General features: G+C 44.5%; 1 protein-coding gene across 2 annotated transcripts; it reads left to right on the forward strand.

The window, feature by feature from the left end:
• The first annotated feature begins 38,226 nt into the window (after positions 1 to 38,226).
• Positions 38,227 to 179,212, forward strand: KCMF1 (potassium channel modulatory factor 1). Of its 2 annotated transcripts, XM_069742679.1 has the most exons (8): positions 38,290 to 38,373; positions 134,093 to 134,123; positions 134,988 to 135,155; positions 140,212 to 140,351; positions 143,803 to 143,904; positions 146,302 to 146,476; positions 170,230 to 170,512; positions 176,916 to 179,212. In XM_069742679.1, exons 3-8 carry the CDS (start codon positions 135,125 to 135,127, stop codon positions 177,175 to 177,177), a joined length of 993 nt encoding a protein of 330 aa, XP_069598780.1. In that variant the 5' UTR covers positions 38,290 to 38,373; positions 134,093 to 134,123; positions 134,988 to 135,124; the 3' UTR covers positions 177,178 to 179,212. The 2 variants fall into 2 exon arrangements, with proteins under 2 accessions (XP_069598770.1, XP_069598780.1); XM_069742669.1 differs by lacking the exon at positions 134,093 to 134,123 and having other exon boundaries at positions 38,227 to 38,373.
• Positions 179,213 to 288,358: the final 109,146 nt, after the last annotated feature.

Raw genomic sequence — 288,358 nt, forward strand, 5'->3', positions numbered from 1 at the left:
TATAGTGTTTTCCTGAGTGTGTTTGCGGCGTGGTGCGCTTTTGGTTTTCACTGTCTGTGCTTTCTGTAGGGGTTGGTGTGAGGAATTATCACTGGGTGGTGGGTGGAGGTTTCAGATTAGTACTGAAACAGGAGTCAGGGGCAGGCCTGGCGGCCCAGACAAGCACACCATCAGTGTAATCTCTGGGAGAGGGACAGACAGGGTTCCCCTAGTCTGAGGGATATCGCAGGGGCCCGGGTTATTAGCTTTAGCCTACCTAGGCTCCCCATGACATTATAATCGGCCCATATTTTTGTATTCCATGGATCCCATGACTTCCATAACCCGCCAGTTGCAGGCGCTGTCCCTACAGGTCACTGAGTTGAAGGGGGCAGTGCAACAACAGGGTCTAGTAGTAGCTAATGTGCAAGCTGAATCTGCAGGTAGAGTTGCTGAGCCTAAGTTTCCTTTACCTGAAAGGTTTGCTGGGGAATGCAGTAAATTTGTTACTTTTCGTGAAGCTTGCAAACTTTATTTTCATATGCGCCCGATCTCCTCAGGTAATGAGGCTCAGCGTGTGGGCCTGGTGTTGTCATTACTCAACGGAGACCCCCAAGCATGGGCATTTTCGTTACCATCTGATTCAGCTGCATTTAACTCAGTAGAGAGTTTTTTTCTGCTTTTGGACTCATTTATGATGATCCTGACAGAATGGCTCTAGCAGAATCTAAAATTTGCGCTATCCGCCAGGGGGAGCGTATGGCGGAGGATTACTGTTCTGAATTTCACCGCTGGGCGGTTGACACACAATGGAATGATCCCGCGCTGCGGAGTCAGTTTATTCATGGGGTTTCAGGAAGGGTTAAAAAAGCCCTTCTGATGTACGAGACTCCTGCTTCTTTAGAGTCCGCTATAAGTCTTGTTGTCCGCATTGATCGCCGTTTGCGTCAGGGGGAGCAAGAGACGCCGCCGATGGGAGAGGGCGTAGGTACACGTGAGGTTGCTGCAGGTGAGCCCACGGAGCCTATGCAAATCGCAGGGGTGTCACATGTTAAACATCGAGCCCCTCTGCTCAGGAAGCAGGGAGCCTGTTTTTGCTGTGGTAAAACTGGTCATTTTGTAAATACTTGTCCTCTGCTATCTAAGAAAAGCGCAACGGCGGAAAACTACTAAGCTCAGAGGGTGTGGAGGAGGCCAATCTGAGCTTATGCATATCCTCTATGGTGTTTTCTCAATGCATGCTCCCTGCCAAAGTTATGATCGCTGGTAGAGAGCTGCCAATCACTGTTTTTGTGGATAGTGGTTCTGCCACTAATCTTATTGATGAGGAGATTGCGCGCACGGCTAGTTTCAGGATCGAAAAACTGCCTCATCCTATCCGGGTGGTTACCATCAATGCTGCTCCTCTCCCACAGGGGGAGATTACTGAGTTTGTGGCTGAGGTGAAACTCCACGTTGGGGTTCTACATTTCGAGCAGGTTACATGTGAGGTACTCAGGAATCTTCCTGCACAAATGGTTTTGGGTTTTCCATGGTTATCTATGCACAACCCGGTGATTGACTGGAAAACTCAGGACATAATTCAGTGGAGCAAATTCTGTCAGGAGAATTGCCTGGTCACATGTGTGTCCGCTGTGACTCTTAGCATTCCTGAGTCACTGCTGGATTTCGCGGATGTGTTTTCAGAGAAGGGTTGCTCTGAATTGCCACCACATCACCCCTATGACTGTACTATCAGGTTTAAACCAGGGGCCAAATTGCCGAAAGCAAGAATGTTTAACATCTCTGGTCCTGAGAGGCAAGCGTAAAGGTACCTTCACACATAACGATTTCGTTAACGATATCGTTGCAACGTCACGCTTTTTTGTGACGTAGCAACGATCCCGCTAACGATATCTTTATGTGTGACAGCGACCAACGATCAGGCCCCTGCTGGGAGATCGTTGGTCGTGGGGAATGATCAGGACCTTTTTTTGGTCGCTGATCACCCCGCTGTCATCGCTAGATCGGCGTGTGTGATGCCGATCTAGCGATGTGTTCACCTGTAACCAGTGTAAACATCGGGTTACTAAGTGCAGGGCCGCGCTTAGTAACCTGATATTTACCCTGGTTACCATTGTAAAAGTAAGAAAAAAAAACACTACATACTTACATTCTGATGTCTGTCATGTCCCCGGCGTCAGCTTCCCTGCACTGTGTCAGCGCCGGCCGGCCGTAAAGCAGAGCACAGCGATGACGTCACCGCTCTGCTTTACGGCCGGCGCTTACACAGTGCAGGGAAACTGATGCCGGGGGACGTGACAGACATCCAAATGTAAGTATGTAGTGTTTTTTTTTTTTTACTTTTACAATGGTAACCAGGGTAAATATCGGGTTATTAAGCCCTGCGCTTAGTAACCCGATGTTTACCCTGGTTACCCGGGGACTTCGGCATCGTTGAAGACAGTTTCAACGATGCCGAAGTCTTTTTCCCGGATCGTTGGTCGCTGGAGAGAGCTGTCTGTGTGACAGCTCCCCAGCGACCACACAACGACTTACCAACGATCACGGCCAGGTCGTATCGCTGGTCATGATTGTTGGTAAATCGTTTAGTGTAACGGTACCTTTAAAGGACTATATTGCTGAAAGTTTGAGCAAAGAGCACATCAGGCCTTCGTCCTCGCCGGTGGCAGTGGGGTTCTTCTTCGTTAAGAAGAAAGATGGTGGACTACGCCCGTGTCTGGATTTCAGGGAGTTAAACCAGATTACGGTTCGTGATCCATACCCTATGCCACTGATACCCGATTTGTTCAACCAGTTGGCAGGTGCTAAGTGGTTTACCAAGCTTGACCTCAGGGGGCGTACAACCTCATAAGAGTCCATCAAGGTGATGAGTGGAAGACGGCTTTTAATACTTCAGAGGGTCATTTTGAAAATTTGGTGATGCCATTTGGGTTGACAAACGCGCCTGCAGTATTTCAACATTTCATAAATGATGTGTTCTCGCATGTTTTGAGGAAATTCGTTATTGTGTACCTTGATGACATTTTCATATATTCTTGCGACCGTGATACTCGTTTAGAGCATGTCAGGCAGGTGTTACAGCTTCTCAGAGAGAATAAGCTTTATGCAAAACTTGAGAAATGTGTATTTTCGGTTCAGGAGTTGCCTTTCTTGGGTTATATTGTGTCCGCTTCTGGGTTTATAATGGGTGCCGCTAAGGTGCAAGCGGTGCTGCGTTGGGAACGGCCTGATAACCTAAAAGCGCTTCAGCGGTTCCTTGGGTTTTCTAACTACTATAGGAAGTTTATCAAAGATTTTTCTACCATTGCTAAACCGCTTACTGACATGACGAAAAAGGGTACCAATTTCTCCGTCTGGCCTGAGGCTGCTGTGCGCGCATTTGAATTTCTTAAGAACAGTTTTGCTTCGGCCCCCATTCTGGTGCAGCCGGACGTATTGAAACCATTTACCGTGGAAGTCGATGCGTCTGAGGTTGGTGTTGGGGCGGTGCGGTCACAAGGCTCATCCTTGACCGAGTTGTGTCCTTGCGCCTATTTCTCCAAGAAACTGTCGCCCGCCAAACGTAACTACGATATCGGCAACAGGGAGTTTTTGGCTGTCAAATTGGCCTTTGAGGAATGGCGACACTTTTTGGAGGGGTCGGTTCACCAGGTTACTGTTATTACCGACGATAAGAATTTGCTTTATTTGGAGTCTGCCAAGCGTCTGTCCTCCAGGCAGGCTCGCTGGGCATTGTTTTTCTCGCGGTTCAACTTTTTTGTTACTTACCGACCTGGGTCTAAGAACACTAAAGCGGATGCTTTGTCCAGGTGTTTTCCGGGGGGGGAGAACCTCGGGAAGAACCCGTACCCATCCTCCAAAAGGGTGTAGTGGTCTCGGCTCTCACAACCGAGGTTGAGTGTTATGAACAGGTAATTCAGAACCACAATGGACCTTGAAGTTCAGAGCACACAAAGTGACCTGACATTTACCAAAAACATATGATGAGCTCTGAGACGTGGAAACTCTGCTGACCGCAATCCCTAATCCTATCACACCACACTAGAGGTAGCCGTGGATTGCGCCTAACGCTCCCTATGCAACTCGGCACAGCCTGAGAAACTAACTAGCCCTGAAGATAGAAAAAATAAGCCTACCTTGCCTCAGAGAAATTCCCCAAAGGAAAAGGCAGCCCCCCACATATAATGACTGTGAGTAAAGATGAAATACAAACACAGAGATGAAATAGATTTAGCAAAGTGAGGCCCGACTTACTGAATAGACCGAGGATAGGAAAGATAGCTTTGCGGTCAACACAAAACCCTACAAACAACCACGCAGAGGGGCAAAAAAGACCCTCCGCACCGACTAACGGTACGGAGGTGCTCCCTCTGCGTCTCAGATCTTCCAGCAAGCAAGAAAAACCAATATAGCAAGCTGGACAGAAAATATAGCAAACAAAAATAACATAAGCAGAACTTAGCTTATGCAGAATAGACAGGCCACAGGAACGATCCAGGAGGAAGCAAGACCAATACTAGAACATTGACTGGAGGCCAGGATCAAAGCACCAGGTGGAGTTAAATAGAGCAGCACCTAACGACTTAACCTCATCACCTGAGGAAGGAAACTCAGAAGCCGCAGTACCACTCTCATCCACCAAAGGAAGCTTACAGACAGAACCAGCCGCAGTACCACTCACGACCACAGGAGGGAGCTTGGCCACAGAATTCACAACAGGCTGAGGCTGAGATTACCGAGGCTCAGGAGGAGGTACCACCTGAGCTTCCCAATAACAAATCGTTTGTACCGCTCCATCTTCGCCTAAAGGTATTGGCGGAGCATCATGATGCTGTCCTGGCTGGCCACCCAGGGGTTGGGTGTACTTTGGAGTTGTTGTCAGTGCGCAGGCGCCGGGAAAGGTCAGAGAAGCCCGGTGCCTGCGCACTGCAGTACTTTGCTCTGCCCTCAACAGGGCAGACAAAGTACGCCTGCGCTGGAGCCGCAGCGTGAAGACCAGAAGAGGACGTCATCTGATGAAGATGGGAGGCACCGGACCCGGACCAACAGCGGGAACGCCCCTGGGTGAGTATAATCTAATGTCTTTTTCTCATCTTTTAGGATACATCGGGGGCTTATCTACAGCATTCCAGAATGCTGTAGATAAGCCCCTGATGCCGGTGGGCTTATCTCACCCGCGATTTTGAGGGTGACAGGTTCCCTTTAATTTAAGTAGGAGATAAATTTAATGTCTTCCTTTTTAGACCACTTTGTGACAACATTTAATGAGGGTGAGGATTGCTCTCAGGCTTCAGGCTTGCAATCTATTGGAATAGATGTTTAGCACATGAAGAACTTTCACTCCAATACATTGATTAGATCCAAAACTTGAAGCATCCAGGCTTATTTTCATCATACTCAGCAAAGAAGCTTTAGAACTCATTAAACAAATAAATATAAGGTCTTCTATCCTCGAACTAAAATTACCCCATACCCATTGTGAGACAGTGACCGGCATTATTGTGAATAACGGTATGTGTCGCAGAGGCGGAGGTCCTCTGCTCTGCAAGCCTGGAATATTTATCTAGGACCTGTAGTTCCACGAGCCTTGCAAGTTAGTCAGAGAGTTGGGCGGGTCTGGTTAAACAATGGGTGTCTCATGAGATATCATGAGACTGTTGTTTGGCCACATGGTCTCTGTGTTCGAAGGCCCTTGAAGAGGACAGGTTTTTCATGGAATCACATGAAGGAGGTCATGTGACTGCAGAGTCCATGGTGGCTGTCTGAGTTGGGGGAAGACACTGTCCTTCTGAGGATCTGGAACTGATAGGTTTGAGCTTGTCAAGCAAGTCATACTACGAGTCAGTGTTCCCAGTAAGTCAGCTTCCCTGGAAGTCAGGACTGACTATGACTCAGCATGTGGAGCGGGGCTCCTGGAAGGTAACCTCGTACAAGGGGGTTTTAGGAAAGGCAGACAGGTGTATCTGCTATTGGAACAGACTGGGGGTCATAGCATATTTTGTGGATGTAACGAAATGGACTGTACTTCATGCAGTTTATGCTGTGTAAATAAACTGGATGGACTGTTTAAGTGTGCCTTAATCCTGTTGCCAAAAGACTATACCCCAGTATCCAGGAAGCACGTGTAGGGTTTGTGGTGGATTTACTCTTTATGAAGAGTAAAGTGGTTGCAGTGGATCGGCGGGTCCATGAAGTTCTGTAGAGAGCCAGCAGCTGCAGCAGTAGCTGAGGCTGGTGGGATGTCGCAAGAGGACATTGGTGGACCAGATCGTACAAACTCTTAAAGGGCCAATGCAAGCCCAGAGAGGTATCAGTGTACTGTGCGAACTTGGGCCTGAGAGGGCCATAGGGAGTCCATGGGGTGCATCCCAAAGTGGGGTGGTCTCGCTAAAAAGGGGTGGAGTCCACAAAGGGACAGAGTGTCCCAACGCAAAAGGGGCAGCAGTTGTCCCACTTGACTGTAGCTTGAAACAGCAAGGTTCATGCTATGCGGGTCTACTTTACAGTGTGAATTGCTCGGCCAATGAGGCGTCATGACTGTGTCCCGTCTGGCTGGATGGAGAACGTGTGATGGGACTGATAGACCCAGGGAGTAGGGTGTCCCTTCTAAGGGCCCCTCCTGAATGCACTAGGTCGCCTGCGACGAAAATGAAAATAAGTGGCGTATGTGAGGACATTAAAGAACTTCTGATAGACTGCCTCTGCATTGTCACAGGTGAGGTTTCCACGTACCACAAAGTCCCGGACTCGCAGTATCCTGTGGTAATAGGTCGGGACTTGGAAGTACTGTGGGACTGGTGGCTAAAGAATTAATGTGTATAATGTATGATGTAATAATGAGGAGAATGCGCCCCCTAGAGTTGATAGTCCTGAGTTAGGCGTGACCAAGGAAAATGGTGGACGGGCCCAACTTAGCAACTTGAAGGTGAAGGCAAGACAAGAAAGTATGGCCGTTAGAAGTGAGGTAGCTTTAGAGAAGGGTCTGACACTAGGTTGAGTGACAGTGACTCCAATATGGGCTGTCACTCTCCGAGAGTGGAGAGACAGTGTAGCGATGATGGAGATCGGAGTAAGGAGGGCAAGGGCTCTCGTTGCCGGAAACAATGGGGCCGCAAAGAGGTTGAACAAATTGCACTCTGTGAAAATATGAATAAGGAAGAGGTAGTGTTTTGTGCTTTTGTTCAAGGTATGGAATCTCGTCCAGAAGGTGGTTAAATTCATGTTGCCCATAGCAACCACTAGGTTGGAGTCTGATGATCGGTCAGTAGAGGGCGCTATAGGAGGAGTCCTGGAGAGCTCTGGTGGAGCGAGAATCCACAAAGGTCACAGAGACCAGACCTGTAATAGACCCACATCTGCGATGACAGAAAAGGGTGAGGTGGCTAAATATGGTGAAGGCTCCAGTAAACCTGATGCTGAGGAGCTGGAGTGTGTGGAATACTCTGAAGTTCCAGAGAATCGAGAGGTAGCTAAGGGTGACATAGCAGGTCCTCAAAAGAGGATCAAAGTTGTCAAGAGGAGACCAAGGGCACCGAGGTGGTGGAAGCCTCTGAAGAGGTAACCTTGGTACTAGATGACTCTTCAGAGGCAAGTTCAACTGATTCTAAGGATTGTGGAGCAGAGAGAACTCAGAAGGGACAGGAAGAAGGGGATCAAGACAACCCAAGTGAGGCAACGGCTGGGGTCTGGAGATGGGAAGTAATAAACCAGCTGACTATCAACCTGTCTGATCTGTCGATTAGGTCAGTCGATCCTCATATACCCTATCTAAGTATGTCAAGATGGGAGGCTGCGGGTATTAAATCATTGTGAAATAATGTAATATAAATCCGGCACTCAAAAAATCATGAAAATCTATTCATTTTTTTATATAATCCCAAAATAATTCATATAACGTTTCGGTCTTTATGACCTTCATCAGACAATAGATGCAGTGATAGAAAAAAACGGACCTATAATGTATATGTAACTCCTTCAGGAGTTCGCATGTGTGTCCGGAGGTCCAAAATGCTGCTAACCGCAAAAGGCGGCGTGTGGTATGTCTGCGTCTGCAAACTGCCTAATCGCGAATATAGCATACTCACCCTCCTGGCACGTCCCTGCTTCTCCGTCGGAGATGGCAGTATGCGTTCAGTGCTTGCGCATACCGCGATCTCCTCTGGGCTGCTTCACTCTGTGGGATCCAGACTGCGCAGGCCTTTGGGCTTGCGCAGTCTATAAAGTGGTGGGACAGAGTGATGCTCCCAGCGTTATATTATAGATGAGAGTTTGGACTCAAGTTGTTGTAGGTCAAACTGTTTAGCTCACATTTCTGCGGTTTTAATTTGATATGTGTTGTTGATCTGCAACTCTATGCATTTATTGTACTCTATGTTTTGCTCTCAATAAAAGATTTTGGATAAAAAAATAAGAAAAAAGACAACCCCAGTGAAAATATAAATAACCCTCTGTCACATACAACTGATCTGACAGGCGCTTCTCTTTTACTTTCATTTCTCCTTCCTCACCAGATTGTGAGGAAACCCCCTCCCTCCAGGTAGTCTCCTGTCTCTTGAAGGTCTGTGAAACCTGATATCACAGTTGGATTTCAGAGCTTCAGGGGAGAGGATATAGCTGCACAGATCTCTCAGGCTCATTGTATGTGAATACGTCACATTCAGTAAGGTTGGTATTTTATGTTTTTATTCATCACAATAGTTTATTTAGCTTGTTTTATGAATGTATAGCACAAAATGTGAGGATATTTCATAGAAATAAGGGAGATTTTATAAAAGAAAGTGTGCTGCTCAGGCATATACAGTAGTTCCCTCACATATTCCTTCTCTTGCTTCAGATTATCTGCTGAAATGGAGAGGAAAATGTACAATTTATCCAAACAACTTGATGTTGAGGAAGTAACAAACATGCTGTTAGATGATAGAGACCTCACACTGAATGAGGATTTAGGAGAGGAAAGTGAGATTGATTCTCATGATGAGGTGGAAGAATGTGTCCTGGATTCTGAAACAGAGCAAGATGGTGACAGTGGTGAGGTTGAAGAAGTTGGATCATATTATATTGGAAAATAACTAGTACTTGGAGAGCTACGCAGGAGAAGCGTGAAAACAATCAGTATCCCCTCTCGCCTTCAAGTTCAGCTCAAAAGGTTCCGCCCAGAAGATGATGGTGAAAAGTCACCATCTGCACCACCTCACAAAAGAAGGAGATGCACCACCTGCCAAACGGAAAGCGGAACCAGAAGGCTTTCAAATTATGAATGTCTCAAATGTCATAAAGCAATTTGCCTGACACATGCAAAAATGGTGTGTAATTCTTGCTATTTGCTCTGCAAGTGTGACTTTTCTGGGGAAACCTCAGCATCTACTTCTGATTGAATATGTTTTTAATAGTACTTAAGGTACCTTAAAATTAAGTTTGTGTTCAAAAATTTTCTTTGTACATTTTTTTGAGAGAGTCGAACTGGGGACTATTTGGCGGGAGTTTTGAAAAGTTTGTATTTCATAGTTATTAGTTTTATGTTAAGTAAATGTTTTTTTTTGCAACTGATTATGTGTAGTCTCTTTTATTACATCCCTATGAAGGTCACTGATCACTTTTAGAGCACTGAAATTGCAAACATTAGATATTATAGGTATTTTTCCAGCAGGCGCCTGACAGGCACATTGTATGTGAACTCGTTAGTCCGAATATTGTATGTGACGGAGGGATAAGGTGATGAATTTGGTGAAGGAGACCATGATAGATTATTATTATTATTATACATTTTTATAGCGCCATTTATTCCATGGCGCTTTACATGTGAATACGGGGCAAATATAGACAAATACATTAAACATAAGCAGATAACAAGGCACACGAGTACATAAGGAGGGAGGACCCTGCCCGCGAGGGCTCACAGTCTGCAGGGGGTGGGTGAGGATACGCTAGGAGAGGGAAGAGCTGGCTGTGCGGCTGTTCAGTAGGTTGAGGATCACTGCAGGCTGTAGGCTTGTCGGAAGAGATGAGTCTTCAGGTTCTTTTTGAAGGTTTCTATGGTAGGCGCAAGTCTGATGTGTTGGGGTAGAGAGTTCCAGAGTATGGGGGAAGCACGGGAGAAGTCTTGGATGCGGTTATGGGAAGAAGAGATGAGAGGGGAGTAGAGAAGGAGGTCTTGGGAGGATCGGAGGTCGCGTGTAGGTAGGTACCGGGAGACCATGTCACAGATGTATGGAGGAGACAGGTTGTGGATGGCTTTGTATGTCAGTGTGAGGGTTTTGAACTGGAGTCTCTGGGCGATAGGAAGCCAGTGAAGGGCTTGACACAGGGGAGAGGCTGGGGAATAGCGGGGGGACAGGTGGATTAGTCGGGCAGCAGCGTGTAGGATGGATTGGAGTGGTGCCAGAGTGCTAGAGGGGAGTCCAGAGAGTAGGAGGTTGCAGTAGTCGAGGCGGGAGATGATAAGGGCATGCACTAGCGTTTTTGCAGTGTTGCGGTCAAGGAAAGCACGGATCCGGGAAATGTTTTTGAGTTTGAGACGACAGGAGGAGGCAAGGGCTTGGATATGTGGCTTGAAAGAGAGGGCAGAGTCGAGGATCACCCCGAGGCACCGGGCGTGTGGGACTGGGGATAGTGAGCAGCCATTGACATTGATGGATAGGTCTGGTGGAGGGGTAGAGTGAGATGGGGGAAAGATGATGAATTCTGTTTTGTCCATGTTCAGTTGTAGAAAGCGAGCAGAAAAGAAGGCTGAAATGGCAGACAGACAGTGCGGGATTTTGGTAAGCAAGGAGGAGAGGTCAGGTCCGGAGAGGTAGATCTGCGTGTCGTCAGCGTAGAGATGGTACTGCATACCGTGGGATTCTATGAGCTGTCCCAGGCCGAAAGTGTAGATGGAGAAGAGTAGGGGTCCTAGAACAGAGCCTTGAGGAACACCGACTGACAAGGGGCGAAGTGAGGAGGTGGTGTGGGGGAGGGAGACACTGAATATTCGGTCTGTCAGATATGACGAAATCCAGGAAAGGGCCAAGTCTGTGATGCCAAGGGATGAGAGGATTTGTAGCAAAAGGGAGTGGTCTACAGTGTCAAAGGCAGAAGACAAGTCCAGGAGAAGGAGGACAGAGTAGTGTCGCTTGCTCCTGGCAGTTAGTAGGTCATTGGTGACTTTAGTTAGGGCAGTTTCAGTTGAGTGATGGGAACGGAAGCCTGATTGTAACCGATCAAAGAGGGAGCAGGAGGAGAAGTGGGAGGACAGTTCAAGATGGACGTGTTGCTCCAGCAATTTGGAGGCATAAGGGAGAAGAGATATTGGGCGATAGCTAGACACAGAGGATGGGTCGAGGGAGGGCTTTTTGAGGATGGGTGTGATCTTGGCATGCTTGAAGGATGAGGGAAAGACACCTGTTGTGAGTCAGAGGTCTACATAAATCTACAGAAGCAAGAATAACTCCAGAGACAAGCGGCTAAAAGCAGAATAGGTGAGCTGGAGAAAGAGGTGTCTAAGCTCAGAGGTCGTCTGGCAGCCTTGGAGAAGATGGAGCGACAGGTGTCTATCCTGGCCAAACATGTGGAAGTAGGTGACATTCGGAGAAAGATGGCTCTGAGAGCTGAACAAGATGGTTGCCTAATGACAGCAGGCAAGAAAGAGACTTCTCTGTTTAAAGGGACTCTGTCACCTGAATTTGGAGGGAACAATCTTCAGCCATAGGGGTGGGGTTTTCGGGTGTTTGATTCACCCTTTCCTTACCCGCTGGCTGCATGCTGGCTGCAATATTGGATTGAAGTTCATTCTCTGTCCTCCGTAGTACATGCCTGGTACCATGGAGAGTCTTAGAGATGTACGGGCTCTGCTAGAGCATCGTATGGTGTATCTAAGAGAGGTGGAGCAGTTAAGGCTTGAAGGACTGTGCCTTACAGGGCTGCTGTGCCAAATCGGTGGAAGATGATGGCCGTCTTCAGCCCAAGGTGCAGGGAAAAGAAGGGGCCCTCCAAATAATGGAATTGCCACAGTGGTGGCTAGAGAAAAAAAAAGAGATAAGTGGCGTGACTGTTCTCTAAGTAGGAAAGGCAATAGAGAAGGTCACCGAGGACAACCAAAGACAAGGATGTCAAGAATCTAAAAATGGCAAAGCTACTATCAGTACAAGGCTGAGGGACCCAGGCAGTAGACCCTGTAACGTACTAGATAGGTCATACTCAGATCAGACAGTAGGCTTGACAGTAAGTGAGTCTCACTGCCTCACAAACCATTGGAGGCGGTCATGGAGAGAGAGGTCTGGAAAAGAGATGTACTTGGGAGGTGTGGTGACTAAAAAGATTCTGGTGACACCGACAGATTGTGACTCAAGGGCTGAAGCCCAAGGCCAGAAGATAGCTATGGGTGCAAGGGAATTGAGCCTACATATTGAACGCTGGGGGGTGGAGGAGGCCTAACTAAGTTATGACTCTAAAACGTGAGGCGTCAAAATCCGATTGTTCACAGAGAGAAATGTAGTGACAGTGATGGACTATGTTTCAGGAGCTGATGCTCAAAAATGACTGAGAAGGCCCTCTCGACTGGTAGGGCAAATTAACATAGGTGCCCTGTCTCGGGGTCCCTGGTTGATGACAGGTGTTCAACCCCACAAGATTGAACAGAGGGGGGAATATGTGAGACAGTGACCAGAGTTATTGTGAATGGCTGGTATGTGTCACAGAGGCAGAGGTCCTCTGCGTTGTAAGCCTGGAATGTTTCTCTGGGCCATGTAGTTCCATGAGCTTTGCAAGTTAGCCGGTGAGTTGGGTGGGTCTGGCTAAACAATGGGTGTGTTTCATGAGATATCATGAGACTGTTGCTTGGTCACATGTTCTCTGTGTTGGAAAGTCCTTGAAGAGGACAGGTTTTTCGTGGAAGCACATGGAGGAGGTCATTGTGCCTGCAGAATTAGGTGTAAACGTAGGCACTACTATAAGGGGTGGTGCACAAGTAGGGGCCCAAGCCGTATTGAATATAGTGATAAACTCGGCACACACCAATTTGCTTGCAGTGAACAAAGGGGGGTGTTTATTAAATGAGGTCAAGTACATACAGTAGACGTTTCGGTCTAATCAATAGACCTTCATCAATGTACTGAAACAAAATATGACATAATATAAGTAAATAAAGTATATACAAAAATTGACGGGTCACATCATGATCAAAAGTATAAAGTTTTTACAATGTGTAAGACTCATGTCGGTGTGGTAGTTGGGGGCAGGTATATCTCGCCCAGGTATTTGTCCTATGTGAATTAGGCCACTCAGTATCTTCAGGATGCTAATGGGTTAACGAGTGCAGGAATAAAGGATGACCAGCTGGGAGTTTCCAGCGTCAGCCTGGGGCACACAGATTGCCTGTCTGTGTGAGACAAACGTGAGTGAGAGCTGTGCTCAAGAATTGTGTGATGTTAGCTGGGTGGGAGAAGCCCCCCCAGTTGTTGAGATAGCAACGTCTTGGTTTAGTTAGCGCCGGACAGGCTAGGATTTATTTTTATGTTTTGTTTTATCTATGTTGCTTTCACGTTAATAAATCTGACCTGAGGTCAGCCTGCTCAGAAACCTGCTGTACGCCTCAGATTCAATGCACAAACCACGTGGCCTTTGACCCCAGCAAAGGCGATCCCGGAGTGTTGTGTCACATTGTGGTGGAGAACGCGGGCATACCGTGGCACAGGCGACAGCATGGAAGACGTGGTGAAAGCCTTAGTACAGTCCACTGCCGTACAGCAGCAGGCCACTGCCGCACAGCACGAAGCTAATCGCTTGATGGCCGCACAGCTGAAGGAGTTAGTGGACATGACGGTTGCAGACCGCCAACTTCTCCAACAGGTGGCGCAGCGCCTAGTGAGCATGCCTGACGCTGACCCGGAAGCAGAGTCCAGAAGGATCCATGTGAGTCAATACTGGCAAAAGCTGACTGCAGAAGATGACGTCGAGGCATACCTGACAACGTTTGAGCGGACGGCATTGAGAGAGAAGTGGCCGAAGGCACGATGGGCCGATTTGATTGCCCCGTTTCTCTCCGGCGAGGCCCAAAAAGCTTACCATGATTTGGACCCGGAGGTCGCTCAGGACTTTGAGAAGCTGAAAGCTGAGATCCTGGCCCGGCTGGGTGTGACGACGGCTGTCCGGGCACAGAGGGTACATCAGTGGACATACCAGCAAGATAAACCGGCGCGGTCTCAGATGTTCGACCTGATCTACTTGACAAAGAAATGGCTGCAACCCGAGGTACTGACAATACCCGAAATAATCTAGCGGGTTGTCCTGGACAAGTACCTGAGAGTACTACCACCAGTGCTGAAAAGGTGGGTAAGCCAAGGAAATCCCACGACAGCGGATCAACTTGTGGAGTTGGTCGAGCGTTATTCCGTGGCAGAAGGACTTCCCGACGACACCGCCAGCCCCCGGTCTGTGCCTCCTCCTCGTGGAACCGGTAAGACTGTTCCAGGGACCACGGGTGAAGGAAAATCGCTTAAAACTGTGGGGGAGGAACCTGGGACTGCTCGCACTCCGAGACCGAGAGTATTGGACGGTGGTCTCAGTAGGGGACCTGTTAGGTGTTTCCGCTGCCATGAGAAGGGCCATGTTTCTGCGAAATGTCCTGTTACCGCTGAACCCATGCAGTGCGACGTTATAGACTCTAAAAAACGCATGTCTTTGGTTACACGGCTAGTGAGTGTGAATGCGGGTCAAAATGATACAGCGAAAAACCTGTGTGAATTATCTGTTGATGGGAAAAATGTTGTGGCATTACTAGCCTCAGGAAGTGTGGTGACTCTGGTGAAAGCTAGTCTGGTGGCACTTCCATCTGGTCCGTCTGACAAGTTTTCTGTAACGTGTGTGTATGGTGACACCTGCTCGTACTTAACAGCGGTCATATGGATTTCCACTCCCTATGGGTCAGTGCAGCACAAAGTGGGACTCGTTCCCGCATTGTTACAGGATGTAATCCTGGGCAGCGATTTTCCCTATTTCTGGCAGTTGTGGGAGAATCAGTTGCTCCTTCACGGTAGCTGTACCCGTGAATCTTCTCCCATGCCATCTGGAGGTCCCGAGTCCCTAGAGGAGACCCCACAGGAAGATATTGCTGGGGAGGTTAGTGAATCTAACCTTCAGTACCCCTTCTCCGTCATGGCGGGGGAAACGGAGGAAACTGAGGAACCTCAGCGAGAGGCGGAGGCAGACAGCCATCCGGCACCCTGCCTGCCAGATTTGGGAGTCCAGTTGGATGACTTCCACAGCGAGCAAATGAAAGATCCTACCCTGACTCCGGCTAGGAAAAATGTAAAAATGATAGATGGGGTACCCGTAGAACCTGACACTAAGCTAGCGTACCCATATATGGTTCTTGAAAATGATTTGCTCTACCAGGTAGAAAAAAAAGGGGAAGACACAGTGCAACAGTTAGTGGTACCCAAACCTTATCGGCGGAAGGTACTGGACTTGGCCCACGGACATATAATGGGGGGACATCTGGGGGTACAGAAAACCACAGAAAGGATATCGCTTTGTTTTGTGTGGCCTGGAATACATAATGATGTGCGTAACTATTGTGAGTCCTGTCCAGAGTGCCAAATCTCGGCACCTAAACCTCGGTTCCGTAGCCCTTTGGTACCCCTTCCTATAATTGGAGTCCCTTTTGAGAGAATTGGAATGGATTTGGTTTGGCCCCTTCCCCGATCCGCACGTGGGCACCAACATATCCTCGTCATCGTGGACTATGCCACTCATTACCCGGAAGCCATCCCTTTGCGTAACACAGCTACCAAGACGATCACCAAGGAATTGGTACAAGTGTTTAGTCGGGTGGGAATTCCAAAACAGATACTCACCGACCAGGGGACTCCCTTTATGTCGAGGGTAATGAAGGAGCTCTGCAGACTCTTACAAATAGACCCGTTGCGTACGTCTGTCTATCACCCTCAAACAGATGGCCTGGTTGAGCGGTTCAACAAAACCTTAAAACAGATGCTCCGGAAGGCGATAGACAAAGATGGGAAGAACTGGGATTACTTGTTACCCTATTTGCTATTTGCCATTAGGGAAGTTCCCCAGTCTTCCACAGGGTTTTCGCCTTTCGAACTGTTGTACGCCCGTCGTCCCCGGGGACTGTTGGACGTCGCAAAAGAAACCTGGGAAGGTCAAGTCACTCCCTTTAAAACGGTGATCGACCATGTAACACAAATGCAGGATCGTATTGCCGCTGTCATGCCCATTGTTAGGGACCATATGTTACAGGCCCAGGGAGCCCAGAGGCAAAGTTATGATAGAGGCGCTAAGGTCCGTACATTTGCATCCGGGGATATGGTGTTGGTCCTAATCCCTACGGTGGATAGTAAATTTCTGGCGAAATGGCAGGGCCCATTTGAGGTCCTGGAAAGAGTTGGTGAAGTGAATTATAAAGTGTACCAGCCTGGTAAGAGAAAACCAGAATCGATTTATCATGTGAATCTGATAAAACCCTGGAAAGACCGCTCTGCCCTAACGACGGATCTGCCCCGTCCGGTTTGTTCACCTACCGTACCGGAGGTGCAGGTTGCCGAGACTCTCTCGGAACGACAAAAATCTGAGGTTAAGCAGTTTTTGTTACAGAACCGACAGTTTTTCTCGGAAAAACCTGGCCAGACTAAGCTAGTGAAACATGAGATTGTCACAGAGCCTGGCGTCACAGTTCATGTGAAGCCCTACCGGATTCCGGAAGCACACCGTGAAGCCGTCTCCCGGGAAGTGAGGGCAATGTTGGACTTAGGAGTCGTTGAGGAGTCGCACAGCGCCTGGTCCAGTCCAATCGTGTTGATACCTAAACCGGATGGCTCCATACGGTTTTGTAATGACTTTAGGAAACTGAATGTGGTTTCTAAATTTGATGCGTACCCTATGCCCCGGGTCGATGAGTTGATCGACCGGCTTGGTAAAGCCCGGTACATTACGACCCTGGATTTAACAAAGGGGTACTGGCAGATCCCTCTGGCCGAGGCGGCCAGAGAGAAGACGGCATTTGCTGCACCGGAAGGTCTGTTCCAGTATGTCTACATGCCGTTTGGACTTCATGGAGCTCCCGCAACGTTCCAGAGATTGATGGATCGAGTCTTGAGGCCCCACAGACAGTACGCTTCTGCCTACCTGGATGACATCGTAATTTACAGCATGGACTGGGAAACTCACCTCCGGAAGGTACAAGCGGTGATTGATGACCTGCGAGATGCAGGCTTAACGGCAAACCCCAAGAAATGTCACATGAAGAAGCCCGATACTTGGGCTACGTGATTGGCAGAGGAGTGGTTAAACCCCAGATCGACAAAATACAGGCAATCCAGGGCTGGCCACAACCAGTGAACAAAAAACAAGTACAAGCTTTCCTGGGGATTGCCGGCTATTATCGCCGGTTCATACCCAATTTTGCAGCCATGGCTACCCCCTTGACGGATCTTGCCAAAGGGAGGGGTTCCGTCATGGTAAAATGGACCTCAGCTGCTGAAGAGGCCTTCCATAGCCTGAAACGGGCTTTGTGCTCTCAGCCCGTACTAGTGACTCCTGATTTCAGCAGCGAGTTTGTGGTACAAACTGATGCCTCTGATACTGGTGTCGGAGCTGTACTTTCCCAGGTGAGGGACGGAGTCGAACACCCGGTCCTCTTGTGTGATGTTAGCTGGGTGGGAGAAGCCCCCCCCCAGTTGTTGAGATAGCAACGTCTTGGTATAGTTAGCGCCGGAGAGGCTAGGATTTATTTTTATGTTTTGTTTTATCTATGTTGCTTTCACGTTAATAAATCTGACCTGAGGTCAGCCTGCTCAGAAACCTGCTGTACGCCTCAGATTCAATGCATAAACCACGTGGCCTTTGACCCCAGCAAAGGCGATCCCGGAGTGTTGTGTCACAAATGTTTTACAATTGGAATTGCCTATGTCTAGGCAAGGTAGAAAACATCAAAAATATTGCAGCAACAAGGAATAAGGCCATGAGGATTTGCAACAGATTGGCCCAGATAAATATAACAGTGATCGATGTATACATTATGTTTATTAAAAAGAAATTGAACCGCACCTCCCCTCACTTAGTTAAATACTAGGGTGCCCCAATGTATGTGGTGGACAAACAGTCCTAGAAGAGAGGAGGAGGGAAAAATGTGGTCTGTGTTCCCTGTATAGTATAAGCATACCACCGTGGGGAAGTAGAAGACAATGTACCCTGTTACAGAGGAATGGCTCCTATAAGTAGAGGAGGAGCAGACCGCTGTAAAAACAAAGAGCGGTAAAGTGAATGTCAGTATGGTATCCGGGGGTGTCGACTAGGTAACGGGCGTGAGCAGAGATACACTTACCACAGTGGGAGGAGGCCAGTGCGCGCACACCGTGGACGCAGTATCCACCGCTTGTCCAGTGTGCCCTGGCGTCCCAATGGTGTGCCTCTTATAGCGTTCTCTGTGCCCTGAATGTGCGCAGCCGGAAGTACCAAACCGGAAATGACGCGGAAAGGCCGGTGACGTTTGTGCGTTCCACTGGACTAAGGAGTGGGTGGGGATAAGCCCGTGTGTGCGTTCCACCTGACGGGCATGCGCACTGAGAGGAGGTGTCAGATGATTTGTGTCTCCTCAGGCGCTGGTGATGATATAGGGAATTCAGGCAGTGTTGACGTGATCCTGTGAACAGTTCCTAAGGGAAGGTGCCTTAGTAGAGACGGTTCTGTGAAGGAAGGCACAAATACGTTAGAATACGAGTCAGATCAGTGAGGGGCTTGGCTACGCTGCTGTAATTGGGAACGAATTTCCTGTAATACCTTGCTGTCCCTAGAAACGCCATGACCTGGGTTTTAGTGCGTGGGGTGGGCCATTTGGCTATGGCCTCAATCTTGGCTGGTTCTGGTCTCTGTTTACCACTTCCCACCCAATGCCCTAAATACTCACTTGTTTGGGTTCAGGGTGATTCCGGCCTTGTGGATCCTGTCCAATACTTTCTCTAGGTGATTTAGATGCTCTTCCAATGTCGTGCTGTAGATGGTTATGTCATCCAGGTAGGCACATGCATAGTCCTGGAGACCATCCAGAAGCCGGCCAGCCAGCCTCTGGAAGGTCGCCGGGGCAGTCTTCATCCCGAATGGCATAACTCGAAACTGGAATAAGCCAAACGGGGTGACAAATGCCGACTTGGGAATAGCATCAGGACTAAGGGGAATCTGCCAGTCGCCTTTGCATAGATCGATGGTGGTCAAATACTTTGCCCCTGCCAGCCGGTCTAACAAGTCATCCACACGTGGCATGGGATACGCATCCGTCACTGTTTTCTCATTGAGCTTACGATAGTCTACACAAAACCGTGTAGTCCCATCCTTCTTGGGCACTAACACTAAGGGGGATGCCCATGGACTATCTGACTCTTCAATGACCCCTAAACGTAACATCTCTTGTATCTCTTGTCGCATCCCTTCTCGTACAGACTCAGGGATGCGGAAGGGGGGTTGTCGCAGGGGGTCTGATCCTGGGTCTCAACCTTGTGTTGTGCCAGGTGAGTGTACCCGGGTTTCCCCGAAAACATCCTCTGTCGCTGCCTCAACAACTCCTCCACCTGCTGTCTCTCCCGGGGACCTAAGTCTTCACCCCAGTGTACCTGGTCCCATGTTTTAGACTGAGTCCTCTCCCCTAAGACATCAGGCAAGGGAAGTCCAGCTAAATCCTCTGCTTCAGGTGCACAGATGGCCACTACCTCCTCAGGGCGCTCCCGATAGGGCTTCAGCATATTAACGTGGAACATGCGGATAACCCTGGGGTCGTCACAATCGGCGACATTATAGGTGGTGTCGGCTATTTTCCCCACTACCTGGTAGGGCCCCTGCCATGCAGCTTGGAACTTGTTCTGCCTAGTGGGCTCTAACACCAGGCTCTCTGGCCCTCCGATCGTACCATACGCAGCGCCGCTGGGTCACCTGCATGTTCCCAGGTACAGCCTGGGTCAGCTCCTGTAGGCGGTCCGGGAATTCCAGCACATAGGTTACAATAGGTACCCCTTCTATGGTGCCCTCCCCTTCCCAGTGTTCTAGCACTAAGTCTAGGGGTCCCCTTACCCGTCTCCCGTATACCAGTTCAAATGGGGAGAACCCCGTGGATTCTTGGGGCACCTCTCGATAGGCAAACAGGAGGTGAGGCAAGAATTTCTCCCAGTCCCTGTAGGTCCTGGTAAAAGTCCCAATGAGTTGTTTTAACGTCCCGTTAAAGCGTTCACACAACCCATTGGTTTGCGGGTGGTACGGGGCACTTCTAATGGACTTTACGCCGCACAGCTTCCACAGTTGGTTGGTCACCTCTGCTGTAAACTGGGTACCCTGGTCTGAGATAATCTCCCGGGGAAATCCAACCCGTGAGAAAACCTGGAGCAAGGCAGCCGCCACCGTCTCTGCCAGTATGTTAGGTAACGCAACCGCCTCTGGATACCGTGTGGCATAGTCTACCACTGTCAATATATATCTTTTCCCTGACGGACTGGGTTTGGCTAACGGCCCTATCAGATCGACCGCTATTCGGCTAAATGGTTCCTCCACAATGGGGAGGGGGCGTAATTTGGCCTTGCATCGATCTCCCCTCTTGCCAATGCGCTGGCAACTGTCACAGGTCTGGCAGTATTGACGAACATCATAGGTTACCCCCGGCCAAAAGAAGTTTTGTGTCAGATGATGCCTGGTGCGACTGACGCCGAAGTGCCCGGCCAAGGGTATGTCATGAGAGATTTGCAGTAACTCCTGCCTATACTTCTTGGGAACTACCAGCTGTCGTTTTATAGTGGGGCTCGTCCCTGTGTGGTGCTGCTCTGTGATCCGGTAGAGGAGTCCCTGCTTCCATATAAACTGTTCCCCTTCCAGTACCCCTCTCCCCTCCTGTGCCTTCCCACGATATCCCTCCAATGAAGGATCCTCAAGTAACTCCCTCTTAAATTCATCTGGGGTGGCCCAAGATATGTGTCTGGCTATAGGAATACGTGTAGGGCTGGGATGTCTTACCTGGGCCTCCTCTGAGTGTGATTCCACCTCCGCAGCTTGAGCTTGTCTCCGGGTGGTCACAGAATATGTCTCAGCCAGAGAGGCAACCGAGAAGGCAGACAACATGGGCCCCAAGTCATTTCCCAGCAAAACGTCTGCAGGCAAATCCTCCATCAAGCCGACCTCAACAAGGCCATCCCCAACTCCCCAGTTCAGGTGAATCCTGGCAGTGGGCAGTCAATGTATGGCTCCCCTTGCTACACGGACTGCCACTGTCCGGTCCGTCTTGTCTTGGTCACGGACGAGATGAGGCTTCACAAGGGTTAAAGTTGCTCCGGAATCTCTTAGTCCCTGCATGCGTTTCCCATTAACCCACACAACCTGTCGATGCTGTTGTCGATTATCTGCCCGGGCTGCCTGCACGGGGTCTACTTCATGCAGCACTTCCTCCATGTCTTCCACCCCTTGGTTAGTTGTAGCCCCCAATGCCGGGTCAGCTTCGCCTTGGTAGCAGTGTACAGCGGCCCGGCGGAAGGTAGCTGTTCCCGCCTTTGGCCACTGGGTATGCTGAGTCCGGTTGGGACATTGTCTTTGCAGGTGGCCCAGCTGACGGCAGGTGTGGCATCGCGCCCCAGGGGAACTGTGGTAGGCCGGGTTTCTAGCTGGTCCCCCTACAATCTTCGGTGGTTTGGGGCCCTCCAGGTCCATGGGCGGATCCCTAGTGACCATCTTTGATCCTGACAACTGAGGCCTCCTGGCGTCATGATGTTCATCGGCCAGATGAGCGGCTTCCTCAAGAGTCATTGGCCGCCTGTCCCGAAGCCATTCCTGTGTCTCGGGGTTTAGTCCATTAAAGAATGGTTCTAACAAGAAGAGCTGGAGGACGTCCTCCTTAGTGGTTGCTTGGCTCCCACTGTAGCAGGGACCGCCGTAATTTACAGGCCCATTCAGCGTGGGTATCGGTTACTCGTTTTATAAGTCCGCGGAACTTTTGGCGGTATGCCTCTGGTGTCAGCGCATCCCGGGCCAAGATCACTTCTTTGATCCGCTCATAGTCCATACAGTCCTCATCAGGTACTGTGCGATAGGCGTCCGCTGCCCGGCCTGTCAGCTTGCTGGCCAGAATCGGAACCGGTTCCTCCGGCTTCACTTGATGAAGGGCACACTGCCGCTCAAAGTCCTGCAGAAAGCCATCAATGTCTTCCTCTGCCTCCCCCAACTGTCGGAAGGCATTATACTGGATCTTTTTGTGGCTTACTGTTGAAGGTACCTGGGCGGAGGCCAGAGCTCCCCTTGCTCGCTGACTCTCCTCTCTCCGCTCTGCCATCTCCATCTTGGCCAGTTCCACTTTGGTCCGTTCTGCCATCTCCATCTTGGCCAGCTCTATCCTGGTCCGCTCGGCCATCTTTTCCTTCAGATCAGTACGCACATCAGCCATCACCTCTCGTATGATCTCTACTGCAGGGTTTGGGCCATAGAACGCCAGTCTGTTCTTTACCTCCCTCTGGAATTCAGTCTCCTCCACGTTCACATTGGGGGGCGCTGCACTGTCGTGTTCCATGATGGCTGCTATCAAATCCGCTTTTGTTTTGTTGCTGGCGATTAACCCTCGGGCTTCCACCAGATCTTTTAATGTAGTCGTCTTTAACTTCTGGTAGTTGTCTTCCATTCATTCCTTTCCTCCTGTAGAAGGGGTATCAGATCCTGCTGTCTGCCACCAGTGTAACGGGGTCTAACAAGCTGGGGTACCTCTTTCAGTACCACCCCGTGTTTCAGGAGGTCCATGCTGCTTTTGCTGGATTCTGAATGAAGGATGCTGGCTGGAATTCCTTGGTTACGTGAGAGCATATAAAAACTGACTGCTACCCCACGTATTTCCAGTCTAAAAGAACACACTTTATTTTCAGCACACAGAATATATAACACAGATACACAGGACAGGCCAATAGGAAAACAGCTGGCCAGACATACATTACAATAGTCGCAGGGGGCCAGAGCCTGCCGCTATTTACTGTGGGAATTACAAAGGTGGGGTGATGTCAGAAAGAGAATATCTTGTCCAAGGGCGCAGCCTGTGTACTGATGCATTTCACATGGAAACTATTATACATACATATACTGCATAACATTCTTGGTGCTGTGGGGTTCTGTAACAGGAGCCATTCCTCTGTAACAGGGTACGTTGTCTTCTACTTCCCCACGGTGGTATGCTTATACTATACAGGGAACACAGACCACATTTTTCCCTCCTCCTCTCTTCTAGGAATGTTTGTCCACCACATACATTGGGGCACCCTAGTATTTAACTAAGTGAGGGTTGGTGCGGTTCAATTTCTTTTTAATAAACATAATGTATACATCGATCACTGTTATATTTATCTGGGCCAATCTGTTGCAAATCCTCATGGCCTTATTCCTTGTTGCTGCAATATTTTTGATGTTTTCTACCTTACCTAGACATAGGCAATTCCAATTGTAAAACATTGTAAAAACTTTATACTTTTGATCATGATGTGACCCGTCAATTTTTGTATATACTTTATTTACTTATATTATGTCATATTTTGTTTCAGTACATTGATGAAGGTCTATTGATTAGACCGAAACGTCTACTGTATGTACTTGACCTCATTTAATAAACACCCCCCTTTGTTCACTGCAAGCAAATTGGTGTGTGCCGAGTTTATCACTATATTGTGCCTGCAGAGTCCGTGGCAGCTATCTGAGTTGGGGGAAGAAACCGTCCTTCTGAGGGTCTGGAACTTACAGGTTTGAGCTTGTTGAGCAAGTCATAGTACGAGTCAGTGGTCCCAGTAAAACAGTTTCCGTGGAAGTCGGGACTGACTAAGTGTCAGCATGTGGAGCGGAGCCCCTGGAAGGTAAGCTCGGACAAGGGGGTTTCAGGAAAGGCAGACAGGTGTATCTGCTGTTGGAACAGACTGGTGGTCATAACATATTTCATGGATGTAACAAAATGGACTGTACTTTATGCGGTTTATGCTGTGTCTAAACAAACCGGATGGACTGTTTAAGTGGAAATCTGTTCCTGTGTGCCTCAATCCCACTGCAAAGCGAGTATACCCCAACCCGCTCAGTGACTTGTGCGTCACACCATACCTCACAATAAAACATTTATGGTCGGATTCATCAAAACCACTCCAGAATTCTAGCCTACATTTTGCAACTTCTAGTGTCTTCACACCAGTTTCTCCCACCTCTGCGAAAAAGTGTTTTTAGGGTGAGATAATAATAAACTTTATTTTTATATAGTGCTAACATTTTCCGCAGCACTATACAGTTTGCACACATTATCATCACTGTCCCGTTGAGGCTCACAATCTAAATTCCCTATCAGTATGTCTTTGGAATGTGGGAGGAAACCAGAGTACCCAGAGGAAACCCACACAAACACGGAGAGAACATACAAACTCTTTGCAGATGTTGTCCTTGGTGGGGTTTGAACCCAGGACTCCAGCGCTGCAAGGCTGCTGTGCTAACCACTGCGCCACCATGACCTTGAAATGACATACAGTTACATAAAAGAATAGACATACAGATCATATCATGCATCAACACATGATAACTAGTATATGTACAAATACAAAGCTCATACAGTAATTACTAACCAGTATTCAGTATTCATTGTAGTGTAGGCCTTGATGCACCCTACTTACATTATACATCAAGTTTGTTAAGGTGTTCTATGGTACATCGTTGTTTCCAAAATGCCTGATAACCTCTAACAAACTTGTTAAATTCTCCCTTTTACACTTTAAAATGCAGATTTGATAAGCAAATTATACAGTCCAGTCATGAGATACAAAGAATCAAACATTGTATGAAGGAAATAATTAGCCTGTGGCTTTTTATAGTATGTAGTGTTTGCTGTATAAAATCCATTTGGGTCAAAGTCACACTTTTCTAAGCAAACATTTCAGAAAACTACAATCACTTTGAAGTGAATATTTCAATGAGCTGTACTAATACTAATGATTTCACAGTATATACCGTACATATAAAATGTTTACACACCCTTGCTAAAATGCCATGAAGTATAATTTCAGAACTTTTTTTTACCTTTATTGTGATAGATATCTGTATAATTCAATTAGGAAACCAACTGACATCTTTTCAGGTGGAAAAACAAAAAACTAAAATAATGTGATGGGATAAATATGCCCACCCTTAAACTAATACTTTGTTGAAGAGTCCTTTCAATTTATGACAGCATTCAGACTTTTTGGGTAGGAGTCTATCAGTATGCACATCTAAAATTGGCAATCTTGGCCCACTCTTCCTTGCAGTAGTTCCAAATTTGACATCTACTGTGTATAGCACTCTTGAAGTCAACCAATTTTTAATTGGATGCAGATCTATCTGACTGGCCCATTCCAAACCTTTGATCTTCTAGTAAAGTAATTCTTTTGTTGATTTGGAGGTATATTTATGGTTGTCTCATGCTGAAAGGTGAGGTTCCTCTTCATTTTCAGCATTTTAGCAGGAGTCTGAAGGTTCTGATGCAAAATTGACTGATATTTGGAATTACTGTATTTTCCGGCGTATAAGATGACTGGGCGTATAAGACGACCCCCCACCTTTTCTAGTTAAAATATAAAATCTTCTTAAAAGTCAGGGGTTTTCTTATACGCCGTGTGTCGGCTTATAGGGCGGGTGACCAATGTGCATATGGAGGGGTGGAGTGGTCCCGATGACGAAGAGAGAGGGCGTCTCACAGGGAAGGTGTAAGTGGAGTATCCCCCTATTACCTCATTGTGGCAGCGATGCTCCCTGCGGGTCTCTGTGCTGGGGGGCGGCAGCGGCTCCTGTTTGTGCAGCGTGGAGGCTATGTGCTGGGGGGCGGCGGTGGCATATCTTTGTGCAGCATCGGGGCTCCGCCGGCATTTCCTCAAAGCCCGGTGGCCCCGGCAGCTCCATTGCTGCGATGCGTTGGCCTACGGGAAAATGGCCGCTGGGGTTGGCGCATGCTCAAATTCAGATCCTGTCTCCCGAGATCTCGGGCCGAGATCTGAATCTGAGCATGCACCGCCCCCAGCGGCCATTTTCCCGGAGGCCACCGCATCGCAGCAATGGAGCTGCCGGTGCCTCCGGGCTTTGAGGAAATGCCGGCGGAGCCCCGATGCTGCACAAAGATATGCCACCACCGCCCCCAGCACAGAGCCCCCACGTTGCACAAAAAGGAGCCACCGACGCAGCCCCCCAGCACAGAGAGCATCGCTATCACAATGAGGTAATAGGGGGATACTCCACTTACTCATTCCCTGTGAGACGCCCCCTCTCTTCGTCATTGGGACCACTCCCCTACCCACCATATGCACATTGGTCCACACCCGGCGTATTAGACGACCCCTGACTTTTAAGATTTTCAGGGGTTAAAAGGTCGTCTTATACGCCGGAAAATACGGTATTCATAATTCCTTCCACCTTTATTTAAGCCCCAGTTCCAGGTGCCGAAAAAGATTCACAAGGCATAATGCTGCCTTCACGATACTTCACTGTGGGTTTGGTATTCTTTTGGTGATGCCTACTGTTGGCTTTATGCCAAACATATGCTTTAGGAGACTTGATTCAGGCTTTAGCAAAACATAGTAGGGCTTGAATTTTATTTTTTGCAAGTAAAGACCTCTATATTGCCACCCTACCCCACAGGCTAAATATATTAAGAATACAGGAGATTGTTGTCTCATGCAGTACACAACCAATATTTGCAAGAAATTCTGTTTGTTTTATTCTACATTTATGAGGGACGTCCTGTTCTAAGTAAAGTGACTATTGTGCCAAATTTAAGCCACTTCTTGATGACCATTTTCACCGTGTATCATGGTATGTCTAATGCCTTTGGAAATTTTCTTGTTTCCTTCTGATAACTTTCAACAATGAAATTCATTTAGTGTTTTGTAAGCTGTTTATGGGCCATTGTGTATTGAGTACTATTTAACATGAATTTTATATGTAACTAGCTGAAGAGCCCGGCGTTGCCTGGGCATAGTAAATATCTGTGGTTAGTTATAGCACGTCACTTCTCTTATTTTCCCATTACGCCTCTCATTTTCCCAATCACATCTTTAATTTTCCCCCTCACATCTCTCATTTTCTCCCTCACACCTCTCATTTTCTCCCTCACTCCTCTCATTCCCGCCTAACACTTGTCATTTCGACCTCACATCTGTCATTTTCCGATCACTACACTATTTTCCCTCACTCCTCTCATTTTGCACTCACACCTTTTCATTTTCACCTCACACCTCTCATTTTCACCTCAGTATATACATGTTTGTCATCTCCCTTATATATAGTATACACCTGTATGTCATCTCCTGTATATAGTATATACCTGTATGTCATCTTCCCTGTATATAGTATATACCTGCTGTGTCATCTCCCCTGTATATAGTATATACCTGTATGTCATCTCCTCCTATATATAGTATATACCTGTATGTCATCTCCTCCTATATATAGTATATACCTGTATGTCATCTCCTCCTATATATAGTATATACCTGTATGTCATCTCCTTCTATATATAGTATATACCTGTATGTCATCTCCTCCTGTATATAGTATATACCTGTGTGTCATCTCCTCTGTATATAGTATATATCTGTGTGTGTCATCTCCTCCTGTATATAGTATATACCTGTATGTCATCTTCTATATATAGCATATACCTGTATGTCATCTCCTCCTGTATATAGTATATACATGTAGGTAATCTGCTCCTGTATATAGTATATACCTGTGTGTCATCTCCTCCTGTATATAGTATATACCTGTATGTCATCTCCTCCTGTATATAGTATGTACCTGTATGTAATCTCCTCCTTTATATAGTATATACCTGTGTGTCATCTCTCCTGTATATAGTATATATCTGTGTGTCATCTCCCCTGTATATAGTATATACCTGTGTGATCTCCTGTATTAGACCTCGTTAACACGTTATTTGCTCAGTATTTTTACCTCAGTATTTGTAAGATAAATTGGCAGCCTGATAAATCCCTAGCCAACAGGAAGCCCTCCCCCTGGCAGTATATATTAGCTCACACATACACATAATAGACAGGTCATGTGACTGACAGCTGCCGTATTTCCTATATGGTACATTTGTTGCTCTTGTAGTTTGTCTGCTTATTAATCAGAATTTTATTTTTGAAGGCTAATACCAGACTTGTGTGTGTTTTAGGGCGAGTTTCGTTTGTCAAGTTGTGTGTGTTGAGTTGTGTGTGGCGACATGCATGTAGCGACTTTTGTGAGATGAGTTTTGTGTGGCAACATGCGTGTAGCAACTTTTTGTGTGTCGAGTTGCATGTGACAGGTTAGTGTAGCAAGTTGTGTGCAGCAAGTTTTGCGCATGGCGAGTTTTGCGCGTGGTGAGTTTTATGTCTGGTGCCTTTTGAGTATGTGCAAGTTTTGTGTGAGGCAACTTTTGCATGTGTTGCAAATTTTGTGCATATGGCAAGTTTTGCGTGTGGCGAGTTTTCCATGAGGTGAGTTTTGCACTTGTGGCGAGTTTTGCGTGAGCCTATTTTTTGCATGTGGCGAGTTTTGCGCGTGGTGAGTTTTGAGCGGCGACTTTTGTGTTTCGACTTTTATGTGGCGAGGTTGGCGTATGTGTGGTGAAATGTGTGCTGAGGGTGGTATATGTGTTCAAGCACGTGGTAGTGTGTGGCGCATTTTGTGTGTGTGTTCATATCCCCGTGTGGTGAGTATCCCATGTCGGGGCCCCACCTTAGCAACTGTACGGTATATACTCTTTGGCGCCATCGCTCTCACTCTTTAAGTCCCACTTGTTCACATCTGGCAGCTGTTAATTTGCCTCCAACACTTTTCCTTTCACTTTTTTCCCCATTATGTAGATAGGAGCAAAATTGTTTGGTGAATTGGAAAGCGCGGGGTTAAAATTTCACCTCACAACGTAGCCTATGACGCTCTCAGGGTCCAGACGTGTGACTGTGCAAAATTTTGTTGCTGTAGCTGAGACGCTTCCAACACTTTTCCTTTCACTTTTTTCCCCATTATGTAGATAGGGGCAAAATTGTTTGGTGAATTGGAACGCGCGGGGTTAAAATTTCACCTCACAACGTAGCCTATGACGCTCTCGGGGTCCAGACGTGTGACTGTGCAAAATTTTGTGGCTGTAGCTGCGACGGTGCAGATGCCAATCCCGGACATACACACACACATACACACACACACACACACACACACATTCAGCTTTATATAGTAGATGGCTAATTCTGAGCAAAGCTAAATCACCAATTATAAGTGGGTGTTCACACTTATGCAACTAAATTATTTAAGTTTTGCTATTTATATTTCCCCTTAAAACGATTTCAATTTGTTTCTCAATGGATTTGCATACTTTATGAGTGACATTATAAGTGGAAAAAGTTATGACATTTTTCTTGATATTTTACATAATGAAAACCTGGCCTTTCATTTTAACAGAGGTTTGTGGACATTTAATATCCACTGTACATGTGTGTGTATATATATATATTTATACAGTTAGGTCCATATATATTTGGACAGAGACAACATTTTTCTAATTTTGGTTATAGACATTACCACAATGAATTTTAAACAAAACAGTTCAGATGCAGTTGAAGCTCAGACTTTCAGCTTTCATTTGAGGGTATCCACATTAAAATTGGATGAAGGGTTTAGGAGTTTCAGCTCCTTAACATGTGCCACCCTGTTTTTAAAGGGGCCAAAATGGAGGAAAATTGATGAATCAAAGAAACGGTTAATATGAATGGTACCAAAAGAGCCCTGAAAAACTTCTAAACAGAATAAAGGTGAACTTCAAGCTCAAGGAACATCAATGTCAGATCGCACCATCCATCATTGTATGAGCCAAAGTGGACACCATTGTTGAAAAAGAAAATCATAAAATAGCCAGACTGGAATTTGCCAAACTACATGCTGACAAGCCACAAAGCTTCTGGGAGATTGTCCTGTGGGCAGATGAGACAAAAATTTAACTTTTTGGCAAGGCACATCAGCTCTATGTTCGCAGACGAAAAATGAAGCATATCAAGAAAAGAACAGTACCTACTGTGAAACATGGAGGAGGCTCTGTTATGTTCTGGGGCTGCTTTGCTGCATCTGGCACAGGGTGTGTAGAATCTGTGCAGGGTACAATGAAATCTCAAGACTATCAAGGGATTCTGGAGAGCAATGTGCTGCCCAGTGTCAAAAAGCTTGGTCAGTCGCAGGCCTTGCAACAGGATAATGACCCAAAACACAGCTAAAAACACCAAATAATGGTTAATAAGAGGAAAACATTGGACTATTCTGAAGTCACCTTCTATGAGCCCTGACCTAAATCCTATTGAGCATCTTTAAAAAGAGCTGAAACATGCCGTCTGGAAAAGGCAACCTTCAAACACGAGACAACTGGAGCAGTTTGCTTTTGAGGAGTGGGCCAAAATACCTGTCGAGAGGTGCAGAAGTCTCATTGAAAGTTACAGGAATCGTTTGATTGCAGTGATTGCCTCAAAAGGTTGTGCAACGAAATATTAAATTAAGGGTACCATAATTTCTGTCCAGGCCTATTTCATGAGTTTTTTTTTAATAAATTCTGTGGAAGCATGGTTGAAAAGCAATGTCTGACTTTCATTTGTTCATTTTCATAGATTTTTTTTTTATTAATTATTACTTTTGTTAGATTCAAGTTATTTCTCTGACCATTGTGGGTTTTTCTGTCATTAAACTAGGGGTACCAACAATTTTGACCACTAGTGTCTAGTTTTGAATTAGATTGACTGTATATGCATGGGATCATTGTCCTGCTGCAGAATAAATTCAGGGACAATCAAGCGTCTCCGTGATGGATTTGCGCTGCTTAAATCCAAAGAAGATTTATGGTTAGTTCTCCAAGACATTTTGAACAACCTCCCTGTCGAGTTTCTTTAAAAAATGTGTGAAGTTTTACCTAAAAGAAATGATGCTTTGACGCTATTTTGAAGTAAAAGAAATAGAGAGAACTTGGCACCTCTTGTGAAAGTAGTCAATTCAAATTTTAGCTTCTGGATCTGCCATACTGTCAGTGCTTTCTACTTTATTCCATTAACACAATATTTGCGGTCCAAGGTCAGCACAAGGTAACAAATATACCGTATATACTCGAGTATAAGCTGACCCGAGTATAAGCCGACCCCCCTAATTTTGCAACAAAAAACTGGGAAAACTTATTGACTCGAGTATAAGCCTAGGGTGGAAAATGCAGCAGCTACCGGTAAATGCAAAAATAAAAATAGATACCAATAAAAGTAAAATTAATTGAGACATCAGTAGGTTAAGTGTTTTTGAATATCCATATTGAATCAGGAGCCCCATATAATGCTCCATACAGTTCTTTATGGCCCCATAAGATGCTCCATATACAAATTTCCCCCATATAATGCTCCATGCAGTTCTTTATGGCCCCATAGATGCCCCATATAATGCTCCATGCAGTTCATTATGGCCCATAGATGCCCCATATAATGCTCTATGCAGTTCTTTATGGCCCCATAGATGCCCCATATAATGCTCTATGCAGTTCTTTATGGCCCCATAGATGCCCCATATAATGCTCCATGCAGTTCTTTATGGCCCCATAGATGCCCCATATAATGCTCCATGCAGTTCTTTATGGCCTCATAGATGCCCCATATAATGCTCCATGCAGTTCTTTATGGCCCCATATAATGCTCCATGCAGTTCATTATGGCCCCATAGATGCCCCATATAATGCTCCATGCAGTTCTTTATGGCCCCATAGATGCCCCATATAATGCTCCATGCAGTTCTTTATGGCCCCATATAATGCTCCATGCAGTTCTTTATGGCCCCATGTAATGCTCCATGCAGTTCATTATGGCCCATATAATGCCCCATATAATGCTCCATGCAGTTCATTATGGCCCCATAGATGCCCCATATAATGCTCCATGCAGTTCTTTATGGCCTCATATAATGCTCCATGCAGTTCATTATGGCCCCATAGATGCCTCATATAATGCTCCATGCAGTTCTTTATGGCCCCATAGATGCCCCTTATAATGCTCCATGCAGTTCTTTATGGCCCCATAGATGCCCCATATAATGCTCCATGTAGTTCATTATGGCCCCATAGATGCCCAACATAATGCTCCATGCAGTTCTTTATGGCCCCATAGATGCCCCATACAATGCTCCATTCAGTTCTTTATGGCCCCATAGATGCCCCATATAATGCTCCATGTAGTTCATTATGGCCCCATAGATGCCCCACATAATGCTCCATGCAGTTCTTTATGGCCCCATAGATGCCCCATATAATGTTCCATGCAGTTCTTTATGGCCCCATATAATGCTCCATGCAGTTCTTTATGGCCCCATAGATGCCCCATATAATGCTCCATGCAGTTCTTTATGGCCCCATAGATGCCTCATATAATGCTCCATGCAGTTCTTTACGCAGTAAATAACACAACCCACGTAGTATATAACACAGCCCAAACAGTATATAGCAGCCACGCAGTATATAACACAGCCCATGTAGTGTGTAACACTGGCCCCATAATATATAACACAGCCCACGTAATATATAGCACAGCCCACATAGTATCTAACAGTGGCCACGTAGTATATAGCACGCAATATAGAACACAGCCACGTAGTATATAACACTGCCCACGTAGTATATAGCAGCCATGTAGTATATAACGCAGCCCACGCAGTATATAACACTGGCCAAGTAATATATAGTACAGCCCACGCAGTATAGAACACGGCCCACATAGTATCTAACACTGGCCAGGTAGCATATAGCAGCCACGCGGTATCTAACGCAGCCACGCGGCATCTAACACAGCCCACTTAGTATTTAGCAGTGTGGCCACCATATCCCTGCTAAAAAAAATAATTAAAATAAAAAATAGTTATATACTTAACCGCCGGCGGGATCCAGCGTAGATCTAGCAAACCTCTGGCGATGCACGCGGTTGCCGCGAGTTCTCGCGAGACCGCTAAGTCTTCGGGGTAATTTCGCAATGCATCTCTGGGACCGGAAGCTGGCGGGAGCGCACCGTCGGACTACGGAAGGTGAGAATAGCAGGTTTTTTTTTTTTTTTTTATTATTTGTAACATTAGATATTTTTACTATTGATGCTGCATATGCCGGATGTGTTCATTGCACACATCCGGAATCATCGCACCCCACACATAGGGCCCTGTGTTATACCTTGCGGCGTCGGACATGCTGCGATCTAAAAAGACGCGCCACATGTCCGGAATCGCAGGGCCGCCGGATGCATGTTACCATGCATAGTGGAGTCGGGATTTCATTAAATCCCCTCCACTATGCTGTAACATCTGGACGCTGTGTGTTTGACGCTGCGTCTCTATGCAGCGTCAAACACGCAGCGTTTCCTGAATGTGGAAACATAGCCTTACTGTAACGCTTCTTCCCTGGCACCTGTTCGTGTGGTACAGATGCGGCACACGCATGCCTCACGTATTATACACACGAACACTGACATCTCCTGTAACAGAAATACCAGGACGTGTGAATGAGACCTTATAGCGGGTTTTTATGTTTGGCTGCTGTCATACACTAAAAGATGCTTTTTATTGCAAACAATAGTTTTTGCATTGCCACATTTTGAGAGCTATAATTTTTCCATATTTTGGTCCACAGAGTTATTTAAGATCTTGATTTTTGCGGGACGAGTTGACGTTTTTCTTGGTACCATTTTTGGGCACGACATTTTTTGATCGCTTTCTATTCCAATTTTTAGAAGACAGAATGAACAAAAACCAGCAATTCATTAAAGGGAACCTGTCACCCCGAAAATCGCGGGTGAGGTAATCTCACCGGCATCAGGGGCTTATCTGCAGCATTCTGTAATGCTGTAGATAAGCCCCCGATGTTACCTGAAAAAGGAGAAAAAGACGTTAGTTTATACTCACCCAGGGGCGGTCCCGCTGCTGGTCAGGTCGGATGGGCGTCTCCGGTCCGCTGCGGCGCCTATCTTCTTCCCATGACGTCCTCTTCTGATCTTCAGCCACGGCTCCGGCGCAGGCGTACTTTGCTCTGCCCTCTTGAGGGCAGAGGATAGTACTGCAGTGCGCAGGCGCCGGAAAGGTCAGAGGCCCGGCGCCTGCGCACTGCAGTACTATGTCTGCCCTCAACAGGGCAGAGCAAAGTACGCCTGCGCCGGAGCCGTGGCTGAAGATCAGAAGAGGACGTCATGGAAAGAAGATAGGAGGCGTCGCAGCGGACCGGAGACGCCCATCCGACCTGACCAGCAGCGGGACCGCCCCTGGGTGAGTATAAACTAACGTCTTTTTCTCCTTTTTCAGGTAACATCGGGGGCTTATCTACAGCATTACAGAATGCTGCAGATAAGCCCCTGATGCCGGTGGGATTACCTCACCCGCGATTTTCGGGGTGACAGGTTCCCTTTAACCCCTTTCTGACATTAGACGTACTATCGCGTAGAGGTGGGGTGGGCCCGTATGACCACCGACGGGATAGTACGTCATATGCGATTGGCCGCGCTCACGGGGGAGCACAGCCGATCGTGGCCGGGTGTCAACTGACATCCGGCACTATGTGCCAGGAGCGGTCACGGACCGCCCCTGGCACATTAACCCCCGGCACACTGCGATCAAACATGATCGCAGTGTTCCGGCGGTATAGGGAAGCATCGCGCAGGGAGGGGGCTCCCTGCGGACTGCCCTGAGACCCCCGAAGCAACGTGATGGGAAAATGGAAATACATTTTTTTAATTTTTCCCTAACTAAGGGGGTGATGAAGGGAGGTTTGATTTACTTTTATAGCGGTTTTTTTAGCAGATTTTTATGATTGGCAGCAGTCACACACTGAAAGACGCTTTTTATTGCAAAAAATATTTTTTGTGTTACCACATTTTGAGAGCTATAATTTTTCCATATTTGGGTCCACAGAGTCATGTGAGGTCTTGTTTTTTGCGGGACGAGTTGACGTTGTTATCGGTAACATTTTCGGGCATGTGACATTTTTTGATCGCTTTTTATTCCGATTTTTGTGAGGCAGAATGACCAAAAACCAGCTAGTCATGAATTTCTTTTGGCGGGGGGGGGGGGGGGGGGGGGGGGGGGGCGCTTATACCGTTCCATGTTTGGTAAAATTGATAAAGCAGTTTTATTCTTTGGGTCAGTACAATTACAGCGATACCTCATTTATATTTTTTTTATGTTTTGGCGCTTTTATACGATAAAAACTATTTTATGGAAAAAAAGAATTATTTTTGCATCGCTTTATTCTCAGGACTATAACTTTATTTTTTCGCTGATGATGCTGTATGGCGGCTCGTTTTTTGTGGGACAAGATGATATTTTCAGGGGTACCATGGTTATTTATATCTGTCTTTTTGATCGCGTGTTATTCCACTTTTTGTTTGGCAGTATGAGAATAAAGCGTTTTTTTGCCTCGGGTTTTTTATTTTATTTTACGGTGTACACTGAAGGGGTTAACTAGTGATATAGTTTTATAGGTGGGGTCGTTATGGACGCGGCGATACTAAATATGTGTACTTTTTTATTGTTTTTTTAATTTAGATAAAGAAATGTATTTATAGGAAGAATTTTTTTGGGGGGGAGGAATTTTTTTTACACATGTGAATATTTTTTTTTTTACACTATAACATTGCCCCGGGGGAGCATCATGTTATAGTGTAAGATCGCTGATCTGACACTTTGCTGTGCACTGTGTCAGATCAGCGATCTGATGTGCACTTCTCCTGGCTTCCCGGCGCCTGCTCTGAGCAGGCGCAGTGAAGCCACCTCCCTGCAGGACCCGGATGCCGCGGCCACCTTGGATCCGGGCCTGCAAGGAGGAGGTAAGAGACCCTCGCAGAAACGCGATCACATCCCATTGCTCCGGGGGTCACAGGGAAGCCTACAGGGAGCCCCCTCCCTGCGCAATGCTTCCCTATACCGCCGGCACACCGCGATCATGTTTGATTGCGGTGTGCCGGGGGCGGTCCGTGACCACTCCTGGCACATAGTGGCGGATGTCAGCTGCGATAGTCAGCTGACACCCAGCCGCTATCCCCCCGTGAGCGCAGCCGATCGCTATGACGTACTATCCCGTCGGTGGTCATACGGGCCCACCCCACCTCGACGGGATAGTACGTCATATGTCAGAAAGGGGTTAAATCGACTCTAATAGCATCACAACTTCATTCACCAATGTTATGCAACATTTATTTGTATTTTAAGTTATTTGTTTGAGTATCACATTACTTTCTGTGGGCGACAAAACTTTTGTCTTGCCAAAATCTGACCATTCTGTGTCCATTAAGTGATCAATATTTCTGCATTGATGCCAATTTATTTTCTTAACCTAAACCACATTTCAGAGCGTTTCAGCTTTCAAAAGAATAATTTACACAACCAATAGATGAATTTAACGTCAGGTTCTAAGCTTTTATTTACATAACATGGATAAGCGACATAACTTCTGTCATGTACACCCCTCAAAGTGACTTTGTATGTGAGGTGGTCTCTAAAAAAAAAGATTTTGTAAATTTTGCTGGAAAAATGAAAAATCGCCGGTCAACTTTTAACCCTTATATCTTCCTAAACTAAAAAACTTTGGTTCCAAAATTGTGCTGATGTAAAATAGACATGTGGGAAATGTTATGTCACACAAAATAGTTAATAAATATCTGTTATTTAAGGGAATGAAAATTGAAATTTGGAAAATTGCAAAATATTCCAATTTTTCACCAAATGTCCGTTTTTTCACAAATCAACACAAGTCATACTGAAGAAATGTTACCACTATCATGAGGTACAATATGTCATGAGAAAACAATGTGAGAATCACCAGGATCCGGTGAAGCGTTCCCGGGTTATTACCTAATAAAGTGACAGTGGTCAGAATTATGAAATTCGCCGTCCGTCGTTTGCTAGAATGGACGCCTATGGTGCCGGATCCGTCAAATGACAGAATCAGGAGGATTGTTTTTTTTTTTAACTGAGCATGCTCTGATTCAGTTAGCCAGATCCGCTAGTCAGATCCGTCGCTTCAGTTTTTCACAATCTGCGACAGATCCGTTGACCCAACGGATTGTGACTGACGGCAAAAAACTGATGTGTGAAAGGGGCCTATTCCCACCTCTGCTGATAACGAGAAAAACCTGCTGAAAACTCATCCTGAAAGGACAGGAATTAGGTCTATAAAAGTCTGCTGGCCAGTGTGATCAGTGTTAGGCTACTTTCACACTTCTGTCGGTACGGGGCCGTCGCCATGCGTCGGCCCGACATTTGTTGTGAAATAAATGAACAACGGGGGCAGCGGATGCAGTTTTTCAACGCATCCGCTGCCCCATTGTAATGTCCGGGGAGGAGGGGGCGGAGTTTCAGCTGCGCATGCGCGTTTTTTTTGTGTGCCGAGGGTCCGCCAAAACACCACGCATCCGTCGCACGACGGATGCGACGTGTGGCCATACATCACAATGCATCGCCAATGCAAGTCTATGGAGAAAAAACGCATCCTGCGGGCAACTTTGCAGGATGCGTTTTTTCTCCAAAACGACGCATTGCGACGTCCGTCACTCGACGCTAGTATGAAAGTAGCCTTAGCTTACTTGTTTTTTTAACTATTTCCCCCCCTTCCTTACCAGTCACATTTTTTCATATATGTGTTTTTAGTAGTTACAGTTTTTCTAATTTGGATAATTTTTGTCTTTTTTTTCAGGACACACGTCGATTCGTATGTCATTTTTATATTCTTTTGCTGAAATTAAGGAAAATGAGAAGAAAAGTAGGGAATATGTCTATTTTTTATTTTCTGGCATAAAACAATGCTCACAGAAAAAAAGGGACACACATGGATGAGGTGGAAATGGCTTGGAATCGAATTGTTAAACTTTGGCAAAAAAAAAAAAAGTTGTAAACAAGTAGAAGACTCAGCCCAAACGCCCCATTTCGGACGCCCGTGAGGGCCTGTAGCCAGGGTGCCCACTGCAGCACCTCACCACCAGCCTGGGGGTGGGCTCCACAAGTCCCGGCTCACACTGACTCCCCCAGTACAGCGCACGAGGCTTGTGGAGGAGCAGTGACGAGACGCCCAGGCGCAGCCTTCCATTGCGGCCTACTCGGTTGCCAGTGGCAACCCCTCAGCAGTTCCGCCGCTCTCCTCCATAGCGCGCCATCGTGTGTGCATTATGGTCTGTGCCCGCACGTCCCCGCTCCACGTCATATGAGTCCGGTGTGAGGAGGAGCGCCCCGTACAGGCAGGCAGCGGAGGCAGTCGGTGCAGTGTGTCAGGAGGAAGAGGCGGAGAGTGAGGAGGAAGCACACACACTCTCTGCTCTCTCACTAGGAGGAGGAGTCGGAGCAGCAGCTGCAGCGGCGGCGGCCTGAGCGATAGGATGTCCCGACATGAAGGTGAGAGCCGGGGGGAGGACACTGGCGAGGACCCGGGCTCCCCGGGTGTAGGCACAGGCTGGCACAGGACGCCCGCGGCCATTACAGAGGCACACGGCTCCGCTCTCCAGGCCTGGGCCTCCTCCTCCGGCGTAGCCGGCTCCTGTCTCCATGTCCGGGTGGCCTTGTGGTCGCGACATGTCGCCACGTCCCTGCCCATAGCTGCCGCCCTGTCCTGTGGCCACCTCGCCCAGAACTTGCTCCTGCGGTGCCCGGGGCCTTCCTTGCCTTGAGGCCGAGGCTTGAGGCCCGGCACCGGAGAGCGGCCGCCCGTGTCACTGTACACACGTGTGGTGCCTGCCTCCCCCACGTACATACTCGTGTGGAGCTCCGTGTGCCCGGCAGGCGGCTGCCCGGCAGGCTGGGTGACTGGCGGCGGCGGGCAGGAGGGAGAGGCCCGGGAGGAGGGATTGCACTGTCATCCGAGGGAGGAGGGGAGCACACCGGCACACGTCCATGGCCGCTGAGGGCCCGGTGCCCGTCACCTGTGCCATGTGTGGTAATGTACTGCCCTTGTGCCTCACATTCATGTGGCTCCACTGACCAGTTAGACTCTAGCTATCATTCTTCTTGTGCAGGTTCAGAAATGAAACCAGCGACCTGATTGGTTATGATTGGACTTGTTGACAGGGCTCCAGGTTAATAGGTAGAGCAGGGACATGGTATCTTACAATGCCCTTCCTCACTATGGTAGTAGATAGAAAGGAGTGCCATGGGCTATAGCCCCCACCCTGGATCTGCCCCCATCCACCTTCCCCACAGCTCCTACCCAACATCCCCACAGTCCCTATCCCTATTGCCTTTATACACTTGCTTTGGCAAAACTGATGTGTATTTGGTCCTGCCAATAAAGCTGCTTGGAATCTTGAGCACAAAAAGTACAGGATCGGAAAACAGACCCCAGTGTGAATTGTTAATTGGCAGCATACGCCACTTTCATAGACTTTTGTGGAAAACCTAGTGTGTTAGTAGAGACCTTGACTACTTAATTGTGGGATCTGGCCAGCTGCGTTGTGTAGATACAGGTATGATAACCATCTCCTGAGATTCTCTAGTTTATGATAAACCCCCTTCAATCCGATGCCAGTCCATGGTGGTGTGTAGAGATGAGTATGATGGTAAGGTGAGATGGCTCGCTTCTATCCATAGGTTGTCTGCCACCCTGGGCCTACTGCACAGACAAGGGGTGGTAGATACATATCCCGCTTGGTATTGTGCAGCGTTTCTTGGATCGTTCTGTCTAGTATACCGTGTATTTTGGTTTTTTTTCAGACGGGCAGTCACGCTGTGGATTTTTTGTCCCGTGTCTGCAGCATGTTACAGTAGCTTTTGCTGATTAGCCACGTGGAGTGGATCATCGATTTTAAGTTTTCACTGCAGATATGTGATTGCGTAAGGCTTTTACTACAGACAGGTGGTGCAATCCCCCTGCAAGTTGATAAAGTCCACCACAAATCTGAGCCCACGCCGTTAAACCCACAGCACGTGGGTAATAGTGATGTATCTGGTAACACTCATGGTGACCAATGCAGCCCCTTCATCAGACCCCTACAGATGGCACTAGTGCTGTATATTCTAGTGATATACCAAAGTAAGGATCTCCATACGGCCTCATTCACACTTCAGTGTTTCCGAAGTATTTCTTTTACCATCTGTCTTTTAAAGGAGTGGATCCTGACCTTAAATCGAACATTTCTACTACTTCTCTTTTTTCGCATTCTCCCCTCGAATACTGAAGCTTCGATTGGAATGTAGTTGGCAAATGTTTTGAAAGTGAAAGTGTTTTTAAAGGTTTGCCTTTAAGAACCTTGCCCCAAGAACACCATAGAAAAAACAGCAGCTCTCCTCTCAGCACTGCGCCCTTTAGGGTCATGGTATCTAAGGGGTAAAGTTTTTTCTGTGGAGAGCGCCAAGAAGACTTATAGCAAATGCAATGCTCCAGTGGAATTTGGCTACTCATGTACTCACTTTAGATGGAAGGGGGGTTGAAAATATAGCGCAACATATTAAAGGGTCCCTAAAATTCACTATTGGCCCTTTAAGGGTATGTGCACTTGTTGCGGATTCCATTTCGGATTTTTCCGCAGAATCCGCATGTAAAACAACCTGCATTTTACCTGCAGATTCCCTGCAGGTTTTCAGCAAATTTTGTGTAGATTTCACTTGCGTTATTACACCTGCGGATTCCTATTATGGAATAGGTGTAAAACGCTGTGGAATCCGCACAAAGAATTGACATGCTGCGGTAAATAAACCGCTGCGTTTCTGCGCGAAATTTTCTGCAGCATGTGCACTGCGAATTTGGTTTTCCATTAGGCTAGGGTCACACTGCGTTATGGCGGTACGTTTAACGGACTACGTTACACCGTGGCATAACGCGGTGTAACGTAGTCCGTTAACGCCGCCATTGATTGTAATGGCGAACGCATTGCTAGCGCACGCCCACATTGGGCGTGCGCTAGCGATGTGCCGTCATTTAAGTGAGCAAGCAGCGTTCGCGGTCTGTTCCTCGCTAGCGCAGATCGGGATCGGCTAACGCGATCCCTTTTGGGACATTGCATTAGCGCAGTCCATAGCTCTATGCGCTAAACTGACTGCCCTAACGCAATGTTACCCTAGCCTAAGTTTACATGATACTGTACACCGCATGGAAAACTGCTGCTGATCTGCAGGCCCAAATCCGCTGCTGATCCGCAGCCAAATCCTCAACGTGTGCACATACCTTAACCCCTTCATGACCCAGCCTATTTTTTGCAATTCTGACCAGTGTCCCTTTATGAGGTAATAACTCAGGAACGCTTCAACGGATCCCAGCGGTTCTGAGATTGTTTTTTCGTGACATATTGGGCTTCATGTTAGTGGTAAATTTAGGTCAATAAATTCTGCGTTTATTTGTGATAAAAACGGAAATTTGGCGAAAATTTTGAAAATTTCGCAATTTTCACATTTTGAATTTTTATTCTGTTAAACCAGAGAGATATGTGACACAAAATAGTTAATAAATAACATTTCCCACATGTATACTTTACATCAGCACAATTATGGAAACAAAATTTTTTTTTGCTAGGAAGTTATAAGGGTTAAAATTTGACCAGCGATTTCTCATTTTTACAACGAAATTTACAAAACCATTTTTTTTAGGGACCACCTCACATTTGAAGTCAGTTTGAGGGGTCTATATGGCTGAAAATACCCAAAAGTGACACCATTCTAAAAACTGCACCCCTCAAGGTACTCAAAACCACATTCAAGAAGTTTATTAACCCTTCAGGTGCTTCACAGCAGCAGAAGCAACATGGAAGGAAAAAATGAACATTTAACTTTTTAGTCACAAAAATTATTTTTTAGCAACAATTTTTTTATTTTCCCAATGGTAAAAGGAGAAACTGAACCACGAAAGTTGTTGTCCAATTTGTCCTGACTACGCTGATACCTCATATGTTTGGGCGCACGGCAGGGCTTGGAAGGGAAGGAGCGCCATTTGACTTTTTGAATGAAAAATTATCTCCATCGTTAGCGGACACCATGTCGCGTTTGGACAGACCCTGTGTGCCTAAACATTGGCACTCCCCCACAAGTGACCCCATTTTGGAAACTAGACCCCCCAAGGAACTTATTTAGATGCCTAGTGAGCACTTTAAACCCTCAGGTGCTTCACAAATTGATCTGTAAAAATGAAAAAGTACTTTTTTTTCACACAAAAAATTCTTTTCGCCTCAATTTTTTCATTTTCACATGGGCAATAGGATAAAATGGATCATAAAATTTGTTGGGCAATTTCTCCCGAGTACGCCGATACCTCATATGTGGTGGTAAACCACTGTTTTGGCACACGGCAGGGCTCAGAAGGGAAGGCGTGCCATTTGACTTTTTGAATGGAAAATTAGCTCCAATTGTTAGCGGACACCATGTCGCGTTTGGAGAGCCCCTGTGTGCCTAAACATTGGAGATCCCCCACAAGTGACCCCATTTTGGAAACTAGACCCCCAAAGGAACTTATCTAGATGCATATTGAGCACTTTAAACCCCCAGGTGCTTCACAGAAGTTTATAACGCAGAGCCATGAAAAAAAAAAAAAAAAATTATTTTCTCAAAAATGATCTTTTAGCCTGCAATTTTTTATTTTCCCAAGGGTAACAGGAGAAATTTGGCCCCAAAAGTTGTTGTCCAGTTTCTCCTGAGTATGCTGATACCCCATATGTGGGGGTAAACCACTGTTTGGGCACATGCCGGGGCTCGGAATTGAAGTAGTGACGTTTTGAAATGCAGACTTTGATGGAAAGCTCTGCGGGCGTCACGTTGCGTTTGCAGAGCCCCTGATGTGGCTAAACAGTAGAAACCCCCCACAAGTGACCCCATTTTGGAAACTAGACCCCGAAAGGAACTTATCTAGATGTGTGGTGAGCACTTTGAACCCCCAAGTGCTTCACAGAAGTTTATAATGCAGAGCCGTGAAAATAATAAATACGTTTTCTTTCCTCAAAAATAATTATTTAGCCCAGAATTTTTTATTTTCCCAAGGGTTACAGGAGAAATTGGACCCCAAAAGTTGTTGTCCAGTTTCTCCTGAGTACGCTGATACCCCATGTGTGGAGGTAAACCACTGTTTGGGCACACGTCGGGGCTCAGAAGGGAAGTAGTGACTTTTGAAATGCAGAATTTGATGGAATGGTCTGCAGGCGTCACGTTGCGTTTGCAGAGCCCCTGGTGTTCCTAAAAGTAGAAACCCCCCACAAGTGACCCCATTTTAGAAACTAGACCCCCCAAGGAACTTATCGAGATATGTTTTAGCAAGCATTTTTTTTATTTTCACAAGGGTAACAGGATAAATTGGACCCCAGTAATTGTTGCGCAGTTTATCCTGAGTATGCTGGTACCCCATATGTGGGGGTAAACCACTGTTTGGGCACACGTCGGGGCTCGGAATTGAGGGAGCACCATTTGACTTTTTCAATACGAGATTGGCTGGAATCAATGGTGGCGCCATGTTGCGTTTGGAGACCCCTGATGTACCTAAACAGTGGAAACCCCTCAATTCTACCTCCAACACTAACCCCAACACACCCCTAACCCTAATCCCAACTGTAGCCATAACCCTAATCACACCCCTAATTCCAACCCTAACCCTAAGGCTATGTGCCCACGTTGCAGATTCGTGTGAGATTTTTCAGCATCATTTTTGAAAAATCCGCGGGTAAAAGGCACTGCGTTTTACCTGCGGATTTCCAGTGTTTTTTGTGCGGATTTCACCTGCGGATTCCTATTGAGGAACAGGTGTAAAACGCTGCGGAATCCGCACAAAGCATTGACATGCTGCGGAAAATACAACGCAGCATTTCCGCGCGGTATTTTCCGCACCATGGGTACAGCGGATTTGGTGTTCCATAGGTTTACATGGTACTGTAAACCTGATGGAACACTGCTGCGAATCCGCAGCGGCCAATCCGCAGTGTGGGCACATAGCCTAATTCTAAAGGTATGTGCACACGCTGCGGAAAACACTGCGGATCCGCAGCAGTTTCCCATGAGTTTACAGTTCAATGCAAACCCATGGGAAGCAAAAATCGCTGTACACATGCTGCGGAAAAACTGCACGGAAACGCAGCGGTTTACATTCCGCAGCATGTCACTTCTTTCTGCGGATTCCGCAGATGTTTTACAACTGCTCCAATAGAAAATCGCAGTTGTAAAATGCGCAGAAAAAACGCGGTAAATCCGCGATAAATCCACAGCGGTTTAGCACTGCGGATTTATCAAATCCGCAGCGGAAAAATCCGCAGAGGACCAGAATACGTGTGCACATACCGAAACCCTACCCCTAACCCTAGCCCTACCCCTACCCGTAACCCTAGCCCTAACCTTAGCCCTAATCGGAATCGGAGCGCGGGAGGAGTGGAACGGAGCACGGGTGGGGGGGGGGGGGGGGGTTTTGGAACGGAGCACAGGGGGGGTGGAACGGAGCACGGGGGGGGGGGGGTTGGATCGGAGTGCAGGGGGGGTGATTGGAGCACGGGAGGGTGATGGGAGCACGGGGGTGAGCGGACAAGAGCACGGGGGGGAGCGGAGCACAGGACGGAGGGGAGCGGGGCAGTGTACCGGGCAGATCGGAGGGCTGGGGGGGCGATCGGTGGGGTAGGGGCACATTAGTATTTCCAGCCATGGCCGATGATATTTCAGCATCGGCCATGGCTGGATTGTAATATTTCACCCGTTATAATAGGTGAAATATTACAAATCGCTCTGATTGGCAGTTTCACTTTCAACAGCCAATCAGAGCGATCGTAGCCACGAGGGGGTGAAGCCACCCCCCCTGGGCTAAACTACCACTCCCCCTGTCCCTGCAGATCGGGTGAAATGGGAGTTAACCCTTTCACCCGAACTGCAGGGACGCGATCTTTGACACCACATAGGCGTCATGGGTCGGATTGGCACCGACTTTCATGACGCCTACGTGGCGTCATGGGTCGGGAAGGGGTTAACCCCTTCATGACCGGGGGATTTTTCGTTTTTCCGTGTTCGTTTTTCGCTCCCCTCCTTCCCAGAGCCATAACTTTTTTATTTTTCCGTCAATTTGGCCATGTGAGGGCTTATTTTTTGCGGGACGAGCTGTACTTTTGAACAACATCATTGGTTTTAGCATGTCGTGTACTAGAAAACGGGAAAAAAATTCCAAGTGCGGTGAAATTGCAAAAAAAAGTGCAATCCCACACTTGTTTTTTGTTTGGCTTTTTTGCTAGGTTCACTAAATGCTAAAAATGACCTGCCATTATGATTCTCCAGGTCAGTACGAGTTCAAAGACACCTAACATGACTAGGTTATTTTTTATCTAAGTGGTGAAAAAAAATTCCAAACTTTGCTAAAAAAAAAAAAAAAAATTGCGCCATTTTCCGATACTCGTAGCGTCTCCATTTTTCATGATCTGGGGTCGGTTGAGGGCTTATTTTTTGCGTGCCGAGATGACGTTTTTAATGATAGTATTTTGGTGCAGATACGTTCTTTTGATCGCCCGTTATTGCATTTTAATGCAATGTCGCGGCGACCAAAAAAACGTAATTCTGGCGTTTCGAATTTTTTTCCCGCTACGCTGTTTAGCGATCAGGTTAATACTTTTTTTTAATTGATAGATCGGGCGATTCTGAGCGCGGCGATACCAAATATGCGTAGATTTGATATTTTTTTTATTGATTTATTTTGATTGGGGCGAAAGGGGGGTGATTTAAACTTTTATGTTTTTTTTATTTTTTTCACATTTTTTTAAACTTTTTTTTCTTAACTTTTGCCATGCTTCAATAGCCTCCAGGGGAGGCTAGAAGCAGGCACAGCACGATCGGCTCTGCTACATAGCAGCGATCTGCTGATCACTGCTATGTAGCAGAAATGGAGGTGTGCTGTGAGTGCCGACCACAAGGTGGCGCTCACAGCCACCGCTCATCAGTAACCATAGAGGTCTCTGGGACCTCTATGGCTACAATATACAAGCATCGCCGACCCCCGATCATGTGACGGGTGTCGGCGATGACGTCATTTCCGGCCGCCCGGCCGGAAGCGGTAGTTAAATGCCGCTGTCTGCGTTTGACAGCGGCATTTAACTAGTTAATAGGTGCGGGCAGATCGCGATTCTGCCCGCACCTATTGCGGGCACATGTCAGCTGTTCAAAACAGCTGACATGTCCCGGCTTTGATGCGGGCTCACCGCGGAGCCCTGCATCAAAGCAGGGGAGCCGGCATCGGACGGTATAGTACGTCCGATGCCGGTAAGGGGTTAAAGGGCCTTGCCTCATGACTTGGGATATGAAGCCAAACCATAAACTCCTATTTGCTGACTTGGAGACCCCTCAGCTGACGTTCCGACTCACTTCTATGAGATGGTGTACACATTACAGGCTAATCTTCTGCCAATGGGCCTGCATTAAACCCATGTCAGTATTGTGTAGGTGTCCATTTTCCCATTAGGGGTAGGGTTAAGGCTAGGGTTAGGGTTTCAGTTAGAATTGGGGGGTTTCCACTGTTTAGGCACATCAAGGGCTCTCCAAACGCGACATGGCGTCCAATCTCAATTCCAGCCAATTCTGCATTGAAAAAGTAAAACAGTGGTCCTTGCCTTCCGAGCTCTCCGTGCCCAAACAGGGGTTTACCCCAACATATGGGGTATCAGCGTACTCCGGACAAATAGGACAGCAACTTTTGGGGTCCAATTTCTCTTGTTACCCTTGGGAAAATAAAAATTTGGGGGGGCTAAAAAAACATTTTTGTGGGAAAAAATGATATTTTATTTTCACGGCTCTGCGTTATAAACTGTAGTGAAACACTTGGGGGTTCAAAGATCTCACAACACATGTAGATAAGTTCTTTGGGGGGTCTAGTTTCTAATATGGCATCACTTGTGGGGGGTTTCTACTGTTTAGGTACATTAGGGTGTTCTTCAAACGCAATGTGTCACACCTGCAGACCAATCCATCTAATTCTGCATTCCAAATGGCGCTGCTTCCTTTCCGAGCTCTGCAATGCGCCCAAACGGTGGTTCCCCCCCACATATGGGGTATCAGCGTACTCAGGACAAATTTGACAACTTTTGGGGTCCAATTTCTCCTGTTACCCTTGGGAAAATACAAAACTGGGGGCTAAAAAAATACCTTTTGTGGGAAAATTTTTTTTTATTTTCACAGCTCTGCGTTATTAACTGTAGTGAAACACTTGGGGGTTCAAAGTTCTCACCACACATCTAGATAAGTTCCTTAGGGGGTCTACTTTCCAAAATGTCACTTGTGAGGGGGGTTTCAATGTTTAGGCACATCAGGGGCTCTCCAAACGCAACATGGTGTCCCATCTCAATTCCAGTCAATTTTGCATTGAAAAGTCAAACGGCGCTCCTTCGCTTCCGAGCTCTGTCATGCGCCCAAACAGTGGTTTACCCCCACATGTCGGGTATCGGCGTACTCAGGACAAATTGTATAACAACTTTTGGGGTCCATTTTCTCCTGCTACCCTTGGTAAAATAAAACAAATTGGAGCTGAAGTAAATTTTGTGTGAAAAAAAGTTAAATATTCTTTTTTTATTTAAACATTCCAAAACTTCCTGTGAATCACATGGAGGGTTAATAAACTTCTTGAATGTGGTTTTGAGCACCTTGAGGGGTGCAGTTTATAGAAAATAACCAAGTGTGACACCATTCTATCGTATAGACCCCTCAAAATTACTTTAAAATGTGATGTGGTCCCTAAAAAAAAAAAAAAAATAATGGTGTTGTAAAAATGAGAAATTGCTGTTCAACTTTTAACCCTTATAACTCCCTAACAAAATAAAATTTTTGGTTCCAAAATTGTGCTGATGTAAAGTAGACATGTGGGAAATGTTACTTAAGTATTTTGTGTGACATATCTCTGTGATTTTAAGGGCATAAAAATTAAAAGTTGGAAAAATGCAAAATTTTCAAAATTTTCTCCAAATTTCCGTTTTTTTTCACAAATAAACGCAAGTCTTATTGAAGAAATTTTACCAGTATCATGAAGTACAATATGTCACGAGAAAACAGTGTCAGAATCATCAGGATCCATTGAAGCGTTCCAGAGTTATCTCATAAAGTGACAGTGGTCAGAATTGTAAAAAATTGGTTCGGTCATTACCGTGCAAACCACCCTTGGGGCTTAAGGAGTTAGTGTTGCACGCTGTATACTGATGTCTTATATCTGCAAAACCTCTCCGGTGCTTCAGAACTTTCATAGGAAAAGGGCCAGCAGTCATCTCTTGTGTTTTTTTTTTTTTTTCCCCCTCCACTTTCTTATTAAAGGGACTCTGTCACCTGAATTTGGCGGGACTGGTTTTGGGTCATATGGGCGGAGTTTTCAGGTGTTTGATTCACCCTTTCCTTACCCGCTGGCTGCATGCTGGCTGCAATATTGGATTGAAGTTCATTCTCTGTCCTCCATAGTACACGCCTGCGCAAAGCAATCTTGCCTTGTGCAGGCATGTACTATGGAGGACGGAGAATTAACTTCAATCCAATATTGCAGCCAGCGGGTAAGGAAAGGGTGAATCAAACACCCGAAAACTCCGCCCATATGACCCAAAACCAGTCCCGCCAAATTCAGGTGACAGGTTCCCTTTAAAGAAGAACTATTGATTGACAATTTGGACAGAGTTGTTGGGTAACTTGGCTGACTTATGAGGATAACGTCTATCACTATGCCCTAGTAGGACTGGACATCATACAGACCAAGGACCCCCTGATCTGAGCCAAATGCCATATAGGCTAAGATCAGGAGACCAAACGATCAGGCTGTGTTTTATGGGTATGTGAAACCCCACTGTGGTTTCTTTCTCAGCTGAAGCTGACCTTTCCATTTCTGTGCTTTAAACAAAGTTCAGACGTTGAGTATTTGAGTTTATTTCAATATCTGTAAGCCAAAACCAGGAGAGGAACGTTCAGAGGAAAAGTACAATGGAAATGCGTCACCACTTCTGTATTTATCACCCACTCCTGGTTTTGGCTTACAGATGCTGAGGTAAACTACTGACCAAATACTGAACATGTGAATGTGGTCTTACACTGCAGCTCTGCTTGTAGCACAAGGTCACATTAAGGCTAGGTTCACACAAATGTATTTTCTCTCATCGGGCCCATTATGTAAATGCAAGTTTGATCTGAGTGATTCGATTTTCTCAGATAAGGATATGGGGGAAAAAAAATATCTACTTCATTTTGTCAGTCCATAAAAATGTGACAGCACTCCAATGTCATCTCGGCACAGTTCGATGTTTTCTAAGGGTTCCTTGACTTGCATGACCTATTGTGATCTGAGTATAGGATGAAACCCGAGCATGATGCTCAGTCTGAGGAAAAAAATTCGACGTGCATGATCCCATACAATAACATCAGTCTCAATGCGATCCAATGGTTTGTTTGGTCGCACTCAGACCAAAAATATGGTCGTGTGCATGAAGTGAACCTAGTGAGATTAGTTTGAAGCTGATTTCCCTTACAGTGGTTATACTCATTATCAGCTACAAGTCAGTAAAAAGTGAGACTATAGGGAGACTGAGCATCTTGCCACATGCGGTTGTTTCTGCTCCGTGGAAGCACAGCTGGCCCGTGACTTGCTTCCTCAGCAGACAGTACAATATGGTGACGTGATGACTGTCAGAGTGATTGAGGCTGTAGTAGAAGAGAACATTAGGATCTGCGTGGTAACTGCTGGACTGGCATACCAAATGATAGGCATTTGTATGAAAGAAAGGTCTGTATATACCATTGATGGATCTGTTTGTATACACAGTGGCCGTCAGACACTGAGGGGCAGGAGCACCAGGCTCATGAATAAAGCAAATTGTAATGAAGTGCTGTACCTTACAATGGTGTCATTTTTTTTTTTCAGATTGATACATTACATATATAAAGTGACTACCTCTAGGTTTCCATGACACTTTAATTTTAATATTGACAGCAAAGTACCAGTTTAGGTTACTATTTCACTGTTTCGGGAGACGCAATAATCAGAAAGCATATCCCGGTAATATCTATGCGTAAAGGTGATCTCTCCTTGCATACCAACCCAAAGCCAGAACTTGCAGCATCCACTCACCTGTACCAGTCGTAGCACTGTAATATGAAAGCACAGCGCACTTGTCATCCTCGCACACTTGGACAAGTGCACACCCTCACGTCCTTTACTGACCGGTGCTCCAGCTTGGAAGTCCTCATAGTTTACCACATGGAACCTCACAGCCCGTCAGCTCCTCTGAAATGGTCACATGACTGCTCAGACAGGACTCCCGGCACTAAGCGGAACCATGTGACACTAACTAGGAGGTGATTATTATTTTTTAAAGCACTCTCGTTTTACACTTATGTAATTGCACCCCTGGTTTAATCCCCTTTTTATTATGTCTGCCACATACACAATATTGCCGATGCAGGCAACTGAAGGGAATTTCCACCTCCTGGGGCCTTTTTCTTTATACTTAAATGCATGTTTTTGCAGGTTTTGTTTAAAATTGTTACTTTATTTTGCTTTCAAAGGCTCTTAATGTCCATTCCGCAGTCATCTTTGTTGTCTGTGATGATAAATCAGCTGAGAAAAGACTGGTAAAATGTACAAGCTCCATATCTGACCCTTAGAACCAGCATACTGAGGGATTTTTAGTTCACTCATTCTACTGGCAGCAATAGACTGTGCAACACAGATGCTATAGAAGGCAAGCGGTGCAACATTTTTAATGAAGACCGATTCAAGTAAGAATAATGTATCGACAGGTGGGACAACCTCTGACTAGTCAAGATAAAAAAAATAAGTACTTGGAATATGGTGGGGGGCAAATACAGGAGCCAGGAAGTAGCTGTACCTAGAAATCTGTGTCACTTGTTTCCTATTGATGTGTCTGGTGGTCCTTGGCCACTAAAAGTTTTGGATTTCCTACAACAGCTTCTGACGTGTATTAAGTTGTAGGGTTCCTCCCATAGCAGCCCTTGATGGCAGAGATGGTGTTTTGTCTATTTCTGCCATTTGGCTGTGTGCACACGTTGCTGATTTTTCGCGTTTTTTCCGCTATAAAACCGCAAAAAAACAGCATACATTATGCATCCCATCATTTAGAATGAATTCCGCAATTTTTGTGCACATGATGCAAAAAAATGCATCACGGTAGAAAACGCAGCATGTTCATTAATTTTGCGGATTTTTTTGCAGATTTCCCACTATATAATGCATTGGGAAATGTCCGGAAAAATCTGCAAGAAAAAAAAAAACGCGGTAAAAACGTGCAAAAAAACGCATGCAGATTTCTTGCAGAAATTTCAGGTTTTTCTCAGGAAATTTCTGCAAGAAATCCTGAACTTGTGCACATAGTCTAAATATCACTTGACTTCAATGGAAGCTGCAGAAATGGTAACATGCTTTCATTCTTTTGTTTCCCCAAGATCTGACACTTTATAGCCTGAGCCTGTGACATATTAATATCATTTTTGATATGGTAAAAAGCCCCACATACAAGGGGAAATATTTGTCAAACAGACTGATGCCTCAGCAGAATCCAAGGGCCCCAATGGTGCCTGTCTAGTGCAGTTGATGTTTTTCTGTGCAATGGAAGTCACGGCGCACTCTGAGCTATTAGAAGATGAAGCCGCAACGTTAATTTTAATTGAGCCTTAAAGAAGGTCTATGTACAGTCATGGCCAAAAGTATTGACACCCCTGCAATTCTGTCAGATAACACTCATTTTCTTCCTGAAAATGATTACAAACATAAATTATTTGGTATTATTATCTTCATTTAATTTGTCTTAAATGAAAAAACACAAAAAGAATTATCCTAAAGCCAAATTGGATATAATTCCACAGCAAACATAAAAAAGAGGGTGGACAAAAGTATTGGCACTGTTCGAAAAATCATGTGATGCTTCTCTAATTTGTGTAATTAACAGCACCTGTAACTTACCTGTGGCACCTAACAGGTGTTGGCAATAACTAAATCACACTTGCAGCCAGTTGACATGGATTAAAGTTGACTCAACCTCTGTCCTGTGTCCTTGTTGAGCATGGAGAAAAGAAAGAAGACCAAAGAACTGTCTGAGGACTTGAAACCAAATTGTGAGGAAGCATGAACAATCTCAAGGCTACAAGTTCATCTCCAAAGATCTGAATGTTCCTGTGTCTACCGTGCGCAGTGTCATCAAGAAGTTTAAAGCCCATGGCACTGTGGTTAACCTCCCTAGATGTGGACGAAAAGAAAAATTGACAAGAGATTTCAACGCAAGATTGTGCGGATGTTGGATAAAGAACCTCGACTAACATCCAAACAAGTTCAAGCTGCCCTGCAGTCCGAGGGTTCAACAGTGTCAACCCGTACTATCCGTCGGCGTCTGAATGAAAAGGGACTGTATGGTAGAAGACACAGGAAGACCCCACTTCTTACCCCGAGACATAAAAAAGCCAGGCTGGAGTTTTCCAAAACTTTCATGAAAAAGCCTAAAACGTTTTGGAAGAATGTTCTCTGGTCAGATGAGACAAAAGTAGAGCTTTTTGGGCAAAGGCATCAACATAGAGTTTACACGAGAAAAAAAGAGGCATTCAAAGAAAAGAACACTGTCCCTACAGTCAAACATGGTGGAGGTTCCCTGATGTTTGGGGGTTGCTTTGCTGCCTCTGGCACTGGACTGCTTGACCATGTGCATGGCATTATGAAGTCTGAAGACTACCAACAAATTTTGCAGCATAATGTAGGGCCCAGTGTGAGAAAGCTGGGTCTCCCTCAGAGGGCATGGGTCTTCCAGCAGGACAATGACCCAAAACACACTTCAAAAAGCACTAGAAAATGGTTTGAGAGAAAGCACTGGAGACTTCTAAGGTGGCCAGCAATGAGTCCAGACCTGAATCCCATAGAACACCTGTGAAGAGATCTAAAAATGGCAGTTTGGAGAAGGCACCCTTCAAATATCAGGGACCTGGAGCAGTTTGCCAAAGAAGAATGGTCTAAAATTCCAGCAGAGCATTGTAAGAAACTCATTGATGGTTACCGGAAGCGGTTGGTCGCAGTTACTTTGGCTAAAGGTTGTGCAACCAAGTATTAGGCTGAGGGTGCCAATACTTTTGTCTGGCCCATTTCTGGAGTTTTGTGTGAAATGATGAATGTTTCTCTGATCGCCCATGACGGCACCACGGAGAGAGGGGATCCGCCCACCAAGGACAGGAAACCTACGGATAAAAAGGCGGTACCACTCTCCTGCATCAGTTGGTTTCCTGTCCTTGATGGGAGACCTACGGACTTACCAGTCGTCGTTGGAATTCCGGGGCCAACCAGTCAGATTCAGGCAGCTGGGGTCCCTCTGCCTCGGCTAGGGTGGTGACCTGAAGCGCCACCGCTGGGAGCCAGTGGGCCGACAGGGTGTGCGGGGGAGGTGACAAGGAGTTCGCGGTCACCTCCCCAGGTAAGATGCAGCAGCGGCAACATCCAGGGGGGTCCCTCTGTGGTTGCGGGAGGTGCGGCGTGGCCCTCCCCTAGCACGCGTCAGCCTGCACACTGCACGCCATCGGGTATGCAGAGCCACGCAGTAGGGTCTGCATAGGACCGGGGGTGCCGGTCAGCAGCGCCATATCTGCACTCCGGGCGGCCATCTTGTGAGTACGGCGCATGCCAGGAGTTGCGCTGGTCTCGCGAGACGCTGGGCTGGATCTGCGCAGGCGTCGGCGTTCGGCGCTCCTCGCCGTCGGCTGAGCGCTACTGCGCAGGCGTCGCCAAAAGATAGGTCGCTTGGGCGTTCCAAAGGCGCCGCAGAAGCGTCTGCGCAGGCGTCGCCAAAGGATAGGTCGCTTGGGCGTTCCAAAGGCGCCGCAGAAGCGTCTGCGCAGGCGCTCCTCGCCGTCGGTTAAGCGCTACTGCGCAGGCGCCGGGGAAAGCGGCGGGAGCTTTAAAAATGGGGGATTTACTTCCTCTCAGCGGCTCTGCAGTTTATCAGCAAGAGCCTTAGGAGCTACTAATCGTCGCAGCATCAGGCGCAGCCAGCGTTATTAGCAGCAGACCAGCAGCAGTATGAGCGACCCGGCGTCTCCCCTGCCTGGATCACCTCCACCTACAGCATCGCCTCAGCAGCAGCAAAAAAGGCGACAGCAGAAAAGTTACCAGGACACCGGCAAAGAACGCCAAAGGTCTCAACACAGCAAGGAGTCCAGCACGGCGTCGGGGAAAAAGCCAGAGGCTGAGAATCCCCAACCGGTATTTATGGGTCCTGGAGGTGGTAAGTTGATCTTCGTGAAAGTTAGAGACAGTAAGATTATTTGTCTCTTTTAGGGGAGGAAAAGCGTAGGTAAAACAAAGCACAAAGCCTGTGCCATCTGTAAAGAGGATCTTCCACCCGCATGGGAGAAGCAGCTATGCAATTCCTGCATACAGCAAACAGTATCTGAAAGCCTGCCTGGGTTTGCAACAGATCTTAAAAACCTGATTAAAGAACAGGTGGAAGACACCTTTAGATCCCTTAAAAGGGGAAAAAAACGGAGAAGGACCAGACACAGGTCCCCGTCCCCAGTCTCTAAATCTGACAGCGATAGTGCGAGTTCAGCATCCTCCGACTCCTCCTCCTTATCCTCATCATCCACTTCTTCCTCAGGAGGTCACAATTGTTTCCCGCTAGAGGACACTGATGGCCTCATAAAGGCAGTGAGGAGTACTATGGGACTAGTAGACTCCCACCCCAAAAAGTCAGCACAAGACATCATGTTTGGGGGATTAGAACAAAAAAAGAGGAGAGCTTTTCCGCTTAACGAAGCAATTGCAGCGTTAATTAAAAAGGAATGGAAAAAACCCATGAAAAAGACTCTCCTAACCCCGAAAAGGAAATACCCCTTCGAGGATGAATCCTGTTCCTTCTGGGAAAAAGCCCCCAAATTAGATGTAGCAATAGCCAAAGCATCAAAGAAATTCGCTCTCCCGTTTGAGGACATGGGGGTCCTAAAAGACCCTATGGACAAGAAGGCGGACGCCTTCCTCAAGGGCTCTTGGGAGTCAGCGGGAGGAGGCCTGAAACCAGCAGTGGCAGCAGCTTGCACATCCCGCTCCCTAATGATCTGGTTAAATCAACTAGAGGGTCAATTAAAAGGGAAAACCTCCCGAGACTCGATGCTGAAAACATTACCTGTAATAAGGGGAGCGGCGGCTTTTCTGGCTGACGCCTCAGCAGACTCTATCAGGTTAGCCGCCAGGTCAGCAGTGTTCGCCAATGCGGCCAGGCGTGCCCTCTGGCTTAAAAATTGGCCTGGCGATCTGCAAACAAAAACAAAACTATGTACTATCCCCTGCGAAGGGGAGTTTTTGTTCGGTTCCACATTAGATGACATCCTGGAAAAAGCCGGGGACAAGAAAAAGTCTTTTCCCTCCCTTGGTCTCCCCTCTTACCGGAAGCCCTTTCGGAACAAGAGGTTTTTCCGCAAGAACCCTGGGAGAGGCCAGGGAAAGTGGGAGGATAAGAGGAACAAAAACAAGGGGTTCATCTTTAACAAAAACCCCACTGATAACAAGAAACCTTCTCAATGAAGGTTCGCCCCAGGTGGGAGGGAGGTTATCTCTCTTTCTTCCAGCCTGGAAAAAGATTACCTCCAGTCAATGGATTCTGAACATTATAGAATCAGGCCTGAGGCTGACATTCAAAAGATGCCCCCGTCCCTCTTTTATGATGACATCCATAAGATCTTCGGCAGAAGAACAGCTGGCTCTGGAAAACGAGGTCATCGAGTTAGTAAAAAAGGGTGTACTCCTGGAGGTTCCCCCACAAGAAAGAGGGCAAGGGTACTATTCCCCTCTATTCCTGAGGAAGAAACCAGACGGTTCCTTCAGGACTATTATAAATCTAAAGAAATTAAACGATTTCCTGGAGATTCAAGCATTCAAGATGGAAACGATAAAGTCATCTATCAAGATGTTGTTTCCCCAATGCTTCATGGTGGTCCTGGACTTAAAGGACGCATATTATCACGTCCCAATACACAAAGATCACCAGAGATTCCTCAGGATGGCAGTTCACATCAGGGGAGTCCTAAAACACTTCCAGTTTTCAGCTCTACCATTTGGTCTTGCCATAGCTCCGAGGATTTTCACAAAGCTGATAGCGGAGGTAATGGCTCACCTCAGAGAAGAAAATACCCTAATCGTTCCATATCTGGACGATTTCTTGGTGATAGGCTCCTCCCCGCAACATTGCGAGGATCAACTGGCAATAGTGATGCATTCTTTGAAGGAATTGGGCTGGCTAATAAACATGGGAAAGTCCAGACTAATGCCTTCTCAGGTCCAGGAGTACCTGGGTCTCACTCTAGACTCCAAAAAGATGGAATGTCGTCTCCCGGAGTACAAGATACAAAAACTAAAAAGTTTAGTATCGAGAACCCAATCTCTCCCCTCCATAACACTCCGTCAGGCCATGTCCCTCTTAGGCTCTATGACCTCTTGCATCCCTGCAGTCCAGTGGGCCCAATTACATTCAAGAGAACTTCAATGGCAGATATTATCGGAGCAAATCCATCTAGGAGGGCATTTAGATGGGCAGTTGACTTTATCTCCTCGCACCAATCACTCTCTAACATGGTGGAAATCGCAGGAAAATCTTTCCCAGGGAGTCCCGTGGGTAATTCAGATCTCGAAAGTCCTGACTACGGATGCAAGCCCTTCAGGGTGGGGGGCTCATCTGGGCGACCTAGTAACCCAGGGCACTTGGTCTCCATCCACAGTCAACAAATCCTCCAACATGAAGGAGCTCCTTGCAGTAAAATTTGCCCTTCAGGAATTCTTGGGGGTCCTTCACTCTCACCATGTAAGAGTAATGTCGGACAATCGGGTGGTAGTATCTTACCTAAATCACCAGGGGGGCACCCGTTCCAAAAATCTAATGGAGGTGACCAATTCAATCCTGCAAATAGCCGAGAGCAACCTCTTATCCCTAACAAGTTTACACATAAGGGGAGTGGACAACTACAAAGCAGACTTCCTCAGCCGGTCCAGTCTAAAACAGGGGGAATGGGAACTAAATCAGGCGATATTCACCCAGATCACAGAAAGATGGGGCGTTCCCAAAATAGATCTCTTTGCGAGTCATCTAAACAAAAAAGTAACCTCCTTTTGCTCCCTATCTCCCCTGGGGAACCCAGTAGCTGTGGACGCCTTCCTGATATCTTGGGGTCACCATCTGGTCTATGCCTTCCCTCCTCTTATTCTGATTCCAGCAGTGCTGAGGAAGATTCGGGAGGACGGGGCGCTGGTCATCTTAATTGCCCCGTTCTGGCCGAAGAGGCCTTGGTTCTCATGGATGAGGAAGTTATCAATATCAGACCCTTGGGTATTACCAGACCTCCAAGATCTGTTGTCACAGGGCCCAGTCTGTCATCCGCAGGTCAAGAACTTGCACTTGACAGCTTGGCTCTTGAAAGGAAATTACTAGAAAGCAGGGGGTTCTCTCCGGGCTTGATCTCAACTCTGTTACAAAGTAGGAAGCCTGTTACAACAAGACAGTATGGCAAGATATGGAAAAAGTTTCTGTCATCATCAGGTGCAAAAATAGGGAAAGAAATTCCCCTTAATTCCATATTAGAGTTCCTACAAAACGGGTTGGAGATGGGTTTAGCCACTAACACCCTAAAAGTTCACGTGGCAGCTTTGGGAGCCCTATTCAATTTTGATTTAGCCTCAAATAGGTGGGTCGCTAGATTCATCAGGGCGGCAGGAAGATCAAGGCCTCTTCCAGTAAAAGTTGTTCCTCAATGGGACTTAAACTTGGTCCTTAAAGCCCTGACTAATTCTCCATTTGAGCCATTACACGAATCTACAATAAAAAATCTATCCCTCAAAACAGCTCTATTAGTCGCCCTCACTTCGGCCCGCAGGGTTAGCGATTTACAGGCTCTCTCAGCTAACCCTCCCTACACACAATTCCTAGAGGATAGGGTCATTTTAAAAACAGACCCAGCATATCTCCCAAAAGTGGCTTCAAAATTTCACAGGTCTCAAGAGATATCTCTCCCCTCCTTCTGTCCCAATCCTAAAAATAAGGAGGAACAAACATTACATACACTAGATGTAAGAAGATGTCTCTTACACTACCTAGAAGTCACTAGAGAGAGTAGGGAGGATTCCTCTCTGTTTGTGTGTTTCCAGGGTCCCCGGAAGGGGAAAAAAGCATCTAAAGCCACCATAGCAAGATGGATCACGGACGCCATCAGTCTATCATACTCAGCAAGTGGGATGTCTGTTCCCGGGGAGATTAAGGCTCACTCAACAAGAGCAGTAGCGACTTCCTGGGCGGAGAAGGCCGGAGCTTCCATAGACCAGATATGTAGAGCTGCTACCTGGTCCTCACCATCCACATTCTATAGGCACTATAGATTGGACCTAATCTCCTCTTCAGACCTTACTTTCGGTAAAAGGGTTCTGGAGGCGGTTGTCCCTCCCTGAATGTACTATCTATGCAATTCTCTCCGTGGTGCCGTCATGGGCGATCAGAGAAAAATATAGTTCTTACCGATAACGGTATTTCTCTGAGCCCATGACGGCACCCGTACATTCCCTCCCTTCACTTATGGGTGCACACATCAAATTAGTGCCATAGTCTATTTATAGTCTTTAAACACGCGGTATCTCGTTATGATAAACAGTTAAAATTTAACAAATGTTTAGTAGTCTCCCATCGTTCTCTATGTAAAACAACTGATGCAGGAGAGTGGTACCGCCTTTTTATCCGTAGGTTTCCTGTCCTTGGTGGGCGGATCCCCTCTCTCCGTGGTGCCGTCATGGGCTCAGAGAAATACCGTTATCGGTAAGAACTATATTTTTTGCTTTTTGCTTCATTCTCTTTTGTGTTTTTTCATTTAAGACAATTAAATGAAGTTAATAATACCAAATAATTTGTGTTTGCAATCATTTTCAGGAAGAAAATGAGTATTATCTGACAGAATTGCAGGGGTGTCAATACTTTTGGCCATGACTGAGTCAGAAGTCTATTACAATGTAGATCTATGGACCCTCGGTTTTGATGCTCCATTGACATACATTGAATAAGCCACTTCCGGTAGTGTGAGCCGGTAAGGTTTAGGGAATAAAAAAAATTAATTGGATTGCGTCTTTAAGGCTATGTTTACACGTTGTGTTTCTGCAGCTTTTTTTTTAATGTGTTTTTAATGCAATTTTTTAGCTGAATTTCACAGCACCGGCAAAGTCTGAGATTTCAGAAATCTCATGCACATAGCTTGGTTTTCTTTTTCCTGACAGTTTTGTTGGAATAGCTGCATTTTTGGAAAACGCAGCATGCCACTTCTTTCTGCGTCTTTCACCCATTGAAAGCAATTGGTAATGCAACAAAAAAGCATCAAAAACCGCAGGTATCCGATTTTGTTGTGTTTTTGGTGTCAAAACCTGATGAAGTAGAATCAGATTATTTTTATGCACTAACCTTTATCAGCATGCACAAGAGATAATTGTACCCTGACAAAAATGCAGCACATGGCAAAACCTGCTTTTTTGACATTGCTTTTTAACTGCTAAGAGAGCAGGTTTTGTCTGCGGAAAAAAATGCAATGTTTGAACATAGCTTTAAGTGGCCATTGACCTTAGGAGTCGGCTAGGTCAGGGGTGTCAAACTGCATTCCTGGAGGGCTGCAAACAGGTCATGTTTTCAGGATTTCCTTGTACTGCACAGGTGATAATTTAATCACCAACTGATTATTTGTGTAGGTGATTAAATTATCACTTGTGCAGTACAAGGAAATCCTGAAAACATGACCTGTTTGCAGCCCTCGAGGAATGCAGTTTGACACCCCTGAGCTAGCTGATAAACCGCTGCTTATCCCGACTAGATGAGCAAATTTCATAGTCTCTGCTTATTCGGCAAGCTATAGCGCTTACTGAATAAGCTGCAGAGGGAACCCGGATACCTGGAGCGCGCCGGCTGTCACGACACATAAAGCTGCAGAGCCGAACAGCTGATAATTGGGAGCACTCCAGGTTCCCGCTGCAACTTATTCGGTAAGCGCTATAGCTTGCCAAATAAGCAGGGACCCCATCAAATTCGCTCATCTCTATTCCCAACCTTCCCATATAATGCACACTCAGCTCAGGTGTGCAATATGTTTGTGATGGGTATCACAGCGAGCAAGCTACCATAAGAAGAGAATAGGCGATTGATTTAAATTTTTTATTTATTTTCCTCTTGACAACTGGTGTGGGGGTGTAATCCATGTCACAGACAAAACCTCTTGAAATCATGTGATCTGTAGAATTATTTGGCTTTCTGAATTCAGTCAGTAGACTAGCACTACATTCTTTAACATAAAAATGTCACCTGAATGTTACTGGATTTTTTTTTTTCAAGACGTTTTTTTCTTTTTAAATTATTTAAAAAAAAAAGCTCCATTCCACAGTCCCACATTTACTACAGTAATAATTGTTAATGCATCCATGATCTTAGTGGTTTGCTGTTATCTTTCCTGTGGTATAGGCGCCATATTGTAGATCTATGGATTTCTGAGGGTTCTCATGTCGGAAAGTAGGGTATGTTCACACGTTCCTGATTTCCATCCTTTTTTTTTTCAGGACTGTTTTTTAAAAAACTGCAGCTCTTGGCAGAAAACGCAGGTCCTTTTTTTGGTCCTTTTTTTTGTCCCTTTTTGATCCTTTTTTTGATCCTTTTTTTTTTATCATTTTTTTGGTCCTTTTTTTGATCCTTTTTTTGATCCTTTTTTTATGCAGTTTTCTATGCAGAGTCTGTGTTTTCTAGGAAGTTTTTTAGGGTTAAAATGGCTGAAAACACCCTACCCCTAACCCTACCCCTAACCCTACCCCTAACCCTACCCCTAACCCTACCCCTAACCCTACCCCTACCCCTAACCCTACCCCTAACCCTACCCCTACCCCTACCCCTAACCCTACCCCTAACCCTACCCCTAACCCTACCCCTAACCCTACCCCTAACCCTACCCCTACCCCTAACCCTACCCCTAACCCTACCCCTAACCCTACCCCTAACCCTACCCCTAACCCTACCCCTAACCCTACCCCTAACCCTACCCCTAACCCTAACCCTACCCCTACCCCTAACCCTACCCCTACCCCTAACCCTAACCCTATTCTAACCTTAGTGGAAAAAAAAAAAAAAAATTCTTAATTTTTTTATTGTCCCTACCTATGGGGGTGACAAAGGGGGGGGGTGTCATTTACTATTTTTTTATTTTGATCACTGAGATAGGTTATATCTCAGTGATCAAAATGCACTTTGGAACGAATCTGCCGGCCGGCAGATTCGGCGGGTGCACTGCACATGCGCCCGCCATTTTGCAAGATGGCGGCGCCCAGGGAGAAGGCGGCCGGACGGACACCGGGAGGCCGGGTAAGTATAAGGGGGGGGGGCATCGGAGCACGGGGGGGGCGGCATCGGAGCACGGGGGCGGGGGCATCGGAGCACGGGGGGGGCATCGGAGCACGGGGGGGGCATCGGAGCACTGGGGGTGGGCATCGGAGCACGGGGCGGTGGGATTGGAGCACGGGGGGGCGGGATCGGAGCACGGGGGGGCAGCCACACTCCGCCCACGCACTTCCGCCCGCTTCCCCGCACTTCCTGCTGCAGCGGTTCTGCACCACAAACCGCAGTAAAACCCGCAGATATTTTTTTCATCTGCGGGTTTTACTGCGGGTTTGACCTCACAATGGAGGTCAATGGGTGCAGAACCGCTGCGGCTCCGAAAAAAGAAGTGACATGGTGGTACTTTTTTCCCGCAGCTATTCAGCGCGGCTTTTTTTTTTTGTATTTTCCGCATTGTGGGCACAGCAGTTCCTGTTTTCCATAGGGTACAATGTAATGTACCCTGCATGGAAACCAGCAGCGGGAAAATCGCGGCAATTCCGCATGAAAAAAAGGATCGTGTGGACATGGCCTAAGGCTGTGTGCACACGATGCAGATTTGGTGCAGAATTTTCTGCACAAAATCTGCATCTTCTGGCAGAAAACGCATCTGACAATTCATGTGTTTTTTGTGCGTTTTTAATGCGTTTTTAGTGTGTTTTTTTTTCAGTGCGTTTTGGTGTTTTTTTAGTGCGTTTTTTGTGCATTTTTTTTCATGCAGATTTGTAAGCGTTTTTTAAAGCTAAATAATAAAGTGAAAAAAAAAGTCTGTGATGTCATTTCCTAGTCCAACCTCTTCTCAATCTCCATTTTGGAAAGCCATAACGACTTTGTGACAGGCCTCACCATGAGTGCTGGTAATAAACGGATCCGGTGGAAAAAACAAATCCAGCAGAAAAAAACGAATCTGGCAGGAAAAAACGTATTTTAATATTCTAAATTTTACCATACTTACAAATCCCTTGATGATCTGTTGTCTTTTCCAACGCAGTCCATTAATATCGATTGTCCCACGACGATCTGCCATGGAGAACAGCCACACCAGGAGATGTGACTGCTCTCCACGGCTTCCCAAACACACTGACAGGAGCAAAAGCTCCTGCAGTGTGTCTGCGCATGCGAGAGAGTTTACCGGAGCTCAATGAACTCCGGGACTCTCGCTTTACGACACTGCTGCGTGAGAAAATTTCAAGGCAGTTCAATTGCCATAAAGTGAGCTCCCGGAGTTCATTTAACTCCAGAAAACGAACGGGCAGCAGCGATACACTGCAGGAGCGATTAACTCCTGCAGTGTATCACCGGAGGACGTCGTGGGACAACCTATGTTATGGATTACGACAGAAAAGATTTTTTTATTTTGGGACAAGGATGATTGTGGATGGTGGCCTTCGGGGATGTATGTGGTGAGTATATACTACATGTTATATGTTGTATGTATTGCATGTTTTATGTGTGTTTGTGTTTTTAACCTATTGTAGTCAGTCGCCTGACATTTCGATGGGAGAAGTAGTCCCATCCGATGAATGACTACAATGAGTCACTACTGGCAGACACACACACAGACAGACACACAGACCGACACACAGACACTACATACCATTTCCACCATACGCTTCACATCGACCATACACTAACTTCACTACACTCCGCCCACACACTTCCTCCACATCACTGACGTCACTTCCTTCTGCTGCGGTTTTGACACCCAAATCCGCATAAAATTTGCAGATGGTTTTTATATCTGCAGTTTTTATGCGGATTTTACCCACAAAATGGGAGTCAATGGGTGCAGAAACGCTGCAGAACTGCACAAAAGAAGTGACATGCACTTCTTTGAAATCTGCAGCGTTTCTGCACGGATTTTTCTGCACCATGTGCACAGCTTTTTTTTTTTTCCTATAGATTTTCATTGTATTGTAACTGACAGTGCAGTTCTGCAGTGTTTCTGCTGCAGAACTGCACCAAATCTGCATCGTGTGCACATACCCTAAAAGTAGTACTGTAGTGTGCACTTCTATATATAATGGCTCGACTCCGTGCTAGGCCTAGCTGAAAGTTTCCAATATTCCTCAGTGTGTGTGTGGTGCAGCATGAATCACAGCTTCTAGTCCTGCCCTGTCTCACATGTTTCTAAACATTTCCTGCTTTCTCCTTCCTCCTTGATGAAGTGTTTTTTAACTTAGTCATTTCATGAAGCTCCTTATTGTGTGCATATTTCTGACATATTCTTCATATATACTTCATATTCTAGGGCCGTTCATAATATTGCTCTTAAAGGGAACCTGTCAGCAGGATTGTGCATAGTAACCTACACACATTCAGGTTGGCGCCGTTATACTGATTAAAATGATACCTTGGTTAATGAAATCCGTCTTGTGGTTGTTGTGTAATCTTTATTTTCAGTTGTGAATAAAGGTACCGTCACACTCAGCGACGCTGCAGCGATATAGACAACGAGCCGATCGCTGCAGCGTCGCTGTTTAGGTCGCTGTAGAGACGTCAAACACGGCAACATCAGAACGATGCAGGAGCGATCCAGTGACTCACTTATCGTTCTCACTGGTTGTTCGCTCCATGGAAAAACATTGCTGGCATCGTTGCTTTTGCTGTCAAACATGACGATACACGCCGACCTGACGACCAAATAAAGTTCTGGACTTCTAGCTCCGACCAGCGATGTCACAGCGGGATCCTGATCGCTGGTGCGTGTCAAACACAACGAGATCGCTATCCAGGACGCTGCAACGTCACGGATCGTTGTCGTTCTCGTTGTAAAGTTGCTCAGTGTGAAGGTACCTTTAATGATATGCCCGTGCTCTGGGGCGTCCTTGTGAGGTCTGCATGTGATGCTCTGATTAGGTATTCATAATGCAGACTGCTGACAGGTCACTGATCCCTCACTGACCTGCCCCCTAGTTTACATAATGAATCTGTCTATCTGTCTAATCCCCTTCTGCAGGCAGGCGCCAGCCATGGCACCTGCGCTGCAGCATGATTGTATATGTAAAGAGCATATAATTCATTTGTTTGAGGTTATCCTGAAATTCAAAAAAAAAAAAAAAAAAGCTACTTGGAGGAGGAAATTCTTTTTTCTCTACAAAGCTGATTGCGCCTGTGCAGTAGCAGCTATCAGATTTTTTTTTTTTTTGGAACTTCAGGATTACATCAAACAAATATGTAATGAATTGTATACACATGCGATCATACTGCGCCTGCCTGCCGAAGGGATTTTTTTGCCAAGATATATATGTAATATTCATTATGTAAAATAGGGGGCAGGTTAGTTAGGGAACAGTGATCTGTTAGAAGCCATACAGGTGAATACCTAATCAGAGCACCACATGCAGACCCCACAGACCGCCCCGGAGCACGAGCATGTCATCAACTCAAAACTGAAAATAAAAATCAAAGGGAACATGTCAGCACTTTTGGGCGATATTAGGCTACTTTCACACTAGCGTATTTGGCTGTACATCGCAATGCGTCGTTTAGGAGAAAAAACGCATCCTGCATAGTTGTCTGCAGGATGCGTTTTTTCCCCATAGACTAACATGTAACGTTTTTTGCGCGTCATGTCCGCCATTTTCGGCCGTGCATGCGTGGCCGAAACTCCGCCCCCTCCTCCCCGGACCTTACAATGGGGTAGCGGAAGCATCGTAAGACTGCTTCCGCTGCCCACGTCGGGCATTATTTTCACAACGCACGTCGGGCTGGCGCATTGCGACGGCCCCGTGCCGACGCTAGTGTGAAAGCAGCCTTAGCTGCGGCCACTGCCTACAGCATTCTATAATGCTGTAGATAAGCCCCAGTCCGACCTGCAAGATAAGAAAAATAAGTTTTATTATACTCACCCGTGCGGGAGTGTCGCTGGTCCGGATCCGGCGCTTCCCATCTTCTTGTGATGCTGCCCTCCTGCTGCTTCATCTCTCCCTACCATCGGCGCTCCCGTACAGGTGTACTTATCTGCCCTGTTGAGGGCAGAGTAAAGTTCTGCAGTGCGCAGGCGCCGGAACGCTCTGACATTTCCCAGCCCAGTACTTTACTCAGCCCTCAACAGGGCAGATAAGTACGCCTGCGCAGGAGCGCAATGCCGGGGACAATGAAGCAACAGGAGGGCGGCGATCAAAAGAAGATGGGAGGCGCCGGACCCGGACCTGCGACACCCGTCTGACCGCACCGCCCCACTGGTGAGTATAATATGACTTATTTTTCTTACCTTGCAGGTAAGATCGGGGGCTTATCTACAGCATTATAGAATGCTGTACATAAGCTCTGAAAGGCAGTGACTGCATCTTATATCGGCCAAAACTGCTGACAGGTTCGCTTTAAACAACAACCACAAAACGTATTTCATCATCTAAAGTATCATTTTAATCAGTATAACTGCACCAACCTGACAGTGTTTGTAGGTTATTGTGCACAATACTGCTGACAGGTTCCCTTTAAAGTGAACCTGTCAGCTGATACATGCTGCCCAATCCTAGGGGAGGGGGCAGGGAGAAGCATTCAGGGACTCCCTTATCCAACTAGTCTACAGCAATGCTCGTTCCCGGCAGCTATGAGGCTATGTGCACACGTTGCTGATTTGACTGGTATTTTCTGTGCAGATTCTGCATTTCTTGGCAGAAAACGCTGGTCAGAATCTGAGTGGTTTTTTGGTATGTGCACATGTTGCAGGTTTTTGTGCAGATTTCATACTTTTTTTTTTTTTTTTTACCCCTGTGGATTTCTATTATGGAATGGGTGCAGAAACGCAGCAGATCTGCAAAAATAATTGACATGGTTCTTTTTTGAATCTGCTGCGTTTTCTGTACGGAATTTTCTGCACCATAAGCACAGCATTTTTTTTTTTGCCATTGATCTACATTGTACTGTAAATCACTTGCAGATCTGCAGCGTTTCTGCATGGGAAAAAAAACCGCTGCAGATGCGCAGGAAATCTGTGCACATAGCATTAGGGTATGTTTCCACATTCAGTATTTGCTTCAGATTGGATGCTGCGTACAGGTGCAGCGGCCAGATGTTACAGCATTGTGGATGGGATTTTATGAAATCCCATCTAAACTTTCGATAAGACGCAGGTGGCAGACCTGCGAATACGCACATGCTGCGCGTCTTTATACACCATGTTCCAAATTATTATGCAAATTATATTTTTCTCAGATGTTCCTAAATGGTCGGTGCAAATGACAGTCAGTTTAATAAGTCATCACCCGTTAGAGTATACATCGAATTTTAATGAAGAAATCTCCCAATGATAACAGTATAATCTCCAAAATGAATAAAAACTCAAAATGCACTGTTCCAAATTATTAGGCACAGTAGAATTTCTAAACATTTGATATGTTTTAAAGAACTAAGAATGTTCATTTGTGGAATTTGCAGCTTTAGGAGGTCACATTCACTGAACAAAAAAGCTACTTAACTCCAAAACATCCTAACAGGCCAAGTTACATGTTAACATAGGACCCTTCTTTGATTTCACCTTCACAGTTCTTGCATCCATTGAACTTGTGAGTTTTGGAGAGTTTCTGCTTGTATTTCTTTGCATGAAGTCAGAATAGCCTCCCAGAGCTGCTGTTTTGATGTGAACTGCCTCCCACCCTCATAGATTTTTTGCTTGATGATACTCCAAAGGTTATCTATAGGGTTGAGGTCAGGGGAAGATGGTGGCCGCACCATGAGTTTATCTCCTTTTATGCCCATGGCAGCCAATGCCTCAGAGGTATTCTTTGCAGCATGAGATGGTGCATTGTCATGCATGAAGATGATTTTGCTCCTGAAGGCACGTTTCTTCTTTTTATACCATGGAAGAAAGTTGTTAGTCAGAAGCTATATACTTTGCAGAAGTCATTTTCACACCTTCAGGAACTTTAAGGGTATGTTCACACGTTCAGGATTTCCATCCTTTTTTTTTCAGGACAGTTTTTTTTAAAAAACTGCAGCTCTTGGCAGAAAACGCAGGTCCTTTTTTTGTCCATTTTTGATGCGTTTTTTGATGCGTTTTTTGATGCGTTTTTTTATCCTTTTTTTACTGTGTGTTTCCTAGGAAGCTTTTTAGGGCTAAAATGGCTGAAAATACCTAACCCTACCCCTAACCCTACCCCTAACCCTACCCCTAACCCTACCCCTAACCCTACCCCTAACCCTACCCCTAACCCTACCCCTAACCCTACCCCTAACCCTACCCCTAACCCTACCCCTAACCCTACCCCTAACCCTACCCCTAACCCTACCCCTAACCCTACCCCTAACCCTACCCCTAACCCTACCCCTAACCCTACCCCTAACCCTACCCCTAACCCTACCCCTAACCCTACCCCTAACCCTACCCCTAACCCTACCCCTAACCCTACCCCTAACCCTACCCCTAACCCTACCCCTAACCCTACCCCTAACCCTACCCCTAACCCTACCCCTAACCCTACCCCTAACCCTACCCCTAACCCTACCCCTAACCCTACCCCTAACCCTACCCCTAACCCTACCCCTAACCCTACCCCTAACCCTACCCCTAACCCTACCCCTAACCCTACCCCTAACCCTACCCCTAACCCTACCCCTAACCCTACCCCTAACCCTACCCCTAACCCTACCCCTAACCCTACCCCTAACCCTACCCCTAACCCTACCCCTAACCCTACCCCTAACCCTACCCCTAACCCTACCCCTAACCCTACCCCTACCCCTAACCCTACCCCTACCCCTAACCCTATTCTAACCTTAGTGAAAAAAAAAAAAAAATTCTTAATTTTTTTTATTGTCCCTTTATTGTCGGAGCACGGGGGGGGGGCATCGGAGCACGGGGGGGCGGGATCGGAGCACGGGGGGGCAGCCACACTCCGCCCACGCACTTCCGCCCGCTCCCCCGCACTTCCTGCTGCAGCGGTTCTGCACATCAAATCGCAGTAAAACCCGCAGATATATTTTTGATCTGCGGGTTTTACTGCGATTTTGACCTCACAATGGAGGTCTATGGGTGCAGAACCGCTGCGGTTCAGGAAGAAGAATTGACATGCTCCTTCTTTTTTCCGGGAGCTATTCAGCGCGTCTTTTTTTTTACAATTTCCGGACCATGTGCACAGTGTGTCCTGTTTTCCATAGGGTACAGTGTACTGTACCCTGCATGGAAAACAGCTGCGGAACCGCAGCGGCAAAACCGCCGCGGTTCCGCGGTAAAAAACGCACTGTGTGAACATGGCCTAAATGTCCCAGCTGTTTCCCCATGATTCCGGCCCAAAACATGACTCCTCCACCTCCTTGCTGACGTTGCAGCCTTGTTGGGACATGGTGGCCATCCACCAACCATCAGTAAATAAGACTGTTTCAAAATTAGTCTTCATGTATGTCTGGGTCGACTGCAACTGTTTCTGCTTGTGAACACTGGTTAGGGGTGGGCGAATATTAGGTTTATGCACCACAGCAAACCTTTGAGAGATCCTACACCTTGAGGTTCGAGGGACTCCAGAGGCACCTGCAGCTTCAAATAACTGTTTGCTGCTTTGTAATGGTATTTTGGCAGCTGCTCTCTTAATCCAATGAATTTGTCTGGCAGAAACCTTCCTCATTATGCCTTTATCTGCATGAACCCTGTCTGTGCCTTCACAGTATGATGATCACTCTTTAAGTTTTCGTTAAATATCTAATGTTTTCATACATTGTCCAAGGCATTGCACTATTTAATGCTTTTCAGCAGCAGAGATATGCTTTTTATGTCCAATATTGCTTGAAACCTGTGGCCTGCTTAATAATATGGAACATCATTTTTAAGTAGTTTTCCTTTAATTAGAATCACCTGGAAAACTAATTATCACACGTGTTTTAGGGTACCGTCACACAGTGGCATTTTGATCGCTACGACGGCACGATTTGTGACGTTCCAGCGATATATCCGTCACGTTCCAGCGATCTCGCTGTGTCTGACACGCTCCTGCGATCAGGGACCCCGCTGAGAATCGTACGTCGTAGCAGATCGTTTGAAACTTTCTTTCGTCGTCTAGTGTCCCGCTGTGGCGGCATGATCGCATGGTGTAACAAAGGTGTGCACGATATTGTATACGATGTGCGCATAGTAACCAACGGCTTCTACATCGCACATACGTCATGAAATTATCGCTCCAGCGTCGTACATTGCAAAGTGTGACAGCAGTCTACGACGCTGGAGCGATATTGTTACGATGCTGCAGCGTCACGGATCGTGCCGTCGTAGCGATCAAAATGCCACTGTGTGACGGTACCCTAAAGGTACCTTCACACATAACGATATTGTTAACGATATCGTTGCATTTTGTGACGTAGCAACGATATCGTTAATTAAATCGTTATGTGTGACAGCGACCAACGATCAGGCCCCTGCTGGGAGATCGTTGGTCGCTGAACAAAGTCCAGAACTTTATTTCGTCGCTGGATCTCCCGTGGACATCGCTGGATCGGCGTGTGTGACACCGATCCAGCGATGTCTTCACTGGTAACCAGGGTAAACATCGGGTAACTAAGCGCAGGGCCGCGCTTAGTAACCCGATGTTTACCCTGGTTACCATCCTAAAAGTAAAAAAACAAACAGTACATACTTACCTACCGCTGTCTGTCCCCGGCGCTGTGCTCTGCACTCCTCCTGTACTGGCTGTGAGCGTCGGTCAGCCGGAAAGCAGAGCGGTGACGTCACCGCTCTGCTTTCCGGCCGCTGTGCTCACACAGACAGTACAGGAGGAGTGCAGAGCACAGCGTCGGGGACAGACAGCGGTAGGTAAGTATGTACTGTTTGTTTTTTTACTTTTAGGATGGTAACCAGGGTAAACATCGGGTTACTAAGCGCGGCCCTGCGCTTAGTTACCCGATGTTTACCCTGGTTACCGGCATCGTTGGTCGCTGGAGAGCGGTCTGTGTGACAGCTCTCCAGCGACCAAACAGCGACGCTGCAGCGATCCGGATCGTTGTCGGTATCGCTGCAGCGTCGCTTAATGTGAAGGGGCCTTTAGATTGATTTCAGTGATCCATTGAGCCCTGAGACACAATGCCATCCACTTTTGAAAAACAAAACAAATAAATCTTTGACACTTTGCATAATAAATTGGAACAAGCTGTAGACCACAGCAGGTCTATTTATCTTGCGGAGACGCTCAGTCTCCGCAAGATAAATAGCACCGTCCTTTGTATAGGATGCGGTGATTGTGCGTACAAAAGCCGTCAGCTCTTTAAATGGAGTGGGTATCTGCTGCGTCCAAAGCGCTGCCTTTACGGAACGTGGAAAAATACCCTTAGTTGCAAAAGACAGAACATACGCACTGCAAGCCATTTTGACATTGCAGTGTCTGTATTTTTGCCGTTTCTCCTTTTCAGGCAGGTTCCCAGTGGCATCTGCTTGAAAAGGTGTGCAGCTACACTAAAAGCTGCATAAATGTATATACACCCATTTGCTATTGTATGTTCACACTAGCAGCTGCATAACGTGACTAATATCTTGGACCAATTTAACGACCAAGCCAATTTTTACAATTCTGGCCACTGTATGAGGTTGTAGCTCTAGAACGCTTAAATGTATCCCACTGATTCTGAGATTTTTTTTCGTGACATATTGTACTTCATGTTAGTGTAAAATTTATTTGTGTAAAATTTATTTGATATAACTTGCATTTATTTATGAAGAAAACTGAAATTTGGCAAAAATTTTGTACATTTTGCAATTTTCAAGCCTTTTATTTTTGCACGCTTAAATCAGAGAGTGGTGTCACAAAAAAATAGTTAATAAATAACATTTCCCACATGTCTACATTACATCAGCACAATTTGGGAATTTTTTTTTTTTTTGTTAGGACGTTATAAGGGTTAAAAGTTGACTAGCGATTTCTCATTTTTTTTCAACAAAATTTACAAAACCATTTTTTTAGGGACCACCTCACATTTGAAGTGAGTTTAGGGGATCAATATAACAGAAAATACCCAAAAGTGACACTGTTCTAAAAAGTTCACCCCTTACGCTGCCGTCACACTAGCAGTATTTGGTCAGTATTTTACCTCAGTATTTGTAAGCCAAAACCAGGAGTGGGTGATAAATGCAGGAGTGGTGCATATGTTTCTATTATACTTTTTCTCTATTTGTTCCACTCCTGGTTTTGGCTTACAAATACTGATGTAAAATACTGACCAAATACTGCTCGTGTGACGGCAGCCTTAAGGTGAGCAAAACCACATTTATAAAGTTTATTAACCTTTCAGATTCTTTTCGAGAATGTGGAAGGAAAAAAATTAACTTTTTTTTTTCACAAGAAAATTTACTTTGGAACCAATTTTATTTTAAAATGAACCATACAGTTTCTTGTGCAATTTCTCCTGAGTACGTTGATACCCCGTATGTGGGGGAAAGGCTCTGTTTGGGCGAATGGCAGGGCTCAGAAGGGAGGGAGCACTGTTTGTTTGACTTTGAGCGCAAAATTGTCTGGAATCAATGGTGGGCGCCATGTCGCGTTTGGAGACCCCCTGATGTACCTTAAGGCAGGGGTCCCCAACTCCAGTCCTCAAGGCCCACCAACATGCCATGTTTTCAGGATTTCCTTAGTCTTGCCCAGGTAATAATTGCATCACCTGTGCAATGCAAAGGAAATCCTGAAAACATGACCTGTTGGTGGGCCTTGAGGACTGGAGTTGGGGACCTCTGCCTTAAGGTACCGTCACATTAAGCGACGCTGCAGCGATCTAGACAACGATCCCGATCGCTGCAGCGTCGCTGGAGAGCTGTCACACAGACAGCTCTCCAGCGACCAACGATGCCGGTCCCCTGGTAACCAGGGTAAACATTGGGTTACTAAGCGCAGGGCCGCGCTTAGTAACCCGATGTTTACCCTGGTTACCAGCATAAACGTAAAAAAAAAAAAAAAAACACTACATACTTATCTTCCGCTGTCTGTCCTCCGGCGCTGTGCTTCTCTGCACTGTCAGCGCCGGCCAGCCGTAAAGCTGAGCGGTGACGTCACCGCTGTGCTTTACGGCTGGCCGGCGCTCACAGCCAGTGCAGGAAAGCACAGCGCCTGTAGTGTTTTTTTTTTTTTTTTTTTTACACGTTTACGCTGGTAACCAGGGTAAACATCAGGTTACTAAGCGTGGCCCTGCGCTTAGTAACCCGATGTTTACCCTGGTTACCAGTGAAGACATCACTGAATCGGCGTCACACACGCCGATTCAGCGATGTCTGCGGGAGGTCCAGCGACGAAATAAAGTGCTGGACTTTCTGCTCCGACCAACGATGGCACAGCAGGATCCAGATCGCTGCTGCCTGTCAAACTGAATGATATCGCTAGCAAGGACTCTGCAACGTCACGGATCGCTAGCGATATCGTTCAGTGTGAAGGTACCTTAAACAGTGGAAACCCCCCAATTCTAATTCCAACCCTAATCTCAACCATAACCCTAGCCACAATCCTAACCCCAACACGCCCCTAACCCTAATCATAAACCTAGCCCCAGCCCTAACCCTAGCCCCTACCCTAACCCTAGTGGAAATATGGAAATACTTTTTTTTATTTTTTTAACCTAATTAAGGGGGTGATAAAGGGGGGTTTGGTTTACTATATTATTTATTTTGCTCACTGTGACAGTGTCTATCACAGTGATTGAAATGAACCAATAGGAATAATTTCCTATTGTTGCCGGGTGTGGCTGGCAGATGTCGGCGGGCACACTGCGCATGCGCCCTCTATTTTCTTCCAGGAAGAAGAGGCCGGGGGCATCATGGAGGGGAGGGAGGGGGGGGGGGAGGGGGCGGGGGAGCAGGAGGGTCCAGGGTCACCCGAGGTATTGGGGTGGATTAGAGGAGAGAGAAATTAAATGGGAAATCAGATTATTTTTTTTTTTTTTTACCGAGGTCGCCGTTATTCGGTGAGTAACAGTGATTGCAACACCGGGGTTGGTAAAAACCGACCCGAATCATGTTCTCCAGGGTCGCAGCTACCCCTGGTAGCCGAGACCCTGGATAATTTCTGATGCTGGGGTGCACTATACACTTATTTCTCAGCGCCGGTAATAGGTGGCGCTGAGGCTTAAGTACTCTTAACTCCCGCCGTTAAAAGGAAGGCGTATCGTCAATCGTTAAGGGGTTAAATGTGCAACTTTATTGAAATAACTAAACTCTCCAGAAAGGGGTGTAAGTGTTAATGAAAAGGTTCCTAAAGCATATTAATGAAATGCCTTTTTGATTTCACATGATTGGATGTCATGTTTTGCTTGGACGACTCCTTCTCATTTCCTACACTTGGCCCCGATGAAATAAAAAAGCTTATACTCTCCTCCCGGAACTCCCGTGCGGTTGTTGTGACATGTCAGCCTGGCGTCCAATCAGCGGTGGCGTCACTGTCCCCACCTTCAGACAAATTGTAGTAAGGCGGGGACAGTGACGCCACCACTGATTGGGCGCCAGGCATCCCGTGTCATGCAACCGCACAAGAGTCCTGGAACTGTGGGAATGATGGGAGGTGAGTAAAACCTCTTTTATTTTTTAGGCCATGCGTGTCCTAGTAATGGACAACCCCTTTAACCCCTTCCCGACCTGTGACACAGCGTATGCGTCATGAAAGTCGGTGCCAATCCGACCTGTGACGCATATGCTGTGTCACAGAAAGATCGCGTCCCTGCAGATCGGGTGAAAGGGTTAACTCCCATTTCACCCGGCCTGCAGGGACAGGGGGAGTGGTAGTTTAGCCCAGGGGGGGGGGGTGGCTTCACCCCCCCGTGGCTACGATCACTCTGATTGGCAGTTTCACTTTCAACAGCCAATCAGAGCGATTTGTAATATTTTAATATTTCACCTAAAAAACTGGTGAAATATTACAATCCAGCCATGGCCGATGCTGCAGTATCATCGGCCATGGCTGGAAACCCTTATGTGCACCCACCCCACCGATCGCCCCCCCCGATCTGTGGTCCGCTCCCCTCCGTCCTGTGCTCCGCTCCCCCGTCCTCCTGTCCGCTCCCCCGTGCTCCAATCACCCCCCCGTGCTCCAATCAAACCCCCCGCACTCCGATCCCCCCGCACAGCGATTCCCCCCCGTGCTCCGATCCACCCCCCCGCACAGCGATCCCCCACCCCGTGTTCCGATCCACCCCCCCGTGCTCCAATCCACCCCCCCCCCCCCGTGTTCCGATCCACCCCCCCGTGCTCCGACGCCCCCCCCCCCCGTGCCCTGATCTCCCCCCTTATACTTACCTAGCCTCCCTGGGTCCGTCCGTCTTCTTTCCTGGGCGCCGCCATCTTCCAAAATGGCGGGCGCATGTGCAGTGCGCACGACGAATCTGCCGGCCGGCAGATTAGTTCCAAAGTGAGTTTTGATCACTGAGATAGGTTATATCTCAGTGATCAAAATAAAAAAAATAGTAAATGAAAATAATTTTTTTTTTGTTTTTTTTGTTCCACTAATGTTGGGGTAAGAACTAGGGTTAGGGGTAGGGTTAGGGTTAGGAATGTGCACACGTATTCTGGTCCTCTGTGGATTTTTCCGCAGCGGATTTGATAAATCCGCAGTGCTAAACCGCTGTGGATTTACCGCGGTTTTTTGCGCATTTCACTGCGGTTTTACAACTGCGATTTTCTATTGGAGCAGTTGTAAAACCGCTGCGGAATCCGCAGAAAGAAGTGACATGCTGCGGAATGTAAACCGCTGCGTTTCCGTGCAGTTTTTCCGCAGCATGTGTACAGCGATTTTTGTTTCCCATAGGTTTACATTGAACTGTAAACTCATGGGAAACTGCTGCGGATCCGCAGCGTTTTCCGCAGCGTGTGCACATACCTTTAGAATTAGGCTATGTGGAAACGCTGCGTTGTATTTTCCGCAGCATGTCAATTCTTTGTTCGGATTCCGCAGCGTTTTAAACCTGTTCCTCAATAGGAATCCGCAGGTGAAATCCGCACAAAAAACACTGGCAATCCGCGGTAAATCCGCAGGTAAAACGCAGTGCCTTTTACCCGCGGATTTTTCAAAAATGGTGCTGAAAAATCTCATACGAATCCGCAACGTTGGCACATAGCCTTAGGGTTAGGGTTGGAATTAGGGTTGTGGTTAGGGTTAGGGGTGTGTTGGGGTCAGGGTTGTGGTTAGGGTTACGGCTACAGTTGGGATAAGGGTTAGGGGTGTGTTGGAGTTAGAATTGAGGGGTTTCCACTGTTTAGGCACATCAGGGGGTCTCCAAACGCAACATGGCGCCACCATTGATTCCAGCCAATCTTGTATTCAAAAGGTCAAATGGTGCTCCCTCACTTCCGAGCCCCGACGTGTGCCCAAACAGTGATTTACCCCCACATATGGGGTACCAGCATACTCAGGACAAACTGCGCAACAATTATTGGGGTCCAATTTCTCCTGTTACCCTTGAGAAAATAAAAAATTGCTTGCTAAAACATCATTTTTGAGGAAAGAAAAATGATTTTTTATTTTCACGGCTCTGCGTTGTAAACGTCTGTGAAGCACTTGGGGGTTCAAAGTGCTCACCACATATCTAGATAAGTTCCTTGGGGGGGTCTAGTTTCCAAAATGGGGTCACTTGTGGGGGGTTTCTACTGTTTAGGCACACCAGGGGCTCTGCAAACGCAACGTGACGTCCGCAGACCATTCCATCAAAGTCTGCATTTCAAAAGTCACTACTTCCCTTCTGAGCCCCGACATGTGCCCAAACAGTGGTTTACCCCCACACATGGGGTATCCGCGTACTCAGGAGAAACTGGACAACAATTTTTGGGGTCCAATTTCTCCTGTAACCCTTGGGAAAATAGGAAATTCCAGGCTAAAAAATCATTTTTGAGAAAAGAAAAATTATTTTTTATTTTCATGGCTCTGCGTTATAAACTTCTGTGAAGCACCTGGGGGTTTAAAGTGCTCAATATGCATCTAGATAAGTTCCTTGGGGGGTCTAGTTTCCAAAATGGGGTCACTTGTGGGGGAGCTCCAATGTTTAGGCACACAGGGGCTCTCCAAACGCGACATGGTGTCCGCCAACAATTGCCGTGTGCCCAAACAGTGGTTTACCCCCACATATGAGGTATCGGCGTACTCGGGAGAAATTGCTCAACAAATTTTAGGATCCATTTTATCCTATTGCCCATGTGAAAATGAAAAAATTGAGGCGAAAAGAAATTTTTGGTGAAAAAAAAGTACTTTTTCATTTTTACGGATCAATTTGTGAAGCACCTGGGGGTTTAAAGTGCTCAATATGCATCTAGATAAGTTCCTTGGGGGGTCCAGTTTCCAAAATGGGGTCACTTGTGGGGGAGCTCCAATGTTTAGGCACACGGGGGCTCTCCAAACGTGACATGGTGTCCGCTAAAGAGTGCAGCCAATTTTTCATTCAAAAAGTCAAATGGCGCTCCTTCCCTTCCAAGCCCTGCCGTGCGCCCAAACAGTGGTTTACCCCCACATATGAGGTATCGGCGTACTCAGGACAAATTGGACAACAACTTTCGTTGTTCAGTTTCTCCTTTTACCATTGGGAAAATAAAAAAATTGTTGCTAAAAGATAATTTTTGTGACTAAAAAGTGAAATGTTCATTTTTTTCCTTCCATGTTGCTTCTGCTGCTGTGAAGCACCTGAAGGGTTAATAAACTTCTTAAATGTGGTTTTGTGCACCTTGAGGGGTGCAGTTTTTAGAATGGTGTCACTTTTGGGTATTTTCAGCCATATAGACCCCTCAAACTGACTTCAAATGTGAGGTGGTCCCTCAAAAAAATGGTTTTGTAAATTTCGTTGTAAAAATGAGAAATCGCTGGTCAAATTTTAACCCTTATAACTTCCTAGCGAAAAAAAATTTTGTTTCCAAAATTGTGCTGATGTAAAGTAGACGTGTGGGAAATGTTATTTATTAACTATTTTGTGTCACATAACTCTCTGGTTTAACAGAATAAAAATTCAAAATGTGAAAATTGCGAAATTTTTTAAATTTTCGCCAAATTTCCGTTTTTATCACAAATAAACACAGAATTTATTGACCTAAATTTACCACTAACACGAAGCCCAATATGTCATGAAAAAACAATCTCAGAACCGCTAGGATCCATTGAAGCATTCCTGAGTTATTACCTCATAAAAGGACACTGGTCAGAATTGCAAAAAACGGCAAGGTCTTTAAGGTCAAAATAGGCTGGGTCATGAAGGGGTTAAACATAAATCTGTTTTTCATCAGTGTTTTCAATCAGAATTTTCAGTGTTTAGTCAGTGTCAGTTTTTACGATCAGTGTTTCATCAGTGATTTTCTCGTATCTACTATATAATTATCTAAAAGTCACTTCTGTCTGTCCTGTCTGTCGCGGATATTCATTGGTCGCGGCCTCTGTCTGTCATGGAATCCAAGTCGCAGATTGGTCGCTGCAAAACAGCCACAACCAATCAGCGACTTGCACAGTCCGGAAGAAAATTGCCGCTCCTTCCTCCCCGCAGTCACTGCCCGGCGCCCGCATACTCCCCTCCAGTCACCGCTCACATAGGGTTAATGCCAACGGTAACGGACCGCGTTATGCCGCAGGTAACTCACTCCGTTACCACCTCTATTAACCCTGTGTGACCAAGTTTTTACTATTGATGCTGCCTATGCAGCGTCAATAGTAAAAAGATCTAATGTTAAAAATAATAAAAAAAATTAAAAATCATCATATACTCACCCTCCAGCACCTTTCCCGCTCTTTGCGACTTTCCGGTGCCAAGGATGGTATGCAACAAGGACCTTCCATGACTACATGGAGCATTATATGGGGTATCTATGGGGCCATAACTGCATGGAGCATTATATGGGGTATCTATGGGGCCATAACTGCATGGAGCATTATATGGGGCATCTATGGGGCCATAACTGCATGGAGCATTATATGGGGCATCTATGGGGCCATAACTGCATGGAGCATTATATAGGACATCTATGGGGCCTTAGCTGCATGGAGCATTATACTACGTGACTGGGCAATATACTACCTGGACATGCATATTCTAGAATACCTGATGCGTTAGAATCGGGCCACCATCTAGTGACAATATAAATAGACAAAGCTTCTCCTATACATTAGTGTTAATCATGGACAGTGCGTGGATTACAAACTGCTGCCATTTATTTGCTGTCCCACTTTCATGGTTCCATAGACTTCTATGGGTAATTATGACTGTGACTTTGAACCATGATTTTGTTTTGTGGATGCACCAGGAATATTACCTTTCTAGCACGTGTTTCAGTTGGCAGGTGCACACAGTTAAAATGAACGTTGGTTGATAGCCTTGATTATCTTATGATTGTCACACCTGTCCTCCAACTTTTCTTGTAAAGGAAAATTTGAATAAGTTGTTTTTTTGTTTTTTTTAATCTGAACTTTGATGACCATACACTTTATAAATTGTCATCTGAACGCTTCCTCTTGACTACCCTGATACACGTGCATTCTTGACTTAGGAAAATGTACTTGTATTCTCATACAGAGAAGGGAATAAGTTTCCACTATATTTCTCTGGCAGTGCCGATCTCCTTTGAGAGCAAGAGGATCAATTATGTTGAAATCCAGTAATTCTTTTTCTGCCTGTACCTATATTATCTATAATTTCTAAACTACCGTAAATCCAACTTCTGTAGAGTCCTCACCAATCAGAATATGCTTGGCTTTCATCATCTTTTGCTGCGTTCAGACCTTGGTGATTTTTCTGGCATGCATGCCAAAAGAAGTTTGATTTCCATCAGTTTTTGCCATCTGTGTTACCTCAGTAATGTTTCTTGTATTAGAAAGTAGATAAATTGCAGAGCTTGTACCCATTACAATGCTAATCGTGGGCTGCACATGGATTGTACACAGATGGCACGGTGCTGCTAGTCACTTTTCAGACCCATAGACTTGCATGGGAATTTTGACCCATAACTCAAATAAAAAACGAACACGTCTCTGCTTTCATCTCCATTTGGAAGTAAAGGCCCCATACCCATTGGACTAAATTTGACTTGGACCCCCTGATCATGGCTCCTGACTCCTCTAACAGATGATATCAGAATACAGAAGGTTCAGACGGTTTTAATTAAGATGCCCGATCCTTTGTTATAAGGGAGAATAGTTGTCCCCAAAGGTGTCTCTGCTGCTTATTTCTCTTCCCATTGAGAGAACATGAATGCTCTTCAGAATTGTACATACATGTGTATGGACAGATAAATATCTCATTTCTAAAAAGTTGGCTCAAGCCCCTAAATGGATCATTTGGAAAGTGCTTGTGAAAACATGGAATTAAAAATTCTTTTCATTCTTATAATGGAGGGAATTTTAATTTATTCGTTTAAGATTGTTGACAAGGCTACTGGGCCACCTGCCTTCCTAGCCTGGCCGAGTACCTAGGCAAAGAATGTGTGGTGCGAGCAGGCTTCTTGCTTTATAGACTGCTTGTGCTGCTCTAATGTTGGCCGGCTCACTGGATCTAGCCAGCCGCAGTCCCCCGTGCGTTTCATGCTGTGGAGGCTTTGCAACCTGACCATGCTGAGTGTCAGTCTTCAGAAGACCACCTCTGCAAAGCAGGAAGCTGGAAGGCAATTGAGCATTGTGCTCCTTAAGCAATCCCTTTAAGATGGGGCTTTGTAAAGAGATATGAAAAAACGGACCCTGTGCCTACGTAGAAATGCTGTGGTTACCATAACAATAGGATAACATGGGAAATAAGGAGAAGCAGTCGACTGAAAATACCTCCATTTACTCTAACACCTAATACATAACACTGGTGGTGTCTTTCAATAACATCAACCCTCCAACCAGCTCCAGGTCAGAGGTCCTCAAAAGGGAGCTTTGCTTTAAATATACGGTAGCTTATTCATTAATATAGGAGGCTGTGGGGGGGAAATCTAATGAGAAGGCACGATACTGACTGAAGCAACAAGTCTTTTGTAGCTATCACTTTGATTCTGAATCAGCAGAGTCATTGTGTTACCTGTACTTCATTTGCTTCTAGTCTTGTTAAGATACTTTTACACCGCACGATTATCATTCCTATGAACACTCATCTCCTGATAATCGCCCAGTGTAAAGGTAATCCTACTATGGAGCCAAATTCTTGTTCACTGGGTGAAATGATTTTTCAGCTTGCTGAAAAAAAAACAAAAAACCCTCATTTATGGCACTGCATCATCCTGTGTAAACAGGACGTGCTGCAGAGAACAAAGACAGCCTATGCTCACAGAATGATCCAGTACACATTGTTTTGTGCATACTGAGAATGTGGTGGACCTGTCTAAATGATCGCAGAACTACAGGCATCTAATGTCACAGATTGTGTAAATGAGCCCTTGGATTCGATTCGGGCCACTCTCTACAGGAGGTCGGACTATGGAATACACCAAGGAAATTCTATATGCCAATAATTGGGGAGTGTTTTATTTACAACTATCGGTCTGTCTAAAGAGGCCGGCCAACATCTGACAGGCAAAATGCTCATTGGGTGCGATTTATTAGCTTGCTTAAAGGCGTTGTCTGGTGAAAAACCAGTTACCACCTGTCCCTAGGTTAGGACCTATGCTGGAAACTCTTACCCCAGTTAAAATGGAGTGGCAGTACTCCTGCTCAACCACTGCGCTTTATTCCTGTAGGGCTGCACTCTACTCTTTTCCATCAGGCCATTAGCAGCCGAATACCCGTCCTGCTGCTCCATTTCGGGAATAAACTATTGTGGACCAAAATAACCATTGGTAAAAAGGAGAGGACTCCAGATAAGCTGAAAAAAAAAAACCTATAGAAAAATGAAGGTCACTCATGACCGCTCAAATTATGAATTAAAAATGTATTTTTATTAACCACTTAAAAAGATCCAAGCAATTACTACCGTGAATAATACTAAGACAAAATATGAAAAAAATCAAAGCATAAGGCTATATTCACATGATGAGCTTTTGGTGCATTTTTGTTGCCGAATATCTGCACCTACTATGTAAATTAGGTTACTTGCGGTTTTTTTTCCATGCGTTTTATTGCACTTTTGAAACGCCATTTTTAGTCATTGGGGTGTCAAGTAGTGATGAGCGAACATGCTCTAAGGTGTTATCTGAGCATGCTCGAATACAATGTTTGAGTCGCGACAGCTGCATGTCTCGCGGCTGTTCAACAACCACAACACATGTAGGGATTGTTACCTGTTTCTGAACAGCCACAAGACATGCAGCCGCGGCGACTCGAACATACAGTAGTATTCGAGCACGCCAAAGATACAGTATTAGCACTCAAGCGTGATCTGCTAACACCTTATCTGAGCATGTTCGTTCAGCACTAGTGTCATGCTTTAAATAAAGCTCCTTTATTTTTGATACTTTAGGTTTTTTCTGTCAAAACTTTGATTTGCGTAAATGTGGATGACATGTGTTTTTGACGCATTTCCAAATCTAATGCAAGTTTGAGGAAAATCTGCATACAGAACTCTGTATACTGCCAAGAAAATTTGACATGTCCTGGATTTAAAAAAACGCACCAAGGCTAGTTTACGCATTGTTAAAAAGAAGCACAATGTTCATGATATTTCTTCAAATCCCATCCACCTTGCTTTAACTGAGACGCTGCGTTTTTGACGTAACTAAAACTCACAGCTTCAAAAACGCACCAAAAGCTCATTGTGGAAATGTAGCCTGAGAGTAACCATTGAAAATGCAATAAGGTACGAAGGCTCAGCACTGAAGAAGTCCATGCAAAACGCGTTCTGCACATAGAGGTGTACACTCCTGGCATGGGTGGCATGTTGCTACTTTTTGCTTCTAGTGCTTGTGGTCATTACATTTTCCAGTCCCTATTTTTTGCCATGCTGGTGGAATATACACCCATGTTCTTTTATTTGGCATGATTATTCATTGGTCATTTATTATTCCGTGGAAGACTCAGTTGCTTCCCATTTCTGTGTCCCCATCTTTTTTGCACTCTAAGGGTATGTGCACACGTATTCCTGAGGTCTGCGGATTTTTCCGCAGCGGATTTGTGAAAACCGCAGGTAAAAGCCACTGCTTTTTACCTGCGGAATTACCGCAGATTTACCGCGGTTTTTGTGCGGATTCCACTGCAGTTTTACACCTGTGGTTTTCTATTATGGAGCAGGTGTAAAACCGCTGCGGATTCCGCACAAAGAATTGACATGCTGCGGAATGTAAACCGCTGCGTTTCCGCGAGTTTTATTCCACAGCATGTGCACTGCGGATTGCGTTTCCCATAGGTTTACATTGTACTGTAAACACATGGGAAACCACTGCGGATTGTTACTGTTTTGCTTTTATCTTTTTGCATATTGTATTGATATTATCTGCGTTATTAATTGCTTGGATCTATTTAAGTGGTTGTTAATAAAAATAAAGTTTTTATTTATTACTTGGTTGCGACGTCAACTGTTCTATAGGTTAATCCTGCCCATTTTGTAGCTGGGATAAAAGTTCCCCCGTGCTGAGGATAGGCAATAATGATTTTTAAAGGGGTTGTCCAGTGAAAATAAGTAATTGCTAGCACATCACCCTTTTTAGACAGGAGATATCCTGCCATTAAGTTCCGATATTTTATGCACACATCAAGCAGATTAACAAGTATTCTGTACTCATAAAACTGCTGTCACCTCGCCCTGTCACACCTTGTAGAAGTATTTTGTGATTGCTCACTTACTATCCCCCCAAAAAACAAACAAAAAAACCTTAAACCAAACTGAAATTGTCAGCAACATTCTTGTAATCTTAGTTAGAAATATCCTATTATGATTAGTTTCCACAGCTCCTATGCAGGCTATGCGTCTCCTTGGTAACAAGCATCACGCACATGTGGAGTAGTGTAACCCTGCGGGCTTGCAGTGCAGGGCCGGCTCCAGGTTTTTGAGTGCCCCGGGCGAAAGAGTCTCAGTGGGCCCCCCCCCTTTAACACATACCACGATTTATGATCGCATATAAACACAGCCATGTAGTGTATATAACAGCCCACGTAGTACATAACAAGGCCATGTAGTATATAACAGCCCACGTAGCATATAACACAGCCACGTAGTATATAGCACAGCCCACGTATCATATAACAGCCCATATAGTATATAGCACAGCCACATAGTATATAACACGGCCCACGTAGTTTATAGAACAGCCATGTAGTATACAGCACAGCCCACATAGTAGTATACAGCACTGCCCACACAGTAGTATACAGCCCAGCCCACATAGTAGTATACAGCCCAGCCCACGTAGTATATAGCAGCCCAGCCCACGTAGTATATAGCAGCCCAGCCCACGTAGTATATAGCAGCCCAGCCCACGTAGTATATAGCAGCCCAGCCCACGTAGTATATAGCAGCCCAGCCCACGTAGTATATAGCAGCCCAGCCCACGTAGTATATAGCAGCCCAGCCCACGTAGTATATAGCAGCCCAGCCCACGTAGTATATAGCAGCCCAGCCCACGTAGTATATAGCAGCCCAGCCCACGTAGTATATAGCAGCCCAGCCCACGTAGTATATAGCAGCCCAGCCCACGTAGTATATAGCAGCCCAGCCCACGTAGTATATAGCAGCCCAGCCCACGTAGTATATAGCAGCCCAGCCCACGTAGTATATAGCAGCCCAGCCCACGTAGTATATAACAGCCCAGCTGCCCATGTAGTATATAGCAGCGCCACTCACTCAGGCACTGGTAGGAGCTCCTCTGGAATCTGCCTCATAAGTTCAGCAGCACTGCAGCCAGCCAGGGCCGGAGATCAGAGCAGGAGAAAGTGCTCTCTCCGCCCACAAACAATGTCACACTGGCTGCCTTCTCTTAACCCCTATGTTTGCCTGCCTGGCTGCACTGACTGAGTGAGAAGATGCTTGTGTCAGAGCTGGCACATAGGGGTTAAGAGAACGCAGCCAGCAGTGACTTTGTGGGCGGAGAGAGCATGTTCTCCTGCTCTGCTCTCCCAGCTGTATCTATGACAGAGTGAGTGGGCCCCCCTCTCTTCCCAGGGCCCCGACATTTGCCCGGGTGCTGACGCCGGCCCTGTTGCAGTGTCATACTTTTTTCTGTTTGTCTTCTACTTTGTTCTTCCAGCCATTGGGTACATTAGTCATACGTGTAGAACAGATACAAGGGAGTATAACTTTGAGGGTCAGAATAAATGGTTTGTTATCAGTAACTATAACTTTGGGGCAGTGGCACCATCACTAGGGCATTGGTAAGTTTGTACTCTTTATTGTTACTATTTCCACTCTTCAATAAGTCGTCATTGATCTATGTTTCTAGATTTTTGTAATGTGGGCACGCTAATACGATCGGATAGACTTGTAACTGATTGTATATATCAATAGTGCCTTTTTGCCTTTCTTTAGAATTGTTGTAGCGATAGGGGAACACTGTGTAGTATGAGTACTACTATATTATTATACTCCTAATACTACCAGCTCCGTGGTGGTGCCACTTTACATCTATTTGGCTCAACTGCTAGCATTTTTTGGTTACATTTTTTATTTTTGTATGTTTTTAAATATCAATAAAGATTGTTATAGGTATTGTTCAATATACGCTGTTTTCTATATGATTATCAGTAGCTATAGTAGAAACAAAACCCAATAAAGCATTTTGAATTAATACAAATTGAAATTAAAGTTTTTTAAGTGGACATAGTGGTTAATTTGAAATCCACTGCTGTACGCTTCCATTCTCCTCTTGGCTTGTCGAGTCTTTTCTAGTGAATTAATACTCCCATCACTTCTGCTCAGGTATGCCTCTTTTCTTGCTACTTGGGATAAACACATTTACATATTTGGAGAAACATAATTATGATTTTTCTTTTCACAAGTCGTTATCCACTTACTGATCTTTCAGAGATCATGCGGTGACATAGTACAGTATAACGATTAGGACGTGAACTACTATGATTGTGGGACTATTTAAAAAAGTTTTCATTCCACCAAAACACATTTCCCAGTCTTTGTGAAAACCTGACAAATTGTATTTCTTCAGCTCTAAAGGCCCCTTCACATTAAGCGACGCTGCAGCGATACCGACAACGATCCGGATCGCTGCAGCGTCGCTGTTTGGTCGCTGGAGAGCTGTCACACAGACCGCTCTCCAGCGACCAACGTTGCCGGTAACCAGGGTAAACATCGGGTAACTAAGCGCAGGGCCGCGCTTAGTAACCCGATGTTTACCCTGGTTACCATCCTAAAAGTAAAAAAAAAACAAACACTACATACTTACCTACAGCCGTCTGTCCTCCAGCGCTGTGCTCTGCACTCCTCCTGTACTGGCTATGCATGACACCAATGCCTGACAGTTATACCAAAAGGCTGTGTCAGGCGTGCATATCTCAGACCTTAGAAGAGGAAGCTCCCCTTCGGTCATCAGACCTTAGAGCGGTCATCAGGGAAGAAATTAGCTATTCCCTTAGAGGCAGCCGCCAGGAAAGGTCGGGCAGGGACATATCGCCAGGATCTAGCCTGTCCCTGCAAGAAGGGGAATGTTCCCGCTCCTCATCTCCATCCTCCTCAGATGAAGAGGGAAGGCCTTGTTTCTCGGTGGACAACATGGACATGTTAGTTAAAGGAGTCCGAGCTACCATGGGTGTTGCAGAGAGCAAGGAACCAAGGTCCGCACAGGACATAATGTTTGCGGGCTTGTGCCAGAGGAGTCGTAAGGCGTTCCCGGTGGTGGATACGGTTAAGACTCTTATAAAAAGAGAATGGGATAAGCAGGATAAGGGTTTCCTTCCATCATCAGCTAAAAGAAGGTATCCCTTTGAAGATAATGAGCTGGCAGAGTGGATGAAAGTCCCGAAAGTGGATGCAGCGGTGGCTTCTACATCTAAAGCCGGTACCTTGCCGCTGGAGGACGTGGGCCTTCTGAAAGACCCATCAGATAGGAAGGCGGACATGTTTTTGAGGAAAGTATGGGAATCAACTGCAGGGGCGTTCAAACCTGCTATCTCTAGCACGTGTACGGCTAGATCCGTCATGGTGTGGATATCCCAACTGGAAGAACAGCTGAAGTCCAAGGTGCCCAGAGACAAGATGTTGAACTCACTTTCGCAAATACGTGAAGGGTTGGCGTATTTAGCGGACGCGTCAGTGGATTCTTTAAAATTGGCGGCAAGATCAGCAGGTCTCTCAAATGCTGCTCGCCGAGCCCTATGGCTTAAGACCTGGAAAGGGGATGCCCAGGCGAATGCTAAACTGTGTACAATACCGTGTAGGGGTGAGTACCTGTTTGGCCCGGTATTGGATGACATCCTAGCTAAGGCTGAGGATAGGAAGAAAGGTTTTCCTAAAGCTTTCAATCCTACCTTTAGGAATACCTTCAGGAGACGCTTCCAATACCGAAGACCTTACCACAACCGAGACTGGGAACCATCGGACCCAAAAAAGAAAGGTTCGGACTTTAACGCTTCGTCATCTTCCTCAAGAAGAAGAAGAAACTATCGTTAATAGAGATCTTCCAGTAGGGGGCAGGTTAAAATACTTCCATGCTCAATGGGCCAAAATAACTTTGAGCAATTGGGTTCTAGGTATAATCAATTCAGGGTTAAAATTAGAGTTCCGGGAAAGACCTTCTGAATTTTATATCTTAACTGCCCCTGATTCCTTAGACCAACAAAAGGCCCTCGAAAAAGAGGTCCAAATGCTAAGACGGAAGAAAGTCATAGTGGAGGTTCCAAAACATCAACAGGGGAAAGGGTTCTATTCCCCTTTATTTTTAATCTCCAAGCCAGATGGATCCTTTAGAACCATCATAAACTTACGGAGATTAAACAAACATCTAGCGTATCATGCCTTTAAGATGGAATCTATTAAAACGGCAACTAATCTTCTCTTTCCCAGATGTTATATGACAGTCCTGGATTTAAAAGATGCGTATTACCATCTGCCCATTCACCAGGATCATCAACAATTCCTCAGAATGGCGGTGCGCTTAAACGACCAGGTCAGACACTTTCAGTTTGCTGCAATGCCCTTTGGTCTATCTATGGCACCGAGGGTGTTTACTAAAGTCATGGCAGAAGTAATGGCCTATGTCAGAGAACAGGATACGTTAATTATACCCTACTTGGATGACTTCCTGGTAGTAGGAAATTCCTTTGGCCAGTGTAGTACTCGCCTAAATCATGTCATATCTTCCTTACAGGACTTGGGTTGGATAGTCAATATGGAGAAGTCAAGACTCGACCCATCAACAACTCAGACTTTCCTAGGTATTCTGCTGGATTCGGAAGTGCAACAATGTTTCCTTCTGGAAGAGAAAAAGCAGAGGGTTGTGCACAAAGTCAGTACGGTAACAAAGAAGCCAGATCTGACTTTAAGAGACGCTATGTCCCTTCTGGGATCTCTAACGTCCTGCATACCAGCCGTCCAGTGGGCTCAATTCCACACTCGAGTGTTACAGGCCCAAGTCTTGGATACAGAGAGAAGTCTTCAAGGGCAATTAGGCGTAAGACTCAGGCTCTCCACCACCACTCTACACAGTCTGAGATGGTGGTTAAACAGAAGACATTTAGGGAAAGGAGTACGCTGGAGTGTAGTACCAGACAACACGGTCACAACCGATGCCAGTCCAATAGGTTGGGGAGCTCACATAGGAGATGTTTGGACTCAAGGGCAATGGTCTCTCTTAGAGGCTCAAGAGTCCTCAAATTGGAAAGAGCTCACAGCAGTAAAGAAGGCCTTACTCAGGTTGCTTCCATCTCTGCAGGATTCACATGTAAGAGTCCAGACAGACAACACAACAGTAGTGGCGTATCTCAACCATCAAGGGGGTACAAGGTCAAGATCCCTAATGAACACCGCCACAGACATACTCGAAATAGCCGAAGCCCACTTTCGCTCTCTATCAGCTGTGCACATTCGGGGAGAGCTCAACACAGAGGCAGATTACCTCAGCCGTCATTCTCTACGTCAGGGAGAATGAGTTCTAGATCGACGGGTGTTCAGACAGATAGTGGACCTGTGGGGATTGCCCGTTATCGATCTATTCGCAACGAGAGAGAACAGGCAGACCAGGAAGTTCGCTTCTCTTCGGGTGGCAGACAGGCCCTGTATAATAGACTCCCTTCAAATACACTGGAATTTTCCTCTAGCGTACGCGTTCCCTCCAATGTGTCTGATCCCGTTAGTCCTCAGGAAGATCAGGGAGGACAGGGCGAGAGTGATCCTGATTGCCCCCTTTTGGCCCAGGAGGGCATGGTTCTCGTTACTCAGGGCAATGTCTGTGTCCGACCCCTGGGTACTGCCGACCAGCCCGGAGCTTCTTTCTCAGGGTCCATTCCGTTACCCCAATGTGGAATCCCTGCATCTGACGGCGTGGAATTTGAGAGGGAGTTATTGAGGAGAAGAGGGTTTTCAGAAGCTCTCATATCTACCCTTTTAAATAGCCGGAAAGAAGTTACCACTAAAATATATGCTAAAACTTGGAAAAAGTTCCTTGCCTTCTACCAAAATCCCTTTTCTGGCAAGGTCCCAATTCCGGCTATTCTGGAGTTTTTACAGAGGGGCCGAGAATTGGGCTTGGCGGTAAATACCCTTAGAGTCCAAGTATCCGCTTTGGGAGCGTTATATAACAGTGATGTGGCGGGAAATAGATGGGTTTCCCGATTTATCAGGGCCACTGAACGTAGTAACCCAGTATATATTCCTAGATTACCACCATGGGATCTAAATTTGGTCTTAGACGCCTTAACAGAACCCCCCTTTGAGCCATTAGATTCTGTCTCCATAAAAAATTTAACCTTAAAAACAGCCTTCCTAGTAGCCCTGACCTCTGCTAGGAGAGTGAGTGACTTACAAGCTTTGTCGATAGACCCTCCTTATTTAATGGTCTTTCAGGACAGGGTAGTGTTAAAACCTGATCCAGCATACCTACCAAAAGTAGCTTCCAAATTTCATAGAAGTCAAGAAATAATTTTACCATCTTTCTGTAACAATCCGAATTCAGCTGACGAGCAGAAATATCACATGTTAGATGTCAGAAGAACTCTATTAGAGTACCTACACAAACAGAACCATGGAGGCAGAGTAGGGCTCTGTTTATTTCCTTTCAGAATCCAAGGAAAGGGGCGAGTGTAACTAAAGCGTCTATCGCCAGATGGATAAGAGATGCCATATATCTTGCTTATACTGCTAAAGGCCAGACACCACCAGATGGCATCAGGGCCCACTCCACTCGAGCCATGGCCTCATCCTGGGCGGAAAGAGCGGACGTCTCCATAGACGTAATATGTAAGGCGGCAACTTGGTCATCTCCTTCCACCTTTAATAGACATTATCGTCTTGATTTATCTTCAGAGGCCAATTTAGTTTTTGGCCGTACAGTACTTAGTGCTGTAGTCCCTCCCAGGTGATTGATCTTTGAAAATCTCTCGTAGGGGTGCTGTCGTGGCGATAGGAAAACCGGTTTTTACGTACCGGTAATAGGATTTTACGGAGCCACGACAGCACGCGCACATTCCCCCCCCCGTAGTTATTCACTGGTTTCTGCACCCTTTGGGGAAAGTGTGCTTGTTAAAAATCACTCTTTAGAAGGTGATGGTATTTAGTAATGTTTAAGTATATATGTTTATGTACTAACTCAATGGCGGTGTCCCTTATACTCTGAAACACAAACTGGAGTGGTGAGGGGGACCGCCCCTTTAAATCCTGTAGGTTCCTGTCCGGAAGGTGGGCGGATCCCCTCTCTCGTAGGGGTGCTGTCGTGGCTCCGTAAAATCCTATTACCGGTACGTAAAAACCGGTTTCTAGCTCTGTCCCTGTCAAAAATAAAAGAAAGTATGTAAAGCACATACAAATAATTTCTACGGAAAGGGAAACTCAAGTGAAAGTGTGTTTAGTGGTCTTTTGTGGTTGGAAAATATAAAAAAATTTAAAAAGTTACATACCGTAATCATGTATTTCCTATTTTATTTTGTTTTCCCCTTGATCCCGTAAAAAAAGAAATGGAAAAAAAAAAAATAACAAACTCTAGGCCTCCACTTTTGCAAAAAAAAGGTACAGTAATTATTTGCATATTTGAACGGGAGAAAAACGTAGGGCTATTTAAAGTGCATGCACAAAATGACAACGTTGTGCCAGTCTACAGCTGGTTAAACAGGTTTTACTTTTCAGTTGATTAAATGCCAATTAAGTCACTCTCTTCCTTAGTAAACCAATCCGAATCTGTCACGGAGCAGGCAAACCTTGTGACTGAGAAAAATAAATATATGGTGATTTGTAAAAGACTCCTCTTTGCACAGAATGGTGGACTGTGGGCATTCACTTAGTGGTCCACATGTCAGCAGACATTAACCCCTTTATGCTGCAGCCCTTTTTCGTTTTTTGCATTTGTTTTTCGCTCCCTTTCTTCCCAAAGCCATAACTTTTTTTTTTATTTTTCGGTCAACAGGGCTTGTTTTTTCTGGGACGAGTTGTACTTTTGAACAACACCATTTGTTTTACCATATCGTGTAAATCGTGAAAAAAATTCCAAGTCTGGTGAAATTGCAAAAAAGGTGCAATTCCACAACTGTGTTTTGGGATTTTTTTTTTTGTTTTACCACGTTCACCAAATACTAAAACTGACCTGCCATTATGATTCATTGCGAGTTCTTGGGTACCAAATATATCTAGGTTCTTTTTTTATTTAAATGGTGAAGAAAAAAATCCAAAGTATGTTTAAAAAAATAAATAAATAAATAAACTGCGTCATCTTCCGAGACCCACAGTGTCTCCATTTTTCATGATCTGGGGCTGGGTGAGGGATTATTTTTTTGGCGCGCCGAGCTGACGTTTAATTATACAGTTCGGTGTGGATACAAACTTTTGATCACCCATTATTGCACTTTATTGCAATGATGTGGTGACCAAAAAAAAGTAATTCTGGTGTTTTTGACTTTTTTTTTTTTCTCGCTGCGCTGTTTGCTGATCGGATTAGTTCTTTTTATATCTTGATAGATTGGCAATTCTGAATGCGGCGATACCAAACATGGGTATTTTTTATTTTAATAGTTTTATTTTAAATGGGGCGAATGGAAGGTGATTTGAGCTTTTATTTTTTTTTTTTAATTTTATTAATATTTTCAATAACTTTTTTTTTTACTTTTTGCATGCTTTAATAGTCTCCATGGGAGACTAGAAGCTGTGATAATTCAATCGCCTTTGTGTAGCAGAAATGCTTACTTGCTATGAGCACCGACCGCTGGGCATGGTGTTCGGAGAAATCTGGCAATGACAACCACAGTCCCCGGGTTGTCATGCCAACCCATCGGCGATTCGAGTTCATGTGACATGGGTGCCGATGGGTGAGATTAATGACGCACTTCCCGTGCATCACATTAAATGCCGCATTTAACGGCTGTTAAAGGCATATGTCAGCTGTTCAAAATGGCTAACATGTTCCAGGAAAGTTGTGGGTTCACCACCGGAGCCCACATCAAAGGGAGGGACACGACATGCAACATATATGTACGGCGCATGTCGTGAAGGGGGTTAAAGGGAAGCTGCCACCTGATTTATGCTGCCCTGACAGCGGGCATCATGAATCACAGCCTCGCTGCCCGATTGCAGCCAGGCATCATTTTCTTGGGAATGCTCCCACATTCGAGATAAAATAGAGCTAGAGGAGAGACTACTGTGTTGCCAACCCCAGCTGGATCTTTTATATTGTACTATATTTTCTTTGAGAAAAATATACCTTCCTGCATATCTGCAGCCAGACTGTGATTAATGCTGCCCAAATCACTGTCCCCATGAGTCAGGTGACAGATTCGTGGTAAAGGTATGTTCACATGTTGTGTATTTGCTGCAGATTTTACTGCAGAAAGTTCTTAATGTCCCAATACTATGAAAGAACACCATTCAGATAAACGAATTTCCAGTTGAAGAAATGTCTGCAACAAAATCTGCCATATGGGAATTTATGATGCTGATATACTGCATATAAAGAGGGAGATGGGTCATTTCCTTTCCCCTTCAAACTCTCATTATGGTAGGCGTTGCAGGCTACATAGCAGATCATGAGCACAGGCGATGGTAGGGCGTGAGACAAGCTGACTGGCGTACAAGACGAAAAGTGCAGAACTGACGTTCCTTAATGGGCAGCTTATGCTGTGAAATGCTCAGAAGAGCTATTTACAGCATGACCTTGTAAACCTGGGCAACAGGCATGGCTCTTATTAGTTTCTTGTGAGTGAATTGTTGTGAAATACATATATACCAACTTCGGTAAGTTGTACCAGTGTACATCTCCATAGATTAACCCCTTTGCCAATTTTTTTTTTTTTACATCCCCTCCTGCTAAGAGCTAATCCATTTTTCTGTCGACATACATCAGCTATAAGGGGCTTGTTTTTGTGGGACAAGTCATTCATCAGACTGACATGGAAAAAACACCTCAAAAGTGGGATGAAATGGCAAAAGATGCAATCTGCCTTTTTTTTTTGGGGGGGGGGGGGGGGGTTATTGTTTTTAGGCCCTCAGTGTATGTTGAAAATGACCTGGAGGCACGATTCTCCATGTCGGTACCATTCTGGCTATAGCACACATAGAGGCTGAGACCTGTCAATCCAGAGCAGCGGGTGGGGAGGACCCAGTTGTCTAGCTCAGGGGTCCCCAACTCCAGTCCTCAAGGCCCACCAACATGTCATGTTTTCAGGATTTCCTTAGTCTTGCCCAGGTAATAATTGCATCACCTGTTGGTGGGCCTTGAGGACTGGAGTTGGGGACCCCTGGTCTAGCTAGTCTCCTGTGCTTCTCGGTCCCAAGCGGCTTTTAGTAAGTTTTTCTCTGGAACACCACAGCGTTTGGGTCAAACATACCCATCTGAGATCATACAACCAGTGCTCACAGGTTCACATTAAGAAGTGCAGCATGAACCATATTCCTCTGACAGGCCTGTTGGGGACTACAGTGCATCGTTGTAAATGCTAAAGAGAAAAGCAGAGGAGAAACCTACTGATTTTGGATGTGTCAGAAGTGGCATTGCATGGCGAATAAGCCTCCTTACCTTAACAAGCCAGAGATGGTATGTCACTCTCCATAAGGAGAAACGATACCCCTTAGACCCCAGTCCAGAGCCTCTCACCTAGCCAAATCAGTTCTCATGCTTCGCACTGATGAGGGCCAAGAGCCCGAAACACCGTGTCTGCGAATTGAGATATCCTAAGTCATATTGCACGACTCATTAATGGGTTGATTGTGACTTGTAGGATCACTACTTCCAACAGGTGGTGCTATAGAGTTTAAGTCCTCCTTTTCTCAGAAGAGGCAATTTGCATATCAGAAGTATCATATCACCCAAAGTTTGCTGAAAAAAAAAACCAAACAAAAACCTTTTAAATGTTAAGGCCCCTTCACATTAACCCCTTCAAGACCCAGCCTATTTTGACCTTAAAGACCTTGCCGTTTTTTGCAATTCTGACCAGTGTCCCTTTATGAGGTAATAACTCAGGAACGCTTCAACGGATCCTAGCGGTTCTGAGATTGTTTTTTCGTGACATATTGGGCTTCATGTTAGTGGTAAATTTAGGTCAATAAATTCTGCATTTATTTGTGATAAACACGGAAATTTGGCGAAAATTTTGAAAATTTCGCAATTTTCACATTTTGAATTTTTATTCTGTTAAACCAGAGAGATATGTGACACAAAATAGTTAATAAATAACATTTCCCACATGTTTACTTTACATCAGCACAATTTTGGAAACAAAATTTTTTTTTGTTAGGAAGTTATAAGGGTTAAAATTCGACCAGCGATTTGTCATTTTTACAACGAAATTTACAAAACCATTTTTTTAGGGACCACCTCACATTTGAAGTCAGTTTGAGGGGTCTATATGGCTGAAAATACCCAAAAGTGACACCATTCTAAAAACTGCACCCCTCAAGGTACTCAAAACCACATTCCAGAAGTTTATTAACCCTTCAGGTGCTTCACAGAAGCAGAAGCAACATGGAAGGAAAAAATGAACATTTAACTTTTTAGTCACAAAAATTATCTTTTAGCAACAATTTTTTTATTTTCCCAATGGTAAAAGGAGAAACTGAACCACGAAAGTTGTTGTCCAATTTGTCCTGAGTACGCTGATACCTCATATGTGGGGGTAAACCACTGTTTTGGCGCACGGCAGGGCTTGGAAGGGAAGGAGCGCCATTTGACTTTTTGAATCAAAAATTGGCTCCACTCTTTAGCGGACACCATGTCACGTTTGGAGAGCCCCCGTGTGCCTAAAAATTGGAGCTCCCCCACAAGTGACCCCATTTTGGAAACTAGACGCCCCAAGGAACTTATCTAGATGCATAGTGAGCACTTTGAACCCCCAGGTGCTTCACAAATTGATCCGTAAAAATGAAAAAGTACTTTTTTTTCACAAAAAAATTCTTTTAGCCTCAATTTTTTCATTTTCACATGGGCAACAGGATAAAATGGATCCTAAAATGTGTTGGGCAATTTCTCCTGAGTACACCAATACCTCACATGTGGAGGTAAACCACTGTTTGGGCACATGGTAAGGCTCGGAAGGGAAGGAGCGCCATTTGACTTTTTGAATGAAAAATTATTTCCATCGTTAGCGGACACCATGTCGCGTTTGGATAGCTCCTGTGTGCCTAAACATTGGCGCTCCCCCACAAGTGACCCCATTTTGGAAACTAGACCCCCCAAGGAACTAATTTGGATGCCTAGTGAGCACTTTAAACCCTCAGGTGCTTCACAAATTGATCTGTAAAAATGAAAAAGTAATTTTTTTTCACAAAAAAATTCTTTTCGCCTCAATTTTTTCATTTTCACATGGGCAGTAGGATAAAATGGATCATAAAATTTGTTGGGCAATTTCTCCCGAGTACGCCGATAACCTCATATGTGGGGGTAAACCACTGTTTGGGCACTCGGCAGGGCTCGGAAGAGAAGGCGCGCCATTTGACTTTTTGAATGGAAAATTAGCTCCAATTGTTAGCGGACACCATGTCGCGTTTGGAGAGCCCCTGTGTGCCTAAACATTGGAGCTCCCCCACAAGTGACCCCATTTTGGAAACTAGACCCCCCAAGGAACTTATCTAGATGCATATTGAGCACTTTAAACCCCCAGGTGCTTCACAGAAGTTTATAACGCAGAGCCATGAAAATAAAAAATAATTTTTCTTTCCTCAAAAATGATTTTTTAGCCTGGAATTTCCTATTTTGCCAAGGATAATAGGAGAAATTGGACCCCAAATATTGTTGTCCAGTTTGTCCTGAGTACGCTGATACCCCATATGTGGGGGTAAACCACTGTTTGGGCGCACGGCAGGGCTCGGAAGGGATGGCACGCCATTTGGCTTTTTAAATGGAAAATTAGCTCCAATCATTAGCGGACACCATGTCACGTTTGGAGAGCCCCTGTGTGCCTAAACATTGGAGATCCCCCAGAAATGACACCATTTTAGAAACTAGACCCCCAAAGGAACTAATCTAGATGTGTGGTGAGGACTTTGAACCCCCAAGTGCTTCACAGAAGTTTATAACGCAGAGCCATGAAAATAAAAAAAAAAATTATTTTCTCAAAAATGATCTTTTAGCCTGCAATTTTTTATTTTCCCAAGGGTAACAGGAGAAATTTGACCCCAAAAGTTGTTGTCCAGTTTCTCCTGAGTACGCTGATACCCCATATGTGGGGGTAAATCACTGTTTGGGCACATGCCGGGGCTCGGAAGTGAAGTAGTGACGTTTTGAAATGCAGACTTTGATGGAATGCTCTGTGGGCGTCACGTTGCATTTGCAGAGCCCCTGATGTGGCTTAACAGTAGAAACCCCCCACAAGTGACCCCATTTTGGAAACTAGACCCCCAAAGGAACTTATCTAGATGTGTGGTGAGCACTTTGAACCCCCAAGTGCGTCATAGAAGTTTATAATGCAGAGCCGTGAAAATAATAAATACGTTTTCTTTCCTCAAAAATAATTATTTAGCCCAGAATTTTTTATTTTCCCAAGGGTTACAGGAGAAATTGGACCCCAAAAGTTGTTGTCCAGTTTCTCCTGAGTACGCTGATACCCCATATGTGGGGGTAAACCACTGTTTGGGCACACGTCGGGGCTCAGAAGGGAAGTAGTGACTTTTGAAATGCAGACTTTGATGGAATGCTCTGCGGGCGTCACTTTGCGTTTGCAGAGCCCCTGATGTGCCTAAACAGTAGAAACCCCCCACAAGTGACCCCATTTTGGAAACTAGACCCTGAAAGGAACTTATCTAGATGTGTGGTGAGCACTTTGAACCCCCAAGTGCTTCATAGAAGTTTATAATGCAGAGCCGTGAAAATAATAAATACGTTTTCTTTCCTCAAAAATAATTATTTAGCCCAGAATTTTTTATTTTCCCAAGGGTTACAGGAGAAATTGGACCCCAAAAGTTGTTGTCCAGTTTCTCCTGAGTACGCTGATACCCCATATGTGGGGGTAAACCACTGTTTGGGCACACGTCGGGGCTCAGAAGGGAAGTAGTGACTTTTGAAATGCAGACTTTGATGGAATGGTCTGCGGGTGTCACGTTGCGTTTGCAGAGCCCCTGGTGTGCCTAAACAGTAGAAACCCCCCACAAGTGACCCCATTTTAGAAACTAGACCCCCCAAGGAACTTATCTAGATATGTGGTGAGCACTTTGAACCCCCAAGTGCTTCACAGACGTTTACAACGCAGAGCCGTGAAAATAAAAAATCATTTTTCTTTCCTCAAAAATTATGTTTTAGCAAGCATTTTTTTAGATTCACAAGGGTAACAGGAGAAATTGGACCCCAGTAATTGTTGCGCAGTTTGTCCTGAGTATGCTGGTACCCCATATGTGGGGGTAAACCACTGTTTGGGTACACGTCAGGGCTCGGAAGTGAGGGAGCACCATTTGACTTTTTGAATACGAGATTGGCTGGAATCAATGGTGGCGCCATGTTGCGTTTGGAGACCCCTGATGTGCCTAAACAGTGGAAACCCCTCAATTCTAACTCCAACACTAACCCCCCCACACCCCTAACCCTAATCCCAACTGTAGCCATAACCCTAAACACAACCCTAACCGCAAAACACCCCTAACCACAACCCTAACCCCAACACACCCCTAACCCTAACCTCAACCCTAATTCCAACCCTAACCCTAAGGCTATGTGCCCACGTTGCGGATTCGTGTGAGATATTTCCGCACCATTTTTGAAAAATCTGCGGGTAAAAGGCACTGTGTTTTACCTGCGGATTTTCCGCGGATTTCCAGTGTTTTTTGTGCGGATTTCACCTGCGGATTCCTATTGAGGAACAGGTGTAAAACGCTGCGGAATCCGCACAAAGAATTGACATGCTGCGGAAAATACAATGCAGCGTTTCCGCGCGGTATTTTCCGCACCATGGGCACAGCGGATTTGGTTTTTCATATGTTTACATGGTACTGTAAACCTGATGGAACACTGCTGCGAATCCGCAGCCAAATCCGCACCGTGTGCACATAGCCTAATTCTAAAGGTATGTGCACACGCTGCGGAAAACGCTGCGGATCCGCAGCAGTTTCCCATGAGTGTACATTTCAATGTAAACCTATGGGAAACAAAAATCGCTGTGCACATGCTGCGGAAAAACTGCACGGAAACGCAGCGGTTTACATTCCGCAGCATGTCACTTCTTTGTGCGGATTCCGCAGCGGTTTTACAACTGCTCCAATAGAAAATCGCAATTGTAAAACCGCAGTGAAATGCGCAGAAAAAAACGCGGTAAATCCGCCATAAATCCGCAGCGGTTTAGCACTGCGGATTTATCAAATCCGCAGCGGAAAAATCCGCAGAGGACCAGAATACGTGTGCACATTCCTAACCCTAACCCTAGCCCTAACCCTACCCCTACCCCTAACCCTACCCCTAACCCTAGCCCTAACCCTACCCCTACCCCTAACCCTAACCCTAGCCCTACCCCTAACCCTACCCCTACCCCTAACCCTAACCCTATTCTAACATTAGTGGAAAAAAAAAAATTTCTTTATTTTTTTTATTGTCCCTACCTATGGGGGTGACAAAGGGGGGGGGGTCATTTATTATTTTTTTTATTTTGATCACTGAGATAGATTATATCTCAGTGATCAAAATGCACTTTGGAACGAATCTGCCGGCCGGCAGATTCGGCGGGCGCACTGCGCATGCGCCCGCCATTTTGGAAGATGGCGGCGCCCGGGAGAAGACGGACGGGACCACGGCTGGATCGGTAAGTATGATAGGGTGGGGGGGGACCACGGGGGGGGGGGATCGGAGCACGGGGGGGGGGAATCGGAGCGCGGGAGGGGTGGAACGGAGCGCGGGGGGCGTGGAACGGAGCACGGGGGGGCTGGAATGGAGCACGGGGGGGTGGAACGGAGCACGGGGGGGGTGGATCGGAGTGCAGGGGGGGTGATTGGAGCACGGGGGGGTGATTAGAGCACGGGGGGAGCGGACACGAGCACGGGGGGGAGCGGAGCACAGGACGGAGGGGAGCCGGAGCAGTGTACCGGCCAGATCGGGGGAGTGGGGGGGCGATCGGAGGGGTGGGGTGGGGGCACACTAGTATTTCCAGCCATGGCCGATGATATTTCAGCATCGGCCATGGCTGGATTGTAATATTTCACCCGTTATAATGGGTGAAATATTACAAATCGCTCTGATTGGCAGTTTCACTTTCAACAGCCAATCAGAGCGATCGTAGCCACGAGGGGGTGAAGCCACCCCCCCTGGGCTAAACTACCACTCCCCCTGTCCCTGCAGATCGGGTGAAATGGGAGTTAACCCTTTCACCCGATCTGCAGGGACGCGATCTTTCCATGACGCCGCATAGGCGTCATGGGTCGGAATGGCACCGACTTTCATGACGCCTACGTGGCGTCATGGGTCGGGAAGGGGTTAAGCAACGCTGCAGCGATACCGACAACGATCCGGATCGCTGCAGCGTCGCTGTTTGGTCGCTGGAGAGCTGTCACACAGACCGCTCTCCAGCGACCAACGATGCCGGTAACCAGGGTAAACATCGGGTAACTAAGCGCAGGGCCGCGCTTAGTAACCCGATGTTTACCCTGGTTACCATCCTAAAAGTAAAAAAAACAAACAGTACATACTTACCTTCCGCTGTCTGTCCCCGGCGCTGTGCTCTGCACTCCTCCTGTACTGTCTGTGTGAGCACAGCGGCCGGAAAGCAGAGCGGTGACGTCACCGCTCTGCTTTCCGGCTGACCAACGCTCACAGCCAGTACAGGAGGAGTGCAGAGCACAGCGCCGGGGGACAGACAGCGGTAGGTAAGTATGTACTGTTTGTTTTTTTACTTTTAGGATGGTAACCAGGGTAAACATCGGGTTACTAAGCGCGGCCCTGCGCTTAGTAACCCGATGTTTACCCTGGTTACCAGTGAAGACATCGCTGGATCGGTGTCACACACGCCGATCCAGCGATGTCCACGGGAGATCCAGCGACGAAATAAAGTTCTGGACTGTCACACATAACAATTTAATTAACGATATCGTTGCTACGTCACAAAATGCAACGATATGATGTAGCTGTATTATGGCTTATTTTGCGGGATAAGACGTTTATTGATACTATTTTGGGATAGCTATGATGTTTTGATCACTTGTTAAAGCATTTTTTGTGGTATTGCAGCCATAAAAAAACCCTTAATTTTGGCATTCTTTAATTTTTTTTATTGACAGTGGTTATTGATTGGGTTAATTCTTTTCATGTTTTGATGGATCTGACTTCTCTGAACGCGGTGATAACATGTTTTTATTTTTTAATGGGGTAAACGGGTGGTGATTGGAACTGTTTTGATTTTTTTTTTCTCGACTTTTAACTGTACTTGGTAGTTCCCCCTAGGCACTTGTACATGTGATCATCTGTTCGCTTGTGTGATATACTGCAATACCACAATAATTATTTGAGCAAAAACCGACATAATTTGTAACACCCACTAACACCCACCCAGGGTGCGGATGCCAAATACAACAGTGGACAGCAGGACAACTCCCATAATAATTAAGACCTATAGAGAACTGGAGTATTAGTAACATAGTAACATAGTTAGTAAGGCCGAAAAAAGACATTTGTCCATCCAGTTCAGCCTATATTCCATCATAATAAATCCCCAGATTTACGTCCTTCTACAGAACCTAATTGTATGATACAATATTGTTCTGCTCCAGGAAGACATCCAGACCTCTCTTGAACCCGTCGACTGAGTTTGCCATCACCACCTCCTCAGGCAAGCAATTCCAGATTCTCACTGCCCTAACAGTAAAGAATCCTCTTCTATGTTGGTGGAAAAACCTTCTCTCCTCCAGACGCAAAGAATGCCCCCTTGTGCCCGTCACCTTCCTTGGTATAAACAAATCCTCAGCGAGATATTTGTATTGTTCATGCTAAAGACATACAATTCTGCCCTTCACCTCTCCAAACAAACCTACTTCAACACCCTCATCACCTCCCTGTCCAATAACCCTAAACGTCTCTTTGACACGTTCCAGTCCCTACTCAACCCAAGAGAGCAGGCCCCAACCACGGATCTCCGTGCTGACGATCTGGCCAATTACTTCAAAGAAAAAATTGACCACATTCGACAGGAAATCATCTCCCAATCTCTTCATACCATGCACTGTTCTCCCTCCCCCACTGCATCTAGTTCACTCTCTGACTTTGAAGCAGTTACAGAAGAAGAAGTAAGCAGGCTCCTTGCATCTTCTCGCCCGACCACTTGCACCAGTGACCCCATTCCGTCACATCTCCTCCAGTCCCTTTCCCCGGCTGTCACCTCTCACCTAACAAAAATATTCAACCTTTCCCTCACTTCCGGTATTTTTCCCTCCTCATTTAAGCATGCCATCATACATCCATTACTTAAAAAACCATCCCTCGATCAAAACTGTGCCGCTAATTATAGACCTGTCTCTAATCTTCCCTTCATCTCTAAACTCCTCGAACGCCTGGTCCACTCCCGTCTTACCCGCTATCTCTCAGATAACTCTCTTCTCGACCCTCTTCAATCTGGCTTCCGCTCTTTACACTCTACTGAAACTGCCCTCATTAAAGTCTCTAATGACCTACTAACAGCTAAATCTAATGGTCACTACTCCATGCTAATTCTCTTGGATCTCTCTGCAGCATTCGACACTGTGGATCATCAGCTCCTCCTCACTATGCTCCGCTCCATCGGCCTCAAGGACACCGTTCTCTCCTGGTTCTCCTCCTATCTCTCTGACCGATCCTTCACTGTATGTTTTGCTGGTTCCTCCTCCTCTCACCTTCCCCTTACTGTTGGGGTTCCTCAAGGATCAGTCCTAGGCCCCCTACTCTTCTCGTTGTATACTGCCCCTATTGGACAAACAATCAGTAGATTTGGTTTCCAGTACCATCTCTATGCTGACGACACCCAATTATACACTTCTGCTCCCGATATCACACCGACCTTTTTAGAAAACACCAGTGATTGTCTTACCGCTGTCTCTAACATCATGTCCTCCCTCTATCTGAAACTAAACCTGTCAAAAACTGAACTCCTCGTGTTCTCTCCCTCTACTAACCTACCTTTGCCTGACATTGCCATCTCCGTGTGCGGTTCCACCATTACTCCAAAGCAACATGCCCGCTGCCTTGGGGTCATCCTTGATTCTGACCTTTCATTCACCCCCTACATCCGATCACTGGCTCGCTCTTCTTACCTGCATCTCAAAAACATTTCTAGAATTCGCCCTTTTCTTACTTTCGACTCTGCAAAAACTGACTGTTTCACTTATTCATTCTCGTCTGGACTATTGTAACTCTCTACTAATCGGTCTCCCTCTTGCAAAACTCTCCCCGCTCCAATCTGTCCTGAATGCTGCAGCCAGGATCATATTCCTCACCAACCGTTACACCGATGCCTCTACCCTGTGCCAGTCATTACACTGGCTACCCATCCACTCCAGAATCCAGTACAAAACTACTACCCTCATCCACAAAGCACTCCATGGCTCAGCACCACCCTACATCTCCTCCCTGGTATCAGTCTACCACCCTACCCGTGCCCTCCGCTCCGCTAATGACCTCAGGTTAGCATCCTCAATAATCAGAACCTCCCACTCCCGTCTCCAAGACTTTACACGTGCTGCGCCGATTCTTTGGAATGCACTACCTAGGTTAATACGATTAATCCCCAATCCCCACAGTTTTAAGCGTGCCCTAAAAACTCATTTGTTCAGACTGGCCTACCGCCTCAATGCATTAACCTAACGATCCCTGTGTGGCCTATTTATAATAAAAAAAAAAAAAAAAGGTTCCTCGCATCATGTTCTCATACACTTTATGCAGTATTAGCCCTCTGTGTCTGTACTGCTACATACTTAGGCAGGTAACTGGTTCATGCAGCTTTACATGAACACCTGAGCCTTACACTATAGCTGGTCCTAATAACTAAAGCAATTGTTACCATCCACCTCTCGTGTCTCCCCTTTTCCCCATAGTTTGTGAGCTTGCGAGCAGGACCCTCACTCCTCCTGGTATCTGTTTTGAACTGTATTTCTGTTATGCTGTAATGTCTATTGTCTGTACAAGTCCCCTCTATAATTTGTAAAGCGCTGCGGAATATGTTGGCGCTATATAAATAAAAATGATTATTATATTATTATTGTCTACTTATACATGGTTATTAGATCGCCCCTCAGTCGTCTTTTTTCTAGACTAAATAATCCTAATTTCGCTATTGTGCCCCTAAGTAATGAATAGCAATACCCCTCCAAAGTAAGAGGTATGGCAACGCCTAATTATAGCCCAATGTCATAGTTAGATCAATGTAAAAAAGAGAGGGCATAATAAAGTGCAAAAAAGTGCTTGGCAAAATCACTACTCCAAGTGCTTACCCATGTGGGTGCGGTGTCCGCTGAATCCGTGAGCCCCGACGCACGTTTCGCTTTATCTAGCTTCCTCGGGAGGCCTGTGATTTTGCCATGCACTTTTTAGCACTTTATTATGCCCTCTCTTTTTACATTGGTCTAATTATGACATTGGGCTATAATTAGGCGTTGCCATACCTCTTACTTTGGAGGGGTATTGGCTGTACAAACATATTTTATAGGTGTTTGTACCGTACGGGGTGTCATATACATTCAGCACCCCCTATGCGCTATGTAGTGCTGCTATTTTGTATATATGGTGTCACTGTTTCTGATTTTTTGTGTCATCACCATTTCCGGTCATTTCTACTAGATATATTGTTTATATGTATGTTTTTATGTGTAATAAAGTTTATAATCATTGAATTAGTTATGGTATTCCTATTCATTACTTGGGGGCACAATACTCCAGTTCTCTATAGGTCTTAATACCACAATAATGCTGCATATAGTAAAAATAACGGTCTTTGAAGCCCACACAATCGCATCAGGTGCGCCGATGGGCCCATGGAATTACTTGTCCCCCTATCGACACGCTGTTAATGCCTGTCAGTTTCACAGTGGCATTTAACAGGTTAAAGGGAACCTGGCAGATAAGGGCTATGTGTTAGAGCCAGGACCTGCTTTTAACAATCATGAGTGGCACAAAGCTCCCCCTGCGACTGCTAAATGAAGCCTAACTGGTCCCCGATATCCTCCAACCCAGTAGCATTCACTTATGTATGAGTAAGCTCCTTCCCTAACCAGCCCTGTATAATGTAATTCAGGTAAATAAATGCTTTAAAAAATCCTTTATAATGTCTGCGCTTCCTATGCTGAGGGCTTTGATTAGTCAATGGGGCATTAGTTGCCCCAGACAAGTCGGCCCTCTTTCCGTGTTATCACACCCCTGTGGGCGTGATGATATAATTTGCACGAGCCGGACTCATCGCCAATTCATGCAAATCTAGCACATGTACATTACTCATTTCGGCAACTTCAATGAGTCACTGAAGTCGGGTGTACACCTCCCAGCATCAGAGACGCACTGTGCATGACCGGAAGCCATCTTCTGAACAACTGGTAATGCGCAGTGCGCTTCTGACACTGGGAGGTGTACACCCGACATCAGAGATGGATTGACGCTGCAAAAATGAGTGGTGCGCATGCACTAGATTTCCATGAGCTGGCGAGGAGGCCGGCTTGTGCAAATTGTCATCACACTCACCGGGGCGTGATAATGTGGAAAGAGGGCCGACTAGTCTGGGGCAACTAACGCCCCATCATCTAGTTAAAGCCCTCTTGAGCATAGGACCTGACAGGTTCCCTTTAAAAATTGCAGGCGCCGTTTCGCTCCGCCCACAATTGTTAGAGGCAGGTCCTCCTGAGTATGGGGCACGCTCACCCCTGCATGTACAGATTGTTTGGTTGATTTGTTATGGGTTCCATACATTTTTGACCAAATTGCAGATTTGAAAACCCTGAGCCATAATAAAATATGGGCAAAACTGTCCACTTTGACCTGGTGACATGTCCTCTATAAAGCTAAAAAATCTGCCAATTTTGTTCCTTAGTTAAGCTTCGGCTGATCAGAGGTTTTGTTACATTGATGTCATTGGATTTTTATCATGTCCAGTTTATGGCATGTCTTTGGTATTGACCATGGGTTCTTATAGATTAGTGGTCTGATATGGCAGCATTGTTCCACATGTACATGTAATTGTCTTTGGGTATGTGCACGCATTGAGTAAAATGTCTGCACCATTTCTGCATTTCTTGGCAGGAAAAATGCAGCTGCAAAAACATGAGTTTTTGGCCGGCCTCACACTCAGCGTATAAAAATACGGTCCGTATTTTACGGCCGTAACACGCCACAAAATTTAAAAAATGGTGATCCGTAAGTACTCCGTAGGCAGGGTGTGTCAGCGTATTTTGCGCATGGCATCCTCCGTATGTAATCCGTATGGCATCCGTACTGCGCAATTTTCTCGCCGGCTTTCAAAACCGACATACGGACATACAATGGATCCATGTGCTCAAAAAATCGTAAAAACATATATACTGTCTATAGATCTATCTATCTATCTATCTATCTATCTATCTATCTATCTATCTTGTATCTATAATATAACGCTGGGAGCGTCACTCTGTCCGAAGCCTCTATAGACTGCGCAAGCGCCTGCGCAGTCTGGGCCTCACAGAGCGACGCTCCCGGGAGATCGCGGTGTGCGTTCACATTGAACACACACCGCGATCTCCACCGCAGAAGCAGGGACCGCCAGGAGGGTGAGTATCGGCCTATATTCACCTGTCCCGTTCCATCGCTGAGCGGCGCCATCTTCCCGGTCTTCGGTCTGTGGCCTCTGACTGAACAGTCACAGCCAGGAGACCGGGAAGATGGCGGCGCGCAGCGATGGAACGCCGGACAGGTGAGTATAGTAAGTGCTGGGGGGGCCTGAGCTGGCGGCGATACCGGCACCTGACCCCCACAGCGCGTCGGTGTCCCCGCCTGCTCAGGCCCCCCAGCACTCGGCGCCGAGCGGGTCAGAGGCAGTATGGGGACGCAGGATGGAGCAGCACATAAGGATGGGGACGCAGGATGCAGCAGCACATAAGGATGGGGACGCATGATGAAGCAGCACATAAGGATGGGGACGCAGGATGGAGCAGCACATAAGGATGGGGACGCAGGATGGAGCAGCACATAAAAATGGGGACACAGGATGGAGCAGCACATAAGGATGGGGACGCAGGATGGAGCAGCACATAAAAATGGGGACACAGGATGGAGCAGCACATAAAAATGGGGACACAGGATGGAGCAGCACATAAGGATGGGGACGCAGGATGGAGCAGCACATAAGGATGGGGACGCAGGATGGAGCAGCACATAAAGATGGGGACGCAGGATGCAGCAGCACATAAGGATGGGGACGCAGGATGCAGCAGCGCATGACAGGATGGGGACGCAGGATGCAGCAGCACATAAGGATGGGGACGCAGGATGCAGCAGCGCATGACAGGATGGGGACGCAGGATGGAGCAGTGCATGACAGGATGGGGACGCAGGATGGAGCAGCGCATCACAGGATGGGGACGCAGGATGGGAGCAGCGCATCACAGGATGGGGACGCAGGATGGGAGCAGCGCATGACAGGATGGGGACGCAGGATGGAGCAGCGCATGACAGGATGGGGACGCAGGATGGAGCAGCACATACCATGATGGAGACAATATACCAATATAAATGCTCGCCACCCGGGCGTAGAACGGGTTCAATAGCTAGTATATCTATATATATATCATACAGCGCTAGATAGCTTAAAAGCCGGTAATTCAATTGCCGACTTTTCCTTCTCCTTCTCAAACCCGACATATGAGACATGGTTTACATACAGTAAACCATCTCATATCCCTTTTTTTTTTGCCTATTCCACACTACTAATGTTAGTAGTGTGTATGTGCAAAATTTGGGCGCTCTAGCTATTAAATTAAAGGGTTAAATCGCGGAAAAAATTGTCGTGGGCTCCCGCACAATTTTCTCCACCAGAATGGTAAAGCCAGTGACTGAGGGCAGATATTAATAGCCTGGAGAGGGTCCATGGTTATTGGCCCCCCCTGGCTAAAAACATCTGCCCCCAGCCACCCCAGAAAAGGCACATCTGGAAGATGCGCCTATTCCGGCACTTGGGCACTCTTCCCATTCCCGTGTAGCGGTGGGATATGGGGTAATGAACGGTTAATGTCACCTTGCTATTGTAAGGTGACATTAAGCCAGATTAACAATGGAGAGGCGTCAATTATGACACCTATCCATTATTAATCCAATAGTATGAAATGGTTAAACACACACACACACATATATTATTACAAAGTGTTTTAATGAAATAAATACATAGGTTTTTGTAATATTTTATTATACTGGTAATCCACCTGAAGACCCTCGTTCTGTAAAAAAAAAAAAGGTAAAATAAATCAACCATATCCCATACCTTCCGTCGTTCTGTTATGTCCCACGATGTAAATCCATCTGAAGGGGTTAACTAATTTTACAAGCAGAAGCTCTGCTAATGCAGCTGTGCTCCTGCCTGTAAAACCCGGGGAATGAATGGAATGTGGGTCAATGACCTGTAGTTACCTTCAGTTGCAGTGATGCGCCCTCTGCTGGATGTCCTCATATGAACTCGAGCCTGGGAAAATATTCTGAAAAGTTCCCAGGCTCGAGAAAATTGCAGCAGGCAATGCAACCACTTACATTATTCTTCAATGTTACTGTGGAATACTTCTACCTTTTTGCAATGCAGAGCAGTAGTCTGATTTTCTCTCTTGTACAGACACTATTTTTTTTTCTTTTATTGTTATGTCATTTCCACTAATATTCATTCACCGAAGTGGTGGAAAATGAAAATATCATTTGCCAAACGTTTCAGCCATTTATTGGCAATTTTGATCCATATTTTGGAGGTGATAGATCGGTACAACACTTGTAAATCTAGCAGACACATTTGCAACTGCCTGTTAGCTAGTCGACTGCTAGCGGCAACTGTTCCTGGTGGAAAAATTGGGCTTTTAGCTGCGTATGCCTTTTTCAATAGATACAGTTGTGGCCAAAAGTATTGACACCCCTGCAATTCTGTCAGATAATACTCAGTTTCTTCCAGAAAATGATTGCAATCACAAATTCTTTGATATTATCTTCATTTAATTTGTCTTAGGCTACTTTCACACTAGCGTTTTCTGCAATCCGTCACAATGCGTCGTTTTGCAGAAAAAACGCATCCTGCAAAAGTGCTTGCAGGATGCGTTTTTTCCCCATAGACTTGCATTGACGACGCATTTGCGACGGATTGTCACACGTCACATCCGTCGTGCTTTAGCGGACCGTCGGGAGCAAAAAACGCTACATGTAAAGTTGTTTGCTCCTGACGGACCACTTTTTCCGACCGCGCATGCGCGGCCGGAACTCCGCCCCCACCTCCCCGCACCTTACAATGGGGCAGCGGATGCGCCGGAGAAATGCATCCACTGCCTCCATTGTGCAATGCGTTAAACGCTAGCGTCGGAATCTCTCCCCGACGCATTGCGACGGGGAGATTCCGACACTAGTGTGAAAGTAGCCTAAACTGAAAAAAACACAAAAGAGAATGAAGCAAAAAGCAAAACCTTGATCATTTCACACAAAACTCTAAAAATGGGCCAGACAAAAGTATTGGCACCCTCAGCCTAATACTTGGTTGCACAACCTTCAGCCAAAATAACTGCGACCAACCACTTCCGGTAACCATCAATGAGTTTCTTACAATGCTCTGCTGGAATTTTAGACCATTCTTCTTTGGCAAACTGCTCCAGGTCCCTGATATTTGAAGGGTGCCTTCTCCAAACTGCCATTTTTAGATCTCTTCACAGGTGTTCTATGGGATTCAGGTCTGGACTCATTGCTGGCCACCTTAGAAGTCTCCAGTGCTTTCTCTCAAACCATTTTCTAGTGCTTTTTGAAGTGTGTTTTGGGTCATTGTCCTGCTGGAAGACCCATGACCTCTGAGGGAGACCCAGCTTTCTCACACTGGGCCCTACATTATTTCTGAAAAATTTGTTGGTAGTCTTCAGACTTCATAATGCCATGCACACGGTCAAGCAGTCCCCAAAGCAACCCCAAAACATCAGGGAACCTCTGCCATGTTTGACTATAAGGACCATGTTCTTTTCTTCGAATGCCTTTTTTTTTTCGCCTGTAAACTTTGTTGATGCCTTTACCCAAAAAGCTTTACTTTTTTCTCATCTGACCAGAGAACATTCTTCTAAAACGTTTTAGGCTTTTTCAGCTAAGTTTTGGCAAACTCCAGCCTGGCTTGTTTATGTCTCGGGGTTAAGGTACCGTTACACTAAGCGATTTACCAACGATCACGACCAGCGATATGACCTGGCCGTGATCGTTGGTAAGTCGTTGTGTGGTCGCTGGGGAGCTGTCACACAGACAGCTCTCTCCAGAGACCAACAATCCGGGAAACAACTTTGGCATCGTTGAAACTGTCTTCAACGATGCCGAAGTCCCCGGGTAACCAGGGTAATCATCGGGTTACTAAGTGCAGGGCCGCGCTTAGTAACCCGATATTTACCCTGGTTACCATTGTAAAAGTAAAAAAAAAAAAAAAAAAAACTACATACTTACATTCCGATGTCTGTGACGTCCCCCGGCGTCAGCTTCCCTGCACTGTGTAAGCGCCGGCCGTAAAACGTCACCGCTGTGCTCTGCTTTACGGCCGGCGCTGACACAGTGCAGGGAAGCTGACGGCGGGGGACGTGTCAGACATCGGAATGTGAGTATGTAGTTTTTTTTTTTTTACTTTTACAATGGTAACCAGGGTAAATATCGGGTTACTAAGTGCAGCCCTGCACTTAGTAACCCGATGTTTACCCTGGTTACAGGTGAACACATCGCTAGATCGGCGCTAGCGATGACACTATGACAGCGGGGTGATCAGCGACCAAAAAAAGGTCCTGAAAATTCCCCACAACCAACGATCTCCCAGCAGGGGCCTGATCGTTGGTCGCTGTCACACATAAGGAGATCGTTAGCGGGATCGTTGCTACGTCACAAAAAAGCGTGACGTTGCAACGATATCCTTAACGAAATCGTTGTGTGAAGGTACCTTAAGAAGTGGGGTCTTCCTGGGTCTCCTACCATACAGTTCCTTTTCATTCAGACGCCGACGGATAGTACGGGTTGACATTGTTGTACCCTCGGACTGCAGGGCAGCTTGAACTTGTTTGGATGTTAGTCGAGGTTCTTTATCCAAAGGTACCTTCACACATAACGATATCGTTTACGATATCGTTGCTTTTTGTGACGTAGCTACGATATCGTTAAGGAAATCGTTCTGTGTGACAGCGACCAACGATCAGACCCCTGCTGGGAGATCGTTGGTCGCTGAGGAAAGTCCAGAACTTTATTTCGTCGCTGGACTCCCTGCAGACATCGCTGGATCGGCGTGTGACACCGATCCAGCGATGTCTTCACTGGTAACCAGGGTAAACATCGGGTTACTAAGCGCAGGGCCGCGCTTAGTAACCCGATGTTTACCCTGGTTACCAGCGTAAAAGTAAAAAAACAAACACTACATACTTACCTACCGCTGTCTGTCCCCAGCGCTCAGCTTCTCTGCACTCCTCCTTCACTGGCTGTGAGCGTCGGTTAGCCGGAAAGCAGAAAGGTGACGTCACCGCTCTGCTTTCCGGCCGCTGTGCTCAGTCAGTGCAGGAGGAGTGCAGAGAAGCTGAGCGCCGGGGACAGACAGCGGTAGGTAAGTATGTAGTGTTTGTTTTTTATACTTTTACGCTAGTAACCAGGGTAAACATCGGGTTACTAAGCGCGGCCCTGCGCTTAGTAACCCGATGTTTACCCTGGTTACCCGGGGACCTCGGGATCGTTGGTCGCTGGAGAGCTGTCTGTGTGACAGCTCTCCAGCGACCAAACAGCGACGCTGCAGCGATCGACATCGTTGTCGGTATCGCTGCAGCGTCACTGAGTGTGAAGGTACCTCAACATCCGCACAATCTTGCGTTGAAATCTCGTCAATTTTTCTTTTCCGTCCACATCTAGGGAGGTTAGCCACAGTGCCATGGGCTTTAAACTTCTTGATGACACTGCACACAGTAGACACAAGAACATTCAGGTCTTCGGAGATGGACTTGAAGCCTTGAGATTGCTCATGCTTCCTCACAATTTGGTTTCTCAAGTCCTCAGACAGTTCTTTGGTCTTCTTTCTTTTCTTCATGCTCAATGTGGTACACACAAGGACACAGGACAGAGGTGGAGTCAACTTTAATCCATGTCAACTGGCTGCAAGTGTGATTTAGTTATTGCCAACACCTGTTAGGTGCCACAGGTAAGTTACAGGTGCTGTTAATTACACAAATTAGAGAAGCATCACATGATTTTTTGAACAGTGCCAATACTTTTGTCCACCCCCTTTTTTATGTTTGGTGTGGCATTGTATCAAATTTGGCCTTTGGACAATTCTTTTTGTGTTTTTTCATTTAAGACAAATTAAATGAAGATAATACCAAAGAATTTGTGTTTGCAATCATTTTCAGGAAGAAACTGAGTATTATCTGACAGAATTGCAGGGGTGTCAATACTTTTGGCCACAACTGTATACATTTTGATCAGTCTGTATAGGGTAGAAAACCTCTTCATGACTCCTACTAAAGGAGCATGATTGTGTTCCCATCTCTTTAGATCTAGGACAGCCTAAGTAGCTTGCGGGGCTTTTGCAGAATGAAAATACATACACAGTTACAATACCCTCTTTGGGAATGTTTTGTGCCATTCAGGGTTCGGTGGACCCCGTCAGCCTTTTGGTAATATAGCAATAGCTGTCTCTAATACCATAGGTACGACATGGTTGTAGGTGTTTCTCAGGAGTGGAATATTTTTGCATAGTGTATCTGTAAATGATCAGAAGTGATATTATAACCGCTTTCCCTTCATGTACTCTATTCTTTATTACACATATTATGCAATAATAATTTTTATGGTCTGGCTCCTATATGGCGTTTATACTTTGTTCAGTATCTATAACTGAAAACCAGCAGTGGGGTTTGAACTGAGGAAATGTAGAATGTAAAGAAATGTAGCTGTCCTGTTACATTGCCTGATGTAAAATGCTGACACATGAATTTGTCTTTAAAGGGCCACTGTCACCCCCCTCCAGCCGTTATAAACTAAAAGAGCCACCTTGTGCAGCAGTAATGCTGCATTCTAACAAGGTGGCTCTTTTAGTTTTTGTTTCTGTTATTCCCACAATAAATGTATTTATAATTCTGCTGAAATACCTATCTTTGTCCATGGAGGCGGGACTGAAGCCTCCTCTTAGAAGCGCCCAACTGCCGTCCGTCATCTCTTGTGTAGATTTTCGCCGCCCCCTCAGCGCTGTTATTGTGTGAATTCCGGCGCCTGCGCTCTGTTCTTCTGCCTTGCGCAGGCGCAAAGAGCATTTGCCGTCCTAGCGCTGGTGCCGGGTTTCGTTCTGCGGGCAGTGTGGCCACCCTGTTACTGAATCCCCGCCCCGCACTGTGTTATGCATTATGCACAGTGCAGGGCTGGGATTCCTGGGCATGCGCACTGCGCTTCTCAGACGCTCCCCAGGTCCCCCGCTTTTCAGCGTTGCCGGAATATACAGGTATCCTTGCCGGCATTTGGAACAGCCGCACAGAACAACGCTGGAAGGCGGTGGCCTGTGGAGCGTCTGACAAGCGCAGTGCGCATGCCCAGGAATCCCAGCCCCGCACTGTGCATACTGCATAACACAGTGCTGGGTGGGGATTCAGTAACAGGCTGGCCGCATAGGCGCAGAAAGGAACCCGGCACCAGCGCTCGGACGGATAATGCTCTATGCGCCTGCAGAAGAGCAGAGCGCAGGCGCCGGATTTCACACAATAATAGCGCTAAAAAAAGGATTAACCTGATCGCTAAACGGCGTAGCGAGAAAAAAATTAAAAATGCCAGAATTACATTTTTTTGTCGCCACAACATTGCATTAAAATGCAATTATGGGCGATCAAAAGAACGTATCTGCACCAAAATGGTATCACTAAAAACGTCAGCTCGGCACGCAAAAAATAACCCCTCGCCTGACCCCAGATCCCGAAAAATGTAGACGCTACGGGTATCGGAAAATGGCACAATTTTTATTTTTTTTTTATTTAAGCAAAGTTTGAATTTTTTGTTTCACCACTTAAAAAATAACCTAGACATGTTTGGTGTCTTTGAACTCGTAATGACCTGGAGAATCACAGTGGCAGGTCAGTTTTAGCATTTAGGGTACCTAGCAAAAAAGCCAAACAAAAAACAAGTGTGGGATTGCACTTTTTTTTGCAGTTTCACCACACTTGGAGTTTTTTCCCCGTTTTCTAGTACAAGACATGGTAAAACCAATGGTGTCTTTGAAAAGTAAAACTCATCTCGCAGAAATTAAGCCCTCACATGGCCAAATTGATGGAAAAATAAGAAAAAGTTATGGCTCTGGGAAGGAAGGGAGCGAAAAATGAAAACGCAAAAACGAAAAGGGCTGCGTCTTAAAGGGGTTAAACAATACCAATTGGTTTCCATAAATCTGATCCGTGATCATTTGATAGCCATGTTTATGTGTAAATGGGCATGTAGGTTAGTTGTGATTCAGCGACTCTGTGGCCCAGCGATATCCACTATTTTGAGTCTTATGTGAATGGAGCTACAGTTATAGAAGCACACTTAGGGTATGTTTCCACGTTCAGGAAACGCTGCGTGTTTGATGCTGCGTAGAGCCGCAGCGTCAAACACACAGCGTCCAGATGTTACAGCATAATGGAGGGGATTTCATGAAATCCCGTCTCCACTATGCATTAAAAGAGGCATGCGGCAGACCCGTGGAAACGGACATATGGCGTGTCTTTTCAGAACGCAGCATGTCCTTACAATGCTGAAACAACGCAAGAACAACGCAGGTGACTTGCCAGTGACCTCAGGTGCAGATTTGGTCAGGATTTTACCTGCGTAAAATCCTGACCAAATCCTGATGCAATCCTGAACGTGGACACATACCCTTATGGTTGCTTCAAAATATCTGGTGCTACCAATGATCAAAGAGTGACCGATGCTTCAGTCAAAGGAGGTCCCATCTGTTGGAGCCCCACTGATCTAACAATTATCAAGATTATAGGCCAGATGATTTTTCTGCTGCCAGCTCCATACTCTAATTTAACTACTATGGATTGCTCTGTTGCTTTTTTACAGCCTTTTGTTAACTGCTTTTGGTGTAGTTTTTTTTTTTTTAAAGCATAATTTTTATTGAATTTTTTTTTTACATAACATTGGATAGGATAACGTAGCATAGGATAGGATATAGCTTCATCAATGACACTGTAAATTACCAAAAGTACATATACAAATCTTACTTGTCAGACAACAGGTCTGCGTAACTTTTAAAATAGTATATAGATAGATCTCAGTCAATGCCTTGTAACAAAAATTTTGGGGAACGGTAGGAGAAAGAAAGGACAGATTGACTACATAGAAGGGTAATAGGGGAAGGAAGAGAATCTTTTACTGTATTTTGCATTGTCAAGAGTGTCGTTCTATGGCAATATATGTTGTATCTTTAATAGTCATTATACATCTGGAATAGTTCCCATGACCCCTAACGTCCTGCTCAGATCCTCCAGACAGTACCATTCCTTGTGGCGGAAGGGACTAATCATTCTTGATATTTCATGAAGGCTATAGTGGAAACCAATGGACGTTTTCCACAGCAGAAATACTTTCCCTGCAAATTTTCCTTTACTCCTTTCCGCCTCTATTAATTCCCAGTAAGTTTTATCTGGGCTGTTATCATCACCATTTATGGGGTGTTTGGTTTACGCCATTCGACAAATAAACCACGTAAGGCTACAACTAAGAATGTGTGGATGTTTTTTAAATACTTAGAATTGAGAGTCCTCAGTGGTTGATACCTTTTTAATGGCTAACTGAAAAGATGGTGACAAATTGCAAGCTTTCGAGACTATACAGGTCTCTTCATCAGACTATACAAATTCTGAAAAAACACATCTTTATGCACAATACAGCCCAGAAAAAATGCCATAGACAAGACAGGTGACATCAAGCAGAACCACCATTATGTGAGAGTGCTAAAATGTTTGTCCATAAATATTGGAACCATTCATAGATAAGGAGTGTGAATGTTTTATTGTCCTCTGATTGGGATCTGGTTCTATGTTGTGATGACCCCACAAGGTCTGAGGAGCAAATTCCTTAACATCTTTATCCCATATGACGTACTATCCCGTCGAGGTGACCTGGGACTTAATTCCCAGTGACGGGATAGTACGTCATATGCGATGGGCCGCGTGTCAGCTGGCTTTCGCAGCTGACATCCGGCACTATGTGCCAGGAGCGGTCACGGACCGCTCCTGGCACATTAACCCCCAGAACACTGCGATCAAACATGATCGCAGTGTTCCGGCGGCATAGGGAAGCATCGCACAGGGAGGGGACTCCCTGCGTGCTTCCCTGAGACACTCGGAGCAACGCGATGTGATCGCGTTGCTCCGAGGGTGTCCTACCTCATCCCTGCAGGCCCCGGATCCAAAATGGCCGTGGGGCTGCTTCTGGGTCCTGCATGGAGGTGGCTTCCAAGTGCCTGCTCAGAGCAAGCGCTGGTAAGCCTGCGATCAAAAAATGTCACATGCCTGAAAATGGTACCAATAAAAACGTCAACTTGTCCCGCAAAAAACAAGACCTCACATGACTCTGTGGACCAAAATATGGAAAAGCTATAGCTCTCAAAATATGGAGAAGAAAAAAACTATTTTTTTCAATAAAAAGCGTCTTTTAGTGTGACAGCTGCCAATCATAAAAATCCGCTGAAAAACCCGCTATAAAAGTAAATCAAACCCCCCTTCATGACACCCTTAGTTAGGGAAAAATGATAAAATAAAAAAAAATGTATTTATTTCCATTTTCCCATTAGGGTTGGGGCTAGGTTTAGGGTTTGGATTACATTTACGGTTGGGATTAGGGTTAGGGGTGTGTCAGGGCTAGGGGTGTAGTTAGGGTTATGGTTGGGATTAGTGTTAGGGGTGTGTTGGGGTTAGGGGTGTGGTTGGGATTAGAGGCATGTTCGGGTTAGGGGTGTGGTTAGGGTTATGATTACAGTTGGGATTAGGGTTAGGGATGTGTTTGGGTTGGGGTGTATTTGGGTTAGGGTTTCAGTTAGAATTGGGGTTTAGGCACATCAAGGGCTCTCCAAACACGACATGGCATCCGATCTCAATTTCAGCCAATTCTGCGTTGAAAAAGTAAAACAGTGCTCCTCCCCTTCTGAGCTCTCCTGTGCGCCCAAACAGGGGTTTACCCCAACATATAGGGTATTAGCATACTCAGGACAAATTGGACAACAACTTTTGGGGTCCAATTTCTCCTGTTACCCTTGGAAAAATGCAAAACTGAGGGCTAAAAAATAATTTTTGTGGAAAAAAATGCATTATAAAATTTAGTGAAACACTTGGGGGTTCAAAGTTCTCACAACACATCTACGAGTCCTTGGGGGGAGGGGGGTCTAGTTTCCAATATGGGGTCACTTGTGGGAGGTTTCTACTGTTTAGGTGCATCAGGGGCTCTGCAACTGCAATGTGACGCCTGCAGACCAATCCATCAAAGTCTGCATTCCAAACGGCGCTCCTTCCCTTCTGAGCTCTGCCATGCGCCCTAACGGTGGTTTCTCCCCACATATGGGGTATCGGTGTACTCAGGACAAATTGGACAACAACTTTTGGGGTCCAATTTCTTCTATTGCCCTTGGGAAAATACAAAACTGGGGGCTAAAAAATAACTTTTGTGAAAAAAAATAAAGAATTTATTTTCACCGCTCTGCATTATAAACTTCTGTGAAGCACTTGGTGGGTCAAAGTGCTCACCACACATCTAGATAAGTTCCTTAGGGGGTCTACTTGCCAAAATGGTGTCACTTGTGGGGCGTTTAAATGTTTAGGCACATCAGGGGCTCTCCAAAGGCAACATGGCGTCCCATCTCAATTCCAGCTAATTTTGCATTGAAAAGTCATATGGCGCTCCTTCCCTTCCGAGCTCTGCCATGCGCCCAAACAGTGGTTTACCCCCACATATGGACACAACTCACAGAAAAACCCCAAAAAGCAATTTTGAAAATAACCTTAAAAAGTAACCTTTATTTAATATATTAAAAACGTGTGCACTTGACAAAAAACCATCACCAATCAATTTCAAGCGTACTATAGGAAATGCCGGAGCAGTGCCAAGCCCTACGCTCTCTAGGTGCCCCCTACCTGCCTGCGGAGGTTGGCACCCTATTAACCTACGCCGTGGCGCCCCCGCTCCTCGCCGGCTGTCCCTGCTATCCCTATAACGCCCTAATAGGACAGGGAAAGAAATGTATCACATATACAATGTGTAAATGTAGATACGGTAACTTGAAAGGACATGGGCATGTCAGTATAAATATCTAGCTAAATCTAGGGTTCTCAACTGACTTGGTGATCTGTGTCCCTTCATATATCGTTTCTAGCCAGAATAAACAACACAACGGCAGATAGGAACTAAAACATAGGACTAAACACATATGTGATTCTGGTCTGTTTCCACATTTAGTAGGGTTGTCATACAAATAGGGAAGTGTATCTGTTGTAATGTCACACATATCCCATGCCACCTTCTGATATTTCAGTACCACGCTGCAGCATTAGACTTACAATAAATGCCTAAACAGCCATAATTTACCCCATTCGTTAGTGACATCATTATTTTTGCAACTCCAGTACAGACCAAAAACTCAAAACCTCATCATGTCTTTATGCAGAAATTATATCCCTTTAAACTCAACGCGTTTCTCTCCTTCTAATTTAAAGAGGTTCATCAGGAGTATATTCAAATAATAAAGGGTTACTTAGCTCATGTACAAATTCAGCATGTCAACAATGTAGATAGCTGCACCACCGGGCCGATCCCCTATCCTTGTAGCGCTTACAGATATGGAGTATCGGCGTACTCAGGACAAATTGTTCAACAACTTTTGGGGTCCATTTTCTCCTGTTACCCTTGGCAAAATAAAGCAAATTGGAGCTAAAGTAAATTTTTTGTGAAAAAAGTTAAATGTTTGTTTCTTTTTTAAACATTCCAAAAATTCCGGTGAAACACCTGAAGGGTTAATAGACTTTTTGAATGTGGTTTTGAGCACCTCGAGGGGTGCAGTTTTTAGAATGGTGTCACACTTGGGTATTTTCTATCATATAGACCCCTCAAAATGACTTCAAATGTGATGTAGTCCCTAAAAAAAAAAGTGGTGTAAAAATGAGAAATTGCTGGAGAACTTTTAACCCTTATAACTCCCTAACAAAAAAAATTTGGTTCCAAAATTGTGCTGATGTAAAGTAGACATGTGGGAAATGTTACTTATTAAGTATTTTGTGTGACATATCTCTGTGAGTCAAAGGCATAAAAATACAAAGTTGGAAAATTGCAAAGTTTTCAAAATTTCCGCCAAATTTCAGTTTTTTTTCACAAATAAACGCAGGTAATATCAAAGAAATTTTACAAACATGATGTACAATATGTCACGAGAAAACAATGTCAGGATCCATTGAAGCATTCCTGAGTTATAACCTCATAAAGGGGCAGTGGTCAGAATTGTAAAAATTGTCCCGATCATTAACGTGCAAACCACCCTTGGGGCTTAAGGGGTTAATTGATGTAAAAAAACATAAATTCATGCGACGCATTCATTCCTGCACTGGTGTTTTCCTGAGGGGGAGGTTCTATGTGCAGCTAGTTGGATTGTGCCTTTAGTCACAGTGGGTTTTGCTATGGGAGAGCAGGCCCTCCAAGCCTCGCTGTGCACGTGGGCAGCCTGCCACGACCCTCCAGGTCTCAAGAGTGCTCCAGAATTGTAGTGACTGACCTTTTTATAGGTGATGTGGTGTGGGGGCCAGTGGGAATCTGTCTCTCTTGTGTAGGAGCTGTAGATGTCAGCAGATTTGTTAGTAGGATCTCTGTCTGGTGTGGGAGCTGTTCCTTCAGCGTGCTACATCCTTGGCGCCGGAACTAGAATTTTTTTTTTTTTTTTTTTTTTTTTGACACTGATTCTGTACTTAAAACGCAATTGCGTTTTTTTCCACAGGCTCCCCAAAGATAGTGGGAATACACACCCAAAAAACCCTGCACAGTTCAATAGTGTCTTAAGCAGGAGTGTTCATGAGATCCCTTCCACATTGTTTGAACTGTTAAACGCTGCAGATATTCAGCAGGAAGGAAACACCCTTAATCTGCATGGAAGCATGGCCGTCTATAATCGTGTGTTAGGCTTCTTTCACACTAGCGTCGGGCTCGGCCCGTCGCAGTGCGTCGGGCCGAGGTTACCGACGCTAGCGTTGTAAGTGCCGCACAACGGGTGCAGCGGATGCAGATTTTCATCGCATCCGCTGCCCCATTGTGAAGTGCGGGGAGGTGGGGGAGGAGTTCGGGCCGCGCATGCGCGATCAGAAAAAGCGGTCTGTCGGCAGCAAAAAACGTTACATGTAGCGTTTTTTGTGCCGACGGTCCGCCAAAGCACGACGCATGAGACGTGTGGCAATCCGTCGCAATGCGTAGTCAATACAAGTCTATGGGGAAAAAAAACGCATCCTGCAAGCACTTTTGCAGGATGCGTTTTTTCTGCAAAACGACGCATTGTGACGGATTGCAGTTAACGCTAGTGTGAAAGTAGCCTTACTGTCCAGTCATGGTGGTCTATTTGATCTTTTGTTTCATAGTTTCTAAATTGAAAGAAGACACAAGTCCATTCCAATCAACAGTTTAATCCATAACTTAACCTGTTGATCCAGAAGAGGGTACAACAAACCCCAAGAGGAAGATTCCAATTGCCCTATATTAAGGGAAACATTCCTTCCTGATTCCACCCACACATGGCAATCGAACTAGTTGCCTGGATCAATGTCCTATCACTAAATCTAATGCCCATAACCTGTAATATTATATCTTACAAAGAAGGCATCCAGGCCTCCTTGAGACTTTTTAGTGAATCAATCATTACAGCATCATGTAAAGAATCGCAGTCGATGAAACCTTTTCCTCTAGACGTAGAGGATGCCAGCCCCTTCACGCCGCAGCTCTTTTTTTTGTTTTTGCATTTGTTTTTCATTCACCTTCTTTCCTGAGCCGTAACTTTATTTTTCTGTTAATATGGCCATGTGAGGACTTGTTTTTTGACGAGTTGTACTTTTAAATGACACCATTGGTTTTACCATATCGTGTACTTAAAAACGGGAAACCAATTCCAAATGCGGTGAAACTGTGAAAAAAGTGCAATTCCACAACTATGCATAGAGCAATTTTTCTGCTCAGGTGTGAGATTTTACCCGGCTATGTGGGTGACCCAGAAGGTGTGAGCCGTCCTCTTGCTGTAGTTGACATGGATGAAGACTTCTGGGTCATCCAGATAGTGCGCAGGAGCGAGACGGCGATTTCTCTGCCCAGCTGGCTATGTGGTGCCCTATTGCACTTATGATTTTGAATATGCAGAGCATTGTGCGCGGGCTCAAGATTTTCTTTGGCAATGTGGATGACACAGAAGGCATCATTCACGTCAAGTACAGCTATCAGCAGTCGGGAGAAGGGATGGAGACTGCAGAAACCACAACCATTGATCTGCCCAACAAAATTAACATTCGGTGCAGAAGAACTTCAGAGTTTTTGGGGATCTACAGGGAGAGTCAGGGTATGTGCACACGTTGCAGATTTTCCTGCGGATCCGCAGCGGATTGGCCACTGCGAATTCGCAGCAGTTTTCCATCTGGTTTACAGTAAATGTAAACTGATGGAAAGCAAAATTCGCAGTGCACATGCTGTGGACAATTCCGTGCGGAAACACAGGGGTTTATTTTCCGCTGGATGTCAATTCTTTGTGTGCATTCCACAGCGTTTTACACCTGCTCCTCAATAGGAATCCACAGGTGTTAAAACGCAGGTGAAATCCGCGGTAAATCCACAGAAATCTGCAACGTGGGCACATAGCCTCAGTGGGTTATATAACTATTGACGGACTGCAGCACAGGCGCTGATTAAGGTCATAGTTTTAGTTGACATAGGAAAAACTGGTGACAGGTTTGCTTTAATAAGTAAAATTTCCCTCTTGTCTACTTTATATCAGCACAATTTTTGAAACATAATTTTTTTTTTTCGTTACAAAGTTAGAAGGGTTAAAAGTTGACCAGTGATTTTTATTTTTTTCCAACAAAATTTACAAAACCTTTGTTTTTTTTCCACGGATCACATTTGAAGTGACTTTAAGGTGGGGTCTACAGGTGCTTCTCACAAAATTACAATGTCATCAAAAAGTTAATCTATTTTAGTTCTTCAATACAAAAAGTGAAAATTATATAGTCATTACGAACAGTGATCTATTTCAAGTGTTTTTCTGTTTGTTGATGATTATGGCTTACAGCCAATTAAAACCGAAAGTCATTATCTCAGTAAATTAGAATAATCAACAAGAAACACCTGCAAAGGCTTCCTAAGTGTTTAAAAACGTCCCTTCAGTAGGCTCCACAATCATGGGGAAGACTGATGTCAGTCATTGATACACACCACAAGGAGGGTAAGCCACAAAAGGTTATTGCTAAAGAAGCTGGCTGATCAGTGCTGTAACCAAGCATATTAATGGAAAGTTGAGTGAAAGGAAAGTGTGGTGAAAAAAGGTGCACAAGTAACCGGGATAACCGCAGCCTTGAAAGGATTAAGAAAAGGACATTAAAATCATTTGGGGAAGATTCAAGGCGTGGACTCCTTCTGGAGTCATTGCTTCAAGAGCCATCAAACACAGACCTATCCAGGACATGGGCTACAAGTGTCGCGTTCCTTTGTGTTAAGCCACTCATGACAAATGGACAATTGCAGAAGTGTCTTACCTGGGCCAAGGAGAGAAAGAACTAGACCAGTGGTCCCCAACTCCAGGCCTCGAGGGCCGCCAACAGTGCAGGTTTTCAGGATTTCCTTAGTATTGCACAGGGGTTGGAATCATCACCTGTGCAGATGATCACATTACCACCGATGCAATACTAAAGAAATCCTGAAAACCTGCACTGTTGGCGGCCCTCGAGGCCTAGAGTTGGGGACCCCTGAACTAGACTGTTGCTTATTAGTCCAAGATGTTTTCAGATATACCGTAAGTAAATTTTGCATTTCAATTGGAAATCAAGGTCCCAGAGTCTGGAGGAAGAGAGGAGATAAACATAGTCCAAGCTGCTTGAGGTCTAGTGTGAAGTTTCCACAATCAGTGATGGTTTGGGGAGCCATGTCGTCTGCAGGTGTAGGTCCACTGTGTTTTATCAAGACCAAAGTCAGTGCAGCCATCTACCAGGAAATTTTAGAGCACTTCATGCTTCCCTCTGCTGACAAGCTTTTTGGAGATGAAAATTTCATTCTCCAGCAGGACTTGGCACCTGTCCACACTGCCAAAAGTACCAATACCTGGTTTCGAAACAACAGTATCACTATTCTTGATTGGCCGGCATATTCTCCTGACCTTAACCCCATAGAGAAGATGGAAATGAGACTCCAGACCCAACAATGCAGACGAGCTGAAGGCTGCCAACCTGGGCTTCCATAACACCTCAGCAGTACATATATGACAAACCTAGTGACAGGTTCTCTTAAACCCCTTTCTGACCTCGGACGGGATAGTATGTCCAAGATCAGATCCCCTGCTTTGCTGTGGGCTCCGGTGGTGAGCCCACGTCAAAGCTGGGACATGTCAGCTGTTTTGAATGGCTGACATGTGCCCGCAATAGGGGTGGGTGGAATCGCGATTCACCCGCCGCTATTGGCTAGTTAAATGCCCCTGTCAAACGCTGACAGCGGCATTTAACTAGCGCTTCCGGCCAATGGGGCGGGATATGATTGCATCGCTGACCCCCGTCACATAATCGGGGGTCAGCGATGCGTCGGAATGACAACCAGAGGTCTGTTGAAGACCTCTATGGTTGTTGTTGTTGGCTTGTTGTGAGCGCCACTCTGTGGTCGGTGCTCATAGCAATGCAGTAAATCTGCTACATAGGAGTGATCTGAGCTTCTCTCCTATGTAGCAGAGCCGATCAGGCTGTGCCAGCTTCTAGCCTCCCATGGAGGCTATTGAAGCATGGCAAAGGTAAAAAAAAAAAAAAAAAAAAGATTTTAAAAATATGAAAAAAAAATTATGTATAAAAGTTTAAATCGCCCCATTCAAAATAAAAAAAACAAAACAAATCTACATATATTTGGTATCGCCACGTTCAGAATCACCCGGTCTATAAAAAAAAAAGGGATTAACCTGATTGCTAAACGGCATAGCGAGAAAAAAATTTGAAAAGCCAGAATTACGTTTTTTGGTCGCCGCAACATTGCTTTAAAATGCAATAACGGCCGATCAAAAGAATGCATCTGCACCAAAATGTTATCATTAAAAACGCCAGCTCGGTACGCTCGTTTTTTTTTTTAAGTAAAGTTTAGATTTTTTTTTAACACTTAGATAAAAAATAACCTAGACATGTTTGGTGTTTATGAACTCGTAATGACCTGGATAATCATAATGTCAGGTCAGTTTTACCATTTAGTGAACCTAGCAAAAAGCCAAACAAAAAACAAGTGTGGGATTGCACTTTTTTTGCAATTTCACCGCACTTGGATTTTTTCCCCCCGTTTTGTAGTACACGACATGGTAAAACCAATGATGTCGTTCAAAAGTACAACTTTTCCCGCAAAAAATAAGCCCTCACATGGCCATAATAACGGAAAAATAAAAAAGTTATGGCTCTGGGAAGTAGGCAAACGAAAATACCCCGGGTCATGAAGGGGTTAAAGCTTTATTTCAAGGGATGCTAAAAAAAAAAATATTGAATTAGTGATTTTCCTTTTTCAGAAAACTCATGTCAGCTGGTGCAAATTGTTCTAATTAAATTGTGCTTTACACACTTTCCACGAGTTCAACACTGAGTCTATGTGCACACGTTGCAGATTTGACACTGGAATTATTTTCTGTGCAGATTCTGCATTTCCTGGCAGAAAACGCAGGGCAGAATCTGCGCCTTTTTTTGGTATGTGCACATGTTGGAGATTTTTGTACGGATTTCTTCCTTTTTTACCCCTGCAGATTTCTATTATGGAATGGGTGCAGAAAAGCAGCAGATCTGCACAAAAGAAGTGACATGTTCCTGTTTTGAATATGCTGCGTTTTCCGTGCAGATTTTTCTGCACCATAAGAGCAGCATTTTTTTTTTTGCCTTTGATATACATTGCACTGTAAATCACTTGCAGATCTGCAGCGTTTCTGCGCAGAAAAAAAGCTGCAGATCTGCAGGAAATCTGCAACGTGTGCACATAGCCTTAAGGTACCTTCACACTGAGCAACTTTACAACGAGAACGACAACGATCCGTGACGTTGCAGCGTCCTGGATAGCGATCTCGTTGTGTTTGACACGCAGCAGCGATCTGGATCCCGCTGTGACATCGCTGGTCGTAGCTGAAAGTCCAGAACTTTATTTGGTTGTCAAGTCGGCGTGATTCGTCATGTTTGACAGCAAAAGCAACGATGCCTGCACTGTTTTTTCACAGAGCTAACAACCAGCGAGAACGATAAGTACGTCACTGGATCGCTCCTGCATCGTTCTGGAGTTGCTGTGTTTGACATCTCTACAGCGACCTAAACAGCGACGCTCCAGCGATCTAGTTTAGGTCGGATCGTTGTCTATATTGCTGGAGCGTCGCTAAATGTGACGGTACCTTTAGGGTATGTGCACACGATGCAGATTTAGTGCAGAACTGCAGCAGATTTTTCTGCTGCAGAACTGCACTGTGATTACAGTACAATGTAAATCAATGTGAAAAAAAAAAAAGCTGTGCAGAAAAATCTGCGCAGAAGCGCTGCAGATTTCCAAGAAGTGCATGTCACTTCTTTTGTGCAGTTCTGCAGCGTTTCTGCACCCCTCCATAATAGAAATCCGCAGGTGCATTTTTGATGCGTTTTTATGCGTTTTTATGCGTTTTTTGTGCAGATTTGTGCATCAAAAACGCATCAATAACGCACCTGCGGATTCTGCCAGGAGATGCAGATTTAGTGCAGAACTGCAGCAGATTTTTCTGCACCAAACCTGCATCGTGTGCACACAGCCTTAGACTTTGTCAGTGCTCCCGTATTTGTTGTTGTTTGCAACGCTGACGTTATGTCGATAACGGACAGAGCTGCTGATCTCCATTATTGGCTGAAGTGCTGTCAGTGTTGCAGACAGTAACAGATACCGAGATTAGTGTCCAAGACTAAAGGTACTTTCACACTGAACGATATCGCTAGCGATCCGTGACGTTGCAGCGTCCTGGCTAGCGATATCGTTCAGTTTGACATGCAGCAGCGATCAGGATCCTGCTGTGATGTCGTTGGTCGCTGCAGAAAGTCCAGAACTTTATTTCGTCGCTGGACTCCCTGCAGACATCGCTGAATCGGCGTGTGTGACGCCGATTCAGCGATGTCTACACTGGTAACCAGGGTAAACATCGGGTTACTAAGCGCAGGGCCGCGCTTAGTAACCCGATGTTTACCTTGGTTACCAGCGTAAAAGTTAAAAAACAAACACTACATACTTACCTTTCCGCTGTCTGTCCTCCGGCGCTGTGCTTCTCTGCAGTCTGCACTGTGAGCGCCGGCCAGCCGGAAAGCAGAGCACAGCGGTGACGTCACCGCTGTGCTTTCCGGCCGCTGTGCTTACACAGCGCAGAGAAGCAGAGCGCCGGAGGACAGACAGCGGAATATAAGTATGTAGTGTTTGTTTTTTTAACTTTTTTACGCTGGTAACCAGGGTAAACATTGGGTTACTAAGAGCAGCCCTGCGCTTAGTAACCCGATGTTTACCCTGGTTACCGGCATCGTTGGTCGCTGGAGAGCTGTCTGTGTGACAGCTCTCCAGCGACCAAACAGCGACACTGCAGCGATCGACATCGTTGTCGGTATCGCTGCAGCGTCGCTCAGTGTGAAGGTACCTTAAAGGTACCTTCACACTGAACGATATCGCTAGCGATCCGTGACGTTGCAGCGTCCTGGCTAGCGATATCGTTCAGTTTGACACGCAACAGCGATCAGGATCCTGCTGTGATGTCATTGGTCACTGCAGAAAGTCCAGAACTTTATTTAGTAGCTGGACTTCCTGCAGACATCGCCGATTCAGCGATGTCTTCACTGGTAACCAGGGTAAACATCGGTTACTAAGCGCAGGGCCGCGCTTAGTAACCCGATGTTTACCCTGGTTACCAGCGTAAACGTAAAAAAAACAAACACTACATACTTACCTTCTGCTGTCTGTCCCCGGCGCTGTGCTTCTCTGCTCTGGCTGTGAGCGCCGGCCAGCCGGAAAGCACAGCGGTGACGTCACCGCTCTGCTTTCCGGCCACTGTGCTCACAGCCAGAGCAGGAAAGCACAGCGCCGGGGACAGACAGCGGAAGGTAAGTATGTAGTGTTTGTTTTTTTTACGTTTACGCTGGTAATCAGGGTAAACATCGGGTTACTAAGCGCGGCCCTGCGCTTAGTAACCCGATGTTTACCCTGGTTACCAGGGGACTTCGGGATCGTTGGTCACTGGAGAGCTGTCTGTGTGACAGCTCAACAGCGACGCTGCAGCGATCGACATCGTTGTCGGTATCGATGCAGCGTCGCTGAGTGTGAAGTTACCTTAAGTACTGGTGGGTGAGTAATGTACAAGAAAAATAACTAGATGATGGCTTTCGCTTTTCTTAAAATGTTGGGCAAGATCCATCATTGTCTTGCCCAGATCCAGTCATATATGCGTAAACTGGTAGGATAGTACTTCATAGTGTATGTGGCTCTATAAAACTGAATTCTCATTATAGAGCTGGTTGCTCTTTTTTTTTCCTTAAATGTTATCAAGCAAAGTCTAGCTTGGTCCTTCTCGAGTGTTACCAATTGTTTGCATCTATAATACTTCCATCACGACATCTCTTGGCTGTAGACTTTGGCAATGATTCATCCACTTGCAGAGTGGCCTTGACTTGGGCTTGTTGTGAAGGTGGTGTTTTTTTTTTTATTTTTATTTTTTTATAATAAACTAGAGAATTCTGCAATCATTTAGTTGTCCTCCATATTTCCCAGGCTTATTGGTGTTAGAGTTTGCAAATTAATTGCTGGTTTAAGAAGTTGTCACTTGCACGGTCATCTCTTTGCATATATACTTTTGATAGCAATGATTAATTACCAATTGCGAATTAAATACTGGAAATCTACTACATCCTAATAAGGGGGTTTTCCACTACTATGACAACCTTTTCTCATTCCCACGCTTGGCCCCGAATAAAATTAAAAAGCCTATACTCTCCTCCCGTAACACTGCTGTTCCTGCAGTAAGATTGAAAGTACCAGTCCCAAATTATAGCAGTACCCACCAATATACTATCGCACAATTCGATAAGGAGGAGAACACGAGTCACTATAAATCACAAGATACAATTTTATTTGAACAAAAATAAATCTGAGTACATATAATCATTTTTAAAAGGTTTTTACCTATAGAGATATACCGTATATGGATTTACAAAAGAATGGTGATCCACATAGGTGACAATGTGGCTGAGGACTAAAAACAGGACTTAAATAACGAAATGCCACATTTAATCACTACTGACCCAAATAGTGAGTAGCCACATGGTAGAAAATATGGACCAAGGAAACCAGCTCCCCGCCAGGAAATACCGGACGGATCGATCCAAACACCATGCACATAAATAGCCCGGGTTAACACAAAATAAAATAATTCAAGCATATGTTATATATAAACGCCCCCTGAAGAAGCGATCTCAACGCTCGCGAAACGCGCGTCGGGGTACGTGGACGCATGGGTATTTTACCCTTTGATTTGATCATTGCATTTATATATAACGTATGCTTGAATTATTTTATTTTGTGTTAACCTTTTTGTAGCCAATTCTTGTTTGATTTAATTGATCATGTGATTCTGAGATTTCACATAGAATTGCTTTAGTTGCAAAGGAAGAAAATGCTTAGAAAACGTAGTTTGCTGCACGTTTTTATTGTATTTATTGCAAAGTAGCAGTCACCATAATGGAAACAAGTGGGATGTTTCTAATTCGATATGCATCCAATGAGTAACAGATCCATCGTCATCTTGATTCCTAAAATAGAACAGACATGTAGTTGAAAAAACGTAGGTGTAAACGGAGCCTAATAATACTTTTTATGCAGGTTAATATTAATAATTGCAATTTAGCACTAAAGGAATTCTGCCAGTTATGAGGGCATTTTCTCATTGTGTGTATGTTGATGGAAAACGTTTTGAACAATCATTACATTGACTAAGATACTCAAGTACTTGGAATGTTTATGAATAAGGATCTTTGCACCTCTGCAGGCCACAATGGCAGAAGTGACTAGTTTGTTGCTGGGTGGCTTGTCTCCGAGGCGGCATTATTGTTGCAAGCTCCATTGTGGTGTTGTGGGCTTCTTGTTTCCATGGCTAAGACATACTCTACCTACTCAACCTGCTGGTCTGCTTGTACAGTTATTATCCAGTGTCACAAAGTCCAGGAGCACATTCACATGCAGAATATGTAGCAAGAGAAGGAAAGAAAAAACCCCAAAACTAGTGAGATATGAAACATTTCTTCCTGCTGCTCCAGTGTCTCTGGTTCAATATCCTGGAACAGTGACACGTTGTACAACCACATGACCACTGAAGTTAATGACTGGTGATTGGCCACTGCATTTATGTGTATACAAGCCACTTTAATTATGGTAGTATGAATTAATTTACAGGACACTAGTCCAGCAACCACGTTAGTAGTCTGTGCCTGCAAGACTCTCCCTGCATATGCCTGCCTGTCAGCATATCAGGCTCCTCTTGTAGTCCTGGCGTAATGTCGTCATTGTTACACATGCATGACGTTGGACCATTACTACAAATCAAAAGCGAAGCCAAATACCATCACTGTTTTAAAAAGCTCTATAATATTTTATAATGATCTTAATCGTATAAATAGAGTAATGGGACATTTTCTTATAGCACCTACAGCTACTGGGAGACAGAATACGGAGCCTAACCTACGAAAATAAGTGTCCGTAAAGGGTTTTTTCCGCCTTCACAAGTCTGCACACTCTTATTTGACCACAAACTTGTGAATCCTCATATTGTGCTTGCTGTGAGGATTCTCCGGTGCCAGGGCTGGGAGCGGGCGGGCACATGACCGCAAGTGTGTGTTTTTCGTACTTCAGACCAATTACAACTACACTTGCATTGAGCCAGGCCATGCGCGACTATTTGGATCCTGACCATGTGTATGCAAATCACATACTTGTGGTCATGCTCCCAGCATTGGAGAAACCTCAAAGCGCACAGTGCACGCGATGTGAGGAATCGCAAGTCTGCAGCCACATTGTGAGATTGCAGACTTGTAGCCTAACGTCAGACAACCTCCTATGAACTAGACCTCAATCAATTTTTCTAAATTTTAAATAGAGTACCTACTCCAATTGCCACTGTACCACTCATTCTGGGATAGTTTTTTTTTTTTTCCTATGCCTTAACGTCCCAAAGATGTACACCCCACAGTAATAATGGACTATATTTTCCCTTCAACCAACTGTGCGTATACCACACAACTTCTCTGTGGGCGTTTTCTTTTTATTCTCTGATGCCGGGCAATCAAAACAGAAGTTCTATGATAAGGGAAGATTTGCATGTTTATTGCTCAGGGACATAACTTTGGAACAGACGGGCACAGGAAAAAAAAAGAAACTGCTCCTGAAATATTGGGTTAGCAGCAATTAAAGGAGGTACTTAAAATAAATTTAAAAAAATTCCAGTGAGAGGAGGTCCTCTTTAACCCCATAATGAATTCCGATACGCCCTTTAACGGCGGCAGTTAAGGGTACTTATTACGCAGCACCGCTTTTTAACAGTTCTGAGAAATATGGTTATAGCGCCCCCCAGCGTCTGAAAATTTCCGGGGTCTCGGCTACACAGGGAGAACATGATTTGGGTCGGTTTTTACCGTCCCCCGTCTCGTAACGGTGATCGCAAAAAAAAAGGGCACATTTCCCATTCAGTTACCTCTTTTCTGACATGATCTAGCATACCAGAGGAAAGAGAAATGGGGTCCCCTGAGGAACCCCCCCCCCCCCACCCCAGTACCTCCAGTATCCCTGGACTCCTCCAGCTCTGTCCCCTGGGCCTCAGCGTCTTCTTCCTGCCTGCCGAGATCTGCTGGCCGGCAACCCTATCACAGTGATCAAAATAAAAAATAGTAAATCAAATCCCCCTTTATCGCCCCCCTTGTGTAAATAACAATAAAATAAAAAAATGTATTTTTTTCCGCTGGGGCGTTGGTTGGTGCTAGGGTTTGGGATGGGGCTAGGCTTGAGGCTGGGGTTTGGGATGGGGCTAGGCTTGAGGCTAGGGGTTGTGTTTAGGTTTGGGGCTAGGGTTTGGGTTGGGGCTAGGGGTTTGGGTTTGGTTAGGGGTTTGGGTTTGGTTAGGGTTGGGGCTAGGGCTTGGATTGGCTTGGGTTGGAGCTAGGATTAGGGTTTGGGTTGGAGCTAGGATTAGGGTTTTGGTTGGGGCTAGGATTAGGATTTGGGTTGGGGCTAGGGTTGGGGTTGTGGTTTGGGCTGGGGCTAGGGTTTGGGTTGGGGCTAGGGTTAAAGTTGGGATTAGTTTTAGGGTTAGGGCTGGGGCTAGGATTAGTTCTAGGATTTGGGTTGGGTTAGGAATTGGGTTGGGGCTAGGGTTAGAGTTGGGGCTAGGGTTTGGTTTAGGATAGGGTTTGAGTTGGCTAGGATTGGGGTTGTGGTTTGGGTTGGAGATAGAGTTAAAGCTGGGGTTAGTTTTGGGGTTAGGGCTAGGATTAGTTGCAGGATTTGGGTTCGGGTTAGGGTTGGTTAGGGTTAGGGATTGGGTTGGGGTTGGGGCTAGAGTTGGAGTTGGGGCTAGAGTTGGGGATGGAGTTGATAGGATTGGGGTTGGGGCTAGGGTTGAGGTTAGGGTTATGGTTGTCATAACCCCCCCGCCTCCCCCCCCCCCCCCCCCCCAACTCACTTCAAATGTGAGGTGGTCCCTTAAAAAAAAATGGTTTTGTAAATTTTGTTGCAAAAAATTGTTTGATAAATTGTGCTGATGTAAAGTACACAAGTAAACATGTGGGAAATGTTATTTACTAACTATTTTGGGCAATAGGACTCTCTGATTTAAGGGCACAAAAATTAAAACTTAAAAAATTTCAAAATTGTCGACATTTTTGCCAAATTTCCGTTGTTTTTTTTTTTTTTTTTTCATAAACGCAAGTCATATAGAATAAATTTTACCACTAACATGAAGTACAATATGTCACGAAAAAACAACCTCAGACTCTGTGGGATCCGTTGAAGCGTTCCAGAGCTATAACCTCATAAAGTGACAGTGGTCAAAATGGTAAAAATTGGCTTGGTCATTATGGACAAAATTGTCTGTCACTAAGGAGTTAAGGCCACGGTTATTTTCATATCTGCATCAGAGGCTCAGTTTTATTCCATTCTGTCTCTATATAGCAGTAAGTTCTATAGGAAAAATTCCCAGCAACAGATGTATCCTTACATTATTTACGTCTGCTCCCTGACATATCTAAAAGCATGGTTGCATTTATATGATCAATAGTACGGTAATTAAAGTGCCACTTTTCAAATCATTTTATAGATTAGGGCCATTTTCTATTAGCCAAAGCAGAAAACTACTGCAAAAGACAATTTAACCCTTTAGGGTATGTGAACACGTTGAATATTTGCTTGCAGAAATTTCTGCAAGGTTTCTTCATCTCTTGGCAGCAAAAACGATGTGGCAAAAAAGTTTGGTTTTCTTGCATTTTTGCATGTGGTTTTTATGCCTTTTCGTACAGCAATGAATACATCTGCCGCTGACAACAAGCCCTAGGTTTAGTAATGAAGAGGTGCCAGCCAGACACCCTCTATTACTAAACCCCTAAGTAAAGAGTTCAATAAACACACACCGAGAATATAGAATCGTAGCATGCTTCGATTGTCCTCGTATATCGGACGAGACTCACCAATGCAAGTCAATGGGTGTGTGAAAAAAAAATAAATTGCACATCACTTTGACCATGCGAGTGGCGTCCCGACAAAATAGAATAGATATATACACATAGAATAGATGTCAGTCACATATATATATATATTTTAACCCTCTCAGCTTATACTCGAGTCATTGTCAGCGGGGTGGGGGGGTTGGTCGGCGGGGGAGCGACGCGGTGACATACTCACCTGCTCCCGGCGCTGTCCCTGCATGTCCCATGGTCTCCGGGCAGCTCTTCCTGTGTTCAGCGGTCACGTGGTACTGCTCATTAATGTAATGAATATGGACGCATATTCATTACTGTAATGAGCGGTACGTGACCGCTGAACACCGGAAGATGCAGCCGGCTCCCGGAGACCATCTGGCAGTGGGACGCTGCCAGCGACTGCGCCGGGAACAGGTGAGTATATCGGGGAGGTGAGCATTGTTCGATAGTCTCCTTCCTCGTTGTGCCACTCTGTCTTCCATCCTCTGCACTGTTCAGGTCAGAGGGCGCGATAACGTGATTAGTATGCGCGCCGCCCTCTGCCTGAATAGTCAGTGCAGAGGATGGAAGACGGAGCGGCGCGTGGAACGAGGAAGGTGACTATCGCAAGTGCCGGGGGCCTGAGCGAAGAGAGGTGAGTATGTGATTTTTTTTATTTTAATCGCAGCAACACCAAATTGGGCAAATGTGTGGAGCATCTTATGGGGCCACAATGTATGGAGCATCGTATAGGGCCACAATGTATGGAGCATCTCATGGGGCCATAATGTATGGAGCATCATAAGGGGCCACAATATGTGGAGCATCTCATGGGGCCATAATGTGTGGAGCATCTCATGGGGCCATAATGTGTGGAGTATCTTATGGGGCCATAATGTGTGGAGCATCTTATGGAGCTATAATGTGTGGAGCATCTTATGGAGCCATAATGTGTGGAGCATCTTATGGAGCCATAATATGTGGAGCATCTCATGGGGCCATAATGTGTGGAGCATCTTATGGAGCCATAATGTGTGGAGCATCTTATGGAGCCATAATGTGTGGAGCATCTCATGGGGCCATAATGTGTGGAGCATCTCATGGGGCCATAATGTATGGAGCATCTCATGGGGCCATAATGTATGGAGCATATTATGGGGCATAATGTGTGGGGCATCTTATGGGGCACAATGTGCGGAGCATCTTATGGGGCCATTATTAACCTTTGTGCAGTATTATATGGGGAATATTTTAATATGGAGCATTATATGGGGCGTATTTTGTATGGAGCATCTTATGGGGCCCATCATGAACAGTATGGAGCTTTATATGGGGCTCCTGATTCAATATAGTTATTCAAAAACACTTAACCTACTGATGTCTCAATTAATTTTACTTTTATTGGTATCTATTTTTATTTTTGACATTTACCGGTAGCTGCTGCATTTTCCACCGTAGGCTTATACTCAAGTCAATAAGTTATCCCAGTTTTTTGTGGCAAAATTAGGGGGGTTGGCTTATAGTCGAGTATATACGGTAGTACAGTGCATTTGCTGCTTGAAATGGGGGATCCCCCCCAAAAAAAAATGACATGGGGCCCCTTATATTTAATAACCAGCAAAAACTAGGCAGACAGCTGTGGGCTGATATTAATTGCCCGGAAAGGGGCCATGGCCCCATCCCAGACCAAAAACATTAGCTCTTAGCAGCCCCAGAAAAGCTGCATCCAAATCTTATAGTTCGCTTCGCTCTTCCCATTTGCCCTGGTGCCGTGGCAAGTGGGGTGATAGTTGGGGGGTTGTCACCTTTGCATTGTCAGCTGACATCAAGCCCAGAGGTTAGTAATGAAGAAGTGACTATAAGAGGCCTTCATTACTAATCCCAAAGTGATATTATAAAAACCACACCCAGAATAAAGTCCTTTAATTGAAATAATGACAAAATCCTTTATTGAATCTAAATTAAACCATGCTCACATCAACACCCATTCTGTAGAAGCCATGTTCTCCTGTAAATTAATTAAAATAATAAACAATACTCCTCACCTGTCCGAAGTGAAGAGATAATCCATAATGTCCCATGATGATCCTGATGACTTTGAGAGCAGTCACTGATGTGACTGCTCTCAAGGACAGCCGGCTACACACTGACACAGGAGGTAATCACTCCTACAGTTTCTAGCATTGAGCTGCGGTGGGAAAGTTCACCGTAGTTAATCAGCTGATGAGTCCCGGTGATCTCACTTACGGCACCTCTGCTGCTTGATAACTTTCTCATACAGCGATGCCACTTGTACATTCTACAAGTGATTTCAAATCGCCATGGGACAGTATGGATTATGGAGGATAGATGAGGTATATGGTGGTTTATTATTTTTTTCTATTTTCCAGGTGTCATTGGCATTAGGGAGTATGCGTTAAGGTGAGTATATGCTGTTTTTTTTTTTGTCAATATTTATTTCTTTTAACTTTTTTATTATTACTATTATTATTACACTTTGAGCACAGGCGCTGGCTGATGACTATGCCCATCAGCTGCTGCCTGCTCCCGCTGTAATGGGTGACAGTAGGCGTCCACTGATGGGAGTAGTAGTCTCTCCTCAGCCGGTGACATGCGGTATTCTTTTTACCACGGTTCAGTCACATCTGCGGGGTCACGCTGACATTTGACATCATGACTCTGCAGCGCTCTGACAGATGGTAACTATCTACATTCGGTAATGTTGCCACCGATTAGAGCCGCACACAGATGACAGCGTGAGAAACACCAATGGAAGCCTGTAAAAACACAAGCAAAAACTCAGCAAATCTGCAAACATTTTTATACCTCAGTTTTTTGCTGCGTATTTGACTGACTCAGTTGAAGTCAATGGATGAAAAACGCGGCAAAAACGCCCAAAGAATTCAAATGCTGTGGATTTAAAAGCGGTACAAATACGCAAAGCAAAATTACTGATCATATGCACAGCAATGCAGGATTCTCATTGACTTTGCTGGCATAAGGATTTTCTAGCCTTTTTGGGCCAATTCTATGAGAGAATTAATCACTCCAAAAATTCACCGTGTGCATGCAGCCTTAAAAGAAACATGATGGCTAGTCAATTGACATTTGGTAGTGTTATGATAACTTTGTAGGAGTTAGTAATGAATGCTTGTGTGCTTCCCTGGGGAATTGCAACTGATCATGATTGTCCCATCCCAGCAGCACCCCCTCTGTGATAAAAGCTCTTTATATTTTGTGTCATTGTTACTGTCCATTTCTAACCTAGTTATTTGTATTATATAGGTGTCAGCTGCGATGCATGTTTAAAAGGAAACTTCAGAGGCAGACGATACAAGTGCTTAATTTGCTATGACTACGACCTTTGTGCATCTTGCTATGAAAGTGGTGCAACAACAACAAGGCACACAACTGACCATCCAATGCAGTGCATATTAACAAGGGTAGACTTTGGTAAGAGTGCTTTTATTCCTATTTTTCACCATTGTTGGAAAACCTTGTGAATGCATTCTCTGGCCTGCTGATCCTTAATATTAGATGTGCTCAGTAAATTAGAATTTTTTTTTTATAATTGTCCCATAATAAATACTCCCTCTCCCTAAAAAAAAAAAAAAAAAAAAAAAAGAAAAAAAGAAAATAAGTTAATAAATAAACACTTTTCATTGTATTTTATTGAAAATGCATGCTAGTCTTTCCAACGTTATAGCCAAAATCGTGCTTAAAGGGGCTCTGAACTTTTGACTGCACTAGGCTGAACCTCCCATATCAATGACTATGGTGTTAAAGGGTTTTCCAGGCTAAACATAAATTTCTCCAGTCATTGTGCAGATTGTCGAATCCTGACTATGTGCATTATGCACACTGTCAAGATTCCAATCTATTGCCATCTTAAGCTATTTGGGGTAACTTACAAGCCAACTACCTTTTCATTCAATGTTCTTTGTAGAGAAGGGGATGAGAATCTACAAGTGCTTCTGACTAAATTAGAATATCATCAAAAAGTTAATTTATTTCCATTCTTCAATAAAAAAAAAAGTGAAACTCATGAGCCATTACAAACAGAGTGATCTATTTCAAGTGTTTATTTCTGTTAACTTTGATGATTATGCCTTACAGCCGATGAAAACCCAAGTCATTATCTCAGTAAGTTAGGAAGCCTTTGCAGGAGTTTCTTGTTAATTATTCTAAGTGTTTAAAAAGTTCCCTTAGTCTGTTTCAGTAGGCTCCACAATCATGAGGAAGACTGCTGACTTGACAGATGTCCGGAAGGCAGTCACTGAGACACTTCACAAAGAGGGTAAAGCCACAAAAGGTCATTGCTAAGATGAGACACCAGACCCAACAATGCAGACGAGCTGAAGGCTTCTATCAAAGCAACCTAGGCTTCCATAACACCTCATCAGTTCCATAGTCTGATAGTCACCATGCCACGTCGCATTGATGCAGTAATTGATGCAAAAGGAGCCCCGACCAAGTATTGACTGCATTTACTGTACATACATTTCAGTAGGCCAACATTTCAGATTCTAAAATCATTTTTCCAGCTGGTGTTATAAAGTATTCTAATTTACTGAGATAATGACTTTTGGGTTTTCATTGGCTGTAAGCCATAATCATCAACATTAACAGAAATAAACACTTGAAATAGATCACTCTGTAATGACTCTATATAACATGAGTTTCACTTTTTGCATTGAAGAACTGAATTAAAGTAACTTTTTGATATTCTAAATTAGTGAGAAGCACTTGTAGTTGCCATACTGCAAGCCATACTTGTGGTCAATCACTCAACAGATCAGTGTTTTGACAGTACATATAATACACGCCGTTGACATTTTGCCATCTGTATTCACTATGACTGCAGAAACTTGTGTTCAACCAGGAAAACACCGTTTAATAAGGGTATGTTCACACGTGGTGGTTTTGCTTCGGTTTTTTTCTTCTTTTTAATACAAATTTTTAGCTAAGTTTTAAAGTACCAGTATAATTTGAGATTTCAGAAATCTTATGCACACAGCTTGTTTTTTTTGTCCTCAGTATTTTGTGCTTTGCTTGATTTTTGCAGAATAGAGCATGTCACTTCATTCAGCGTTTTACGGATGTTGAAATAACGCAGGTATCAGATTTCGCTGTATTTTTTGTGACAAAACCTTGTGAAGTAGAATGATTTTTTTTGGTCACTATACTTTGAGTATGCACAAAAGACAAATTTGCAGCAAAAAGCAAGCAAAACCTGCAAAAATGCCACATGTGAATATACCCTGTTATGGAGTACAGTTTTTAGGGTATATGCACACGTTTCAGATTTGCCTCTGGAATTTTTTGTGCGGATTCTGCATCTCTTGTCAGAAAACACAGATGCAGATTTGATGCGTTTTTCCTGCAGTTTTCCTGCAGATTTTCTGCGGATTTCATGTGTTTTTTCCCCTGCGGATTTCTATCATGGAATGGGTCCAGAAACACTGCAGATCTGCACAAAAGTGACATGCTCCTTTCCGTGCGGATTTTTCCGCACCATTAGCACAGCATTTTTTTTTTTTTGCCATTGATTTACATTGTACTGTAAATCACTTGCAGATCTGCAGCGTTTCTGCGCGGAAAAAAACGCTGCAGTTCTGCAGGAAATCTGCAACGTGTGCACATAGCCTTAATGTGTCACTATTTTACAGAGATATCACAGATTGATGCTGCGAACAGATTCTGATGTGTGCAGTCCTGGCCAAAAGTTTTGAGTGGATCAGATTTTGGATTTGATTTCACAAAAATTGCAGCTTCAGTGTTTTTCAATCTTTTGTATTTTAAGTTTCTAAACTTTTAACGACTAATTAAGTTTATGCACAAACTCAATACTTAGTGTTGACTCTTAGGCTATGTGCCCCCTTGCGAATTGGTGTGCGGATTTTTCGCACTGTTTTTGCAAAATCCGCAGGTAAACCGCGGATTTCACCTGTGGTTTTACACCTGCGGATTCCTATTGAGGAGCAGGTGTAAACAGCTGTGGAATCTGCACAAAGAATTGACATGCTGCGGAAAATACAACGCAGCGTTTCTGCACATTTTTTTTCTGCAGCATGTGCACTGCGGATTTTTTTCCACATACGTTTACATGGTACTGTGCAACGCATGGAAAACAGCTGCAGATCCGCAGTGTCAAATCCGCTGCGGATCTGCAGCCAAATCCGCAACGTGTGCACATAGCTTTAGGCCATGTTCACACAGTGCGTTTTTTACCGCGGAACCGCGGCGGTTTTGCCGCTGCGGTTCCGCAGCTGTTTTCCATGCAGGGTACAGTACACTGTACCCTATGGAAAACAGGACACACTGTGCACATGGTCCGGAAATTGTAAAAAAAAAGACGCGCTGAATAGCTCCCGGAAAAAAGAAGGAGCATGTCAATTCTTTTTCCGGAGCCGCAGCGGTTCTGCACCCATAGACCTCCATTGTGAGGTCAAAATCGCAGTAAAACCCGCAGATCAAAAATATATCTGCGGGTTTTACTGCGGTTTGATGTGCAGAACCGCTGCAGCAGGAAGTGCGGGGAGCGGGCGGAAGTGCGTGGGCGGAGTGTGGCTGCCCCCCCCGTGTTCCGATCCCGCCCCCCCGTGCTCCGATGCCCCCCCCAGTGCTCCGATGCCCCCCCCCAGTGCTCCGATGCCCCCCCCGTGCCCTAATCTCCCCCCCTTATACTCACCCGGCGTCCCGGTGTCCGTCCGGCCGTCTTCTCCCTGGGCGCCGCCATCTTGCAAAATGGCGGGCGCATGCGCAGTGCGCCCGCCGAATCTGCCGGCCGGCAGATTCGTTCCAAAGTGCATTTTGATCACTGAGATATAACCTATCTCAGTGATCAAAATAAAAAAATAGTAAATGACACCCCCCCCACTTTGTCACCCCCATAGGTAGGGACAATAAAAAAAAATAAAGAATTTTTTTTTTTTTTTTTTTTCACTAAGGTTAGAATAGGGTTAGGGGTAGGGTTAGGGGTAGGGTTAGGGTTAGGGGTAGGGGTAGGGTTAGGGGTAGGGTTAGGGGTAGGGTTAGGGGTAGGGTTAGGGTTAGGGGTAGGGTTAGGGGTAGGGGTAGGGTTAGGGTATTTTCAGCCATTTTAACCCTAAAAAAATTCCTAGAAAACACACAGACTCTGGCTAGAAAACTGCATCAAAAAACGCATCAAAAAACGCATCAAAAACGGACCAAAAAAGGACCAAAAAAAGGACCTGCGTTTTCTGCCAAGAGCTGCAGTTTTTTAAAAAACAGTCAGGAAAAAAAAAGGATGGAAATCCTGAACGTGTGAACATACCCTTATTCTTTAAGACTTTTGCAATTTGCCCTGGCATGCTGGATATCAGATGACAACCTATTCTTGTCAGTGTTTGGCGTCTATTACAATTTCTGTGTTTTTGCAGCAATGGGCCCAACATTTATTTATTTTTTTTCTTCCCACCGAGCACTTTTACCTTTGGCATGGGTCTTAATCATGCTAGAATTAGCATTGTTCATTACCAAATTGCTCCTGGATTGATGGGAGAAGTTTCTCTTGGAGGATGTTTAGATGGCATTCTTTATTCATGGCTCCATTCTTAAGCAAAATTGTGAGTGAGCTCAACCCCACACATGAATGGTCTCAGGAGGTTTTACCGTTGACATGACACAGGACTCACGGTAGTGCTCTCCTTTTCTTTTCTGAACAAACACTCTGAAGGAGCTTCATCAGAGCAAATATGTTTTACACCAGTCCTGTGCAGTTTAATCCCTATACTTCATGCAGAATATAATTTTGTCCTTGATGTTTTTTCTTGGAGAGAAGGGCCTTCTTTACTGTCCTCTTGAAACCAGACCAGCCTCCAATAGCCTTTGTCTCCCTGTGCATGCAGATACTCTGACACCTGCCTGCTGCCATTCTGGGGCAAGCACTGCACTGGTGTTGAATCTATCCGTATCTGAAGGAAACTGTCATGGCACCTGCTAGACTTTCTTGGAAGCCCCGAAGTAGTCCTTACATGTGTTCAACCTCTCTCCTTGAATGGCGTTTTTGTGATTTAAGTTAATTTTCATGGCAAGGACCGTGCAATTTTTTTGCAGTTCATCTGATCACTTGTAACAACAATCTAGAGCTAATACAAATAAATTACCACTGTAAAAACGGAAGCAGAAAACTGTGAAAAGCAAAATTTGTGTTCGCATTGTAACTTTTGGCCTTGACTGTGTGTGTCTTTGACTAGACTCTTCAGCAAAGAGAATTGTGACATCTTCACTCCAATTTCACGAGTTTCTCTTGAATCTATTTTTTTTTTTTTTTCGTGGGGTATAGTAATGTTTCTCGGATACAATTTCTTTGTTGCAGGACAATTTATGTGAGAAACGACCCACTGCTTGACAGCCTTATGGGCAATATCTGTAGTTAGGTGGGAACATCTCAAATATGAAACCAATATATTCTGTGGCAATCTAAATTATGACTGCTTCCTGTTCAAAGTTCATTTTCAGCAGCAGATATCTATTTTCTTCACAGATTTATACTATGGTGGGGAAGCTTTCTCAGTAGAGCAGCCACAATCTTTTACTTGTCCTTATTGTGGTAAAATGGGTTATACTGAGACCTCTCTACAAGAGCATGTGACTTCAGAGCACGCAGAAACCTCAACAGAAGTGGTAAGTAGATGCAGTATTATCCTAAATCAAAGCATATCCTAGCACTGATTCCATTATTTTATTAGATTTTTTTTTTATTAACTGAATTTTTATTATATTTTTAAAAAAAAATTACAGAATAACACCTTAGAGTTCAAAATATTAGCACACAAGTTGCATATTTTGACTTAATAATCAGTAACAATGAGTAAACTGAACAATGAAAAGTTCACATTTTACAATTAAATGTGGATTATACCCGGACCGGACAAGACAGTGATACAGAAGGAAGAAAGAGAAGAATTGAAGAGCAGTTCTGGTTAGACACCTACTACATACTTTAAGTAACCATGTACTTTAAAATTCCCTTTGTACCCAATATGTGTCCAAAGGGGCTCAGATCGCATCAAAGCTCACTGTTGTGCTATTTATTACGGCTGTGAGATATTCCGTACTTGGCACATCCTGTATAGACGTTAGTAACTTTGTATTTGATGGAGGTAGAGTCAATCTCCACTTATACACAATCGGACACCTAGCAGCACTGGTCATGTGAAGTTAAAGTTGTTGGTCTTTAAAACAGCGGGATATTAAGTAGATAAAATTTAGGATCAAGGGTACTCGGAGACAAATGACTTTTTTGAACAGCTGACATGTGCCTGCAATAGCCGCGGGTGAAATTGCGTTCCATCTGCGCCTATTAATTAGTTAGATGTCGCTGTCAAACTGACAGCGGCTTTTAACGCGTGCTTCCAGCCATCGGACGGGGAATACTCACACTGCTGACTCCCGTCACATGATCGGGGGTCATCGGTGCGTCGGCATGACAAGCAGAGACCTCTATGATTGTTGATACCGGATTGCTATCAGCGCCACCCTGTGCGCTCATAGCAATGCACTAATTCTACTGCATAGAGGCGCCTGGCGGTGGAACGAGGATAGGTGAATATCGCGCAATGCTGCTCACCCTCCCCATTACTCACCTGTTCCCGGTGCGGTCCCTGGCAGCTTCCCTGATGGTCTTCTCCAGGCGCTGACAGCTTCTTCCAGCGTTGTGCGGTCACCGGTACGTCTCATTACAGTAATGAATATGCAGCTCCACCCCTATGGGAGTGGAGTCGAGTCCATATTCATTACCGTAATGAGCGGTACCACGTGACTGCTCAATGCTGCAAGAAGCTGTCAGCGCCCGGAGACCATCAGAGATGCAGGGACCATGCCAGGAGCAGGTGAGTATGATGTGACAGCTGCCCCTCCCCCTCCGACCCTGGGACAATGACTCGAGTATAAGCCAAGAGGGGCACTTTCAGCCTAAAAAAAATGGGCTGAAAATCTCGACTTATTCTCAAGTATATACGGTAACTACAGGATTAGTAATGGGTAAGCATCTTATAGGTGCCTCTCTATTATGAAGCCTTGGGCTTGATGTCACTAGACAATACAAAGGTGACGTCAACCCCACAAACATTGACCCCACTTGCCACCACCACAGGGCAAGTGGGAAGAGCCAGGTAAAGCGCCAGAATTTGTGCATCTAAGGCTACTTTCACACTAGCGTCGGTACGGGCCCGTCGCAGTGCGTCGGGCTGACGTACCGACGCATGCTGTGAAGTAAAAGCACAACGGGGGCAGCGGATGCAATTTTACAACGCATCCGCTGCCCCATTGTAAGGTCCGGGGAGGAGGGGGCGGAGTTCCAGCCGCACATGTGCGGTCGGAAAAAGCAGACCCGACGGACTGCAAAAACACTTCGCATCCGTCGCACGATGGATGCCAGGTGTGGCAATCTGTCGCAATGCGTCACTAAGGAAAGTCTATGGAGAAAAAAATGCATCCTGCAGGTAACTTTGCAGGATGTGTTTTTTCTTCAAAACGACGCATTGTGACGTGCATCGAACGACGCTAGTGTGAAAGTAACCTAATAGATGGGCCTTTTCTGGGGAGCTGCGGGCTGCTATTTTTTAAGCTGGGGGTGACCAATATCCATGGCTCCATACCAGCCCGAGAATACCAGCTCCCAGCTGTCTGCTTTAGCTGGGTTGTTTGTCAAAAATGGGAGGGGGGCCATGCCTTTATTTATTTTTTTTAAATTATTTAAATAATTAAAAAAAACCTTGTGGGGACCCCACTAGTCTTGATAATCAGCCTTGCTAACACTGGCAGCTGAGGGTTGTATCCCGCAGCTGTCTGTTTTGCCTGGTGTAGTTATCAACAGCATAGTGGAACCCACGCCATTTTCTTCTTAAAATTATTTATTTAGAGCTCAGGCGTTTGCTCACGCTGTTATTAGCGGCAGCAGGTGTAAGCTGATGGGAGTAGTAGTCCCATCAGCTGACGCCAGTGACCAGAAGTAACTTTTTTATCTCTGGTCACAGCTTCAGGCTCACACTGCCATTTGACAGCGTGGGAACCACGCCTGTCTGACCAGAAGTAATGATTTTACTGCCAATCAAAGGCAGTGTTTGCAATGCTGTCATGCACATGACGGCGTGAGAAACACCCGATGTTCGGGGTGCCAAACCCGAATAGTGACACTGACTTCCTGAAGTCAGTGTTCGGGGTCCGTGCCTGAACAATAGATGTTTACTTTATTGTTCAGGTTCGCCCATCTCTTTCCATGTAGAAAATGCTCCAAGAGTGAACCAGACAGGAATATGGTGTAAGTGAGTTGGTCAATAGTATAAACATCTAGCCCACCCCTGATTTTACTAGTTAGAATTTGATTCTTGATTTTATGCCTTTTAGAGGCTCAGATGAATTGGAGAATAGATGGCCATAGGCGTCTTAGTTCCCTAGGGAACTTGAAGGAGTAAATCTTCAAATAATATAGAAGCTTAGGAACTACTCTATGGTAATTTTACCTGAAGAGATTCTCCCAACCATAGAGTTTGTTGATTTACTGAAGGTACGGTAGTTACCGTAAGTTGATAGAATGATTTATACCTGGAAGTTAGTTGAATCTCCCAGATATTTTGTTCTATTTTCATTAACGAGTGTAATGATGTGTTAGAGACATTGGGAGGGCCTGATTCCATTATTTTATCTGAGCAGTCACATTGTAAACTCTTCAGTTACATTGGTTTCTACTCTACTACTAGATATTAAAATCTTATAAGTAAATTATTATAAGTGTAGCAAACTCTGGCTTTGTTCACATCACAGTGACTTTGTCTGCATCAATACAGTAAATGACTCTTTCAGCACATACGCCCAAATCCCATCTTCCAGGGCTGCAGAAGTAATTCCTGACAGTCAGGTAAAATATGATGTGAACGTGGCTTAACTCTGTACAATTACTGTAGGTGTTGTAAGAAAGATGGAGTATGATTGCTGATTGTTTTTTGTCTGAGTAAACATGGGTAACTGGCAACAAAGGACCTGTTTATATTCACTTGCACAATAATTTGTTTTACTATAGATCTGTCATCTGAAAAGTGACCTTTTTTTTTTAAGTCAATGTTTATCTTTGCAGATTTGCCCAATTTGTGCAGCATTACCAGGAGGAGATCCAAATCACGTCACAGATGATTTTGCTGCCCACCTTACACTTGAACACAGAGCTCCCAGGGATCTAATATCCTTTTCTTAATATATGCATAGTGCTCTAAAATTTTATAGGTCGATATGTTTTGTTTGTTTAAAAAATTATCAGAAATTTGGGAGAATTTTTTTTTTTTAAATTCGCTTCTTTCAAACTTTTGGAGCGCCCCCAGACGCAGGGCCGTGGGGTACTCGGTACCGGTCCTCTCTGTCTCGGTCCTGGGGTTGTAACGGTGGCTGAACCCGGTCCGTGACCCTGCTAAGGGGCGTCCAATGAAAGATGATGAAAGTTTGTCAAGTGTTCGTGACTCCACCTGTTGTATTCGGTCAGGGTGACCGACGCTGCCTGGGGGTCCACTGGGGTGATGTTATGGCAGCTAGATGGCATACCTTCCCACAGGTGAAGTGCTTCCTTGTAGTGTAAGTCAGGGGTGTCAAACTGCATTCCTCGAGGGCTGCAAACAGGTCATGTTTTCAGGATTTCCTTGTACTCCACAGGTGATAATTTAATCACCAACTCATTATTTGTGTAGGTGATTAAATTATCACCTGTGCAGTACAAGGAAATCCTGAAAACATGACCTGTTTGCAGCCCTCGAGGAATGCAGTTTGACACCCCTGGTGTAGATGGTGATGATGTGAGGCACAGTTAATAACGAGGACACAGGGTTGCAGTCTCTTTACCTTTTTACTGAAAACTTCGGGATCCACAATCCAGAGCACTGCTAACAAAGCTGGCTGAGACCGGTCGGTCCGAAGGCACATCCAGATTTCCCTTTGCAGGTGGAATCAGTGCCTACCTACTAGCGCCTGTGTGTTGTAGTCCTTGTCTGCTGAGCACCACGGGATAGTCCTCACAACTGTCGTATTGGTTCTCTCTCTCTCCGTCCCCCAGTTTATCTGGCTAGGACGCACCCGTATGACAGGTAGGCCTGGAGTTATTCTGGGACCCTAGAGACGCCCCTCTCCCGCGATTGCCTCCTATGTCTGCTTAGGTGATTTAGGTGAGACGGGCCAACCTATAATTAACTGTCCTGCCGCTTTTTGAAGTAATGCTTGAAGTCGGTTACTTCCTCGGCGTTCCGGCCACCGGCTACGCGCCTCAGTAGGATGTTGCCGATCTCGAGGCACGACTTTTATTGATTCTATCGACTTTGTGCTGTGATCTCGTTTCTCACTTCTCCACAATATACTTCGCTTCGTGGCCTTCCTAAGGATGCCGCCGCAAGGTAGTGCAGGCACGGCTCCGTAACGATCTGTCCTTTCTGCTAGGTCCCTGCCAGGAACGCACCCCTGACAGGTCCTCCCTGGAGCTCTCCCAGGCTGCTTTCTGACTAACTTCCTATCCAACCCCGTGTTTTACCCAAGTGTGAGGAGTGGCCTAATACATAGAGCCCTTTGCTCCCCCTGGTGGCCGGAGTGTAAAGTGTAATGTGTGACTGTGATACCTGGTCAGGTGAACTCCTTTAGTGCAATCAGACATAACATCACTCCCCTTAGTGGCAGAGCGACATTACTGCAACGACCAGGACTCTGGGGGGCTGCACTTTGAATGATTATCCCTTTCCAGATAGTTATACCACAGCAAAACATTAATAAATAACATTTTGAACATATCTGCTTAACATCCGCACCGTTTGTAAAATGCTATTTTATTTTGTTAGCCTTTTTAGGAGGTTTAAAAATGTAATAGTAATTTTTTTTCAAGGAAATTTGCAAAAAAAATTTTTTTTTGAGGGACCTCTTCAGGTTTGAAATGACTTTGGGGGTCTTATATATTGGGAAAATCCCCGAAAGTGATGCCATTTTAAAAATGGCACCCAGCAAAGCGACTTGACAGGAATGAAAATGTGTTTTTTTTTTTTACCACCGAAATGTCTCATTTCTGAACAGGTTACTATAGTCGGCTGACTATAATGTCGCTATTTGGCCGTTAATTGCCATGGCAAACATCAGGACCACACAATCATGATCTCAGGGTGCTGATGGGGTTTAAGAGGAAGCCCCCCCCCACATGCTTTGTAAACCCTTTACGTGATGTAGTCACTATTGAAAGCAGTTTTTAAGAGGTTAAACAGATATGGACGGTGACAACACTGATCGTGGCTAATGCGGCAAGTTGTCAGCTATAGTGTACAGCCGACTGCTGCTGGATTGTCACCTATGTGGGGGGGATGCAAGTCTCTTATCTCAGGTCAGTAAAAAAGTAAGAAGACTTATTGGTGGTCATTAACAGGTTAAAACAAACTGAACTGGGATGGGAGATTTCTGCAACTTGTAAATCCACTTTAATGCTACGATATGATATGTGTGAACAATGATCTTTCATCTTGTGTATTAAGATTGCAAATGCAGAAAATGAACCAAGTTTGTTAATGTACTTTTTTGGGATGCTGTTTCATATTTATTGCTTCCCTTAACTGTTTCTTATGATGAATCCAGTGGAGTTCGACACGTACGAAGGATGTTTCACCCCGGCCGAGGGTTGGGTGGTCCACGAGCTCGCAGATCAAACATGCACTTTACTAGCAGTTCCACTGGAGGGCTTTCATCCTCACAGAGCTCTTACTCACCAAGCAATAGGGAAGCCATGGATCCTATAGCTGGTATGTTACATATGTTGGAAATCCTATACATTGTCAACAAAAACAAATCTAGCGATTAATGTGTTGTGATGCAGGACATTGCTTTATTGAGAACACGTAGAAGATGGACACAATTGTAGCACATTTTGCTGTTCCATATCTAAATATATATATTACAGAGAGAGAGTTAACCCCTTCCCGACCTTTGACGCCACGCAGGCGTCATGAAAGTCTGTGCCAATCCGACCCATGACGCCTATGTGGCGTCATGGAAAGATCGCGACCCTGCAGATCGGGTGAAAGGGTTAACTCCAATTCCACCTGATCTGCAGGGACAGGGGGAGTGGTAGTACAGCCCGGGGGTGTGTGTGTGTAAGGGGGTGGCTTCACCCACAACTTACACCCCCCCCGTGGCTACGATCGCTCTGATTGGCAGTTTCACTTTCAACAGCCAATCAGAGCGATTTGTAATATTTCACCTATTAAAACTGGTGAAATATTACGATCCAGCCATGGCTGATGCTGCAATATCACTGAAACACTGATGTGCCCCCACCCCACCGATCGCCCCCCCAAGCCACCGATCTGTTCTGTACACAGTGCTCCGCTCCTCTCCGTCCTCCTGTCCGCTTCCCCCCGTGCTCCAACCCCCCTGCACTTCGATCCCCCCCCCCCCCCCCCGTGCTCCAATCCCCCCTGCGCTCCGATCCACCCTCCCCATGCTCCGACCCCCCCCCCACCCCATCATACTTACCGAGCCTCCCGGGATCTGTCCGTCTTCTCCATGGGAGCCGCCATCTTCCGGCCGGCAGATTCGTTCCAATGTGCATTTTGATCACTGTGATAGGTTTTATCACAGTGATCAAAATAAAAAAATAGTAATTGACCGTCACCCCCATAGGTAGGGACAATAATAAAATAAAGAATTTTTTTATTTTTTTTCCACTGTTAGAATTAGGGTTAGGGTTTCGATATGTGCACACGTATCCTGGTCCTCTGCGGATTTTTCCGCTGCGCATTTCACTGCGGTTTTACAACTGCGATTTTCTATTGGAGCAGTTGTAAAACCGCTGCGGAATCCGCAGAAAGAAGTGACATACTGCGGAATGTAAACCGCTGCGTTTCCGTGCAGTTTTTCTGCAGGTTGTGTACAACGATTTTTGTTTCCCATAGGTTTACATTGAACTGTAAACTCATGGGAAACTGCTGCGGATCCGCAGCGTTTTCCGCAGCGTGTGCACATACCTTTAGAATTAGGCTATGTGCACACGGTGCAGATTTGGCTGCGGATCTGCAGCGGATTGGCAGCTGCGGATTCGCAGCAGTGTTCCATCAGGTTTACAGTTCCATGTAAACCTATGGAAAACCAAATCCGCTGTGCCCATGGTGCGGAAAACACCGCGCGGAAACGCTGCGTTGTATTTTCCGCAGCATGTCAATTCTTTGTGCGGATTCCGCAGCGTTTTACACCTGTTCCTCAATAGGAATCCGTAGGTGAAATCCGCACAAACACTGGAAATCCGCGGTTAATCCGCAGGTAAAACGCAGTGCCTTTTACGCGCGGATTTTTCAAAAATGGTGCTGAAAAATCTCACACGAATCCGCAACGTGGGCACATAGCCTTAGGGTTGGAATTAGGGTTGTGGCTAGGGTTGTGATTAGGGTTATGGCTACAGTTGGGATTAGGGTTAGGGGCGTGGGGGGGTTAGTGTTGGAGGTAGAATTGAGGGGTTTCCACTGTTTAGGCACATCAGGGGTCTCCAAAAGCAACATGGCGCCACCATTGATTCCAGCCAATCTTGTATTCAAAAAGTCAAATGGTTTACCTCCACACATGTATCAGCGTACTCAGGAGAAACTGGACAACAAATTTTGGGGTCCAATTTCTCCTGTAACCCTTGGGAAAATAAAAAATTCTGGGCTGAAAAATTATTTTTGAGGAAAGAAAACGTATTTATTATTTTCACGGCTCTGCGTTATAAACTTCTGTGAAGCACTTGGGGGTTCAAAGTGCTCACCACATATCTAGATAAGTTCCTTTCGGGGTCTAGTTTCCAAAATGGGGTCACTTGTGGGGGGTTTCTACTGTTTAGCCACATCAGGGGCTCTGCAAACGCAACGTGACGCCCGCAGAGCATTCCATCAAAGTCTGCATTTCAAAACATCACTACTTCACTTCCGAGCCCCGGCATGTGCCCAAACAGTAGTTTACCCCCACATATGGGGTATCAGCGTACTCAGGAGAAACTGGACAACAACTTTTGGGGTCAAATTTCTCCTGTTACCCTTGGGAAAGTAAAAAATTGCAGGCTAAAAAATCATTTTTGAGGAAAGAAAAATTATTTTTTATTTTCATGGCTCTGCGTTATAAACTTCTGTGAAGCACCTGGGGGTTTAAAGTGCTCAATATGCATCTAGATAAGTTCCTTGAGGGGGTCTAGTTTCCAAAATGGGTCACTTGTGGGGGAGCTCCAATGTTTAGGCACACAGGGGCTCTCCAAACGCGACACGGTGTCCGCTAACAATTGGAGCTAATTTTCCATTCAAAAAGTCAAATGGCGCGCCTTCTCTTCCGAGCCCTGCCTTGTGCCCAAACAATGGTTTACCCCCACATATGAGGTATCGGCGTACTCGGGAGAAATTGTCCAACAAATTTTAGGATCCATTTTATCCTGTTGCCCATGTGAAAATGAAAAAATTGAGGCTAAAATAATTTTTTGGTGAAAAAAAAAGCACTTTTTCATTTTTACGGATCAATTTTTGAAGCACCTGGGGGTTTAAAGTGCTCACTATGCATCTAGATAAGTTCCTTGCGGCGTCTAGTTTCCAAAATGGGGTCACTTGTGGGGGAGCTCCAATCTTTAGGCACACGGGGGCTCCAAACATGACATGGTGTCTGCTAAAGAGTGGACCAAATTTTTCATTCAAAAAGTCAAATGGCGCTCCTTCCCTTCCAAGCCCTGCTGTGCGCCCAAACAGTGGTTTACCCCCACATATGGGGTATCCGCGTACTCAGGACAAATTGGACAACAACTTTCGTGGTTCAGTTTCTCCTTTTACCATTGGGAAAATAAAAAAATTGTTGCTAAAAGATCATTTTTGTGACTAAAAAGTGAAATGTTAATTTTTTCCTTCCATGTTGCTTCTGCTGCTGTGAAGCACCTAAAGGGTTAATAAACTTCTTGAATGTGGTTTTGTGCACCTTGAGGGGTGCAGTTTTTAGAATGGTGTCACTTTTGGGTATTTTCAGCCATATAGACCCCTCAAACTGACTTCAAATGTGAGGTGGTCCCTAAAAAAAAAAATGGTTTTGTAAATTTCGTTGTAAAAATGAGAAATCGCTGGTCAAATTTTAACCCTTATAACTTCCTAGCAAAAAAAACATTTTGTTTCCAAAATTGTGCTGATGTAAAGTATACATGTGGGAAATATTATTTATTAACTATTTTGTGTCACATAACTCTCTGTTTTAACAGAATAAAAATTCAAAATGTGAAAATTGCGAAATTTTCGCCAAATTTCCGTTTTTATCACAAATAAACGCAGAATTTATTGACCTAAATTTACCACTAACATGAAGCCCAATATGTCATGAAAAAACAATCTCAGAACCGCTAGGATCTGTTGAAGCGTTCCTGAGTTATTACCTCACAAAGGGACACTGGCCAGAATTGCCGAAAACGGCCAGGTCATTAAGGTCAAAATAGGCTGGGTCATGAAGGGGTTAAACAGTTTTCCTATATTTTCTGTATGGAAATATAGGAGCACTGTAGCCTCAGCTTTCAAAATATCTTCATCCTCACAGATGTCAAGATCTCTGCTTGCAGTGATTCAATAGGAATGTTTATTGTATACTTCCAGGAGATGAGAAGAATCTATCTTGATTTGATGAACACAGAGGTGCATGGCTCCTTACAAGACACAACTCAGAATAAGAATACACTGTACTTTAGTGCATTGTGCACCTTTTGTGTTCATCACATGACTAGGACAGATTTTTATGCACTGAAAGTAATTCTTCTACAACAGTGTTCCCCAAGTCCGGTCCTCAAGAGCCACCAACAGGTCATGTTTTCAGGATATCCTTAGTATTGCATAGGTGATAATTGCATCACCTGCACAGGCAAGCATTCACTGACCTGTGTAATACTAAGGAAATCCTCAAAACATGACCTGTTGGTGGCTCTTGAGGACCGGTGTTGGGGAACACTGTTCTACAAGGACAACAAGTAGAGCTCTTGCAGACTGTGATGTAGTGATAGAGAAAATAAAGCGGTCCATGGATAATTAACAGTTCCATCAGTATTCATTTATAGCTAATTGCATCTAATCTGATTACAGTCAGATTATCTTTTGTTACTCCACTTAGGTAATAAAGTAATCGTAAATAATTTTTTCCCCCCAGACAATGTCTTATAAAAAAAAAAAATAGTATAAGATCCACAAACATAATAACCGATACCAATGATAACCCATACTATAAAATAAGGGCTCTGGCGTCGGTAAGTCAAATCTCCGACTCTGACTTCCTCATACATGGCTCATGGTTTAAGTGATACATTTACTGTAGTAAAATGGTAACATCAGTCCTTGTATCACCATTGATACAATAATCAAGCTATTTAGATAGAACATAAAATATATTTATTGGAATATAACTTTAGAACACAAAAAACTTTTCAGAAATTGTAAATATGCAATACACTATGCAGCTAGTGGGGAAAAAAGTTTTCAACAAAAACTGCATAAGGCTAGGGTCACATTGCGTTTAACGTACTACGTTACACTGCGGCATAACGCGGTGTAACGTAGTTCGTTAACCCGCCATTGCCTGTAATGGTGAACGCATCGCTAGCGCACGCCCACATCGGGCGTGCGCTAGCGATGTGTTGTCATTTGAGTGACGGACCACGAACGCTGCTTGCAGCGTTCACGGTCCGTTCCTCGCTAGCGCAGATCGTGGATCTGCGCTAGCGGGATCGGCTAACGCGATCCCTTTTGTGACATTACGTTAGCGTAGTCCGTAGCGCTATGGGCTACGTTAGCGCAGTCCGTAGCGCTATGGGCTAGACGGACTGCCCTAACACAATGTGACCCTAGCCCAACACTTATGCAGTCTATAAATTTATTCTGAAACATAGTATGGCCTCCATCGGATCCTCGTTCATAGGTGACCTCAAATTTGATCTTATTATTTTAAGGCTAGAGAACAACCTCTCTACACTAACTTGGGTTGGAGGCAAAGCGGTAACCACATGGGCAACATCTCTAACAATTCCAGGCTATAAAGGAATTGCCTCATGCTGAGTCCGTTTTGATGAAAGGTTGAAGTCTTAAACTTCTCTGAGAGCAAGTGAAAAATTTTGGCTGAAAAATGGTCAATGTGTTTGCTATGGGAGTGAATCTTTCTCCCTTCGGCAACGCTTTGCTTTCTCCATGTCATCAAAATACCTTTCAAAATGAAACTCATCTGTTGAGGCTGAAGATATGGGAGCAGTAGCACTGGCAGGATCCAAGTCATCTTTCTCTTGGCAGTTCTGTAGCCCACTCATCCTAACTGCTACTTCAGTCAGAGGTTCTTTTCCTTTAGTAAGCTGTTGAATCATCCAGCAATATACGATGACTCGAGTCCACATAAACAGCTACCAGAAGATTTGTATTTTCTAATAGCAGTGTCTCTCTCCGTTTCATTAAAGCAGCAATGCCATCAGCGATTAAACCTCCTCTTTGGGACAAGCAAAACAGCAAGTTCTTCCACTCCTTTATGAAAATGCCAGTGGTTAAATCCTCAGCTTCTAGTTTTTTTAGTCACTGTGAATAGGTGATGAAGTAATTCCTTCAATTCAACTACCTGTGTCCATTGACCTTCATTTAGTGTTACTTGAGGGTTAGCTAGGTCTACAAGAAAGGGTTTTCTATTCAAGTAAGCACTCACAATTGCCCATTTTCCAGCATGTTTCTTCAAGATGGAATACATTTTGGGGATTCTGGCAGCAATAACTAATTTCCTCACTTCTAATACTTTCTCTTTCCAGAGAAACACCAAGTTTGCAGGCCATTTCTCCATTAACACCTTTACCTCCTCTCCCCACCCCCAAGGTAGTTTGCAAGTTAATGACCAGGCCAATTTACAATTCTGACCAGTGTCTCTTTGAGGTGATAACTCTGGAACGCTTCAATGGATCACACTGATTTTGAGATTTTCTTTGGGATGTGTTGTACTTCATGATAGTGGTAAAATTTCTTTGATATAACTTGAGTTTAATGGTAAAAATAATGAAAACTTGGCGAGAATTTTTCAGTTTTCAAAATTTGAATTCTTATGCCCTTAAATCAGAGTGATGTGTCGCACATAAAGTTACCGTATATACTCGAGTATAAAGGTACCGTCACACTAAGCGACGCTGCAGCGATACCGACAACGATCCGGATCGCTGCAGCGTCGCTGTTTGGTCGCTGGAGAGCTGTCACACAGACAGCTCTCCAGCGACCAACGATGCCGGTAACCAGGGTAAACATCGGGTTACTAAGCGCAGGGCCGCGCTTAGTAACCCGATGTTTACCCTGGTTACCATCCTAAAAGTAAAAAAAAACAAACACCACATACTTACCTACCGCTGTCTGTCCTCGGCGCTCTGCTTCTCTGGTCTGGCTGTGAGCACAGCGGCCGGAAAGCAGAGCGGTGACGTCACCGCTCTGCTTTCCGGCTGCCCGGCGCTCACAGCCAGAGCAGAGAAGCAGAGCGCCGAGGACAGACAGCGGAAGGTAAGTATGTAGTGTTTGTTTTTTTACTTTAACGATGGTAACCAGGGTAAACATCGGGTTACTAAGCGCGGCCCTGCGCTTAGTTACCCAATGTTTACCCTGGTTACCAGCGAAGACATCGCTGAATCGGTGTCACACACGCCGATTCAGCGATGTCTGCGGGGAGTCCAGCGACGAAATAAAGTTCTGGACTTTCTTCCCCGACCAGCGACAGCACAGCAGGGGCCTGATCGCTGCTGCCTGTCACACTGGACGATATCGCTAGCGAGGACGCTGCAACGTCACGGATCGCTAGCGATATCGTCTAGTGTGACGGTACCTTAAGTCTACCCAAGTATAAGCCGAGGCACCTAATTTTGCCATGGAAACCTGGGTAAGCTTTATTGACTCAAGTATAAGCCGGTCTCCTAATTGTATGCATGGTTCAGCGTCCTTCCCCTTGTGTGCATGGCTCGGCGTCCTTCCCCTTGTGTGCATGGCTCGGCGTCCTCCCCCTTGTGTGCATGGCTCGGCGTCCTCCCCCTTGTGTGCATGGCTCGGCGTCCTCCCCCTTGTGTGCATGGCTCGGCGTCCTCCCCCTTGTGTGCATGGCTCGGCGTCCTCCCACTTGTGTGCATGGCTCGGCGTCCTCCCCCTTGTGTGCATGGCTCGGCGTCCTCCCCCTTGTGTGCATGGCTCGGCGTCCTCCCCCTTGTGTGCATGGCTCGGCGTCCTCCCCCTTGTGTGCATGGCTCGGCGTCCTCCCCCTTGTGTGCATGGCTCGGCGTCCTCCCCCTTGTGTGCATGGCTCGGCGTCCTCCCCGTCATACTTGCCCTCCTCGCGCAATCGCTGCAAGTCTCTGCATCTCCGTTGTCCTTGCGTGGCAGCTCTTCCTGTGCTGAGCGTTCACTTGATACCACTCATTAAAGTAATGAATTTGCGCTGCACGCCTATGGGAGTGGAGACATGCATATTCATTACCTTAATGAGCAGTACCATGTGACCACTGACTACAGGAAAAGCTGCCGCATCAGCACAGCAGAGATGCAGGGACGTGCAGCGACCACGCGAGGAGGGTGAGTATGTCACAGCCACTGGCTCCTGCCGCCGCTCCGCCTCCCCCACTGGCTTTCTAGACAATGACTCGTGTATAAGCCGAGGTGACGTTTTCAGCACAAAAAAATGTGCTGAAAATCTCGGCTTATACACGAGTATATACGATAATAAATAACATTTCCCATATGTCTACTTTATATCAGCACAATTTTTGAAACTTTTTTTTATGAAGTTCGAAGGGTTAAACGTTGACCAGCGATTTCTCCATTTTCCAGAAAAATTTACAAAACCATTTTGTTAGGGAGCACTATTTGACTTTTTGAATGCAAAGTTTCCTGGGACAAATGGCGGATGCCATGTTGTGTTTGGAGAGCCTCTGATGTGCCTAAACAATGAAAATCCCCCACAAGTGACACCATTTTGGAAACTAGACCCCTCAGGAAACTGATCTAGATTGAACCCTCAATTACTTCACAGAAATTTATAACCTTGAGCTGTGAAAATAAAAACAAATCGCATTTTCCCCACAAACATGTTATTTTAGCACCGAAGGTTGCATTTCCTAAGCCTAACAGGAGAAATTGGACCATACAATTTGTTCTGCAATTTCTCCTGGGGGTTTTATGCCATTCCGCGTGTGGTACAATTGATAAGGCAGTTTTATTATTCCAGTCAGTATGATTACAGCGATACCACAGTTATTTGTTGTGCTTTTGTTATGTTTTGGTGTTTTTACAAAATAAAAACTTTAATAGAATAAAAATATTTTTGCATCGCTTTATACTGAGAGCTATAGCATTTTTATTTTTCCACTGATGGAGCTGTATGGGGGCTTTTTTTTTTGCTGGACAAGATGACTGTTTCAGCGGTACCATGTTTATTTATATTCGTCTTTTTGTTCGGCTATATTATGTTAAGGCATTGTTTTTTTTGTTTGTTTTTTTTTTTGTTTACAAAGTTTTTGTCCACTAAAGAGGTTAACTAGTGGGGCAGTTTCACTGGTCGGGTCGTTACAGACGCAACCATACCAAATATGTGTACTTTTATTGGTTATACACTGCTCAAAAAAATAAAGGGAACACTTAAACAGAATATACGGTAACTCCAAGTAAATCAAACAGCAACGCTGTTTGACAATCAATTTCACATGCTGTTGTGCAAATGGAATAGACAACAGATGGAAATTATTGGCAATTATCAAGACACTCAATAAAGGAGTGGTTCTGCAGGTGGGGACCACAGACCACATCTCGGTACCAATGCGTTCTCGCTGTTGTTTTGGTCACTTTAGAATGTTGGTTGTGCTTTCACACTCGCGGTAGCATGAGACGGACTCTGCAACCCACACAAGTGGCTCAGGTAGTGCAGCTCATCCAGGATGGCACATCAATTCGAGCTGTGGCAAGAAGGTTTGCTGTGCCTGTCAGTGTAGTGTCCAGAGGCTTGAGGCACTACCAGGAGACAGGCCAGTACACCAGGAAACGTGGAGGACCGCTACCTCAGCCTTTGTGCAGGAGGATCACTGCCAGAGTCCTGCAAAATGACCTCCAGCAGGCCACAAATGTGCATGTGTCCGCACAAACCGTTAGAAACGGACTCCATGATGATGGTCTGAGTGCCCGACGTTTACAGATGGGGGTTGTTGTGCTCACAGCCCAACACCGTGCTGGATGCTTGGGATTTCTTTGGAGGGCCGCACAGCTCTCCATGTGCTCACACCCCTTGTGAGACCATATGCTGGTGTGGTTGGCCCTGGGTTCCTCCTAATGAAGGACAATGCCAGACCTCATGTGGCTGGAGTGCATCAGCAGTTCCTGCAAGATGAAGGCATTGAAGCTATGGACTGGCCCGCCCATTCCCCAGACCTGAATCCGATTGAACACATCTGTTCACACTTCCGTCTTCTGGGCTCCGTCGCAATCCATCGTTATGGGCAAAAAACGCATCCTTCAAATGTGCTTGCAGGATGCGTTTTTTGCCCATAGACTTGTATTAGTGACGGATCGCGACAGATGGGCACACGTCGCGTCCGTCGTGCGATGGATCCGTCGTGTTTTGGCGGACGCGATGCACAAAAAAGTTCAATGTAATTTTTTTTTTTTGTGTGACGTGTCCGCCATTTCCGACCGCGCATGCGCGGCTGGAACTCAGCCCCCTTCCTCCCCGCTCATCACAATGGGCAGCGGATGCATTGTAAAACTGTATGCGCTGCCCACGTTGAGCTAAATTTAGCACAACATACGTTGGGCCGACTGTTTGCGACGGCCCTGTACCGACTGAAGTGTGAAAGTAGCCTAAACTGCCATTTCGAACTGAGTAAAGGGAAAATTCTTAGCTCTATTCTTCGGGCCTTCTCGTGCCATGAAAATGGTGGAGGCTCACAGAGTGCTAGGTAGCTGCTTAGAAGAACACATGGCTGCTGTTTTTTTGGCACAAGGTTAGAGGAGGTTGGGTTTTTATACAGCTGGGAAATTTGCATCACCTGGCCTTAACCCCTTTACGACATGCGCCGTTCTCCCGTCGTGGCTCCCCCTTTGATGTGGGCTCTGTCGCGTGATCGGGGGTCATTGGAGCATTGGCATAGCAACCAGAGGCCTTCTGAAGACTTCTATGGTTGTTGGTGCCAGATTGCTGTGAGCGCCACCCTGTGGTCGGCGCTCATAGCAATGCTGTAATTCAGCTACATAGGAGCGATTTATGCATCGCTCCTGGGTATCAGTCGATCGAGTTGTGCCAGCTTATAGCCTCCCATAGAGGCTATTGAAGCATGGCAAAAGTAAAAAAAAAAGTTTAACCCCTTTACCCCCGAGGGTTGTTTGCACGTTAATGACTGGGCCAATTTTTACATTTCTGACCACTGTCCGTTTATGAGGTTTTTAACTCCGGAACGCTTCAACGGATCCTGATGATTGTCATTTTTTTCTTGTGACATATTGTATTTCACGTTAGTGGTAAAATTTCTTCAATATTACTTGCATTTATTTGTGTAAAAAAACGGAAATTTGGCGAAAATTTGGAAAATTTTGCAATTTTCAAACTTTGAATTTTTATGCCAATAAAAGAAAGAAATAAGAAATATGTCACACAAAATAGTTAATAAATAACATTTCCCACATGTCTACATTACATCAGCACAATTTTGGAACCAAATTTTTTTTTCGTTAGGAAGTTATAAGGGTTAAAAGTTAACCAGTGATTTCTCATTTTTACAACAAATTTACAAAACCATTTTTTTTTTTTAGAGACCACTTCACATTTGAAGTCACTTTGAGGGGTCTATATGGCTCAAAATACCCAAAAGTGACACCATTCTAAAAACTGCACCCCTCAAGGTACTCAAAACCACATTCAAGAAGTTTATTAACCCTTCAGGTCTTTCATAGGAGCAGAAGCAACATGAAAGGAAAAAATGAACATTTATCTTTTTAGTCACAAAAATGATATTACAACAATTTTTTTTATTTTGCCAAACGTAAAAGGAGAAAATGGACTGCAAAAGTTGTAGTCCAATTTGTCCTGAGTACGCCGATACCCCATATGTGGGGGGAAACCACTGTTTAGGCGCATGGCAAGGCTCAGAAGGGAAGGAGCTCCGTTTTACTTTTTCAAGCTAAAATTAGCTGGAATTGAGATCGGACGCCATGTCGCGTTTAGCGAGCCCCTGATGTGCCTAAACAGTGGAAACCCCCCCACAAGTGATCCCATTTTGGAAACTAGACCCACTAAGGAACTTATCTAGATGTGTCGTGAGCACTTTTATCCCCCAAGTGCTTCACAGAAGTTTATAAGGCCTGCGCGTGAAAATAAAAAATCCTATTTTTTTTCCTGCAAAAATTCTTTTAGTCCCCAATTTTTAATTTTCCTAAGGGTAACTGGAGACATTGGACCCCAAAAGTTGTTGTCCAATTTGTCCTGAGTATGCTGATACCCCACATGTGGGGAAAAAAAACTGTTGGGGCACACGTCGGGGAGGAAGGGAAGTGGTGACGTTTTGGAAAGCAGACTTTGATGGAATGGTCTGCAGGCGTCATGTTCCATTTGCAGAGCCCCTGATGTGCCTAAACAGTAAAAAAAAAAAAAAAAGAAAAAAACCACAAGTGACATTTTGTGAACTAGACCCCCAATGAACTTGCATAGATGTGCCTCCTTTTTGGAACTAATCTATGGTTTCCTGTAAAGTAAATTAGTAGTGCATGGAGGTGTGATACAATTTGCAGCAATCCTTCATACACAGGACAGGTTTTTCGGGGCAGGTGTCACATTGATAAATGGGGTCCTTGCGTATTCCCCTTTTGTAACACACTCGGCACCTTTTTTGCGACTTACCTCTTTTTCCAGTTTGCGGGACCTCACCCGGGAAATGCTGACCTGGTACGATACGAGCACCCTCAGTTCCAGAAGTACTGGGGCCCACTCCTTCCCTTGTGCCAAATATCAGGGCCTTAACCACTACCTCCTGGAACTGAGGGTACGACGTATCAGTGTGGTGTGCATATCGTGTCAGCAGGAAAGCGTTGAGCATTGCCATTTGTACGATGTACACAGACAGCTTTTTGTACCACACATTGACCCTTCTCAAAGCACTGTACGGTTGGAGGAGTTGATCAGAGAGATCAACACCCCCCATGTTTTTGTTGTACCCCAGTACACAGTCCGGTTTTCTGACCTGTGTAGATGTACCCCGTACAGTGCTGAGGGCAGTGCAATCACCGTGTATGGTGGTCAAGAGAAGGACATCCCTCTTGTCCTTGACCACCAGCAGGTGGTCGCTACTTTGGGCTCTGCTGTCACCCCTTCTGAGCATCTGCCCAAGTAGCGTTTTCGGGAGGCTTCTCTGATTTTTGAGGACAGTACCGCAGACTGCGGTACCTCGCGCAGAGAGGGATTTGTAGAGTGGGATGCTGGAATAAAAGTTATCGGTGTAGAGGTGATAACCTTTATCCAGCAGTGGGTGCACCAAATCACACACAATTTTCCCACCCACTCCCAGGATAGAAGGACACTCAGGCGGTTCAATCCTGGTGTCCTTCCCTTTTTAGACTCTAAAGCTGTATGTGTACCCTGAGGTACTCTCACACAGCTTGTAGAGTTTGATTCCATACCTGGCCCTCTTGCTGGGCAGTTATTGACGGAATCTGAGCCGCCCCTTAAAATGAACCAAGGACTCATCCACGCAGACAGGCCGAACTTTGAACAGACGGTCAAAGTTGGGGTCATCTCGTGCGGGACACTGTGCATTATCGGAATAATGCAGGAACTTATGGATGGCCTCAAAATTTGTCCGGACCATGACCATTTGGAACACTGGAGTGTTGTATAAAATGTTAACACTCCAATATTGTCGAATTTCTGGCTTTTTCAGGAGCCCCATATGAAGGACCAGGCCCCAAAACTGCATCATTTCAACTGCGTCTACAGGAGACCAGTTAGAATATGATGAATCGGTGTTTTGCTCCAAAAATTGACGAGCATACAAATTAGTTTGCTCCACCACGAGGTTGACAAAATCCTCAGAGGAAGTCTATTTCTGTGAGGCCGGTGGTGTCCAACCTGATTCTTGATTCTGCCACAAAATCAGGAATCAGTGGACAGTAATTTTTGGGGGCGAGGTCCATACAGGTTCCGAAGAGGGGCGTGCTGGTTCATCTTCAGGAGTGGGCCCTGCCTCATCTTCATGAATGATGGGCACTGCTTCTGTCCTGCGACGTCTGCGTGGCGGTTCCGCAGGGCCGAAGGAGGAAGATGAGGAGTGGGAAGAGGATGAGGAAGAATCGGAAAAATAAAGAAAAGTGGCATCCTCTCCCTCGCTATCAGTGTTGGAGGCAAGGAAAGAATATGCCGCTGAATAGCGCGGTTGGGACCAGCGGGACATTTTTTTGAGTATGGTGCTTGGGTGTACTTTATTGGTCACTATGTGTATGTGTGTGGGGGGGATAGTGTTTGGTGCAAACTGTTCTGTCCCCACATGAGGCGAATGGAGGTGTGGTTGATTAATAAGCGTTGTGAGAGAGAGAATCGTACCTTCAGTATTTTCCTCGCTATAGGGCAGACAGGACCGATGATGCACACCAGGGATTGTGCAATCCATACTTGTTTGTTTGGAAATCTGGACATACAACGTATAACTGGTAATACAGTGCTTTCTCCAGAAATGCAGGTGTAGACACGGTATAGTAAGATGTAGCACCAAGTATGACTGCAAGTGTGAGCAGCAAAAGAGCGGTCGAAAGACTGATGCCTTCCTAAGCCCGGTTAAAGTGTGTCCTCTCACAACAGAAAGTAAACTGAAAATGAAATGGCTGCCAGAGGATGAAAAGACTTGACCCCTGAACCGGACGTAAAGACATGCCCACAAGAATAAATGAATAGCAAGCTGCCATATGGAAAAAGGCCATTGGGTGGCAGCAGAGCAAAATACAGAGTAAAATATAACAACATACATGGAACAGCACACAAACTATTCTGAAAAGAAAAAGCTAAAGGGGAAAAAAAAAAGCAAATAGGGAGAAAAAAATACATGTGAAAGGAAAAGTCTAAAACAGCAGGCCCTAGCTCTGATAAGTGAACCGCATCACTTATCAAAGTTCGGCGGCTGCTGGGTGTGCGAACGGGTATGTGAAAAAAAACGGCAGGCACGAGAGTTCCGATAAGTGAACCGCGTCATTTATCAGAGTTCAGCAGCTGCTGGGTGAGCGCACGGGGATGGGAAAAAAAGAAAAGGGAAGTCAATGGTTAGACGCGGTGGCTGGGTGAGCGCATGGGGATGGGAAAAAAAAAGGGAAGGCACGGGTTAGATGCGGCGGCTGGGTGAGCGCACTGGGATGGGAAAAAGAAAAGTGAGCACGAGTGTTGATCGGTGAACTGCGTCACCAGTCAGCGCTCGGCAGCACTAAGGGGGTGAAAAAAAAAAACGAGCACGAGTGTTGATCGGTGAACTGCGGCACCAATCCACGCTCGGCGGCTGCTAAATTTGGGCACAGATGCGGCGCAAAGTGGGGGTTGAGGGGGAAAGGGATGGGGGGATGAAAATAGATCGAGCTGGGATTGGGGTATCAACGCTTACGGTTGTAGTCTGTCTTCTTTCTTCTTTCTTTTTTAGCAAGAATTGTGGTGTCACAGGCTACTGTGGCACCACAAGTCTCAGGAGGGGATCTCTCGGCGTGACCGCTCTGCAGGAATCCTCACCAAGTGTGAGGATTCCTGCAGAGCAGTCAGACAGGTCAGGGGCAGGCGAGACAGGTCACAGAGCGGTCATACCGCTGCTGTGACCTGTGATTGGTGAGATCGATGATCACATCCATCCTACCAATCAGAGGAAGCCCTGGTGACGCCGGTGTTGCTAGGCACCGGCCTATGATCGGAGCTCACAGCTCCGATCCTAGGCAGGTTACCGGCAGGGCATAGCGCGGTCACACCGCTGCTGTGCCCTGTGATTGGCGCGATCAATGATCACATCAATCGCGCCAATCTGCTCTGGCCTCTGGCGTAAGATCGGTGCTGCAATAGCACCGATCCAGGAAGTTACTGCGATCGATTGGATTGGCGCGATCGATGTGATCGTCGATCGTGCCAATCCGGGGGGTTTTGGCCGATGCCTGGTGTTGCCAGGCACCGGCCTACGATAGAGTACATTGGTACTCGATCCTAGCCTGGGACCTCACTGTTTCAGCCAATCTGATTGGCTGAAACAATGAGAAAGGCCGCGATTGGCTGTTCAGAATTGAACAGCCAATCACCGCGATCGGGGGGCGGAGACAGGCCCTAGGATGCCGACACCATCTTCCTCCAGGTAAGATGGCGTCGGAATTTTAATGCGATCACCGCGACTTAAGTCGCAGTGTCTCTTTAAAGGGCATGACGTACTATTCCGTCCATGGGAAGTAGGGCTCACCCCACATGGACGGAATAGTACGTCTAATGGCAGAAAGGGGTTAAATCACCTGCCCTTCTCCCCATTAAAAAAAAAGTAAATAAAAAAATCAGACCTACACATACTTATCACCGTGTTCAGAATCACCCAATCTATCAATAAAAAAAAATTAACCTGATCGCTTAACGGCGTAACAAGAAAAAAATGTCAAAACGCCAGAATTACGTTTTTTTGTCGCCGCGACATTGCATTAAAATGCAATAACAAGCGATCAAAAGAATGTATCTGCACCAAAATGGTATCATTAAAACCTTCAGCTTAGCACGCAAAAAATAAGCCCTCACCCAACCCCAGATCACGAAAAATGGAAACGCTACGGGTAACTTAAAATTGCGGGTTTTTTTTTTTTTTTAAATCTTTTAGCAAAGCTTGGAATTTTTTTTTCACCACCTAGATGAAAAAGAACCTAGACATGTTTTGTGACTATGAACTCGTAATGACCTGGAGAATCATAATAGCAGGTCAGTTTTAGCATTTAGTGAACCTAGCAAAAAAGCCAAACAAAAACAAGTGTGGGATTGCACTTTTTTTTTGCAATTTCACCGCACTTGGAATTTTTTTCCCGTTTTCTAGGACACAACATGGTAAAAACAATGGTGTTGCTCAAAAGTACAACTCGTCTCTCAAAAAACAAGCCCTCAAATGGCCATATTGACCGAAAAATAAAAAAGTTATGGCTCTGGGAAGAAGGGGAGCGAAAAACTAAAACACAAAACTGAAAAAGGCTGGGGTCATGAAGGGGTTAACTAACTGATAGTGAACAAGCAATAACCTGAACAGGCTAATTAAGGTCTGAAACCTTGGTCAGAATTTTCTGAGCACACAAAACTCCGAGGGTGCCCAAACTTTTGCTTCGGCCCATTTTCCTTTTTGTAATGTAAAAAATAACAATAAGATTTTTTTTTCCTAAAATACAAAGGAAACCTAGTTCTTTCAGATATCATTTCACCTTTAACTTGCTTAACTGTTCACAATTACAGTAATTTTGACCAGTAGATACATAGAGAGAAAGCTCTATATAGATACAGATTATGAACGTAAATAGATATCTACCGTATATACTTGAGTTTAAGCCGACCCAAGTGTAAGTCAAGGCCCCTGATTTTGCCACAAAAAATGGGAAAACGTATTGACTCAAGTATAAGCCTTGGGTGGGAAATGCAGCAGCTACTGGTAAACTTAAAAAATAAAAATAAATACAAATAAAAGTAAGATTGAGACATCAGTAGGTTAAATGTTTTTGAATATCCATTTTGAATCTGGAGCCCCATAAGATACTCCATACAAAATATGCTGCACAAAGGTTAATGATGTCCCCATAAGATGTGCCATATTAATATATGCCCCATATAATGCTGCACAAAGGTTAATGATGACCCCATAAGATGCTCCATAAAATATGCCCCTTATAGTGCTCCATAAAAGTTAATGGCCCCATAAGATGCTCCATAGCAGCATATGGGCATATTATGCTGCGATTTAAAAAAGAAAAAAAAAGTTAAATAAATGACATTCTCCCCTCTCATCGCTGGGCGCCGAATGCCGGGGTCCTGAGCAAGTGGGGACACCGGAGCGCTATGGGGGTCAGGTGCCGATGTCGCCATTGGCTCATGATACCGGCACTTGCGATATTCACCTGTCCCCATTCCACCGCCACGCGCCGCTGTCTTCTGGGTCTCTGCAGTGACTGTTCAGGCAGAGGGCACACACTAAACATGTCATCGCGCCCTCTGACCTGAATGTCACAGACATAGCGTGGCGGTGGAACAGTGACAGGTGAATATCGCATGGCTCACCTTCCCCCGTTCTACTCACCCCATCCTGGCACGGTCTCTCTGCAAGTCCCTGCTTCTCTGCGCCGGCAGCATGCTCCTGTGTTAAGCGGTCACATGGTACCGCTCATTAAAGTAATGAATAATTACGTCATGTCCATGTTCATTACTTTAATGAGCAGTACCACGTGACCGCTGAACACAGGAAGAGCTGCAGGCACCAGAGACCATTTGAGAAGCAGGGAGATGCAGAGACCGTGCCTGGAAAGTGAGTATGATGTGACAGCCGCTACTTCTGCCGCTCCCCTCCGACCCCTGGGACAATTACTTGAGTATAAGCCGAGAGGGGCACTTTCAGCCTAATAAAAAAGGGGCTGAAAATCTCGGCTTATACTCAAGTATATACGGTATGTATATTAGTGTGTTAGCACGAATAGAACATGCTTGTAAGATCTAATAAATAATTATGGGATCAGAGGTCATGCACAGGATTAGATAGGATCATATAGAAACATGATGCAGAAACAGACCATACCAAAGGAATAAAAATATAAAATACTAAATTTTATTAGGAGTAATATATAAAAACATAAGAGAAAAACAAAGCGGAACCAGGTGATTGCGCGCGTTAGAGACTTTATATGAGTAAAATAATAAATTAAAGGCTAATAATAGTATAATCTCCAAATAGTTTATACAAAAAGAGGTTAAATGAACCCAAAAAAAGATGCAAATTGCCTCTTCTGAACTCTATAGCGCCACCTGTTGGAAGTAGCGATCCTACAAGTCACAATCAACCCTTTAACGAGTCGTGCAATATGACTCAGGATAAAAGCCAAATCAATATCTCAATTCGCAGACACGGTGTTTCGGGCTGTTACCCAACAGCACGAAACACCGTGTCTGCGAATTGAGATATTGATTTGGCTTTTATCCCAAGTCATATTGCACGACTCGTTAAAGGGTTGATTGCGACTTGTAGGATCGCTACTTCCAACAGGTGGCGGTATAGAGTTTAAGTCCTCTTTTCCTCAGAAGAGGCAATTTACATATTATTTCCCAGAGGAGCACTGTACGGCGAATAAGCCTCCTTGCCTTGACAAGCCAGAGATGATATGTCACTCTCCATAAGGAGAAACGATACCCCTTAGACCCCAGCCCAAAAAAAGAAACAAAAGAGAGAAAATAGCATATGGACGGCACTGTCCCAACTAAATCCATAATCTTCAGGAAAGCCGGTACCAAAAAGCTATATCATGTCAGCAACAGCCATGGCAAAAAAGATATCGGGTGCAAAACCATGAAATAACATGTGTCCCAGGTAGCAAAAGAAAAAAGCAGGATGCACTCACCAATCTTCAAAGTAGCAAATTTTATTGAGTCTTCACAATTAAAATTTCATGGCCGGGGGAGAAGAAAAGGAGCTCGTGCGAGCAGGGGAGACGACGGCCGTTTCGCGCAGTCCTTGCGCTTCAACGGGTCTGCATGACCCGTTGAAGCGCAAGGACTGCGCGAAACGGCCGTCGTCTCCCCTGCTCGCACGAGCTCCTTTTCTTCTCCCCCGGCCATGAAGTTTTAATTGTGAAGACTCAATAAAATTTGCTACTTTGAAGATTGGTGAGTGCATCCTGCTTTTTTCTTTTGCTACCTGCAAAAAAAGAAACGGCCTGCATAATCATAAGGAAAACACGAAAATTGAGCTTGTTTTGATTTGGTATACATGCAGCACATAAACGCATGTTCATTTTGCCCATAAAGCATAAAAAACCTACAAGAAACAAAATGCGCAAAAACTCTGCTGTAACTAAATAAGTAAAAACCAAAAGTGCATCTAAATAAGAGTTCTTAGTAATACTGTTTGTGTTTGTGATCAAAAATAGCATAAAAGCCATCACACCATTGACAATGTGACTCTGATTGGGATAGTTCTGTGCTGTCTACTATTAAAAACCTTACCATGTGTCAGTGTTGACCTCAGTGTGTGAATAAGGGCAGACAAAAGGACCAAGTTCCAACCAGTGGACACCAGTCTGGGGAAGCCTTTAAATGTGATTTCCAGGTCAGGAAAGGGAGGCCAGATCCCGGCTCACACAGAATGCAAAAATACAAAGAAAAATCACAAAGGTTGAGCTTGGTTTGAGTTGGTGTACATGCAGCACATATACGCATGTTCACATTGGCCATAAAACATACAAAACCTACAAGAATCAAAATGAGCAAAAAGCTCTGCTGTAACTAAAACCTGTACATATCATAGATACTGGAAAAAACAGGATTATTCTAAGTTAGGTGCATGTGCAATAAGAGTAAGAGGCTATAGGGACTTCATTGTTACCTAAAGTGTTAAGCGCGCAGCCATGAAGAAGGCAAGCGCCGAAACACGTGCAGTGGACCTGGCTGCACGCTTACACTTTAGGTAACAATGAAATCCCTATCTCCTCTTACTCTTGTTGCACATGCACTTTACTTTAGGTGCTGTTAAAAGTAGGATTATTCTATCTAGATGTTTGGCTGTTTATTAACATTCAATGACTTGTGTACATCTGCACCTTATTACCTATTCATGTTTTCATTACCACCATTTTGTGCTGTTAGACTATTACTATTATACTTACCTGGTGTTCATGTATGTACTTATTTTGCAGTTTTATACTCTCCTACTACAACTAAGGTGCTATTTTGCATGTACTTCCTTATGATTATGCAGGCTTTCTTTTTGTTTCATCTAACCATTTTTTTTATAAACGATCAGGAGATTATACTATTATTTGCCTTTAATTTATTATTTTACTCATATACCTTTCTCTGTAATGTGCACAATTACCTGGTTCAGCTGTGTTCTTCTTTTTTTTTTTTTTTATATTACTCTTAATAAAATGTAGTATTTTATATCTGTATCCCTTTGGTATGGTCTTTCTGCATCATATTTCTATATGATCCTGTATTAGTGTGTGTATACAGTACAGACCAAAAGTTCTGACACACCTTGTCATTTAGGCTATGTGCACACGTTCAAGTTTTTTCGCTGTTTTTCGCTTTTTTAAAAACTCATTAAAAACACATGCATTATGCATCCTATCATTTAGAATGCATTCTGCATGTTTTGTGCACATGATTTTCACGGAAAAAAACACATCACAGTATTTCTGCAAGAAATCCTGACGTGTGCACATACCCTTAAAGATTTTTCTGTATTTTCATGACTATAAAAATTGTACATTCACACTGAAGGCATCAAAACTATGAATTAACACATGTGGAATTATATACTTAACAAAAAAGTGTGAAACAACTGAAATTATGTCTTATACTCTAGGTTCTTCAAAGTAGCAACCTTTTGCTTTGATGACTGCTTTGCACACTCTTGGCATTCTCTTGATGAGCTTCAAGAGGTAGTCACCGGGAATGGTTTTCACTCAACGGGTGTGCCCTGTCAGGTTTGAGAAGTGGGATTTCTTGCCTTTATAAAAGGCAAGTACAGTGGCAAAAACCATCAAGCGCTGCAAAGAAGCTGGCTCACATGAGGACCACCCCAGGAAAGGAAGACCAAGAGTCACCTCTGCTTCTGAGGATAAGTTTATCTGAGTCACCAACCTCAGAAATCGCAGGTTAACAGCAGCTCAGATTAGAGACCAGGTCAATGCCACACAGAGCTCTAGCAGCAGACACAACAACTGTTAAGAGGAGACTTTGTGCAGCAGGCCTTCATGGTAAAATAGCTGCTAGGAAACCACTGCTAAGGACAGGCAACAAGCAGAAGAGACTTACAGTGGGGCAAAAAAGTATTTAGTCAGTCAGCAATAGTGCAAGTTCCACCACTTAAAAAGATGAGGCGTCTGTAATTTACATTATAAGTAGACCTCAACTATGGGAGACAAACTGAGAAAAAAAAATCCAGAAAATCACATTGTCTGTTTTTTTAACATTTTATTTGCATATTATGGTGGAAAATAAGTATTTGGTCAGAAACAAAATTTCATCTCAATACTTTGTAATATATCCTTTGTTGGGAATGACAGAGGTCAAACGTTTTCTGTAAGTCTTCACAAGGTTGCCACACACTGTTGTTGGTATGTTGGCCCATTCCTCCATGCAGATCTCCTCTAGAGCAGTGATGTTTTTGGCTTTTCGCTTGGCAACACGGACTTTCAACTCCCTCCAAAGGTTTTCTATAGGGTTGAGATCTGGAGACTGGCTAGGCCACTCCAGGACCTTGAAATGCTTCTTACGAAGCCACTCCTTCGTTGCCCTGGCGGTGTGCTTTGGATCATTGTCATGTTGAAAGACCCAGCCACGTTTCATCTTCAATGCCCTTGCTGATGGAAGGAGGTTTGCACTCAAAATCTCATGATACATGGCCCCATTCAGTCTTTCATGTACCCCGGATCAGTCGTCCTGGCCCCTTTGCAGAGAAACAGCCCCAAAGCATGATGTTTCCACCACCATGCTTTACAGTAGGTATGGTGTTTGATGGATGCAACTCAGTATTCTTTTTCCTCCAAACACGACAAGTTGTGTTTCTACCAAACAGTTCCAGTTTGGTTTCATCAGACCATAGGACATTCTCCCAAAACTCCTCTGGATCATCCAAATGCTCTCCAGCAAACTTCAGACGGGCCCGGACATGTACTGGCTTAAGCAATGGGACACGTCTGGCACTGCAGGATCTGAGTCCATGGTGGCGTAGTGTGTTACTTATGGTAGGCCTTGTTACATTGGTCCCAGCTCTCTGCAGTTCATTCACTAGGTCCCCCCGCGTGGTTCTGGGATTTTTGCTCACCGTTCTTGTGATCATTCTGACCCCACGGGGTGGGATTTTGCGTGGAGCCCCAGATCGAGGGAGATTATCAGTGGTCTTGTATGTCTTCCATTTTCTAATTATTGCTCCCACTGTTGATTTCTTCACTCCAAGCTGGTTGGCTATTGCAGATTCAGTCTTCCCAGCCTGGTACAGGGCTACAATTTTGTTTCTGGTGTCCTTTGACAGCTCTTTGGTCTTCACCATAGTGGAGTTTGGAGTCAGACTGTTTGAGGGTGTGCACAGGTGTCTTTTTATACTGATAACAAGTTTAAACAGGTGCCATTACTACAGGTAATGAGTGGAGGAAAGAGGAGACTCTTAAAGAAGAAGTTACAGGTCTGTGAGAGCCAGAAATCTTGATTGTTTGTTTCTGACCAAATACTTATTTTCCACCATAATATGCAAATAAAATGATAAAAAAACAGACAATGTGATTTTCTGGATTTTTTTTTTCTCAGTTTGTCTCCCATAGTTGAGGTCTACCTATGATGTAAATTACAGACGCCTCTCATCTTTTTAAGTGGTGGAACTTGCACTATTGCTGACTGACTAAATACTTTTTTTCCCCCCTGTATTTGGGCTAAATAACACAAGGAATGGACATTAGACCAGTGGAAATCTGTGCTTTGGTCTGATGAGTCCAAATTTGAGATCTTTGGTTCCAACCACTGTGTCTGTGTGACGCAGAAAAGGTGAATGGATGGACTCTACATGCCTGATTCCCACCGTGAAGCATGGAGGAGGAGGTGTGATGGTGTGGGGGTGCTTTGCTGATGACACTGTTGGGGATTTATTCAAAATTGAAGGCATACTAAACCAGCATGGCTACCACAGCATCTTGCAGCGGCATGCTATTCCATCCGGTTTGCGTTTAGTTGGACCATCATTTATTTTTCAACAGACCTCCTGGCTGTGTAAGGGCTATTTGACCAAGGAGGAGAGTGATGGGGTGCTACGCCAGATGACCTGACCTCCACAGTCACCAGACCTGAACCCAATCGAGATGGTTTGGGGTGAGCTAAACCGCAGAGTGAAGGCAAAAGGGCCAACAAGTGCTAAGCATCTCTGGGAACTCCTTCAAGATTGTTGGAAGACCATTCCCGGTGACTACCTCTTGAAGCTCATCAAGAGAATGCCAAGAGTTTGCAAAGCAGTCCTCAAATCAAAAGGTGGCTACTTTGAAGACCCTAGAATATAAGACATAATTTCAGTTGTTTCACACTGTTTTGTTAAGTATATAATTCCACATGTGTTAATTCATAGTTTTGATGCCTTCAGTGTGAATGTACAATTTTCATAGTCATGAAAATACAGAAAAATCTTTAAATGAGGTGTGTCCAAACTTTTGGTCTGTACTGTATGTACCATATGTGTATAGATACATGGATAGATTAGTATTGTAACTTGAAGACCACTGTACTCATATACATTTAATATTATATGTTCATACTATGTTTTCTGTTTCTACAGAGCTATTATCCCAGTTATCAGGGGTTAGGCGCTCAACAGGTGGGCAACTTAACTCCTCGGGTCCTTCTGCCTCTCAGTTGCAACAACTTCAGATGCAGTTACAGCTAGAGAGGCAGCAGGCACAAGCAGCACGACAACAATTAGAAACTGCGCGCAACGCCACCAGACGCAACAATGCAAGTAGTGTCACCACAACCATCACCCAATCAACAGCAGCAACCAACACATCCAATACGGAAAACAATCAGCAAACAATACAGAATTCACAGTTTCTCCTCACAAGGTATGCTTGATTGATGGATAATAAAAGTATTGTATTAAAGCTTCCTGTATTTAGGAAACTGATGGGGTTTTCTGTCTTACTACTTGTTGGTGCTGGGTGGCGCTCATAGTAATCCGGCACTGACAACCATAGAGGTCTCAAGAAGATGCCCCCTCTCGATCACGTGAGGTGGGTCACCAGTGCGTGTATTTCCGGCCCGATGGCTGAAAGCGCAATTTAGATGCTGCTGTCAGAGCTTGACAGCGGAATTTAGCTAGTTAATAGCCACGGGTGGATCGCGATTCCACCCGCGGGTATTGCATGCACATGTTGGCTGTGCAAAACAGCTGACATGTCCTGGAAAAGATGTGGGCTCACCACCGGAGCCCACTTCAAAGCGGTGGATACTGACATCAGCGTACTAATAAGTCTGATGTCAGTAAGGGGTTAAATGTCTGTCAGAGACTGACAGAATCATCTACATTTTTAGTATCTGTAGCTGCAGTTCAGCTTTGGCAGCGGCTGTTGGCCTGGATCTGTCTCTTTGTAATACAGGTCCTTCTCAAAAAAATTAGCATATAGTGTTAAATTTCATTATTTACCATAATGTAATGATTACAATTAAACTTTCATATATTATAGATTCATTATCCACCAACTGAAATTTGTCAGGTCTTTTATTGTTTTAATACTGATGATTTTGGCATACAACTCCTGATAACCCAAAAAACCTGTCTCAATAAATTAGCATATCAAGAAAAGGTTCTCTAAACGACCTATTACCCTAATCTTCTGAATCAACTAATTAACTCTAAACACATGCAAAAGATACCTGAGGCTTTTATAAACTCCCTGCCTGGTTCATTACTCAAAACCCCCATCATGGGTAAGACTAGCGACCTGACAGATGTCAAGAAGGCCATCATTGACACCCTCAAGCAAGAGGGTAAGACCCAGAAAGAAATTTCTCAACAAATAGGCTGTTCCCAGAGTGCTGTATCAAGGCACCTCAATGGTAAGTCTGTTGGAAGGAAACAATGTGGCAGAAAACGCTGTACAACGAGAAGAGGAGACCGGACCCTGAGGAAGATTGTGGAGAAGGACCGATTCCAGATCTTGGGGAACCTGAGGAAGCAGTGGACTGAGTCTGGTGTGGAAACATCCAGAGCCACCGTGCACAGGCGTGTGCAGGAAATGGGCTACAGGTGCCGCATTCCCCAGGTAAAGCCACTTTTGAACCATAAACAGCGGCAGAGGCGCCTGACCTGGGCTACAGAGAAGCAGCACTGGACTGTTGCTAAGTGGTCCCAAGTACTTTTTTCTGATGAAAGCAAATTTTGCATGTCATTCGGAAATCAAGGTGCCAGAGTCTGGAGGAAGACTGGGGAGAAGGAAATGCCAAAATGCCTGAAGTCCAGTGTCAAGTACCGACAGTCAGTGATGGTGTGGGGTGCCATGTCAGCTGCTGGTGTTGGTCCACTGTGTTTCATCAAGGGCAGGGTCAATGCAGCTAGCTATCAGGAGATTTTGGAGCACTTCATGCTTCCATCGGCTGAAATGCTTTATGGAGATGAAGATTTCATTTTTCAGCACGACCTGGCACCTGCTCACAGTGCCAAAACCACTGGTAAATGGTTTACTGACCATGGTATTACTGTGCTCAATTGGCCTGCCAACTCTCCTGACCTGAACCCCATAGAGAATCTGTGGGATATTGTGAAGAGAAAGTTGAGAGACGCAAGACCCAACACTCTGGATGAGCTTAAGGCCGCTATTGAAGCATCCTGGGCCTCCATAACATCTCAGCAGTGTCACAGGCTGATTGCCTCCATGCCACGCCGCATTGAAGCAGTCATTTCTGCCAAAGGATTCCCGACCAAGTATTGAGTGCATAACTGAACATTATTATTTGTTGGTTTTTTTGTTTGTTATTAAAAAACACTTTTATTTGATTGGATGGGTGAAATATGCTAATTTATTGAGACAGGTTTTTTGGGTTATCAGGAGTTGTATGCCAAAATCATCAGTATTAAAACAATAAAAGACCTGACAAATTTCAGTTGGTGGATAATGAATCTATAATATATGAAAGTTTAATTGTAATCATTACATTATGGTAAATAATGAAATTTAACACTATATGCTAATTTTTTGAGAAGGACCTGTATATCTGTTATCAGCCATGTGTACAGAGCTCAACTCCTGAGCCCACTTCAAACATGTGAACGCTTTCACAAGATGTAATTTAGAAAGGGATTAAAAAGGTTCTTTGCTTTAAAGGGAATCTATCTCCATGGTTTTGATACTCCATCCCAGCTTGATGTAGGGGCAGAAGCTCTGATTCCAATGATGTATCATTTGGGGTCTGCATGCCACTATTTTTTATTCTTTAAAATGAAACAACTAAGATGAAATTGACGTGTAGACTTTCAGGTTTAATTAAAGGGGTTGAACAGAAGTATCCTTTGTAATGATTAGGAATTGCAACCATTTTTCTACAAAGCCTTCTCATTTCACGGGCTCAAAAGTAATTGTACAAATTAAATTTACCATAAAAAAGGTTAATTTTTAATACTTTGCATAGAATCCTTTTCAGACGAGGACTTCCTGAAGTCTGGAAGTCATGGACGTCACCAAACACTGGATTTCCTTTGTGATTCATTGCCAGGCCTTTACTACAGTGACTTCAGTTGTTGCTTGTTTGTGGGTCTTTCTGCTTTAATATTTCACTTCTTTGCCTTAAAACGTCTGGGTTGCTTTCACAGTATGTTTTGAGTCGTTGTCCATATATACTGTGACGTGCCGTCCAATCAACCTTACTGCATTTGGTTAAATCTGAGCAGAAAGTATCGCCCTGTACACTTAAGAATTAATCCGGCTGCTTCTATCTTCAGTCACATCAATAAACACTAGTGACCCAGTGCCATTAGAAGCCATGCGTGCCCATGCCATCACACTGCCTCTACCATTTTTTACAGAGGATGTGGTGTGCTTTGGATCATGAGCCGTTCCAAGCCTTCTCCATACTTTCTTCCTCCCTTTTTGTACAGGTTGACCTTGTTTTCATCAAGAACTTTTTTTCTTGAACTGGCCTGACTTCTTTGATGTTTTTTTGACACAGTCTAATCTGACTGTCTATTTTTAAACCTGATTTATGGTTTGCATCTTGTGGTGAATGGTCTATATTTGCTGTTATCAAGACTTCTCTTTGTGGTAGACTTGGATACTAAAATTCCTACTTCTGGGAGAGTGTTCTTCCCTTGGGTGGATGTTATGAAGTGGTTTTTCCTCACCATGGACTAGATTCTGTGATCATCCACCACTGCTGTCTTCCATGGATGTCCACGCCTTTTTGAATTCCGAAGCTCACAAGTGTGCTCTTTTTGCAGAATGTACCAAACTGAGGATTAGGCCACTCCTATCATTTGTTATTTTTCTGATGGATTTTTTTTTTAGCCTAATGGTGGTTTGTTTCTCTTCCACTGAGAGCTCCTCAACACCAGCTTCCAAATGCAAATACCACACCTGGAATCAGCTCTTGACCTTTTACCTGCTTAATTAATGAAGGCATAGCCCATAAAGCCCATTAAAAAGCTTTTGAGATAATTGTCCAATTACCTTTGGTCCCTTTAAAAAGAAACAGGGGCATATTAAAAGAGCTGTAATTCCAAAACCTTTCTCCAATTAAGATGTAAATACCCTCAAATTAATGAGTCTGCACTTTAAGCCCATATTGATTATATAAATGTTTCTTGAATGCTTTGATAAACAGCTAAAATGCCAGAAGTTTTCACTGTCTAAATATTTCTGGACCTAAAGGTATATTACTGGGTGCTGCAGTTTTTAAAAACTGTTTTCTCTAAGGCAGATCTAACAGTTCTCTGAGTGCTGAGCTCTGTATAACCCTGTCAACACCACTGATTAGCTTTTTGCTTAGGCAGCTTTCTGTCTACTCATATATCAGTGGTGGAAGGCGTGGTTGACTACCTAACAGGTTTACTAGTCCTCTACTGATAAACTCATGCTGATAAAACTTTACAAAAACTACAACTAAACATCCCAGTAAGTGACACACATGGAACTAAAGGTACCTTCACACTAAACAACTTCACAACGATATCGCTAGCGATCCGTGACGTTGCAGCGTCCTGGCTAGCGATATCGTTGTGTTTGACACGCAGCAGCGATCAGGATCCTGCTGTGATGTCGTTGGTCGCTGCAGAAAGTCCAGAACTTTATTTCGTCGCTGGACTCCCTGCAGACATCGCTGAATCGGCGTGTGTGACGCCGATTCAGCGATGTCTTCACTGGTAACCAGGGTAAACATCGGGTTACTAAGCGCAGGGCCGCGCTTAGTAACCCGATGTTTACCCTGGTTTCCATCGTAAAAGTAAAAAAAACAAACACTACATACTTACCTTCTGCTGTCTGTCCCCGGCGCTGTGCTTCTCTGCACTCCTCCTGCATCCTGTGTCAGCGTCGGCCAGCCGGAAAGCAGAGCGGTGACGTCACCGCTCTGCTTTCTGGCCACTGTGCTCACAGCCAGTGCAGGAAAGCAGAGCGCCGGGGACAGACAGCTGAAGGTAAGTATGTAGTGTTTGTTTTTTTTACTTTACGATGGTAACCATGGTAAACATCGGGTTACTAAGCGCGGCCCTGCGCTTAGTAACCCGATGTTTACCCTGGTTACCGGCATCGTTGGTCGCTGGAGAGCGGTCTGTGTGACAGCTCTCCAGCGACCAAACAGCGACGCTGCAGCGATCGACATCGTTGTCGGTATCGCTGCAGCGTCGCTTAGGGTGAAGGTACCTTAAGGTCTCGGCCCTTTTATTATGCTGTCTTCAGATGGGATGTGAAACACCAGGTTACAGGTTCCCTTTAAACACTTTTTGCTTTTTAAAAATGTGCTATTGACTATATGCAGTCAAAGTACTCCACACTCTGACCAGCTGTAGTCTGTAGGCAGCAAGGAGTAAGAGTATGGTTCAATGTCTTATTATACAGTTTTTAAAGCCAAAGCCAATGCTGGATTAAAAAAAAGTATGTGTTTTTTCCAATTTTTTAAAAAGATGTCTTGAGTTTGAACCATTCTTACATCAAATGACCGAAGCGTGAAGCTTAATCCATAGATTTAAGTTGTGAATTTCCCTGCACTGCCACAATAGGGAAAATGAAGCATTGCACAGTGTCCATTCACTGGGGATACAGACTGAAGAGGGCAGTGTTCAAGAACAGAAAATGACCCTTTTGCATCCAATAGCTGATTGTAATGCACAATTTCTCCTGCTTTGGAGGTGAAAATGGGCTCTCCCCATCTCTTGGGCCTCTGCATTTCTGCACAGGTGCACCAATGATATGTCTGCCCCTGTGCCCATCCATATCAATTGTTTTTTTGTGTCATGCTGGACAGGACAGATCATCCAGAGAGATACCGTATTTTGCGGATTGTAAGATATACTGGATTATAAGATGCACCACAAATTTTGAGGAGAAAAATAGGAAACTCACCCTTTTTTTTCTTAATAAAACGGCCTTGCTTCTTATAATCCATGCGTCTTACTGCTTACCGGGGGTGGTGGCTGCGGTGAAGCGGGGTCCCAGGGTCGCCCCTGGAGGAGGCAAGAGTGGAGCGTTGCTGCAGGCTGGGATGAGGGGGTGTTCGGTGCTGCGGGGCTCTGCCGACATCTTGTGAAAGCCCAGAGCCCCCGCATTACATGGTTTCCTATGTGGTGGACTGGACTCTGGGAAAATGGCTGCTTGCCAGGGGCGGCACATGCACAGATGGAGATCTTGGCACCAAGATCTCGGGAGATGAGATGTCAGTGCCGAGATCTTGGTGCCAAAATCTCCATCTGCGCATGCGCCGCCCCCGACCGGCAGCCAATTTCCCCGAGTCCAGCCCACCGCATAGGAAACCATGTAACTGCGGGGGCTATGGGCTTTCTCAAGAAGTCAGCAGAGGCCCCGCGGCGCACCACACATCTGAACACCCCCTCATGCCAGCCTGAGGCCGGTAAGGTATATCTGCATTATAAGATGCACCCTCATTTTCCCACCAAATTTTGGGGAAAAAAGTGCATCTTATAATCTGAAAAATACGGTATATTCTTTGTAACTAGTCTCACCAATGGCCAATGGATGAGGATCCTAACCTAAGGACACCTCTCTGTTAAATCAGAATTCACTATAGGTCATATTTTTTTTCTTTCTACTCTGTAAACCACTTTGAGAATATTAAACCTGTCATCTAGTTTAATAATAACTTGTGCCATGTTTTGGGTATATTAGATTTGTATATGATGCCCATTGTTGACATTAACATTTCATCTAGCCTGTATTGTTCACCTTGTCAATATGAAATCTAAAATTTACTTGTTTTCCACCTCTGATTTCACTGAATCCTTCTAATTTAACCCAATTGCAGGTTGAACGACCCGAAGATGACAGAAGCTGAACGACAGTCGTTAGAAAGTGAAAGGGCCGATCGTAGCCTATTTGTCCAAGAGTTGCTGCTTTCCACATTAATGCAGGAAGAAAGCTCTTCCTCTGATGAGGACGAGCGGGGAGAAATAGCCGATTTTGGGGCAATGGGTTGTGTAGATATAATGCCTTTAGATGTTGCTTTAGAAAACTTAAATCTAAAAGAGAGCAATAAAGGAAACGAGCCTCCGCCACCTCCTCTTTGATGATATCCCCCTTTGCAGACAATGTCCTCTGTGCTGTAACTGCCAATGAAAGTGGACAAACAACTATCTTTGGGTTTGTTTTGGTGATTGTAATTTCCGGTCTGTCACTCTTGTTACATTGTGTACATTCAAAAAAAGGAAAAAAAAAATGTTAAAAAACAAACAAACAAACAAAACAAAAAAATTTGAAAAGACAGAGGCAAATATATATGACAAAATCACTTAACTAATTTTTACTTCTAGCCGATATAAATAGGTAGCAGTACCAGAGGCAGCTGTCTGCTTCCTGTACCTTGACGTAAACGAAAAAAACATAAAAAAAAAACTCTCCTAATCTCCCACATTCAAACTGAACACGGAAAACAAAGTATATGGAAAAATCTCTAATGAAGCTGCTGTGTGTATTTATGAATATTAATTAATAAAACTGCTTGGATGGTTTACCATAACTACTGCATGAGGTTTTTTGCAGCGTGCATGAGGTTTTAGTGACATTGTCATTAAGGAAACAAGAAAAGTAAAACTGGCTTAAATTTTAAGACCCTAATTAAGCCATAAATCCCAAAGCTTTCCTAAACATTATTCAAAAGTTTACAGCACCCGATGACATGAAGCATTACCCCAGACTGGTGGGTTGTGGCTTTGCATCTTTTGAATAATGTGTACTGATTTGTTATGCAAGTTCTACAGTGGCATTAACTGAATATTTTATGCCCTATAAGACAAAAAAAAATTGCAGCCTTTCTAATTATTTTAAAAACCAAAAATGAAATATATCATCCACTTATCGCATAGCGTTTCTTTCAGATCTAAAAAAAAAAAGTCATTGGCTAGTGTAAACCAAAAATTTGGACTTATCCAAAAGAACTGATTGAAAACAATTGTATAAAAAAAGGAACGTATGCACTCCAAATCCATAAGAATTGTTCGAGTCTTTCACACTTCCTTTAAAATGGCGTAGCAGTTAACCCACTGTTTGAAATTGCACAATCCCACAAACCAATCCTTTTGTGTTTTGAAGTTTTTTTTGTTTTCTTTTTTGCTTCTTTTCTTTTTTTTTCATGTGGTTGTTTATTAAAAAAATATACAAAAAAAAGCAAAAATTGTTAATCTTGTTTTATCCAGGTATAGGCTGATTCCTTTTAAATGCTGTTTAAAAAAGTTAGCCCAGATGCTGTCTTAGTTTTTAAAGAAGCCTTTTTTTTCCACATTCTTAATCGTTTTTCTGAATTCTATTATTTATGTATTTGCTTAATAGTTTGCAGAGACTTGTCAGCAAAAGGAGAGCTTGAGGATTTCCCCGACCCTACCCTCCTGAATTTTTGTCGATATACTATTCGTAATTCCTTATGCTAATGTTGGCACTTTTTTTTATTTATTGTTACTTTGATTATTCTTTCGGCAGCCTTTGATTAAAAATCATGCCACCTACATGCCTATACTATTAATCCTATTTGTAAAAATATGTACAGTGTTCTTTTGGGCCTGACACATTGGGTAGCAGTTTTCATTTTTTTTCTTCTTGTTTTGCAATGTAAAATTAGAATATAATGACAATAAAAAGACACACAGCTTTCTGAATTTACAAGTATAAGACCATGTATGCGTTTGCTCCTCTTCCTTTTCCCTCACCTATTTTTGAATTGTCTGTTTTTGCAGCATCACATTGTGTACAATCAGGGGTAGGGAAAAGCAAAATGAACAGTGATGTGTGTAAACCACAGTAACACTTAATGTTAATGCTTGTTTCCCCTCACTTTCGCCCCCAAATACCGTATTTTTGCTCATTCTAGCACTTGAATGTTTTATCCCATCCATGAGAGGGTTATGGTGCTAAAAGGGTTAAGAGGAGATGCCGCTCAGTTATTGTAGTCATTTAACAGAGGGGTTTATTTTTCTTTTCTTTTTTTTAGTTTATTTTGTTGAGGATTTCTGAAAATGAATCCACCACTTTTCTTCAAGCTGTAGTCTTTTCAAACACATTCTGCACATTACAGCTATTCCTTCAGTTCAATAAAGTATTTTCAAGACTGTTGCCCACGTGCATTTCTTTTCGATCCTTTCATTGCAGTAGTTATCATTTTTAGCTTTGTGGACAAGTGAAGTGTATAATATAGGAATGGTCCCACTGACAAATTGCTCTCCAGTAGTTGAATTTTCAGTACACAGGTCAATGATTTACTTGCGTTTAAAAAAATATACATACACACATATATATATATATATATATATATATATATATATATATATATATATATATATATATATATATATATACACATATATATATATATTTCAATAATATATTTTCATATTACACATTATAGGAAGAATGAGACGTGTAAGGCTATGTGCACACGTAGAATGGTAATCTGCGGATTTTTCCACAGCCGATTTGATAAATCCGCAGTGCAAAAACGCTGCTGACTTATCGTGGATTTACAGTGGTTTTTTTGCGGATTCTACTGCGGTTTTACACCTGCGGTATTCTATTATGGAGCAGGTGTAAAACCGCTGTGGATTCCGCACAAAGAATTGACATGCTGCGGAATGTAAACCGCTGCTTTCCGCGCGTTTTTTTTCCGCAGCATGTGCACTGCGGATTGCGTTTCCCATTGGTTTACATTGTACTGTGCATCCGCAGCGTGTGCACATACCCTAAACTCTTCTATCCTATAAAGGCACTGTTGACCCTAAGTGACAGCTGCAGCTTTATTTACTTTGTCAACAGCTTTGCTTTTAGGCGGCAAAAGGGGACAAGTAATACTGCTTGATTAAAACTGTTCTGGGCATATTTCTTTGTTTCCGTCAATCTGCACACTTGGGGAAATTAGGGTGGCAGAGGGAATCTGTTTAGTTTATCTGGGGTTTTCATTATGATAATAGATGTGTTGGAGGGATTTAAAAATTATATTCATGCCTACTTTTAATTATCTAGCATCACCTAAAGAAGCCAATTTTCATATCTTTTATTCAGAAATTATAATGAGATAGAGCTAGATCTACAGTGGGTAAAGAAAGTATTCAGAATTTTTCACTTTGTTTCTCTGCAGCCATTTGGTAAATTCAAAAAAAGTTTATTTTCTCATTAATGTACACTCTGCAACCCATCTTGACTGAAAAAAAACAAATGTAGACATTTTTGCAAATTTATTAAAGGAAAACTGAAATATCACATGGTCATATGTATTCAGACCCTTTGCTCAGTATTGAGTAGAAGCACCCTTTTGAGCTAGAACAGCCATGAGTTTTCTTGGGAATGGTGCAACAAGTTTTTCACACCTGGATTTAGGGATCCTCTCCAGTTGGTGGACAGCCATTTTCAGGTCTCTCCAGAGATGCTGAATTGGGTTTAGGTCAGGGCTCTGGCTGGGCCAGTCAAGAATGGTCACAGAGTTGTTCTGAAGCCACTCCTTTGTTATTTTAGCTGTGTGCTTAGGGACATTGTATTTTTGGAAGGTGAGCCTTCGGCCAAGTCTGAGGTCCAGAGCACTCTGGAAGAGGTTTTCATCCAGGATATCTCTGTACTTGGCCGTATTCATGTTTCCTTCAATGGCAACCAGTCGTCCTGTCCCTGCAGCTGACAATCACCCCCATAGCATGATGCTGCTGCAACCACGTTTCACTGTTGGGATTGTATTGGGCAGGTGGTGAGCAGTGCCTGGTTTTCTCCACACATACAGCTTACAATTATCACCAAAAAGGTCTATCTTCGTCTCATCAAACCAGAGAATCTTATTTCTCATAGTCTGGGAGTCCTTGATGTGTTTGTTTTTATTTTTTAGCAAACTCTATGCTGGCTTTCTTATGTCTTGGAGAGGAGAGGCTTCTGTCGGGTCACTCTGCCATAAAGGTCCGACTGGTGGAGGGCTGCAGTGATAGTTGACTCTGTGGAACTTTCTCCCATCTCCCTAATGCATCTTTGGAGCCCAGCCACAGTGATCTTGGAGTACTTCTTTACTTCTCTCACCAAGGCTCTTCTCCCATGATTGCTCAGTTTGGCTGGACGTCCACGTCTAGGAAGACTTCTGGTGGTCCCAAACTTCTTCCATTTAAGGATTATGGAGGCCACTCTGCTCTTTGGAACCTTGAGTACTGCATAAATTCTGTTGTAACCCTGGCCAGATCTGTGCCTTGCCACAATTCTGTCTGAGCTCCTTGGCCAGTTACTTTGACCTCATAGTTCTCATTTGTTCGGACATGCACTGTGAGCTTTGAGGTCTTGTATATACCATGTTCCAAATTATTATGCAAATGACATTTTTCTCGGATTTTCCTAAATGGTCAGTGCAAGTGACAGTCTAATAAAAGTCATCACCGTTAGAGTATACATCAAATTTTAGTGAAGAAACCTCCCAATGATAACAGTATAATCTTCAAAATGAATAAAAACTCAAAATGCACTGTTCCAAATTATTAGGCACAGTAGAATTTCTAAACTTTTGATATGTTTTAAAGAACTGAAAATGCTCATTTGTGGAATTTGTAGCATTAGGAGGTAACATTCACTGAACAAAAAAAGCTATTTAACTCCAAAACATTCTAACAGGCCAAGTTACATGTTAACATAGGACCCCTTCTTTGATTTCACCTTCACAATTCTTGCATCCATTGAACTTGTGAGTTTTTGGAGAGTTTCTGCTTGTATTTCTTTGCATGAAGTCAGAATAGCCTCCCAGAGCTGCTGTTTTGATGTGAACTGCCTCCCACCCTCATAGATCTTTTGCTTGATGATACTCCAAAGGTTCTCTGTACGATTCAGGTCAGGGGAAGATGGTGGCCACACCATGAAGATTATCTCTTTTTATGCCCACAGCAGCCAATGTCTCAGAGGTATTCTTTGCAGAATGCATTGTCACGCATGAAGATGATTTTTCTCCTGAAGGCACGTTTCTGCTGTGTATACCATGGAAGAAATTTGTCAGACAGAAGCTCTAGATACTTTGCAGAGGTCATTTTCACACCTTCAGGAACTTTAAAGGCCCTAGCAGCTGTTTCCCCATGATTCCAGCCCAAAACATGACTCCTCCACCTCCTTGCTGATTTTGCAGCCTTGTTGGGACATGGTCCACCAACCATCCACTATTCCATCCATCTGGACCATCCAGGGTTGCTCAACACTCATCAGTAAACAAGTCTGTTTGAAAATTAGTCTTCATGTAAGTCTGGGCCCACTGCAACCATTTCTGCTTGTGAACACTGTTTAGGAGTGTCCGGATAGTAAGTTTATGCTCCACAGCAAGCCTTTGAAGGATCCTACACCTTGAGGTTTGAGAGACTCCAGAGGCACCAGCAGCTTCAAATAACTGTTTGCTGCTTTGTAACGGTATTTTGGCAGCTGCTCTCTTCATCTAATGAATTTGTCTGGCAGAAACCTTCCTCATTATGCCTTTATCTGCATGAACTCTGTCTGTGCTCTGTTTCAGTCACAAATCTCATCACAGTATGATGATCACTCTTAAGTTTTCGTGAAATATCTAATGTTTTCATACCTTGTCCAAGGCATTGCACTATTTAACGCTTTTCAGCAGCAGAGAGATCCTTTTTATTTCCCATATTGCTTGAAACCTGTGGCCTGCATAATAATGTGGAACATTTTTAAGTAGTTTCCCTTTAATTAGAATCACCTGGATAACTTATCACGTGTTTAAGATTGATTTCAGTGAGACCTGAGACACTACCATCCACGAGTTTATTTGAAAAACAAAACAATTAAATCTTTATAGCACTTAAATCCAATTTGCATAATAATTTGGAACACAGTGTAGACAGGTGTGTGCCTTTCCAAATCAAGTCCTATCAGTTTAATTAAACACAGCTGGACTCCAATGAAGGAGTAGAACCATCTCGAGGAGGATCACAAGGAAATGGACAGCATGTGACTAAAAAATGAGTGTCTGAGCAGAGGATCTGAATACTTATGACCATATGATATTTCAGTTTTTTATTTTAATAAATTTGCAACAAATTCTACATTTGTTTTTTTTTTCAGTCAAGATGGGGTGCAAAGTATACATTAATGAGGAAAAAAATGAACTTTTTTGAATTTACCAAATGGCTGCAATGAAACAGTGAAAAATTTTAAGGGGTCTGAATACTTTCTGTACCCACTGTATATATTTTTCTCGATAGATTGAGAGATGTATATCTAGCTATATCTATCTCTAGAGAATATAATACTTAGAGCTTGATATAAATCATCTCGAATATATCTATGAAAATTGGCTTTACGTGATAGATAATTGAATAGGTAAAAAAATAAATATATATACTCGTGTATAAGCTGAGGCACCTAATTTTGCCTCGAAAAACTGGGAAAACGTATTGACTCGAGTATAAGCCAGGTATGCATTGTTCCTAATCACTATTCTGGTATGCATGGTTCCTCATCTCCATACTTGTGTACATGGCTCCTTATTTCCATCCTTGTATGCATGGCTCCTTTTTCCCATCCTTGTATGCATGGCTCCTTATTCCCATCCTTGTATGCATGGCTCCCTATTCCCATCCTTGTATGCACGGCTCCTTATTCCCATCCTTGTATGCACGGCTCCTTATTCCCATCCCCATCTTTGTCTGCATGGCTCCTTATTCCCATTCTTGTATGCATGGCTCCTTATTCCCATTCTTGTATGCATGGCTCCTTATTCCCATCCTTGTATGCATGGCTCCTTATTCCCATCCTTGTATGCATGGCTCCTTTTTCCCATTCTTGTCTGCATGGCTCCTTATTCCCATCCTTGTCTGCATGGCTCCTTATTCCCATCCTTGTATGCATGGCTCCTTATTCCCATCCTTGTCTGCATGGCTCCTTATTCCCATTCTTGTCTGCATGGCTCCTTTTTCCCATTCTTGTCTGCATGGCTCCTTATTCCCATCCTTGTCTGCATGGCTCCTTATTCCCATCCTTGTATGCATGGCTCCTTATTCCCATCCTTGTATGCATGGCTCCTTATTCCCATTCTTGTCTGCATGGCTCCTTATTCCCATCCCCATCTTTGTCTGCATGGCTCCTTATTCCCATCCTTGTATGCATGGCTCCTTATTCCCATTCTTGTATGCATGGCTCCTTTTTCCCATTCTTGTCTGCATGGCTCCTTATTCCCATCCTTGTCTGCATGGCTCCTTATTCCCATCCTTGTATGCATGGCTCCTTATTCCCATCCTTGTATGCATGGCTCCTTATTCCCATTCTTGTCTGCATGGCTCCTTATTCCCATCCCCATCCTTGTATGCATGGCTCCTTATTCCCATTCTTGTATGCATGGCTCCTTATTCCCATCCTTGTATGCATGGCTCCTTTTTTCCCATTCTTGTCTGCATGGCTCCTTATTCCCATCCTTGTCTGCATGGCTCCTTATTCCCATCCTTGTATGCATGGCTCCTTATTCCCATCCTTGTATGCATGGCTCCTTATTCCCATTCTTGTCTGCATGGCTCCTTATTCCCATCCCCATCTTTGTCTGCATGGCTCCTTATTCCCATCCTTGTATGCATGGCTCCTTATTCCCATCCTTGTATGCATGGCTCCTTTTTCCCATTCTTGTCTGCATGGCTCCTTATTCCCATCCTTGTCTGCATGGCTCCTTATTCCCATCCTTGTATGCATGGCTCCTTATTCCCATCCTTGTATGCATGGTTCCTTATTCCCATTCTTGTCTGCATGGCTCCTTATTCCCATCCCCATCCTTGTATGCATGGCTCCTTATTCCCATTCTTGTATGCATGACTCCTTATTCCCATCCTTGTATGCATGGCTCCTTTTTCCCATTCTTGTCTGCATGGCTCCTTATTCCCATCCTTGTCTGCATGGCTCCTTATTCCCATCCTTGTATGCGTGGCTCCTTATTCCCATCCTTGTATGCGTGGCTCCTTATTCCCATCCTTGTCTGAGTGGCTCCTTATTCCCATCCTTGTCTGAGTGGCTCCTTATTCCCATCCTTGTCTGCATGGCTCCTTATCCCCATCCTTGTATGCATGGCACCTTATTCCCATCCTTGTCTGAGTGGCTCCTTATTCCCATCCTTGTCTGCATGGCTCCTTATCCCCATCCTTGTATGCATGGCACCTTATTCCCATCCTTGTCTGGGGTCTTCATCCCCATCCTTATATGTATGGCCCTCATGAGAAATGCATAAAAAAATCCTACTTACCTTCCCTGCTCGCCCTTGCAGCATCTCATTCCAGTGCCAGCATCTCCTGCGATCGAGCGATCACGTGTCCCTGCTCATTAAGGTAATGACTATTCACGTCTCTCCACGCCTATGGGAGTGGAGAGAGTTGAATATTCATTACCTTAATAAGTCGGCACCCGTGATAGTCCAGCAGCTGCTGGAAGCCGGCGGCTGCGACTGTAACTGCATGCTATAAGAGAAATGAGTATTCATTGCCAGTCAAAGAAGAGATTAGAAATCCAGCTCAACGAGGTAGTGAAAAAAACTTCTTTCTTTATTCACTTGGAAATATATTCAGTGGAGGATAAAAACATCAGCAATACAAAGGATAAAAAGCGATATCAACGCGTTTCTGGTGACAAAGCACCCTTAATCATGTCACCAGCTTTGTCACCAGAAACGCGTTGATATCGCTTTTTATCCTTTGTATTGCTGATGTTTTTATCCTCCACTGAATATATTTCCAAGTGAATAAAGAAGAAGTTTTTTTTCACTACCTCGTTGAGCTGGATTTCTCATCTCTTCTTTGATTGTCTACGCCCTGACACAGCGGCTCCGTGCTCTGAGTCTCCAAGGATGTCGATCATGGTGAGCTGGACTTTGTTCGATGTTATTCATTGCCAGTGCAGTGAATATTCATTTCTCTTTAGTAGCGGGCACAAGCTTTATCCGCAGCCGACGGCTCTTGCCTCCTGTGACCTGCTGCTCTGCCGTTCCCCCTCTCCTGCTGTAAACTGGGACAATGATTTGTGTATAAGCCGAGGGATGTGTTTTCAGTGCAAAAAAAAGTGCTGAAAAACTGCTAATACAGGAGTTTATAGGGTATTTTTTTTCTCTCCAGGAAATTGTGTATTAATCATTTTTATGGTTTTGTTAGTATTTGAAGCTATACATTGTGCAGCCTTAGCGTAATAAGAATTTAAAGATGTTTGCTATCTTTGAGGTTGTCCCCATCTCCATAAACCCCTTTTATGTACCCATTTGACATATTTAGCGGGGCTCATCTCTAGTACCCTACTCAAGGAGCTGTATAGTAGAGACTTTAAAAAGTGTAGCTCTTACCTTGATGAATTTTGTTTATCATTGGGCAGCTCCTGCAAGAAGACTGAGTGACCATTGACAGACACCTGACTAAGGCCGGTTTCACACTGGCCTTTCAGTCTGCAGTGTACGCCTGCCTACAGAAACACATGTCTTGCGTACATATTTTTAACATTGTGTACGCAGGGACATGCGTTGTATGTGGTTACGTCCCCGAGTGTTATTTTGACGTTACCACCGAACGCAACAACGCATGTCCCTGCGTACACAATGTTAAACATAGGTATGAAAGACACATGCGGATCTCAAGGAAAAAATTACGCAGGCCAGGCGTACGCTGCGGACTGAAACGCTAGTGTGAAACTGGCCTAACAGGTGTATTCAGGCAGGGAACAGTTTGTCAGATGGGACAAGTTGACTGATATTGTATTTGCTGCTTCCTTGAATTTGGAAGTTTCCACATTAGTTATAAAAGAATGCATTGTGCTAAAGGGATTGTCTCCCACTAGGACAACCCCTTCTTAAACTAATTGTTTGGCACCGATTAAATAAAGCCTATACTCTCCTCTTGTGCTGGCGCCATTCCCGTGGTGTCAGCACTCATGGTCCCCGGGCAGTGATGCACGGTTCCCAATCAGCGCTGGTGTCACTGTCTGCTTTCGGACATACTGAACATGAAGAGGAAGTCCATGCTGCAGCTGATCCCCGGCTTCCTCTTCATGTTTGCTGTGTCCGAAGGTGGAGACACTGATTCCAGCGCTGATAGGGCGCCGGCGTCAAGTGTCACAACACCGCATCACTGCCCCAGGGAGAGCGAGTGCTGAGTCTGCATGAACCGCGCCGGCACAGGAGGTAAGTATAGGTTTTACTATTTTAACGGTGCAGAACATTTAGTTTAAGAAGGGGTTGTCCTAGTAGTGGACAACTCCTGGTAGCATTATTTGAATTTTACACATGCATCAATGCTCTAGATTTTTTTTATTTTATTTTTTTTGGGGGGGCGGGGGTCTTGCTATTAAATATAAAGGTGGCATGTGTTCATATGGAATAAAAGAGCAGGGCTGCTGTGAATTTATAACTTTATCACAGGCAGACCTTTTGGCTCCAGCTAAGGTTTTTTCTGTCTTTAGAGTATTTAGCTAAAGATAAGCAATTCTGCTAATGTTACTAAATTAATTGAACATTTGTTAAATAGTATAGTTGCTTATTATATTCCATTCACTTTGTGAAATTTCATTTACTCTTTATGTAAAGATTTGTTCCTTGATTCATGCTGCAAAAACAGTGCTATACAGATGAATGCAACAGATTTTCAGTCTTCAATCTGACAACATACCTGAAGACTATTCTTTCCAATATACAGAAATGTTCTGGTACAGGCCTCAAGTACTAGTCTTGTACTGTAGTGACCCCTCTAAAAATCGTAAGTTCTAGTTAACATTTATGTAGTGGATGACTTCTAATGGCACCCTTAAAGGGTATGTTTACACGCACCATTTATGTCCTTGACTAAGTGAAAACTGATACAAAAGGTTTATATAGATGTATACACTAGTCCCTAGTGTGTTGCAGTTAAAATTTATATGCTGTGAAAATATATATTACTGCATTGCTTTCCATCTTTCACCATTGAGTTTCATTTTTTTCTAAATGGCACAGAATAAAACCAAACCATTGAGAAGGTACAAAGATGCATACAAAATACATTTTATGATGGCGCGATAGCTAGTGTTACTCTATATTCTGTCTTTTTACAACTCTGTATAGAGCACTACTACAGCTCCCAAAGACCTCCAGATGGGTTATACTGTCCCTCAATAGTCCTTTATTTTCAAATTACCTCTAGTTGAGATCAGATTGCAGAGATATTTTACATATTCTGGAACTGTAAGGAGAAACCATGTGGTGGCGCCGTGTGCATGAAGCTTAAAAATGGCGCTTTGATTTAAATGTGTACATTATAAAGTTATGCTTGTGTTTCCAGGCATCAAACTGATCATATATAGGCTCCCCAGGGTCTGTTTACACCATGTCTTTTTCTGGCAGTCCAAAGCATAGTTGTTGTTTTTTTTTTTTTTTAATAAGATCGTTCAGGAATTGCTCGTTCTGTTTCTGCAGTAGTGCCTACAAATGGCTGACCAGGTATTATTTTAGTCTTCCCGTTGACTTTTATTCTAAATTATTGATAGTCTTCCAAGCAGAAAACTGCAGAAGAATGTACAAGTTGCTACTTTATGCTTTCAAAAATACCAAGCTGTTAAAAAGTGTTTAAAAGAGAGGATACATTTTCAAGAACCTGACCATATGAGCAGCAATTTTTTTTTTCTTTACCATCACAATTAATACGAGCAATTTTTTTTTATAATTCTTTTTGCACTTTTTCATCATTTTTTTTTTTTTTTCTTGCAAGCCTACTCAAAAAGTCAGAAAAAGGCAGTGTGTGAACATGACCTTAGCTTCTAGCTCAGAACCGTGAAGATGTATTAAAGGGAACCTGTCACCTGAATTTGGCGGGACTGGTTTTGGGTCATATGGGCGGAGTTTTCGGGTGTTTGATTCACCCTTTCCTTACCCGCTGGCTGCATGCTGGCTGCAACATTGGATTGAAGTTCATTCTCTGTCCTCCATAGTACACACCTGCACAAGGCAAGATTGCTTTGCGCAGGCTTGTACTACGGAGGACAGAGAATGAACTTCAATCCAATATTGCAGCCAGCATGCAGCCAGTGGGTAAGGAAAGGGTGAATCAAACACCCGAAAACTCCGCCCATATGACCCAAAACCAGTCCCGCCAAATTCAGGTGACAGAGTCCCTTTAAGCTGGTTATACCCAGCTGTAGAACCAGTATTAGTAACTGCTTGGAGATTTAGTTTTTGTTGACTTGGCTGCAGGATTTACGGCTGCTAGCCATACTGAGTACATGTGGGGGTTGCCTGGTTGGTAGGGAATCCCCACATGTATTCAAGCTGTCTATCAGCCGTAAATCATGCAGCTGAGGCAGCGAAAATGAAATCTCCGAGCAGTCACAAATACTTGGAGACCACCCGAGTGTGCTCGGGAAAACCCGAGCAATGAGTACACTCGCTCATAACTACTAATTATCCTACGCTGCTAACCCTTTATTTTGGCAAAATGTGATTTCTAGGAGAACGTTCCGTTTTCATGAACATTGTATAAGGGAATCCACATAAAAATTTGTCTGAATTGCCAAGAACAGGATATCGGGCTAGGAGCATGGCAGGCGCATATGGTCAAATGGAGTTATGCAAATTATTTTTTCCATTTTGCTGACCTAATCCTCGAAAACATGTCACTTCCAAAATCCCGTTCTCTTACCTTCTTTGTATAGTCACAGGATTCACACTTCTCACATGCTCTGTATGTAACCCATTTACCTCGATCACTTGAATGGCTTTTCTGTATATAATTCTGACTAACATGTCTTTGTTATTCATAAACTTATGTAGACTGTAAGCTCCCTGGGGCAGGAGCCTCTGCCTTATGTGTCTTCAGTTCTCTGTGAATATACTTGTACTTACTTTCTTATTTGTACATTACTCCCTTTACTGTATTCCTGTAAATTTTGCTATATAAATAAACTTGTACAGACACACATATACAACATAAAATATATTTATTAAAAGTAAATGGCTTTTCCCTGTGGCTTTGTCCTCAGGCAGAGTGTTGTCAGTTAGTATTCATGGTTGTTTTTTTTCTTCTTTCATTTATGGAGGGACAATAAATTAGTACATCTTGTCTACATGTGCAGTTGAATACAATGTATTATTCCCTGTAAACTGCGATTTCAGGCTGTGGAGAGACTGACTAAAACTCTTTAATTAAAGGTTTGGTGCACTACTGGGCAATCCCTTAATAGGTCTAAGTTGCAATGAAATGCAGTAGTGTTCAAAAACCTGAGAATCTCAATCGTTATACTAGTTTTTATTTCCATGTATTGAGAACATTGCACACTGTTTTGTCTATTTCAAAACAAGAAGAGAAATGTATATAATTTTTAACTACTTTACAGAAAATAACACAAAACGAGCATTGGGCTGTTCTAAAAACTAGCAGTGTCTGTATTTGTCTTTAAAAACTCACAATATGTACTTTTTGTGTGGATTTAGCATTCCTGTGAATTACTCACCTTATATTTAGTTGTATGCCCCCAATTTTTTTTTTTAGAACTGCTTCACATCCATGTTGCATACAGTCAACCAGCTTCTGGCATCTGTCAACTGTTATTCCAGCCAAGGATGCTTGGACTACAATCCACAATTTTTTGGCATTTGTTGGCTTTGTCTCAGAAGCATCACTTTTAATGTCACCCCACAAGGTCCAGGGATTGGGCTGACCACTTCATAACCTCAATTTTGGTGGACTGGAACCAAGATTTTGCTAGTTTACTGATGTGTTTAGAGTCTTTGTCTTTTTGAAACACTCATTTCAAGGGCATATCCTCTTCAGCATGAGGCAACACGACCTCTTCAAGTATTTTAACCCCTTTCAGACATCGGGCGTCATAGTACGCCGATGTTGGACCCCTTTGATGTAGGCTCTGGCGGTGAGCCCACATCTTTCCCTGTACATGTCAGCTGTTTTCAAAACACTTCAGTCGATGATGGGTGAGGTGATGGCTAAGGAGGAACATGGGCTATTCACACCATTATTAGACCAATTGTCCACACATGGCTCGGAGGGTGGGTTCCTGTACCAACAGCGGCTAGGTACACAACTGTACAGCCAGGAGACAATTTTGAAGGATGAGGAGGATCAGTGTTCACAGCACTGAAAGATCACGAGCATCACTGGAGTGTGGCTCCGGGCATACAGAGGATCCAGATGATACACCTCCCACTGAGGATAGCTTGTTGCCTTTGGGCAGTTTGGCACATGTAAGCCAATACATAATGCTGTGTCTGCGCAAGGATTGCCAAGATGGCCGTATTGTTACCACTGCTGATTACTGGATCACTAGTGATGGTGTTCCCACATGGGACTTGGTGGAAGAGCAAGGCAGAGGAGGAGGAGGAAGTCAGCAATGCAGCTGGGGCACCAACACCACCTCAGAAAGGAGGGTTAGTCTGGCTGAAATGTGGAAAATCTTCCTCAGCATGCCAGAACACCCAGTACCACTTGTCATCATTACACCAATAGATTTCCTCACTCATATATTTGGGATCCCTTCACATAATGTGAGCAATAAACAACAAGAGAACAAAGAAGGAGCACTGATCCAATATATATTAAAAAAATAATATTTCAACAACACATTTTATTGATAAATATACATATATAACAAATACGAAAGATATGGATACTTGACAGGTAGGACAAAGTACATAGACCAATAGGTGCACGGAACACAGCTGTCACCATGTAAGAGGAGGATAATGGTATATAAGAATGACTCCCTATGGAGCATGGGTAATGTGACTATCAGGATAAAATATCAATAAATATCAACACATCGCTCCAATAAATAAACCTAACCTACCATCCACCAAAAATAATGATACCTAAGGTACAGTGGGCTGCATATATGGCTGTCACCATGTAACACAAGTATGACACTATAAACCGAGAATCGGCCAACCTCAATGCAAAATATAACCACAATAGATGCCACTGTAATTAAACCATACCTGTAGACATGGTGGCAGAGGTGTGCCTGCACAAAGCACCTTGATGCGTGTTTCGCTGTCTGCTACAGCTTTGTCGGGAGGTCGATCACTAGTACCTATTCCTCAGGGCCACTTTTTAATGGCCAGAAATGTCAGAAAATCTCTGGGGTCTAGGCTATTGGGTGTAGCCGAGAACCCGGAGAACATGATTCGGGTTGGCTTTTACCGTCCCCATTGTTGCAATCGCCGTTATTCACTGAATAACGGTGACAGCAAAAAAAAGAAAGTGATTTCCCAGTTATTTCTCCCCCCTTCCTTCGGTGTCCCTAGACCCCTCTGGTGCACCCACCAAGATCTGACAGCCGGCACCTGGCAGCAATAGGAGATTTTTCCTATTGGTTCATTTTGATCACTGATAGACCCTATCACAGTGATCAAAATGAAAAAAAAAGTAAATCAACCCCCCCCCCCCCTTTATCACCATCTTAGGTAAAAAAATTAAAAAAAATTCCATTAGGGTTGTGGTTAGAGCTAAGGATAGGATAGGGTTGGGGCTAGGGTTGTGTTGGGGTTACGGTTGTGGTGTGGGAGTTATGGTGTTGGGGTTACAGTTTTGTTGGAGTTAGGGTTGGGATTAGGGTCAGTGGTAGGGCTGTGTTAGGGTTGGGGTTAGAATTGTGGGGTGTTAACACTGTTCAGGTACATCAAATTTTGGGTTCAAAAAGTTGAACGATGTTCCCTGCCATGCACTCAAAACAGTACCTTTCCCATATACAGGGTATCGGTGTACTCAAGAGAAACTGCACAACAAATTGTGTGGTCCATTTTCTCTTGTTACCTTTGTGAAAATCTAAAGTAAATTTTTTATGGAAAAACTAAAATGTTGATTTTTTTCCTTCCACATTGCTTTAGTTCTCGTGAAGCACCTGAAGGGTTAATAAACTTTTTGAATGTGGTTGGTTTTGAGCACCTTGAGGGGTGCAGTTTTTAGAATGCTGTCACTTTTGGGTATTTTCTGTCTTATTGACCCCCCAAACTCACTTCAAATGTGAAGTGGTCCCTAAAAATATGGTTTTGTAAATTTTGTTGGAAAAATGAGAAATCGCTGGTCAACTTTTAACCCTCATAACGTCCTAACAAAAAAAAGTTTCCAAAATTGTGCTGATGTCAAGTAGACATGTGGAAAATGTTATTTATTAACTATTTTGTGCAATATGACTGATTTAATGGCACAAAAATTACAAATTTGAAAATTGCTAAATTTGTGCTAAATTTGCATTTTTTCCCCCTAAACAAACGCAAGTCATATCAAAGCAATTTTACCACTAACATGAAGTACAATATGTCACAAAAACCAGTCTCAGAAACAATAGGATTCTGAGACTGTTGAAGCGTTCCAGAGCTATAACCTCATAAAGTGGCAGTGGTTAGAATTGTAAAAATTGCCTTGGTTATTAAGTACAAAATTAGCTGTCACTAAGGGGTTAAAGAAAAAAAACATTTTAAGTCATCCTAAAAAAAAAATTACAAAAACAGCGTTGACTGTCTCCTCCGCCTCTTCCACCTACAGTGGCATGTGAAAGTATTCACCTCCCTTGGCAATTTTTGTGTTTTGCTACCTCATAACCTGGAATTTCACATTTTTTTTAAGTGAACATTCGATTTTCTTTTATTGTAAAGCAAACAACAAATAGGACAAAATAACTGAAAACTTCAGCGTGCTGAACTGTTCAACCCCCTTGAGCTGTAGTTCCTCATTTTGCGGCAATTACAGCTGCAAGTTGCCTTGGATAAGTCTCTATGATCTTTCCATATCTTGCCACTGAGATTTTTGCCTATTCCTCAAGGCAAAACTGCTCTGGCTCTTTCAAGTAAAGGTACCTTCACACTTAACGATTTCGTTAACGATATCGTTGCTTTTTGTGACGTAGCAACGATATCGTTAACGAAATCGTTATGCGTGACAGCGACCAACGATCAGGTCCCTGCTGGGAGATCGTTGGTCGCTGGGAATGATCAGGACTTTTTTTTGGTCGCTGATCATCCGCTGTCATCGCTGAATCAGCGTGCGTGACGCCGATCTAGCGATGTGTTCACTGGTAACCAGGGTAAACATCGGGTTACTGAGCACAGGGCCGTGTTTAGTAACCCGATGTTTACCCTGGTTACCATTGTAAAAGTTAAAAAAAACGTACATACTCACATTCCGATGTCTGTCACGTCCCCCGGCGTTCCCTGCACTGATTGTGTAAGCGCCGGCTGGCTGTAAAGCAGAGCACAGCGGTGACATCACCGCTGTGCTCTGCTTTACGGCCGGCCGGCGCTGACACAGTGCAGGGGACGTGACAGACATCGGAATGTGAGTATGTACTGTTTTTTTTTTTTTACTTCTACAATGGTAACCAGGGTAAATATCGGGTTACTAAGTGCGGCACTGCACTTAGTAACTCGATATTTACACTGGTTACCCGGGGACTTCGGCATCGTTGAAGACAGTTTCAATGTTGCCGAAGTCTTTCCCCTGATAGTTGGTCGCTGGAGAGAGCTTTCTGTGTGACAGCTCCCCAGCGACCACACAACGACTTACCAACGATCACGACCAGGTCGTATCGCTGGTTGTCATCGTTGGTAAGTCGTTCAGTGTAACGGTACCTTTAGATGGTTTCCTCTGGTGAACAATGGCTATCTTCAAGTCTGACCACAGATTATCAATTAGACCTGGATTGGACTAGGCCATTTACACGTTTCCCCTTAACTCTAGTGTTGCTTTAGCACTATGCTTTGGGTCCTTTTCTTGTTGGAAGGTGAACCTCCATCCCAGTCTCAAATCACTGACAAATTGAAGCAGATTTTGCTTACGCCACATTTCTGAATCTAAATCCTTTCTGCTAATTGTGTGCTCCAGACACTAGGCCACATTTATTAATCTAAATCCTTTCTGATAATAGTGGGGTCCAGCCAGGAGTCTACATTTCAGGATCTAAAGAGTTTGTGCTAATTGTGTGGTCCAGCCAGCAGTCGACATTTCAGAAACAAAATCATTTGTGCAAATAGTGTGGTCTAGCCAGCAGTATACATTTCAGCATCTAAATCCTTTGTGCGAATTGTTTTATCAATCCAGGAGTCCACATTTCAGCATGTAAATCCTTTGTGCTAATTGCATGGTCCAGCCACACTATCTCAGCAAATAAATGCAGATTGTTAATTTACTGACAGATGTGGGCCTAGGATTGTGAAACATCTGGTTAAAAGGGGAAGGGTACATCCAACATGAGTGGGGAAAAAGCGAGGTCGTGGTGTAAGGGACAATAGTCTTGCTGTTTGAGATGTATGTGAGGTGGGTGGTAGAGTTGCTGAAAGCTGTACTAAACAAACACCTATCCAAAGACAACTGACAACTTCTGTTACTGAATGGGCTACTTGACTCCTGCACAGCAGTACGCCTTGTAGATGAGGGCCAGAAAGAGCACGTGCTTCAGTGGATGGTAATTGCATCACGGTGCCTCTTCTCTTCCTCCATCTTAACATCACACACAGTACAGTCCTCAGGTGGCACCCCAATTACCCTTGTTCTTCAACCGCCCCTCCCCCCCGCATCATAACTCTCCAACTGACCCATAGTACAAATAGTATAATTGTGCAGAATGGATGCATGGGCAGATCCTGGGACAGGGCTTGGACCAGCATTTCTAGCTTCAACCTTGATCAGTACAGGTGGATGAGTGACAGGTGTAGGCTTTGTGCTCTGAGAGCCCTCCTAAATTCAGGCAACACACACATGATGGAGACTCAACTTGGAGTCCAAACATTTCCAAAAATAAGAGGCAGAAACCACGAAAAGTGGCATTAATTGACCCACTGTAGAAATTTTATAATGGTATGGCAGCAGTCAGGCATGGGCCATTTATGAGCCAGGATCTGGGCCACCATTTATAATTTTTAGTTTAAGTTCACATTAGAGGTTAGTGAGGACTCTGTGTAAATCTGCTGTGCTGGGAGCCCTGATACCTCATGCAACAGCTCAAACTGCTTTTCTGCACAGCCACGCTCAGGTGGCACAAATATCAGCTTCACAGACTATATTGTTTAAAGTGAACCTGTCACCCCCCCCCCCCAGGGCCTATTAAGGCAAAAGAACCACCTTTTATAAATTGCGCGCCATACCTGTATTGGGTTCGGGGGTACGTTTTTTCCCCCTGGCTCAGCCAACTCGCAGCCGTCCATCTTCCCACTGGGCGCCGCCTCCTTTCTGTCTTGTAACGGCACCTGCGCTCTGCAAGTATTTCTCGGGCATGCGCTGTGCGTGCTGCCCTGGAAATTACATCAAGTGATGTAAGTAGATCGCGTCTGTGCACAGTGCCAGATTCCCAGCCCTGCAGTGTGAATAAATCACAACACACTGCGGGGCAGGTTCTCGGGCCTCCGCTACACGCAAGCGCGATATCAGTACATCAGCTGATGTGAGTTCCAGGGCAGCGCGCAGGGCGCATGTCCGTCAAAATGAGAACGCAGGTGCCGGTGTCATGAGGAAACACAGAGGAGGCGGCGCCCGGTGCACTGAGGTGATGATGGACAGCTGCAACGTGGCTGAGCCAGGGGGAGAAAACATACCCCCCAGACTCCATATAGGTAAGGCACGCAATTTATAAAAGTGAATATTTCAGTGTTATTAGGGATCAAAAACATAAGAGCCAGAAGGTGGCTCTTTTACCTTAATAGGCCCTGGAGGGTGACAGGTTCCCTTTAAAAAATGTAAGAATAGTAACAGGTCGACTGAAAATATCCCATCGTTCTAGGAGCCCTGCTACAGGCAACACACATGAAGGAGACCCAACTTGGAGTCCAAACATTTAGGGCAGACACCACTAAAGTGGCATCAATTTCCCCAGAGTAGAAATAGTATAATGGGACTCTGACAAACCATCCACTACAGGCAACTCACCAGGTGGAGACACAACTTGGAGTCTCCACATTTCTAACAGCAGCAGTAGTAGCAACAGCAGACACAGAGCCCACGACAAAGATGTCATAGACTGCAATAAGCCTCCAAGGCATGACAGGCAATCTAAGGCCACCCTTCCATTTTTGAAGACCAAAATCCAAAAGGATCCAACCCCCCCTCCCGATGGCATTGATTGAGCTTGAGATACTACTGAACCATTGTGAGAGCAGGATTTATATTTTATCTATCCTGACTTCATTTAAAGGTACCTTCACACATAACGATATTGTTAACGATATCGTTGCTATTTGTGACGTAGCAACGATATCGTTAATTAAATCGTTATGTGTGACAGCGACCAACGATCAGGCCCCTGCTGGGAGATCGTTGGTCGCTGAATAAAGTCCAGAACTTTATTTCGTCGCTGGACTCCCTGGAGACATCGCTGGATCGGCGTGTGTGACACCGATCCAGCGATGTCTTCACTGGTAACCAGGGTAAACATCGGGTAACTAAGCGCAGGGCCGCGCTTAGTAACCCGATGTTTACCCTGGTTACCATGCTAAAAGTAAAAAAAAACAAACACTACATACTTACCTACCGCCGTCTGTCCTCCAGTGCTGCGCTCTGCTTCTCTGCTCTCCTCCTGTACTGGCTGTGAGCTGGAAAGCAGAGCGGTGACGTCACCGCTCTGCTTTCCGGCTCACAGCCAGTACAGGAGGAGAGCAGAGCACAGCGCTGGAGGACAGACGGCTGTAGGTAAGTATCTAGTGTTTGTTTTTTTTTACTTTTAGCATGGTAACCAGGGTAAACATCGGGTTACTAAGCGTGGCCCTGCGCTTAGTTACCCGATGTTTACCCTGGTTACCGGCATCGTTGGTCGCTGGAGAGCGGTCTGTGTGACAGCTCTCCAGCGACCAAACAGCGACGCTGCAGCGATTCGGATCGTTGTCGGTATCGCTGCAGCGTCGCTTAATGTGAAGGGGCCTTTAGTTTATTTCTACATGTATTTCTTTCCTTCCAAGATGGAGTACATGATCAGATAAGGGGGCTCAGGAATGCTTTTGTGTAAAGACATAAAGGACAGAGAAATGAAACTTAGAAGGTAGTGCGACCCCTAGCCATAAGCTGGGTGTTAACAGTACAGTACAGACCAAAAGTTTGGACACACCTCATTTAAAGATTTTTCTGTATATTCATGACTATGAAAATTGTACATTCACACTGAAACTATGAATTAACACATATGGAATTATATACTTAAAATCCGTGGTTTCACACTTTTTTTATTATGTCTTTAATTCTAGGTTCTTTGAAATAGCCACCTTTTGCTTTAATGACTGCTTTGCACACCCTTGGCATTCTCTTGATGAGCTTCAAGAGGTAGTCACCAGGAATGGTTTTCACTTCACAGGTGTGCCCTGTCAGGTTTTTTTTTTTTCTTTTTTAAATTCTTTATTTAAAATTTTCAAACTACAAAGAGAGTAAACAACCAAGGACCTTCATCTGCAAAAAATCACAATAAAGGAGCAACAGGATTAAGCAAACCCGCCGGTGAATTGAAATAACAGCAGATAAAAGTCAATAAATGTGTATAACTCAAAAACACAACTTTCAGGTATATGGCAATGTACAGTTGTGGCCAAAAGTATTGACACCCCTGCAATTCTGTCAGATAATGCTCAGTTTCTTCCTGAAAATGATTGCAAACACAAATTCTTTGTTATTATTATCTTCATTTTATTTGTCTTAAATGAAAAAGCACAAAAAGAATTGTCCTAAAGCAAAATTGGATATAATTCCACACCAAAGATAAAAAAGGGGGTGGACAAAAGTATTGGCACTGTTCGAAAAATCATGTGATGCTTCTCTAGTTTGTGTAATTAACAGCACCTGTAACTTACCTGTGGCACCTAACAGGTGTTAGCAATAGCTAAATTACACTTGCAGCCAGTTGACATGGATTAAACTTGACTCAACCTGTGTCCTTGTGTGTACCACATTGAGCATGGAGAAAAGAAAGAAGACCAAAGAACTGTCTGAGGACTTGAGAAACCAAATTGTGAGGAAGCATGAGCAATCTCAAGGCTACAAGTCCATTTCCTGAATGTTCCTGTGTCTACCATGCGCAGTGTCATCAAGAAGTTTAAAGCCCATGGCACTGTGGCTAACCTCCCTAGATGTGGACGGAAAAGAAAAATTGACAAGAGATTTCAACTCAAGATTGTGCGGATGTTGGATAAAGAACCTCGACTAACATCCAAACAAGTTCAAGCTGCCCTGCAGTCCGAGGGTACAACAGTGTCAACCCGCACTATCCGTCGGCGTCTGAATGAAAAGAGACTATATGGTAGGAGACCCAGGAAGACCCCACTTCTTACCCCGAGACATAAGAAAAGCCAGGCTGGAGTTTGCCAAAACTTACCTGAAAAAGCTGAAAATGTTTTGGAAGAATGTTCTCTGGTCACATGAGACAAAAGTAGAGCTTTTTTGGCAAAGGCATCAACATAGAGTTTACAGGAGAAAAAAAGAGGCATTCAAAGAAAAGAACACGGTCCCTACAGTCAAACATGGCAGAAGTTCCCTGATGTTTCGGGGTTGCTTTGCTGCCTCTGGCACTGGACTGCTTGACCGTGTGCATGGCATTATGAAGTCTGAAGACTACCAACCAATTTTGCAGCATAATGTCGGGCCCAGTGTGAGAAAGCTGGGTCTCCCTCAGAGGTCATGGGTCTTCAATCAGGACAATGACCCAAAACACACTTCAAAAAGCACTAGAAAATGGTTTGAGAGAAAGCACTGGAGACTTCTAAGGTGGCCAGCAATGAGTCCAGACCTGAATCCCATAGAACACCTGTGAAGAGATCTAAAAATGGCAGTTTGGAGAAGGCACCCTTCAAATATCAGGGACCCATTGCAGTTTGCCAAAGAAGAATGGTCTAAAATTCCAGCACAGCATTGTAAGAAACTCATTGATGGTTACCGGAAGTGGTTGGTCGCAGTTATTTTGGCTAAAGGTTGTGCAACCAAGTATTAGGCTGAGGGTGCCAATACTTTTGTCTGGCCCATTTTTGGAGTTTTGTGTGAAATGATCAATGTTTTGCTTTTTGCTTCATTCTCTTTTGTGTTTTTTCATTTAAGACAAATTAAATGAAGATAATAATATCAAAGAATTTGTGATTGCAATTATTTTCAGGAAGAAACTGAGTATTATCTGACAGAATTTCAGGGGTGTCAATACTTTTGGCCACAACTGTATAAATAGTGTTAGAACAGTAGCTTCGGGGAACGGGAACACGAAAACCAGAGCTATATACAGGGCTGAGACATATTAGAACATTTAAGGCACTGAAAACAGGTTAGATACATGATGAGTAATAGAGAGTAAAATATAGGCAAAACTGAGGAAACAAAATTAAACTAAGAGTTCGGGTCCAGTCACTGCGACTTATGTGCAACATACAAAGGCGTGAAAAATTGGATTACTGGGAGAGGTGCTCAAGAATCATGTGGGCGAAGATGAAAAGCGTAGCCAGGGAAGCCAAATATTAAGGAATTTGTCATGTGTACGTGAATCCCAACTGGACAATTCTTCCATCCTACGTATATCATGGACTTTAGTTATCCATTCAATCAATGAAGGTGGGGAATTTTGTCTTTGTCATGCCTGCAGGATAACGAGTATTTAGATTGTAGATCCAAAAAGCCTCTCTAGTGAGTAGGCGTCTCCTTGAATCTCCTCCGCGATGTGACATATACACTTTCTCAATACCCTGCACCCTTAGAGCGGTGATATCCCCATTATGTTGTAAATTAAAATGTCTCGATACCATAGAGATGTTTTTATTTGTATTTCTTATATTGGGGTTAATAGCGTCTCTAATGTGTTCAGTTATTCGAGTTTTTAATTTACGTGACGTACACCCTATATAAGAGATCTGGCATAATATGCAATCTACCTTATATACCACATTTTTCGTATGGCAATTTATAAAACTATTTATTTTATACTCTTTGGTATTATCCGAATTCTGGAAAATGTTACCTAATTGTATATGTGCACAGGTGCTACATGCAGAAGTCCCACATCTAAAAAAAACCCTTACTTTCCAGCCATGTACTGGATCTGGTTTTATTGGAAACAGAGGAAGAATTTGGGGCAATTGAATCACCAATAGTACGTGCCCTTCTCGCTACCACATTTATTCCATCCTTCAAAATATCCGACAATATTTCATCCTCATATAGGATAGATAATCTCCTGTTGATAATACCTTTGATTTGATTGAATTGGGAGGAAAATTGCAAACACACATAAGGTTTTTTGTCATACTTCTTTCTTAATAGATTATCACTATTTGGAACTAATAAATCCTCCCTCTGTTTTCTATTGACTACGTTTGCGGCTCTTCTTAAAGTCCAACTAGGGTATTTACGGTTTTTAAATTTGTTGTTTAATTTATTAAATTCCTTCTGGCTATCCTCCCCACTGCAATTGCGTTTGGACCTAATAAATTCTCCCACAGGTATGGATCTAATTGTGTGGGCTGGATGGCTACTCTCCGCGTGCAGCAATGTGTTCCCACTAATGGGTTTTGTATGCGTCTTACTTATAATTTTCTCCCCAACACATCCGCACAGATCCAGATCCAAAAATGAAATATTAAACTGATCACAAACAAAAGTGAACTTGATACCGCAGTCATTAGAATTAATGTATTCTACAAATCCCGGTATGGCAGACACATCGCCCCCCCCCCCAAATAATGAGGGTGTCATCGATGTATCTGCCATACCAGGAGATGCATTCAACAAAAGGATTATCGGCAGAGAACATAAATTTTTGCTCCCAAAATGCCATGGTTAAATTGGTCAAAGACGGTGAGTATTTAGCTCCCATAGGGACTCCCGACTTCTGGACATATATTTCATTGTCAAACGAAAAAATATTATTCTGCATGAGGAAGGATAAAACCTGCAAAGAAAAATTAATCAAATCCTCAGAGTATTCGCCATAGTCGTTTAGATGGAACTCGACAGCTTGCATAGCTATATCATGCAGTATACTCGTGTAAAGAGACACGACATCGCAACTTAACCAACTAAACTCTTTTTTCCAAGTCCAGTCCGAAAGCGTTTTTAGAACTGCCCTCGAATCTTTGATATATCCCGGCATTCTCATGACAAGGGGTTGTAATAGTGCAACCCCTATTAATGTGTTCAGTTATTCGAGTTTTTAATTTACGTGACGTACACCCTATATAAGAGATCTGGCATAATATGCAATCTACCTTATATACCACATTTTTCGTATGGCAATTTATAAAACTATTTATTTTATACTCTTTGGTATTATCCGAATTCTGGAAAATGTTACCTAATTGTATATGTGCACAGGTGCTACATGCAGAAGTCCCACATCTAAAAAAAACCCTTACTTTCCAGCCATGTACTGGATCTGGTTTTATTGGAAACAGAGGAAGAATTTGGGGCAATTGAATCACCAATAGTACGTGCCCTTCTCGCTACCACATTTATTCCATCCTTCAAAATATCCGACAATATTTCATCCTCATATAGGATAGATAATCTCCTGTTGATAATACCTTTGATTTGATTGAATTGGGAGGAAAATTGCAAACACACATAAGGTTTTTTGTCATACTTCTTTCTTAATAGATTATCACTATTTGGAACTAATAAATCCTCCCTCTGTTTTCTATTGACTACGTTTGCGGCTCTTCTTAAAGTCCAACTAGGGTATTTACGGTTTTTAAATTTGTTGTTTAATTTATTAAATTCCTTCTGGCTATCCTCCCCACTGCAATTGCGTTTGGACCTAATAAATTCTCCCACAGGTATGGATCTAATTGTGTGGGCTGGATGGCTACTCTCCGCGTGCAGCAATGTGTTCCCACTAATGGGTTTTGTATGCGTCTTACTTATAATTTTCTCCCCAACACATCCGCACAGATCCAGATCCAAAAATGAAATATTAAACTGATCACAAACAAAAGTGAACTTGATACCGCAGTCATTAGAATTAATGTATTCTACAAATCCCGGTATGGCAGACACATCGCCCCCCCCCCCAAATAATGAGGGTGTCATCGATGTATCTGCCATACCAGGAGATGCATTCAACAAAAGGATTATCGGCAGAGAACATAAATTTTTGCTCCCAAAATGCCATGGTTAAATTGGTCAAAGACGGTGAGTATTTAGCTCCCATAGGGACTCCCGACTTCTGGACATATATTTCATTGTCAAACGAAAAAATATTATTCTGCATCGCCGGAAAACCATCCCCTTTATGTATTTTGGAGAGTCCATACATAATTGGTAATCTGGGGGACTCCACATATAAGTAGTCTGCTTATTTTTTATTTATGACCGCCAAACTAACCCCTTCCTCAATCAAAAATGGCGATTCTGGCATTGATGTCTTTGGTTGGATTTCTTCCAAGTTTTTTATAAGTGGATGTATCAGACAGTAGTTCATATATTTTCTCCTTATAATCCTTCTCATTCATAACCACTATTAAGCTGCCTTTATCACTTTTCTTGATGACAATATTATTTAAAGATTTCAGTTCATGCAATGCCTTCCGCTGATTTTGAGACAAGTTATTATGTTCTTTTTTATTATGAACATCATACAACATCTTCAAATCCCTATCAATTACTTCTTGGAATTTGTCCATGCATTCGACTCTTGTCTGTAGAGGATAGAAAAAGGGTTTTTTTGTTTTGAATTTCTCAGATGTATTATGGGAACCAAAAGTGGATTCCCCCTGTTGTTCCTTTGAGAGTCTCATGAGGCAATTCAATGTCACCTGTTCTTTAAAGTTTAGATTTTCAAATTCATTCACTACAGGAGTGATATTAGTACCAGGTGTAATAATTTCCTCTGAAAAAAAATGTTTTTTTATAGTCAGATTTCTAATAAACTTATTAATGTCTAAAATAGTCATAAATAAATTGAAATCTGAATCAGGTACAAAATTTAAACCCAAAGCCAATAAATTTAATTGTTCTTGTGTAAGAATGTGGGAGGATAGATTCACCACATTACTTTTTTCTGCTGCTACTTCTGTCTCCTCTTGTATCGGGTCATAATTCCTGGCAGACTTTTTGTGCTTCCTTACTCACCGTCTTTTACGGTTTTTGACGACTTTCTGAGTTTCTTTTTATTTCCTGAGATATTACTTGTCATTGAGATGTCTGACGTACTAGCATTTGTATCCGAGGAATCAAAGTCTGTAGATGAAAAATTCACTTGTGGTCTGTTAGTTGGATTTTGTCGAGCTCGGCTATTTTTCAGAATGGATTTCGGTGATTTATAAGATTTTTCCCATTTCCCCCATTCATACACGGTGTCAGTAGAGTAATCGGTAAGGTCTCTCTCAAACTTGCGTTTTTTTCGATTCATAATCTCATCTTCAAACGCATTCACATTTCCTTTAATTTTTTCCAGCGATAGTTCATAATGAGATAACGATTTATATTCCTCCAGAGTCTTTTTGGTTTTCTCAAAATTTTCTTGTGTTTCTTTCAATTTGTGCTCTTCATTTGTAATCAGGAGTTTCATTAACCTGAAGGAACAGTCCGTGAGGATCTGATTCCACTCTTTATTAAACTCATCAGAGTAAGATGTTGAGGTTTTTTTTTGATCCTCAGACCTCTAGAAATCATTTCTTTCATTAGGTAATTTTCTAGAGTGGTGTAATTCCACCATAGTTTCGTTTCAGTTTTCATTAATTTCTCTAGTTCATTTAGACATGTGGCGAAATCACCACTCCCCACTGGATCCAGACCAATACCACCAAACACCTGAGCCACTTTTGCTAATCTGTCCTGTGATTGCATATTTTTGAAAAGTGAAAACTAAAACAATACACCTTAAGTCCACTTTAATTATAATGTAGGAAAAGGTTAGGAGATCTCGGCATGATCAAATGTGGATACAAAAACAAGAAAAAAAGCGACTAAATAAGTCGCAGCCAGCTCACCAACCAGACCATCGAAAGCGGAGCACGGGAGCCCGTCCTGATCCAGACGTCCAGCAGCAGCACTTCCAACAAAGTAGACACTCCAGCTCCAGCAAGATGGATAAAAAGTTGCAAATTTTATTAATCCAAAGTGGCAATAAAAGCAGAAAAATTCCTTACAACAAGTGGACCAGACAGGTGATTGTAAAAATACGTTTACGCGTTTCGACCTATAGCGGTCCTACTCATGCCCATGCAGCTCCAGGAATGAGCGCGCTATATATCCCATACAGGCTTGAAACACGCCCCCCATATCACATGACAGGTTCGTAAGGTCCTAGAGCTACAAATGTCTGAACATTTTAAAAATAGACTATAACATACACAACATACTAAAACACTAACAATAGTGATACATAATTTCACTTTTCTTGTTCATGCCTGCAGGATAACGAGTATTTAGATTGTAGATCCAAAAAGCCTCTCTAGTGAGTAGGCATCTCCTTGAATCTCCTCCGCGATGTGACATACAGTGGGGCAAAAAAGTATTTAGTCAGTCAGCAATAGTGCAAGTTCCACCACTTAAAAAGATGAGAGGCGTCTGTAATTTACATCATAGGTAGACCTCAACTATGGGAGACAAACTGAGAAAAAAAAATCCAGAAAATCACATTGTCTGTTTTTTTAACATTTTATTTGCATATTATGGTGGAAAATAAGTTTTTGGTCAGAAACAAAATTTCATCTCAATACTTTGTAATATATCCTTTGTTGGCAATGACAGAGGTCAAACGTTTTCTGTAAGTCTTCACAAGGTTTCCACACACTGTTGTTGGTATGTTGGCCCATTCCTCCATGCAGATCTCCTCTAGAGCAGTGATGTTTTTGGCTTTTCGCTTGGCAACACGGACTTTCAACTCCCTCCAAAGGTTTTCTATAGGGTTGAGATCTGGAGACTGGCTAGGCCACTCCAGGACCTTGAAATGCTTCTTACGAAGCCACTCCTTCGTTGCCCTGGTGGTGTGCTTTGGATCATTGTCATGTTGAAAGACCCAGCCACGTTTCATCTTCAATGCCCTTGCTGATGGAAGGAGGTTTGCACTCAAAATCTCACGATACATGGCCCCATTCATTCTTTCATGTACGCGGATCAGTCGTCCTGGCCCCTTTGCAGAGAAACAGCCCCAAAGCATGATGTTTCCACCACCATGCTTTACAGTAGGTATGGTGTTTGATGGATGCAACTCAGTATTCTTTTTCCTCCAAACACGACAAGTTGTGTTTCTGCCAAACAGTTCCAGTTTGGTTTCATCGGACCATAGGACATTCTCCCAAGACTCCTCTGGATCATCCAAATGCTCTCTAGCAAACTTCAGACGGGCCCGGACATGTACTGGCTTAAGCAGTGGGACACGTCTGGCACTGCAGGATCTGAGTCCATGGTGGCGTAGTGTGTTACTTATGGTAGGCCTTGTTACATTGGTCCCAGCTCTCTGCAGTTCATTCACTAGGTCCCCCCGCGTGGTTCTGGGATTTTTGCTCACCGTTCTTGTGATCATTCTGACCCCACGGGGTGGGATTTTGCGTGGAGCCCCAGATCGAGGGAGATTATCAGAGGTCTTGTATGTCTTCCATTTTCTAATTATTGCTCCCACTTTTGATTTCTTCACTCCAAGCTGGTTGGCTATTGCAGATTCAGTCTTCCCAGCCTGGTGCAGGGCTACAATTTTGTTTCTGGTGTCCTTTGACAGCTCTTTGGTCTTCACCATAGTGGAGTTTGGAGTCAGACTGTTTGAGGGTGCTCCGACATAGATCCAATTCCCGATATGATGGGACGCATCGCCGGAAAACCATCCCCTTTATGTATTTTGGAGAGTCCATACATAATTGGTAATCTGGGGGACTCCACATATAAGTAGTCTGCTTATTTTTTATTTATGACCGCCAAACTAACCCCTTCCTCAATCAAAAATGGCGATTCTGGCATTGATGTCTTTGGTTGGATTTCTTCCAAGTTTTTTATAAGTGGATGTATCAGACAGTAGTTCATATATTTTCTCCTTATAATCCTTCTCATTCATAACCACTATTAAGCTGCCTTTATCACTTTTCTTGATGACAATATTATTTAAAGATTTCAGTTCATGCAATGCCTTCCGCTGATTTTGAGACAAGTTATTATGTTCTTTTTTATTATGAACATCATACAACATCTTCAAATCCCTATCAATTACTTCTTGGAATTTGTCCATGCATTCGACTCTTGTCTGTAGAGGATAGAAAAAGGGTTTTTTTGTTTTGAATTTCTCAGATGTATTATGGGAACCAAAAGTGGATTCCCCCTGTTGTTCCTTTGAGAGTCTCATGAGGCAATTCAATGTCACCTGTTCTTTAAAGTTTAGATTTTCAAATTCATTCACTACAGGAGTGATATTAGTACCAGGTGTAATAATTTCCTCTGAAAAAAAATGTTTTTTTATAGTCAGATTTCTAATAAACTTATTAATGTCTAAAATAGTCATAAATAAATTGAAATCTGAATCAGGTACAAAATTTAAACCCAAAGCCAATAAATTTAATTGTTCTTGTGTAAGAATGTGGGAGGATAGATTCACCACATTACTTTTTTCTGCTGCTACTTCTGTCTCCTCTTGTATCGGGTCATAATTCCTGGCAGACTTTTTGTGCTTCCTTACTCACCGTCTTTTACGGTTTTTGACGACTTTCTGAGTTTCTTTTTATTTCCTGAGATATTACTTGTCATTGAGATGTCTGACGTACTAGCATTTGTATCCGAGGAATCAAAGTCTGTAGATGAAAAATTCACTTGTGGTCTGTTAGTTGGATTTTGTCGAGCTCGGCTATTTTTCAGAATGGATTTCGGTGATTTATAAGATTTTTCCCATTTCCCCCATTCATACACGGTGTCAGTAGAGTAATCGGTAAGGTCTCTCTCAAACTTGCGTTTTTTTCGATTCATAATCTCATCTTCAAACGCATTCACATTTCCTTTAATTTTTTCCAGCGATAGTTCATAATGAGATAACGATTTATATTCCTCCAGAGTCTTTTTGGTTTTCTCAAAATTTTCTTGTGTTTCTTTCAATTTGTGCTCTTCATTTGTAATCAGGAGTTTCATTAACCTGAAGGAACAGTCCGTGAGGATCTGATTCCACTCTTTATTAAACTCATCAGAGTAAGATGTTGAGGTTTTTTTTTGATCCTCAGACCTCTAGAAATCATTTCTTTCATTAGGTAATTTTCTAGAGTGGTGTAATTCCACCATAGTTTCGTTTCAGTTTTCATTAATTTCTCTAGTTCATTTAGACATGTGGCGAAATCACCACTCCCCACTGGATCCAGACCAATACCACCAAACACCTGAGCCACTTTTGCTAATCTGTCCTGTGATTGCATATTTTTGAAAAGTGAAAACTAAAACAATACACCTTAAGTCCACTTTAATTATAATGTAGGAAAAGGTTAGGAGATCTCGGCATGATCAAATGTGGATACAAAAACAAGAAAAAAAGCGACTAAATAAGTCGCAGCCAGCTCACCAACCAGACCATCGAAAGCGGAGCACGGGAGCCCGTCCTGATCCAGACGTCCAGCAGCAGCACTTCCAACAAAGTAGACACTCCAGCTCCAGCAAGATGGATAAAAAGTTGCAAATTTTATTAATCCAAAGTGGCAATAAAAGCAGAAAAATTCCTTACAACAAGTGGACCAGACAGGTGATTGTAAAAATACGTTTACGCGTTTCGACCTATAGCGGTCCTACTCATGCCCATGCAGCTCCAGGAATGAGCGCGCTATATATCCCATACAGGCTTGAAACACGCCCCCCATATCACATGACAGGTTCGTAAGGTCCTAGAGCTACAAATGTCTGAACATTTTAAAAATAGACTATAACATACACAACATACTAAAACACTAACAATAGTGATACATAATTTCACTTTTCTTGTTCATGCCTGCAGGATAACGAGTATTTAGATTGTAGATCCAAAAAGCCTCTCTAGTGAGTAGGCATCTCCTTGAATCTCCTCCGCGATGTGACATACAGTGGGGCAAAAAAGTATTTAGTCAGTCAGCAATAGTGCAAGTTCCACCACTTAAAAAGATGAGAGGCGTCTGTAATTTACATCATAGGTAGACCTCAACTATGGGAGACAAACTGAGAAAAAAAAATCCAGAAAATCACATTGTCTGTTTTTTTAACATTTTATTTGCATATTATGGTGGAAAATAAGTTTTTGGTCAGAAACAAAATTTCATCTCAATACTTTGTAATATATCCTTTGTTGGCAATGACAGAGGTCAAACGTTTTCTGTAAGTCTTCACAAGGTTTCCACACACTGTTGTTGGTATGTTGGCCCATTCCTCCATGCAGATCTCCTCTAGAGCAGTGATGTTTTTGGCTTTTCGCTTGGCAACACGGACTTTCAACTCCCTCCAAAGGTTTTCTATAGGGTTGAGATCTGGAGACTGGCTAGGCCACTCCAGGACCTTGAAATGCTTCTTACGAAGCCACTCCTTCGTTGCCCTGGTGGTGTGCTTTGGATCATTGTCATGTTGAAAGACCCAGCCACGTTTCATCTTCAATGCCCTTGCTGATGGAAGGAGGTTTGCACTCAAAATCTCACGATACATGGCCCCATTCATTCTTTCATGTACGCGGATCAGTCGTCCTGGCCCCTTTGCAGAGAAACAGCCCCAAAGCATGATGTTTCCACCACCATGCTTTACAGTAGGTATGGTGTTTGATGGATGCAACTCAGTATTCTTTTTCCTCCAAACACGACAAGTTGTGTTTCTGCCAAACAGTTCCAGTTTGGTTTCATCGGACCATAGGACATTCTCCCAAGACTCCTCTGGATCATCCAAATGCTCTCTAGCAAACTTCAGACGGGCCCGGACATGTACTGGCTTAAGCAGTGGGACACGTCTGGCACTGCAGGATCTGAGTCCATGGTGGCGTAGTGTGTTACTTATGGTAGGCCTTGTTACATTGGTCCCAGCTCTCTGCAGTTCATTCACTAGGTCCCCCCGCGTGGTTCTGGGATTTTTGCTCACCGTTCTTGTGATCATTCTGACCCCACGGGGTGGGATTTTGCGTGGAGCCCCAGATCGAGGGAGATTATCAGAGGTCTTGTATGTCTTCCATTTTCTAATTATTGCTCCCACTTTTGATTTCTTCACTCCAAGCTGGTTGGCTATTGCAGATTCAGTCTTCCCAGCCTGGTGCAGGGCTACAATTTTGTTTCTGGTGTCCTTTGACAGCTCTTTGGTCTTCACCATAGTGGAGTTTGGAGTCAGACTGTTTGAGGGTGTGCACAGGTATCTTTTTATACTGATAACAAGTTTAAACAGGTGTCATTACTACAGGTAATGAGTGGAGGAAAGAGGAGACTCTAAGGCTACGTTCACATTAGCGTTGCGCCGCTGTTGCGTCGCCGACGCAGCGGCGACGCAGCGGCGATGCGCCCCTATGTTTAACATAGGGGACGCGTGCGTTGTTTTGGTGGCGTTTTTCACCACGTGCGTCGTTTCCGACGCTAGCGTCGGACGCAAGAAAACGCTACATGTAGCATTTTCTGTGCGTCCGATTTTCGTCAAAAACGACGCACGCGTCGCAAAACGCGCGCGTTTTTGCGTGCATCGCCGCTGCGTCGCCGACGCAACGGCGACGCGACGCTAATGTGAACGTAGACTTAAAGAAGAAGTTACAGGTCTGTGAGAGCCAGAAATCTTGATTGTTTGTTTCTGACCAAATACTTATTTTCCACCATAATATGCAAATAAAATGTTAAAAAAACAGACAATGTGATTTTCTGGATTTTTTTTTCTCAGTTTGTCTCCCATAGTTGAGGTCTACCTATGATGTAAATTACAGACGCCTCTCATCTTTTTAAGTGGTGGAACTTGCACTATTGCTGACTGACTAAATACTTTTTTGCCCCACTGTATACACTTTCTCAATACCCTGCACCCTTAGAGCGGTGATATCCCCATTATGTTGTAAATTAAAATGTCTTGATACCATGGAGATGTTTTTATTTGTATTCCTTATATTGGGGTTAATAGCGTCTCTAATGTGTTCAGATTGGGAAAGGCTATTTCAGGGTTCGTGATGAGGATCAAGAGGTTATCTGCAAAGGCTGCTGTCCTAAATTCGGATTGGTCTATTAAGACATCTAACCTCTGTTTCTTGTCTTAGTTTCTGAATCAGGGTCTCCATCACCACCACGAAAAGGGTAGGGGAGAGAGGGCAGCCCTGCCTGGTGCCATTTCCAATCGCGAAGGGATCCGAAAGCAAACCATTTACCCTGACCTTAGCAGTCGGGGTTGAATATAGAGTCATAATGGCATCGATAAAAGGAGGGGGAAAGTTAAACTTCCGTAAGGTGCTTACCATATAATGCCAGCTGACTCTATCAAAGGCCTTCTCGGCATCTGTTGATAGAATGGTCAAAGCGGTACCAGAACGCCTCGCGTAGGAAATGGCTAAGAGAATTTTTGTGGAATTCTCTTTACCCTCACGGCCTTTAACGAAGCCAACTTGATCCGGGTGGATTAAAGAGTCCAGAACAGTATTAATTCTGGAAGCAAGGATTTTTGCCCATAATTTTATATCCGTGTTAAGCAGCGAAATAGGTCAGTAATTACCACAAAAGCTACCATCTCTCCCCTCCTTAGGGATAACAGTAATGTGAGCCTCTATAGTCTGCTTAGATGGGGTGTCTCCTGCCAGGAATGTGTTAAAGAGAGAAACTAACTGAGGAAGGAACAAGTCTAAGAATTTCTTATATTAACCCACAGGAAAACCATCTGGACCTGGAGTTTTATTATTAGCCATTGATTGTATTGTGACTTTAATTTCTTGAGGAGTGATTTGGGAGAGTAGAGCTGAGTAATCTTTGGGTTGAACTTTTGGGAGGGATAGGGGAGGTCTAAAATTTCTGAATCCTTTCAACCGCGGCCAGATGGTCCTTCATAGGTTCCGGTGGGTCTAAGTTATAAAGGGATTCATAGTAAAGTCTGAACGCCTCAGCAATCTCATCAGACCTATCCACCCTTGAATTAGAATTTTTATGTATATGTTTTATAAATTTATTTCCATTTTGGTTTTTGAGCAAACGGGAAGTGAGCTTACTGCTCTTGTTCCCGTGGATCTAACACCTATGTTTACAGTGCAAAAACATTTTTGCAGAATTAACATTGAGTAGATCTTTTAACTTACTGTGGAGGGAGGAGAGGTCTTGCTGAACCCCTGGTGCACCAGACCTTTTGTGGAGTTGCTCTACGGTACCGATTTGGTGTAAAAGGGACAAAATTTCCTTTTCTCGCTTTTTCTTGGTATAAGAACCAATAGAGATGAGTTCGCCTCTAAGTACAGCTTTATGCGCTTCCCAGATGTTACCCTGTCAGGTTTAATAAGTGGGATTTCTTGCCTTATAAATGGGGTTGGGACCATCAGTTGTGTTGTGCAGAAGTCTGGTGTATACACAGCTGATAGTTCTACTGAATAGACTGTTAGAATTTGTATTATGGCAAGAAAAAAGCAGCTACGAAAAGAAAAACGAGTGGCCATCATTACTTTAAGAAATGAAGGTCAGTCAGTCCGAAAAATTGGGAAAACTTTGAAAGTGTCCCCAAGTGCAATGGCAAAAACCATCAAGCGCTACACAGAAACTGGCTCACATGAGGACCACCTCAGGAAAGAAAGACCAAGAGTCACCTCTGCTTCTGAGGATAAGTTTATCCGAGTCACCAGCCTCAGAAATCGCAGGTTAACAGCAGCTCAGATTAGAGACCATGTCAATGCCACACAGAATTCTAGCAGCAGACACATCTCTACAACAACTGTTAAGAGGAGACTTTGTGCAGCAGGCCTTCATGGTAAAATAGCTGCTAGGAAACCACTGCTGAGGACAGGCAACAAGCAGAAGAGACTTGTATGGGCTAAAGAACACAAGGAACGGACATTAGACCAGTGGAAATCTGTGCTTTGGCCTGATGAGTCCAAATTTGAGATCTTTGGTTCCAACCACCGTGTCTTTGTGCGACACAGAAGAGGTGAACGGATGGACTCTACATGCCTGGTTCCCACCATGAAGCATGGAGGAGGAGGTGTGATGGTGTGGGGGTGCTTTGCTGATGACACTGTTGGGGATTTATTCAAAATTGAAGGCATACTGAACCAGCACGGCTACCACAGCATCTTGCAGCGGCGTGCTATTCCATCCGGTTTGCGTTTAGTTGGACCATCATTTATTTTTCAACAGGACAATGACCCCAAACACACCTCCAGGCTGTGTAAGGGCTTTTTGACCAAGAAGGAGAGTGATGGGGTGCTACGCCAGATGACCTGGCCTCCACAGTCACCAGACCTGAACCCAATCGAGATGGTTTGGGGTGAGCTGGACCGCAGAGTGAAGGCAAAAGGGCCAACAAGTGCTAAGCATCTCTGGGAACTCCTTCAAGATTGTTGGGAGACCATTCCCGGTGACTACCTCTTGAAGCTCATCAAGAGAATGCCAAGAGTATGCAAAACAGACATCACAGCAAAAGGTGGCTACTTTAAAGAACCTAGAATATAAGACATAATTTCAGTTGTTTCACACTTTTTTGTTAAGTATATAATTCCACATGTGTTAATTCATAATTTTGATGCCTTCAGTGTGAATGTACAATTTTCATAGTCATGAATATACAGAAAAATCTTTAAATGAGAAAGTGTCCAAACTTTTGGTCTGTACTGTATATATGCTAATGTCAGCACATATTTAGAGATAAGATGAGCCAATCATATTGTTACCATGCATGAATACTAATAACCTATATAAGATGATGTTATGAGGTAATAAAGAAGATATCTGCTTTGATTCTTATTGTATTAGAGTAGCTCTTCTGTGCATGTATTTGAATTTTGCAATTTAATTTGGAACAGACACGTCGCAGAACGTCCCACATCATGTGGCGATGACAACCATCCTCTCCAGTCATTCACTGTGTGTCAGACTTGTACTCTGTTCTGCTGGTGCACAGGCTCGTCTAAAAAATGTGTGAAACGACTCAGTGAAATTGCTTATGCCACTTACACTGCTTCTGCTAATGTTTTTGCTGTTACACCTTGGCGTTCCTTGGGTTGGAAGTCTATAACTGCGATGCACACTTTGTGTCTCACTGCTGTCTTGGGGAAAACCACTGTTGAGATTGTCTATAAGTGTGTTTCGATACTCCAGAATGCATGTGTCCTTTTCCGGGGTGGGAAACATCTGGCAAAATGTACTCTTGTACCATGGATCTAACAGAGTGGTAACAGAGTAGTCAGCACTTTTTCTAATCCTATCAATATGGATATCATGTTGCAGATAGTGCAGCAAGAAGGCGCTCATGTGTCGGGCATTTACATGAGGTCCAAGACCATGGTGTATTAGTGGCTGGGTAATGCTCAAGCTCCGTCCCCTCTTCATCTCCTGACTGTTGCACCCTGCACCTTTACTAACAGTTTGTCTGGTACCATGAGCCCCCCTCGATCCATGTAATCCACCCTCCCATGGCACCTACCTGTGCATCGACAGTCCAAAACTTAGAGATATTGTTATCCCTTCCGCATTCCTCCTCTTCCTCTGGCACCACCACCTCGTCCCACAGAATATTAAAAGTGTGCTCCAGCATGTAGATGACCGGAATAGTGATGCTAATGATGGCATCGTCAGACCTAGCCATCTTAGTAGCCATTTTGTAACTGCGTAGAAGGGTGCAGAGGCTCTTCATCTGTGCCCAATCGTAAGCATGATTTGCACCACCTCCGTACTGCATTGGCCAAGGCTATGCAAAATGAATTAATGCACCAGGGCTCATTGCTGCTGCCACAATCGCTGCAACATGTGTAGAGTGGAATTCCACTGTGTCGGCACATCGCATATCAGTCGGTTAACAGGAAGCCTGTAAGAACTCTGAAGCGATGCAGGTCAATGACCTGCAGTGACCATTCTTTCTGCGGCAGCACATCCAGGCTGCGATAATGGTGGAGAAATTGCTATAGCACAAGGTTGAGAACGTGAACCATGAAAGGCACATGTATGGGGTTGCCCTGGTGTAGGGCCGCTACCAGATTTAAGCTGTTAACACACACAGCCTTCCCTGTCTCCCGGTTCAGTAGAAACAGCCATTGGTCAAACTTGGTCTGGATAACTGTTCACAACTCTTGACCTGTGTGACTGCGATCTCCAAGGCATATTAATTTGAACACCGCCAAATTACAGTGAGCCCTGACTGCGCAGTATGGAGGTGGGAAATGATCTCTGCACTGTTGGAATGCGTGTCTCAATAAGGGAGATGTTGAGGGTGCAGGTGGAGTCTCTAGAGGAGGTGGAAGAGCAGAAGCAGCGGAGGAAGTTTTAGATACAAAGGTCTGTCCCACCAACCTTGGGGATTCCAAGACTTGGCATCTAGTGACACCGTCGTGTAGTGGTTTAGTTCTCCAACCCTAGGTGTTTAGTAATTTAGTTATCCAACCCCTGTTTTCTAGTAGTTTAGCTCACCATCTTTTGGTGTGTAGTGGTTTAGTTATCCATCCCCAAGTGCTCTGAAAGCCTTGGGGATTCCAAGGCTTGTAGAGCAGACCCTTTCACGCCTGCCACCAGAGTCACCCAGTGCACAGGTGTCAGTGGTGTAATGCACTCTGGCGGAAATAGATTTTTCCAAGGAGCAGGTGATGTCTGTGAGTAGCACAGGCACATCTTTCTTTGAGAAGTAATGGCGACTGGGACACTGGTAATGGGGGGACTGCGACTGGTACTGGGGGATTTCTTCTCCAGGTGGAAAGGCAGCATCTCCGTGGCCAATAGACTGGAGATGGTGAAGTTCAAGCTTTTAGCTTTGGCATGTATAGGAGAAAACAATCTTTTATGTGGCCACAACTGCAGGACCAACAGTTGGCTGTTGTGCTGCTAGAAGGAAGAGTAGGGTGAACATGACAAAGTGCTGGACTGTGAATGAGGTGTAACTCTCTACCCCAACATATCAGACTTTTGCCTACCATGGAAGCCTTCAAAAGGAACCCAAAGAACCACCTGTTCCGACAAGCCTACAACCTACAGTAACCATCATTCCACTATGCCACTGTACGACCAGCTCTACCCTCACCTACTGTCCCTTATAGACTGTGAGCCTTCACAGGTAGGGTCCTCTCTCTTCCTGTTCCAGTCGGTGACTTGTATTGTTAAAGATTATTGTACTTGTTTTTATTATGTATACCCCTTTTCACATGTAACGTGCCATGGAATAATTGTCACTGAACCAAATTTGTTGGCTGGCACACCACAATGATATATAAATAAGTAATAGGGGTGCAAATGCTGTGGCTAATGTGGGGAATAATGAGAACACAAGAAAAAGAAGTCACTATACCATTTGCACACCACCAACAATAAAGTGAAAAAGTACAAGCTTTATTGGTAACATGAATAAAAACAATTAAAAACATACAAAAGTGACTCCCTCCGTACCCATACTCCTGAAATTACCACATGTAACAAAAAACTAACATGTCATAATGAAGCATGCACAAAACGCATAACAATAAGTTTGTAGTATATATACAATTTTTGGAAGTTATCGGCACATAAGCCGCATGTTGCTCAGAGAAGTACCCACAAATAGTGAAGCTGTGCCTGCATTATATCAGCTGCTTTAAACTATACCAAGCCTGAATAAGTTCTCAGTATTGCTGCTATCCACACATGTCCTGTGGCCCCCAATCTCAGTGTATAGAAAGACTCTGAGGAGGGCCAAACAATTGCCCCAAGAAGGATTGCAAAAATATAGTCAGGGGAAGATGAAGCTGTCTTAGGAACAGCGACACGCGTTGGGCTCTCCCTCCGTTACAGTCCACTCCTTGGCTGCTCAGCTCAACACCATTCTTTTGGGGCACTTGAACCACTTATGCCCTGTACATCATCTGGCTGCTCCAGCACGGTCCTTTATCACCAGATTACAGGTGATGCCCGCTCATGATTCGGTGACTATATTTTTGCAAATTTTTGCTTAAATTCAAAGCTGTAAATGCTGGCCCAGATCCTGGCTCATAAATGGCCCATGCCTGACTGCTGCTGTGCCATTATAACATTTTTACTGTGGATCAATTGATGATACTTTTCTTGGTGTCTGCCCCTAATTTTTGGAAATGTTTGGGCTCCAAGTTGGGTCTCCTTCATGTGTGTTGCCTGAATTTGGCAGGGCTCTCAGAGCACCAATCCTACATCTGTCACTGATCCACCTGTTACAGATCAATGTTTAAGCTAGAAATGCTGGTCCAAGTGCTGTTGCATGCATCCATGGCAATTATGCTATTTGTACTCTGGGACAATTCATGCCACTTTTCCTGGTGTCTGCTCCTAATTTGAGTTGTTTTAGCCTTTTTTTGGCCTCCATGAAGGTGTTGTCTATGCTTTTGATTTTGCCTTCCAATGAATTCAATGGAGTTCGGATATGTTCGACGAACTATTCGGCAAACATCGAGATGTTCACCAATCTGAACTGAACCTTGAAAGGTTTTCTTATCTCTAGTTGACAACCCACTCTTTGCAGGTTTGTTGTGAAACCATGTTCTTTCCATTTGATAATGATGGATTTGAGGGTGCATCGGGGATCATCAGTGTTTGCTGCGTTGTAATGTGCAAGACAGCACATCCCCGCCGGTCAGAGAGCCACGGTTCCCACTCTGTCAAAAGACAGCATGAGCGCTCAGCTGTGATCAGAGGTATAAAGTTTACCTCCGGTCACTGGTGTCAGTTGATGGGACAACTGCTCCCATCATCTGACACCTGCTGCTGCTGATAACAGCGAGAACAGGTGCGGCGGATGGCAGTATTCATCAGCCGCTCCTGTGCTGTAAATAAATAATTTTAAAAACCCGGCATGGGGTTTCCCTGTATTTTTGTTAACCAGCCAGGCAAAACTCACAGCTGGGGGCTGCAACCTTCATCTGTCAGCTTCAGCAAGGCTAGTTATCAAGAATAGAGGGGTCACCACGCCGTATTTTTTAATTATTTAAATAAATGATTTTAAAAAAACGGCATGGGGTCCCCCCCATTTTTGACAACCAACCTTGCTAAAGCGGACAGCTGGGGTATCTTATTCTCAGGCTGGTAAGAGGCCATGGATATTGCCCCCAAGCCTAAAAATAGCAACCCGCAGTTGACCAGAAAAGGAACATCTATCAGATGCTCCAATTCTGGCGCTTTGCCTGGCTCTTTCCACTTGCCCTGTAGCGGTGGCAAGTGGGGTTAATATTTGTGGGTTGATTTCACCTTTGTATTTTCCGGTGACATAAAGCCCACGGCTTAGTAATGGAGAGGTGTCTATAAGACACCTATCGATTACTAATTCTATAGTTATATGGTAAATAAATAAACAGCCAGAAGAAAGACTCCTTTAATAATCTTAATTAAACGATACTGATGACCTCGCCTAATTCCACCAAGGCCCTCGATTTCCTGTAATAAAACTAACTTAAATAAACAACAATATACCATACCTGTATGTCGTTCTGTCGCACACCGTAATCCATGTCTGGGGGATAAACAGTTTTCAACCTGGACGGTGCAAAGATGCGATCGTTCAGGCTGAGAACCACTGGTGACTGAACTGCTGCGAGCGCAGCCTCAGTGACTGGTGATGACATCATTGAGGTTACTATAAACAACAATAGATTGAAACATCAAATGCTGTAATGGTACATGTAAGGCAGGAGAAAATACAAAGGAAACCCGTAGGTATACTAGTGGTATAGGGGAGCCTAGTTGCACCAAACTGGGTAAATACATGTATCATATATTCGTCCTGGGAATATGTGAGGGGAAACCCATAATCAGAACCAGGTTTTAAGGCACATAATTGTGCAGAGATACACCTCCATATTAAATCCCAGTCAAATTGTAAAGTATCAGAGCTTACCCATGTAGGAGGCAAGAGATTCTCCCTGTTCCCCCTGGAGGTCAACTATGATGGACCATCAGGTGATTCTGCATAAAGATGAAGTAATATACAGTACCTTGAAAAAGTATTCACATCCTGTGAACTTTTCCACATTTTTTTCATGTTACACCCACAAGCTTAGGCTATGTGCACACGTTGCAGATTATTTGCGGTTTTTTAGCGTTTTTGCGCTATAAAAACGCTATAAAACCGCAAATAATCTGCATACATTAAGCATCCCATCATTTATAATGGAATCCGCAATTTCTGTGCACATGATGTGCGTTTTTCCGCATGAAAAACGCATTGCGGAAAAATAATGAACCTGTTCATTAATTTTGCGTTTTTTTCTTGGATGTCCCACTGTCTAATGCATTGGGAAATGTCCGTGAAAAACCACACAAAAAACGCATCAAAACCGCGCCAAAAACGCGCAAAAAAACGCATGCGGATTTCATGCGGAAATCTGGCAGAAATGTCAACACTGACCCTAGAGCTACAATGGAATAGTCAATATCAAAGCATATTCATGTGTTTGAATGGCTCAGTCACAGTTCAGATCTAAATCCCACTTAGAATATGTGATAAAATTTGAAAATTGCTGTTCACAAACACTCACCGTCCAGAGCCAGTTTGCAAAGAAGAATTGTCGAAAATGTCAACATGTAGGTGTGTAAAGCTTGTAATAATAATTTCATTTACTACTACTACTAATAATAATAATACTTTTATTATTATAGCTCCAACATATTCTGCAGCACTTTACCTTTTATAGGGGAAAGAGTCATACCCCAAAAGACTTGCAGCAGTAATTGCAGCGAAAGGTGGTCTTGCAGAGTATCAGACTACAAGGGGCTGAATAAAAATGTACCCCACAATTTTCAGATTTACATTTTTAAAATATTTAGAAAACCATGGATCATTTCACAAATACTTGATACTTTGTGTTTGTATATCACGTAAAATCCGAATTAAATACATTTAAGTTTGTGGGTGCACCGTGAAAAAGTTCACGGGGTATGATCATTTTTTCAAGGCTCTGAATATTGATGCCTAAGATCTGGACTAAAAGATTTCAGATTACCAACATTTCTGTATTGTAAACCAGTATTTTAGCCTTGTCTCTGATATCCAGGAGAATTGGCTCCACCTTGTGGCATTTTTAAGGTACTGCTGTGAACAATCAGAATTAAAATACAGTCAGCATGAATATTCAATCTAATGTTACTGAATAGTCATGCTGAAAGCAGGCTTATATTTACAGCTCATGCTGCACTAGGCACTAAGACTAACTATGCCCTATTGAAGGCTCCTTTACACCCACCAAACAGAATTTATTCATATCTGCTTTTGTTAACTCCATTGCAGATTTTATAGCATTAGACAGAGAAAATGGTCCTGCTTGCAATGCTGTTTCTTCATCAGAACGATAGATACAAAACCCAAAAGACCACACTGAGAACCATTGAGCAGAGAATGTTATAGATTCATTACATGCATTAAAATATCCTGTGGTTCAGTTTCTTTGCTCCTATAACAGAACAAAAAAACAGAACGTCAAACAATAGTGTGAACCAAGGCTAAGATGTCTAAAACAAGAGGATTGTGGCTGGCAAATTACAGTGTCCTAATAGCAGCAGGTACTATGAGTAGATCAGTAGTTGTAGGATGCAGCATACGCAACACTGAAGCTATAGTATTATTATATATGCTGAAAAAAAAATGGACACCTTCAAAAATCATACATTGACATAATGCTGTCAGGCAAAAATATATATAACTGAAAATGAGGTCCTTAGTTTTTTAACATTCTGACCAGACTGTATGCAGCAGATTATCATGTCACGGTGAACCTCTCATTGGGTCCTAACTTTTATTTCCGTAAAGGAGCAGCGTTGTGCACTAACCACTGCCGCAGTGACAATGAACCAGCATGGGAGGCGGCCTTGTGCCTCACAGCACCCAGGCTGAGTCCTCATGACTCCAGATCGCACCGCCCCAAAAGCACAAAACCACAGCAACAATGGCTGCCACACAGCACCAACACCAAATGAAAGGAGTATTGAGACTCACCTTTCTGAAGTCCACTCACTGTGACGTAGCAGTGGGCTTCATACAGTCTGATTAGAAGTTAAAACAAAGAACCTCATTTCAGTGTATTGCGTGCTCTTCCATGGACCAAGACTCCTCCCATTTAACATAGGTGATTTTATATTAGCAGGAGACTACAAAGGGGATCCAGCCTATTTTTGCTCTCATTTGAGAGCTTGAGGAAGGTGAGCTTCAGTGCTCCTTTCAGTTGGTGTTGGTACTGTGTGGCTGTAAGGGGGTGGATTATTTCCTTGCATTTTTCTTGCCTGTCCCAGTACTGTATGTTATAATGTATAATGTTATGTTTTACCTTTGACTACTGCTACTGGGTATGTGTCATAATGTACATATTTATTACTGCTGCCTTGAATAAGAAGATTTTCATTGTTTATCATAGGGAAAGCATAGTACCCTGTTGTGAATTCTGTTGTCGGGCTCCCTCCTGTGGTCATGAATGGTACTTCGACTGGTTCTGTCCATGGACTTTCTCTGGTGGCTGTGGGTGTTTCTGAGTTTCCTTCCACAGGTGACAAGGTTAATTCGTTAGCTGGCTCCTCTCTTTAACTCCACTTAGATCTTTGCTCCATGCCACCTGTCAATGTTCCAGTATTGGTCTAGTTCTCTCCTGGATCGTTCTTGTGACCTGTCTTCCCAGCAGGAGCTGACTGCTTGTTTTTCTCTGGTTTGCTATTTTTCTGTCCAGCTTGCTTTTTGGATTGTTGTCTTGCTTGCTTGGAAGCTCTGGGACGCAAAGGGAGCGCCTCCGCACCGTGAGTCGGTGCGGAGGGTCTTTTTGCGCCCTCTGCGTGGTCTTTTTGTAGGTTTTTGTGCTGACCGCAAAGCTACCTTTCCTATCCTCAGTCTGTTCAGTAAGTCAGGCCTCACTTTGCTTAATCTATTTCATCTCTGTGTTTGTATTTTCATCTTTACTCACAGTCATTATGTGTGGGGGGCTGCCTTTTCCTTTGGGGAATTTCTCTGAGGCAAGGTAGGCTTTATTTTTCTATCTTTAGGGCTAGCTAGTTCCTTAGGCTGTGCCGAGTTGCATAGGGAGCGTTAGGAGCAATCCACGGCTATTTCTAGTGTGGTTGATAGGATTAGGGATTGCGGTCAGCAGAGTTCCCACGTCCCAGAGCTCGTCCTATATTATCAGTAACTATCAGGTCATTCCGTGTGCTCTTAACCTCCAGGTCCATTATTGTCCTGACCACCAGGTCATAACAGTACAGGTGGCCCAAAGTACTAATGCATCTCAATAGAGGGATAAGAGAAGTTCTGAGACCATTTTTTTTTCTTTGCAGTGTGTTTTGTCTCTCTTTTCCCCTTTACATCGGGGTGGTTCAGAACACAGGTGTAGACATGGACATTCAAGGTCTGTCCTCTTTGATGGATAATCTCACTATAAGTGTACAAAACATTCAAGATTTTGTCGTTCAGAATCCGATGTCAGAGCCTAGGATTCCTATTCCTGATTTGTTTTTTGGTGATAGATCTAAGTTCTTGAATTTCAAAAATAATTGTAAATTGTTTCTTGCCTTGAAACCTCGCTCCTCAGGTGACCCTGTTCAACAAGTAAAGATCATTATTTCTTTGTTACGTGGTGACCCTCAAGACTGGGCATTTTCCCTTGCGCCAGGAGATCCGGCATTGCGTGATGTTGATGCGTTTTTCCTGCCGCTTGGATTGCTTTATGACGAACCTAATTCAGTGGATCAGGCAGAGAGAATCTTGCTGGCTCTGTGTCAGGGTCAGGATGAAGCGGAGATATATTGTCAGAAGTTTAGAAAGTGGTCTGTGCTCACTCAGTGGAATGAATGTGCCCTGGCAGCAATCTTCAGAAAGGGTCTTTCTGAAGCCCTTAAGGATGTCATGGTGGGATTTCCCATGCCTGCTGGTTTGAATGAGTCTATGTCTTTGGCCATTCAGATCGATCGACGCTTGCGTGAGCGTAAAGCTGTGCACCATTTGGCGGTACTATCTGAGCATGGGCCTGAGCCTATGCAATGTGATAGGACTTTGACCAGAGCTGAACGGCAAGAACACAGACGTCTGAATGGGCTATGTTTTTACTGTGGTGATTCCACTCATGCTATCTCCGATTGTCCTAAGCGCACTAAGCGGTTCGCTAGGTCTGCCACCATTGGTACGGTACAGTCTAAATTTCTATTGTCTGTTACTCTGATTTGCTCTTTGTCATCCTATTCTGTTATGGCATTTGTGGATTCAGGCGCTGCCCTGAATTTGATGGACTTGGAGTATGCTAGGCGCTGTGGTTTTTTCTTGGAGCCCTTGCAGTATCCTATTCCATTGAGAGGAATTGATGCTACGCCTTTGGCCAAGAATAAGCCTCAGTACTGGACCCAATTGACCATGTGCATGGCTCCTGCACATCAGGAGGATATCCGCTTTCTGGTGTTGCATAATCTGCATGATGTGGTCGTTTTGGGGTTGCCATGGCTACAGGTTCATAATCCAGTATTGGACTGGAAATCTACGTCTGTGTCCAGCTGGGGTTGCCAGGGGGTACATGGTGATGGTCCATGTTTGTCAATTTCGTCTTCCACTCCTTCTGAAGTTCCAGAGTTTTTGTCGGATTATCGGGATGTATTTGATGAGCCCAAAGCCAGTGCCCTACCTCCTCATAGGGATTGCGATTGTGCAATTAATTTGATTCCTGGTAGTAAGTTTCCTAAGGGCCGATTGTTCAATTTATCTGTGCCAGAACACGCCGCTATGCGGAGTTATATAAAGGAATCCTTGGAGAAGGGTCATATTCGCCCGTCGTCGTCACCATTGGGAGCAGGGTTCTTTTTTTTGTGGCCAAGAAGGATGGTTCTTTGAGACCTTGTATTGATTACCGCCTTCTCAATAAAATTACAGTCAAATTTCAGTATCCTTTGCCGTTGCTGTCTGATTTATTTGCTCATATTAAAGGGGCTAGTTGGTTCACCAAGATAGATCTTCGAGGGGCGTATAATCTTGTGCGTATTAAACAAGGCGATGAATGGAAAACAGCATTTAATACGCCCGAGGGCCATTTTGAGTACCTGGTTATGCCATTTGGGCTTTCCAATGCTCCATCAGTATTTCAGTCCTTTATGCATGACATCTTCCGAGAGTACCTGGATAAATTCCTGATTGTGTATTTGGATGATATTTTGGTCTTTTCGGATGATTGGGAGTCTCATGTGAAGCAGGTCAGAATGGTGTTCCAGGTCCTTCGTGCGAATTCCTTGTTTGTGAAGGGGTCAAAGTGTCTCTTTGGAGTTCAGAAGGTTTCATTTTTGGGGTTCATTTTTTCCCCTTCTACTATCGAGATGGACCCTGTTAAAGTCCAAGCCATTTACAATTGGACTCAGCCGACATCTGTGAAGAGCCTGCAAAAGTTCCTGGGTTTTGCTAATTTTTATCGGCGCTTCATCGTTAATTTTTCTAGTGTTGCTAAACCGTTGACTGATTTGACCAAGAAGGGTGCTGATGTGGTCAATTGGTCTTCTGCAGCTGTAGAGGCTTTTCAGGAGTTGAAGCGTCGTTTTTCTTCTGCCCCTGTGTTGTGCCAGCCAGATGTTTCGCTCCCGTTTCAGGTTGAGGTTGATGCTTCTGAGATTGGAGCTGGGGCTGTTTTGTCGCAAAGAAGTTCTGATGGCTCGGTGATGAAGCCATGTGCTTTCTTTTCTAGAAGGTTTTCGCCTGCTGAGCGCAAATATGATGTTGGTAATCGAAAGTTGTTGGCCATGAAGTGGGCATTCGAGGAGTGGCGTCATTGGCTTCAAGGAGCCAAGCATCGTGTGGTGGTCTTGACAGATCACAAGAATTTGACTTATCTTGAGTCTGCCAAACGGTTGAATCCGAGACAGGTCGTTATTTTTCTCCCGTTTTGATTTTGTGGTTTCGTACCTTCCGGGCTCTAAGAATGTGAAGGCTGATGCCCTGTCAAGGAGTTTTGTGCCTGACTCTCCGGGTGTTCCTGAGCCGGCAGGTATTCTCAAAGAGGGGGTAATTTTGTCTGCCATCTCACCTGATTTGCGGCGGGTGCTGCAAAAATTTCAGGCTGATAGACCTGACCGTTGCCCAGCAGAGAAACTGTTTGTCCCTGATAGATGGACTAGTAGAGTTATCTCTGAGATTCATTGTTCAGTGTTGGCTGGGCATCCTGGAATCTTTGGTACCAGAGATTTGGTGGCTAGATCCTTTTGGTGGCCGTCTTTGTCACGGGATGTGTGTTCTTTTGTGCAGTCCTGTGGGACTTGTGCTCGGGCTAAGCCCTGCTGTTCTCGTGCCAGTGGGTTGCTTTTGCCCTTGCCGGTCCCGAAGAGGCCCTGGACGCATATTTCTATGGATTTTATTTCGGATCTCCCCGTCTCTCAAAAGATGTCGGTCATTTGGGTGGTTTGTGATCGCTTTTCTAAGTCTACGTTCACACTAGTGTTCTGCTAGTGTGCGTCGCCTTAGCGTCGGGCGACGCAGCGGCGACACACGCGTCATGCGCCCCTATGTTTAACATGGGGGACGCATGCGTTTTTGTGTGTTGCGTTTTGCAACACTAGCGTCTTTTTTGCCGCTAGCGTCAGACCAAGAAAACGCAGCAAGTTGCATTTTTCTTGCGTCCGATTTTCGTCAAAAAACGACGCACGCGTCGCAAAACGCAGCGTTTTTGCGTGCGTTTTGTCGCGTTTTTGTGTGCGTCGTGCGTTGCGTCGCCGACGCAGCGGCGCGCAACGCTAGTCTGAACGTAGCCTAAGATGGTCCATTTGGTACCTTTGTCTAAATTGCCTTCCTCCTCTGATTTGGTGCCATTATTTTTCCAGCATGTGGTTCGTTTACATGGTATCCCGGAGAACATCATTTCTGACAGAGGTTCCCAGTTTGTTTAGAGGTTTTGGCGATCTTTTTGTGCTAGGATGGGCATTGATTTGTCTTTTTCCTCAGCTTTCCATCCTCAGACAAATGGCCAAACCGAAAGAACTAATCAGACTTTGGAAACATATCTGAGATGCTTTGTTTCTGCTGATCATGATGATTTGGTGTCCTTTTTGCCGTTGGCTGAGTTCGCCCTTAATAATCGGGCCAGCTCGGCTACTTTGGTTTCGCCGTTTTTCTGCAATTCTGGTTTCCATCCGCATTTCTCTTCAGGGCAGGTTGAGTCTTCAGACTGTCCTGGTGTAGATACTGTGGTGGATAGGTTGCAGCAGATTTGGACTCATGTGGTGGACAATTTGACATTGTCCCAGGAGAAGGCTCAACGTTTCGCTAACCTCCGGCGTTGTGTGGGTCCCCGACTTCGTGTTGGGGATTTGGTTTGGTTGTCGTCTCGTTATGTTCCTATGAAGGTTTCCTCTCCTAAGTTTAAACCTCGTTTCATTGGTCCGTATAAGATTTCTGAGGTTATCAATCCTGTGTCATTTCGTTTGGCCCTTCCTGCTTCTTTTGCCATCCATAATGTGTTCCATAGGTCGTTGTTGTGGAGATACGTGGCGCCTGTGGTTCCATCCGTTGATCTTCCTGCCCCAGTGTTGGTTGAGGGGGAGTTGGAGTATGTGGTGGAGAAGATTTTGGATTCTCGTATTTCGAGACGGAAACTCCAGTACCTGGTCAAGTGGAAGGGTTATGGTCAGGAAGATAATTCCTGGGTTTTTGCCTCTGATGTTCATGCTGCCGATCTGGTTCGTGCCTTTCATTTGGCTCATCCTGGTCGGCCTGGGGGCTCAAGGGGGGGGGGGGTACTGTAGTGAATTCTGTTGTCAGGCTCCCTCCTGTGGTCATGAATGGTACTTCGGCTGGTTCTGTCCATGGACTTTCTCTGGTGGCTGTGGGTGTTTCTGAGTTTCCTTCCACAGGTGACGAGGTTAATTCGTTAGCTGGCTCCTCTATTTAACTCCACTTAGATCTTTGCTCCATTCCACCTGTCAATGTTCCAGTATTGGTCTAGTTCTCTCCTGGATCGTTCTTGTGACCTGTCTTCCCAGCAGAAGCTAAGTGACTGCTTGTTTTTCTCTGGTTTGCTATTTTTCTGTCCAGCTTGCTTTTTGGATTGTTGTCTTGCTTGCTGGAAGCTCTGGGACGCAGAGGGAGCGCCTCCGCACCGTGAGTCGGTGCGGAGGGTCTTTTTGCGCCCTCTGCGTGGTCTTTTTGTAGGTTTTTGTGCTGACCGCAAAGCTACCTTTCCTATCCTCTGTCTGTTCAGTAAGTCGGGCCTCACGTTGCTTAATCTATTTCATCTCTGTGTTTGTATTTTCATCTTTACTCACAGTCATTATGTGTGGGGGGCTGCCTTTTCCTTTGAGGAATTTCTCTGAGGCAAGGTAGGCTTTATTTTTCTATTTTTAGGGCTAGCTAGTTCCTTAGGCTGTGCCGAGTTGCATAGGGAGCTTTAGGAGCAATCCATGGCTATTTCTAGTGTGGTTGATAGGATTAGGGATTGCGGTCAGCAGAGTTCCCATGTCCCAGAGCTCGTCCTATATTATCAGTAACTATCAGGTCATTCCGTGTGCTCTTAACCTCCAGGTCCATTATTGTCCTGACCACCAGGTCATAACAGTACCCTGTTTGGCCCACTAGATGGGGATATAGTGATGCTCAGAGTGTAAATAGTTAATGTAGGATGGGATAGCTGTGGTTAAGCCGAGGAGCATCCAGCATTTTTGTCAGTTGGGCCAGGGAACCCTGACAGGGCAGTCAGCCCTATAACATTTTTAAGACATGGGCCCAGCTGTTCAGGGCCTGAGGGCCACAGATGGCAGCACAGATTACAGCAGTGTAGATTATAACCACGCAGATGGTAGCGAGACAGCTAACAGCAGTACAGCAACACAGGTCGCTCATCATGTGGCAGCTTGCTGCGTGGACAGGTGCCCTTTTGTCTAGTGCGAAGCGGACAGGAGAGTATCTGAATGTGGTGAAGCTAGACAGAGAGGACGCTGTGATGCCAAACGGAGTGGGACGATTCACACTTGCCATAGTCAGCAGGATGCTGCTACCTTGCAAAGCAGAGATGCCATGAAAAGAGAAGAAATAGATACCCTGAATGTGACTACTGTATTGGACGTGAGAAAAACTTTAGATGGGACTGATAATGCTTTGGTGATCAAGATGGCGGCCTTGAAGATGACAGAAAATGGCGCCAAAGAGGAGAACGACAACTGTGATTCCACCCTTCGTGGGCGTGTCCTCTTAGAAAGAGCGCAAAAATTTGCCTGTCAGGAACCACTGATCCATCCATGGTAGGTGTGTCTAAAGGAAAGAGGACTTTGCCCTCCACGATTAAATGCTGCAAAATGGGTGGAGCAGCTGGAGATGGCCGCACCTTAGAACAGGTGGGATCTAGAAAAAAACTAGGGGTGGCTGCGTGGTGCCATTCTGTAATCCGACACTGGCATCAACGGAACATTCGTGTACCCGTCACGGTCGAGGTAAAGGCTGCATAGAGTGGAAATGGCGGCAGGAGGAGGAAAAGGTCCGACCTGGGAGACAGAAGGGAGTCACATAGGAGTTTTGGTTGAACCACTTCCCTGTATCTGCAGAGGAGAGCTGCCAGCGGCTGCCGAAGCTGGAACATCATCCTCGGGAGCCGGAACCCTTCATCTGGAACCAGTGTTACAACCTTTGCGGGGTTTGGAAACAGCGACTGCCCCAGAAGAGCCCGAGCTGGAAATACAGGCTGACTCTCAACTTCAGCCACAGGAGCCGGAGTGCGCAGCTGAGTCCGCGGAGGGACTGGCACAACCAGAATGCTGTACCAGCAGGAGATGAGTGCACCTCAGCCCTTGACCATGGACGGTTGGTCTATGCTCCGACCCCTCACCTCAGAGGTCCGGCCTGTCGCTCGACCTCCCATTCCGGGTAGTGAGCCCCGGAGTAGCAGTTCCATGTTTCACGGTCCGCCCACAGTTCACCAGATCCAGGAGGCCAATTCCATGCTCCGCGGTGGTACATCACTTGGCGCATCACGTTTCATTATGCGGCAGAGGGTCCCTTCCCTACCCCCGGGCAGGCTGCCTGGATTGAAGTTGTCATTCAACAGAAAAAACAGCGTGAGAAGGAAGTCTGGGGGAGCAGTGCCAACCTGGAGGGGGCGCTATGGCTGGTCGCCGCACCAGTGGGCAGTTGGTGTGTACTGATGTGGAAGGTGACTGCGGGTTCATACATGAGGCAGAGACTAATGCAAAGGAGATTGGGTCACTTTTTACAGGGAGGTTGGCCCTCGTGGTTATTATGCTGTGGCCGTTAGTTTGCATACAGAGAAGAATGTGGACTTATATACGGCCTCTGAGTAGGCTCAGTCAGTTCCCTGCTCCAACAAGTTGTACCTCAGTCTCGCCCCGGCAGGCCACTTCTCTTGTGGCCGCAGAGACCTTATCGGCCCGATTAGGGGCAAGGAGTCCAAAGGAGGACACAGCGTACGGAGCAAGCGTTGTTGAACTGTTATTATGCTGATTTGAATAAAAGTGCTTGTTGCACTAGGAAGAAATAAATAGTATGGGACTGTTCCGCGTCCCGGTGGGCACAGGAGTCCTGCAGCACCCTCAGAGTTGGGTGCAATGTGGCCGGACGGCCAAGACAGAGTGGACGTTAATTTCATTTTTTTTGTTTTTGTTATGCTTGTTGCGTCTTTTCTTCTGGAAAGCAGGACTTTGCCCTTCTGGAGTGAAGTGTCCCAGGACTAACGTACCGTGTGTGGCTGTAGCAATAGACTGTGTACCAGGACCAAGGAGCGCACATATGGTATATGGGACCGTGCTTTGCTAAAAGGAAGGGGGGAGTCTTCCTCAAGGACTGTGGACTCAATGAATGAGTCATATTGGCATATGTTTTAATCCGGTGGACGTGACCGGATTTAGTAAACTATGGACAGCACCTGGAGGACTGTGAGCCAGGCACTCTGTTTTTTTTTCTTTTCTCTTTTTCTGCACATGGACTTTTGTGCGTCGTTGTTTAGACTCGGCTCATAGTGAGCTAATTTGTCTATATACTTTCCTTTGCCTTGCCTCCCTGCATGGAGTATGAGTTGTACAGAATAAAAATTGTTTGGTACTTGGTCGGGGACGACCAATCTTAAAGGGAGGGGGAATGTAAGGGGGTGCATCACGTTCTTGCACATCCCGGTACCGTATGTTATAATGTATAATGTTATGTTTTTCCTTTGACTACTGCTACTGGGTATGTGTCATAATGTACATATTTATTACTGCTGCTTTGTATAAGAAGATGTTCATTATTTATCATAGGGAAAGCGTAGAACCCTGTTTGGCCCACTAGATGGGGATATAGTGATGCACAGAGTGTAAATAGTTAATGTAGAAGGGGCTAGCTGTGGTTAAGCTGAGGAGCATCCGGCATTTTTGTCAGTTGGGCCAGGGAGCCCAAGTTTTTAAGACAGGAGCCCAGCCATTCAGGGCCTGATGGCCACAGATGGCAACACAGATTACAGATTATAACAGTGCAGATGGTAGCAAGACAGCTAACAGCAGTACAGCAACACAAGTCGCTCATCATGTGGCAGCTTGCTACATGGACAGGTGCCCTTTTGTATGGGGTGAAGCGGACAGGAGAGTATCTGAGTGTGGTGAAGCTAGACAGAGAGAAGGCTGTGATGCCGAATGGGATAGGATGACCCAGGTACTGTTGTGAATTCTGTTGTCGAACTCCCTCCTCTGGTCGTGAATGGTACTTCGGCGAGTTCTGTCTATGGGCTCCCTCTGGTGGCTATGAGTGAAGCTGCTGCTTCTGAGGTTCCTTACACAGGTGACGTGGTTTATCCTTTGGTTGGCTGCTCTATTTAACTCCTCTCAGATCATTACTCCATGCCAGCTGTCAATGTTTTTGCATTGGTTCAGTTCGCTCCTGGATCTCTCTGGTGACCTGCCTTCTCCTGCAGAAGCTAAGTTCCTGATAGTCATTATTTGTTCACTGTTTTCTTGTCCAGCTGGTTATCATGATTTTGTCTTGCTAGCTGGAAGCTCTGGGATGCAGAGTGGCCCCTCCGCACCGTGAGTCGGTGCGGAGGTCTTTTTTACACACTCTGCGTGGTCTTTTGTAGGTTTTTGTGCTGATCGCAAAGTTACCTTCCCTATCCTCTGTCTATTTAGTAAGTCTGGCCTCCCTTTGCTGAAACCTGTTTCATTTCTGCGTTTGTGACTTTCATCTTTACTCACAGTCAATATATGTGGGGGGCTTCCTTTACCTTTGGGGAATTTCTCTGAGGCAAGGTAGGCTTTATTTTCTATCTCTAGGGCTAGCTAGTCCTTAGGCTGTGACGAGGCGCCTAGGGAGCGTCAGGAGTGCTCCACGGCTATTTTTAGTGTGTGTGATAGGATTAGGGCTTGCGGTCAGCAGAGCTCCCACATCCCAGAGCTCGTCCTGTATGAGGTTTAACTATCAGGTCATTCCGGGTGCTCCTAACCACCAGGTCATAACAGTACAGCTGGCCCTAAGTATTAATGCATCTCAATAGAGGGATAAGAGAACTTCTGAGACCATTTTTTTTTCTTTGCACTGTGTTTTGTCTTTCTTTTCCCCTAGACCTTTGGGTGGATCAGGACACAGGTGTAGATATGGACATTCAAGGTCTGTCCTCTTGTGTGGATCATCTCACTGCAAGGGTACAAAACATTCAAGATTTTGTGGTTCAGAATCCTATGTTAGAGCCTAGAATTCCTATTCCTGACTTATTTTCTGGGAATAGATCTAGGTTCTTGAATTTCAAAAATAATTGTAAACTGTTTCTAGCTTTGAAACCCCGCTCCTCTGGTGACCCCGTTCAACAGGTAAAAATCATTATTTCTTTGTTGCGTGGTGACCCTCAAGATTGGGCATTTTCCCTTGCGCCAGGAGATCCTGCATTGCGTGATGTTGATGCGTTTTTTCTGGCGCTTGGATTGCTTTATGATGAACCAAATTCAGTGGATCAGGCAGAGAAAATCTTGCTGGCTTTGTGTCAGGGTCAGGATGAAGCGGAGGTGTACTGTCAGAAGTTTAGAAGGTGGTCTGTGCTTACTCAGTGGAATGAATGTGCCCTGGCGGCAATTTTCAGAAAGGGTCTTTCTGAAGCCCTTAAGGATGTCATGGTGGGATTTCCCCCGCCCGCTGGTCTGAATGAGTCTATGTCTTTGGCCATTCAGATCGATCGGCGCATGCGTGAGCGCAAAGCTGTGCACCATCTGGCGGTATTCTCTGAGCATAGGCCTGAGCCTATGCAGTGCGATAGGACTTTGACCAGAGCTGAACGGCAAGAACACAGACGTCGAAATGGGCTGTGTTTTTACTGTGGTGAATCCACTCATGCTATCTCCGATTGTCCTAAGCGCACTAAGCGGTTCGCTAGGTCTGCCACCATTGGTACGGTACAGTCTAAATTTCTTTTGTCCGTTACTCTGATTTGCTCTCTGTCGTCCTATTCTGTAATGGCATTTGTGGATTCAGGCGCTGCCCTGAATTTGATGGACTTGGAGTTTGCCAGGCGCTGTGGTTTTTTCTTGGAGCCCTTGCAGTATCCTATTCCATTGAGAGGAATTGATGCTACGCCTTTGGCCAAGAATAAGCCTCAGTACTGGACTCAATTGACCATGTGCATGGCTCCTGCACATCAGGAGGATATTCGTTTTTTGGTGTTGCATAATCTGCATGATGTGGTCGTTTTGGGGTTGCCATGGCTACAGGTCCATAATCCAGTGTTGGATTGGAAATCTATGTCTGTGTCCAGCTGGGGTTGTCAGGGGGTACATGGTGATGTTCCATTGCTGTCAATTTCGCCTTCCATTTCTTCTGAAGTCCCTGAGTTTTTATCAGATTACCGGGATGTATTTGAAGAGCCCAAATCTGGTGCCCTACCTCCTCATAGGGATTGCGACTGTGCTATTAATTTGATTCCTGGTAGTAAGTTTCCTAAGGGCCGTCTGTTTAATTTATCTGTGCCAGAGCACGCCGCTATGCGGAGTTATATAAAGGAATCCTTGGAGAAGGGTCATATTCGTCCATCGTCGTCACCATTGGGAGCAGGGTTCTTTTTTGTGGCCAAGAAGGATGGTTCTTTGAGACCTTGTATTGATTACCGCCTTCTTAATAAGATCACAGTCAAGTTTCAGTATCCTTTGCCGCTGCTGTCTGATTTATTTGCTTGGATTAAGGGGGCTAGTTGGTTCACCAAGATAGATCTTCGTGGTGCGTATAATCTTGTGCGAATTAAACAGGGTGATGAATGGAAAACGGCATTTAATATGCCCGAGGGCCATTTTGAGTACCTGGTTATGCCATTCGGGCTTTCCAATGCTCCATCTGTGTTTCAGTCCTTTATGCATGACATCTTCCGAGAGTACCTGGATAGATTCATGATAGTATATTTGGATGACATTTTGGTCTTTTCGGATGATTGGGAGTCTCATGTGAAGCAGGTCAGAATGGTGTTCCAGGTCCTTCGTGCGAATTCCTTGTTTGTGAAGGGGTCAAAGTGTCTTTTTGGAGTTCAGAAGGTTTCATTTTTGGGTTTCATTTTTTCCCCTTCTACTATCGAGATGGACCCTGTTAAGGTTCAGGCCATTTACGATTGGACTCAGCCGACATCTGTGAAGAGCTTGCAGAAATTCCTGGGCTTTGCTAATTTTTATCGTCGCTTCATCGCTAATTTTTCCAGTATTGCTAAACCGTTGACTGATTTGACCAAGAAAGGTGCTGATGTGGTCAATTGGTCCTCTGCGGCTGTAGAGGCTTTTCAGGAGTTGAAGCGTCGTTTTGCTTCTGCCCCTGTGTTGTGCCAGCCAGATGTTTCGCTCCCTTTTCAGGTTGAGGTTGATGCTTCTGAAATTGGAGCAGGGGCTGTTTTGTCGCAAAGAAGTTCTGATGGTTCGGTGATGAAACCCTGTGGCTTCTTTTCTAGAAAATTCTCGCCTGCTGAGCGCAATTATGATGTGGGCAATCGGGAGTTGTTGGCCATGAAGTGGGCATTCGAGGAGTGGCGACATTGGCTTGAAGGAGCTAAACATCACGTGGTGGTCTTGACGGATCACAAGAATTTGACTTATCTCGAGTCTGCCAAACAGTTGAATCCTAGACAGGCTCGATGGTCGCTCTTTTTCTCCCGTTTTGATTTTGTGGTTTCATACCTTCCGGGATCTAAGAATGTGAAGGATGATGCCCTGTCAAGGAGTTTTGTGCCTGACTCTCCGGGTGTTCCGGAGCCGGCTGGTATTCTTAAAGAAGGGGTAATTTTGTCTGCCATTTCCCCTGATTTGCGGCGTGTGCTGCAAAAGTTTCAGGCTGATAGACCTGACCGTTGTCCTACGGAGAAACTGTTTGTCCCTGATAGATGGACTAGTAGAGTTATCTCTGAGATTCATTGTTCAGTGTTGGCTGGTCATCCTGGAATCTTTGGTACCACAGATTTGGTAGCTAGATCCTTTTGGTGGCCTTCTTTGTCGCGGGATGTGCGTTCTTTTGTGCAGTCCTGTGGGACTTGTGCTCGGGCTAAGCCCTGCTGTTCTCGTGCCAGTGGGTTGCTTTTGCCCTTGCCGATCCCGAAGAGGCCCTGGACGCATATTTCCATGGATTTTATTTCTGATCTCCCTGTTTCTCAAAGGATGTCGGTCATTTGGGTGGTTTGTGATCGCTTCTCTAAGATGGTCCATTTGGTACCCTTATCTAAATTGCCTTCCTCCTCTGATTTGGTGCCATTGTTTTTCCAGCATGTGGTTCGTTTGCATGGCATTCCAGAGAACATCGTCTCGGACAGAGGTTCCCAGTTTGTTTCGAGGTTTTGGCGGTCCTTTTGCGCTAAGATGGGCATTGATTTGTCTTTTTCTTCGGCTTTCCATCCTCAGACTAATGGGCAAACCGAACTAATCAGACTTTGGAGACATATCTGAGATGCTTTGTTTCTGCTGATCAGGATGATTGGGTGTCCTTCTTGCCTTTGGCTGAGTTCGCCCTTAATAATCGGGCCAGCTCGGCTACTTTAGTTTCTCCTTTTTTCTGTAATTCTGGTTTCCATCCTTGTTTCTCTTCAGGGCAGGTTGAGCCTTTGGACTGTCCTGGTGTGGATGCGGTGGTGTACAGGTTGCAGCAGATTTGGACTCATGTGGTGGACAATTTGACATTGTCCCAGGAGAAGGCTCAACGTTTCGCTAACCGCCGGCGTTGTGTGGGTCCCCAACTTCGTGTTGGGGATTTGGTTTGGTTGTCATCTCGTCACGTTCCTATGAAGGTTTCCTCTCCTAAGTTTAAGCCTCGTTTCATTGGGCCATATAAGATTTCTTAAGTTCTTAATCCTGTGTCATTTCGTTTGGACCTTCCAGCTTCTTTTGCCATCCATAATGTGTTCCATAGGTCGTTGCTGTGGAGATACGTGGCGCCTATGGTTCCCTCCGTTGATCCTCCTGCCCCGGTGTTGGTCGAGGGGGAGTTGGAGTATGTGGTGGAGAAGATTTTGGATTCTCGTGTTTTGAGACGGAAACTCCAGTACCTGGTCAAGTGGAAGGGTTATGGTCAGGAAGATAATTCCTGGGTTTTTGCCTCTGATGTTCATGCTGCTGATCTTGTTCGTGCCTTTCATTTGGCTCATCCTGATCGGCCTGGGGGCTCTGGTGAGGGTTCGATGACCCCTCCTCAAGGGGGGGGTACTGTTGTGAATTCTGTTGTCGAACTCCCTCCTGTGGTCGTGAATGGTAGTTCGGCGAGTTCTGTGTATGGGCTCCTTCTGGTGGCTATGAGTGAAGCTGCTGCTTCTGAGGTTCCTTACACAGGTGACGTGGTTTATCCTTTGGTTGGCTGCTCTATTTAACTCCTCTCAGATCGTTACTCCATGCCAGCTGTCAATGTTTTTGCATTGGTTCAGTTCGCTCCTGGATCTCTCTGGTGACCTGCCTTCTCCTGCAGAAGCTAAGTTCCTGATAGTCATTATTTGTTCACTGTTTTCTTGTCCAGCTGGTTATCATGATTTTGTCTTGCTAGCTGGAAGCTCTGGGATGCAGAGTGGCCCCTCCGCACCGTGAGTCGGTGCGGAGGTCTTTTTTACACACTCTGCTTGGTCTTTTGTAGGTTTTTGTGCTGATCGCAAAGTTACCTTTCCTATCCTCTGTCTATTTAGTAAGTCTGGCCTCCCTTTGCTGAAACCTGTTTCATTTCTGCGTTTGTGACTTTCATCTTTACTCACAGTCAATATATGTGGGGGGCTTCCTTTACCTTTGGGGAATTTCTCTGAGGCAAGGTAGGCTTTATTTTCTATCTCTAGGGCTAGCTAGTCCTTAGGCTGTGACGAGGCGCCTAGGGAGCGTCAGGAGCGCTCCACGGCTATTTTTAGAGTGTGTGATAGGATTAGGGCTTGCGGTCAGCAGAGCTCCCACATCCCAGAGCTCGTCCTGTATGAGGTTTAAATATCAGGTCATTCCGGGTGCTCCTAACCACCAGGTCATAACAGGTACACGCTGAAGGAGGACAGGGAAAGCACAGGAAAATTGACTGAGGCAAACTGTGTGGTACCCGAAGTAAATGCTGTAATTGATTTGAACAGGCTGGGAACAGACAACAGTAAAGTTACTTGTTTAAAGTTGGAAATGGACTGTGTCTCTGTTTGTGACCTAGTGTCCAGAAGAAGCCCTGATGAAGTGAAGCATGAAGCAACAGGTATGCTGACAGAGAACTGTGAACTGCATGTGATGGGAGACCAGGGCGCGTTGGAGCCATTTACCTCGGGCACAACTATGGCCCTGGTGCTCCCTCACATGATGGCCATTGTTGCTGTGGTTTTCTGCTTGTCTGGAGTCATGGAGTCTTACAGCATCGGTGCTGTGAGGCAACAGGCCTCCTGCCCTGCTTGTGCATTGTCGCTGAGGAGGTGGTTAGCGCACAATGCCGCTACTTTAAGGCTAAGCCTATAAAAGTTAGGACCCACTGAGAGGTTTGCCTTGACGTGGCAGTGGGCTTCATACAGTTTGATCAGAATGTTAAACTAAGACCCTCATGTTCAGTTATATATATTTTTGCCTAGCGGCATTAGATCAATGTATGATATTTTGGAAGTGCTGTCCATTCTCTTTTTTAGTGTACAGTATGTTAGGGTTGGCGGAACGCACCGAGTATACATATTTGTATTATTAGGTGCGTTCGCAACCCGGGGTCCACCGTGCAGGAGAGGAACCTGCTGCTGGCAAATAGCGGCGCTATATGGCGGTATAAGCGAACTCTGTTAACTCCACAGAGTCGCTAGGAACAAGATGCTGTGCCCTGTTAACCTCACAGAGGTACACAGCTACCAACCAGAGCAAACTGTGTTCATACAGTCAGAGAAAACAGACAAACAACTCCTCACTGTACGGGCCGGTATTCTAGCGGCTTATTTCAGCCAAGTCCCTGAATACACTCATACAAACTCCTCACCGGTGGTGCCGGTATTCTAGGGGCTTATTTCAGCCAAATCCTAACCGCATCCAGACATGACCACACTGACCCTGAGCTCATAGACATTGGTTTGATACTATACCATGCAAACCTTTTATAGCTGCAGCAACTTCAGGACCTTTCTAGAGGATTAATGGGAGCTGCTACAGTACCTGGGCAACTTCAGGACCTTCCTAGAGGACCAATGGGAGCTGCTGCAGTATCTGAGCATGTGACCCCCGACCTCTAATGAGAGGTCTTACCCTCGGCATGCTCAGAAGGGGAAAGGCAGGACTTAGTCCCAAAGACGTCTGCTCGCCACTGACCAGTACTGGCAACAAAGGCAGAGCCTGAAAGAACAGTAGTAACCAGTCGCCCAGTATCAGCCTAAGCCAGATGCTGGGACTGATGTCTCTGCTGAGAAGGCTCCACTGTGGCTGAAGAAGAATGCGAGACCGCAGTGGAGGTGGTTCGAGATTTCCCCTGTGCAGAGGTGGGAACTTGACACCTAACACAGTATCTATATATATAAGAGGCATCGTGATTACTCGCTAATCCCGCCCCCTGCACAGTAGCTCCGCCCCACCACATCATCACACATAATCCTGCCCCCACCCCATTACAACACACAATCCCGCCCCCACCACATTACCACACACAATCCGCACCACATCACCACACATAATCCCGCCCCCCACCACATCACCACACACAATCCCACCTGCCCACCACATCACCACACATAATCCCGCCCCCCACCCCATTACCACACATAATCCTGTCTCCCACATCACCTCACATAATCCCGCCCCCCACCACATCACCACATATAATCCCCCCACCACATTACCACACATAATCCCGTCTCCCACCACATCACCACACATAATCCTGCCCCCCCACCACATCACAACACATAATCCGGCCCCACCACATTACCACACATAATCCGGCCCCCCCACATTACCACACGAGGCTCCGTCCCCACACATTACCACACGATGCTCCGTCCCCACACATTACCACATGAGGCTCCGTCCCCACACATTACCACACGAGGCTCCATCCCTGCATATTACCACATGAGGTTCCACCCCCCTTCATTACCACACGAGGCTCCGTCCCCACACATTACCACACGAGGCTCCGTCCCCACACATTACCACACGATGCTCCATCCCCACACATTACCACACGAGGCTCCGTCCCCACACATTACCACACGAGGCTCTGTCCCCGCACATTACCACACGAGGCTCCGTCCTCACACATGTGATTGTGTTTACAGAGAAATTTTTACTTAACCCCTTAGCGACCGCCGATACGCCTTTTAACGGCGGCCGCTAAGGGTACTTAAACCACAGCGCCGTTAATTAACGGCGCTGTGGAAAAAGTAAATAGCGCCCCCCAGAGTCGGATTTTCTCTGGGGTCTCGGCTGCCGGGGGTAGCCGAGACCCCAGAGAACATGATTCGGGGTTTTTTTTACCCACCCCGCTTTTGCGATCGCCGGTAATTAACCGTTTACCGGCGATCGCAAAAAAAAACAAAAACGCGATTTCTTTTTAATTTCTCTGTCCTCCGATGTGATCGCACATCAGAGGACAGAGAAAAGGGGAGAAAAGGGGTCCCAGATAGCCCACCGATACTCACCTGTCTCCCCCGATGCTCCTCGTGGCTCCCGGTGGGCGCCGCCATCTTCAAAATGGAGGGCGCATGCGTAGTGCGCCCGCCGGCCGGCCCTGGGAGAATCTTTGGAGTCTCGGCTACCGGGGGTAGCCGAGACCCCAAAGAGCATGATCGGGGTCGGTTTTACCGACCCCTGTTTTGCGATCGCCGGTAATTAACTGTTTACCGGCGACCGCAAAAAAAACAAAAAAAAAGCTAAGTGTAATTCTCTGTCCTCTGATGTGATCGCACATCAGAGGACAGAGAAATAGGGGGATTCGGAGACCCTATCATACTTACCGGTGTCCCTAGGTCCTCCTGCTGCTCCTCCTGGCCGCCGGCGTCTTCTGGGAAAAAGAAAATGGCGGGCGCATGCGCAGTGCGCCCGCCATCTATCTCCATCTGCCGGCCGGCAGGGGAAGAGCAGTTGGGGCTAAAATTAGGGTTAGGGGTAGGGTTAGGGTTAGGGGTAGGGTTAGGGGTAGGGTTAGGGGTAGGGTTAGGGGTAGGGCTAGGGTTAGGGGTAGGGTTATGGCTAGGGTTAGGGTTAGGGGTAGGGTTAGGGGTAGTGTTAGGGTTAGGGGTAGGGTTAGGGTTAGGGCTAGGGGTACGGTTAGGGGTAGGGTTAGGGCTAGGGCTAGGGCTAGGGGTAGGGTTAGGGGTAGGGCTAGGGTTAGGGCTAGGGGTAGGGTTAGGGGTAGGGTTAGGGTTAGGGCTAAATTTAGGGATAGGGTTGGGGCTAAATTTAGGGTTAGGGTTGGGGCTAAATTTAGAGTTAGGGTTGGCGCTAAATTTAGGGTTAGGCTTCTTTCACACTTACGTCGGTACGGGGCCGTCGCAATGCATCGGCCCGACATACCGACGCACGTTGTGAAAATTGTGCACAACGTGGGCAGCGGATGTAGTTTTTCAACGCATCCGCTGCCCAATCTATGTCCTGGGGAGGAGGGGGCGGAGTTACAGCCACGCATGCGCGGTCAGAAATGGCGGATGCGACGTACAAAAAAACGTTACATTGAACGTTTTTTTGTGCTGACGGTCCGTCAAAACACTGATCCAGTGCACGACGGACGCGACGTGTGGCTATCCGTCACGATCTGTCGGCAATACAAGTCTATGGGCAAAAAACGCATCCTGCGGGCACATTTGCAGGATCCGTTTCTTGTCATAAAGGACGGATTGCGACGGATGCCAAACGACGCAAGTGTGAAAGTAGCCTTAGGGCTAGGGTTAGGGTTGGGGCTAAAGTTAGGGCTAGGGTTGGGGCTAAAGTTAGGGTTAGAGTTGGGATTAGGGTTTGGATTAGGGTTGGTATTAGGGTTAGGGTTGGCATTAGGGTTACGCTTGGGATTAGGGTTAGGTTTGGGATTAGGGTTAAGGTTAGGGTTGTGAATAGGGGTGTATTGGGATTAGGGTTAGGTTTGAGGTTAGGGTTGAGATTAGGATTAGGGGTGTGTTGGATTTAGGGTTTTGATTAGGGTTATGGTTAGGGTTGACATTAGGGTTGTTTTGGGGTAAGGGTTGTGATTATGGTTAGGGTTACTGATTAGGATTATGGATCAGGTTGGGATTAGGGTTAGGGGTGTGTTGGGGTTAGGGTTGGAGCTAGAATTGGGGGGTTTCCACTGTTTAGGTACATCAGGGGGTCTCCAAACACAACAGCCAATTTTGCGCTCAAAAAGTCAAATGGTGCTCCCTCCCTTCTGAGCTCTGCCGTGCGCCCAAACAGTGGGTTACCCCCACATATGGGGCATCAGCATACTCGGGATAAATTGGACAACAACTTCTGGGGTCCAATTTCTCTTGTTACCCTTGTGAAAATAAAAACTTGGGGGCTACAAAATCCTTTTTGTGGAAAAATATATATATATATTTTTTTTATGACTCTGCATTATAAACTTCTGTGAAGCACTTGGGCATTCAAAGTTCTCACCACACATCTATATAAGTTCCTTGGGGGGTATAGTTTCCAAAACGGGGTCACTTGTGGGGGGTTACTACTGTTTAGGTACATCAGGGGCTCTGCAAACGCAACATAACGCCCACAGACCATTCTATATAAGTCTGCATTCCAAAACGGCGCTCCTTCCCTTCCGAGCTCTGCCGTGCGCCCAAACAGTGGTTTACCCCCACATATGGGGCATCAGCATACTCAGGATAAATTGGACAACAACTTTAGTGGTCCAATTTCTCCTGTTACCCTTGTGAAAATAAAAACTTGGGGGCTACAATATCTTTTTTGTGAAAAAAAAATATTTTTTATTTTCACGACTCTGCATTCTAAACTTCTGTGAAGCACTTGGGCATTCAAAGTTCTCACCACACATCTAGATAAGTTCCTTGGGGGGTCTAGTTTCCAAAATGGGGTCACTTGTGGAGGGTTTCTACTGGTTAGGTACATCAGGGGCTCTGCAAACGCAACATAATGCCCGCAGACCATTCTATCAAAGTCTGAATTCCAAAACGGCGCTCCTTCCTTCCGAGCTCTGCCGTGCGCCCAAACAGTGGTTTACCCCCACACATGGCGCATCAGTGTACTCGGGATAAATTGGACAACAACTATTGCAGTCCAATTTCTCCTGTTACCCTTGTGAAATAAAAACTTGGGGGCTACAATATCTTTTTTGTGGAAAAAAAACACATTTTTTATTTTCACGACTCTGCATTCTAAACTTCTGTGGAGCACTTGGGCATTCAAAGTTCTCACCACACATCTAGATAATTTCCTTGGGGGGTCTAGTTTCCAAAATGGGGTCACTTGTGGAGGGTTTCTACTGGTTAGGTACATCAGGGGCTCTGCAAACGCAACATAATGACCGCAGACCATTCTATCAAAGTCTGAATTCCAAAACGGCGCTCCTTCCTTCCGAGCTCTGCCGTGCGCCCAAACAGTGGTTTACCCCAACATTTGGGGTACCAGCATACTCAGGACAAATTGGACAACAACTTTTGGGGTCCAATTTCTCTTGTTACCCTTGTGAAAATAAAAACTTGGGGGCTAAAAAATCTTTTTTGTGGAAAAAAATTTTTTTTTTATTTTCACGACTCTGCATTATAAACTTCTGTGAAGCACTTGGGCATTCAAAGTTCTCACCACACATCTAGATAAGTTCCATGGGGGGTCTAGTTTCCAAAATGGGGTCACTTGTGGGGAATTTCTACTGTTTAGGCACATCAGGGGCTCTCCAAACGCGACATGGCGTTCGATCTCAATTCCAGCCAATTCTACATTGAAAAAGTAAAATGACACTCTTTCTCTTCCAAGCTCTGCGGTGCGCCCAAACAGTGGTTTACCCCCACATATTGGGTATCGACGTACTCAGGAGAAATTGCACAACAACTTTAGTTGTCTAATTTCTCCTGTTACCCTTGTGAAAATAAAAATTTGTGGGCAAAAAAATCATTTTTGTAGAAAAAATGCGATTTTTTTTTTCACGGCTCTACGTTATAAACTTCTGTGAAGCACATGGGGGTTCAAAGTGCTCACCACACATCTAGATAAGTTCCTTAAGGGGTCTAGTTTCCAAAATGGTGTCACTTGTGGGGGGTTTCTACTGTTAAGGCACATCAAGGGCTCTCTAAACGCGACATGGCGTCCAATCTCAATTCCAGCCAATTCTACATTGAAAAAGTAAAACGGCACTCCTTCTCTTCCAAGCTCTGCGGTGCGCCCTAACAGTGGTTTACCCTCACATATGGGGTATCGACGTATTCAAGAGAAATCGCACAACAACTTTTGTGGTCTAATTTCTCCTGTTACCCTTGTGAAAATAAGAATTTGTGGGCGAAAAGATCATTTTTGTGTAAACAAAAGCAATTTTTTATTTTCACGGCTCTACGTTATAAACTTCTGTGAAGCACTTGGGGGTTCAAAGTGCTCACCACACATCTAGATAAGTTCCTTAAGGGGTCTAGTTTCCAAAATGGTGTCACTTGTGGGGAGTTTCCACTGTTTAGGTACATCAGGGGCTCTCTAAACGTGACATGGCGTCCAATCTCAATTCCAGCCAATTCTGCATTGAAAAAGTCAAACGGCACTCCTTCTCTTCTAAGTTCTGCGGTGCGCCCAAAAAGTGGTTTACCCCCACATATGGGGTATTGGCGTATTCAGGAGAAATTGTATAACAAAATTTATGGTTACATTTCTGTTTTTACACTTGTGAAAATAAAAAAAATGGTTCTGAATTAAGATGTTTGCAAAAAAAAGTTAAATGTTCATTTTTTCCTTCCACATTGTTTCAGTTCCTGTGAAGCACGTAAAGGTTTAATAAACTTCTTGAATGTTGTTTTGAGAACCTTGACGGGTGTAGTTTTTAGAATGGTGTCACACTTCATTATTTTCTATCATATAGACCCCTCAAAATGACTTCAAATGTGATGTGGTCCCTAAAAAAAAATGGTGAAATTGCTGGTCTACTTTTAACCCTTATAACTCCTTAACAAAAAAAAATTTTGTTTCCAAAATTGTGCTGATGTAAAGTAAACATGTGGGAAATGTTATTTATTAACTATTTTTCATGACATATCTCTCTGATTTAAGGGCATAAAAATACAATTTTGAAAATTGCAAAATTTTAAAATTTTTTGCCTTATTTCCGTTTTTTTCATAAATAATCGCAAGTAATATTGAAGAAATGTTACCACTAACATGAAGTACAATATGTCACGAAAAAACAATCTCAGAATCAGCGGGATCCGTTGAAGCGTTCCAGAGTTATAACCTCATAAAGTGACAGTGGTCAGAATTGCAAAAATTGGCTCGGTCATTAAGTACCAAAGTGGCTCTGTCACTAAGGGGTTAATTTATGTTTTGTTATGAAATTTGTTTAGATGCTGGAATGAATAAAAAACGCACATCTTGCTGAATCCAGCTTGCTTTTTTATTTTACACTGTGAATAAAATGTATTATTAGTATTATTCAGATATTTAATGATTATTATTGTTATTAACTTCATTTTTAAGTTAATTTACCACCTGCGTAAGGCTGGTTTCACACTTACGTTTTTAAACGCATGCGTTTAAAAAAAAAAAAGCATGGTGAAAAAACGCATGTAAACGCGTGTAAACGCTGTGTTTTTTTACGCATGCGTTTAACGCATGCATCCAAAAAACGCAGCGTTTACACGTGTTTACATGCGTTTTTGCATGCGTTTGTGTTTTTTTAACATTTCCCCCAAAAAATAAAGGAGCCAAAAAAAGATAACCAGACACAACCAATGGGAATAGAGAGGGCGTATATGATTGTCTCTCTATATATTGACCCTAGGGGTACAGAAATTTTCATAGCTTGCTACTGTTTCCGGTGTCATGATGGATCTTTCCATGGAGAGCTTTTATTTCAACCTGGATTTCAGCTTCAAGATTTTCCTGGCCTGTGCTTTTGCTTGGGAGCAAGACCGAAACCGCCAAAGATGGAGAAGGAGACAGCGTAGGCGTTTTTGGAGGCACCCCATCATTGAAGTGCGTGAGAGCCGTGGAGCCTATCACACGCTCTATGCGGAGCTGAATGCCAACCCGGAGAAATTCCAGGATTACACGAGAATGTCGCAAGACTCGTTCCGGGATTTTCTGTCTGACAGGACACACGGCTCCGTAGAGCGATTCCACCCGAGGAACGTCTGCTAGTGACATTACGGTACGTTCCAAAACTAAACCAATGACAGTCCAAATTTTGGTTATGACATGTATTTTATGTTTTTTTTTTCTTTTTGTTATTTTTAAACACACCATAAAAAGAGTAGATTTTAATTTTTTTTTTTTTGGTTTCTTTTTCTTCTAGATTTCTTGCCACAGGAGAGAGTTTATCTTCCATCCACTTCCAATACCGCCTTGGAATATCAACCCTGTCCAGAATCGTTGTGGACACCTGTCGTGCGTTATGGAATGTACTCCGTGAGGAGTTTATACCAGTACCCACCGTGGACATGTGGCGTGAAATTTCAGATAAATTTTTGAACGTGTGTGATTTCCCCAACTGTTTAGGGGCGGTGGATGGAAAGCACATCCGCATTATCAAACCTGCCAGAACCGGATCTGAGTTTTTTAACTACAAAAAACATTTTTCGGTAGTGCTCATGGCAATAGTGGATGCGGAGTGTCGCTTCATCGCCGTGGACATTGGAGCTTTTGGCCGTGGCAATGATTCCCAGACTTTTAAGAGCTTGGATATGGGCCGTCGGGTGTATGACAACAATTTTAATTTTCCCCCTCCACAGCCTCTCCCCAACACTCAAGGCCCACCGCTGCCATTTGTTATGGTTGGGGATGAGGCCTTCCAGATGTTGAAAATCTCCTGAAGCCATATTCTAGTAGGGACTTGGACCACACTAGAAGGATCTTCAACTACAGACTGACCAGGGCCAGAAGAACAGTAGAGTGCACCTTTGGCATTCTGGTTGCTAAATGGCGCATTTTTGCAACAGCCATAAATCTAAAAGTGGAAACAGTGGACGAGGTGGTCAAAACCTGTGTGGTTCTACACAATTACCTCATTGCTAAGGAGGGACCACACATTGAACTGGATGAACCAGTTTCACACCCACTGCCTGACTTTCCGCATCAACCGATGCGGTCAACTGCAGCCGTTGGTCTTATGCGGGACCAATTTGCGGCCTATTTTGTTTCCGATATTGGATGGGTGTCATGGCAGGACAATGTTGTGTAAATGTCCTGTTGTATGTTTATCTTTACCAATTATTAAATACTGATAAAAAATTTTCAAATTAATAAACTTAAGTGTTGGTTGTGTTGACCGTGTCTCCTATCTTTTTCCTCTCTAAACAAAGGTTGACCAAAGACGGGCAGTAGATATGTATGTATATCATATTTTGTAATCCAAAACCAGGAGTGGGTGATAGATGATGAGGTAATAGTTATTATTTTAACATCATAATTTACCTCTTATATTGTTGCACTCCCTATTTTGGTTTACAAATAATGATATAAAACACTGGCCGCATACTTCTAATAATGGAAACCATGTTGATTTATTGGTAACCATGTTGATTTATTGGTAATCTTGTTGACGTCATTGCGTCAAGACTGTCACGCTCTCTATACCCATCAAGTCAAGTGTAAGAAATAATGAATTCATGATAAACATATACATGCTCATGAATTCACAATTTCTTACACCTGGCCAGGTGAGCATAGATATGTAGCGTGTGACAACCATTGTCACATCATTTGTTAGATATAAATAAGAGAATATGGTGAATATACAAGGCAGTAATCAACTCAATAGGTCAGGTGTCTTAACTTATGAGTTTTTGGACATCTGACCTGTTCAGTTGAGTACTGAACTTGATTTCCACCATTTTCTTTTTGTACTGTCACACTAGGTACAAAAAAAAAGAGTATGGAAATAACTAATTTTTTTTGGCCAACTCATATCTGTATACTGAAGAAACCCATATAGATGTAGTCTTGGATTTTATACTACTGGAGATATGTTTTGGCCAAAAGAATAAGTGTGTGGCGAAGTTTATTGGTGTGTATTGACAGCGGTGAAAGACACAATAAACCAAACATAAGTGTTGCAAATTAACTTTTTTTTTATTGAGTTAACAAAGAAATTTAAACATTTATTTTTTTGTAACGCGACACGTTGTAGCGCGACGGCTTGGGGTAGAGTGACGTAACCGGGGGGTGTTAAGAACTGAAGCCTGGCTCACCGTGGAGGAGGCAGAGGTGGCAGGAGATGGGGCAATAAAACTGGAAGGGTCTGAAAGTTCGTAGATGGGGCTTAACACATGAGAGGCTTGAGACGCACTGGAAGGGTGAGACACAACAGACAATACAGACACATCGGTAGGTGATGGGGGAGGAATACTAAGAGTTTTTTGTTTTTTATGTGTTTTTTGAGTTTTCCTTGGTGTTTTCCTGGTAGGGGGATGTCTTCTTGGGCTAATATGTTGTTGCGTGTTGGCGGGAGACATGTCAGGGTCCGGCTCCACAATTTCACAGTCCGTTTCCATTGTGGATCGCTCGGCAATGCCAGAGTCCAACTGCATCGTAGTGGGGGGGAAACATAAAGCCCTGCCAGGGTCCTGGTGCATCGTTGGGGGGGAACACATAAACCCCTCCCAGGGTCCTGCTGCATTGCTGGAGGGGGGGGGAACATAATGCCCTCCCAGGGTCCCGCTGCATTGCTGGTGGGGGGGAACATAAAGCCCTGGCAGGGTCCTGCTGCATCGGGGTAGGTCCTGCCCGGAAAGCAATGGCTGGGTCCTGCTGTATCGTGGGGGGGCCGGTGCGATACGCCATGCCTGGGTCCTGCTGCATGGGGGGGGGGGTGGGGGCGGGCCTATACGCCATGCCTGGGTCCTGCTGCATCGGGGGGTGTCCTGCCCGGAAAGCAATGCCTCGGTCCTGCTGCATTGGGGGGGGCCGATCCGATATGCCATGCCTGGGTCCTGCTGCATCGGGAGGGGGCCGGGCCGAAAAGCCACGCCAGGGTCCTGCGGCATCGTGGTGTCAGCGGAGGAGGTCCAAGCCGGAGCAGCGGTTGTCATGGTGGTGGCGATGGGATGTCCAACAGCACTCGTCCTCGTGTTGGCGCTGTAGTGGAGTACACCTGTGGATGGAATAGAGGTGGCCGTGCAGTGGTATGCAGCAGAGGTAGGAATGGTGGTTAATCGTGACAGTGACGGCACAGTTGGATATGCCGCCACTGTCTGCTGTAAATTGCGACTCTGACTGCTGCATAGCCTGCACAAAAGCAGCATTGCAGGCCTGCATCACACTCAGCTGGAGATCAGGGCTAAGGTGTTCCGACATGCCCTGCTGTATTTGGTTAAAAAAATGATGAGCTGGCCTCTGGAGGTCGGCTTTAACTTGATCAAGGCTTTTGGTGACATCCTGGATCCGGCAATTTAAGAGGTTATGTGACACATCCATTCTGTCACCTAAAGCCTTGATTGCTTCGTGTAAAACCGAGCTCAAGTGCAAAAACTCGGGCATGAGTGACCTATCCGAAGCCCTCTGTCGCTGCCGGGATGAGCCCGCAAAAATGGGTGCAGTGGAAGAGGACTGCGAAAGGGGAATACCTGATGGGCCAGCTCCCTGGTCTCCAGTGAGTGTGGAAGGCCCACCTGCTGCTGCGCTGCTGGATGGCTGGGACGGGTCTGTGGCTGCCGGCTGAAGGACTGCTCCAGGAACTGTTGCGACAGTCGTGCTGTGTATGCTGTGAAAAAAGAAAACAGAAAATTAATACCAAAATATAACAAGACGGTACATCCTGTGGAATTTAAAATTACATATTATGTCAATGCAATACAATCGGAAGCATGTGAGAAATACTTACGTTCTCATGAGAAGGACCGGTCTTAAAAAGGACAGCACACGGTGGTATTAGTACAGCCGATGCCTTGCTCCGGAACCACTTGCAGCACGATTCTCTGCGTGAAGGTCCTTCATGGAACAACAACGTGTTCTTATTTTGTCCACTGTGAAATAACAATAAAATAAAATGGTCAGAAAATGGACTTTTGGCCGTGCTCTCTTGACTGTGTGTGATGACAGAAACTACGAAAAGTTTCTTTCATCACACACAGTCAAGAGAGCACAGCCAAGGTCTCTGCTGCTTCACACTGCATTGCAATACTTACCAAATGCATTACGGACCCGTGGCGGGGCATTCTCCCAGCCATCCCACAACGCTTGGGCCACCTCACTCCACAACCGACGGAGCGTACTGTTGACTGCGTGCTCTGGATCCCGGCTGTCCCACAACGGGACTCGCTCCAGGACCAGGGTGATCAGGAGGTCATTATCGATCCGGTCATCGTCCCGTTGTGAAACCTAAAATTAAAAGAAAATCATATAAGTTTGCTCAATCACATTAGGAAAAAAAAATACCAGAAGATGAGAAATGGCATGAATATGAAAATCAACTTTCAGAAAAGGATCATACAAGAAAAATTAAAAGAAAATCAAGGGTACAGAAAGGAAGATTCAAGAATATTACAATGAGGACAGTCTGCCTTGTATACATACCCGCTGCCGTCTTCCCACCGGACCTTGACTCCGCTGCTCCGTCCCTCTCTGTCCCTCAGTAGAAGTGCTCTATAAAAAAAAAAAAAAAATCAAATTGTCTCATGTGTCGATGTGACAGTCAATACTTACCCAGCTGAAGGACAAAAAACTAACCTCACTCACATGATCCACTTCTGACTGACGTGGCTCAAACTCCTCATCAGATGAAGAATCCGCAGAAGACATTCTGATGCATGTTGAAAGAAAAAAAAGGAAGAAATTAGGACATGTAGATCCAAAAAATGTAAAATAAATGCATTGGCTAGGATATACTCACATTGCTCTGGGTCTTGTAAACCAATGTGTCCTGGCAGTGTCTTGTCTTCTTTGGAGTCTGATGAGAAGTGACCAGAAACTTCCCTCAACCTTCCTTTTATCACCCTGCTGCTAGGGGGAGGCTTATCAGTGTCTAGACAACCTTATCTACTGTTGTGAATTCAGCTTTTGGGCTCCCTCCGGTGGTTGTAGAGGGTAATGCAGTTGTGCCTGGACTGCAGGAGTGGACAGGTGTATCTACTAATTGCAAAACTGACTGGGGTATATAGCTTTGCTGGATCCTTTAGTCAGTGCCAGTTGTCCATTGTTCTTGAAGGATTCACTTCCCTGCTGGTCTCTCCAGTTTGCTGTGTTTTTCTACAAAGATAAGTCCTGGCTTTGTTTTTGCTGTCCACCTGCAGTGGACCTTATAGTTCTGTGCATTTTCATGTTTTTGTTTTGTCCAGCTTGGTCTGTGAAGAATTTTTTGCAGCCTAGCTATTTCTCTGGAGATGTAGATATACCTCCCATGTCTTTAGTCAGATGTGGTGATCCGTATTTTCTGCGGTGGATATTTTCTATTGTTTTTATACTGACCGCATAATACTCTGTTCTATTCTTTCTTTTTAGCTAGTATGGCCTCCTATGCTAAAATCTGATTTCATATCTGCATATGTTATTTCCCTCTCCTCTCACAGTCAATATTTGTAGGGGGCTATCTATCCTTTGGGGATTTTCTCTGAGGCAAGATAAGTTTCCTGTTTCTGTCTTTAGGGGTAGTTAGTTCTTAGGCTGTGTCGAGGGGTCTAGGGAGTGTTAGGTACCCCCCACGGCTGCTTTTAGTTGCGCTGCTAGGTTCAGGGTTTGCGGTCAGTACAGGGACCACCTTCTCCAGAGTACGTCTCATGCTGCTCCAAGGCCACCAGATCACAACAGTACAACTGGCCTACAATGAGTTAATTGCATCTCAGAAGAAGGGTGGAAAGATTTTGAGCCATTTTTTTTCCTTAGCCTGTTTGGTCTGTTCCTCCCTCTTTACCTCTGGGTGGCTACAGAGTCTAGTATTAACATGAATGTTCAGGAGTTAGTTTCTCGGGTGGATCAGCTTTCAGATTTCATTGTTCAGACTCCTGCCTTAGAACCTAAGATTCCCACTCCTGATTTATTCTTTGGTGACAGATCCAAATTTTTGAGTTTCAAAAATAACTGTAAACTGTTTTTTGAATTAAGACCCCGGTCTTCTGGTGATCCTATTCAGCAGGTTAAAATCATCATATCTCTGCTGCGTGGTGACCCACAGGATTTGGCATTTTCCCTGGAATCTGGCAATCCTACTTTGCTTAATGTTGATTCGTTCTTTCAGGCATTGGGGTTGTTGTATGATGAGCCTAATTCTGTGGATCAGGCTGAGAAAATCTTGTTAGCCCTGTGTCAAGGTCAAGAAGCGGCAGAATTGTATTGCCAGAAATTTAGAAAATGGTCTGTACTGACTAAATGGAATGAGGATGCCTTGGCGGCAATTTTCAGAAAGGGTCTTTCTGAATCCGTTAAAGATGTTATGGTGGGGTTCCCCACGCCTGCTGGTCTGAGTGATTCTATGTCTCTGGCCATTCAGATTGATCGGCGCTTGCACGAGCGCAGAATTGTGCACACTGTGGTGTTCTCCTCTGAGCGGAGCCCCGAGCCTATGCAGTGTGATAGGATTTTGTCTAGAGCTGAACGTCAAACATTCAGGCGTCAGAATAGGTTGTGTTTTTACTGCGGCGATTCTGCTCATGTTATTTCTGATTGCCCTAAGCGTACTAAGAGAATCGCTAGTTCTGTTGCCATCAGTACTATACAACCTAAATTTTTGTTATCTGTGACCTTGATCTGCTCATTATCATCATTTTCTGTCATGGCATTTGTGGATTCAGGTGCCGCTCTGAACTTAATGCACTTAGAATTTGCCAGACGTTGTGGTTTTCCCTTGCAGCCTTTGCAGAACCCTATTCCTTTAAGGGGGATTGATGCTACACCGTTGGCTAAAAATAAACCTCAGTTTTGGACACAGCTGACCATGCGCATGGCGCCAGCCCATCAGGAAGATTGTCGTTTTCTGGTGTTGCATAATTTGCATGATGATATTGTGCTGGGTTTTCCATGGTTGCAGCTACATAATCCGGTGTTAGATTGGAAATCCATGTCTGTGACTGGTTGGGGTTGTCAGGGGGTTCATGATCAGGTTCCTTTGATGTCAATCTCCTCTTCCCCCTCTTCTGAAGTTCCTGAGTTTTTGTCTGACTTCCAGGATGTATTCGATGAGCCCAAATCCAGTTCACTTCCACCGCATAGGGACTGAGGTTGTGCTATTGATTTGATTCCAGGTTGTAAGTTCCCTAAGGGCCGACTTTTCAACCTGTCTGTGCCTGAACATACCGCCATGCGGAGCTATATTAAGGAGTCTTTGGAGAAAGGGCATATTCGGCCATCTTCTTCACCGTTGGGAGCGGGGTTCTTTTTGGTTGCCATGAAGGATGGCTCCTCGAGACCCTGTATTGATTAGCGCCTCTTGAATAAGATCACGGTTAAATTTCAATACCCCTTGCCTTTGCTTTCTGATTTGTTTGCTAGGATTAAGGGGTCTAGCTGGTTTACTAAGATTGACCTTCGAGGGGCATATAATCTTATTCGTATCAAGCAGGGTGACGAATGGAAAACTGCATTTAATACGCCCGAAGGCCATTTTGAATACCTTGTGATGCCATTCGGACTCTCTAATGCCCCATCTGTGTTCCAATCCTTCATGCATGATATCTTTCGGAGTTATCTTGATAAATTCATGGTTGTATATTTGGATGATATTTAGATTTTTTCCAATGATTGGGAGTCTCATGTGAAACAGGTCAGGATGGTATTTCAGATCCTCCGTAATAATGCTTTGTTTGTGAAGGGGTCAAAGTGCCTCTTTGGAGTGCAGAGGGTTTCTTTTTTGGGTTTCATTTTTTCTCCCTCATCTATAGAAATGGATCCGGCTAAGGTTCAGGCCATTCATGATTGGATTCAGCCCACATCTGTGAAGAGCCTTCAGAAATTCTTGGGCTTTGCTAATTTTTATCGTCCTTTCATTGCCAACTTCTCCAGTGTGGTTAAACCTCTAACTGATTTGACCAAGAAAGGCGCTGATGTGACGAATTGGTTCTTCGCGGCTGTTTCTGCCTTTCAGGAGCTTAAATGCCGATTTACTTCTGCCCCTGTGTTGCGTCAGCCAGATGTTTCTCTTCCTTTTCAGGTTGAGGTTGACGTGTCTGAGATTGGGGCAGGGGCCGTTTTGTCTCAGAGGAATTCTGATGGTTCCTTGATGAAACCGTGTGCCTTCTTTTCTCTGAAGTTTTGCCTGTGGAACGCAATTATGATGTCGGCAATCGGGAGTTGTTGGCTATGAAGTGGGCATTTGAGGAGTGGCGACATTGGCTTGAGGGGGCCAAGCACCGTATTGTGGTCCTGACCGATCATAAGAATCTGATTTACCTCGAGACTGCCAAACGGCTGAATCCTAGACAGGCTCAATGGTCCCTGTTTTTCTCCCGTTTTGATTTTGTGGTCTCGTACATTCCTGGTACTAAGAATGTTAAGGCGGATGCCCTCTCTAGGAGTTTTTTTCCTGATTCCCCTGGGGTTCTTGAGCCGGTCGGCATTTTGAAGGAAGGGGTGATTCTTTCTGCCATCTCCCCTGATTTGCGACGGGTTCTTCAGGAATTTCAGGCTGATAAGCCTGACCGCTGTCCTGTGGGGAAACTGTTTGTTCCTGATAGATGGACTAGTAAAGTGATTTCTGAGGTTCATTGTTCTGTGTTGGCTGGCCATCCTGGGATTTTTGGTACCAGAGATTTGGTTGGTAGGTCCTTTTGTTGGCCTTCTTTGTCACGGGATGTGCGTTCTTTTGTGCAGTCCTGTGGGATTTGTGCGCGGGCTAAGCCTTGCTGTTCCCGCGCTAGTGGGTTGCTTTTGCCATTGCCGGTCCCTGAGAGACCTTGGACGCATATTTCTATGGATTTTATTTCCGATCTTCCTGTTTCCCAAAGAATGTCGGTTATCTGGGTTGTCTGTGACCGATTTTCTAAGATGGTTCATTTGGTGCCTTTGCCTAAATTGCCTTCTTCTTCTGATTTGGTTCCGTTGTTTTTTCAGCATGTGGTACGTTTGCATGGTATTCCAGAGAATATTGTGTCCGACAGAGGTTCCCAGTTTGTTTCTAGGTTTTGGCGGGCCTTTTGTGCCAAGCTGGGCATTGATTTGTCTTTTTCCTCTGCATTTCATCCTCAGACAAATGGCCAGACTGAGCGAACTAATCAGACCTTGGAGACCTATTTGAGATGCTTTGTGTCTGCTGATCAGGATGATTGAGTGGCTTTTTTGCCATTGGCCGAGTTTGCCCTTAATAATCTGGCTAGTTCGGCTACTTTGGTTTCGCCTTTTTTTTGTAATTTTGGTTTTCATCCTCGTTTTTCTTCCGGGTAGGTCGAGCCTTCTGATTGTCCTGGTGTTGATTCTGTGGTGGACAGGCTGCAGCAGATTTGGACTCATGTGGTGGACAATTTGACGTTGTCTCAGGAAAGGGCTCAACGTTTTGCTAACCGCCGTCGGTGTGTTGGTCCCCGGCTTCGTGTGGGGGATTTGGTTTGGTTGTCTTCTCGTCATGTTCCTATGAAGGTTTCTTCCCCTAAGTTTAAGCCTCGGTTTATTGGTCCTTATAAAATTTCTGAAATTATTAATCCGGTGTCTTTTCGTTTGGCTCTTCCAGCCTCTTTTGCCATTCATATTGTTTTCCATAGATCTTTGTTGCGGAGGTGCCCGTTGTTCCCTCTGTTGACCCTCCTGCCCCGGTGTTGGTTGAGGGAGAGTTGGAATATGAGGTTGAGAAGATTTTGGATTCTCGTATTTCGAGGCGGAGGCTTCAGTATTTTGTCAAGTGGAAGGGTTATGGCTAGGAGGATAATTCTTGGGTTGTTGCCTCCGATGTCCATGCCGCCGATTTGGTTCGTGCTTTTCACTTGGCTCGTCCTGATCGGCCTGGGGGCTCTGGTGAGGGTTCGGTGACCCCTCCTCAAGGGGGGGTACTGTTGTGAATTCCGCTCTTGGGCTCCATCCGGTGGTTGTAAGTGGCACTTTTGTGAGTTCTGCTCTTGGGCTCCCTCTTGTGGTTTCTAGTGGTATGGCTGCTCCTTGGATTTAGCTGTCTTCAGCTGCTTCCACTGATCGTCTTTTCTGCTCGGCTATTTGTGCCTGGCTCTTTCCTTCAGCCAGTGCCACTTGTAAATGGCTTCTGGTTGGATTCACATCTCTTTGGATTTCCCTGTTATCCTGACCAGTTCAGCAAAGCTAAGTTTTTGCTTGCTCTTTTCTGTCCATAGATTGTGGACTTATCCGTTCTGTGCTTTCTATGTTTGTCCAGCTTATCAGTATGAATTAATTCTGTCTTGCTGGAAGCTCTGGGAAGCAGATTTACCCTCCACACCTTTAGTCAGGTGTGGAGATTTTTTGTGCTCATCTTGGTTTCATTCTGTGTATGTCTTTTCCCTCTCCACTCACAGTCATTATTTGTGGGGGGCTAATCTATCCTTTGGGGATTTTCTCTGAGGCAAGATAGTTTTCCTGCTTCTATCTTTAGGGGTAGTTAGCTCCTAGGCTGTGATGAGATGCCTAGGGAGAGTTAGGAGCATTCCACGGCTACTTCTAGTGTTGTGTTGAGCTTAGGGACTGCGGTCAGTACAGTTACCACTTCCTTCAGAGCTCGTTCCATGTTGCTCCTAGACCACCGTATCATAACATCCATCCATTCAAAAGCCAAGAGGTGGATATCGAGTCGAAATATCGGAGGTAAAATGTCGACTCATCACAAGGTCTATCAGTTCTGTTGCGCTAAACACGGCAGTGGATGTGGCTCGTATGCTTCATAATAGTGAGATCACAGACGTCCATGCAAGCACTATGCGATGCACATTACACAAGTCTGGAATGTTGGCCCGAAAAAAGGTGAAGAAGCCTCGACTTCAATATCATCATAAGAAGCGTCGGCACGATTTTGCAAAAAAAAGTCCGAAAAGTGGACAGTAGAAGATTGGAAATGGGTTATTTGGAGAGATGAGACAATAGTTTAAACTCTGATGGATGAAAATGGATCTGGAAGAAACAAGGGAAATAGGGGCTATCGGATCAAGAAGTTGAAGGAGCTGTGAAGTTCGATGAAAGAACCTGATGACATGGCGTTGTGTAACAGCCAAATGAGTTGGAGCTATATGTGAGTATACTACAAGAGGAGTTAGTTCGTACACTCGTTTACTATGGGTATGAAAAGGACAACAGTGTTCCAGCAGGACAACGAACGGAAGCATACGTCGAGATAATAAATAGTTCAATGACAATCAAGTAAATGTGCTGGATTGGCCCCCACAGTCCCCAAACCTCAACCCAATCAAAAACTTGTGGATAGAGTTAAAGAAAAAGCTGTATTCATACCCAAGTGAGCCGATCATTATGCACCAACTTTGGGAACATGTATAAGGGACCTGGGATCAGATTCCAGGCAAGACATGCTTGAATATGATAGAGAGTATGCCCAGATGGATTCAGGCAGTGTTGAAAGCTAAAGGTGGATTTACAAAATACTAAAAAAAATGAATGTTTAGATTTTTAGTTCATCTTGCATGAAAAAGGCATTGAAGCCGCAAAATTTCTTCTAGATTCATCAAACCTGTCAGTAGATTCTATTCAATTGTGTCTTAACTTGTTGAAACTAGTTCTCTATGAGAATTGTTTCCTCTATGAGGATACCTTCTACAACCAGAAGCGTGGTACCGCTGTGGGATCAAATGTTGCACTGGCTTATGCCAATGCTTTTATGATTTTTTTTAGGTAAAACACGTCTTTACCAATCCCATGTTCTAACAACATGCCATCTGTTACCATTGCTTCATTGATTACATATTTATTATCTGGCTAGGGGCATCTGGCTCTCTGGACACCTTATATCAGTATCTCAACTCCATTCTCCCTGAATTACAATTTACTATACATTATGGCAATGAATGTGTGTCCATTCTGGACACCTTGGTGCTCAAAAACACAGGACATATTTCGACGGATTTATTTTGTAGACATATAGATTGCAACAGTTTACTACTTTATTCTATTTGTCACCACAGAACCATGAAGAATAGTATATCACGCTCACAGTTCAATAGGGTCTCACGCATTGTCTCTGATCGTGGTACACTAGCAACCAGGCTGGACACCATGGCACAGAATTTCAAAGAGAGGCACTATCCACCTAGACTGCTTGAAAAAGAGAAGGATCAGGTTCTTAGCCTGCCATCCCCCTCCCCACCTGTTCAGCCCAAAGAAAGAGTATCTTTTGTGCACATGTACCACCCTTTCATGCCAAAGGTCCATTCCATCATTAAAAAACATTGGCCACTCCTGGCCAGGGCCTACCCAAACAGTGAATCATTCAGTACTCCCACTTTGATGTGCACCAGGAGAGCTACAAACTAAAGGACAAGTTGGTGCGTGCAGATATAGGCAGCGCACACCGCGCCACTACACAAAGACTACTGAGTACCAGACAACATGGCACATTCCCCTGCCTCAACTTTGCCTCCTGTTCCAATATCATCCGATCTGATACCATTTCCCATCCAAGAACTGGTATTTCCTACCCTATACGCGGATACTATACCTGCGATTCAAATTTTGTCGTTTATGTGGTTAAATGTCCATGTGGTCTCCTCTACGTTGGAGAGACCATACAACATGTAAAGGATTGGATAGACAGTCATAAATCAACTATTAGATGTGGTAAGACCTGGCTCCCTCTTCCTGACCATTTTCTCAAAAATAGGCATTTGGTAATGCAACTAAAATTTCAAGTAGTGGAACCGGTTGATTGTCCGAGACGAGGAGGTGACCGCATTAAGTTTATGAAACAGAGAGAATCTTATTGGATTCATACTTTAGACACTTTGGAGCCCAAGGGCCTCAATAGAGAAATTACCTGTCTTCTATAATACTATTAACCATTGTTTCCCTTACTTTACAGACACGCTGATGCCACTTCTATTTAGGTGAGTGTCTACACTACTAACTCCCTGGCCCCTCCCCCTCATTATACACTCCCTCCCCCATTTACTTACTCCCCTCCCTTCATTTGCGCCCTTTACGTATATTCTTATATTTTATTTTATTATTTTTATTATTATTTTTTTCTAGTAGCTATCAGATTATCCATGACCCTGTTAAGCATTATCATTGCCCTAATGGGTTATAACCTAAAAAGACCTGTTGACTTTATTCACATTGTGGACTGTAATGCTATTATTTCATAAATAAATATATTTCCAGTCTTATGCTGATCCTATAACATGCCCATTCATATATGTCCACTATAGACCCTTTTGCCATTCCACATGTCCTGCTATCTCTTACAAACTGCAGTTCATACAAGACTTAGCTGTTGCCAAGCACACAGCTTCTTTAACGACGGCTGTGCATGCGCACTAGCAAAAATGAAGTTACTCGACATCACTTCCGGTCCGGCGGCTTCCGGTCCACGGCACTGCTGGGCTATTTATATCCGCCTCACAGCGGACATGGTACACCGCACAGCAAGGCACAGGAGCGCCGCTCGTTCACGCTACATACCAAGGTAATGGGCTACCTATACTTTATCATATCTACTGCTGTCACCATGATCTGGCCCCCATATTACAATATGACACTTGCAATCCCACAGGTCCACAGCCACAATAGGCACCCTATACCCTCTGGATCAAATCTCTGGGTTGATTAGATACAGGAAATATGTATATCTTGGTACCGTGTTAGCCATTAGATAGAAAAATATTTAGATAAATATTTAGAATATTTAGAATGTACCGCATCTTTATGGACCTAAAACCACTGACTCTCAATTCTAAATATTTTTCTTGGGTTGATTAGGTAATTCCACAACAGCTTTGGTCTAGGGATCGGAACAAATCTTAATAACATGATTGTCTCGTACAGCCCCTAGACGCTACAGGGATCTCTCTTTTCTAATCTTGAATTCTACTCTTATTGTACATCTGGATTAAGGTAAATTCATACCATACATGATACTATGGGATCTCATTAGACACCAAGTCCCCTACTTTGGCTTTTCCTGTCACATACTGCATTATCCTGTAAATATGTTTTGTTTTGGTTTCGTTTATTGTTTTTTTGGATTACCTTATCTATTATGTTGTACTCTGTCTAAAATGTGTAGCTTTTATTTATGCATTTATTTCTGTTTTATTTTATTTTATATATGCTTGTTTTTTGTTTTTTTGCAGGAATCTATGATTAAGACCCGGGAGGGGTCGAAACGTCAGTAATTTGTGTTGCATATTTTTTCCAGTGTAAATAAGATATCTGATTGATTGCTATATTGGATCTTGAAAAAACTTTGAATCTCTGAAAGATATCTCATGAAGGGTGTGCGGTGAATCCTAGTCTATTGACATTAGACCTCTACGGTCCATTACACCAGCACCCCGCATTATTACAGAGTGCAGGCCAATTTTTGTATCTCACGGCTCTGTAGTATGCTTCCTCCCTGCACTATGGTGTTTAGCCAGTGTTATGCCTATTCAGTGAGGAGATAGTTTACAGAAACTAAGCTGTCTCCTTACTGCATATTAACCCCTCTGTGACCTTAGACGTACTATCCCGTCGAGGTGCCCTGGGCTTATCTGACCCTGGACGGGATAGTACGTCATAGCCGATCGGCCGCGCTCACGGGGGGAGCGCGGCCGATCGCGGCCGGGTGTCAGCTGCTTATCGCAGCTGACATTCGGCACTATGTGCCAGGAGCGGTCACGGACCGCCCCCGGCACATTAACCCCTGGCACACCGCGATCAAAGATGATCGCGATGTGCCGGCGGTGCAGGGAAGCACCGCGCAGGGAGGGGGCTCCCTGCGGGCTTCCCTGAGCCCCCCGCAGCAACGCGATGTGATCGCGTTGCTGCGAGGGTCTCCTCACCTCCCTCCCTGCTCGAGCCCCGGATCCAAGATGGCCGCGGATCCGGGTCCTGCAGGGAGGGAGGTGGCTTCACAGAGCCTGCTCAGAGCAGGCACTGTGAAGCAGCCTGCACTCCTATCAGATCAGTGATCTGACAGAGTGCTGTGCAAACTGTCAGATCACTGATCTGTGATGTCCCCCCCTGGGACAAAGTAAAAAAGTAAAAAAAAAATTTTCCAAATGTGTAAAAAAAATAAAAAAAAATATTCCAAAATAATGAAAAAAAAAAAAAAATATTATTCCCATAAATACATTTCTTCATCTAAATAAAAAAAAAAACCAATAAAAGTACACATATTTAGTATCGCCGCGTCCGTAACGACCCGACCTATAAAACTGTCCCACTAGTTAACCCCTTCAGTAAACACCGTAAGAAAAAAAAAAAAAAAACGAGGCAAAAAACAACGCTTTATTATCATACCGCCGAACAAAAAGTGGAATAACACGCGATCAAAAGGACAGATATAAATAACCATGGTACCGCTGAAAGCGTCATATTGTCCCGCAAAAAAAGAGCCGCCATACAGCATCATCAGCAAAAAAATAAAAAAGTTATAGTCCTGAGAATAAAGCGATGCAAAAATAATTATTTTTTCTGTAAAATAGTTTTTATCGTATAAAAGCACCAAACCATAAAAAAATGATATAAATGAGGTATCGCTGTAATCGTACTGACCCGAAGAATAAAACTGATTTATCAATTTTACCAAACGCGGAACGGTATAAACGCCTCCCCCAATAGAAATTCATGAATAGCTGGCTTTTGGTCATTCTTCCTCACAAAAATCGGAATAAAAAGCGATAAAAAAATGTCACGTGCCCAAAAATGTTTTCAATAAAAACGTCAACTCGTCCCGCAAAAAACAAGACCTCACATGACTCTGTGGACCAAAATATGGAAAAATTATAGCTCTCAAAATGTGGTATTGCAAAAAATATTTTTTGCAATAAAAAGGGTCTTTCAGTGTGTGACGGCTGCCAATCATAAAAATCCGCTAAAAAACTCGCTATAAAAGTAAATCAAACCCCCCTTCATCACCCCCTTAGTTAGGGAGAAATAAAAAAAAATTTATTTATTTCCATTTTCCCATTAGGGCTAGGGTTAGGGCTAGGGTTAGGGCTAGGGCTAGGGTTAGGGCTAGGGTTAGGGCTAGGGTTAGGGCTAGGGCTAGGGTTAGGGCTAGGGTTAGGGTTAGGGCTAGGGTTAGGGCTAGGGTTAGGGCTAGGGTTAGGGCTAGGGCTAGGGTTAGGGTTAGGGCTAGGGTTAGGGCTAGGGTTAGGGCTAGGGTTAGGGCTAGGGCTAGGGTTAGGGCTAGGGTTAGGGCTAGGGTTAGGGCTAGGGTTAGGGCTAGGGTTAGGGCTAGGGTTAGGGTTAGGGTTAGGGCTAGGGTTAGGGCTAGGATTAGGGTTAGGGTTAGGGTTGGGGCTACAGTTAGGGTTGGGGCTAAAGTTAGGGTTAGGGTTTAGATTACATTTACAGTTGGGAATAGGGTTGGGATTAGGGTTAGGGGTGTGTCAGGGTTAGAGGTGTGGTTAGGGTTACCGTTGGAATTAGGGTTAGGGGTGTGTTTAGATTAGGGTTTCAGTTATAATTGGGGGGTTTCCACTGTTTCGGCACATCAGGGGCTCTCCAAACACGACATGGCGTCCGATCTCAATTCCAGCCAATTCTGCGTTGAAAAAGTAAAACAGTGCTCCTTCCCTTCCGAGCTCTCCTGTGTGCCCAAACAGGGGTTTACCCCAACATATGGGGTATCAGCGTACTCAGGACAAATTGGACAACAACTTTTGTGGACCAATTTCTCCTGTTACCCTTGGGAAAATACAAAACTGGGGGCTAAAAAATAATTTTTGTGGGAAAACAAAAAGATTTTTTATTTTCACGGCTCTGCGTTATAAACTGTAGTGAAACACTTGGGGGTTCAAAGTTCTCACAACACATCTAGATAAGTTCATTGAGGGGTCTAGTTTCCAATATGGGGTCACTTGTGGGGGGTTTCTACTGTTTAGGTACATTAGGGGCTCTGCAAACGCAATGTGACGCCTGCAGACCAATCCATCTAAGTCTGCATTCCAAATGATGCTCCTTCCCTTCCGAGCCCTCCCATGCGCCCAAACGGTGGTTCCCCCCCACATATCGGGTATCAGCGTACTCAGGACAAATTGGACAACAACATTTAGGGTCCAATTTCTCCTGCTAACCTTGGAAAAATACAAAACTGGGGGCTAAAATATAATTTTTGTGGAAAAAAAAATATTTTTTATTTGCATGGCTCTGCGTTATAAACTGTAGTGAAATACTTGGGGGTTCAAAGCTCTCACAACACATCAAGATGAGTTCCTTAGGGGGTCTACTTTCCAAAATGGTGTCACTTGTGGGGGGTTTCTACTGTTTAGGTACATTAGGGGCTCTGCAAACGCAATGTGACGCCTGCAGACCATTCCATCTAAGTCTGCATTCCAAATGGCGCTCCTTCCCTTCCGAACCCTCCCATGCGCCCAAACGGTGGTTCCCCCCCACATATGGGGTATCAGCGTACTCAGGACAAATTGGACAACAACTTTTGTGGTCCAATTTCTCCTGTTACCTTAGGGAAAATACAAAACTGGGGGCTAAAAAATAATTTTTGTGGGAAAAAAATTTTGTTTTATTTTTATGGCTCTGCATTATAAACTTCTGTGAAGCTCTTGGTGGGTCAAAGTGCTCACCACACATCCAGATAAGTTCCTTAGGGGGTCTACTTTCCAAAATGGTGTCACTTGTGGGGGGTTTCAATGTTTAGGCACATCAGTGGCTCTCCAAACGCAACATGGCGTCCCATCTCAATTCCTGTCAATTTTGCATTGAAAAGTCAAACGGCGCTCCTTCCCTTCCGAGCTCTCCCATGCGCCCAAACAGTGGTTTACTGCCACATATGGGGTATCAGCGTACTCGGGACAAATTGGACAACAACTTTTGAGGTCCAATTTCTTCTCTTACCCTTGGAAAAATAAAAAATTGGGGGCAAAAATATAATTTTTGTGAAAAAATATGATTTTTTATTTCTACGGTTCTGCATTATAAACTTCTGTGAAGCACTTGGTGGGTCAAAGTGCTCACCACACCTCTAGATAAGTTCCTTAGGGGGTCTACTTTCCAAAATGGTGTCACTTGTGGGGGGTTTCAATGTTTAGGCACATCAGTGGCTCTCCAAACGCAACATGGCGTCCCATCTCAATTTCTGTCAATTTTGCATTGAAAAGTCAAACTGCGCTCCTTCCCTTCCGAGCTCTCCCATGCGCCCAAACAGTGGTTTACTGCCACATATGGGGTATCAGCGTACTCAGGACAAATTGGACAACAACTTTTGAGGTCCAATTTCTTCTCTTACCCTTGGAAAAATAAAAAATTGGGGGCAAAAATATAATTTTTGTGAAAAAATATGATTTTTTATTTTTACGGTTCTGCATTATAAACTTCTGTGAAGCACTTGGTGGGTCAAAGTGCTCACCACACCTCTAGATAAGTTCCTTAGGGGGTCTACTTTCCAAAATGGTGTCACTTGTGGGGGGTTTCAATGTTTAGGCACATCAGTGGCTCTCCAAACGCAACATGGCGTCCCATCTCAATTTCTGTCAATTTTGCATTGAAAAGTCAAACTGCGCTCCTTCCCTTCCGAGCTCTCCCATGCGCCCAAACAGTGGTTTACTGCCACATATGGGGTATCAGCGTACTCAGGACAAATTGGACAACAACTTTTGAGGTCCAATTTCTTCTCTTACCCTTGGAAAAATAAAAAATTGGGGGCAAAAATATAATTTTTGTGAAAAAATATGATTTTTTATTTTTACGGTTCTGCATTATAAACTTCTGTGAAGCACTTGGTGGGTCAAAGTGCTCACCACACATCCAGATAAGTTCCTTAGGGGGTCTACTTTCCAAAATGGTGTCACTTGTGGGGGGTTTCAATGTTTAGGCACATCAGTGGCTCTCCAAACGCAACATGGCGTCCCATCTCAATTCCTGTCAATTTTGCATTGAAAAGTCAAATAGCGCTCCTTCCCTTCCGAGCTCTCCCATGCGCCCAAACAGTGGTTTACTGCCACATATGGGGTATCGGCGTACTCAGGACAAATTGGACAACAACTTTTTGGGTCCAATTTCTCCTGTTACCCTTGGTAAAATAAAACAAATTGGAGCTGAAGTAAATTTTTTGTGTAAAAAAGTTAAATGTTCATTTTTATTTAAAAATTCCAAAAATTCCTATTAAACACCTGAAGGGTTAATAAACTTCTTGAATGTGGTTTTGAGCACCTTGAGGGGTGCAGTTTTTAGAATGGTGTCACACTTGGGCATTTTCTATCATATAGACCCCTCAAAATGACTTCAAATGAGACGTGGTCCCTAAAAAAAAATGGTGTTGTAAAAATGAGAAATTGCTGGTCAACTTTTAACCCTTATAACTCCCTAACAAAAAAAAAAATTGGTTCCAAAATTATGCTGATGTAAAGGAGACATGTGGGAAATGTTACTTATTAAGTATTTTGTGTGACATATCTCTGTGATTTAATTGCATAAAAATTCAAAGTTTGAAAATTGCGAAATTTTCAAAATTTTCGCCAAATTTCCGTTTTTTTCACAAATAAACGCAGGTACTATCAAAGAAATTTTACCACTATCATGAAGTACAATATGTCACGAGAAAACAATGTCAGAATCACCAGGATCCGTTGAAGCGTTTCGGAGTTATAACCTCATAAAGGGACAGTGGTCAGAATTGTAAAAATTGGCCTGGTCATTAACGTGCAAACCACCCTTGGGGTAAAGGGGTTAAACAGATCCAGATTGAATCACATTTTATCAAAATTCCGGCGCCCCAGGGCAGTTAGGTGGCTGAAGCCTAAGGCTACTTTCACACTGGCGTTTTTTTTAATACGTCGCAATGCGTCGTTTAGGGGAAAAAACGCATCCTGCAAAGTTGTTTGCAGGATGCGTTTTTGCCCCATAGAGTTACATTACCGACGCATTGCGACGTATTGACACACGTCGCAACCGTCTTGCGACGGTTGCGCCGTGTTGTGGCGGACCGCCGGGAGCAAAAAACGTTAAATGTAACGTTTTTTGCCTCCGACGGACCGCTTTTTCCGATCGCGCATGCGCGGCCGGAACTCCGCCCCCACCTCCCCGCACCTCACAATGGGGCAGCGGATGCGCCGGAGAAATGCATCCGCTGCACCCGTTGTGTGGCACAACAAACGCTAGTGTCGGAATCTCGGCCCGACGCAATGCGACAGGCCGAATCCGACGCTCGTGTGAAAGTAGCCTTATGCGATCGCATAGGTCAGACTTGATTAAGCCTGGACAAGTATACAGTGGGTACGAAAAGTATTCAGACCCCTTTAAATTTTTCACTATTTTTTCAATTGCAGCCATTTAGAAAATTCAAAAAAGTTTTTTTTTTCTCATTAATGTACACTCTGCACCCCATCTTGACTGAAAAAAACAGAAATGTAGAAATTTTTGAAAAGTTATTAATAAAGAAAAACTGAAATATCACATAGTCATAAGTATTCAAACCCTTTGCTCAGTATTGAGTAGAAGCACCCTTTTGAGCTAGTACAGCCATGAGTTCTTTGGAATGATGCAACAAGGTTTTCACACCTGGATTTGGGGATCCTCTGCCATTCTTCCTTGCAGAACTTCTCCAGTTCCGTCAGGTTGGATGATGAACGTTAGTGGACAGACATTTTCAGGTCTCTCCAGAGATGCTCAATTGGGTTTAGGTCAGGACTCTGGCTTGGCCAGTCAAGAAAATTCACAGAGTTGTTCTGAAGCCACTCCTTTGTTATTTTAGCTGTGTACTTAGGGTTATTGTCTTGTTGGAAGGTGAGTCTTTGGCCAAGTCAGAGGTCCAGAGCACTCTGGAAGAGGTTTTCATCCAGGATATCTCTTTACTTGACCGCATCCGTGTTTCCTTCAATGACAACTAGTCGTCCTGTCCCTGCAGCTACAAAACACTACCATAGCATGATGCTGCCACCACCATGTTTCACTGTTGGGATTGTATTGGGCAGGTGATGAGCAGTGCCTGGTTTTCGCCACACATACCGCTTAGAATAATCACTAAAGGTCTATCTTCATCTCATCAGACCAGAGAATCTTATTTCTCATAGTCTGGGAGTCCTTCATGTGTTTTTTTTTAGCAAACTCTGTGTGGGCTTTCATATGTCTTGCACTGAGGGGAGGCTTCTGTTGGGACACTCTGCCATAAAGGCCCAACTGGTGGAGGGCTGCAGTGATAGCTGACTTTGTGCAACTTTCTACCATCTCCCTATGGCATCTCTGGAGCAAAGCCACAGTGATCTTGGGGTTCTTCTTTACCTCTCTCACCAAGGCTCTTCTCCCATGATTGCTCAGTTTGGCTGGACGGACAGGTCTAGGAAGACTTCTGGTGGTCCCAAACTTCTTCCATTTAAGGATTATGGAGGCTACTGAGCTCATAGGAGCCTTGAGTACTTTAGAGATTCTGTTGTAACCTTGACCAGATCTGTGTCTTGCCACAATTCTGTCTCTGAGCTCCTTGGCCAGTTACTTTGACCTAATGATTCTCAATTGGTCTGACATGCATTGTGAGCTCTGAGGTCTTATATAGAAAGGAGTAGAACCATCCTGGAGTAGAACCATCTCAAGGAGGATCACAATGAAATGGACAGCATGTGACTTAAATATGAGCAAATATATATCTAATATCTGAGCAAAGGGTATGAATACTTATGACCATGTGATATTTTAGTTTTTCTTTTTTATTAACCCCTTTGAGACGAAGCCTGTTTTCACCTAAATGACAGGGCCAATTTTTACAATTCTGACCACTGTCATTTTCTGATGTTATAACTCTGGAACGCTTCAACAGATCTGAGTATTTCTGACCTTGTTTTCTCGTGACATATTGTACTTCATGATAGTGGTAAAATTTCTTCAATATGACTTGCATTTATTTGTGAAAAAAAATGGAAATTTGGCGAAAATTTTGAAAATGTCGCAATTTTCAAACTTTGTTATTAGGCCCTTAAATTAGAGAGTCATATCACACAATATTGTTAATAAATAACAATTCCCACATTTCTGCTTTGCAACAGCACAATTTTGGAAACTTTTTTTTTGTTAGGAAGTTTGGCCAGCGATTTCTCATTTTTACAACAAAATTTGCAAAACCATTTTTTTAGGGATCACCTCACACTTGAAGTGACTTTGAGGGGCCTATATGACAGAAAATGCCACCAAGTGACACCATTCTAAAAACTGCACCCCTCAAGGTACTTAAAACCACATTCACGAAGTTTATTAACTCTTCAAGAAAAAATTACAAGAAAAAATGTTATCCAAAGCTTCCAAACATGCAACATCACACCTCAAGGAATTAGTCAACATATACAGTTAGGGCCAAAAATATTTGGACAGTGACACAAGTTTTGTTATTTTAGCTGTTTACAAAAACATGTTCAGAAATACAATTATATATATAATATGGGCTGAAAGTGCACACTCCCAGCTGCAATATGATAGTTTCCACATCCAAATCGGAGAAAGGGTTTAGGAATCATAGCTCTGTAATGCATAGCGTCCTCTTTTTCAAGGGACCAAAAGTAATTGGACAATGGACTCTAAGGGCTGCAATTAACTCTGAAGGCGTCTCCCTCGTTAACCTGTAATCAATGAAATAGTTAAAAGGTCAGGGGTGGATTCCAGGTGTGTGGTTTTGCATTTGGAAGCTGTTGCTGTGAGCAGACAACATGCGGTCAAAGGAACTCTCAATTGAGGTGAAGCAGAACATCCTGAGGCTGAAAAAAAAGAAAAAATCCATCAGAGAGATAGCAGACATGCTTGGAGTAGCAAAATCAACAGTTGGGTACATTCTGAGAAAAAAGGAATTGACTGGTGAGCTTGGGAACTCAAAAAGGCCTGGGCGTCCACGGATGACAACAGTGGTGGATGATCGCCGCATACTTAATTTGGTGAAGAAGAACCGGTTCACAACATCAACTGAAGTCCAGAACACTCTCAGTGAAGTAGGTGTATCTGTTTCTAAGTCAACAGTAAAGAGAAGACTCCATGACAGTAAATACAAAGGGTTCACATCTAGATGCAAACCATTCATCAATACCAAAAATAGACAGGCCAGAGTTAAATTTGCAGAAAAACACCTCAAGAAGCTAGCTCAGTTCTGGAAAAGTATTCTATGGACAGATGAGACAAAGATCAACCTGTACCAGAATGATGGGAAGAAAAAAGTTTGGAGAAGAAAGGGAACGGCACATGATCCAAGGCACACCACATCCTCTGTAAAACATGGTGGAGGCAACGTGATGGCATGGGCATGCATGGCTTTCAATGGCACTGGGTCACTTGTGTTTATTGATGACATAAGAGCAGACAAGAGTAGCCGGATGAATTCTGAAGTGTACCGGGATATACTTTCAGCCCAGATTCAGCCAAATGCTGCAAAGTTGATTGGACGGCGCTTCATAGTACAGATGGACAATGACCCCAAGCATACATCCAAAGCTACCCAGGAGTTCATGAGTGCCAAAAAGTGGAACATTCTGCAATGGCCAAGTCAATCTCCAGATCTAAACCCAATTGAGCATGCATTTCACTTGCTCAAATCCAGACTTAAGACGGAAAGACCCACAAACAAGCAAGACCTGAAGGCTGCGGCTGTTAAGGCCTGGCAAAGCATTAAGAAGGAGGAAACCCAGCGTTTGGTGATGTCCATGGGTTCCAGACTTAAGGCAGTGATTGCCTCCAAAGGATTTGCAACAAAATATTGAAAATAAAAATATTTTGTTTGGGTTATGTTTATTTGTCCAATTACTTTTGACCTCCTAAAATGTGGAGTGTTTGTAAAGAAATGTGTACAATTCCTACATTTTCTATCAGATATTTTTGTTCAACCCTTCAAATTAAATGTTACAATCTGCACTTGAATTCTGTTGTAGAGGTTTCATTTCAAATCCAATGTGGTGGCATGCAGAGCCCAACTCGCGAAAATTGTGTCACTGTCCAAATATTTCTGTCCCTAACTGTACAGCATATGAAATGTTAATGGTTGAATTGCATCATTGCTATATTTACTATCCATATAAACATGACATTTTTAGTGCACATTTTAATTTAATTATCAAGGACAAGACAACCTTCTAGCAGTAGCATAGTTTGGCACTTGCCGAAGTAACCATGCTATCCGAGCCACATCCTTGTGCATAGAATGGTCCTTGCGTTACATTGCAACACTTTGTTGCATTTAAAACATACATTGCAGATAAGTGAAGCAGCCTCTGCTATATAAATACCAGGAAGACACATGATGATATAAGTATGAGCTGTGCATTCTAACACTTGATGCTAAGATCATAAGTTGTGGTGTCAGTTTCGCACAGTCCTTAAATAGAAACTTGGTTCCTGCGTGAGCAGTCATTCTAAAAGTGTCTGACCTATCTGTTCTTTCAGATTTTATCCCGTGAATGCATTTACTTTAATTTATTGATGTTAGAATAGCTGTATTTTTAGGGGTTAATGTCAGGAACACAAAACAAAACCATCAGACGTGTGACCGTGAGGTCAGCGCTAAATGAGAACTGTGGTTGTGTCATCTCCTGAGCCTGAGAAGCCTGTGATCCAGATCAAGTAATAAAACTTTTGCACAATTAGTCTGGTACAGAAGGATGGCTGCATTAGCCCACATTCGTCTTTAAGAGAACCTTTCATGCCAAACGTGGTAGCCAAATACAGCACTGTGTGACTCAATGCCATCGTTTGGGTGTTACAGCTAAAGGAAACCTGTCAGGTTGTATAGGTGTAAGGAGGAAGACCGGGATGCGGGTACCTGTGCTGTGCTGGCTCCAGAACTGATGAGGCTGCATTCCTTGTTTCCCAGGGGAAGGCAAAAAGGCTGGAAGCTGTGAGCGCGGTTAAAAGGGAAAGCACGCAGCGTAGGGTAGTTTCCCGCCAGCCGTGAGAGGGACAAGGTGCGTGTGCAGCGTTCTCCGTGAGGTGCACAGCCGAGCCAAGACGAAACAGGGCCGGCCATATGCCAGGACGCAGCCGGAGCCTGCCGCAATGACAGGGAGAGAGCTGGAAGCCCTGTTCAGCTGAGCGCCGCACGTTAGCTTAAGAGCCAGGGCAGGGTGCAGGACTGTTTGTTGCTGCCCACATTGCCGGACGTTGCTACACCATTCGATCAGGACCCTGACAGTATTGCGGCTTTGCCTGCATTGGCCGCAGCCACTTATGGACTAGGGGCGCAGTGGAAGGTACCGGACACCTACCACTGCCGCCAGAAGACGGACCACCGTTACCAGCAGGACCTTCTTGGACAAGCACCGCGCCAGCTGTTGTCAGCGCTACTGACTTTCAAGCAGCATCTACAGTCGGAGAAACTCCTGACACGATAAGTGTACAACTGAACTGCCGTTACCTTGTTCATTAACTCTGTATATCCTTTTTTCAATTAAACCGTTTATTCCCCTGTTTAGAAATGGGAAAATACACCGCACTCACGGATGGAATATTTTGCAAGTGAATCAAACAATTTATTGGTGTACATACACATTGAATAGAAAGCAATGTCAATATATATGCGCAGTAGACAAAGCGTGCATACAGATGACGTTTCGAACCCAACCGGGTTCTTAATCATAAAACGCTGTGGAAAAAAAATGGAAAATACAAATTCCCCTGTTTAACCCATCATCTCTCAGTGAGGAGTTAACCCTCTGTTCAATTAAAAGTGTTACATTTGTTAACCCTTGCTCTGCCTTCTATCTGTCACTCCATCCTGCTACCTGCTTACATATGCAATCCAATCAGTGGGCAGCACAGTATAGAGAAGGAGAAGCTGAGCAGAGTTTCTCGATAAATTTTCAGCATAACTTGTGTTTTAGTCTTTGAAATCCCTGATATTTGTATGAATTAGTCCAGTGGGCGGTTCTATTAGTGATTAACAGCTATCTCTGCATGCAAAGTTATACTGGGATAACTGTCAGTCACTGAATGAATAAAATGCAAGTTACACTAAAACTTTTCCAACAACAATGAACATAAATCTGATCAGCTCCTCCTGCCGTATATCATTTTGTCTGCAGGTCAGATAGTATTTTCAACATCCCAGGTTCACTATAAGTGACTTCAAAAGTATCTAATTATGTGTAGGACTATACACCATGTTCCAAATTATTATGCAAATGACATTTTTCTCGGATTTTCCTAAATGGTCGGTGCAAATGACAGTCAGTCTGATAAAAGTCATCACCCGTTAGAGTATACATCGAATTGTATTGAAGAAACCTCCCAATGATAACATTATAATCTCCAAAATGAATAAAAACTCAAAATGCACTGTTCAAAATTATTAGGCACAGTAGAATTTCTAAACATTTGATATGTTTTAAAGAACTGAAAATGCTCATTTGTGGAATTTGTAGCATTAGGAGGTCACATTCACTGAACAAAAAAAGCTATTTAACTCCAAAACATCCTAACAGGCCAAGTTACATGTTAACATAGGACCCTTCTTTGATTTCACCTTCACAATTCTTGCATCCATTGAACTTGTGAGTTTTTGGAGAGTTTCTGCTTGTATTTCTTTGCATGAAGTCAGAATAGCATCCCAGAGCTGCTGTTTTGATGTGGACTGCCTCCCACCCTCATAGATCTTTTGCTTGATGATACTCCAAAGGTTCTCTGTGCGACTGAGGTCAGGGGAAGATGGTGGCCACACCATGAGATTATCTTTTTTTATGCCCACAGCAGCAAATGTCTCAGAGGTATTCTTTGCAGCATGCATTGTCACGCATGAAGATGATTTTGCTCCTGAAGGCACGTTTCTGCTGTGTATACCATGGAAGAAATTTGTCAGACAGAAGCTCTAGATACTTTGCAGAGGTCATTTTAACACCTTCAGGAACTTTAAAGGGCCCTACCAGCTGTTTCCCCATGATTCCAGCCCAAAACATGACTCCTCCACCTCCTTGCTGATTTTGCAGCCTTGTTGGGACATGGTCCACCAACCATCCACTACTCCATCCATCTGGACCATCCAGGGTTGCTCAACACTCATCAGTAAACAAGACTGTTTGAAAATTAGTCTTCATGTAAGTCTGGGCCCACTGCAACCATTTCTGCTTGTGAACACTGTTTAGAAGTGTCCGGATAGTAAGTTTATGCTCCACAGCAAGCCTTTGAAGGATCCTACACCTTGAGGTTTGAGGGACTCCAGAGGCACCAGCAGCTTCAAATAACTTTTTGCTGCTTTGTAACGGTATTTGGCAGCTGCTCTCTTCATCTAATGAATTTGTCTGGCAGAAACCTTCCTCATTATGCCTTTATCTGCATGAACTCTGTCTGTGCTCTGTTTCAGTCACAAATCTCATCACAGTATGATGACCACTCTTAAGTTTTCGTGAAATATCTAATGTTTTCATACCTTGTCCAAGGCATTGCACTATTTAACGCTTTTCAGCAGCAGAGAGATCCTTTTTATTTCCCATATTGCTTGAAACCTGTGGCCTGTTTAATAATGTGGAACATCATTTTTAAGTAGTTTTCCTTTAATTAGAATCACCTGGAACACTAATTATCACATGCGTTTAAGATTGATTTCAGTGATCCATTGAGCCCTGAGACACAATACCATCCACGAGTTTATTTTAAAAACAAAACAATTAAATATTTATGACACAAATCCAATTTGCATAATAATTTGGAACATGGTATAGTGGCTATCCAGCTCAGGCCTGTGTACATTCATAGGATAGGTTTTCTTTAATGGACATATAAATATATACATTTGAGTTACCTGCAAAGACAACATCTGCAAGGAGTCTGTATGTTCTCCCCGTGTTTGCGTGGGTTTCCTCCAGGTGCTCCTGTTTCCTCCCACACTTCAAAGACATACTGATAGGGAATCTAGATTGTGATCCCTATTGGAGAGAGTGATGATGTATGTAAAGTGCTGCGGCATTAATGATGCTATACTAGTAAGCATAATAGGTAATGATAGACAACTGTAACAATCAGGGTCAACATGTTATATATACAAACACACACACAAAGGTTAACGCTGGATGTGACATGTAAATTGACAGCCTAGTGCATAAAATGCAGCTGCTTTCCTTTGCTTTTTCACAATTAGTTGCCAACACCAAATGAAGTCTGAATCTGATGCACAGTAATTAACATAGAAGGTCAAAGTTTAGGACAAGTCGTTTTCTTCTTTTTATACTTTTTTAATAGGGAGTCAAAACTCTCTACTGTGATACTCTCCAGACAGTTCATAATAAAGAGACCAACCATACTAAATTAGTTAAAAAGCTAGAAATCTTTAGCATTGTATTTTTCTTGTGAATTTCTGCCAGCAATGTCCCTAATTATTTCACATTTCTGCTCACATGGGTAGCATGTGGGTCCATTTAATCATTAATCAACTTCTGCACATAATTAAGGTAATTAACTGGGGATTTCCTATAAAAGACATTTTGCACCAATGGTCTAAATATTTTCTGTTCTCTTTGTGACAGGAATAATTGATATTCAAGGCATGTTGAAGCACGATTAGTCATTTGTTCTGCTAGTCTGAAAGAATGTGAAATGCATAAGGACGACGAAGGGTAAGCTTGGTCACTGTGAAAGCTGCTACTTACTGAATATTAAATAAGAATCTATCTATCTATCAATCTATCTAAAAAAGATGGACACAGCAGCACTCTGTAGAGACCAATACATTTGCAAACACATAATCTAACATAATTGCTGAATAAACTGTACTAAAATATATATATATACCGTATATACTCGAGTATAAGCCGAGATTTTCAGCCCAAATTTTTGGGCTGAAAGTGCCCCTCTCGGCTTATACTCGAGTCACGGTAGCGGTGGGGTCGGCAGGTGAGGGGGTGAGGGCGCTGAGGCATACTTACCTAGTCCCAGCAATCCTGGCGCTCCCCCTGCCGTCCCACGGTCTTCTGTGCTGCAGCTTCTTCCCCTCTTCAGCGGTCACGTGGGACCACTCATTAGAAAAATGAATAGGCGGCTCCACCTCCCATAGGGGTGGAGCCGCCTATTCATTTCTCTAATCAGCGGTGCCGGTGACCGCTGATAGAGGAAGAGGCTGCAGCACAGAAGACCGTGGGACAGACGGGGAGCGCCAGGATCGCTGGGACTAGGTAAGTATGTCATATTCACCTGTCCACGTTCCAGCCGCCCGGCGCCGCTCCATCTTCCCGGCGCCGCTCCATCTTCCCGGCGTCTATCTGCACTGACTGTTGAGGTCAGAGGGCACGATGACGCATATAGTTTGCGCGGCGCCCTCTGCCTGATCAGTCAAAGCGGAGAGACGCCGGGACCGGACGCTGGGAGCTGCAATCAAGAGAGGTGAGTATGGCTTTTTTTTTTTATTGCAGCAGCAACAGCAGCAGCAATGGCACAGATATATGTGGAGCATCTATGGGGAAATATGAATGGTGCAGAGCACTATATGGGGCACAGCTATGGGGAAATATGAATGGTGCAGAGCACTATATGGCACAGATATGGGGCAATATGAACGGTGCAGAGCACTATATGGCACAGATATGGGGCAATATGAACAGTGTAGAGCACTATATGGCACAGATATGGGGCAATATGAACGGTGCAGAGCACTATATGGGGCACAGATATGGGGCAATATGAACGGTGCAGAGCACTATATGGGGCACAGATATGGGGCAATATGAACGGTGCAGAGCACTATATGGGGCACAGATATGGGGCAATATGAATGGTGCAGAGCACTATATGGCACAGATATGGGGCAATATGAACGGTGCAGAGCACTATATGGCACAGCTATGGGGCAATAATGAACGGCGCAGAGCACTATATGGGGCACAGATATGGCGCAATATGAACGGTGCAGAGCACTATATGGCACAGATATGGGGCAATATGAACGGTGCAGAGCACTATATGGCACAGCTATGGGGCAATAATGAACGGTGCAGAGCACTATATGGCACAGCTATGGGGAAATAATGAACGGTGCAGAGCACTATATGGCACAGCTATGGGGAAATAATTATCTATTTTTATTTTTGAAATTCACCGGTAAATGCTGCATTTCCACCCTAGGCTTATACTCGAGTCAATAAGTTTTCCCAGTTTTTTGTGGCAAAATTAGGGGGGTCGGCTTACACTCGGGTCGGCTTATACTCGAGTATATACGGTATATGTTTTTTTAAATAAGTATTTATAAAAATGAAGGTTATTAGTTTATAAATTGGCCAGTTCATGTGAGCCCATTAACCATGACAAGGTGAAACTTCTCTGATGGGTCCTATCATCCTAAATATGCCTATCTTGGGCTATAGGCCTACAGTGTGAATGGACAAACATGCCTGTCTTCGGTTACAAACCTACACAAGTGGGCTAGTAGGAACCAGAGCTAATTAAAAACACCCTTGGGCTGATGGCTGGAGTGCAGAGTCAGAAAGGAGGCAGTCACAACCTCCAAATTTAACTTAACCCACACAACACATAGAGTGCTGGAGGAAAATGCTCCGGATTCATATCATTGACGCCATTAAGGGCAGTGACACATATCTCCCCTCTATTACACTACCCGTGACTCTGTCACAATATATATATATATATATATATATATATATATATATACAGTGGGGCAAAAAAGTATTTAGTCAGTCAGCAATAGTGCAAGTTCCACCACTTAAAAAGATGAGAGGCGTCTGTAATTTACATCATAGGTAGACCTCAACTATGGGAGACAAACTGAGAAAAAAAAATCCAGAAAATCACATTGTCTGTTTTTTTAACAATTTATTTGCATATTATGGTGGAAAATAAGTATTTGGTCAGAAACAATCAAGATTTCTGGCTCTCACAGACCTGTAACTTCTTCTTTAAGAGTCTCCTCTTTCCTCCACTCATTACCTGTAGTAATGGCACCTGTTTAAACTTGTTATCAGTATAAAAAGACACCTGTGCACACCCTCAAACAGTCTGACTCAAAACTCCACTATGGTGAAGACCAAAGAGCTGTCAAAGGACACCAGAAACAAAATTGTAGCCCTGCACCAGGCTGGGAAGACTGAATCTGCAATAGCCAACCAGCTTGGAGTGAAGAAATCAACAGTGGGAGCAATAATTAGAAAATGGAAGACATACAAGACCACTGATAATCTCCCTCGATCTGGGGCTCCACGCAAAATCCCTCCCCGTGGGGTCAGAATGATCACAAGAACGGAGAGCAAAAATCCCAGAACCACGCGGGGGGACCTAGTGAATGAACTGCAGAGAGCTGGGACCAATGTAACAAGGCCTACCATAAGTAACACACTACGCCACCATGGACTCAGATCCTGCAGTGCCAGACGTGTCCCACTGCTTAAGCCAGTACATGTCCGGGCCCGTCTGAAGTTTGCTAGAGAGCATTTGGATGATCCAGAGGAGTTTTGGGAGAATGTCCTAAAGTCTGATGAAACCAAACTGGAACTGTTTGGTAGAAACACAACTTGTCGTGTTTGGAGGAAAAAGAATACTGAGTTGCATCCATCAAACACCATACCTACTGTAAAGCATGGTGGTGGAAACATCATGCTTTGGGGCTGTTTCTCTGCCAAGGGGCCCAGACGACTGATCCGGGTACATGAAAGAATGAATGGGGCCATGTATCGTGAGATTTTGAGTGCAAACCTCCTTCCATCAGCAAGGGCATTGAAGATGAAGCGTGGCTGGGTCTTTCAACATGACAATGATCCAAAGCACACCGCCAGGGCAACGAAGGAGTGGCTTCGTAAGAAGCATTTCAAGGTCCTGGAGTGGCCTAGCCAGTCTCCAGATCTCAACCCTATAGAAAACCTTTGGAGGGAGTTGAAAGTCCGTGTTGCCAAGCGAAAAGCCAAAAACATCACTGCTCTAGAGGAGATCTGCATGGAGGAATGGGCCAACATACCAACAACAGTGTGTGGCAACCTTGTGAAGACTTACAGAAAACGTTTGACCTCTGTCATTGCCAACAAAGGATATATTACAAAGTATTGAGATGAAATTTTGTTTCTGACCAAATACTTATTTTCCACCATAATATGCAAATAAATTGTTAAAAAAACAGACAATGTGATTTTCTGGATTTTTTTTTCTCAGTTTGTCTCCCATAGTTGAGGTCTACCTATGATGTAAATTACAGACGCCTCTCATCTTTTTAAGTGGTGGAACTTGCACTATTGCTGACTGACTAAATACTTTTTTGCCCCACTGTATATATATATAAAATATATATAGTGACAGAGTCACTGGGGAAGTGATGGAGGGGAGATACGTGTCACTGCACATGATGGGGCCGGTGGTGTAAAACCAGAGTAGTTTACTCTAGCACACTACGTGTTGGGAGGATTAAATGAAAGTTATGTTATGGGCTGGTTCTAGTGGACCTCCATAGAGCGGGTGGGAAAGGGTCCACCGTATCTCCACATGCAGAGTCCTGACAGGAGCTGTGTGATGTCAAGATCATGTGATCAGTCACATGATCAAGGAGTCACAAGGTCTCGGCTTAAATGGCTGAAGGCCAGAGCTTTCAGTATTCAGTGTGTGCCTGGAGAGGGAGCACTCCTGGAAAGAGTGTGCTAAATCTGAACCATAAACATTTCCACCTGTGAGCAAGCTGATACCCGCTAGGAAAAGGTCTGTGTTTCTTTTTGATTCTTTGTTTTGCTGTTTTGCCCAGAGGGCTATCTTTGTTTTTACAAGCTTGGTTTATGCTGTCTACAATAAACCAAGGCTTTTCTTACAGAAACAGTGTTCCGGTTATACCTCTGTTTCCAGTCGAGTGAGCCCCTCTTCCACAATATATACAACTATATTTATCCCAGGAAGGGGCCAGGGTGAGGGACATACTGTATATACCAGGATGGGGGACATATATATCAGGAAGGAGCTAATAACCTTCATTAATGATTACTGATTACACATTAATGATTACACAGAGCAACAACATACTATATCCCCTTGACTTTTTTTTAGAGGAGGGACCTAAAAAAATGTCATAGTTAAGGTAAAAGGAAAGGTGTAAAAATGAAACAGACGACTTTATATAGAAGATTCTGAATTGGTATTCATACAATACATACATGAAAAGCGCAAACAGCAGCGTGGAAGAACCTTCACTTGGCACCTCTTATAAAGCTAAAACTTGGCTAACTACAGGAAAGGTGAAACTAATCTGATGTCACCTGTCATGTAAGAAGTTCTCTTCTTTTCATGTCACATGATAATATTGTAACTTCTGGAATATTGCAATACCACTTCATTCTTCTGTAGGCAAAGCAAAATAATGACGGTAGCTGTAGAATTGGGACGGATCAATATCACTATAATTATTTCATACGCAGTGTTCAGGACACTCAGGTTTTTTTGCTTGAAATTAATTTTTTTTTTTTATAGAAATCTTATCCCAATATTCATTTGTTATACTGTAGTGTTCTTCATATTCCACTTGATGGCACTGCTTTACATTCACAAAAAAAGGTTTTGCTCAGCTCAGTTACAAAAATAATTGGTATTTTCATAGATAATACTTTTGACAAATCTCCAATCACATGCTGGGTTAATGGCTTAACTTTTTGATTTCCAGGGTGTATGAATGTATAATTCCGAATACCAAAATCCCTTTAACCCCTTAGTGACAGAGCCAATTTGATACTTAATGACCAGGCCAATTTTTGCAATTCTGACCACTGTCACTTTATGAGGTTATAACTCTGGAACGCTTCAACGGATCCCGCTGATTCTGAGACTGTTTTTTCGTGACATATTGTACTTCATGTTAGTGGTAACATTTCTTCGATATTACTTGCGATTAATTATGAAAAAAATGTAAATATGGTGAAAATTTTTAAAATTTTGCAATTTTCAAGCTTTGTATTTTTATGCCCTTAAATCAGAGAGATATGTCACAAAAAATAGTTAATAAATAACATTTCCCACATGTTTACTTTACATCAGCACAATTTTGGAAACAAATTTTTTTTTTGTTAGGGAGTTATAAGGGTTAAAAGTTGACCAGCAATTTCTCATTTTTACAACACCATTTTTTTTAGGGACCACATCACATTTGAAGTCATTTTGAGGGGTCTATATGATAGAAAATAACGAAGTGTGACACCATTCTAAAAACTACACCCCTCAAGGTTCTCAAAACCACATTCAAGAAGTTTATTAACCCTTTACATGCTTCACAGGAACTGAAACAATGTGGAAGGAAAAAATGAACATTTAACTTTTTTTTGCAAACATTTTAATTCAGAACCATTTTTTTTATTTTCACAAGTATAAAAACAGAAATGTGACCATAAATTTTGTTATGCAATTTCTCCTGAATACGCCGATACCCCATATGTGGGGGTAAACTACTGTTTGGGCGCACCGCAGAGCTTGGAAGTGAAGGAGCGCTGTTTGACTTTTTCAATGCAGAATTGGCTGGAATTGAGATCGGACGCCATGTCACGTTTAGAGAGCCCCTGATGTGCCTAAACAGTGGAGACCCCCCACAAGTGACACCATTTTGTAAACTAGACCCCTTAAGGAACTTATCTAGATGTGTGGTGAGCACTTTGAACCCCCAAGAGCTTCACAGAAGTTTATAACGTAGAGCCGTGAAAATAAAAAATCGCATTTGTTTACACAAAAATGATCTTTTCGCCCACAAATTCTTATTTTCACAAGGGTAACAGGAGAAATTAGACCACAAAAGTTGTTGTGCGATTTCTCCTGAATACGTCGATACCCCATATGTGAGGGTAAACCACTGTTTGGGCGCACCGCAGAGCTTGGAAGTGAAGGAGCGCCGTTTTACTTTTTCAATGTAGAATTGTCTGGAATTGAGATCGGATGCCATGTTGCTTTTGGAGAGCCCCTGATGTGCTTAAACAGTGGAAACCCCCCACAAGTGACCCCATTTTGGAAACTAGACCCCCCATGGAAATTATCTAGATGTGTGGTGAGAACTTTGAATGCCCAAGTGCTTCACAGAAGTTTAGAATGCAAGTCGTGAAAATAAAAAATATTTTTTTTTCCACAAAAAAGATTTTTTAGCCCCCAAGTTTTTATTTTCACAAGGGTAACAAGAGAAATCGGACCCCAAAAGTTGTTGTCCAATTTGTCCTGAGTATGCTGGTACCCCATATGTGGGGGTAAACCACTGTTTGTGCGCACGGCAGAGCTCGGAAGGAAGGAGCGCCGTTTTGGAATGCAGACTTTGATAGAATGGTCTGCGGGCGTTATGTTGCATTTGCAGAGCCCCTGATGTACCTAAACAGTAGAAACCCTCCACAAGTGACCCCATTTTGGAAACTAGACCCCCATGGAACTTATCTAGATATGTGGTGAGAACTTTGAATGCCCAAGTGCTTCACAGAAGTTTAGAATGCAAGTCGTGAAAATAAAAAATATTTTTTTTTCCACAAAAAAGATTTTTTAGCCCCCAAGTTTTTATTTTCACAAGGGTAACAAGAGAAATCGGACCCCAAAAGTTGTTGTCCAATTTGTCCTGAGTATGCTGGTACCCCATATGTGGGGGTAAACCACTGTTTGTGCGCACGGCAGAGCTCGGAAGGAAGGAGCGCCGTTTTGGAATGCAGACTTTGATAGAATGGTCTGCGGGCGTTATGTTGCATTTGCAGAGCCCCTGATGTACCTAAACAGTAGAAACCCTCCACAAGTGACCCCATTTTGGAAACTAGACCCCCATGGAACTTATCTAGATATGTGGTGAGAACTTTGAATGCCCAAGTGCTTCACAGAAGTTTAGAATGCAGAGTCGTGAAAATAAAAAAATATTTTTTTTTCCACAAAAAAGATTTTGTAGCCCCCAAGTTTTTATTTTCACAAGGGTAACAGGAGAAATTGGACCCCAAGAGTTGTTGTCCAATTTATCCCAAGTATGCTGATGCCCCATATGTGGGGGTAAACCACTGTTTGGGTGCACGGCAGAGCTCAGAAGGGAAGGAGTGCCGCTTTGGAATGCAGACTTAGATAGAATGGTCTGTGGGCGTTATGTTGCGTTTGCAGAGCCCCTGATGTACCTAAACAGTAGTAACCCCCTACAAGTGACCCCATTTTGGAAACTAGACCCCCCAAGGAACTTATCTAGATGTGTGATGAGAACTTTGAATGCCCAAGTGCTTCACAGAAGTTTATAACGTTGAGCCGTGAAAATAAAAAAATCGCATTTTTTCTACAAAAATGATATTTTTGCCCCCAAATTTTTTTTTTCACAAGGGTAACAGGAGAAATTGAACCCCAAAAGTTGTTGTCCAATTTATCCCGAGTATGCTGATGCCCCATATGTGGGGGTAATCCACTGTTTGGGCGCACGGCAGAGCTCAGAAGGGAGGGAGCACCATTTGACTTTTTGAGTGCAAAATTGGCTGTCGTGTTTGGAGACCCCCTGATGTAACTAAACAGTGGAAACCCCCAATTCTAGCTCCAACCCTAACCCCAACACACCCCTAACCCTAATCCCAACCCGATCCATAATCCTAATCACTAACCCTAACGATAATCACAACCCTTACCCCAAAACAACCCTAATGTCAACCCTAACCATAACCCTAATCAAAACCCTAAATCCAACACACCCCTAATCCTAATCTCAACCCTAACCTCAAACCTAACCCTAATCCCAATCCACCCCTAATCACAACCCTAACCTTAACCCTAATCCCAAACCTAACCCTAATCCAAACCCTAACCCTAATCTCAACTCTAACCCTAACTTTAGCCCCAACCCTAGCCCTAACTTTAGCCCCAACCATAACCCTAACCCTAAGGCTACTTTCACACTTGCGTCGTTTGGCATCCGTCGCAATCCGTCGTTTTGGACAAAAAACGGATCCTCCAAATGTGCCCGCAGGATGCGTTTTTTTGCCCATAGACTTGTATTGCCGACGGATCGTGACGGATGGCCACACGTCGTGTCCGTCGTGCACTGGATCAGTTGTGTTTTGGCAGACTGTCGGCACAAAAAACGTTCAATGTAACGTTTTTTTGTACGTCGCGTCCGCCATTTCTGACCGCACATGCGTGGCCGTAACTCCGCCCCCTCCTCCCCAGGACATAGATTGGGCAGCGGATGCGTTGAAAAACTACATCCGCTGCCCACGTTGTGCACAATTTTCACAACGTGCGTCAGTATGTCGGGCCTACGCATTGCGACGGCCCCGTACCGACGTAAATGTGAAAGAACCCTAATCCTAAATTTAGCCCCAACCCTAACCCTAAATTTAGCCCCAACCCTAACCTTAGCCCTAACCCTAACCCTAGCCCTAACCCTAGCCCTAACCCTAACCCTAGACCTAACCCTAACCCTAGCCCTACCCTAGCCCTAACCCTAGCCCTAACCGTAGCCCTAACCCTAGCCCTAACCCTAGCCCTAACCCTAACCCTAGCCCTAACCCTAGCCCTAACCCTAGCCCTAACCGTAGCCCTAACCCTAACCCTAGCCCTAACCCTAGCCCTAACCCTAACCCTAACCCTAATTTTAGCCCCAACTGCTGTTCTCCTGCCGGCCGGCAGATGGAGACAGATGGCGGGCGCACTGCGCATGCGCCCGCCATTTTCTTTTGCCGGCGGCCAGGAGGAGACGCAGGAGGACCCAGGGACACAGGTGAGTATGATAGGGTCCCCGAATCCCCCTATTTCTCTGTCCTCTGATGTGCGATCACATCAGAGGACAGAGAATTACACTTTGATTTTTTTTTTTTTTTGCGGTCGCCGGTAAACAGTTAATTACCGGCGATCGCAAAACAGGGGTCGGTAAAACCGACCCCGATCATGTTCTTTGGGGTCTCGGCTACCCCCGGCAGCCGAGACCCCAAAGATTCTCCCGGTGCCGGCCGGCGGGTGCACTGCGCATGCGCCCGCCATTTTGAAGATGGCGGCGCCCACCGGGAGCCACGAGGAGCATCGGGGGAGATAGGTGAGTATCGGGGGGCTATCTGGGACCCCTTTTCTCTGTCCTCTGATGTGCGATCACATCGGAGGACAGAGAAATTAAAAAGAGATCGCGTTTTTTTTTTTTGCGATCGCCGGTAAACGGTTAATTACCGGCGATCGCAAATGCGGGGTCACTAAACCCCCCCCGAATCATGTTCTCTGGGGTCTCGGCTACCCCCGGCAGCCAAGACCCCGGAGAAAATCCGACTCTGGGGGGCGCTATTTACTTTTTCCGTTAATTAACGGCGCTGTGCTTCAAGTACGGTCGCCGTTAAAAGGCGTATCGGCGGTCGCTAAGGGGTTAAACAATTAGGTAGAAGGAATCACATAAAATCCTAAAGGTACCGTCACACTAAGCGACGCTGCAGCGATACCGACAACGATCCGGATCGCTGCAGCATCGCTGTTTGGTCGCTGGAGAGCTGTCACACAGACCGCTCTCCAGCGACCAACGATGCCGGTAACCAGGCTAAACATCGGGTTACTAAGCGCAGGGCCGCACTTAGTAACCCGATGTTTACCCTGGTTACCATCGTTAAAGTAAAAAAACAAACACTACATACTTACCTACCGTTGTCTGTCCTCGGCGCTCTGCTGCTCTGGTCTGGCTGTGAGCACAGCGGCCGGAAAGCAGAGCGGTGACGTCACCGCTCTGCTTTCCGGCTGCCCGGCGCTCACAGCCAGACCAGAGTATGTAGTGGTTGTTTTTTTACTTTAACGATGGTAACCAGGGTAAACATCGGGTTACTAAGCGCGGCCCTGCGCTTAGTAACCCGATGTTTACCCTGGTTACCAGCGAAGACATCGCTGAATCGGTGTCACACAGACCGATTCAGCGATGTCAGCGGGAGAGCCAGCGACGAAATAAAGTTCTGGCCTTTCTTCCCCGACCAGCGACATCACAGCAGGGGCCTGATCGCTGCTGCCTGTCACACTGGACGATATCGCTAGCGAGGACGCTGCAACGTCACGGATCGCTAGCGATATCGTCTAGTGTGACGGTACCTTAACTCTCTCTGATGCAAAGTTTTTCTTGTTCCAATTTGGTTGTCTAATACAATAAGGATATATATATATATATATATATATATATATATATATATATATCCATATATATATGTAAATAAAAACGTTTTGTTTCTCCAGCGATCAGTCCAATGGTAGAGTAAAATATACCATTTTTTCTTCCATTAACCCCTTTACCCCCAAGGGTGGTTTGCACGTTATGGACGGGGCCAATTTTTACAATTCTGACCACTGTCCCTTTATGAGGTTATAACTCTGGAACGCTTCAACGGATCCCAGTGATTCTGACAATGTTTTCTCGTGACATATTGTACTTCATGATAGTGGTAAAATTTCTTTGATATTACCTGCGTTTATTTGTGAAAAAAATGGAAATTTGACAAAAATTTTGAAAATTTCGCAATTTTCCAACTTTGAATTTTTATGCAATTAAATCACAGAGATATGTCACACAAAATACTTAATAAGTAACATTTCCCACATGTCTACTTTACATCAGCACAATTTTGGAACCAAAATTTTTTTTTGTTAGGGAGTTATAAGGGTTAAAAGTTGACCAGCAATTTCTCATTTTTACAACACCATTTTATTTTAGGGACCACATCTCATTTGAAGTCATTTTGAGGGGTCTATATTATAGAAAATACCCAAGTGTGACACCATTCTAAAAACTGCACCCCTCAAGGTTCTCAAAACCACATTCAAGAAGTTTATTAACCCTTCAGGTGTTTTAAAAGAAATTTTGGAATGTTTAAATAAAAATGAACATTTAACTTTTTTCACAAAAAATTTACTTGAGCTCCAATTTGTTTTATTTTACCAAGGGAGAAAATGGACCCCAAACGTTGTTGCACAATTTGTCCTGAGTACGCCGATACCCCATATGTGGGGGTTAACCACAGTTTGGGCGCATGGCAGAGCTCGGAAGGGAAGGAGCGCCATTTGACTTTTCAATGCAAAATTGACTGGAATTGAGATGGGACGCCATGTTGAGTTTGGAGAGGCACTGATGTGCCTAAAGATTGAAACCCCCCACAAGTGACACCATTTTGGAAAGTAGACCCCCTAAGGAACTTATCTAGAGGTGTGGTGAGCACTTTGACCCACCAAGTGCTTCACAGAAGTTTATAATGCAGAACCGTAAAAATAAAAAATCATTTTTTTCACAAAAATTATCTTTTTGCCCCCAATTTTTTATTTTCCCAATGGTAAGAGAAGAAATTGGACCACAAAAGTTGTTGCACAATTTGTCCTGAGTACTCTGATACCCCATATGTGGGGGTAAACCACTGTTTGGGCGCATGGGAGAGCTCGGAAGGGAAGGAGCGCCGTTTGACCTTTGAATGCAAAATTGACAGGAATTGAGATGGGACGCCATGTTGCGTTTGGAGAGCCACTGATGTGCCTAAACATTGAAACCCCCCACAAGTGACACCATTTTGGAAAGTAGACCCCCTAAGGAACTTATCTAGAGGTGTGGTGAGCACTTTGACCCACCAAGTGCTTCACAGAAGTTTATAATGCAGAATCGTAAAAATAAAAAATCATTTTTTTTCACAAAAATTATCGTTTCGCCCCCAATTTGTTATTTTTCCAATGGTAAGAGAAGAAATTGGAACAAAAAAGTTGTTGTACAATTTGTCCTGAGTACGCTGATACCCCATATATGGGGGTAAACCACTGTTTGGGCGCATGGGAGAGCTCGGAAGGGAAGGAGCGCCGTTTGACTTTTCAATGCAAAATTGACAGGAATTGAGATGGGACGCCATGTTGCGTTTGCAGAGCCACTGATGTGCCTAAACATTGAAACCCCCCACAAGTGACACCATTTTGAAAAGTAGACCCCCTAAGGAACTTATCTAGATGTGTGGTGAGCACTTTGACCCACCAAGAGCTTCATAGAAGTTTATAATGCAGAGCCGTAAAAATAAAACAAAAATTTTTTCCCACAAAAATTATTTTTTAGCCCCCAGTTTTGTATTTTCCCGAGGGTAACAGGAGGAATTGGACCCCAAAAGTTGTTGTGCAATTTGTCCTGAGTGCGCTGATACCCTATATGTGGGGGGAACCAGCGTTTGGGCGCATGGGAGGGCTCGGAAGGGAAGGAGCGCCATTAGGAATACAGACTTAGATGGAATGGTCTGCAGGCGTCACATTGTATTTGCAGAGCCCCTAATGTACCTAAACAGTAGAACCCCCACAAGTGACCCCATATTAGAAACTAGACCCCCCCAAGGAACTTATCTAGATGTATTTTGAGAACTTTGAGCCCCCAAGTATTTCACTACAGTTTATAACACAGAGCCGTGAAAATGAAAAAAAAATTTCCCCTCAAAATTATTTTTTAGCCCCCAGTTTTGTATTTTCTCGAGGGTAAAAGGAGAAATTGGACCCCAAAAGTTGTTGTCCAATTTGTCCTGAGTGCGTTGATACCCCATATGTGGGGGGGAACCACCGTTTGGGCGCATGAGAGGGCTCGGAAGGGAAGGAGCGCCATTTGGAATGCAGACTTAGATGGAATGGTCTGCAGGCGTCACATTGCGTTTGCAGAGCCCCTAATATACCTAAACAGTAGAAACCCCCCACAAGTGACCCCATATTGGAAATTAGACCCCCCCACGAACTTATCTAGATGTGTTGTGAGAACTTTGAGCCCCCAAGTGTTTCACTACAGTTTATAACGCAGAGCCGTGAAAATAAAAAATCTTTTTTTTTCCCACAAAAATTATGTTTTAGCCCCCAGTTTTGTATTTTCCCAAGGGTAACAGGAGAAATTGGACCCCAAATCTTGTTGTCCAATTTGTCCTGAGTATGCTGATACCCCATATGTTGGGGTAAACTCCTGTTTGGGCACACGGGAGAGCTCGGAAGGGAAGGAGCACTGTTTTACTTTTTCAACGCAGAATTGGCTGGAATTGAGATCGGACGCCATGTCATGTTTGGAGAGCCCCTGATGTGCCGAAACAGTGGAAACCCCCCAATTATAACTGAAACCCTAATCTAAACACACCCCTAACCCTAATCCCAACGGTAACCCTAACCACACCTCTAACCCAGACACACCCCTAATCCTAATCCCAACCCTATTCCCAACCGCAAATGTAATCCAAACCCTAACCCTAACTTTAGCCCCAACCCTAACTGTAGCCTTTACCCTAACTGTAGCCTTAACCCTAGCCCCAACCCTAACCCTAGCCCCAACCCTAACCCTAGCCCTAACCCTAGCCCTAACCCTAGCCCTAACCCTAGCCCTAACCCTAATGGGAAAATGGAAATAAATACATTTTTTTAATTTTTCCCTAACTAAGGAGGTGATGAAGGGGGGTTTGATTTACTTTTATAGCGTTTTTTTTAGCGGATTTTTATGATTGGCAGCCGTCACACACTGAAAGACGCTTTTTATTGCAAAAAATATTTTTTGCGTTACCACATTTTGAGAGCTATAATTTTTCCATATTTGACACAGAGTCATATGAGGTCTTGTTTTTTGTGGGACGAGTTGACGTTTTTATTGGTAACATTTTCGGGCACGTGACATTTTTTGATCGCTTTTTATTCCGATTTTTGTGAAGCAGAATGACCAAAAACCAGCTATTCATGAATTTCTTTTGGGGGAGGCATTTATACCGTTCCGCGTTTGGTAAAATTGATAAAGCAGTTTTATTCTTCGGGTCAGTACGATTACAGCGACACCTCATTTATATCTTTTTTTATGTTTTGGCGCTTTTATACGATAAAAACTATTTTATAGAAAAAATAATTATTTTTGCATCGCTTTATTCTGAGGACTATAACTTTTTTATTTTTTTGCTGATGTTGCTGTATGGTGGCTCGTTTTTTGCGGGACAAGATGACGCTTTCAGTGGTACCATGGTTATTTATATCCGTCTTTTTGATCGCGTGTTATTCCACTTTTTGTTCGGCGGTATGATAATAAAGCGTTGTTTTTTGCCTCTTTTTTTTTTTTTCTCTTACGGTGTTTACTGAAGTTGGGTTGGTTAACTAGTGGGACAGCTTTATAGGTCGGGTCGTTACGGACATGGCGATACTAAATATGTGTACTTTTATTGTTTTTTTTTTTATTTAGATAAAGAAATGTATTTATGGGAATAATACATATATTTTTTTTCATTATTTAGGATTTTTTTTTTTTTTTTACACACTTGGAATTTTTTTTTTTTACTTTTTTACTTTGTCCCGGGGGGGACAATACAGGTCGGTGATCTGACAGTTTGCACAGCACTCTGTCAGATCACCGATCTGTCAAAGAGCGCTGCAGCGTTACTCTGAGCAGGCACTTGGTAAGCCACCTCCCTCCCTGCAGGACCCGGATGCCGTGGCCATATTGGCTCCGGGCCTTGCTGCAGGGAGGAAGGTAGGAGACCCTCGCAGCAACGCGATCACATCGCGTTGCTGCGGGGGTCTCAGGGAAGCCCGCAGGGAGCCCCCTCCCTGCGCGATGCTTCCCTGCACCGCCGGCACATCGCGATCATGTTTGATCGAGGTGTGCCGGGGGTTAATGTGCCGGGGGCGGTCCGTGACCGCTCCTGGCACATAGTGCCGGATGTCAGTTGCGATAAGCAGCTGACACCCGGCCGCGATCGGCCGCGCTCCCCCCGTGAGCGCGGCCGATCGCGCTGGACGTACTATTCCGCCCTTGGGAAGTAGGGCCCACCCCACATGGACGGAATAGTACGTCCAATGGCAGAAAGGGGTTAAAAAGTTCCAGATTTCTTCAGTTACAATATTGCATACATTCATACATATATGTATATATACAATACGAGACTGAATACATTGATTAGACTCCAGAGACATACTAATAGGGAATTTAGATTGTGAGCTCCAATGGGGACAGCGCTGTGGAATTA

This window comes from Ranitomeya imitator, chromosome 1, assembly GCF_032444005.1.
Source record: "Ranitomeya imitator isolate aRanImi1 chromosome 1, aRanImi1.pri, whole genome shotgun sequence".
Lineage (NCBI taxonomy): Eukaryota > Metazoa > Chordata > Amphibia > Anura > Dendrobatidae > Ranitomeya > Ranitomeya imitator.

What these genes read in the sequence shown, in the direction of transcription:
- KCMF1 (XM_069742669.1), top strand. An exon ending in ATTAACAAGGGTAGACTTTG is followed by an intron (nt 135,156 to 140,211) that starts GTAAGAGTGCTT and finishes TTTTCTTCACAG; the next exon opens with ATTTATACTATGGTGGGGAA. An exon ending in CAGAAACCTCAACAGAAGTG is followed by an intron (nt 140,352 to 143,802) that starts GTAAGTAGATGC and finishes TTATCTTTGCAG; the next exon opens with ATTTGCCCAATTTGTGCAGC.